Raw genomic sequence first — 288,358 nt, 5'->3', positions numbered from 1 at the left:
CCCGCGTCCGGCTCTGTGCACGGACAGTGCAGAGCCCACTTGGGATTCTCTCTCTCCCTCTCTCTGCCCCTCCCCCGCGCGCTTGTGTGGTCTCTCTCGCTCTTTCTTGCAAAATAAATAAATAAACTTAAAAAAAAAATCCGCTCTGTGCACCTGGTGTCATTGTACCAACAACTTTTGCTCATACTGGGCTCTTGAGACGATGCCCAAATGAGCAGGAGATCAGTGAGTGGCCAGGAAGAGCTGCTCGAGGCAAGGAGGCGTGGGCTAACGCATGCATCGGGAGCCTGGCACCGGGAGGGGGTGCAGGTGGAGGTGTGGGACATTCCGGGAGTATTCATGGAGAGTGTGAACTCAGTCACAAAGGGATTGTGTGCTTTGGTGTTGCTGGAGAGGGACTTGAGAGAGACTAGCCTGGGGAGTTAGATAGATGGGCTTCTCCAAAAAAGATGTTTCTGTTAAATGTAGAACTCCCAGTGGAGTCCTTCTAAGTGTGATCGGGAAGCCAGCTTTGCCAGAATGTGGGGGTACTTGTTAAAAATGTGACATTGATTGCATCAGGCTCTGGGGTAGGGGGCTTGGTGATCTGCATTCGAACACTCTTGCCAGGTAAGGCTTATGCACCCTGATGCTTAGGAACCGCTTCCCTGAGAAATAAGGACACTTCTAGTAAAACCTTAGAACTATTATTTTTTTTATAGAGTTCATTTATTTTGAGAGAGAGAGAGAAAGTGAGGGGCAGAGAGAGAATCCCAAGCAGTCTCTGCACCGTCAGTGAGGAGACTGACACGGGGCTTGAATTCACCAAACGCAAGATCATGACCTGGGCTGAAATCAAGAGCCGGATGTTTAACTGACTGAGACACCCAGATGCTCCTAAAATTATTTTTATCTTTCAGTTTTCCTTCATAATCCCCCACCCCCATCCCCAAATCTGAGTCTGAAATGGAGTTGTAAAGGAACATACATTTCTTAACAGAGTCTCCTCCTGAGTTAGCTTGGGCTGCTGTAACAAAAATACCACAGGCTGGTGGCTGAAACAGTAGATATTAATGTCTTACATCTTTTTTTTTCCTTGAATTTTTTTAAATGTGTATTTATTAACATTTTTTTAAATTATTTTTTTTAATGTTTATATTTGAGAAAGAGAGAGAGAGACACAGAACATGAGTGGGGGAGGAGCAGAGAGAGAGGGAGATAGAATCCTAAACAGGCTCCAGGCTCTGAGCTCTCAGTGCAGAGCCCAATGTGGGGCTCGAATTCACAAACCGTGAGATCATGACCTGAGGCGAAGCCGGACACTCAACCAACTGAGCCACCCAGGTGCCCCTATTTGAAAAATTTTTAATGTTTATTTACTTTTGAGAGAGAGAGAGAGAGTGTAAAGGGTAGAGAGAGGGAGACACAGAATCCAAAGCAGGCTCCAGGCTCTGAGCTGTCAGCACAGAGCCCGATGCGGGGCTCGAACTCACGGACCGCAAGATCATGACCTGAGCTGAAGTCAGATGCTCAACCAACGGAGCCACCCAGGCGCCCCTATGCTTTCCATTTCTGGAGGCTCAAAGTCGAAGATGAAGGTGCGCCTGATTCAGTTCCTGGTGAGAGCCCTTCTTCCTCATTTGCAGAGGGACGTCTTCTGTTGTATCCTCATCTGGCAGAGAGAGGTCATTTCTTTCTTGCCTTTTGTTGTAAGGGAACTAATCCCATTCATGAGGGCTCCACCTCATGACCTAATCACCTCCCCAAAGCCCCGTCTCCAATTACTAGCACACTGGGTTTGAGGACATAGGAATTTTAGGCGAGGACACATTCAGTCTGTAGCAATCCTTTGTGTGTTTATCCGGTCTCATCTCATCTCTGTGACTTTTGCTTGTAGATTATATCCATTTTCTAGGGCTCCTGGAACAAACCACCATCAACTTGGTGGTTTAGAGCAATAGAAATGTATTCTCTCACATTGCTGGAGGTCAGAAGTCCAAAGTCAAGGTGTTGGCAGGTTCGTACTTCTACTGAAGGCTCTAGGGAAGATTTTAGCTCCCAGGAACTCCTGGCGTCCGTTGTCTTATAGTTGGAACACCCAGTTTCTGCCTGTGTCTTCACATGACCCCCTTCTCCGCATGTCCTCTCTTCTTATAAGGCACCAGTCACTGGATTTGGGGCTTATTCTAATCTGTGAACTCATCTTAATTTTATCTGTAAAGACCCTATTTCCAGATGGGGTCACATTCTGAAGTTATGTGGACACAACTGGGTAGACATGGATTTTGTTGGGGGGCGGGTGGGTGGACAGTATTTGGTCCACTAACTCCAAGGGTTGGTTCTGAAGGCAGTTCTACTTTGTTGAATAAAGATTTAAGAAGGATACACTTGGGGGAGTGCCAGGTGGCTCAGTCAGCCGAGTGTCTGACTCTTTGGCTCTAGCTCAGGTCATGATCTCACAGTTTGTGAGTTTGAACCCTGCTTGGGGCTCCACGCTGACAGTGTGTTGCCTGCTTGGGATTCTCTCTCTCTTCCTCTCTTTCTGCCCTTCCTGTCCTTGTGTGATGCCCTCCTTCCCTCTCTCTCTGGCTCTCTCAAAATAAATAAATAAACTTAAAGAAAAAACAAAAAAAGAAGTATACACTTGGCCAAGGGGACCTCTACCCGTCACCGTTAACAACAGAGCCACAAGTAGGTGGCCATTTCAATTCCAAATTTCAGGTCTAAATTGGTGTGTTCTTTTGGACAATCTTTGCATGCCTCACTGAGAACCTATATTGAATTCATTTGCCTCCAGAGTCTTCAGGTTGATTGCATATGAGATGCTGGAAAATTCTTTCACGGATATCCCTTAAGTAAGCTTTCCTGAAATAGCGGATTCTTTTTTTTTTTTTTTTCCAGAGACAGGGAGGACAAGTGGGGGAGGGGGCAGAGGAAGAGAGGGACAGAATCTTAAGCAGAGCCCGATGCCAGGCTGAATCTCACGATCATGAGTTGATACCCTGAGCTGAAATCAAGCGTCAGACGCTTCAGCTCGCTTCAGAACCACCCAGGCACCGCAGTCAACTGATTCTTTATGCTCAATTTCTGGATATTTTTTGGAGCCTGTGTTCACTGGCATCCAGAAGGGGTGTCAAGAAAGTGGGAGGCTCTGGCCCATGGGTTCCTTCCGCAGGCAGAGTGGCTGTCCTGGGCCGTGCGTGTTGGCTCTGAAGAGATTTCTTGGTTTTCCAACCTTGTTTTCTGTACCGTGACGTATGATTATGTGACAAAATCGCGGGTGTGCTTCTAATCCAGTTGCTAATCCAGTTCTGATCCACTTGCCAGGTTCGCAGGTAGCTGAGGCTCTCCCGACAGGTATTTTTCCTGAGGTTGCCCTCTCTCAAATTGCACAGCAAGTTTTACAAGGATATAACTTGTAGCTTATTTAGCTTCTGGTTCAGCAGCCAGTTTTCCAGCGTCTCTTTTACTAGTTGTGGGGCCTATGAACTTCCTTCCATGTGAGTCTTTGCAACTTTTATTATAACTTTAGGTATAAATCTTTATATCTTTTATTTTATCTGCAGCTTTGTTCATGAGGGGTCCAGACCTCGGGGAGGGTGGCCGCTAGCCGGAGGTGGGTCTTCTGTTTGAGTACATGTTTAACATGGCGTATCGAATGCAAGATGTGTCACCTGCTTTTAATCACTATTGTTTAATGATGACACATCTTTTGTTTATTGGTATCAGTGAATATTGGGGTGATTTTACTTTGCTTGAAATAAACGCATTTCTCACGCATTCACAGACAGGTTAAGAGAATTAACAATAACAACCCCAAGAGAAACTCCCCAGCGTTGAGTGGCATCCTTGTACTAGGTGTTTTCTTACATGGTCTAGTTTTTTTTTTAAGTTTATTTATTTATTTTGAGAGAAAGAGAGGGAGAGAGGGGTGGGGGGGGTAGGGAATGAATCCCAAGCAGGCTCTGCACTGTCAGTGCAGAGCCCAATATGGGGCTTGAATCCGTGTACCATGAGATCATGACCTGAGCCTAAATCAAGAGTCAGACCCTCAACTGACTGAGCCACCCAGGCGCCCCTTGCATGGTCTAACTTCATTGCCACGGTACAGAGGAGGAAGGAGGAGGCTGGAGGCGGTTAGTTACATGCCCGGGGGCTCCCACGTGATTGGGCTGAGCTGGTTCCAGGGTGGAAGCTCTTGCCCAGGAGGCAGTGGGGTCCTGGCCAGCACGGCTGTGCCTGGCCGTGTCTGGGGAGGGAGGAACACAGAAGAGTGGTTTGCTTGAACCTTCAGCCTGTGATTGCTACGATAGAGCTGGGGGGCCTGGGACATAGCTGGGCTTCAAAGCCACCTGAGTGTGTAACCTTGACCCTCCTTTCTTTCCGTTGGAGAAAGGACAGTTCTAAGAGGCCTCGCCACCCGGCCAGCTCCAAAGGGCTGTCTCTGAGACTGAGTTCCGTGCAGAGGCCTGCACTGTCTGTGTCCGCAGGCTGCCTTTCTTCTCTGGCGGTGTGTTCCCCCCGACATATCCCACAGGGCTCCCGGGAGAAGCTTGTTTCTCAGTTTCCTTTTCATGTGAGGTGACCCCTCTGACTCTCCGTGTTTAAAGCTGGACGAAGCTTGCCGCTCACCTGTCTGATCAGAGCTTCTGTGCACTTGTCCTGAAAGCTGCGCACGGTTCCCCTTTCATCCGGAGTCTTGTGCTCTCCCTTGCTGGACCCTGCTGCCTTGCTTCTGTCGGGAGCTGCTGGTGTGGACACCCGGGGGGTGTCCTCACATCCATGCAGGCAGCTGGCAGCTGGTGCATAAACCTAACTCGAGATGGCAGCTGTTGTGTGTGTGTGTGTGTGTGTGTGTGTGTGTGTGTGTGTGTGTATGCATAGGGCCCTCTCTCCTGGACCACTGCTCCGGCCTCTGAATTGGTCTGTCCTCCCACCATCTGTCTTTTTTTTTTTTTTTTAAGATTTATCTATTTATTTATAGCAAGTTGGGGGTGGGGCAGAAAGAGAGAAAGAGAGAGCATCCCAAGCAGGCTCTATGCTGTCAATGCAGAGCCCGACGCAGGGCTCAAACTTGTGAACCGCGAGATCATGACCTGAGCCGTCATCAAGAGTTGGACGCTCAAGCAGCTGAGCCACCCAGGTGCCCCTCACCATCTGTCTTAAGCCAGTAGCCAGAGGGCACCTTTTAGGTCAGTGTCAATCTGTTCAGAACCTTCCTGGCCTTCCAAACGCCCGGCAGAAAGACCGAGGTACAGTGGTTTCCAAGTGGACGGGAGCTGCCTTTCTGTTCTGTCCCTCTTCCCCTTGCTCACTACACTCTGGGGAGCCCTCGTCCTGGCTGTCCTCCACCTGGAGCTCTCTTCTCCAGGGAGCCACAGGGTGTGGCCCTCCCCTCCTCCAGGTGTGGGTTCTATCGTGTCTCTTTTTCAGTGAGACTGTCCCCAGCCTTCCTGTTGAAAACCAGCACGAACGTGTCCCCCACATCCCTGACTCCACGGGTACGATGTGGCCGCCAGTGTTGGGTACATCCAAGCGACTGTAGGTGTGAACTGACCTGCAGGTGTTCTGGAATGTGTGCATCTGTTCTCAGCTTGATGGCAAGAGCTTTTTCCTCTTGCAGAATCCCTGGTAGCCACCATGTGTTTCATTCAACATCAGACCAGGATCTTTGCTTGGCTCACATTAAATGGAAATTTGATTCACTTTAGGGGCCTCGGTTTCAGATAGAACGAGAACAGCGCTGTTGAATCTCAACGGCAGGTTGATAGTTCTGAAAGTCCTTACTATGCTCCAAGCTTAGTTTTCGGTCGGGTCTGATCCGCCTCCAAGGTACAGGGGAGGGACAGTTTGCACTCCCCACTCTCTCCCAGTGTTTCAATTGACTGTCCTCATTTCCAGTTTCAGTACATATCTGTCGATTGTTTACTGTGTGTGAAGCAGTGGAATTGGGGATGATTCCTGTCTTCAGGGAGCCTCTAATCTGCTGGAGAAGGTAGACCTGATCGTCAGTACTTAGACAAAACTTTAATATGCGTCAGACTCTAAGCAAAACCCTGGGTAAGGAGATCCCTCGTGTCCAGGCATCAAGGTCACTTTGCAGGATGTTCACCTGAGCACATCCTGCAGCAGAGTGGACGTTAGCAACAACTGGGTGGGGGCAGGACCCCAGTGGGGTAGGGAAGGTGTGCAGGGCGGGGCGAGCGGCACAGGGGAATGGCGGATATGTGAAAACGTTTACAGGGCTGCCTGGCGGAGGAGGAGACATACTGTGGGGCTGGAGTGCAGGATTTGTGAGGGGTCGTGTCGGAGGGAAGAGGGAAAGTGCAGCTGGGGTCATGTTGCGGAGACCTTTTTTAAAGGAAGTGCCAAGGAGCCCGAATTTTACTGGCAGAAGGTGGCCAATCGCTGGAAGTCTGCCAGTAGGGGAGAATGACGTCCGTGAGCGGTCTCTTAAAGAAACCCTAGGGTAGCATTTTGAAGGCCGGTTGGCTGGTGGAGGTCTAGGCGACAGGGAGGCTTGTTAGGAGCTTGTTTCCATGACCAGGTTAGAGATGAGCTGGAGGTACGTGGTGGCCGGGAAACCGTCATGGAAGAGAAGGGTGGACGAGACCGTGTGGGGAAGGCATTCTTCTGGGTCATGGCCACAGGGAGGCCAGTTTTCTCCCAAATCACTCTGGAGCTCAAAAGAACCAATTCTTAGGGTGCCTGGCTGGCTCAGTCAGTGGGGCATACACCTCTTGATCCCGGGGTTATGTGTTCAAGCCCCACTGATGGATGCAGACATTACTTAAAAAATAAAATCTTGGGGCGCCTGGGTGGCGCAGTCGGTTAAGTGTCCGACTTCAGCTCAGGTCACGATCTCGCGGTCCGTGAGTTCGAGCCCCGCGTCGGGCTCTGGGCTGATGGCTCAGAGCCTGGAGCCTGTTTCCGATTCTGTGTCTCCCTCTCTCTCTGCCCCTCCCCCGTTCATGCTCTGTCTCTCTCTGTCTCAAAAATAAATAAACGTTAAAAAATAAAATAAAATAAAATAAAATCTTTGGGGCGCCCAGGTCACTCATTCGGTTGAGCACCTGTGCCTTGGCTCAGGTCATGATCTCACGGTCCGTGAGTTTGAGCCCCGCGTCGGGCTCTTTGCTGTCAGCGTGGAGCCTGCTTCGGATCCTCTGTCCGTCCCCAGCTCTGTGCCCCACTTGTGCTGTTTCTCTCAAAAATAAATAAACCATTAAAAAAAAATAAAAAAAATGAAATCTTAAGGGAAAAAAAAAGACCAAATTCTTTCTTAGACGGTGAAGTGGAGTCACAGGACCCTTGAAAGGAAAAGAATATGAAGAAAAGGAAGTAGCAGTTGAGAATGTGGAAACAAGAGGAGGCAAGAGCAAACCTGTCCTTTCATTGTGTGACAGAGGAGGAAAGAAGGAGAGAAAAATCCTGGTGAGAGAGAAGGAACCTGGGAGAAGGCAGTGTGTTGACTTTAGCCGCACTGGGGACGTTGGTTTCTGGCATTAGTATGTGATCACCCGCCTCCCTGATCCCTGGGTTAGAAATAGCAGGGAAAGGAGGGACGCATACTTGACGTTTTTCCATGTGGGTGTGCTGACTTTGAGAGAATATTTTGGATAGCCATGGGTTCTAGAATGTGCTTAGTTAACTAACTCAGTGGATTTGCTTAGATTATAACTTAGTTTTCATCTCTGGAAGGAACACATGCTTCAGTGACCGTCATGAATATTATTATTGGCATTGTTAGTAAGACAATGTTATCATAAATTCGACCTAACTTTACTACAAATTCCCAGCCTTGTGTTAACCATTTTATAAATGTGTCTTATATAGAATTCCATGAGGATTCTCTCTTTTTTTGGAGCCCGAAGGTAAGAAGGCCGTCTAAAATTCCGTCTCCTCCCGTCTCATTTTATTTTGTAGATGTTTATTTATTCTGAGAGAGAGAGTACGCAAGCAGGGAAGGGGCAGAGAGAGAGAGGGAGAGAGAGAGAGAATCCCCAGCAGGCTCCGTGCTGTCAGCGCAGAGCCTGAGGCAGGGCTCGAACACACAAACTGTGAGATCATGACCTGAGCCGAATCCAAGAGTTTGTTGCTCAACGGACTGAGCCGCCCAGGCATCCCTCCCCCCATTTATTTTATATTGAGTGCTTCTTGTGTGTTTGTTTTAGTTTTACAGGTGGAAGGAGACACTCATTTTTGGACGCATCAGAGAACATTCCCCATCTCTCAGGGGTACCCCTTTTTGAGTGGCTTCCTGACCACTTGCCCACGCAGGGCTTTCTCAGGGGCCATTTGCAGAAGGCTCCTCGGTGTATTGGCTCTTTTGAACTGGTGATTGCTTTCTCCTCTCGTAGGCGGTATGTGTCCGCCTGCACATTCTGGGACCATCTTAGTTTGGTTGATAGATTTGTTTGGACGTGACCTTTGTCAGTTCCTCTTCCCTGGGTTCTTGCCCGCTGAGGAAATGATCCCCGGATCCCATCCATCTGCACTGGTGGCAACAGAAGAGAGAATTTGTCTTTTCTGTGGTCCAGGTCCAACCGCGCAGACACCTGTCCTTCAGAGGCTCCTATTCTGGTTGGGATCGCTTCCTGACACAGAGACTTTTTTACTTCCGAGTTCTGGAAGTCATCACGTTGGATGTGGGCCAAGGAGGAGGCGTCGGAGGGTCCTCGGCCGACCTGGGGCGCTTTTACTGATTGCACGCCGGACACATAGAAAGAGCCGGGTCCCCCCACCTCCAGCCGCAACCTGGCCCTGTTCGTAAGCGTTTCCCGTTTGTGGTGGATTCATTCTGAGAGCTTTCCATGCCCTTTGGGATTGTTCACTGTTAGGTTTGAGAAGAAAAAGGACAGCTTCTCTTTTAAGTCTGATGAAAACCATCTGAGCCGGACATGTGTACGTATGCCGTAGATTAATGCTTTTCTTATGGGTACTTGAGGACTCCCCTGGCTGTTGAGGAAATCCGTAGGAGGAAGGGAACCTTTACTGTGGGACTCTTAGATCGTGCGTCCTGATATCACAAAAGAAAATGAATTCTGACCATTTTTGAGGCTTGTCAGGGTTTTTTCTCCGCAGCTCTGGAATATTCTCTCTTGCACTTTCAGAGTGGCCAAATCCACGGGCTCCTGGGAGCATTGCTCTGGAGAGATCCACTGAGGTGGGGATGAAGTGCAGAGCTGAGCCACATCATAACTCTCGTAGGCCTTCGCCATCTGCCCAGGGTCACGTGTACGCGGTCCCCGTGAACTTGGAAAAATGCTCCCTGAGCACTGCTCCCATCCACCAGGGTCGTTCTGTGGATTTCCAGATGTTGGACTCGTACAGGTGACGTAACCTCAGCTGGTGTTGCCGCGGGCGGGGGTGGAGGGGTTGGTGCCGGCTGAGTCAGGCTCCTGACTTCCAGATTGGAGCTCCAGGAACCCTGTGGAGGGAGGTGGAGCTCGACTGGTTTGTTTGCATGTTCTTTTCCCGAGCCTTCCCCCCCAACACTGAGGTCCAGACGCTGTATCGAGCGTAAGCGCCCGTGTTACACTGGAGGCGATCGGTCAGCCCTGGATAGTCCATTTCGTTTGCTTTTTTTCTCCCCAAGGAACAGGATGGTAATCGATTTCATAATATCCCTTTCTCAGGGACAAAGGGGGGCGGCGGGGCTTGGTTTTGGGTGAGGATGGTGTAGTCTTATCGGATGTACTAAGACGTGCAAGGAAGAGGCAAATTAGCGTGTGAGGCGCACCTTCCCATGAAGACACAGGAGTGTCCGCGAAGGGAACGTTATTTTATGGATACATCGTCTGGTTTCTTGAAAAGAGCAGATGAAGTACACTTTCTAGCACTGCCCAGTTCCGCATAACACACATGCTTGATGTCCCACGGTTGCCAAACACAGGCCACGGGCCAAATCTGTCCTGTCTCCTGTTTTTGTAAATAAAGTTTATTGGAAGATGTCCATGCCCCATTGCTTTATTTTAGTGGCTACTTTCACACTTGAAATGGCAGCGTTGACAGAAAGAATGGGTGTCAGAGCCTGAAATACTTCCTCTCTGGCTTCTTATGGAAAGTTTGCCAACCTTTGCTCTTTATCTGGACGGTGAAATCTAGGACATCCCCTTTATTAGAAATCTCTAGTTTTTGGGGGGCGCCTGGCTGGCTCAGTTGGTTGGGCGTCCAACTTCGGCTCGGGTCACAATGTCACCGTTTGTGGGTTCGAGCCCTGCGTCGGGCTCTGTGCTGACAGCTCGGAGCCTGGAGCCTGCTTCCGATTCTGTGTCTTCCTCTCTCTCTACCCTCCCCTGCTCATGCTCTGTCTCTGTCTGTCTTAAAAATAAATAAAACATTTAAAAAAATAATAAAAAAAAAACCCGTCTCTAGTTTTTAATGTTGGCTGCTTCGAATCCAACCCATAGCTTCCCGTTGTTCCTCCCCTCTTAGCTCTGGGATCGTATCAGGAGTTGTATTTTTGGTGGTGTGCTGGTTCCCTCTAGAAGACGTTTGGACTCGTGGGGGAGTTTTATGATCAGGAGCCACCCCAGGTATTGTGGGGGCTGGAGAAGTTCCAGATACCCCCCAGACTCCAGGACAGCCTCACCCCCCACGTCAGGAGCTCACCCACTCTGAGCGCCACTTACCCGTTTCAGTTTTTGTCTCTGAAGTTTTTCAGGGGATCTTTGTAACATTTCCCCGTGATGAGACGGTCCTTACTTACTGCTTTGCAGTCCAGATGCTTTCAGGCATCTGTGTGCCTTATTTTAGTTCCTATCTGACGCAGGAAACATAGGTAATTTATGTGCCTGCCAGTGACGTGGAGAACTCACTCCGACTTCTCTGTCTGTTACACACACGCACTCACTCATACACCCTCGGTGCTGCCTTCTGTCCACCGTAATGACTCTGCTGCCCTCAAATCCCAGGACAGGATGCTTCTCTCATTTCTCAGGCTGCTGGAGAAAACTTGGATCTCCTGCTCTCTCACAGGAATCACCAGCCTTTGTAAACCCCCGCTTAAAAAAATAAAATAAATAAATAAACGGCTGCTTGACCTCCCCTCTCACCTGGCTCTGGGACCAGGCTGAGGGCCTTTAGCCAGAGGAAGTTCGCTGGGCTTCCCCACCAAAGAGTGAGGCTCAGTGGGAGAGGGAGGTTTCCTACAGCCCAGAGACTGCAGCCAGCGCCGCCCCCCCCCCCAAAAAAAGGTGGAGATGGGGGCGCCTGGGTGGCGCAGTCGGTTGGGCGTCCGACTTCAGCCAGGTCACGATCTCGCGGTCCGTGAGTTCGAGCCCCGCGTCGGGCTCTGGGCTGATGGCTCAGAGCCTGGAGCCTGTTTCCGATTCTGTGTCTCCCTCTCTCTCTGCCCCTCCCCCGTTCATGCTCTGTCTCTCTCTGTCCCAAAAATAAATAAACGTTGAAAAAAAAAAAAAATTAAAAAAAAAAAAAAAAGGTGGAGATGGGGGCAGGGCTGCAGTTGCTGGAGGGAGGGAGCCCGATAGCCGTGGTCCCAAGGGGAGGGGTGTGGCCCTGGCCCACGCATGGAGGTAAGAGAGGAGGGACAACGTGTCCCGCATTCGAGGAGCATGAAGTCCGTACCGTGACCACGGACTGTGGACAGTCAGTCACTGGGACAGAGGTGGGCATCCTGTGAGAAACAGCCCACTTCTGAGACTTCCGGAGAGACCCAAGAAAGGAAGAGGGCTTGAGTTTCTGCCACTTGGGGCGGGGGCAGTGAGGGACATAGGTGGCGTGGGGGGAGCAGTGTGTTTGCGACATGCTCAGGACTACCACCCGGTGAAGCACAGAGGGACATTTGAATGACACAGCGGCTGGGGTTTCCATGGCCTAGGGCCTCGTGCTCACTCTTGGGTGCACCCCAGTCACCCTGGAAGCCTTGTTAAGTGGAAGAATGCCGGCCCCTAGGGTTTCTGACTCAGTAGGTCTCCAAGTAGGGCTTGAGAATTTGCACTTTTAACAAGTTCCCAGGTGCTGCCTCCGCACATCTGGGGACCACACTTGGAGAACCACTGGCCCATAAAAGAGCGGAACAGTGAAGCAAGCCCCTCCGTGTCCGCAAAATGAAACTGAGCTAAGAAATGATTAGAAGGGGCGCCTGGGTGGCGCAGTCGGTTGGGCGTCCGACTTCAGCCAGGTCACGATCTCGCGGTCCGTGAGTTCGAGCCCCGCGTCGGGCTCTGGGCTGATGGCTCAGAGCCTGGAGCCTGTTTCCGATTCTGTGTCTCCCTCTCTCTCTGACCCTCCCCCGTTCATGCTCTGTCTCTCTCTGTCCCAAAAATAAATAAACGTTGAAAAAAAAAAATTTAAAAAAAAAATAAAAAAAAAAAAGAAATGATTAGAAGATGGAATATAAAGCTAGTTGTATATTCAGAACAAGAATTTGGTCCCCATTGGGTCGATTACTGTGTCATCATTTCTAAGTTCTAGAAAGGCTTAAGCTAGTTTTAGCAAAATGCTATTGAGCAATAACACGATAGTAGAGACTTTCATTAAAATCTAATTCCTGTGCATTTGGGGAATTTATTCCCTATAAACAGGAAGAGTGTTTCAAAACTGAGTTTTTGGCTCTTTGTAATTTTGAATCCTTTTAGCTGACTCAGGAAAGAGAGTCCCTCATTTGAGCTTTTATTTATAAAAAAAGATAATTCAGGGGTCTGAGTAGCTCCCCTCTTTTACTGTCAGGGTTGGTCCTCTTACAATGATCATTTGATGTCAGTGGGCCTAAATTTTCAGCTGACAGACTCTGATATTTTCTCTTTTTATTTCTGAGTGTAATAAAGATTGATAGGAGATTTTGGCCACAAGTATAAACATAACTGAAATAGAAACAAAAGAATGAGACACAGATGCATAACAAACAGTGTAACTATATGCTTCAAAAATATCTTGAATGCTCTGGAATGATCTGGAATAAATGCCAGGTGTTTAACAGAACTGATGGCTGTGCCCTAAGTTAGGATTTTTTTTCTGTAAGGGGCAAATACATCAAAAAGGCCAGGAGCCTTTTAAAATGCAAATGTGTACATTTCAGAAGAGCTCTTAATTATTTGTCTGTTCACATTAGGCAGGTCAGTCATTCACGGAGTCCTCAAAAATCCCTGAAAGGATTAACTTGAGTGCAAGTAACTCATTTGAAAAGGAAGGGATTGAAAACCTTGACCTTGGAATTGGTGCCTGCTGCCTGTGGCTTGAGCCATTGACTTTCCGTTTTACCCAGAGTATCCATTTGGTCCTGCCTCAGCACCGGTGGTAGCAATAGTGGGAGTGAGTAACACTCAGGGTCCTTGAGAGCTTCATTTATTTACAAGTTGTTGGGATTTTGGCCAAGACTCTCTGACATCACCATGTATCCGTCCCGCCATCTGTGAACCCTATTGACGGTGTATAAATTAATAAAGTGCTCTGTGAGCACTTTTGGGGTGCCAAGAGGAATCATAATAAATAATATTAAACAACCCCAGGGATCTTAACAATATTTACAATTTTGGTTTTCACACACTTAGGGATTTGGAATCATTTTTATAAAACCGGCTTGACAATCATGCATCAGGCTTCCTTTATGCGATTGGCAACATTTCAGAAACCACAAGGATCCCTGCTTCTCAGAGTTGTTTTGTGCAAGCCCCTTCTGTACGGGTCGAAACTCTGCCTCCCCGTAATACAGGTGTTTCTTTATGGGAATTGCTGTCTTGATCCCAGGGATGTCCGTGGTGGTGGTGGTGGTGGTGGTGAGTGAACACGAATGTGTCGAGAATGGTGTGCCTAGTAGTTTCGGTGTTATTGGGGTGGCTGGTGTTTTAATAGAATTATCTGCAGAACTTGAAAAACGTGTCTGACGGCTCCAGCTTTGTGAGGGGCGGTGTCTCTTGTAGGGAATTTGTTGACTTTTAAGGTGAAAGGTGAACATGGGAGGGGTAGGGCAATACATACCATTGTGATTTTTACAGGTTTGCCCTGTTGGGGTTTTGTCCAGGTTTTGAGATTTCTCAATCTTAGAGCTTCATCGTCTGTGACTCACAGGTTCTATGTTAAACACTCTGTCCAGAAGCTGAAGAAGTGGTTCTTTGGGGTGGGGACGCCAGCATGGTGTGCTCCTTTCCTGTCCCCCTCATTTGCTAATATGTGGATTCTTCCGGAATAATGGCTGTTCCGTCTTTTACCTCGGATTTGTAGAGCTGGGCGCTCCATAAAAGTTTCTTGAAATAGGGGCTCCTGGCTGGCTCAGGCGGTAGGCGTCTGCTTCAGCTCAGGTCACGATCTCACGGTTCGTGAGTTCGAGCCCCGCGTAGGGCTCTGTGCTGATGGCTTGGAGCCTGGAGCCTGCTTTGGATTCTGAGTCTCCCTCTCTCTCTGCCCCTCCCTCCCTCACACTCTGTCTCTCTCTCAAAAAATAAATAAATGTTAAAAAAAAAAGTTAAAAATAAAAGGTTCTTGAAATAACAACAACGACAACAAACATAATAACAAACAGCTTATTACATTAATAGCAATAGTAGACAAATTTATTGCATTAATAATAGTACTAATAGCACTTTAAGGGTGCTTGCTACGTGGCAGGTGCTGTTCTGAACCCTTGAAATGCACTTGTTTTATCCTCGTGAGACTCTTGTGCAGCAGGATCCCGATCCCATTATTGTCTTCATTTTGCAGATGGAAACAGAGCCACTGAGAGTTTAAGTAACTTGCCAAAAGTTATTCGGGTGGTAAATGATGGGCTGTGCATCTTGGTAGATCATCAGATTCTTTGTTTATGATCATTGCATCATAGACCCAGTACCAAAGTTCTCATGAGTTTAATCTGTTATAGCGATGCTTGGATTTTTGTCTTGGAAACAGCTCAAGAATGTCCACATCGGGGTGGTAACATTTTCCTTAAAGATTTTAAGTCTGAAGACATGGAACTCAGTTCGCGTTACCTGACACTGAGGGGGGCTGGGAGTTGAAGAATAAGCTATATTAATAACTGCTAAGGAACGATCCCCAAGGGGGCTTTGCATGTTTGTGTAGCTTTGAGAAGAGTTGAGGAGGACAGTCTCTTTGAGCATTTCTTGTGTTTTGAATCCCGTAGGAACTCAGTTCTTTAGACTTTTATTGCCAAACTGGTTGAGGTTCATTCAAGTTGAGTCCTGGGAGTCGGTTTTGTGGGTGAGAGATTCTGCCGGTTTCTGCTGGGTTTGAGTTTTCTGAACATCTTTAAATGCCCCTTGTGTGTGTTGTGTGTATGTTGGGGGAGCAGGGTAGGGAGGGGATATCGGTGGCCGAGCAAAGCAGGGAGTTCTGTAGGGAATCGGTCCATGGTGGGATTAGGCTGAGGAAATTAACGTTCTTGGACTCCGTGATGAGAGCGTGGACTTTGGCGGAAATGCCCCTTGCTGGCTGCCCTTCCCAGGACTGGGGTAACCGTGTTTGCAGAATTGCCTCTGCAAGTTTTGAGGCTCAATATCCAAGTGGAATCTGGGAGGACAAAGGAACTGCTGGATGCAGACAAGCCCTGGGAAGCTAGCTGCGCATTTGATAGGTGGCTTTTCTCTTTGACCTAAATAATTACCGACTCACAAGCAGTTACAAACAACAACAACAACAAAAAACAGAGAGGTCCTGTGTACCTATCGCCTAGTAGTGACATCTTGTTTGACTATAATTAGCGTATGTCAAAACTAGGAAATTGATATTGACACGATGCAATTAACAAAACTACAGGCCACACTGGGCCTTCACTAGTTTTTGCATGTACCTGTTTTATTTTATTTTTGATCGTACTTAGACTATATAATTTTACTGGTGTTCCTTGACGGGAAGGCGAACCTCTGACAAAAGCTGTAATAAATATTTTACAGACACATGATTTTTAGTTTAACGTCTAAATGTTTTTAACACGGGAAGCAGTTGAGTGGAATGTGAAGTCCAGCAGCTGAGTTAATGGAATAGAGACCAAACCGTCTGGTTATTTTCATTTATGGCCTTGAACACTTGGGGGAGATTATCTTCATTTTTGTTGCCTTTTCAGAGGGAGGAGACTTTCCAAAGATAAAGGATAATTCAAGGTCATTGTGTCATATTAAGAGCTCTCGCAGAGAACGATAAACAGATGTTGTTATCCCTGAAAAAGGGAGAGATTTTGATTAATCAGATAAAAGGTATGGGCTGGAGGGACTCAAAGATCCTGGATGCCATTTCATGATAACTGTTAAGAGTGGATTTACTTTGAAAATGACAGCCCTGTAGGAGGTGAGCTAAATGTTGGCTGCTGGGCTCACTGTGATTGATTGCCCCTGCCTCTGTGGTCCCATCACGCTTTGCTGAGACTTCCAATTAGCCTCCGTCACTATCTGCCCTGGATTTGAGCTGTTTGTGGGGGCGCCTGTCTTCTCGCTAGACTAGGAATTCTTTGAGGGCAGGGACTAATTCATTTTTTGACTTTTCTCTTCCTCCTTTTCTCACAGTTTCAAGCAAGGATGCTGAAAGCATTAAGGATCTCTAGTTCTCTGCCTCTGGCAATTTCCAGACTATTCCTTATTCTTGCTTTGCTTCTTTATGTGTTTAACCGGGCATTTGTTTGCATGTTATGTGTATTTGAAATCAATACAGCTTAATTCATGATAGCTTATTGTGTAATTTGGAGCTATCATGAGACAGGCTGGCCTTGTTCTAGAGTTTTATTGAGACAGCATTAAAACGACCCCAGAGGTTGGTTGGTTTTCGTCTTTAATAAAGCAGTGGAAAGTTTTCGTTTGTTTGTATGTTTCCCTGTGGTATAGAATTTTTCAAAAAAAGTTAATCATTTTTTACACTTAATGGTTAACACCTGGGATAATTATTTAAAATTGTTCTAACTCATGGCCGCCTTTTGAGGTTGGGTATTAAGGATGTTGGACATCATCTATGATTATGACCTCTCCAAATTGTCAGTGGTGCTGTGGGGCCTTGCCTTGTGTGAGAACTTTAGGAAGTTACGTTTTTTGGTCACTTTCTCTAATGAGGCAGTCACAAGGAGGAGAAATGCTGTGTCGTTGGGATCATTTGGTTACAGTGCAACGGAAAGAGGTTCTCAAATACACCTATGGAAAAACGGCACTGGTCAAGCAATGTGGGGAAAAGTTGTGGGTAGCCAAGGATGTGCCCATGAACATATGAGAGCAGGAAAATCAGGAAGGGATGCCATCCTCCCACTTTTCAGAGGCCCACGCAGCCTGTAACTTTGGCTTTTCTTACAAGGCTCTGCCATCTTCTTGCCTCTACCTGCAGACTGGCTTCCTTGTTTGAGCTCTGACTTCTCAGGTTTCATATTCACTGCTCGCCAAATGGTTTTGACTCGGTACAAAGTCCTCTAGTCCAATACAACACGATCTTTCCTTTAGATAACAATCTTGGTCTCTTAGTATCTCAATTCCAAAATTTTGAGTGGGAGTCTGGCCCATATTGAGTCATATATCCTCTCCTGGTCTCCCCAGCTACTGCTGGGATGAAGGGGTCATTTGTATGTTGGGTAGTCCCAGACTTGTCTAGGCAGACTCTCGAGAAGGTAGAGTTGGTGGGAGGCTATGATTGGCATGGTTACCATATCCCAATCAAGGAACAATTCACCATTGTTTGTATTTGGCTCTAGATCGCATTGGGAAAGCAGGACCCATTCCTCTTTGGCCTGGTCCTGGCCTCCCAACCTTTCCCAGTTGGAATTTCAGGTCTAGGCAGTAGAAGTGCTGTAGTCTGTTTGTTGGTAATGAAGAGTTGCTTACTAACACTAATTAAAAACGGGTGATTGGATACATGGCATTGCCAATCAATACTTAATTCAAAAGATGTTTTAACTCATGCCTTTGAATTAAATTAATACCTTTGAATTTTTCTTTCTATATAAACTTACTTACTTTTTGAGTCCTTAACTTTGACTTGAGACATTCATACTCATCATGCAGAGATTCCAGTTTTACAGCCAAGAACTTCTGTTGTGTATCACAGTTATTGGATGGCAGGGGGACAGTGACAAAGCATCCAGAAGAGGGGTGGATAAGATCTGAAGGCTCCATTTCCCCACTACCAAGCTGGGTCATCTTGGTAACTTAGGTTTTTGAAGCTAGGTCTCCTTACCAGTAAAATCAGTAAGAGAAGTATCCATCTCCTAATATGGTTGAGAGGGTTCAACGGGATAATATTCTAAGGCACGTTTTAGGTACTCGGGATATAGGAGCAAACAAAATACATGATAATCACGTCTTCCTGGAGCTTATATTTCAGCATGTTCTGCTACCCCTCTAGCTTATAAATAAAAAAAAGAGTAGTATCCTTATATTTTCTTCCAACTGTATAGAAAATCAGGTTTTTAAAAAGTTGGACATTGTAGCAGACACATGGGCTTCTTTGTCTTGTGAAAACCGGGTATGTGAGTGCATGTGTGTGCAAGAACATGGTCAGGAGCCATTTGGAGTCCGTGAAAACGTCGACCTTCTTTGAAAAAAGTTCTGTTTTTCAAGGCAAACATTAAATGGGCTTTATTTGAGTTAGAGAGTAAGTAAAACTTGTGAGAGGTATTTTATGAGCTGATTATCTTGGCTTTGATGACCCAGGGAAAGACATTCCTAGCAGTGCAGGGGGTAACTCATTTTACTTTTATGAAATCAAAGTTAAAAATCTTAATGGCTTTTAATAACCCTAAATGTCATATTGAATTTAAAGTTGGACAGTTTCAGATAACGCATCTATCTAGTGCTATGGTTTACTCATCTCTTGGGGTATAACATATAACTCAAGATATAAAATCCTTCATTTTTAAAAATTTATGTTTTGCAACCTTTGTTATTATGAAAGAGAAACTTAGGTGGGAGACAGGCTCTTTTAGATGGGAGGAAATATATTTTTCCCCCAGTGGATCCAAATAAATCATTCTACCAGCCAAAGGAAGCAATTTCCTTTCTTTGCCTTGGGATTTGAAGCAATAATATATTGTATACAATTATTTAACTTCATTGACCTAAACTTTATTCTTTGTTTAGCATTTGTAGATTGTTATATACCCTAAATCCAAATGATTACAGTTTAAAATGGTATAAAGAATTTAAGGATATGCTGGTTGAAATTTCTGAGGGAGAACTTATCCAAGCTGGTATAAAAAATAATTTCATTGCTTTACAAACAAATTGTATGTATATCTGTGGGGTCATCGATGTCACATTTAAAATGTTAAAGCAAGATCCGTAATAACAGAAGGTTACTACTCTTGATCACACATTGTTAGTATTAATGCGTGAGCCAACCAGTTCCATCTTGTGGAAGTAACTTGGGCTTTGTAATTTCTTTCTCATTTCTGGAAAAGGGTATCTTGAATTGAGAAAGGACAGAGCTTGGTGACAAGGGATGTTGATATTTAAGTTTCCCTTTTTCCTTCCTCAGCTTCACAGGACAAGTGATCACTTCCGTATTTTCACATCACACTAAATAGTTCTCCAACGTGGCCGGTGCCCTTGTTGTTATAATTGGTCATAATTTCTCTCCTTCACTGAGCGAACACAGAGTAATCTTCAGACCCAGGAACAATGCACGTTCCTGTGAGGCTGGTAAGGTTCTGCCGGGAGCAGGAATTTAGCAATTCAGCAATGACTCTTGCACCCCTTGTCTATGTGTCTGGCCGTGCGCATGCTTAGCTATTTGAACGCGAGGGAGAATAGAACGATGTGGGCTACTTCTGAGGGTTATATTGGTTTCCATTTTTAGTGGATTAAAATTCTGTGCCGGTTTATTTAAAAAATCTGCACATTTCCATCAGTAACGCAAACCATTACCCTTGTGTGGGAAATTGGCCAGTCCTCCCTCCGGCCCTTCTCATCCACAGCTATTCATTCAAAAGGACGGCATAAAAAGTAAGATTGTTTAAAAATTTTCCACGCCATTCTGAAAACAGGTGCTTCCTTTGTGAGTTCAAGTTAGTGAATTTATGTGGTCATTTCAACCCAATTTAAACCGGCATTCTAAAGAACAAAGACATTTTCTCTGCCCTGAAGATTGACATTTGCTTGCAGAGATTAGGCACTTCCTGTGACCCTGGGTCCCGTTCTGCTGGTGCAGTTGTGGAGGTCAGAGGGAAGGCAGCCCGCTGGTGCATGGTCGTCTCTTGCAGCGGGAGGTGCTCAGAGTTGGTGCATCTCCGCACAGAGGCAGGCCGAAGCTTGCTGAGATCTTTATCAGGTACTTTATGGTGCATCCATTCCAGAAGTTAGCAGTGAAAAGTCTGAAGTCCTTTTGTCCTCAGAAAATGGTCCGTGTTGCAACCTGTTGCTTCTGCCCTTCTGATCTCCTCCTGCCCTTTCACTTTCCCTGCCAGAAAGCTGCCCCAGCATCTTCACATTCTGACTTCTGGAGTGGAATGAAAGAGTTTCTTTCTGTGTAGAGAGGTTTGTTTTACACAGAGCTGCCTTTGACGGGGAGCCCCCCCCCCCCCCAACTGATTTAGAACGTAGCATTGGCAGCAGGCCAGACAGGACAGTCATAAATAGTCATTTGAACGAGGTCTCGTCAAGTCTTTGTCCTGCGATCTTATTTCGGAGAGGGAAAATTGGGCACTCTGTTAAACCAAGAGCTGCTTTGGTCGATGTGATTGCAAATATTTTTGCCTTAGAGACACCGCATTGAGATCCACAGTGTGAGATTCAGGTATTCAGGCAGTTAGCAAAAATATTCTAAAGCGTAGGAATAATGATTCCAAATTGATGCTAAGGAATGCTTTTAACTCATACAAAGTTCTAGTTTTGTGAGTGGCAGGATGTCTTGCCAACCCTTTCTTTGTCCTATCTTTGCGAAAGAGAATAGGTGATAGGATTTCTGGGAGAGAAACTGAGAATGAGCTTTCTTGGCAATTTTGAAATTTCTAGTTGAAAAAAAAAAAAAAGGTGATCTGGAGCAAATCTAACAAAATGTAACGTGTTTACTTTGGGGGGGGGCGGGTATAAAGATGTTTGTCTCTGGGTCTCTACTTGCCCGAATTTTTTTCAAAACAAAGGAAGAAACAGGAGGGATGTGGAGGAGAGAAAAGAGGGAAGTGAGCAATTGAAACGTGAACAGTTAACAGTGGTAGAGTGACCTGTGTTGGAATTTGGGACCGTATGTGTGGCTTTAGCTAAGCCAGCTTCTCCGCCTCTGTTTTTGTCATTTATAAAATGACATTTGTAAATGGGTGAGATAGTCCTTGAAGAGTTAATATCTCATTAAGAGCCAAACACAGTGCCTAGTACATAAAAGGTACCCCTCCCCGTCTTAGTTCCCTACTTTACCTTTTTGATGTTGCATCTCAGATCTTTGGCTGAATTGGCAGACCTTTTTCTGCCTGGCCTTTTTTTTTTTTTCTATTTTATTTAGTTTTGAGAGAGAGACAGACAGAGAGTGTGAGTGGGGGAGGAGCAGAGAGAGAGGGAAACATAGAATCCAAAGCAGGCTCCAGGCTCTGAGACATCAGCACAGAACCCGACACGGGGCTCGAACTCACGAACCGTGAGATCATGACCTGAGCCGAAGTTGGACGCTTAACCGCCTGAGCCCCCCAGGCGCCCCTCTTCTGCCTGGTCTTAATATCAGTTTTGCTACATTGCTATTCATTTATATATAGCGAGATCACAATGATCAAAGGAGCTCTTCCTTTGTTTTTTTCCTACCATAGAAAGGTGGTAGGGTAGAAAAGGTGATCCGCCCCACCCCCTTTTAATTTAACCATGTTTATTGAGGTCCAGGTCAGGACTAGGCTGTGTTCTGGGAGGGAGCTAAAGGAAACAGTGGGAACAAGATGGACCGAATCCCTACTTGTGTGGAGCTGACAGTCTGGTGGGGAAGAGACCATATAAAACAAATGTCAGGTGGCAGGAATGGATGAAGAGGGCTAATGTGGGATTCAGAGTCTCGACATCAAGGAATGGTGGTGTGCGTATCTATTTTAGATGGCGAAGACTGAGAATCCTTCTCCAGCCAGGTATCTTCACGACATCTGCATGGAGGGACAGAGCAAGCCTTATGGAAATCTGGGGAAAGAACATTCCAGGCGGAGGGACCTAGCAATGTGTTGAGGGACTGCAAGTGGCTTGTGTGGGAAAGGCAGGGAAGAGTAGAAACGAGGCCAACTCACCTGCAGGAGGTTCTTGCTTGGATTTTATTTGCGGGAGATGGGAAGAGACACAGTCAAACCACAAAACCGGCCTCCGTGCCGGTCTTCAGAGACTTTGTTCAATGTGTTTTTGCAGAGAAGATGGAAAATAATAGTGTATCTGTTCCTTTGATTACAATTCCCATCATATAATAATTAACTGCTAGCTGTAATTATAGGACTTGCTCTAATTTAGTTTAGCACCCTTGGGACCTCTATTAGCCTATATCCCAATCAATTTCACAGCTAGTAAGAGGGAAAATGCCATATTTCCTGTTGAAATTTTAAATCTAGCGGGAGCGTGATCCGCCTGCTTATCGTCACTGTGCTAGGCTGCTTTATTTCCCCCCTCCCCCCGTTCAGGCCCTCTCCTCTGGCGTGCTGATTCAGGCATGTAGTGTGTTGTTCTCCTAATTAGGCTCTACTTTCACAGATAGTTGTTAATGAATTCCATGCATCTCACGTCCTTTCGGTAACCTCTCCGATTCGTGTAACAAAAATCCTCAGCTGCCAGCCAAGGGAACACGTGTCCCCCTCCTCTAGATGGATGTTTTAGTCAATATTTATTCTCACGTCTGGCACCTTTTACCAGCCTCACGTCCTCTGCGTTAAGTTCACTTCTGCAGAGTAACGTAATCACATCTGTTTTCTCAGTCGGCGGAAACAAGTTCTCCTGTCATAGGAAACACAGGGATGATGGTCCTTTCGGCCTCTCTGGCGGATCGGGTGACTAACTGCGTTTAGATAACCTTGGCCTCCGAGGGCTCCTCTCTCGTCTGATTTTCTCTGCCGCTCTCGTGGCAGAAGCTGTCCTTGCCTTGACACGTCACGGCCGAAGCGTGCGCTCCCTGTCCCCCGCAGACAGCATCTCGCTGGAGGCGAGCAGCGGTCTCTGGGCTGTTTGTGACTTCGCTAGAAGTAGCCCCTTGGGAAGCAGGGCTGTCTCCAGACAGCTCAGGCTCAGTCGTTTTGAAATCAAGTCTGTAGCTTGTGGGTAGGAGCTAGAGTCACTCCATACCGGAAAGGAAGAAACTGGGAGTCGCAGGCAAGGAATGGTTGCCCAGTGCTGGCAGCCAGGGTCATCATAAACGTGAGCCCTGAGTCTGCTTGTGTGTTCTAGCAGGCGTGTGTGTGTGTGTGTGTGTGTGTGTGTGTGTGTGTACAAATGAGTAGGTTGTATTTTAAAAAATTTTTTTAAATGTTTTATTGATTTTTGAGAGCAAGAGAGACAGAGTGGGAGTGGGTGAGAGGCAGAGAGAGAGGGAGACACAGAATCCGAAGCAGGCTCCAGGCTCCGAGCCATCAGCACAGAGCCTGACGTGGGGCTTGAACCCACGGACTGCGAGATCATGACTGGAGCCGAAGTTGGCTGCGTAACTGACTGAGCCACGCAGATGCCCCTGAGTAGACTGTAGTTTTTAGAGTAGTTTCAGGTTCACAACAAAACTGAACAGAAGAAAGCATGGGGAGATCTCATATACCGCTTAGCTCCCCTGTCCCCCAATCTCTAGCCTCTTCTACCCCCTACTGCCTACCCCCTACCCCCTTCTGGAGTGGTTCATTTGTTAGAATCTGTGAACCTACATTAGGGTTCATTCCTGGTGCTGTACATCCTGTGAGTTTTGACATATGTATAGTGACATGTATCCATCATTACAGTATCACACAGAGTAGTTTCACTCCATGTGCCACCTGTTCGTCCCTCCTTATCCCCTTAACCTCTGGCAACTGCTGTGTCTCTAGTTTTGCCTTTTCCAGAACGTCATGCAGTTGGAATCATATAGTATATAGCCTTTTCAGGTTGGGGTTTTTCACTTAATATGCATTTAAGGTTCTTCGTATCATATCTTTTTTTTTTTTTAAGTTTATTTTGTTTTGAGAGAGAGAGTGAGAGCAGGTGAGCAAGGGAGGGGCAGAGAGAGAGAGAGGGAGAGAGAATCCCAAGTAGGCTCCATGCTGTCAGCACAGAACCCAACACGGGGCTCAGTCTCACAAACTGTGAGATCATGACCTGAGCTGAAATCAAGTTGGACACTTAAGCAACTGAGCCATCCAGGCACCCCCCGTATCATTTCGTTTTGTGCTGAATAATGTCCCATTGTATGATGTACCCTAGCTGACTTATTCATTCATGTACTGAAGGATGTCTTGATTGCTTCCAAGTTTTGGCGATTATAAATAAAGCTGCTGTAAACATTCATGGGCAGATTTTTGTGTGGATTATATATATATATATATATATATATATATATGTATGTATTTTTATGTATATTATATCTATTAACGAAGTCTCATTTTTTTCTGACTATGAAAAAGCACATGTTCAGCTGTGTAACATTTGGAAAATATAAAAAAGAAGAAAAATTTAAAAATTCAGTCTGAGTCTGTGTATGAATTTAATGTAATAAAACACATGAAATTGAAGCTGTCCTGGAAAATGCAGAACATACGGTTATTATATATTATAACACTTCCTGGTAAAGACAGGAAAGATTTAGGGCATTCCAAATGCTGGTTCTGTTTCCATTAAAAGTGCTTCTTAAGTGACTCTTTATGATAATTGACATTCAGACAAACGGTGTCAGCTTTATAAGTCTCTTGAACAACTGACCTCCAAGGAGGTACTGAAATTCCTCCCTTACAAAACAATCCAGAACTGCTTTAGCAATGACCCTTAGTCTTGCCAGTGGCGGAGAATCTGGTCGTTCCTGTGGAATCTGGTGGTTCAGTCGCACATGTATTTTATAATGCTTGATGTGACTGCTTTGGGTTATGGGAACATTTATTAGTCCTGGCCCTCTTCGTGGTGGAGAGACGGAGGGTGTTGCTGGGGAGGTGGGGACCGAGGGACTAGTAATGCCTGAAAAGCAACCCCAGAAGTGGACATACGTTGACCTGGGCATCTTTTCGCTTTTCACTTTTCATTTTTAAGAGGTAAACAAAGCCTGACTTAACTCAGTAATATCTTTTTATGGTTTCCGTGAATGAGAGTGTGTGTGTAGCAATTTTTTTTCTTTTTCTTTTTCTTTTTAAGTTGTAATTATCCACTGTGTCTTTTTGGGGGAAGAAAACAGGTCTGGGGCAAAAGTACAAACGAAGGCTCGTATAACCTATGTCTGAGTATATAAAATGTTGTAAATGAAGCTAACAAAGTGTAAAATAAACCATGTTTTATTCTCCTACCTTGACAGGCTTTCATAATGACCTAGAAAACTGGATTCACATGTAGAACGATTAGGGTCCTTGAAATACCGCAAGGATTGTAATAGAGGTAAAGGATAGCCAGCCCCCAGCCCACGGCCATTTTTATGCGCCCACCCCTGGCTCCGTCTTGGATCATATGAGGCTTCGTGGACCCTAAAACCTACACAGACAAGCTCCCTCTAGAACCCCCACTGATGGCTGCCCTTGGGTATTAGAGTGCACATGTCTCCTCCCTGCCCTTGGGAGATAGAACTAAGGAGGTCTTATGGAGGGGCTTGGGTGTGGGCACTAGGGCCAGGGTACATACATAGGAATGGTCTGGAAAGGGGTCAAGCTGGACTCTTTGCATATGTCTGCTTGTTTTCCATGAGGGCATGGCTGGTGGAGGGTCAGAGAAGGCCCTCTGATATGAGTGCCTGGGTCAAGGGCCCTTCTTCTTTGGGTTTAGGGATGATTCTGGAAAAAGGGACCCAGGTTCTTTGCTACTAGGAATCTTTTAGCTTTGGTTTTGATCTTAAAAAATTTAGCTATTACTTTTGACATAACAAAAGTAGAGTGAGAAGCATGCATTCCAAATACACTGGAATTCAACAGGATGCAATTCAAAAGCTGTTGTTTTTAATATGTCATGTTCTGGCATATGTTCATTTAGAAAGCTCTAGGCTTGATCTAATAGTGAAATATATGCTATGTTTATACCATGATGAAGATTTTCGCTTTTCACTTTTCAAGAACCTTAATGAAGGTTTGCCAAAGAACGGACTCTCTGTCTTTGATCCCTGGGATCAGGGTTTCCTTCCAAGCTGATGGAATGATTCACCTTTTTCTTGGTGAATCTTCCTTGACAGCATTCTTAAAGCTCACAGCATCTGTGATTGTGTGGATGTTCTCATGTTCTTAATTGTTGCTTTGAAGGCGATTCTTATGAGAAGATCTAATTTTAATCCATTGGAAAACTCAAAATCAAGATCAAGTTTAAATTGTGTGTGTATATATATACACACACAATTTAAACTTGATCTTGTATCATTGTATATATATATCTTGTATATATATATACACACACACACTGATAAATCACTTGTCATTTTTGGTAATAATAATACAAAGGTTTTACAAATTGTTTATTAGAGAGGATCTCAAGTACTTTAGGGAAAGTATGGAAAAGCATGGAAAGTAGGGAAAGCATGGAAAACAATGTTAGAGGCCCAAGGTTCTGTTCTTCTGATGATTCAAGGGTATTAAAGTAATGCTTTGTTTTTTACATCATTAATTACCTACTCATGACTGAAAATATGATGTCCATTAGTACTTTATTCAGTGAGGTGAATCTTGAAGATGAGTAAATATGACATCCCCTCCCCCATCCTCCCCAACCCGCCCCACCGATCCAGAGTGCTCACTCATATGTTCTTTCACTCTTGCTAAAGAAAGTCTTCGTGCTTTCCAGGCACCTGGGTGGCTCAGTCAGTTAAGTGTCCACCTTCAGCTCAGGTCATGACCTCATGGCTCATGAGTTCAAGGCCCACATCGGGCTCTCTGTTGTTAGTGTGGAGCCCACTTTGGAGTCTCTGTCCCTCTCTCTCTCTGCCCCTCCCCTGCTTGCGTGCTTGTGTGCCTGCTCTCTCTCTCCCTCTCAAAAAAAAAAAAATAAATAAATAAACTTTATAAAAGCAAAGTCTTTGTGCTTTCTAAAAATTTTTTTGGTAAGATTTTTAAAAAGTCTATTTAATATGAGGAGGCTCACACGGGAAAGGGTAATGTTCCAGGGTTTTTTCCCCACTGCCAAAGAGTATTCCTGATTACGGAATATAATGAAATAAATTTGTCATGTTGGACATCTTGCGTCTAGAGCACAGAACGAAGAGCCTAAAACTCACAGTGGAGGCCTGACATTTATAGTTACAAATGAGTACCTCAGGAATTGATTTATAAAGAAAAATACCAGCGCTAAAGTAGATAAATTGAAGCTTGTTCTCACTAAAGAGGCGAGATAGTTCATCAAATATTGGTTAAAAATCTCTCTCTCTCTGAAGGTAGAAAATAAGAGATTAAATGTCAGTGTCCAAGGCAGGGGGCTTTGAGAGTCCAGCCGACTGGTCGTGTCAGAGGAATATAAAATGTAGTTGGGTGCTTAGTACACGGTTGTTAAGCAGCTGAGGGCCCAAGGACCAAATTCGGTCAGCTACCTCTTTTTTTGTGTCCCTTAGGCTAAGAGTGGGCTTTTCATTTTTAAATGGTTAAAAAACAGGGGCGCCTGGGTGGCTCAGTCGGTTGAACGTCCGACTTCAGCTCAGGTCATGATCTCACGGTCTGTGTGTTCGAGCCCCCCGTCGGGCTGTGTGCTGACATCTCAGAGCCTGGAGCCTGCTTCTGATCCTGTGTCTCCCCCTCTCTCTGCCCCTCTCCCACTCTCACTTTGTGTCACCCTGTCTCTCAAAAATAAATAAATATAAAAAAAATTAAAAAAAAATGGTTAAAAAACAGAAGAATACTTTGTGATAGGAGAAAACTATCTGAAATTCAAGTTTCAGTGTCCATGAATAAAGTTTTATTGGAATGCAGCCACGTCCATGCATATATGTCCTGCCCAAGGTTGCTTTTGCACCACAGCAGCAGAGTGGAGTGGGTGGGCCAGAGACTGCCTGGCACGGAAAGCCTAAAATATTTGCTATCTGTCCCTTCACGAGAAACGTTAGCTGAGCCCTGGCTTAGTGGAATCACAGCTAAGGTGCTGCTGGTAGCCTGTGAACCCCCCCCACCTTATCATTCTTCTGATATATGAGTGGATGAGTGTTGAATTATAATGACAGATAACACTTATATAGCGCTTAACCATTTTCCAATTTATTTAACATCCTGTTATTCAGATACAGTTAGAATCCCCATTTTACAGGTAAAGAAGTCAAGGCACAGAGAACATAAGCGACTACACCGATCAGTTGAGGTGGACTTTTGTTAACTTTTTGTTGACTCTGCTTTTTAAATTTAAAACAAACTCAAACTGTATAGTCCTGAAGCACAAAATAAAATCTAGAATAATTTAAGGAAGTTGGAACATTACAAAGAAAAATTTAGGCATCTTCTTTCTTGATCTTGGACACTTTTTTATGTGATGATGTGTTTATTTGATTACTTTTATTTCCAAAGTCCCTTCATGTGTTATGTATTAACCTGACTGTCTTAACTCTTTGATTCATTCATTCAACTCAGACCGACTGTGTGCCCAGTGCTGTGAACACGTTAACATCTGTGAACACAACAGGGTACACGGCCCAGAGTGAGTTACAAGAATATGGTCATCTGCCAGCAAATGTCTTCACATGCTCTACTTAGATTTTAGCAATTTGTATGGCTCCTTAGGTGTTCAATTGGTATGATAATTTTGAAACAGCAGGTCCCAACAGATAGAGGAGCAGCTGTCAGATCAGGAAACCTGTCCATTGGCCCAGATTGTTCTGATGATTTGCAGCATACTTGGAAACATCTCTTTTTCCATTCCAGACCTGCATTAAGGAAAGTGGAAAATACCAGCAAATTAAGCTGGTCTTAACAAAGTCAAGTGCCCCAAATGATGTAATGGGCTCTGCTTTATATTTCTCATGCTTTCCTTGTTTACATGGACACAAAACTTTGTGGTGTAGATACTGTTTGTAAGTAGATACATACACGGAGTCGTACAATCTGATGTCGATACGAGAACGGTTTGTTTCCCTGGGCGTACTTGCAACTGCCATTGGAGAGGATATTTAGCCTGAACTAGGTAGGCATGCATTGTGGACAAGGGCAGAGTCAGTTTGTGAAGTCTACAAAAGCACTTTTGGAGCTTGTTTATAAGGCAGAGTGATAAAACTGGATGTCTGAAGAGATGTTGGGAAGGATTCATCTTACGACTTTTTTTTTTTCTTTCAATGTTTATTTTTGAGAGAGAGAAGGACAGTTTGAGCGGAGAAGGGGCAGAGAGACAGGGCGACACGGAATCCAAAGCAGGCTCCAGGCTCTGAGCTGTCAGCACAGAGCCTGATGTGGAGCTCGAACCCACAGACCATGAGATCGTGACCTGAAGTCAGATGCTTAACCGACTGAGCCACTCAGGTGCCCCCTGTGACTTTCTGATTTCCTGGTGATTCCGTATAGCCTCTGGTCAGGCACAGAACAAGTGTTCAGTAAAGGTCATTCTGCACAGTATACTGCTCAGTGGCCCCTGGCACTGAGGGAATCACCATATTTTAGACTGAGAGGGCTAGGATTAAAATATTTTCTGTTAAGTATTCTAAGTTTATGAAAATGGTGATTATATTTTACACTTAAAAAAATTTTTTTTTAATGTTTATTCATTTTTGAGAGACAGAGAGAGACAGCATGAGCGGGGAAGGGGCAGAGAAAGGGAGACAGAGAATCCAAATCAGGCTCCAAGCTCTGAGCTGTCAGCACAGAGCCCGATGCGGGGCTCGAACTCACAGACCCGGAGATCATGACCTGAGCCGAAGTTGGACGCTCAGCCGACTGAGCCACCCAGGTGCCCCTATATTTTACGCTTTTTAAAAATGTTTATGATACTGAGAAATATGTTTTCATTTATTATTTTGTGTGTGTGTGTGTTCTTTGCTTTTTTTAAGCTTTTATTTTGATCACCCTGTGCTCATCACGACAAGGGCACTCCTTAATCCCCCTTCCCTATTTCACCAATCCCCCCATCCACCTCCTCTCTGGTAACCATCAGTTTGTTCTCTGTAGTTAAGCATCTGTTTCTTGGCTTCTCTCTCTCTTTTTCCCCCTTTGCTCATTCGTTTTGTTTCTTAAATACCACATATGAATGAAGTTATATGGTATTTATCTTTCTCTGACTGACTTATGTCACTTAGCATTATACTCTAGCTCTATCCATGTTGGTGCAAATGGCAAGATTTCATTCCTTTTTTTAATGGGTGAATATGTTCCATTGTATATACATACCACATCTTCATCAATTATCCATTCATCAATTCGTGGACACTTGGGGTGCTTCCATATCATGGATATTGTAAATAATACTGCTATAAACATAGGGGTGCATATATACCTTTGAATTAGTGTTTTGTGCCCAATAATTCTATTGCTGGGTCATAGGGTAGTTCTATTTTTAACTTTTTGGGGAACCTCTGTACTGTTTTCCACAGTGGCTGCACCAGTTTGCATTTCTGCCAGCAGTGCACGAGGGTTTCTGTGTCTCCACATCCTTACCAATGCCTGTTGTTTCTTTTGTTTTTGATTTTAGCCATTATGACAGGGGTAAGATGATATTTCATCATAGTTTTGATTTGTAGTCCGCTGATGTTAAGTGATGATGAGAATCTTTTCATGGGTCTGTTGGTCATCTGTATATCTTCTTTGGAGAAATGTCTGTTCATGTCTTCTGCCCATTTTTAAATTGGATTATTTGTTTTTTGGGTGTTGAGTTTTAGAAGTTCTTTATGTATTTGGTATGCTGATCCTTTATTGGCTATGTCATTTGCGAAATCTTCTCCCTTTTAGTTTCGTTGATTGTTTCCTTCACTGTGCAGGAGCTTTTTGTTTTGATGTAGGCCTAACAGGTTAGTTTTGTTTTTATTTCCCTTGCCTCATGGAACGTATCTAGAAAAATGTTGCTACAGCCAGTGTCAGAGAAATTACGCTTGTGCTATCTTCTAGGATTTTTATGGTTTCAGGTCCCACAGTTAGACCTTTAGTCAATTTTGAACTTATTTTTGTGTATAGTGTAAAAAAGTGGTCCAGATTCATTCTTTTGCATGTTGCAGTCCAGTTTTCCCAGCACCTTTTGTTGAAGAGACCGTCTTTTTCCATTGGACATCCTTTCCTGCTTTGCTGAAGATTTGTTGACCATGTAATTTTGCGTTTATTTCTGGATGTTTTAGTCTCTTCTGTTGATCTATGTGTCTGTTTTTGTGCCAGTACTGTACTGTTTTGATTACTGTAGCTTTGTAATATAACTTGAAGTCTGGAACTATGTTACCGCCAGCTTTGTTTTACTTTTTCAAGATTGCTTTGGCTATTCAGGATCTTTTGTAATTCCATACAATACTACGATTGTTCTAGTTCTGGGAAAAATGCTGTTCATATTTTGATAGGGATTGCACTACATGTGTAGATTTCTTTGGGTACTGTAGATATTTTTTTTAATGTTTTTTTAAATGATTATTTATTTTTGAGAGAGAGACACAGAGAGACACAGACAGAATAGGAGCAGGGGAAGGACAGGGAGAGACTGAGACACAGAATCTGAAGCAGGCTCCAGGTTCTGGGCTGTCAGCACAGAGCCCGATGTGGGGTCCAAACCCATGAGACGAGCCATGAGATCATGACCTGAGCGGAAGTCAGGCGCTCAACTGACTGAGCCACTCAGGCGCCCCCAGGGTACTGTAGGTATTTTAACAATATTTGTTCTTCCTATCAATGAGCATGGAATCTGAGAAATATGCTTTAAAGCAGTACACTGTAATAGTTCACCAAGGTGAAAATGATTAATTTTTCATGTTAAAGACACAGAGGCATAATTCTTAAACCAAAAATGTTGCACGGGTAGCTATTTTACATTATTTTGAATCATATACTTTTATTTTTCAATTTATTTGCTGTATTTTTGTAGCAAATATTTTGACTTTGTATATTATTTTCCCCAGCTTTATTGAAATATAGTTGACAAAAATTACACAGTGTGATGTTTCAATATATGTATACATTGTGAAATGATTAACACATCAAGCTAATTAACATATAAAGTATCTCATATAGTTAATATTGATTTTTGGTGGTAAGAATACTTAAGAACTGCTCTCTTAACAAAATTCAGGTATGTAATACAGTACTATTAACTATAGTCATCATGCTATGATTAGATCTCTAGGTCTTGTTCATACTGCATAGCTGGAACTTTCTCCACAGACCAACATCTCCCTATTTTCTCCACCCCCCCCCCCCAACACACCTGGTAACTATCATTCTACTCTTTGCTTTTATGAGTTTGACTTTTTTAGATTCCACATAAGTGAGATCATGGAGTATTTCTCTTTCTGTGTCTGGCTTAATTCATGTAGCATATAATGCCCTCCCGGTCCTTGCTGTAAATGGCAAGCTTTCCTTCTTTTTTTCATGGCTGAACCATATTCTATTATATCTGTCTATCTAAGTCTATGTCTATGTCTATGTTTGTATCTGTATGTAGGTATAGATATGCATCCCATTTTATTTATCTGTTCATCTGTTAACAGATACTTAAGTTGTTCTGTATCTTGCCTATTTTAAATAATGCTACACTGAACATGGGAGTAAGATATCTCTTCAATATCCAGATTTCATTTCCTGTGGATACATCCTCAGACATAGAATTCTGGTTCATACGATAGTTGTATTTTTAATTTTTGAGAAACCTCCACAATGTTTTCCACAATGACTGTGCAGAGTCCTATCAACAGTATACAGGGTTCTCTTTTCTCCACATCTTTACCAACACTTCTTACCTCTTGTCTCTTAATTTTTTTATGTTTATTTATTTATTTTGAGAGAAAGAGAGCGAGAGAGAGCGAGCGAGCATGCAAGTGGGGGAGGAGTAGAGAGAGAGGGAGAAAGAATCTCAAGCAGACTCCATGCTATCAGTGCAGAGCCCGACGCAGGGCTCGAATTCATGAACTATGAGATAATGACCTGAGCTAAAAACCAAGAGTCCGATGGTTAATTGACTGAGCCACCCAGGCGCCCTTACTTCTTGTCTTTTTGATGATAGCCATCCTAACAGGTGTGAGGTGATATCTGTCTGTAGTTTTGATTTGCATTTCTCTGATGATTGGTGATGTTGAACACTATCTCATATACCTGTTGGCCTTATGCGTGTCTTCTTGGAGAAATATCTGTTTAGGTCCTTTGCCCATTTTTAAATTGGGTTATCTGATTTTTTTGCTATTGAGTTGTTTGAGTTTCTTATGTAATGTGGATATTAACCTTTTATTAGATGTGTGGTTTGCAAATATTCTCTCCTATTCCATTGGTTGTTATTTTAGTCTTTTGATTGTTTCCTGTGTAGCTGTGTAGAAGCTTCGTAGTTTGAAATAGTTCACCTATTTATCTTTTGTTGCCCATGTCAGATCCCCCCAAAAAATCATTGCGCAGACCGATGTCAAGAAATTTTTCTCCTGGGGTGACTGGTGGCTCAGTTGGTTAAGTGTCCGACTCTTGATTTTGGCTCAGATCATGATCTCAGGGTCATGTGATTGAGCCTTGTGTTGGGCTCTGTGCTGCTTAAAATTCTCTCCCTCTCTCTGCCCCTCCCCTGCTCACATTCTCTTAAAGTGTCTTTTTCTTCTGTGTTTTCTTCTATTAGTTTTATAGTTTCAGTGTTTACATTTAAGTTTTTAAATTATTTTGAGTTGATTTTAATATATAGTGTGAAGTAAGGATCCAGTTTTATTCTTTTGCCTGTAGCTGTTCAGTTTTCCCAAGAGACTGTCCTTTCCCTATTGTATATTCTTGGCCCCTTTGTCATAAATTAGTTGACCATATACGTGTGGGTTTATTTCTGGACTCTCTAATCTGTTCCATTGGTTAATATGTCTGTTTTTATGTCCATGCCATACCATAATATTTTGAAATCAGGAAGTGTGATGCCTCCAATTTTGTTTTTCTTGCTCAAGATTGTTGTGGCTATTTAGGGTCCTTTGTGGTTCCGTATGAATTTTAGGTTTCTTTTTTGTAGTTCAGTGAAAAATGCCATTTGAATTTTGAAAGGGATTTCATTGACTCTGTAGATCACCTAATATCTAACAATATTAATTCTCCCAATCCATGAACATGGGATATCTTTACATTTATTTATGTCTTCAGTTACTTTCATCAGTATTTTATAGTTTTCAGTGTACAGATCTTTCTCATCACTGGTTAAGTTTATTCCTAAGTATTTTTTTTTGATGCTATTTTAAATGGGATTATTTTCTTAATTTCTTTTTTGGATAGTTTTTAAGGTATGGAAATGCAACAGATTTTTGTATGTTGATTTTGCATCCCATAACTTTACTGAATTTGCTTTGTAGTTTGAACAATTTCTTGATGGACTCTCTAGTGTTTCCTACATATAAGAACATATTACCTGCAAACAGAGACAGTTTAATTCTTCCTTCCTGATTTGGATACCATTTATTTCTTTTTCTTACCTAATTGCTGTGGCTAGGACTTCAGTAATTAGTTAAATAGAAGTGGTTAGACTGGCTATCACTCTCTTGTTTTTGATCTTAGAGGAAAAGTTTTCCAGTTTTCACCACTGAGAATGATGTTAGCTGTGGACTTGTTATCTATCCTTCTATACTTAAATGTTTGAGAGTTTTTATCATGAAAAGAGGTTGGATTTTGTCAAATGCTTTTTGTGCATCTATTGAGATGATTGTATTCCCCCCCTTCATTCTCTTAATGTGGTATATCACATTTATTAATTTGCGTATGTTGAACCATCCTTAACATCCCAGGGATAAATCCTATTGGATTATGTTTAGTGATTCTTTTTTTTTTTTTTAATGTTTATTTATTTTGAGAGGAGGTAGAGAGAGAATCCCGTGCAGGCTCCATGCTTTCAGCACAGAGTCCGATATGGGGCTCAATCTCATGAATTGTGAGATCATGACCTGAGCTGAAATCAAGAGTTGGACACTCAACTGACTGAGCCACCCAGGTGCTCCTGTTTAGTGATCCTTTTAATGTGCTTTTGAATTTGTTTTGCTAGCATGTTGTTGAGGATTTTTACATCTGTTTGATTGGGGACAATGGCCTGCAGTTTTCTTTTCTTTTTTGTGGTGTGTTTCTCTGACTTTGGTATCTGGGTAATTCTGGACTCATAAAATGAGTTTGCAAATGTTTTCTTTTCTTCAGTTTTTGGAAGAGTTTGAGATAGATTGACATTAATTCTTTATATGTTCACCAGAATTTACCACTGAAGCCAAGTGTAAAGACTTTGACTTTAATTATCTCATTTTATATATCACCAATTGACTGACCATCTTTTTGTGTGTGTGTGTGTGTGTGTGTGTGTGTGTGTACACAGTATAAAAAGAAAGAGCATGGATACTTCAAGTCTATTTCATTTAGTGTGCTATATTCTTCTTATTGGCTACCCTTCAGAGAACAGTGTCATTGGAGTTATCCCATCTTTGGGAAAAAACAGACCAAAGAGTTATCAGGAGACTGCCAGGCTCTGTGATAATTTTTTCTTTTATGTCTTAAAAAAATTTTTTTTGATGTTTTATTTATTTTTGAGAGAGAGAGAGAGACAGAATGTGAGTAGGGAAGGGGCAGAAAGAGGGGGAGATACAGAATCCAAAGCAGGCTCCAGTCTCTGAGCTGTGAGCACAGAGCCTGATGCAAAGCTTGAACCCAGGAGCCACAAGATTATGACCTGAAGTCATTATGACCTGAAGTCGAATGCTTAACCAACTGAGCCATCCAGGCACCCCTCTTTTATGTCTTTAATGAGATACAGAGGAGTCTGATAGCTAGTGTTCAGAAATGTTGAAATTGGAGATTTTATGTATTTGATTTGCTATTGTAATTTTGTCAAAATACACAATTAATCTCTCTGTTGTTCATTTACTTGTGCCCTTACGTTGGTACTAAAGAGGGTGTGAGCCTCCACGGTCATGATTTGTATCACCTGTGAATTTAAACAGTGGTTTTCATAATCCCTCGTGGTTCTTCATGCAGATATACAATGTGCTGGCAAGTGCTGAGACCTCCAGCCTCTTGGGTCTCTGGTGTTTGTATTTGAGCTAGCAAAAGCATTGCATGTGAGGGGTGCTTATCGTTTTGTTTCATTCTTACCCCCTTTTCAATCTCTAATTCAGGATGCACAAATTTCTCATAGTGTTTTATTGAGATCTGCTTGGAATGATAATTGACGAAGGGGACTGCATTATCTATGTCCTCTCAAAAGGCTTGGTTCATTGCACGTAACTGCTTTTTGTTTTGTTGTTAGTTTTATGTACGTATGTGTTTATATATTTATACAGTTAGTGTTAGAGTGCTGGTCTGTGCCAGGTACTTAGCAGTTCATGAAAGTTATTCATTTTTCACAACAACCCACTGAGAGAGGGCACTATTATTTTCCTTTTTTACATATAAAGAAACTGAAGCTTTGAGAAGTGTAATGGGGGCATTCAAGGTCATTTAGCTTGTGGGTGGTGGGGTTGGGATTCAGACCTAGTCCTGATCCCTAAGCCCCTGTACCTAACCAATCTGGTATAATGCAGGTTATACTGAATTAAACATATAGACAGCTTTATGAAAGTTGTGTATATGTCAGATTTAGGATTTTAACCAACATTTTAATGAACTGGAAAAACTAGAGTACCAAGTACATTCCTTTTCTTTATACCATGACTGCCAATGCTATTGATCATATTCTAATAGACCTTTTCTTCTAAACGACTTTCGTGAGCTACAATTCACATATCATACGCTTCATCCATTTGAAGTATACACTTGAAGAGTGTTTAGTTTATTTACAGAATGTTACAACTGTCCTCACATTTTTAGAAGGAAAGAAACTCTGTACCCATTACCAGTCTCTTCTTGTGTCTCCCCAAGCCGTCCCTACCCTGTCTCCAGCCCCTGGCAACCATTAATCTAATTTGCCTCCAGGGGCACCTGGGTGGCTCAGTTGGTTAAGTGACCAACTCTTGATTTGGGTTTGGGTCACAAGTTGGCGCCTGCAGCGTTCGGCTCTGCACTTACTGCTTGGGATTCTCCTCTCTCCCTCTGCCCCTCCTGCGCGCTCTCTCTCTCTCTCTCTCTCTCTCTCTCTCTCAAATTAAACGAAATAAACTTCAGAAAATATTTGCCTCCAGATTTGTCTGATCTGGACTTTTCATATAAGTGGAATCATACAATATATGACCTTTTGCAACTAACTTCTTTCACTTAGTATGATATTTTCAAGTTTCATCTATGTTGTAGCATGTATCACCACTTCCTTTCTTTTTATTGCCAAATAGTATCGCACTGTATGGATATACTGTACTGTGTTTTCTTTATCCATTCATCAGCTGATAGAGATTTGGGTTGTTTCCACCCCTTGGCTATTACAAGTAATGCTGCTAGGATCCATGTGCAAGCTTTCAAGTGGACTTATGCTCTCATTTACTGAGTAAGGACATTGCTGAGTCATATGGTAACTCTAGGTTGACTGTTTCTATCAACTACCAGACTGTCTTCCAAGGCGGTGGCACCTCTTTACATTCCCACCAGTGACGTGAAGGCTCCTGCTTCTTTACATCCTTGCTAACACACTTGTTACCTGTCTTTTTGATTCCAGGCTTTCTAGTGGGCATGAAGTGGTATGTAGTTGTGGGCCTGATTTTTGTTCCCCAAACCGCTAGTGCTGTTGGACGTGCATCTTTTCATATGTAACTGACTTTTTAAGTACAGATCTTGTCTATGTTCTCTTTCTGAAGTAAGGCGCAATCTGTGTGGGTTTGGACATTTCTCTCATCTCCTTTGTTCTTACCAATCTGGAGTCTAGGGTTGGATATACCTGGCATAAGGTTCAACCTCTGTGAGTCTTTGGCTGCAGTGACGGCACCGTGTTTTGGATGGAGAAATTATTCATTACTTCATTGATGTATTAGGTAATGTGTTGGCCAGACTGCATGGCTGAAAACACGCGTGGGAGAAGGACAGGCGTTGGGGCTCAGGGGAAGCCAACTAAAGAGGAGAATAAAACAGTTAAAAGTCTTGAGGGTTAAAAAGTTAAAATGTCCTGGGGAGAGCATAAGATACGTGTCGGTTGGATTCGAACAGAAGAATGTTAATTAATGAATCAGTGCCGGACTGGGAAGATGTCTGTAGCTTACCCCACAAATTGCTCAATACCTAAGGAATAACTGCCAATGGTAGCTTACATGGGACACTCACTTTTTTCTAAGAGAATACAGTTTCTTTCTTATCCAGGTCTCATGTTTGTAAGCAACAGAAACCAACTCAAGATCATATAAGTTTTTCTTGTGTTTGTTTTTGGTTTCAAAGAGGTTGGTGTTCATTTTTATGAAGATACAGAATGCCTCCTAGACATCATTGAGAGTTATGGATCTGTCTAGAAAATGTGCCTGTTGGGAAGGCCATCAGGATTCTGGACACCCTGACCCGCTTGGTTCCTCTGGTCTTGGCTTATCTATGTCACTCTTCTCTCTCCTGTAGCCTTTAATTATTTTTTTTTTTTTCTTGTTCTTGAATTGACATGGCCCAAAATGTGGCTGCCCAAAGTTTCTGAACTTGAGTATCACATCTGGATGGGAGACCTGTGAGGCTATCGGTACAAACTCTGAATAACCTCAGCAGCCCAGGATGGCAGGCAGAAACCTGTCACACAGTATTTAAAAAGCAGAATGTAATGTCCTGCATGAGTTTGGAGAGAACAAGAAAGAAGAGAGTGTTGTACGCATGATAGAGAACAGGGAAGGCAGGACTTGTAGCAACATGGGTCAGAAGGCATGATGTGTGTTACTAGAAATATGTGAACCCATTAAAGGGCTAAGGGAAACATTGTGTCCTGATCCCACTGGACGTTCAGCAAGTCAGCCAGTGTGGTGGCATGTATGAAAAACCAGAAAAATACGGGGTGCCTGGGTGGCTCGGTCAGTTAAGTGTCTGACTTAGGAGGCTCAGGTCATGGTCTCAGGGTTCATGAGTTTGAGCCCCGCGTTGCTTGGGATTCTTGCTTGCTCTTCTCTGTCTGCCCCTCCCCTGCTAGTGTTCTCACTCTCTCTCAAAATAAATAAATAAGCTTAAAAAGAAAAACCAGAAAAATAGGAAGAAGGGGAAATAATTGCCTATTTACCTACTGTTAAAAGTCATGCTCACACTTTGGTATTTTCTCCATTCTTTCTTCTTATTGCTTGGACATACAGTTGTATAATATATGGAGGTATGTGCATATACGTGCATAAATGATGTACATTTTTGCACACAAAAATTCTTCAATTTCCTGTATATAGATGATCATGCTATGTTAGTATCTTTTAGTCTGTTGGGGGTGACTGAAGTCACTTTTTCTATTAAACATTGACTTTCTGATAGTTTGTTTTTCTGAAATGTTAAATTCACCCCCAAACTGTATGCTTCTCAGAATATTGTTTAGTATTAAAGAATGTAAAGAATGAAGAACCAACATTAAGAGTTCAAAAGTGGGAACATTTCTCTGCTTGTGTAGAAAAGATAGAATTCTGGTTCAGGGTGAAACACTGAAGTATCTATTGCACTGGTTATAAAGTATAGACCATAGTGTCCCAAAGGCCAGAAATTTTGCCCTTTCTTTCTCATTTCTTGCTAAGTTGGTCCCTGCTCCCTGTTACCACTTAAACCTAGGCCAAACTTCATTTTTAATGGTTGGAAATAGAGTCTGAGTATGTTTTTCAGGAGGGATGGATAGGAGCATAAATTATATTTAAGATAATTTAATGGTCAGAGAAATAATGAATATTTGTTTTTCTTTTATAAATACATTCCAAAATTATTAGTTGGCTGGTTGTAGCTTTGGTCCCAGAAGTTGAATAAATAAATTCTGGGAATTAAGTCTTGTCCCATGTTACTTTGGGAAAAAGTTTCTCCCTGCCGAGAACTTGATGTTTTCCTTCCTGCCCAATGGTGTTTTGACAGAATGGGCTTCTCTTAACATAGGCAGAGTAATGGGTGGGAAACGCAGAACCTGTATTAGAATGTCCTAGAGAATCTCAAGATACATCACTTCGCCCCCATCTCTTTCTTCATTTTTATCTGTCCCTTTCTCCACCCTGATTTCAAGTCAATCTAGGGGACATGTCAGATTCCTTGGTTCTGGGGTGAGGGATAGGATGTGTGTGCAAGGTTACAAAAGTTCCCCATATGGTATCAGTGTAGGAAAAGGAGAGGGCTCCAGGGGGCAGTTGTATGCACGCAGAGGGAATATTCTGTGCACACGGGTGTACAACATGGTGCGAAGAAAGGGAGCTAAGAGGAGTTTGAGAAGAAATCGTCACAACTGTTGGACAGAAACCTTAGACACTGGTTGTGGACGTAATTTTCATTGCCTACCCAACATTCGTTTCCCATCTTCTTATCAGCGCCCAGTATATCAGCACCCTTTGGGAGGAAGGGATTTCTACACTCAGCATTGATTCTCTTCATGTTGCCGAGTACCGATCCTATCAGGCCTGAAGCTCACTGGAATTTTCAGTAATTGCTACAGAATTCAAAAGAGGAGGCTCTCCCAAAGGAAGGCCATGACTGTTGATTTTAGGTGCTATGCAGATACCAAGGAAGGTGAAGATCTTTCAGAGTGACCATTGGGATAGTGTCTGGTGACTTTGGCTGGGATTACGCACTTGTGAGAAGAGCAAACGCAACCAGAGGGAGGTGTTGCTTCCATGACAGTGGTCTCCATGGGCTGGGCAGTAACTAGAGTGGTTGTAGGACTAAAGGAGGGGCCTCTATATTAGAAGATGGGGGGGTGGTAAGCATATTCATGTAGAGGAATGTCTATATCAGATCATTTTCTTGAATTATCCCAAGTTTCTTCTGCCCATTAGGATTTCACATCAAACCTGGCATCTCCCCAAATGAAGTTGTTCTTCTCATCTTTACTTCTCCCTTTTGAAATAACAACAACAAAATCCCAACACCCATCCTGCTTCTGTGTGTGTGTTTCCTCCTTGATCTGTCCTGCTCCCTATTGTACCCTTGGTGTTTTACATAGTAGCTGTCACATGTTAGGTGCTCAAGAAATATTTATTTTTATTTTCTTTTAAGTTTATTTATTTTTGAGAGAGAGAGTGCGCAAGCAAGGGAGGTGCAGAGAGAGAGAGAGAGAGAATCCCAAGAGAGAGAGAGAAAGAGAGAGAGAGAGAATCCCAAGCAGGCTCTGGACGGCCAGTGCAGGGCCTGACATAGGGCTCAAACCCACAAACTGTGAGATCATGACCTGAGCTGAAACCAAGAGTTGGATGCTTAACCGACTGAGCCACCCAGGCTCCCCTCAAGAAATACTGTGTGAACAAAACAAAGGTTGGGTTATATCCTTCCGTCATCCTGGTGTGTGGTATGTCTACCTGCCTTGTTTCCCAAGCCCCTCCCCTCCCTTCCATCCCTTTTCTTCTCTGTGGCTGCTGTTCCAGTTTAGAGTTTTGTCCTCTCTTGCCAGACTGATTCCCATGGCTGTTTTCCACAGCTCTCAATGGTTCTCAGGTTCTGGTTGAGCAGCGGTTGGCCACAGATGCCCCCTTAAGCCCTCAAAGCCTTCATATTGTGTGCTGGGATTCACTTCAAACCTTTTCAACTTCCCGTGGTGGTAGGCAAAGGATGAGTCATAACCCGTGACTAATTACGTATCAGACTAATGTAATATAACCACCGATGATTGGTCCTGAAGGCTTTTCTCAAGTCCGGATGCTGAGGAAGCTGAGGAACCCTGGCTGGTGATTGCTGTGGTGCCTTTAGACCTCGGATGGCAGAAGCAGATTATGTTTTCCTACATTTCTAATGGGAGAAGAGCATTGCTAACTTTAGGTATGTGGAAGTCCTGAGAGAGTGAGTGAGGCTCTCCAGCCAGCACAGGAAGTGTCACCAGAGGATGACAGCAGCTCCCCATTGGAGGGTCAGGAGTGCTACTTGTACGCCAGGGTCCTATGTCACGTATCGCCCTGGGTTGTTTTTTCTTCTTCTGACTTATTTGCTTTGAATTAATTACATTTCAATAACAGTGTGTTGTTAACGAGGTAAGTCTGCTTTGGGAAGTGCCCAAGGTCACAGAGGGCTGGATCTGAGAATATGGTGGTCACCATAGGACTCTGAGAACTTCCTTGGACTCAGCTTGGTGGAGCTCGGTCCGAGGAGTGAGTGAATCTGAGAGCTCGTAGGACGAACCTAGGATCCGAATCTTTAGAGGAGTCAGACGGACTGACCTTATTTGTTTTGTTGCTTGATGAGAAGACAGCTACTCAGACACGTGAGGAATGTTGGTAAGGTGTTAGAAGATCTTGTGAACAGTTGTTCCACCTAGCATGGTCGGTTAAACAGGAACATCCGAACCCAAGTGCCTCAACCTTTGGTTCCATTCAAGGTTCAAAGCCTATCTTTTTCTAGGAAACATTGCACTCCAAAAAGATTTGAAAGGGACTAGTAACCTGCAGGAGCAGATTGTGTCCAGTATCTGGAGCATGACGTGTGTTTTCATCCCCACCCCTTCCTCTTTTTACCCTCTGGAAAATGGGTGGCTGAATCCCTCAGCCTCCGTTGGCCGGACCCTCAGCTAGAAGATGAGGGTAAGGAGCTAAGCGAGCCCTCAGCGCCTTTCCTGTCGGCCAGCTGGGAGTTTGGAGTAGAACGGGAGCCACCCCTGTCGCCTGAGCGATAAGGACAGGCAGCAGAGCTGGCCAGAGGTCCCAAGCCAGATCAGCTACAAGAAGTCTGGAGTTTTCTTTTGCAGCAGCTTGACTCTGCATGTGTTTCCAATCACTGCCTTGTGTAATATAAACTAAAACTGTCCAAGTGCTTGTATTGAGGAACTTTTGGTTACTGTTCAGAAAACAAAGCTCTAGTGGTTTGGGCTGATAGTGGAACATGTTAATGCTGGAGACTCTGGCCCTCTTGTTGGCACTGCGTTACTGCTCCGAGGAGCCCCGTACACTGGGGGCCAAACTCGAATGATCACAGACCAGGGAGGCCGTACCAGTGGATGCATGCCAGGGAGACCAAAGGTGGTGGGAGGCCATACTCCAGGGCTTATTTCTATGGTCCCGCATGGCCAGACCTCTCCGTTTTTCAAGAGAAGTTGGAAATCCTGATTTTTATGGGAAATCTTCCTTATTTTCAAATGTTGGATCAGAACGGAAAAAAAACATTTTTTTAAAAACCGTCCCCCACAGTCCAAACAAAATATGTCTGCAGGCCACACACGCCCTCAGGCCACCCGGAGGCATTTTCTGGGCACACAGACCACAGTATTTCTTGTACATACCAATTTTAAGAACCTTTTTATTATGGATAATTTCAAATATTTCACAAGTGGCGAGAATAATATAGTGAGCCCTCATACAAACTCTTAAGTGCCCATCACCTGTCTTCAATGATTATCAACCCATGGCCAATCTGCTTTTATCTACAACCAACCCTCCCACCCCCCCAACCCACACACCTTAGACTATTTTGATGCAAGTCTTAGACATTGTATTATCTCATCTGTAAATATATCAGTATATGTCAAGAAAAGGTAAGAACGTAAAAAAAAACACACTGACTGTAACTCCTTAATATTATAAAATAGCCTGTTTGTTTCAAATTTACCTCCCTTATAATTTTTAAACGGCTTGTCTCTTTGAATCATCATCCAAATAAGACCCACACGTTGAAATTGATCAACTGATGGATATATGTCTTCGTTATATAATCAGTGGTTCCCTGCTACCCTCTCTTTTTTCCCTTTTACTTTATTTGTTGAAGAGACGTAAGTCTTTGACCTGTAAAAGTTTCCCATATTCTTTTAAAAAATTTTTTTTAACATTTATTTATTTTTGAGAGACAGAGCGAGACAGAGCATGAGTGGGGGAGGGGCAAAGAGAGAGAGGGGGAGACACAGAATCCGAAGCAGGCTCCAGGCTCTGAGCTGTCAGCACAGAGCCTGACATGGGGCTCGAACCCACGGACCGTGAGATCATCACCTGAGCCAGAGTCGGACGCTTTACCGACTAAGCCACCCAGGCGCTCCTAGGTTCCCATATTTTGGATTTTGCTGGTTGAATCCTTATGGATGTGTTCAAAATTTGTATGCTAATTTAATATCTTCAGTTTTGTAGTGTAGAGGAGTCTAGATACTTGTGTTTTAGCAGTTTTTCCATATCCTCCTCCTGCAGCCGCCTAGTTTACATGACAAGCCCCTGTTTTACAGGGTTTTTCTCCTGATAATATGATACCGTTAAATGTGTGCCTAATGTCCTTTTGCCTTTACAAATAAAAGTGTAGTGGGGATGACCAGAGCTAAGATCTTGTCAGGCTATAGCCGGCTTCTGGGATCTGTTCATGGATCTTTTTGAAGCTTGGATGTTTTCCTGAAATGCTCTCTGCTGCCTCGTGATGTGAAAACTTGGTTGCTATTTTTAGCTTTCCAAACTCCCAGCAGCAAATAGGAAGCCTAGTGAATCGTTTTGGATTGGAACATTTCAGATTTGAAATCAAGGCACACCATGGCACCCTGCTTAAACATGGTATATACCTGTAGCTGAGCTCAAATGAATAATTTCTTGGGTACCCCATTGCGGAAATGATTCACCTAGATTTTTAGATAAGGTTATTTGAAAAGCTTAGGATCAATTAGTTTGAAATATTCAAGGTCTTTTAAGAACAGAGCCCAAGAAACAAAGTAGGGAGTTTAATACCAACTTTAAATGTTTCCCCTTAAAATCTTTCAGGAAGTTAAAATGATGGATGGATTTCTTTTGTCCACTTACCGTCAGGTTATCTCAAGTCCCTTTAATGTAATATCATTAAGCTTGAATTCGAGTGAAGTTGTTCAACATGAATTATTTTAATATGACTCTTTGCATGAAGCGTACTGAGATGAGCCTGCTGTGGAAGGAGATTTATAGATGGGCTCTTAGTGGATCTCACACAGTGACTCACAGAGACTCAGTGTCTGATTTCTGTTCGTTGGGCATCCACTTGGATTCCACGCAGCAGCTTTGGGAAGACAAATGACCAATAAACAACCATATTGTATTGATCATATAATTCAACTTAAGATGTCCTCTGAAGTAAAATATTGTAACACAGTGGCCCACGAGGACGCAGAAGGTACCAACACACAAGGACAAAGGTGTAAATAACGTGAACAATGAGCTGATCTACAGCCACGACGTGATAAATGATGATGTGGCCGCCTTTGTTGAGAAGCAGGCGGATGTCTCTAGGTTGTCTGTTATCCCAGGAAGAGTGCACGGGGCCTGTCACATTTCTAGCTACTCGCAACAGCACTGTGTGTGCCCGTAGTAAGAAGAGACCGTTCTTGCCAAATTCATTGGGCGGGTAAGCTTGGGTTGAATACCAAGGTGTTCAGGTTTGGTTGCTATGGAGATATCTTCACAAAGAAAAAGAAAACAAATACCATTTAGAATGGGTAGCTGGTGCAGTCTGTTATTGTGGTCTGTCTGCCAGAACTTCTAGTTCTGCTATGTCGACTAGGAGGCTAAGTTTTAGTGTAGCTCGATTCAAATCTAGCAGTTACTGATGGACGTGGAATATAGAAGTATGGTGTCAGCCCCTCTCTTAATTCTCGGCCCCATTTGTTCTTCATAGCACTTGTAACCCCGAAGTACTGTCTGGTCCCTTTATAAGGGCCGGTGTGGGTTGGGGGAGTGCTGACCCAGCGTGAGTGATACCATTTGTGTCATCTCTCCCTTCTCACCTCCCTTCTCCTTCCTTCTCTTTTGTTCTTTCTTCTGTCTTGCTTACCTACCTGCCTCCTATTACAGTTATAGCTCTGGGGCCATACTTTAGGGTCTATTCAAATCTGAATAGTCATGAATCACTTCCGTGCAGATTCCTCTATGCCTCTTTATATTCCCTGGGTACGCAGATTTGATCCCTGACATGCTTCCATTTAAGATTTTCAGTGACGTATTTAAAATAGTCCTAAGCCACATCCTGTTGACAGACTCTGTTTTCCTGAGAAACATGAAGACTGTATTCAGGGTATAGCTACAAAATGCTCATTTTGAAGATGACATTGAGCTTCCCCTCCTGATGGATGGATGAGACTGGAAAGAAAATGCTGGGGTGTGTTCCTTGCACGTTGATCTCCAAACTCAGCAGTCAAGGGCAACATGTTTTTTGTCTTCTGCTAACGGAGGGGCATGTTTCCTTTCATTCGGGACAATGCATAAATTAAGTAACATCCATGAGGCCATGCAAGAAAATGAAGTGTTTTCTGCCTTGTTTAGTGTGATAACTTAAGAGTTGCTTTGGACAAAGGGCAAAATCCAGCTTCGGGATAACGTGTGCAGTTTACTTTCTATGATCTTTGTCAAGCATCCCAAGGGAATAATATTCATGGCTATGATATCAGACCGTGAGAGGCTTGGTAGCTGGTGCATCTCCTCCTGGATTGCCTCTCATGTCACACTTTGACAGCAGAATCAGGGAATGTAATTTAATTCAGGGAGTATGTACCATGTGCCTGTTACATTCCAGGTACTATGAGAAGTGCCACATATAAAGGAACATGTGAAACATAGACCTTGCCCATAAAGTGCTCACAGCCCGGTGCGTGAAACAGACACGCAATCACATACATGGAGAGTGGTGTGTGATAAAGGCAGAAGGGGACATATAGAGAGTAGAGAGAACATAGTTAGAAAAATGCCTGTCATGTTGGAATCCACTGGAGAGATCTCTTCTGGTCACTGTCTCGAGTGCTTGGAGAATGAATCTGGGATCCTCCAACTACAGTCTGACCACCAAATTCTTGCTTCCAGTGTTTGTATGAAACTGTTCCATTGTATGAAATTCAAATTCCAGTATCCGTGAATAAAAATCTTTATTGGAACTGAACCGTATGGTTTATTCCCATATTGTCTGTGTCACTTTTACATTACAATGGCTCAGTTGAATAGTTGCCATAGAGACTTTATTGCACACTGTGTTAGTCTACTCTGTTACCATAACAGAGGAGCACAGACAGGGTGGCTTGACCAATATAAGTCTATTTTCTCACAATTCTGGAAGTTAGAAGTCAGAGATCAAGGTGTCGGCAAGGTTGATTCCTTCTGAGGCTCCTCTAGATGGCCTGTAGATGGCCATCTTCTCCCTGTGTCCATATGTAGTCTTTCCTTTTAATTGTCTGTGTCCAAATCGTCTCTTTTTAAAAGGACACCAATCATATTGGATTAGGACCCACTCAAATGGGCTCATTTTAACTTAATTACTTCTTTAAAGACCCTATTTCCATACATATATGGTCACATTCTGAGGTATTCAAGGTTAGGACTTCAACATATGAATTTGGGGTGAACCCATTTCAGCCCAGAACACCCACAGTGCCTAAAATATTTACTATCTGGCTCTTCACAGAAAAATTGGCCCCTTCTGGACTGTGTCATTACTTAATTATGGTGTGTTTTACCTGTCTTCCTTCCTCTCCCTTCCATCAGCATACAGCCACTTAGTTGTGACTGTCACCATTCTCATTCTCATTCCATCCAACCATCCATCCATCCATCCATCCATCCATCCATCATCCATTTTTTCTTCCTTCCTTGAAGATGCACTTCATTTAATCACAATTTCAGATTGAGAACTGGAGCCCCATTCATTAAGCTGTGAGAGCGCTATCTACAAGCAATGTCATTTTCAAATGGCCCTTTGCTTAACAAATTGTCTCCACCTGGGATACTTTTTAATTTTTGGTGGCACATAGAAATGTAGAACAATGCAGTGCTGAGGCCTCTAATCTTGTCTGTAGGAACTGGCAGTACTGGGAAGCTTACCATGAAATGAAGAGAGTGATAGGTTGGTGTAACTAGGAATGCGTTTTTACTTTCCTGTTAATTGCTGAAATTCTGTTCTGTATTATCAAGATAATGGAGAGATGTGTGAAGTCAATGCAAATGACTCCTGTGGCCGTGAACGTTAGCACGTGTCGTCATGAAGCTGTTTTGCTGTACGCTTTTCCTCATAATGTTTCTTTCTTGAAATCCAACACCACTGATCTCTCTTGAAGCAAAATGTTTCAGAAAATGTACAGGAAGAGGCTTTTTTTTTCTTTTTTTTTTTCTTTCTTTCTGTGGTTCCGTTGCATGTTGTGTGGTTTTCAGAGGCACTTCCTTTGGTTGCCCCAAGCTTGGAGTGTCCTCAAAACCAGAGAGCTTTCTTTTGGAAGGACTCAAAGATCATCATCTTCATACTGCAAAAGTACCTCCAGCTGCTGTTCCATGTTCAGTTCTTTAAATTTTTTTTTAACATTTATTTATTTTTGAGAGACAGAGAAGGAGCAGGGGAGGGGCAGAGAGAGAGGGAGACACAGAATCCGAAACAGGCTCCAGGCTCCAAGCTGTCAGCATAGAGTCCGACACGGGGCTTGAACTCACTGACTGAAAGATCATGACCTGAGCCAAAGTCAGACGCTTAACCAACGGAGCCACCCAGGCACCCCTGCATGTTCACTTTTTAATTGGGGGGTGATCAGCATTGTCACAGAAGAGAGAAAAATCTAGGACAGTCACCATGTGGTCATTCAGCATTTAGGAAAGGGAAAACAAGAGTTAAGTAAAGAAATAAATAAGGAATAAGGCAGGAAGAAGACACATAAAGAACAGTTGTGAAAGACACGAAAAGAGAAAGCTTAGGGACTCGCAAACTATTTTTTCAAGAACATGTAGTATGAAGGTGTGCTGTGAGTCCCATAGGCAGATCTTTGCTTCTTACCCCCAGCAAAATGTCAACACCAACAGCAAGACCATTCGAAAACAAACTAACAAACAAAACAAAACCCAGAAAGAAAACCCCAATTCTATTAGTTAGACCTTTTGTTTCAAGGGTTAGAGACCCAAGTTGGGGCTCCTTGGGTGACTCAGGCCGTTGAGTGTCCGACCTCGGCTCTGGTCATGATCTCATGGTTCATGGGTTCAAGCCCTGCATTGGGCTCTCTGCTGTCAGCATGGAGCCTGCTTCGGATCCTCTGTCCCCCCTTCTTTCTGTCCCTGCCCTGCTTGTGCTCTCTTTCTCAAAAATAAATAAACATTTAAAAAAAAAAAAAAAAAGGAAAGAAAGAAACCCAAGTTGATTTAAGTGGAAAGGAATTGGTCCCTGTAAAGAACATGATAAAGCTGATGGTAGGGGACAGCTGGACCTGGAGAAGTCCAGCATATCAGACCTCTCTTTCTGGTTTTCATCTTTGTTTTCTCCCATATCAGACTAGTTTTTCTCAGTCTGGCTTGAGCCTGGGAGAGGCATGGCTGCCAGCAGCTCTAGGCTGATATTCTCAGTTTTAAAAGTTCTCTGATTGACTAGTGTAGATCATTAACCCACCTCTGGACCAATCACTATGTCCATTGTCTTGAGGTTCAGTGATTTTTCCCTCCCTGGATCATGCCCATCTTTGTGCCTGGGGATGGCGGAGAAGAAAGTGTGGAGGTATTCTTCAGAGAAAAGTAGTCACAAATAAAGGAGGAAAGGAAGGGTCCTCATCACCGATCTTAGGCAAAAAAGACATCAGATAACTTGATGTTTTATTTTATAGGCCGGATACAAATTAGAAAATAAAGCAATTAACTGCCTCATGGTGCAGGTAGGAAAGATAGGGTGCTCATTGCCTCAAGCGGTGAGAGATGGGGGCACTTGGGTGGCTCAGTCAGTTAAGAGTGTGACTCTTGGGGCACCTGGGTGGCTCAGTCGGTTGAGCGGCTGCCTTCAGCTCAGGTCATGATCTCGCGGTTTGTGAGTTCGAGCCCCGCGTCGGGCTCTGTGCTGGCAACTCAGAGCTTGGAGCCTGCCTCCGATTCTGTGTCTTCCTCACTCTCTGCCCCTCCCCTGCTTGCTCTCTGTCTCTGTCTCTCTCTCAAAAATAAACATTTAAAAAAAAAAAAAAGAGTGTGACTCTTGGGGCGCCTGGATGGCTCAGTCGGTTAAGCGGCTGACTTCGGCTCAGGTGATGATCTCGCGGTCCGTGAGTTCGAGCCCCGCGTCGGGCTCTGTGCTGACAGCTCAGAGCCTGGAGCCTGTTTCAGATTCTGTGTCTCCCTCTCTCTGACCCTACCCTGTTCATGCTCTGTCTCTTCCTGTCTCAAAAATAAATAAAACGTTAAAAAAAAATTAAAAAAAAAGAGTGTGACTCTTGGTTTCAGCTCAGCTCATGATTTCGTGGTTCATGAGTTCGAGCCCCACATGGGACTCAGCACTGTCAGGGCAGAGCCTGCTTGGGATTTCTCTCTCCCTTTCCCTCTGCCCCTTCCCCCCACTTGTGTCAAAATAAATAAATAAACTTGAAAAAAAAAAGCGATAGATGGGCATTCCTTTAAACATAAAAATATAGCATATTCATAGGTAATGGATCCATGATTCGTTTTGAAGAGAAAAGCAGTATTGGGTGAATGGCTTGAATCTTTGGGCTCAATGTAGGGACAACCACCACACCTTTCCCACTTCCTTTCTGGGTTGTAAGCATCAGATCCCAAAGCTTGTCCAGTCCAGTGACACCAGAGGTGGGGAAGAGAGTGGGTGTACTGAGTCCCCTCTTAAATGCTTCTTTTATTTTTAAATAAAGTCACAGCAAGGGGTATATTCTTAGGTTGGCCACATATTCATGTGTATATATGTGTGTGTGGGTATATACATACAGAAATACATACATAGTTTATCTGTCTGTCTACCTACCTACCTACTTACCTATCTATCCATCTAATCAATTATGTCTCTGACAATATTGCTTAAAGAAGAGTCACCTGCATCTATAACCATATGATCTACTGTTGGTTGAATAGTTGGAGGAGAATGCCTTCATGAACTAAGTATCTTCTTTAGAACAAATATGTTATCTTTTGTGTCATTATCTGCCTTACTGAACTTTACAGAGATTTAATGAAGAAGTTATTTATACAGGATTTTATACCTAGAGCCTAAAATTAAGAGGCTTTCTTGTATGGGAGGGGGGTTAATATTTGGTGGGAAATATTTTTTCTCTAAGATAGTTTTAATGTGATTTTACCTACCCTTAAAAAAATTTTTTTAATGTAAAAAAAATTTTTTTTAATGTTTATATATTTTTGAGAGAGAGTGAGAGCAGGGGAGGGGCAGCGAGAGCAAGACACAGAATCCAAAGCAGGCTCCAGGCTCTGAGCTGTCAGCACAGAGCCCAATGTGGGGCTTGAACCCACGAACCACAAGATCATGACCTGAATCGAAGTTGGATGCTTAACAGGCTGAGCCACCCAGGTGCTTCCTCCCACTTTCTAAGGGTAGTAATTGGGCTCGACTTTTATGGAATTGTGTTTTTGCTTTTTTCACAGTTGTATGACTCAAACATGTATCTCTAAGCACTGCAGTTTAGTTTTGCTTGTTCTTGAACCTTATATGAATGGAATCATTTTTTATTTACCATTCTAGGTCTGGTTTCATTTCCTCACCTTTTTAAAAAATGAGATACATTTCTTTTGTGTGTAGCCCCATATTCATTATTACACAGTTGTATTGTGTGAATAGACTGTAACTGATGTAGCCATTCTAAGACTGATGAGCACTTGGGTGAGTTCTAATGCTTGGCTATTGTGAATAATGCTGCAAAGAAAGAACTTTCTGGGACATCTTCCCTAGAGCACGTGGGCATGCGTTTCTTGGGGTATCTCTTGGAGCGGAATTGCCGATTCTTCATCTTTTACAGGTTAGGTAGTTACATTCTCCCTAGGAGGGTAAGGGAGTTCCTGTTGCATCATGTCCTCACGGACACCTCATTATCACTCATTTGAATTCTAGCTATTCTGATAAAAAGTGGATTTCTTGATTTTAATTTACATTTTCCTGATGATCAGTAGCATTAAACCCCTCTTCATAGGTTTATTGGTCATTTGGAATATCCTTTTTTGTGGACCACCAGTTCAAATCACTTGTAATTTTCCATTTGGTAGTTGATCTTTTCTTATTGATTTCTGTGTGCGTGTGTGTGCACGTGCATGTGTGCATGTGTGTTTAACGTATTCTGGATAATATGCCTTTGTGGGTTGTATGAGTTGCAAATATGGTTTCCCAGCATGGCTTGTCTTTCATTCTCTTACTTATTTTTAAAATAAATAATTATTTTTTAAATAAATACATTTTCAGTCTGAATGTAATCAGAATTATTATTTACTTTTATGTTGGTCTTAAATAAAGTCTCTTTTTTTAAGGATTTTATTTCTTTATTGTAATTTTTTGAGAGAGAGTGTGCGTGTGCACGGGAGAGGGGCAGAGGTGTGGGGGATAGAGAGAGAAGGCGGGGGAGAGAGAGAGTGAATCTTAAGCAGGCTCTACGCTCAGCATGGAACCAGACACGGGGCTCAATCTCAGAACCATCAGATCGTGACCTGAACCAAAATCAAGAGTTGGATGCTTACCCAACTGAGCCACCTAAAGATTTTATTTTTAAGTCATCTCTGCACCCAACATAGGGCTTGATCCCACAACCCTGAGATCAAGAGTTGCAAGTTCCACCAAGTGAGTCAACCAGGTGTCCCTAAAATCTCTTTCTGATCCAAGATTACCATCATTAACTTAGATTACAAAGTCTTATGTAAATTGGTACTGTTATCCCTTCCAGACAATACTGGAGCATTAGAGTATTTTAACTCCTTTTACTCCTACCTGGTATTAGGATATTGTTGTGGCATAGCTTGTGTTCTTTCATATTACTTGAAACCTCCCAAGATATTATTATTTTATCTCTGTTCCAGATGGTCTTTATTTCTACTCCGCGTGGTATTCTAGGTTGGCAGTTATTTTCCTTGAACACTTAGGAGATAACAGCTCATCTTCTGGCTCTTGTTTGTGGTGAGGAGTCAGCTGGCAGCCCAAGGTTGTCTCCGTGTAGGCCCGCAGGCTTCCTCCTGCTCTTTGTACAGATTTTCTCTTCGGTTTTTCCAGTTCCACTATGACATGTCTAGGTGTAAGTTTCTTCTTCTTTCTTCTCTTTGGGGTTTGTAGGGCTCCTGGAATCTGTGGATCGGTGTCTGTTGTGCATCTTCGGAAATTCCCAGCCTGTATCTTTTCTGCCCAATTCTCTTTGTTTTCCTGAATATTAGACTTTCTCACTGTAGTCTGTCTTTTACTTTCTCTTTCTTTATTTTTCATATTTTTGCCCTTCCCTACTTCATTCTGCCAACTGGTAGGAAAAGGAAATAGTGTTTTATTCACTCAGCATTTGGTCTTTTAGGTCCTGCATTGTGCCGGGCACTGTCCTAGGTTGTTGGGACACTTCAGTGAACAAAAGAGACAAAGATCCTTGTCTTTGTGCGTTACCATTAAATAATAAACAATTGTCTGTTAATCGCATTTAGTTATTAATATTTCTTTATTTTAATTAATTAATTTAATGCTATAACGTGCTAGAAGGTGGTAGGTGCTCTTGTAAAAAGGAAAAGTAGGGGCACCTGTGTGGCTCAATCCAACTCTTGACTTGGGCTCAGGTCATGGTCTCACGGTTTCTGGGATTGAGCCCTGCCTCGTGCTCCACACTGAGAGCAGGGAGCCTGCTTTGGGATTCTCTCTCTCCTTCTCCCTGCCCCTACGCTGCTTGCATGTGCACACTTACACGCCTGCACCCTCTCTCAAAATTAATAAGTAAACTTAGAAAAAAGATAGCAAAATTATCATGGAAAAAAGGAAAAGTAGAGCTGCTTTGGGAAGAGGGGCCATTTTGGGGGGGAAGGTTCGAGCCAGTTAGGATAGAGTCATGAGGAAGTACCATCTGAATGAGGACTTAAAGGTATTAACTAAATGAGTATCTGGAATTTTCCAGAAAGAAGGAGTGTGTCTGGAAAGTTCGGGGACCATCAGAGAGGCCAAGTGTGGCTGACGTGACATGAGCAAGGGGAGAAGGAGCAGGAGGTGAGAGATGACAGGCTTCGTAGAGCCTTCCAGGGAATTTGGCTTTTACCCCTTGATTGAGCAGAGGTTAGTGTGCTCTGATTTGCACATCAGAGAGACCCCTCTGGCTCTTGGGTGAGACTGGACTGTATAAACAGGGAGACTTGTTAAGGAGTTTGGCTCTAGCCTAGCAGAGAGAAGATGGTTGCTCAGAGTATAGTGGCACTGGTGGGCGTGTTGACAGGTGATTTGGATTTAGAGGAAAAAGGCATCTCTTCCTACTGCTGGGATGCACTAGGAGAGCAAAGAAATTTGATAGTGTAGAGGAGAGAGAGGGAAATTGCTGGAACATTGTCCTTGAGTGCAGGAAGGGGTTGTGTAGGGTCTAGTCACAGGAGGAGGGATTGGTTTTAGATGGGATGTGGATTGTTTCCTGTAGAGCATTTGGGTACAGACAGACGCTTGTTGGTGTATATACACAGGCTTGGAAGTTGTGATAGTCCTATCCAGTTGCTTCAGTTTTCTCACAGGAGGAGGACAAGAGATCATCCACCGAGAAAAAAGGTGAGGAGAGATTATTGGGCATTTGGGACAAGGAGGGTAGATGTGAACTTCACGAAGGGGTGGATGGACTGGGAACTTTGGTATGAGATTGCCACTTTCATTTAGGGCGGACTTGCCGTTAGTGGTCATGGGTTTAAAGGAGGACCAGTGGACTGTTCAGCTCTCTGAGTGCAGGTACCCACCGGGGAATTAGTTGGTTGGATCTAACCAGGTCGTTATCTTTGTCAAATGGATGTGACCAAGTGGTAGAGGGCCCAGGGAGTTAAGGAAGGGAACTCAGTGACAGACCCGGGAGGACTGTGAAGCAGCATGGCTTTGAGGGCCACCCCAAGGTGGTGGTCTGAGGGGGTTGTTCTGGAAAAATGGGAGGTGGTGAGCTGAGGGTGGGATGCATGATGTTGACTGTATGGAGAGATTACTGGTCTTTGGGTTAACAAAATGGCGTTTCAGAGATTTAGCATGCTGCGTCTTGAAAATCCTTAGCTTACGTTGAAAAGTCCAAGCACTTGCATATTGTTGGAATAAATGTACACTTCCCTCCTTGTTCCCTGTTTCTCTTCCTGTTGTTTGGGGTTCAGAAGGAAGTGGTACAGGACTTTATTTCTGGAATTCAAGGAGCGATCTCAGGCCTGGGTGGTTCTGATCATGCTTCTGGTCTTCGTTATCATGATGAGAGTGTATTCAGTCGAAGTCAACAAATATTTGTTGAGGGTCTGCCATGTGCTAAACTTTCTTGTAGGCACTCAAGATAGAGTTGGGAGAAGAATGGATCAACATCCTTGCCCACGTATGTTTACAGGAACAAACAATGAATTAGGGAAGTGAGAAGGGAAATGAGCCAGGGGAGAGTGGTGGTGGTGGGGGGTGGGGGAAGGGTTGGGGAGTGGCTAGGAATATCTCACTGAGAAGATGACAGTGAAGAAGGACCTCAAGTCCAAGGTCACGTGTATGCTCAGAGTAAAGGTGAGTCCCCATGGAAGCAAATAGCACAAGTTGGTACCAAGTCCTTATGAAAACAAAGCTGATGCTAATGCTAAAGACCAGGAATCTTGTTTTTGGTTAATATTAAGAAATAGAATGATCCAATAGGATCTACGTATGTGTCAATATGTATCTATGAGACTGTGGAAATGGGCAGTTCATTAACAGTTATATTTGACTTTCTTGGGGATAGGGTAGGCTGTCTGGTGAGTGTTCCTTCAGGAGGTTGCTGACCTCAGACCCAGCCAACCTGACTAATTTTTGCCCAATGGGAAGTTCTGTGGGCAAAAGTTTACAGTTGTTCTTTAAGGGGCTGAGTTCCATCTGTGGCCAGAAAAAAGAACAAAGGCACTCAGGGTCCAGGGCTTTGGCAGGAGCCAGAAGTCTGAATCATACGCCCACCTCTAAGAAAGGTGTGGGCCTTCGTTGGAGCTAGAAAAGTGGAAGTTGGAGATGGCTTGTCTTGGTCATGGCTAGCCCTCAGGCCAGCCCTCAGCAAGGATTCTGTCATTGCCACCCAATGTGGAGGAAATCCTGTTTCTCAGAAACCAGATGGCTGGGAGGGGAAGGCTGAGCCTTGGTGTTTCAGGTGATCTGGTGAAGTCTGTCCACCTGCTTGTGTGAGCCTACCCCACACCAAATGGCCGGTGTGTGTCACTCTCGGTGCCTGCATCGGGGACACTGTGTCATCCTGTGAGTCACCTGCTATGTTTTACTGGGAAGTCTGGGAGAGCGGGAGCAAAAATTCTGTTCCTTATGGTTTGTTTTTTTTTTTTTTTTTTTTTTATCGTGAACCACCACTGTGAATGGTGGAGTATAAAATAACCACCTAATGGTCAATTATCTCACTCCAGACCTTGAACTTGCCTTTTGCAGGGGAACTTGGTTCTGCAAGAGGGTCCGGTGAATCCATTTATGAGATTCCTACACATACCTTGTGCATATTCTTTGTTGCCCAGTTTCACTTGCTTCTCTTAGATACCTTGTTCGTCACGGAGTGACGGTTACCTGCCAGGAGCTTCGTGGCAAGCCCCGAAGTATGTCGCTGGCCTGCTACATTTGGTCTTGAGAAGGGCGTGAGGTACCCCGTGAGCAAGCTCAGGCTTTGAGAGTCAGGTTCGGCTCTCTGACGTTGCAAGCCCAGCATGTGTGACTGCTAAAGATGATGGCGATAATGAAAACACACGCAAGGTGACAAGAAATAGGCCAGATGTAGCAGTCAAATGAGGGACAGCTACCGTCCCCGCCTCAGAGAGACCAGGTTGGAATTTCAGACCTGACTCCTGCGTGCCAGGCGGCTTTGTGCAGTTCACTTAACCTTTCTGTGCCTCAGTCTCTCTGTGAAATGGGTCTAGTGTCTATGCTTTGTTGGCATGAGGACCGGGTACAAAAATGGATGAGCAGCCTCCCCCTCCCCCCACCAGCCCTGTGGTTTTCACGAAGTGCTCAGGAAACGTGATTCACTCTTGAGTAGCGTCACGAGCGAAATACTATTATAACCCACTTGAGAGATGAGAGGCTGAGGCTTTCCAAGGGTTAGGTGATGGGCTTATGACTAGAAAAGGAATTCCTGGCCATTTTGGGTCCGTCAGATGTGCAAAATGTGGTTGCCCAGATGTGTGCCATTTCATGTATTCAATTGGTCACTTGAGTTTGATTTATTTCTCTCACTCTGATGGTGCCGGACTTCGGTCCACCCCTTGTAGGTTTCTTGATCTGCTTTGAAATTAGGATGGGAACAGGTTGGGGGAAGCCGATGTAGGGTCAGGAGTGTTGCCTACAGGTGTGACTGTGATGCCTGCCCTGCGTGCTGTGAAAGCTTTGCATGTGAAGAGGTATTCCTTGTTTTACCTTTGTAATTGCAAAAGCCTGAATTTCGTCGTTATAATTGTAACAGCCTGAATTTCGTCGGTTAGACAATTCTATTTAATCTCTTACAATCAGAGAAAATCTGCTCTTTTAGTTATGAGATTAAGATCATGGTAAAGTGACAGGGAGAACAGGTACATTTTAAAGCTGGTTAATGTGCTTAGATTAACGTTTTGATTCCTTTTGGTTTTTGAGCAGCAATGTCTTGAAAAGCTACGTGGTCCTGAGCCAATAGATTGAAAATGATGTGGGGTTTCTTTTCTTTCTTTTTTTTTGGGGGGGGGGTCTTTAAAAAAAAGTTACGGTAAAATCTACGTAACATAAAATTTGCCATTTTGACCATTGTTACACGTACTGTTCCGTGGCATTGATTACATTCAAAGTATTCTACCATGATCACCACTATCTATGTCCCAAACTCTTTCGTGGCTGAAACAGTAATGCTCCAACCATTATGCTGTGATTCCCATGCCCCCTGTCCCCCTCCGCTCCCCCCCCCCCCCCGCCCCGGCATTTGGTAACCCGGAGTCTTCCTTTCGGAGAATTTGAATTGGCCGATTTGTAGATATTTCATATCAGCGGAATTATGCAAAGCGTTGTTTTGCTTTGAATCTTTTCAAGATTCATCCTTTTGGATCCTGTTCTGAGCTTCATTCCTTTTGATGGCCGTGTATTCATCTGTCGTATGGATGGGCCCCCTTTTGTTCATCTGTTCATCTGCGGATGGACACCTGGGCTGTTTACACGTTTTGCCAACCGTGCAGAGGGCTACAGGTGCACGTTCTGGTGCAGGCGAAAGGATGCTGTTGTTCAGTATCCGTTGTAGTATCTGTAGAGACAGGTTTTAATTTCTTGGGCAGAAATCGGAGGAGGCCTTGTCTTTGGCCTGGATGCCCACATGACCCCTTGGGCATGTACGTACGAATCCGTCCTGCGTCTCCGCCAGCCTTACCTGCAGTCTCGCCAAGCCTAGCACTGTAATTTGTTTGGGAGGATGCTGGCTGCTGCTGAATCAGGCTGCCTTCAGCCGTCCCGGCTTGACTGCGTCCTTCCGTCCCAGGTCTCTGAGCCTCTTGTTGGCCATCTGGGGCTGAGCCAAGCAGTGTCTCAGGCATCCGGTTATTATGGTTTGCTTATTACTTTTCGATGGGCTCAATTTCTATCATTCTTTATTTATATGTGCCTTTTGTACTGTGTTGGGGCCAAAATTATATATGCACAGACTGCATTTAATGTTTATTTGATGGATTTTTTTTTTTTTTTTTTTTTTTAAGGAGGGAATAATGGAGTGGGCAGGACATACAGCAGATTTGTTTCAGTAGATCTGGGTTCTAGACTGGATCTGCCATTATTTTATTATGTGAGCCTGAGTGAGTCACTTAACCCTTCTGACCTCAAATGGATGAATAATCAGAAGCCCTTCCTCACTCCTATGTATTTGGGTCTGCGCCTCTGTGTTGCCCACCCCGTTCACTTGATATTCTAAGATATACGCTTATTGTATTTTCTGATTGAAAATAATCTTTGCATGTTGGAGTTTTGTTTACGTTAGGGAAAATGCCACCAAGTACTCATAAGGTCCATAAAATCAAATATCTATGTTCTTAGAAAGGAAAGCAAGACAAGTGGATTCTCATTTGCATGTTTTCTCTGACTTTAGAAGTCACCTAATTTTAGGGGCGCCTTGTGGCTCAGTCGGTTGAGCGTCCGACTTCAGCTCAGGTCATGATCTCACAGCTTGTGAATTCAAGCCCTGCGTCAGGCTCTGTGCTGATAGCTCAGAGCCTGGAGCCTGCTTTGGATTCCATGTCTCCCTCTGTCTCTGCCCCTCACCTGCTCGAGCTCTGTCTCTCTCTCTCTCTCTCAAAAATAAATACACATTAAAAATTAAATAGAAAATTTAAAAAGTTAAAAAAAAAGTCACCTAATTTTCACTGATTATGGGCCCATCCTGAGCAGAGGACTGTGTAAGATGTCAGGTGCTAGAAACACATCCATGGGCATGGTCCTTTTTACGTCACCATCGCACCCATGTGCTGTGTGTGTCCATACTATCTATCTCACCTTGTTCCTACCTACCCTTCCTCCAAAAGGTTTTGGCCCATGAACTATGAAAGGATAATTACCAATGTTTTAATATAAAATAAAAATCAAAATCATCAACAATAAAAACGAGTACTTTTTTTTTTTTTAATGTTTTATCTTATTTTTGAGGGATAGTGACAGAGCATGAGTGGGAGGAGGGGCAGAGACGGAGATAAAGAATCCGAAGCAGGCTCCAGGTCTCATGCTGTCAGCACAGAGCCCGACATGGGGCTCGAACCCACAAACTGTGAGATCATGACCTGAGCCGAAGTCAGACGCTCAACCGACTGAGCCACCCAAGAGCCCCCAAAACAAGTCCTCTTAATGTTGGTTATCTTTGGTGAGCTCCAAGGGCCTCTGTGTCTCGCTGTGGCAATCCTCATGAGGGGGCTTGCTGCTTCCCCACAACAGGGACTCGAGCAAGGGGTCACGGGGTCTCTCTGAGGCCCCGGGGTGTTGGAAGGGCCCCCACTCTCTCACCAGGTGCATAACCAGTATCTGAACTATACTTCTATCCGTGACCCAAATAGCAATACAAAAACCTCAAAAACATTTAAAACACTAACATGGTTGCTTATTTCCTGACTGCAAATTGTATTTGTACATTTAGTGCCTCTTAAGGAAAGCTCTGGGCATGTGCCCCACGCAAAGCCTGTTTATCCACACAACCCGATGGGTTGTCCTTAGGCGTCGATTTCAACTTCCCATTTTACCGAAAGGGAAGCCACATGGCTTGGCTCTGCTTGTTGGAGGAGGCCTGGACTTGAACAACGCCCTCTCATTACACACCCTGGCTTCTCCCTTGACCAAACGAGGCCTCCTCAGTGGGACTGCTCCCTGAACGGCCCCTGGGAACACTCCCTCGGGGCTACATTGAGGATTGTAAGGCGATCTCGGCTGCACATTCTTTGGAGAGAAGGCAGGACTGAAATTAGAACTTGACTTCTTATCTTCTTACATGAGTTTATTCAGCACGATCTCGCTGTTAGTGCCAATAATAATTATTATTGTTTATTGCTGCCGAGCAGAGAGGTGTCTGAAAGAGCCCACGCCAGGGAAAACCCAGATGCTCTCGCCCCCACGAACCACACGTACCTCTTGTGCAAGGCTCACAGGGCCTTTGGCACCAACAGCCTCGCTGTGTGTGTGGGCAGGACAGCATCTGGCCCCATATGGTTTATTGCTATTCAGTGCTAGAGGTTCATGGACTTTTCCTTTGCCTTCTTTGTTACCTTTATCCTTGGATTGCACTTCCTCCCTTTTCCCCTCTCCCCTCCAGTTACAAGCCTGGCTTCAGTCATAAGTGCGTGAGCCACCGGTGAGTCCTGAGACTCTTGACTTTGGCGTGTGGGACAAATGTTGTTGGGCAAGGCGTTGTCATTTGGGGCCATGAAAGCAATGGGAGTTTTACAATCCTGGAAACACACAACTGGAAGATAGAACTAGGAGGCCAGAGAATATTAATTGGGATATTGCCATTTAATAGTTGGAGAAAATCAAAGCCTCTGGATTGTAAGGAACTTGCTACCCATTCAGTCCCTGAAGTGTATTCTGGATCCAGGTGGCATTTAAAGGCTGGTGAGATTTTCTTGGTGTGTTTCTGATTTTATATTTTTCAGGATTACTCTGCTTATTTGTTAGGCATTTGGTTTTCAGATGGAGAAAACCGTATTCAAAGTCACTAAGGTTGGTGTAAGATTTAAGTTGTAAAACATTTTTGTATCAAATCAAAAAAATTGTTTTTTAAATTTTTTTAACGTTTATTTATTTTTGAGACAGAGAGAGACGGAGCATGAACGGGGGAGGGGCAGAGAGAGAGGGAGACACAGAATCCGAAACAGGCTCCAGGCTCTGAGCTGTCAGCGCAGAGCCCGATGCGGGGCTCGAACTCATGGACCACGAGATCATGATCTGAGCCGAAGTCGGCCACTTAACCAACTGAGCCATCCAGGTGCCCCTCAAATCAAAAATTTTTAAAGTCTATTTAATTTGAGACAGAGAGAGAGGGAGAGAGAGAGAGAGAGCATGAGCAGAGGAGGGGCAGAGAGAGAGAGAGGGAGAGAGAGAGAGAGAGAGAGAGGGAATCCCAAGAAGACTCTGCACTTTCAGCGCACAGCCCGATGTGGGGTTTGAACTCACAAACTGTGAGATCATGACCTGAGCTGAAATCAAGAGTCAGATGCTTGATCGACTGAGCCACCCGGGTGTCCCTGTATCCAATCAAATGTAATGAGGGTCTGCACTTGAAGACATTGTCTGAAAGGAAGGGCCTCGGTTTGTCTCTCAGAGAGAAGGAAGGCCTCATCCGGGGCTGAGTCAAGGGTTTTCAAACATGTCCATGTTCCTGGTGATCCTCACACCGTCCGGCACAAGAGTGGGTTGGATGGATCCATATTTAGACTTCTAATCGGTTTCAAATAGAAAAAAATTGATCTTGGCAATCCGTTGGTAGCTAGCCACAAAATGTATTCATGGAGAAGCTTCTCAATTTCCAGAGCGATGCTGGATAATCCAGGGGATCTGGATTTGGGTCTGCAGTCATCGCGGGGGGTCATCTGCTTGGGTTCAGATCATCTGTGTTCGTCGGCACCCCTGGTGGACTTCCCCTAACTTGAGGAGGAGAATGCTCTTTTTCTCCAGCTGTTCTGCGGGCTTGCTGTTGCTAGGCGACAGCAGGTTGATGTGGACAGTTGTGGACGTGTTCCTGGGAGCCTACCACAGCTGTCTGCGCTTGCCGGGGTAGGTGCTGGGGTAGGTGCAGGTAAGAACCATTGCCGGAGCTGGCATCGAATTCTTGGACCTTGTCGGCTCTGCTGATTGCAACGCTTTTTCGGTTAAGTTGCCCTGGTGTTTGATCACGTTGGTTCCGAAGATCCTTGAACTGAAATCCAGAAGAGTCTTGCTTAAGGAGGGCATTTGTGGGGGCGCCTGGGTGGCTCAGTCGGTTAACTGACTTCGGTTCAGGTGATGATCTCACAGTTCATGAGTTTGAGCCCCGCATCAGGCTCTGTGCTGACAGCTCAGAGCCTGGAGCCTGCTTCCGATTCTGTGTGTGTCTCTCTCTCTCTGCCCCTCGCCCGCTCACGCTCTGGTCTCTCTCAAAAAGCAAGTAAACATTAAAAAAACGTTTTTTTTTTTATTTAATAAAAAAGGAAGGCATTTGTGTCATTGAGGACACAGTTTGAAAGGAATTTTAAAAGTCGGCTATGGGAGGTCAAATTTAGAAAACAGCACGATAAAGACTGAATTAAAATCTATGGGGAAATTAACTTAAATAAACTCCGCATCGTTTTTTGCTTCTGGGCGTAAATTCAGCTGACAAAGGGAAAGAGAGATGTTTGGCCCTTTGTGAGTTTCCTCCCCCACCTACCAAATGTTGTTGCCCAACATGTATTTATTTATTCGTTATATGACCTTCTTATATCTGTGTAGCTGGCTCTTGTGCAAATATCCATGAACAGTACAAATGCCTCATAATGGTGTCATGACTTACAGTTTTTCAAAATAGTTTTACATAAATCTTCTTATTTGTGGTAATGGTTGATTATTTTTGTGCCTTCTATCACTTAACACTGTCCCCAGGTTTATCCTGATCTTGGGAAATTGTTAAAAACAAAAGTTGACTGTGCTCCCTCTACTGGTTGCATTTCTTTGGAACAGAAACACCGTACATTCATGATTAGGTTCATTGCTTTTGGTGGGACTCGTAACCGTGCTCACATTCTCATTTCCTTCTCCTTTCCTTGGTTTTCAGAAACAAGACCAGGGGCGACTGGGCGGCTCGGTCGGTTGAGTGTTCGACTTCTGCTCAGGCCACCATCTTGCGGTTTGTACGTTCCAGTCCCGTGTCGGGCTCTGTGCTGACAGCTCGGAGCCTGGAGCCTGCTTCGGATTCTGGGTCTCCCTCTCCCTTAGCCCCTCCCCCACTTGCACTCGGTCTCTCTGAGTCTCTCTGTGTCTCTCAAAAATAAATAAACGTTGAAAAAAAAAAAAAGCAGCAGCAAGACCAGTGGCTTTTAGAACCGCAGGTTAAGAAGCTGATAATATAATGAGGGATAGGGTGTCCTTACCGCCCATTTGTACAGGGGTGTGTGGAGAGGGCCACTACTTGGCACCCTTCCTTCCTTTAATGCCAAGAGCAGCCCTGCCTGGGGCTGGTGGCCGCTGCCCGAGGACCTCTTGGGTTCTGATGTTGGTGGGCTTTCACCTGTGTCGGGTCTTGTGCAACCTCCCAGCCCCTGAATGAAATCAGCAGGATTTTTTAATTTTTTATTTTTTTAATGTTTATTTATTTTTGAGAGACAGATCATGAGTGGGAGAGGGGCAGAGAGAGAGAGAGACAGACACAGAATCTGAAGCAGACTCCAGGTTCTGAGCCGTCAGCAGAGAGCCCAATGTGGGGCTCAGACTCACGAACCATGATATCATAACCTGAGCCGAAGTTGGATGATTAACCCCAGGCGCCCCTCCAATTTTTTTTTTTTTTTAATGTTCATTTTTGAGAGAGAGAGAGAGACTACAAGCCGGGGAGGGGCAGAGAGAGAGAGGGGGACAGAGGATCCAAAGCACGTTCCGTGCTGACAGCAGCAAGCCCAATGTGGGGCTCGAACTCACAAACCCCGAGATCATGACCTGAGCTGAAGTCGGACGCTCAACCCACCGAGCCACCCAGGCGCCCTGAAACCAGCAGGTTGTATGTGTGCTCACAGGTAGTTCAGACTCTTGAACCCAGGGTGCCCTGAAGATTCCTCCAGAAGTGACTATAGGAGAGTCTTTACTTTTAGGCCTGAGAGATGGGCAATGAGGTGAAGACTGATTCAGTTCTATGCAACATGCACTTATCACATATATACCGTGTGTTAGGCTGCAAGGGCATTCGAGAGGAGCCAACCCACTGTTCTGTGTCCCCTTTTGAGAAACGCTGAGCAACAAGGGCAAGGCTCTTCTCCCTCCCCAAGCAGAAATTAAGTAATATCAGAAAGAGGGGCGCCTGGGTGGCTCAGTCGGTTAAGCATCTGACTCTTGGTTTCGGCTCAGGTCACGATCTCATGGTTTGTGAGTTTGGCCCCGTTGGCCTTTGTGCTGAGTGTGGAGCCTGCTTGGGATTCTCTCTCTGTCTCTGTCTCTCTCTGTCTCTCTCTCTCTCTCCCCCTTTTCCCCCACTTGTGCTTTCTCTCTCAAAATAAATAAGTAAACTTAAAAAATAATATAAGAAAGAAGAAAAAAAAAGGCGTATATAGCATTCTAGAGTTAAAGGAAACGCTTCTTAGGTAATGATGAGACCAGAAAACCTGTAGAAAAGATATCTTCACTTTGTAGGTCCTTCACCCTAACTGGTAGACAGTGGTGGTGCTTGTATTCTTTTTCCTGTAAGCGGATTTGTAACTTTTCTTTTCGATAAGCTGTAATGAGATTAAACATCCTTCCTGTTCTCAATGGAGCGTCTCCAGCTAAAGATTGTCAGTGGAGAAATGGCTGGTGACTGTGATAAGCCTGCTTTGTCTGTGTATCTTTCATATCTCTTTCAGCAAGGTATCATGCCTCCTCCCCCCAGATGTGCTCTCTGTGATTCTAAAGCTGATACCCAAGCCTGACGTCATCTTCCTCCCCACCCCCATGATAATTTCCATCCACGTTTGACACAGGTCCTTAACTTAGTGAGTGCCTGGGCCTCCAGCTGTGTTCCGTATCCCTGAATGCTTTACTGCTTCTGACTCCCTTGCCCACCGTCTTCTGGTCCCACGCAGATGGTCCAGCCCTCAAATGCTGCCCAGTGGAAGAGGAGAAGAAATGCTAGTCTATATTCTTCTAAGTCCCTGGAGAGTCTCATCATAATGTTGATGATCATATACGGAATGAATAAATTCAGTGACTGTTGATGGTGAAATCTGTCTCCCAGGGCTTCTCAGTAGCCAACAGTATTGGCATTTGGGGCTGGATGATTCTTTGTCATTTGTCATTTATCATTTGGGAGGCTTTCCTGAACAGCATCCTTGTCTTCTGCCTGCTAGATGCCAGTAGCTCCCCCAAGGTGTCGCAACCGAAAATTGTCCCCACTGTTGTTGAGTGTTCCCACGGGGGGCAGAGTCCACTGATTTTCCCAGCAAGGGACCAGCGCTGATTCCAAGCACCCCCTCTGTTCATTTTGTTCTTTCACGATTCTTCATGGGCATTCTTTTGTTTATTTACTTCATTCATGGAACAAATAGTTATTCACTTTTCTACTTATGCCAGCTTCTTATGCCATCTATGTAGGGAAATATAAGGATGAACTAGGTTTCTTCTTCTTCTTCATCTTCATGTATATGAGTCAATTTAAAAAAAATTTTTTTTTCAACGTTAATTATTTATTTTTGGGACAGAGAGAGACAGAGCATGAACGGGGGAGGGGCAGGGAGAGAGGGAGACACAGAATCGGAAACAGGCTCCAGGCTCCGAGCCATCAGCCCAGAGCCTGACGCGGGGCTCGAACTCACGGACCGTGAGATCGTGACCTGGCTGAAGTCGGACGCTTAACCGACTGCGCCACCCAGGCGCCCCTGTATGAGTCAATTTTGATGTATCATGGTTTACATTCTTTTGACTTTTATCATTATTATCTCGAAAGTTCCCTTCTCTGAATGTCATTCCCAACCTATAGCCCTGGCCGGCGTTTGAGTAATTAGGACTTCTTTAATGAATGTTTTTTTATTTCTGTAGCCTGGGTCTTTGAGGGATGCCCCTTGCAGCCTGGGTCAGTATTCTTGGCTCTGACACAGCTATTAACCTTGTAAAATGATAATGTTCTATTAATCTATCAATTTCACCCATGAATGCTTCACCTGTTACAGATATGGCCTCCACTTGTCATTCTAGATCTCCTATTTTCTTGTATTGTGATTCCTTTCATTCTCTTTAACCAGCCACCTGAGGCTTCATTTAATGTGTGCGGTCATTTTTAGTTTTATTCCATGAAACTTCTGTTTCAGAAGCGAGGTCAGGCCTAGCAAAGGGATGATCGTTGGACTGCTTTTGGGTGGACTTTTAAGTTAGCGCGTATCGTTTAGAGTGCTCAGGAACCGTGGTCTAAATATTGCTGGTGGGAAACCAAATTTATGGCATTTTTCTGGGGGGAGGGAAAGTGGGATGTCTTTCAGGGAGGAGTTTACACATGGCTCTAACTATGTTGGTAATTTTAATTTTTTGTGCTACATGATAGGTACTTGGGGGCTCATTATTTTATTTTCAGGTATATTTTCGTATGCCTGAAATACTTTGTAGTAAGTTTTCAGGGAAACAGGGGCAGTTGTAAGTGTTTTGTTTTGCCTTTCTGTCCCCCACTCTTTTTCAATAGATGTTTAGGAATTAGGCCTCCACTGACTAACCTATCCACATTCCTGCCTGTGCTGGGGTGGGGAGCACGGTGCAATTATTTAAGATTTCTGGCCTTTCAAATCCAGAAAGAGGCACTGCCTTCTTGCCATGTGCGAAATAAATGTGACAGGAACTTATGCTGTCTGCAGGGTGCCCAGGTTCATCTGTGAAGTGGTTAAGATCTGTTAGGAATAAATCTCTTCCCCTAAGGTTGTGAGGAGCCCAGAGCCGCGACCCTGAGTGACAGCCCGTCTGGGCTCTTGGTCTGGGGAACATGGAGGGGAGAATTAAATTGGGGAAGGAGGTGGAGAGGAGGGAGGTGGAGAGGAGGGAGGGGACGGTGGGTGGGGAGGAGCGACAAACCCTCTCCAACACACCCAAATGACCAGATTCATCACAGCACGAAACTTCACAAGTTACGCCCACTCCCTCTGCCAGAAGCCGGGGAAGGCTGCTGCTTCCTCATTTCTGTTACTGGAAGTTTGGAGACGTGAAGCAAGACGGGGAAGCATGCGCGCCGTGCCGAGCAGTGGTGAGCGTTAATTTCAAGCCCATTCTTTCCACCGGCGAATTTCTTTGTGTCGGGTGGCGAGGGGCAAGCAGCCGAGGCGGCTGTGGACAAGCAGAGGCCGATGGGGTCCCGAGCTCGGCGGCGGCGTTGAGGGGACCTGTGCGCCCGGAGCCCCGAGCCCCGCGGAATCGGCGAGCAGCGTCTCCACGCTGCGCCGGGATCCCTGGGGGGAGGGGGTGGGGGGACACTGCCTGTGTGGGTCCCGGCTCCCGGGCAAAGAGAGGATGGGGGCTTTGTGAGCCCTTCACCTTTACCCCTTTGCCTTCGGTATCCAGGGATCCTATGGGGAAGGGCGGGCGGGAGGGAGGCCGGGGGATCAGGTTACCCACCAGAGGTGCGTTCTGTCCCCACTGTCCCCGCTGTCTGGCTGCCCGTTCTGTAATGCCAGGTCAGTGCCGTTGACAATGAATCCATTGGGATTCAGTATTTCTGAAGGAATGTTCTGAAGCTGGGGCGCCCGACAGGCCCCCCGGGTCAGTATGGGAATTCTTTAGGGAGGCATCCGAAGTCTTGGGTTTCTCATTAATTTTGTGTCTGATTTAGTTCAGCTCAAGACTTCCTAGCCGTTGAGGTATCATTTGTGTATCCAGAAAATTTTTTTGAAAAGTATGAGTTTTTCTATGGCAGCTGCTTTCTCTCCAGGTTGATTGCCTAAGTCAGATTTGGGCGGGGTGGGGAGAGGAAGTTTGGGTGGAGGCTGGCACCCTGGTTGGGATCATTGCAAGCGACACTTAATATATGTTGCAGCAAATGATAAAGTTGGCCAAAGGTAAAGTTTCTTGTAAACATTCTTTAGATTTTATTTTGGAGCCCCTTTTAGAGCTTTGTGGTTTTGCTTCTGCATGAGGGTCCGATGGAAGCTTTTGGGCTCACTTACCCAATTCACCTGTTTCATATTTGATCAACAGGTTGGTGCAGGGCAGTGGGAGCTGTGTGTGTGTGTGTGTGTGTGTAGTTTAAAATAATCCTTCCTATGAATTCTTAGAGAATCATCTTATTTTTAGGGCACCTTCACAGAAGGGAAGAAATGTGTGGCTGTCATTATGCTGATAGAAAACCAAATTTCATTTTACAAGTGTTTCTCTCTGATCTGGGGTGGGTGCAATTAGGAGGATATCAATAGTTGATTTTATCATCTTCCTGATCCGACAGTGGGGCAGCCTGGCTTTCTCTTGGCACCTTCCATTTGAACTTTGGGGTCAGGGGCCGGGTTGCTGTGGCCACAGTTTTACTTAGTTTACTTCCACCTTCAGCTTCCCTGAAGTTAATGATACAGAAGTAAAATGAAATGACTTTAAACAAAAAATTTTTTTTTAACATTTATTCATTTTTGAAAGGCAGAGAGAGATTGAGTGCGAATGGGGAGTGGGCAGAGAGAGAGGGAGACACAGAAACAGAAGCAGGCTCCAGGCCCCTAGCTATCAGCACAGAGCCCGACGCGGGGCTTGACCTCATGGACCGCGAGATCATGACCTGAATGGAAGTCGCCACTTATCCGACTGAGCCACCCAGGTGTCCCCGAAATGAAATGACTTTTAAAGCAAAGTAGACGCGTCCCGGGAAAGGCCAACAGGTTGCATGGTCCAGGCTGTCACAACCGCTAGAGTCCTGTGTTCCTTGAGGGCTCAAGAAAGAGCATGGCATGGAGATGGGAACTTGATGCTTGAGTGAAGTTGTGTGGCCTGCTTCCTCCACCCCTAAGAAGTCTGTAGCAACTCACTCAACAGGAAAGACAACCCAATTGGATCTCGTGATAGTGCTGGTGAAACTAACTAATAGACCCTTGTTCACATGGAGTTTAATGGAACGATAATCCTCAGCCAGAGAAAGGGAGTATATTATTCATAAAGGTATTTAGAGATCACATGGGACTGTTTCATGTAGACATTTGGAATTAGATTACTTCTCCTATATGAATTGGTAGGTGTAGGTAGGTGTGAGAGAATGTTACAATTTCTGTATCATTATTTTTTTCCTCAAGGTCCTCTTACCTCTCCCATAAAGAAGAGGTTTGGCTCTGATTGTGTGTGTGTGTGTGTGTGTGTGTGTGTGTGTGTGTGTGTGTGTGTGTGTTTGAAGTGGCAGGTTCAATTTGTTTAATAGAAATAGGGCCATTAAGATTATCTTGTTTTAGTAACTAGATAGTCTTTTATAGGAATTTTTCTATGTCACGTAAATATTAACATTTATTGGTAGAAAGTTGTACATAATATCCTTTTATACTATTTTAAAAGACTGAATGGCATCTGTAGAAATGTTTTCCTTTGTCATTCCTGGCATTGGTTATTTGTGCTTTTCTTCTTCTTGGTCAGTCTTGCTAATGTATTATCAATTTTACTGGCATTTGAAAGAACCAACTTTGGGTTTTGTTTGTATTTGAAATGAAACATAAACACTGCCTCCTTTCTTAAGTTTACATGCATTTTAAAAATTCTGTGCTGTGGAACACTGTCAAAAAAGATGTTAAGAGCCTTTAAAACTAAGTAACTGAGTCTCCTGGCTGTAAGGAGGCAGACATTCTGTATTCATTTTTATGTGTCTCTGAAATAATGTTTCTCGGTTTTATTAAACCATACCTGGTGTTCTTGAGAATCCTACCCAGTGCATCAAATTGTTCTAAGATGGTTTTGTACATTCACTGGGGCACACCCTGTGAAATTGTTTTGGAAACTTCTAGCTAGAATTTACATAAGACTTGCTGGTAATTTAATGTGAATTGTAGGTACCCTTCAACCTACTTGACAATACAGATTTATTTTGTACTAGGGCAGAGGAAATTTGCTGTAATGACCAAGAAAGTTTCATTTTGGTTCATATTTAATACATGAGTCTTGGCATTTTAACGTTTTTCTCGGAAAATCTTTCTGAGTTTGTGACCGTGTAAGAACGAGAACATTAGAGCCAGAAAGACCTGGATCTGAAGTCTTTTTTCTTTTAAGTTTATTTATTTAAGTAATCTCTACATCCAGTGTGGGGCTCAAACTCACGACCCTGAGATCGAGAGCCACGTGCTCTACCCACCGAGCCAGTCAGGTGCCCATGGATCCGAATTCTTGTTCTGCCACTTGTAGCTAGCTCTGTGACTTCCAGAAAGTTGCCTAACCCCTCTGAGCTTACATTTCCCTTCCTGTGAGATGGAAATAATGAAAATTGCTCAGGGGGCTGTTGTGAGATTTCTGAGTACTCCTGTAAGGCACCTGGCTGGTGATTTGGAACAAAGTGGGCACTTAATGGGGTGCAGCGTGTTGCGTGTTTTCGCCTCCTGCCCTTTCTGGTTGTACTTGCAACCTCACAGCTTCCCTGGGTGCTGCCTTCCAGAAGTGTGAAAGGTTATTGCAACAGAATGAAACAAAGCCACTTCTCCCATCTGTTCTCTTCATATTTGGGGCAGATGGGCTACCAAGGTCCCTTTCCATGTTTTCAGTATTTTCGTCTTATTATCCTAGTTGATTGGTGTTATACTGGCTGTATATTTTTCCACTCCGAGTTTTCAAATTAAATGTTTTAAAAATCTAACTTTATTTTATTATTTCTTTAATGTTTATTTACTTTTGAGAGAGAGAGAGAGAGAGAGAGACAGTGTGAGTTGGGGAGACGCAGAGAGAGAGGGAGACACAGAATCTGAAGCAGGCTCCAGGCTCTGAGCTGTCAGCACAGAGCCCAACGTGGAGCTTGAACTCAGGAACCAAGAGATCATAACCTGAGCCGAAATCGGACATTTTTTTTTTTTAATTTTTTTTTTTTAACGTTTATTTATTTTTGGGACAGAGAGAGACAGAGCATGAACGGGGGAGGGGCAGAGAGAGAGGGAGACACAGAATCGGAAACAGGCTCCAGGCTCCGAGCCATCAGCCCAGAGCCCGACGCGGGGCTCGAACTCACGGACCGCGAGATCGTGACCTGGCTGAAGTCGGACGCTTAACCGACTGCGCCACCCAGGCGCCCCCGAAATCGGACATTTAACCGATGGAGCCACCCAGGCGACCCTTCAATTTTTTTTTTAATGTTTATTTATTTATTTATTTATTATTTTTTTTTAATGTTTATTTATTTTTGAGAGAGAGAGAGAGAGAGCGCAAGCCGGGGAGGGACAGAGAGAGGTGGACAGAGGATCCAAAGCAGGCTCCATGCTGTCAGCAGCGAGCCCGATGTGGGGCTTAAACTCACAAACCCTGAGATCATGACCTGAGCTGAACTCAAGACGCTCAACCGACGGAGCCACCTCGGCACCCCTTCCACCCCAGTTTTTACGTTACCTTCCTGGGATTATTATTTTTGTCTTCAGTTTATCTCACTTCCTTGAGAGTCTCACTGCTCTGTTATTTCCTCCCTCCCTCCCTGCCTCCCAGCCTCCTTTCCCTTCCGTAGAAATGAAATGAGCACTCAGCTCAAACTTGGCAGAGACGGGGCTGTAAGTTAGTGGGGTTGCTTCTCCAAAGGGAAATTGGTAACATGTAGTTATTCCAGAACTCCAGTTACTCTAGAAGAGATGCTCAATGTCACTAATCATCAGGGAAATGCAAAGCAAAACCACTACGAGATACCAGCTCTCTACCAGAAAGACAAGAAATAACAAGGTTCGGCTGTGGAGAAAAGGGAACCCTCATGCACCATTGGTGGGAATGTAAACCAGGAGGCAGATGGGGCTGAGGATAACCATATCAGGGTTTTATTGCTATAGCATTTTCTGAGAGTGTTTTTCCAGAGCTTAAAGTTCCTTGGTACTTTGGGGGTGTGTGTGTGTGGGGGGGAAGTGTGGATTGTTTAATGCTATGGCTGACCTCACAACCAAGAAAGGAAGTGAGAGGCATAGGGTGAGGAAGTTGGCTGGGTAATATTCCTCCACAAAGGAATATGGCATTCTTGAAGTGATCCAACCCTGCAGCTGTTTGCTCTTCTTGGGGTTTGTCAATTGAAGAAGGTCCCGGGGACTATATGGCATAATCAGTTAGTGTTTCTTCAGGTGTCTAATAATGCAAGGGGCTGGACTGGGGAAGGGAAGGGGTCGTCAGCTGGGAAAAGGCTTACCAGTGCCACGCCAACATCATTCAGTGCTCTGCTCGAGGAGTGAGTCTTGGCTTACATTTTTTGCGGTGAATCGGCCTCAACAACAGATTGACTAGCTGCCTTTGATCTGGCCCGTCAGCTGTGACCCAGTGTGCTGAGTAACTGTGCTGTTATTTGTATTGGTTGGTGTTTTTATGAGAGTAGGGGACAAGGAGGCGTATAGTCTTCATGAGTGTTTTGCAACACGACGCCTCTGGTTTATTTTGATGCTGTTGCTTGAAAACAAGTGTCAGCATGGTATTCCCTGGTAAAACTTTTGGGGGAGAGATCATCACTTTTGGAAAGTTTGGTTAGGAGTGGGTTTGTGAGATCTTGTACTGAAGCATGGAGCCTCATGCAATACCTTGGAAATGTATGCTCCAGTGTTTGAGATCTCTGTAAATTTACTTCTGTAAATCCAGAGATTTTGGTGGGCAAGGATAACTATGGCCAAAGTGCTTTCTCCAAAGCCATGGTCGAATAAGGGCCTGCTAAATACTTCTTTGATTATTAAAGTACTAATACTAAATACTGATTTACTGAGCATCTACAACATACTTTTCCTGTGTTCTCTTGTTACTGTCTCAGAGGGTGATACTGCATTCTCTAGTAGTGCATAAAAAATGAGCATAAAACCCGTTATTTTCCTGTGTCTGCTCTTGTAGGTAGAACTGGTGTGAACTGAGGCCCACATATCTAGACCTGAAAGCCAGGAGGAGAGGAGGGTTGGTACCATGTGGTGTGATATTCTGAATCCTAGTCTCTTATCTAGGAAGTGATCGGCCTCTTTGGATGGCACATATGGGGATCTTGAGAGAAGCCTCTTCTCCTTGGGATGGGGTAAGTGAGGCATTTGCAGAAGGTTGGGAAATGAACATTCAAGTTTTTATTTATTTATTTTTTAAAGTTTATTAATTTGTTTTGAGAGGGAGAGAGAGAGAGAGAGCGAGAGAGCAAGCAGGGGAGGGGCAGAGACAGAGAAGGAGAAAGAGAATCCCAAGCAGGCTCTGTGTCGTCAGAGCAGAGCCCGATGTAGGGCTCAATCTCATGAACCGTGGGATCATGACCTGAGCCGAAATGAAGAGTCAGATACTCAACTGACTTAGCTACCCAAGCGCCCGAGGATTCAAGCTTTTAAAGTCCTTATTGTTTTAGGACCCTGTCCAAATCCTCCTGTCCTGGGACAATAGGAGGTTCGTTATTTGTGACTGCCGTTTTGTGGAAAGAGGCGTTGCTGATTCTCCTCATTCACAATTTGAGACTTTGAAATTGATTTCCTGGGAACCATTGGATGTGTAGGGTCCCATTGTTGGATCATTCCACGGACAAGCCAATGTTTTGGGCTTGATGAAGAGGGCACAGTGGTACAACCCATGTCAGGGACCCCACGGGCTGGGTCTGCCCCTTGTGAGTGACCACTGATTAGCATTGATTCTTTATGCTTTGAGTCATGAGGAAGAAGATTCCCCCTGATTCTCAGATTATATTGTTTCAAAGACCTCACAGAGTAGTCTTCCGACCTTTGTCTTCCTGCCATCAGTTTTGCCTGCCCTTGTGATACCAGGAAAGGAGAAGAAGAAGGAATTATTTTGGAGTGCAACAGGGGAAACTTGGTATCAGCATGGGTTTTTTCTGGGGCTGTGGCCATGAGATCATGTTACTTTTGATAGAGCTTCCCACTGAAAGGGTCAAGCCGTAAATCTACAACCTTACAGGCACTCTGAGCAGAGAAATAATGCCACAGACACCTTCCTCCCTCACTTTCCCTTCTGCCAAGTGGGGACAGGGCCATGTCAGTCCTCCTGTACTTCCTGGGGGTGGGGGGGGGGAATGAATTAGACCACAAGGGGCTTTATGACTACACAGAGTTGCAGGTATTCCTTTTGTGTTTGCCTTCCTCCCCATGAACAAACCCACCCAAGCCTGGATGTTGGGTAACAACGCCGCACTATTCACCCTTTATCACGTTTTGATCGTATGCTGGCCGATTCAGAGTTTGAACAATAATATGGGACTACCCGCTCGGGGGAGAGGAGGAATCGCAGATGCTTCCTGAGGCACGATCCCCACCGTGTTGTTGTTTTTCTTTTGATCTGACTATAGTAAGAGCAGTTAGCCTGAGACCAACCCAGTGAGCCTGAGACCAACACTTTTAACAGATTTTTAATTTTTTTTTTCAACGTTTTTTAATTTATTTTTGGGACAGAGAGAGACACAGCATGAACGGGGGAGGGGCAGAGAGAGAAGGAGACACAGAATCGGAAGCAGGCTCCAGGCCCTGAGCCATCAGCCCAGAGCCTGACGCGGGGCTCGAACTCACGGACCGCGAGATCGTGACCTGGCTGAAGTCGGACGCTTAACCGACTGCGCCACCCAGGCGCCCCTTAACAGATTTTTAAATGTACAATACAGTGTAATTCACTATCGGCACAGTATTTCACGGTGGATCTCCAGAACGTTTTCATCTGGCATCACTGAAATAACGTCTCCAATGATTAGCGCCTTCCCACTTCCCCCCTCCCTCCGGCTCCAGGCAAGCACCATTCTGCTTCCATGAGTTAGACTATGTCAGATGCCCCCATGTACGTGGAATCATGTGGCATTTGTCTTTCTGTGACCAGCTAATTTCACATGGCATCATGTTCTCCGGGTTCATCCATGTTGCTGCAATACTGCAAGACTTCCTTCTTCTTAAAGGCTGACTAATATTCCATTGCGCCCGTACCCACTGCGTTTTTTTTTTGCCCCCCATTCATCCGTTGCTGGACATTTAGGTGGTTTTTACATTTCCGCTGTTGTGAATCGTGCTGCAGTGAACACGGGAGTGCTCGTATCTCTTTGAGATCTGCTTTCGTTTCTTCCCGATGAAAAATACCCATGAGTGGGCTCGTGGATCATATGGTAGTGCTATTTTTAAGTTTTTTTGAGAAGCCTCCCTACTGTTTTCCACAGCGGCTGCACGCTTTTGCATTCTGATGCCCACAGTTTTTATAGTTTCCCAGCCGGCGCGGCAGGCCCTGCTTTTGCGGGTCTTGCTGTGACTTGTGCCTCCGGTCTTACCTGTTGCTCTTGAACCAGACCGGCGGCCTTTCCCACTCCGCTCTCCGCGTGTACAAGGCAGCCTGGGGACCTCCCTTGCAGCATGTACATCACACTGGATTATCATAATTGGGTTCCTTGGCTTTTTCAAGGGCTAAAAAAACTGATATAAATGATAACAGTACAAGGATATTAGAACAACGGCGAGCCCCTTCGTGGCACCTGCCTTCCGTGCTTTGCCCCAGTGCCTCGGATTCACTTAGCTTTCGTGCATATTTGTTCGCTGCCGTGTGCTTTCACTCCCATGAGGCTCCTTCTTTGCTGGAGGGGCTGCCCTTGGGGGTGGATCCCCCTTTGACCAAGGAATTCCTCTGCTTCCAGGGCGGTCCTTAGGCAGGACTAACCATGGGGGCGGGGCACGCGGATTTTAGGACAACTCTGAGGTTTCCTTTGTCCTGTTTCCAGAGAACCCTTCTGGCTTCCTTTTCCTGCTCCCCAACTTGTTTTCTGTACAAATGCTTCCTAATAAATAACTTAGACAGGAGTTCTAACTCTGGCTTCAGTAACTTGTTTAAAGCAACAGAGGTAGAAAGTGGGGAGCTAGCTAGCAATTGGAGCCCCAGTCACCTGACTTCAGGATCTGTGCTCTTAGCCAGAATGTTCCTGTGTGTTTCTGCAAGGCAGGACTGCGTGCCCTCCCTTTTCTGTACATTTGCCTCAGTGTGGATTAGAGGGGCTGCCGTGGGGTATTCCGTAATGACCTGCTTAATGAGTGACTGACTGTCTCACTGTCCGCAGGCTGTTCCCCCAGTCAGCCCTACCTGAGTCCTGTCTCTGGGCATTTGTCCACTCACTTGCCCCCTAACATGGCCTTCTCCCAGCTCTCTTTCAGAGTCTACCCCAACCTCCTTCCTCCTTGCTGCTTCTCTGGTCTGGCCCAACCTGCTGTCATTTTCCCCTATCGGAACGAGTACTACTTGTATAGCAGTTTCCCCTTATCTGTGGTTTCACTTCCCCCTGGTCCATGGTCAGCCATCGTCCACAATCAGGTGATCCTCCTTCTGACCTGCCGTCCGCAGGTCCCGTAGTAGGGGCGCCTTGGTGGCTTAGTCGGTTAGGCGTTTCCAAGTCTCAGTCTCAGCTCAGGTCTTGATCTCAGCGTCGTGAGTTCAAGTTCCGCACCAGGCTCCTTGCTGGATGTGAAGCCTACTTAAAAAAATAAAAGGTCAGCAGTAGCCTAACACTACGTCACTGTGTCTACATCACTCACCTCACTTCATCTCATCATGTGGGAATTTTATCATCTCCCATCAGCACAAGCAGAAGGCCGAGTATAGCACAATAAGATATTTTGAGAGGCCACATTCACATAACTTTGTAAATTACAGTATGGTTTTTAGTTGTTCTGTTTTCTTATTAGTTAACTGTTAATCTCTTACTATGCCTAATTTATAAATCAAGCTTTATCTTAGGTACATGTAGTTAGGAAAAGCCATTGTGTATATAGGCTTTGGTACTGTCTGCGGTTCAGACGTCCACTGGGGGTCTCAGAACGTATCTTCTGCAGATGACGGGGGACTGCTGTGTATCTTCTCCCCCACCCCACCCCAGCATGATTGTAAATCCTGGAGAGCTACCATTGCGTGCCCTGAACCACAGGGTAAGTATTTGGCGACTTGACTCTTTGGGGATTAATCAGAACCTAGTCAGAGCTGTCCAAAGAAATGCCAAGGTTGTTTCTAGGTTCCGTGAAATAATGTGGTCAGAGAACAAAATTGAAAAAAAAATAAGCAATGGACAAATCTAAAATTTGTTAGCCCATTTTTGTGTGAGCCCATGTGCACATTTTCACGCTGCAGCTGTCCAAGTTGAACCACAGAGTGGATGTCTCATCCCTTGGCTTCAAGCACAATGGCTAGCCATCCCCTACCACTGCTACCCCCCCCGCCCCCCCCCACCATGGGAATTTAAGGAGATTTATGTGATGAATAATGTGGATTTTCTTCCAGTTCTTGGGTTGTGGTTTGACAAACTTCATGCGAATCATGGGTGAAACATGTCAAGTGTCTCCCCTCACCCCACCCATTTGAAACATAACAAAGATGTCTTCCAGCGTCAATATATTACATTTTGCTGATGGCTGCCACCTGTCCACAGTGACCTCCCCTCCTTGGCTGACTCAGACACACTTTGTCTCCTCTTGGGTTTGCCTCCACCTTTATGTCCAGGAAAGAGGGTCAGTCCAGAACTGAAGATACAGAGGAAAAGAAGCTACGTATATGTGTGTGCGCCTGGCATTCTGCTAAGTGTTCTCTATCAGAGTATATGACTGATCCCCATGACCATGCCGGCATGTGCTGTTCTCTCCAAGTCCAGTCAGAACCCATGTGATCTCACTAAAACCACATATTGTGGTGACCCTGGATTTGAACTGTCTTTTGTTTGACTTCTAAACCCATGACTCTTTCATTCTAATTAGACACAGGTGTTTGGATGATGATTCTTATGATCCTATTAACTCTAGAATTCTGAGGCTCCTGGGTTCTTTTCTGACCTTTTCCTTTTCTACCGTAGCCAATTCCCCTTAGCACTTCGCTTCTTGTGATTTGCTAAAGTCAGGATTGCCTGAAATACCATGTTTAGGTGGGGCTTTTTGGAAGTGGGGTGTCCAATACTTGAAAAACTGTAATATTAGGGATCTGACTTTATTTTTAGATAGCCATCCACAGGTGAAACATAATCAAGACCATCCTTTGAACACCCTCAGGAAAGTTAAAAGTTCTTCCTTCTTTTTAAGAAGGAACCTCCCTAGCTAGACTGAGGACTTTCTCATCACTGTCTTATCCTGCAGCACATCGAGCCTGAGATGTTGGTGCCTTGGGCCTGACGCAGCAGGACACCCTGGGTCGTTTGGCTCTTCTGGGCCTCTTGTGCCCACATTGCATAAACATTGGCATGGCAGGGACAGATGGCCACTCGGGAGGCTCCTTTGATGTCACATTTGGTTGCCTGGGTGGGGGGTAGGGGTGGCTGTATCCAGTCTCCACAGGAGGAGAAGCTGACTGGGAAATACCTACCTGAGAGTGGGTAAACAAAAGCTTAAGTCCAGAAAGCTAGGGACCCTGGTACGTCCGCAGTCCGCAGGCCGGGCACTAATGGAGTCAGGTTTACATAAGTGTGTTTAGCTTGGGAGGAAGCCAGTTGGCTCAGAGCAAAGCCTTTTCTCTCCGCTCCTAATTGATGCTTTTGGAGTTCTGTTTTCTTATGAGAGAATGTGAATGGTCTGGGGGTGGGGGTGGGGGTGGTGAGGAAAGTGATGGGATTGCAGATAATTACTTTCAGAGCTAGCAAGAGCATTCATTCCTGAAGGCTGGGTTAGCTTTGCTGGAGGCTCCGGTGAAAGTACCTGAAATCCCAGGAGAGTCGAGATAGAGCAGTGGGGGCCCTTCTCAGTGAGAATCGGCTGGTCAGGCAGCATCAGTCTGCGTAACGGGGACTGAAAGCTTCGGTGGAAACAGGAAGGATGGTAATGAAGAACCCCCAGACAGGGAGTGCGTGAGGCAGCCCAATTGTGCCTGAAAGAAACATCCAGAGTTGACAGCATGCGACACTCGAGCGGGTTTTTGGTGGTTTTAGCTTTAGAGGGAACATCGGAGGTAATTACGGTCGCCTACATGCAAAGCAAGCATGGAGTTCAGTCACGGTGGAAAAGCCAAAAGCCACAAGGGTTGATTGAAAGCTTTTCCTACTCTAGCCTCCGGGTAATAATAACCGTTGCTCTTTATTTCTCTAATGCATTTACAGACGTCGCAACAAACCGAAGTAAGGTAATGTATTCAAGTTAACGCAGTGACGTCCAGTGTCTGGGCTTCATGTTGATTGGGAGGCGGGAAGGTAGTTCATTGATTTATTCATTTCTTCAAGTCACTCGTTGGGTGGCCCTGGGTATCATCCTTGGAGGTGTCCGTGGAGGGGCCAGTGACGTGTGACACACAGCTCACCCTCCCGCAAGGAACTTACAGTGTAGAAGGGGAGAAATGATAACGCCGTGGGAAAGTTCATAGGGAGCCACCTGAGAGCCATCATCGAGAAGTTTGGTGTTTTGGAAGGGTCAGGACGTTAGCCATTCCGCGGTAGAATGGTGGAACGATCGGGAAAGCTATTAATGATATTCCTGATTTCTGTTGCTTATTAAGAGCTCACTCTCTGCCTGGCACAGTTTTAAATGCTTAACGTGTATTAACCACGTTAATAACCCAATAACCCACTGAGCTATTAGCATCTCAGTTTCACAGCTGAAGAAACTGAGGCAGAGAGAGGTAAGAGATGATGCAGCCAGCGTATGGGCGGTCGGCCCTCCTGACTACCCCATGCCTCTGTGGCCCTTTCCATTTCCCATCTTCCTCTGTTGCTGGAACTGTCGGTGCACCCATAGTATTTTTCTTTTTAAGAAGTCAGGGACAGACATCCCACGTGAGGGCTTAGTTTTTCTGTTCCACTTTCTTCTTTTAATCTGAAATTTAAACACTGTTTTTTATTTTAATTCCCTGCGTTGCATTAGTCTCACGTGAACAGCACAGTGTGATTGGACAAATCCATACGTTATGTGGTGCTCTCCACGAGGTGGCTACCATCTGGCTGTTCCATTTTTTCCGCGTTTAGAGCAATCTAGTTTGTGCGGGTGCCTGATGGGCCATTTAGTCATGAGTAACCAGCGGACTTTTTTTTTTTTTTTTTTTTTTTAGGTCCTTGGAGGGTGATTTTAATTATCATATAAATAGCATGAATATGAGTGTGGGAGTTTTATTACTCAGTTCCTTGGTGGTGGTTTGAAGGTTTTCTCTGGGTGGTTCCAGTGTCAGTGTTGACACTGCTGGAAGTTGTCTCTTGCGAGGGCGCAGCGCTTTTTCTCTTTCGGTGAAGTGCCATTTCTTTGGTTGTGGTTTTGTTTGTTTGTTTGTTTTTAATTAGGTGAGAGAGGTAAATGCAGTCATTTGTATTTAAACAAAATGGTTATTATTTGCCAGTTAATGTTTATGGAAGAAAATGGAAGGCAGAGGAGAGCACCAGGGTAGAAGTCCAGTGACCTGAGGTTTTTTGGGTTTTGTTTTTTTGATGTGCCCTTCCTAACTCTTGGACATTAGGAGAGTCCGCTGTTGGGGCAGTGAATTATGTGGTCAGGGTCCTTGTGATGTACGGAAGTCTCTTCCTGTATGATAGAGCCTGGAATAAGGATATTCTGTATCAAGACTCGACTTTTTAACCTGGTATTACTACATTATTTATTTAAATGTGTTGTTTTAGACCCAGATGCTGTGGCTGCGTTTTATATTTTTGGTGTTATACTTAAAACATTGTGTCACCCTCTGGTTGTGTTTTCTTTCTCTCTCTTTCCTTTGCACTCCAAGAATGGGTTTTCATGTAGGACGAAAATGGAAACTAAAGAAGAGACAAAATCTGGAAGTAATTTTCAGCAGTAGAGAAATTAAACAAAATGAGAAAACACACCATTTTGTTGCTAGCTGCGTAAAGGGAACATAGGAGTGCATGCTTGCTTTTTCCCAGTGGTGGCTACATTCTATGTGGATTACTTTTTCATTGGGACTGTAGAGTGAAAAGAACGCACAAAGCAGATCTGAATGTTAAATATTTCCATCTTGTCAAGAGCACATCAACTTGGCATTTAAACTCCGATTGCCTGCCTCTTATTTCTATAATTTGAAATCAGATGGCAATCCGGCAAGTGAGAACCTTGGTTCAGGTGACCCCTGTCTATTTATCCATCTGGCCTCCTCTCCAGTTCCCTTTTTAACTCACAAATGGGAGTGGGTGGGAATGCCCAGGAATACTTTGAATGTGGTAAATACAGGATGTGGGGAAATTCATCTGCGAAATGTCAGCCTTCAGGAGACATTTTGTAAATGTCTACGTTTACAAATGGAAAATGGAAGGCCTGCTAAAACGCCCTGTGATTTGAGTTTTTAAAGCTGGTGTGGCACAGTTGGGGATTCCTGATCCTGAGTAGTAAGGCGATGTGGGGTCTTGGGTAGTAGGAATGCATTTCGATTTCAGAAATGTTGAGAATGAATTTTGATTTAAGAAATCATTGAGAAAATGGTTCCTTCTGATATCTGATATCTTATCTTAAAATATGTTCGAGTTCCTGGGCATCATATTTTATCACATTTCATCCTGAGAGATGCCTTGAGGAGTTTTGGCCTAATGGCCTGTGGTCTATGTTTTCATGTGATGGGCTGGCTCCCCTTTTCCATGACGTGGATCTATCTGACTTGAGATCCCCACATTTCTTAAGCCTTTTGTTTAATAATTATAATGGGATTTTGATGGAATTGGTTGAATGAATGTTTACGTTACTAATTAATTTCTATATCTGTGTCTAGGGACTTGTGTGAATTTTTGTTTTAAAATTTTTTAATATTTATTTTTGAGAGAGAGAGAGAGAGCGAGTTGGGGAGGGGCAGAGAGAGAGGGAGACACAGAATCTGAAGCAGGCTCCAGGCTCCGAGCTGTCAGCAGAGTCTGATGCCGAGCTTGAACTCATGAACCGCGAGATTATGACTTGAGCCGAAGTCAGATGCTTAACCGACTGAGCCACCCAGGCACCCCTATGAATTTTTGTCTTAAAATTTGTCATAATCTTGGTTGAATGTTGAAAACGCATTTACCAGCCAACAATTTGCTTAGCACCTGCCATGTGCTATGCCCAGTGAGAGGCTCATGGAACTCAGGCAGGGATATGGCCGATCTGGTGGGTCTCTCAACCGAAGTCACAGGCTAGTGGCACCAGTTGAGAAAAATGGACTGAGGGTAATGGAATTGACAGCAAAGTCCCACCGACAGATTTTTTAAATAGGGACAAAAGAAAACATTCAAAACGTTTTACATTTCAGAGTTTGTAAATCCATTTGAAGTGCTTGAGGAAAGCATAGCATGCAGAATGGATGCACGTATGTATACAACTGAAACCAGACTTCTTTGATGATTTAATGTCTCAAAAAAGGTTCTTAGAAAGAGGGATTTTCCTCTTTCTAAGTATGGAGATGTTTTGTCTTCACCTCACTAGGGTTTTCCTTTCCATTTCTCTCGGTTATCTTTTTGCTTCCGAAAATGCTGGTAGAAACCTACAAGCATCTATCTGCACTGAAACCTACAGCACACAGTTGTCCATAGCAGCTGCATTCATAACTGCCCAAACTTGGAAGCAGTTTAGTAGGTGGAAGGCCCTTGAGCAGCTGAGTGGATAAGTAAGCCATGGTCATCTATACAATGGGATATTATTCACCGCTAAAAAGAATGATCAAGCCGTGAAAGCCGTGGAAGTACCCCAAGTGTAGAGGGACAATCTAAAAAATATATAAGAGGACGCTTGGATGGCTCAGTCAGTTAAGCATCTGACTCTTGATCTCGGCTCAGGTCATGATCTCACGTCACGGTTCGTGGATGGAGCCCCATGTCGGGCTCTGCACCGACATCATGAACTCTGCTTAAGATTCTCTCTCTCTCTCTCTCTCTCTCTCTCTCTCTCTCTGCCCCTCCCCCGTTCGCTCTCTCCCTGTCTCTCTCTCTCTCTCTCTCTCAAATAAACCAACTTTAAAAAAAAGAAAAAGAAGTACATACTGTCAGATTCAACACTGTGACATGCTGGAAAAGGCAGAACTATGGAGACAATAAAAGTCAGTAGTTGCCAGGAGCTTGGGGGAGGGGAGGCAGGGGTAAACAGGCTGAGCGCAGGATTTTAAGGGCAGTGAAACAACTCTGTGTGGTCTTTATAATGATGCATATAATGTCAGCATACATTTGTTACAACCTGCAGAATGTACGATACCAAGTGTGACCCCTGACGTAAATGATGGATTTGGGTTGATCACGTAGCAGTATAGGTTCACTGAGGATAAGAGCTGTGCTACTCGGTGGGGGTTGTTGATAGTGGAGGCAGCTGTAGGGGTGTAGGGGCAGGAGGCCCAGGAGAACCCTACATCCTGCTCACTTTTGCTACAAACCTGAAAGTACTCCATAAAATAAAATCTACTCAACGATAGCCACGTTGTATACCCAACATACAAGCCACGGTTGGGGAAACAGCTGTGAATTCTCTTCACGGTGCCCAGTAAAATGTCTCTTGATTTGTATTACTTCTCAAAGTCCTTTCTGGCCCCTCTGCTTGGGAAGCAGCTGGCGGACGGCACGGAGGGTTCCTTATCAAGCAGGAGACTCTGATGGTCAGAGAACTGGGGTATCATGAGAATGGAGATCTTGATCCCTGACACCTTCAGGGCTGTGAAAGCGTTGATTTCAAGTTCCTGTTTTCCCCTTCTGATCTTGTATCGTGCCATTGTTGGTATTAAGGATGCAGTTTTGATGAACTTACCCTTTGGTATGTTACAGGTTAGTGGGACTTTCCTGCAATGGGCATGGTGATGGAGGAGTTGACTTCGGTAGCATTTAAAAATACTATGGCCTGGAGACCGGAAACCGTCCACTCCTGCCTTGATCGTGTGACCTTTCCCTGGGGAGTTCTCTTGGAAGCTGTGTGTACGGGGCACACGAACATGGGACTGAGCGATTACACAGATTTTTCTGGACGTTTTCATCAGCGTTTCTCCTTACAGGTGGTCTGTCACTTTTCTGAGGTCCTCATTCGTGCCTTCAGCAAATAGTTATTGAGCATTTCACTTTATGCCAGGCCACTTCCAGGTTCCAGGGGCATAGTAGTGAACGAGACCTAGAAGAATGTGCATGCGTGTAACTGGCATCCTGGAGGCAGAAGACAGACAATGAACAAGTGGCTAGAACATGGAGTGTGTTGGGTTATCACCGCAGTGGGGGGCCACGAAGCAAGGAAGGGGCCAGGAAGAGTCCAGGGAATTGAACTTTGGAATGGGGGAGGGGAAAGGCCCACTGCAGGGGTGACTTTGGAGCAAAGAGGTTTTTGTTTTTTGTTTTTTGTTTGTTTTTTTTGGTTAACAGACAGGGGTGATCTCCGTGGAGAGAAGCAGGGGGTCTGGTGTGCTGGAAAAGTAGCTTGGAGGCCACTGGGGCTTGGGTGGAGAGAGCATTCTGGAGAAATGGGAGATGAGGCCAGGAGGGGCCAGGAGGACTGTTGGTGAGAAGGGAAGCCTTTGGAGGGTTGTGAGTGTAGTTGCTGTCAGACATGATCGGATTTAGGTTTCAGAAGGGTCTCTCTGAGTGCGCTGTTGAGAGGTGAGGCAGCTTTCTCACTGTGACCCTCCGGCCATTAACGACCCTTAAGTCTGAGCAGTGATGTTGGGTTCTTGCTCACACAGCCCCGATCCCACTGGTGCTTTGGGGGCTTTATTAAGAAGTATTTTTTTTCTACCTATGTGAGCACAAATCTCTTTCTTTCTTAAAAAAAATTAAAAAAAATGTTTATTTATTTTGAGAGAGAGCGTGTGTACAAGCAAGGAAGGGAGGGAGAGAGAGAGAGAGAGAGAGAGAGAGAGAATCCCAAGCAGGCTCCGTGATGTCAGCGCAGAGCCTGACATGGGGCTCTAACTCATGAACCATGAGATCATGACCTGAGCTGAAATCAAGAGTCGGATGGATGCTCAACCAACTGAGCTACCCAGGCGCCCCACAAATCTCTTTCTTTATAGTTCTTAAGAGAAGGGACTTTCCTCATGCAAGTGTAGTTAGCCTATGCGTTCTGTAATGAGTCCAAAAATGCTCAAGAAATGCTTGAAAACAATTTAGGGTTCTCTGCAGCCCTGTGTTGTGTTCACCTTGAAAACAGAAAAATCCTCCTCCCTACATGTGGCTCTGTTTTGCCTCTGGGAGCCCCCTTCTTGCCTGTAGCCAGATTCCACTCTCTTTCCATGACACTCATCCTTCTTGGTTCGGGTTGCTCATCAGGAGTCTCCATTCTGAGAAAAGTGAACATGTGTCAGGTGTGTTAATTGTCTCACCTAAAGGTGAGCCTCCCAAATCGTGGCCTGCACACAGCTGGCGGGCTCTCTGAGCCTTTCGGGAATCCAAACCCGAGTTTTTCTGGCGTTTGACCCTTGTCAGCCCGTTCTGAGTCGCATGCAGTTAAATTTGTCCACAGATGTTAGTTTACCAGTGTACTTTGAACAGAATAATAATAACTTTCGCATCTGGTCCCCTTTTCATCTAGGGATTTTAAAACCCCAAGTGCATATTAATTAAACCTCACATCACTGGAAGGTAGAGAAGGGGTTTAATCACCACTGGGAAGAACATAGAGGGACAGCCTGTGGGCCCAGCACCAACAGGCGTTTTGCATTTCACCAATGCCTTTCATCTGGCTTCTTAAATACTTGGCAAGTATTACCTGGTGGGAAGTGCATTATTATACACATCTGCAGGGAGTGGGGACTCTCCCAGGATACGGGATACGGAGACTTGTCCTGGCTGTTTTCAGTATTGTCACTTCAGAGGACTTCTTCATTTCTGGTTCATGGGTTGTTACGGCTTATTATGGATTACCTGGGGGCTCATGGTGTGGACAGAAGGCTAGTAGAGTTGACTGGTAAGGTTGTTTGCTTTTTTCCCTTTTTGGTTTGGTAAGCAGGTAGGTAGGGAGTTTCTTTTTAAATTTCAGCCATCTTCCAAGCTGGTAATGAGTCATTCTCATTTAGGGGACCGGGCACATCCCCTTCACCCTCTCTCACTCCAGAAAGTCCCCCCGGTGAACTGGGACAGGCAGAAGGCAGGGGAGAGCCATGGCTTTGCCCAGAAGGAGCTGCTTGAGTCCATTTCTGGTAAATGAGGGCACTGATGTAAAAAATGGAACAAAACTAAAAACCAAAGGAGAAAGTGTTGTGGTCATGTCATTAGTAGGTAGAGAATTCACCTGTTAACCTGTGGGAGGGAGTCAAGGGTGTGGCTCCAGCTGAGGTCAGAGTGTTTACATGCAGAGCCACAGGGCTTCACCACTGAGGGCTGGGTCAGTCTTCAGGGGGTCGCCTCACAGCAGGCCTTAGCAGAACACAGGAATGGTGCAGGATATACCGTTGGCTTGTGAAAGAATGGGTTATTTTGATTAACAAAATTTTTTTAATGCTTGTTTATTTTTGAGAAAGAGAGGGGGAGAGAATGCAAGTGGGGGAGGGTCAGAGAGAGAGGGGGACCTAGGATCCGAAGTGGGGTCTGCACTGACAGCAGAGAGCCCAATGTGGGGCTCAAACTCGGGAACCATGAGATCATGACCTGAGCCGAAGTCGGACGCTTAACCGACTGAGCCACCCAGGTGCCCCATTCGGTTCTTTTGATTTTAAATAGAGTCCTTAAGTCTGTTTTTTAAAAATTCCCCCATGCCAGGGACACCTGGGTGGCTCAGTCGGTACGTGTCCCACTTTGACTTAGGCTCAGATCATGATCTCATGGTTCCTGAGTTTGAGCCCCATTATTGGGCTCTGTGCTGACAGCGTGGAGCCTGCTTGGGATTCTCGCTTCCTCTCTCTCTGCCCCTCTCCAGCTTGCTCGCTCGCTCTCTCTCTCAAAATAAACATAAACTTAAAAAAAATCCCCAATGCCACTGTAAAGCATGCTGTTGATTTTATAATAAAATATTGCCTTTATTTAGAATTGCATGTGGAAATAACGTAATGGAAAAATGTTGACAGACACAACAAGTTCTTTGAATGCTCCCTCTATATGATGTCCCGAACCCCTTGATTCCTGGTCTCTCTTTGTGACTTAAATGTAGAAAGATTACCCATATGTCTGCAGATAAGAGATATTAAACATCTATATATCATTTTAGACGAAGGCCCTCTGAGTAAATTCTAAAGGCACACCCCATAAGAATGTTTCTTTCCAGGATTCTTATTTAATAGTATTGAACTGTAAAAAATACTTTTGACAGTGTTGATGTGTTTTTTGTTTACTGGGGTGGAAATACAGTGGAAAGATGATCTGTTCTTAATATATGGTTGTGGGTTAGGTATTCTCCATTGCCTTGTATTGTGGGAGCTCCAGTTGGCCGGGATGTTACTGGCATGGTCCTTAAATAGATAAATAATTGGATCAAAGAAATGACTTGGAAATGTACTTCGTTGTTTAGAAGCCAAAATAAACCAAAATCTTTGTCTTCAGCATGAGCGTCACACTTTCAAGTTGAATAGTTAATCCCTTTGCTCATGGCAATGCCAGGGGCCCTGTGGATGGAATCCCAGAATTCTGAGGTAACTTTGATGCCTTCTGAAAGTAGAGACAGAAAAGAAGGCTAAAAGCTGCACCCTGAGAATAAAACATAACTCTACTGTTTACTAGCTGTGTGACCTTGAGTAAGTCACTTAAACTCTCTGTTCTTTGGAGTCTTCATTTATAAGTTGGGGGTAAGTCCTTTTCTTCTAGAACAGTTAGAAAGATTAATGCCCTTCTTTAGTGTCTGATTTCTAGTATGTCCCCCAAAAGTGTCAACCTGTGTTGTTACTGTCCTTGTTGACATTGTGGTCATCTTCTCTCTGCCCTTAGGCTGGAGTCAGTATTGGGAGTTTTTAAGAGATTTCCTATGTCTTCCCTACTAAGCCATTGTAAGATTGTTGTTTTGCAGCCCTCCCGGGAGCTTCCCAGGTAGGATATGAAACCGGCGCCATACTCAGAGGGCAGGGAGAGACTGAAGAAAGAGGCAGGCACACTCCAGGCTGGTAGGTTTAATAAGCAAGGGAACCTACATAGGAGGCTTGTCTTAGGGGGCAGACGAATGGATCCCTGCACTCGCCCACCAAGTCTTAAAGGTTGGTGAAAAGCCCTCCCTGGATTCAGTCACCTATAGCACACACGTGTTCTCAACACCACATCACCATCTCAAGGCCGTATCCTTGGAGCAGCCTCTGGGAGCCAGAAAGGCAAGGGGAACCCACATTCCTAGAACAGGAGAGGGTGCGAGGAGCCTCCGAGTGCCGAGTTCAGCTCACAGGTCAGCGCAGAGCCCGACTCAGGGATTGAGCTCACGATCTGTGAGATCTGACCTGAGCCGAAACCAAGAGTCGGATGCTTTGCTGACCGAGCCACTCAGATGCCCCTGCAGTCATGTCTTTTTGAAGAGGTTCCCCAACGAGGGTTTAACCATTTCTGAATCCAGGTCCCTCAGTTTCCTGCCTCTGGAGCCTGGAGTCTCATCTCCATTATCCACAGCGTGTGGGCATCATGAGATTTGAGATGATTGCTAGCTAGGCTTCTCTTTTCCGCTTCCTCTCCTGATGGGTCTACAGCACTACTTTTTAATGGCTTCTCTCTGAGTTTTCCTTTCTTTCTTGACTTTGGCTGTGAAGGCCCAAAGTGTACATAGTCCTTTACCACGGACTTCACCTGCAAACTCCCAATTCCCTGGAGAGAAATGTGGCTCACTCCCCATGGCCGAGGGAGTCATGCCTGACCTACGTGGGAGAGCCATGAAACTCGCTCTAATTATCCGTGGCCGCTTATCACTCTTAAGGAAATAGAAATGGAGACACATATGTTGCATGAGCAAGTTATGGACCATTGAACAGTAACTCAGTTCAGTGGATGTTCTAGCGACCGTGCTAGCGGATGGATATTCGCAGTGGAGATTCATCGGTCGCAGCTCCTATCTTGCAGTGCGGCAGAGGTGACAGAAAGTCCGTGCCTGGTGACAGAGCGCCAGGCAGTGACCACCAGAGCACTACATAGAAGAGGGGAGGGGGTTGAGGCTAAGAGTGGGGATTCGGAAGCCATATGGCCTGGGTGTGAAACCAGCCTTGTCACTGATGACTGGGGGCTTGTGGACAAGTGACTGTCGTTTTGGGGGCTTCCGTTCCTTCTCCTGTGAGATGGGGGATGGTGCCCACCTCATGAGCTCTCACGAGGAGTAAACACATGAGCCTTTGTGAGGACGGAGGGGAGTGATCAGCGCACGCACACCCTCAGTAAATGGGAGCTGGACCCATCCTCTGCATCATGACCAGGCAGAGGGATCACAGTGAGGGGTGGGCTGTGGTGGGGGAGGGGAGGAAGCAGCAAGGAAGCCTCAACTTTAGGCTACGGACTCAACTCCAGAGCAATTTTTTTTAAGGTTGTTTTTTAATGTTTATTTATTTTGAGAGAGAGCATGAGCAGGGGAGGGGCAGAGAGAGAGGGAGACCCAGAATCCGAAGCAGGCTCCAGGCTCTGAGTTGTCAGCACAGAGCCCGACGTGGGGCTAGAACTCACGAACCGTGAGATCGTGACCTGAGCCGAAGTCCGATGCTTCACCGACTGAGCCAACCAGCCACCAGTCGCCCTTTTTCTCTAGTATTTTTAAATGATCATGCATCATTCATTGCAGAGAGATGAGACTATATAGATAAGCAAAAAGAAGGCAGTCAGAACTCCCCTTTGGCCTGCTTCACCACTGTTAACATTTACCCTATTTCCTGCTAGACTTCTTTTCTCCTCCTCCGCGGAGTCCGTTTCTGAAGGATGTCAGGGAGGGTTAATGTTTTCCTACACTTAGTTCCACCAGTTTGGTTTCTTATGTGTTATGTAAGGAGCAAGTTTTACTTGCTCTGAAAGTTCTGTCCCGAAATACTGAAAAAAACGCAGAAGGGCATGGCGAATAACGCACGCTAAGAGGGCAGTGTCTAGACTGAGCTCTAATGACATGGGGAAGCCTGCGGTCTTAGGGGGTGCAGGCCAGTGAACCTGTGCGGAGCGTTTGCTCTGGCCTATCCCTGCACTGAGCACTTCAGGGAGGTCGCTTCCTGTATCCCCAGGGTGACCCTCTGAGGTCATTGCTCCTCTTTTCCAACCCTGTAGCTAAAGAGGCTCTAAGAGGTGGGAGGACATGCCCACCATCGCAGGCCCCTCGATGCAGAGCTGAGATTGTCCCTTGAGCCTGATACCATCTCACCCGTGTGCCGTTTCCTGCTCGCACCTGCCTCAGGGCCCACTGACTCCACCGCCTTTGCTCAAAACCACCTTTTTTTTTTTTTCCATGTCGTGGATGTTTTTCTTGGCTGATTATTTTTGGAAATATAAAGTGAATAAAACTGAGCTGCTCTTTTTGGGTGTGTGGTAGGAGAGACGTAACAAAAAATTTACCGCTTTAAATGTTTTTAAGTGCAAAGTCCGGCAGAATTAATTGAGTACATTTATGATGTTGTACAACCGTGACCGCTATCTGTTTCCAGAACTTTTTCAACCTCCCAGACAGAAACCCTGTACCCATTAAACAATAACAGCCTCCCCACCCCCACCCATAATGTCTATTCTACATTCTGTCTCTATGAATTTGTCTATTCCACGTAGGCAATTTCTCATATAAGTGGAATCATTCAATGTTTGTCTTTTTCTGATTAGTTTCTTTCACTTAGCGTAGTGTTTTCAAGATTCATTCAGGTTGTAGTATGTATCAGGAATTCATTCCTTTGTGTGTGTGTGTGTGTGTGACTAATACCTTATTATATATACATACTACATCTTGTTTATCCAGACATCCATCAGTGGGCATTTATGTTCCCACCTTTTGGCTTTTATGGATAGTGCTGTTATGAACATTGGTCATTCAACTCAACCAACACCACAAAAAAACAAGCCAATTAAAAAAAAATGGGCAAATAGACCTTTCTCTAAAAAAGATATACAAATGGCCAATAAGCACATAAAAAGATGTGCACCATCATTAGTCATTAAGAAAATGCAAATCAAAACTATAAGGGGAAACCATTTCACATCCAGTAGAATAGCTATAGTTACAACAAAGGAAAACAACAAATGTTGGTGAGCATGTGAAGAAATTGGAAACCCTCGTACATTGCCGTTGGGAATGCCAAATTGTGGCAGTTGCACTGGAAAACAGTTTGGTGGTTCCTCAGAATGTTAAACATGAAATTACCATTTGACACAGCAATTCCACTCCTAGGTATATTGTCCAGAAGATGTGCAAACAGGGATTCAAAAAGATACTTTGAAGTTGTATTATTATTGTCTATCAATTAATCTTTTTTTAAAAAAATCTTTTTAATATTTATTTTTGAGAGAGAGAGAGAGAGCATGAGCGTGGGAGGGGCAGAAAGAGAGGGAGACACAGAATCCGAAACAGGCTCCAGGCTCCGAGGTGTCAGCACACAGCCTGACGTGAGGCTCGAACCCATGAGCCACGAATCGTGACCTGATTCTTAGTCAGATGCTTAACTGACTGAGCCACCCAGGCACCCCAATTCATCCTTCTTAAAGATGATATACTTATGTGGCGTTTAGCATGTGGAGCCATGGAAATTAGCGCTGTAGAAAAGAAAAAAAAAAAGCCCATCCATGTTAGCACTGACGTTAATGACACAAAGCCACTTGAGAAACACCAAGCTTGGTTCAAACCCTGGAAGCCACCTTGTCATGTCAAGACACACAGGAAACATTCTGCACATGACATGAGGCTGAATCAGATTTTTTTCTTTCTAGTAACATTACCAGGATAATGACAAGTAGATGTAGATGTACGGAATTCTTTTCTCCTAGCCTCACATCCCAAAAGATTTATTTCCTAAGTCTTAAATTTTTGTTGGATGTACCATGACAAAATTGGCACGTGTTGTTCAATCAGACCTGGAAATGGAAAATCTAAGTAGGAACCAGAACCTTGGCTTTGGGTTCTTGGACAGTTATTCTATCTCTGGCAGAGTGGAGTCTGTAGAGCAGCTAGTAAGCCATTGATAATTCAACTTTATCAGCCTTAGGGGGTGTATCAAAATAGTCACACCTGAATGTTTGTTGTTCTAAAAATTCACTTTGGAGGGTAGAATGAAGTCCTCTTTCTGCAGAGACCTGGAAACTCTAACTGCCCGAATGTTAAACTGCCCTCTGCAAACTTCGTGTTAGTTCTGTCACTGGGCAGTAACAGAGGGGAAGGTATCTTCTTCCTGAAATTCTCTCTTGAGCTGGGCCGGTGGTTATAGGCTTTGATTTCCAGAGACTTCTCTGCTGGGTGGCAGCTGTGTCACAACGGGGCTAGGCAGTTGTCTGATCAAGTAGGCACAGGTCATCTAAAATTGGAAAGTAACAGCCGAGTCAAGCGCACAATTGGATGTGTTCAACCCACCTAAAACCCCGAATGTGGAGAAGACCGAGCTGGGTGGGATTGGAGAGGCTCTTATCCCTGTGCAAGTTCTGGACCAGCTGGATGTCCAGATGGAGGAGTCATCGGATGGAGATCAAACGATCCCCTTGGTTACTATTAGATGTGGGATCGGAGGTTGTGACGTAGAGGTACAGCGACAGTAAGATTCAGGAACAGAGTCAGATGCAGGGCAAGCACTGGACAAAAGTAGGCATCCTCCCATGAGGCAAGCCCTCTGGAGTTACCTGCTCTGTAATCTAGAGCAGGCCAGACCTTGGGTTCTTTGTGGACCTGGGAGATCCCAAAGAGAGGGGAAGTGGAGGCTTGAGCTAGGCATGCGTGTGGGTCATTTGTCCAAACTGGGTGAGTGACTCTGCCTCCCCAAAGCAGCAGTCCAAAGTCCGAGAAGTCAGGACGTTTCTGTAGGAGAAGACATTTCCTACGAGAGGAAACCCCAGGGCATGGCACACATATTCCATCACATTGAATGCTATCTTAGTCCTGAGACACAATTGTTTTTTATCAACTTTGATCTGATAAGAAGACTTGATTAATATTTAGTGAGAGGGCTGATTGTGCCAACTGCAGGGTAAGAAGAAGGCCATATTAAAAAATTTTTAATGGTTTTTATTTTTTTATGTTTTTAATGTTAATTTATTTTTGAGAGACAGAGAGAGAGAGAGAGAGAGAGAGAGAGAGAGAGAGAGACAGGGCATGAGCTGGGGAAGGGAAGAGAGAGAAGGAGACACAGAATCTGAAGCAGGCTCCAGGCTCTAGGCTGTCAGCACAGAGCCCAATGCGAGGCTTGAACCCATGAATGGTGAGATCATGACCTGAACCAAAGTTGGATGCTTAACAGATTGAACCTCCTAGGCGCCCCCCCCACCCAAATTGTTTTTAATGAAAAGTGGATACCCCTTTTATCTGAGGGTGGCTACATTTCATGATTGTTTAAATCAGTGTGAACCTTTTCTTGATGTATTGTTAGCTGATAATCAGGAACAAGCAGTGATAAAGCAATGATTTTTCTGAAAAGTAATTACCTTGGGGCATCTGGGTGACTCAGTTGGTTAAGTGTCCAACTCTTGATTTCGGCTCAAGTCATGATCTCATGGTTCGTGAGCCCCACGTCTGTCAGTGTAGAGCCTGCTTGGGATTATCTCTCTGTCCCTCCCCTCCCCTCCCCTCTCCTCCCCAATAAATAAATAAATAAATAAATAAATAAATAAATAAATACCTTTAAAAAAAGTAATTACCTTCACATTCTGCCAGTTCTGCGTTGGAGGCAGGAAATGTAGGTAGGTAATAATCTTAAATTTTGCAGATTTTAGAATCATGGTGTCCTCACGCTGGGACATCAGGGATATCAGGGACCCTGTCATTAATCACCCCTGGGAGACACTTAGTTTTGTAGAGTAAATGAAAGAGGTCCTATGTATGTCCTGCCGAATTGCTACTCTCTGTTCTATAGCACAGTTTCGTGGCCATCTTGGTTGGGATACTCTTCTCTCCTGGAATGTATTTACACGTAGGAGAAGTTTTATGTAGTTTCCTTGCTGGGTTTGGTGACCCTCACAAAATGAATACATTTGCATATAGAACTTTTGTGGGTTCCCTCGTTTGAAAAGCGGGTAAAAGCCATAGAGCTGCTCCTTATACAAGTGTAGAGATGATCATGCACATACTTTTGGGTCTAATTCTAGAAGGTTCAAAGTCCTTTGAAAGTTCTCCTGGGATCTTACACTAAAAACCTTTGTATTAGGTCCATTCCCAGAGTCTACTGCAAAATTGCTGAAGTTAGCAGGTCTGTGTGACCCCTACCCTTTAAAAGTATGAATGTTTTTAAAAATACTAATAGCTCCGTGTGGAAACTTGTAATTTCCAGCTGGGTAGTGGTTTTTTTGTTTTTTTGTTTTTTTTGTTTTGTTTTTTTTGTTTTTAAGTGGAGCTTAAAACACTTTTGGGGTTTATAAGGTAATTTTAGTGGTTCGGGGCCAACATTACCAAAAGAATGTAATGGAGCAGAATAGAAAGGAACCAGGCTATGTGTCTATATATCTGTATGCTGGGTTGAGATGAAAATTATGGGTCCCAGTTTGAGAAAACTATGTCTGCTCTCTTTATTTTGCTGTATATTTAGGGCAGTGGGAGCAATTTAAAGAAATCCATGTTTTCTTTTCATTATATTTTTGACTACACTGGCCCTTTTCCTCTATGAAAAATGTTCATTTTTATATCTTCACATCCTATCCCCAGTGGTGGCTTTGCCATAGTCTTTCTGGGGATACCTCTCATGTCAATAAGCTTAACTCCTGTTGAAGGCTCTCCTGATTTTCCTTAATATTCAAACTCTATTTTCTCCCTCCAGCTAAGGATCAGTGTGATCCCCACCCTACCACCAATTAACTACCTCAGACAAGAGACTTAATGTTTCCTCAGTTTCCTCCTCTGTGAAGTGGTCCGAACAATGATAATATCCCTCCCTCAGGATTGTTGGGGATATTAAATGAGCTTATGTGTATAAAATGCATAGCATAAATCCTCAGTAAACATTAATCACTGTTAGTAGTAGTTGAACTGTTTGTTACACCATGCAGGAATCACATTTTAGAAATTTCTCAGAATGTGTTGAATCGTCCATTCTGGCTGCGTTAACCAAGCAGATGAGCACTCTGGGCTTAGTAGTGTGTTTTAAAAGCATCTGTTTAATCTTCCTCTTTTATTTTTTTAAATGTAGTCTACTTAACTCCTGATTTCTTGTATAAATTATTTTGCCCCCACACATCATAAATGACATTAAAAGAGCAATCTGTCTTTCTTTCCTCTATATTGTGAACCAACATTCTGTTCACTTACAAATGTTGCAAATGTTGATTATTTGGATCCCAGATGGGAGTCTCCTAGAAAACTCCAAATACCGTTGAAACACAACTGCCAGGATCTGTTATTAAAGTAAATGTGGTAAAAAAAAAAAAAAAAAAAGAAAACCACACACACACACACAGAGCTAAGTAATTTTCCTGGTGTTTTTACCCCCCAGAAATACTTTTTGTAGGCATTGTGTTAATCTTTAAGGAAAGAAGTTTACTGAATTCCAGGATTATCAAACATACTCAAAGCAAATGTCTACCCCAAATAAATGTATTCAAATTCTTAGAAAAGATGATTCATGCATGAAAACCTTCCTCTTCCACCACTTTTAAGAGGGTTGCAAGAAGATTTAAGCTTGAGCTTGCTGTGTCTTATAAAGTAATATATAGGACATACGCTATGCATATAAACATGCTTTTTGCACCAGGCTAGTGAGTGGCTGCTATAATTTAAGGGTTGTGTGTGATGTGGGTTTGAGAACATTGCCCAGCTGTCTCCCATAGGGCTGCCCGCCCTTCGTTAAAATTGGGCCTCCTGACATTCCTTTCTGTATCATGCCCTCCTGTGTCGTCCCTCCTATTTATATAATGTCCTCTTCTCTTTTCTCCCTTTCACTCTCTAGCTATAAAATCTTTCCCTTTGGAAGGTGTGCAGTTACTAGTATCTGGCAGAATTCTATAGGCCAGGGACATGTCTCTAGGGCCCAATGGACCTTGGTTGGAATTTCTGCTCCTTCCAAGGACTTGGGTGACGTAGGTGACTTCTCAGAGCTTTGATTTGCTCTTTTGTAAAATGGGCTTCTTGTTATCTCTGGATTCAGTGACCACTTCATGCTGGTAAGATTCAGGTGTACTTCTTTAAAAGGCTTACGTTTCTTAAGAATAGAAATAAAAATAAACATGTAATGGTGGATTGTGGAGTTATTATTCAACTGGGTAGGAAATGTATTTTGTGAATAAGGAGGGTCTTTTTAGAACCCTTGAAATCTCATTACTTCTCACTTTTCCTACTGTTTGTGAGAGTTCTGACATAACATGCGGCATATTTCCTACTAAGCGATAACTAACATTTATTGATCATCTTTAACAATTCAAGGCTAACATCCTGTGCTTTTGAATTCTAGTGCCCTAACCTTCCTAGCTCACTTGGGGTGAGGTGGTGGTGGTGGTGAGGCTTTATTAGGAGGAATCATTAGAACGGATTTCTCATCATTTACAGATGAGAAGTTGAAGTTCAGTGATGTTAAGACACTCACCCAGTGGTCTCCTGGCCACTGCCCTATCTGTCTCTGTATGGAGAGGTCTGTGGAGATGGACGGACTGGTGAGTGAGGAGTAGAGTTTTCCTCCCTTTCCTCCCCATCCCCCATTCATGGGCTGCTCTTTGTGCACTGATATATTCCAATGCAGAGGAAGTGGAGCCCTTTTGAAATGTTCGCATAGACCCAGGAGTAAGAGGATGAGTGTTTTAAGAAATTGTAAACTAAATTTCATCCAGGGTGATGGTAAATCACCTCTCATTGCTCTTTGGGCCAAAATTTGTAACCCCGGTTCCTGGAAATCTTGGTGGGCATTTTTGGAGTGAATTCATTTCAGCATTTAGAGCTTTAGTCTTTCACTGGGTGGCGTCATTAAAGAGAAGACAACTTCTTAGTAATAGGATCTGTTCCCAAGGTGGAGTCCCTCCCCTTTTTAAGAATCTGGCAGCTTAGTTCAGGGCCTCTGTTCTCACTTTGTAGCATATTAATTGCCCTCTTGAGTTAGCAATTTTTGACGGCATTCCTCATATTGCACTGACAGAGAAGTGTCAGAAAACATTTCCTGCCAGTGAAGACAATGGGCAAGAGAATCAAGGTTTTCCTTCTGGGTTCTGGAACAAGCATATTGGTAGTTCATTGTTTACATGGTGTGAGCCAGTCCTGCCAAACCAGTGCAGGTGTTGCTTACTTGTTAAGACAAGTCGACTCTCTACTTTCCCTTAAGAAAATTTGGAATGCAGTCCTTTGTCACAGGATCACATTGTGCTAGTCACCGAGCTAAATTAAAAAATATATATATAAAAATGCAAATTATACTTTGCTTTAGAAGTAAACATTTTGACATGCTGCCTTAAACACTTTTCCTCAATGAGTATTGTCAGTGCTGTCCTCCTTCTCACATCGCGTGTTGTTGGTAACCTTTCCTTTAGGGCTATTGGCTACAACATAATGAGAACACCGTAGTCGGCCTTGTTATTTTGAGGTCACTGAATTGGTAGAAGAGAACACAGTAGCTAGGAATTTCCATTTGGGAGTCACTGACTTCTGATTCTGAAGAGTAGCTGGTAATTCTTGGTGTTCAGCAGTCAAGGCTGTAAGTCTATGAAGTTGATTTAACCCCCATGACGGTAAATTTCCAAGATACCTTTGGAGCTGGTAGCTTTATGTCCCTCCAGGAAATGCTCACAAAAGCTCATTAACCCAAGGCAGATAGTCTGACTCCTTAAATATACAATCCCAAATATCAGTGGTTTCATACATTTGGAGGTTTACTTACTGCTCTTGTCATGTCTACTGTGGGCTGGTGGTGGGAGCGGGCGGTATAGTTTCTCTCTCTCTCTCTCTCTCTCTCTCTCTCTCTCTCTCTCTCTCTCCAGGGTTATTCAGGGACTCAAGCTTGGTTCATCTTGTTGGACCCAGGTTCTTGAAGTTTTCTCCTGGTTTCTCTGATTTGGTACAAGGAAGAAGGTGCCTATAGGGTCCCCGGGGAGGTGTAAAGGGCAGATTCTGGAAGTGGCCAATGTTTGAGCCCACATTCCACTGGCCGTGATGTAGGCACGTTGCCCCCACATAGTGGTGAGTGGCCTGGGAAGCCACATTTCCTTACTTCTCAGGTGAAAAAGGAATTGATGTCTCTGCCACAGTTGAGTATTTAAAGCTTAACCTTAAGAGTTTCTTTTTTTAAAAAAAATTTTTTTTAATGTTTATTTATTTTAGAGAGAGAGAGAGAGAGAGAGAGAGAGACAGAGCGTGAGTGGGGGAGGGGCAGAGAGAGAGAGGGAGACACAGAATCGGAAGCAGGCTCCAGGCTCTGAGCTGTCAGCACAGAGCCCAATGCGATGCTTGAACTCACAGACCACAAGATCATGACCTGAGCCAAAGTCGGACGCTCAACTGACTGAGCCACCCAGGCGCCCCGACCTTAAGAGTTTCTAAAGGTGAAGTATTTCCATTAGGAAGACATTAAAAGAAGAATTTACATGGCTCGGTAGCTAGGTATTGGATCTGAATTCCAAATTCATTTTTACCTTAGGCATTTATGAGCTTTCCACAAATGGAGAAAAAGGACTTTTTTCATTTCACTTTACTTTATTTTTCTTTTTAAAGTGCTACATTGGGTGGGAGCACCTGGGCGGCTCAATCGATTTGAGTGTCTGATTCTTGATTTCGGCTCTGGTCATGATCTCACAGTTTGTGAGTTCGAGCCCTGTGTTGGGCTCTGCACTGATGGCAAAGAGCCTGCTTGGGATTCTGTCTCCCTCTCTCTCTGTCCTTCCCCTGTTTGTTCTCTCTGTTGTTTCAGAATAAATAAAAGTAAACTTTTGAAGTGCTGCATTAGGGACTTTTCTCTTTGCCTAAAGATGTGTTTATTACCTGCTCAAAGATCCAGGATAAATGTCTGGTCATGCATCATACCTTCTGGATATAATCAAATTTGGGTTTTTCAGACAGTTCCTCTGGGGATCTGTGCTAATTTCAGAGATTCCCTGAAGTTCATCTTTGTATCTCATTTTTCCCAGAGTTTATCAATGACCATGGCCTTTCAGGGTTAGAAGGCTATATCTTCATGTTTCATTTGAGAGACAGCTCTCTTGACTTTAAAGGAGGAGTTCTTCAGCCAGACTTTACAGTCTAGGGGTGTAGAATTCCAGCTATGTGATTTTTCCCGACAAAAGATTTTTTTTTATCCCTACAGATTCTGAAGCTTTTCATTTTTAATCACTTTGGAATCATTTAAAACTTTTCATATGTTACCATTCATGTTCAACAGAGTCATGTTGAGCAACAGTTAATCCTCAGTTTTTTGTTTTTGTCTTTTTTTTTTTTGTCCCACAGAATTGATCATTATCTCATGCTGAGATTGGTAAAGCAGAGGTTAGCGAGGTTGGAAGGGGCAGAATGGTGACGCTTCAGAGCTCATTGGCTTGTCTCGTTTCTTCTTGTCATATCTGCTGTGGCTCCGAGTCCTTTCTTCCTGCTCCCTCTAACTCTCCCTGCCCTCTCTAACTCTCCCTGGCCCCTCTAACTCTCCCTGTGCCCTCTAACTCTCCCTGCTGTTAATTTACCGTGGGCTGTCACATTGGGTAATCAAGCTTGCTAAATTGAGAATCAGTGAGCTGTAAGTGAGGACTACAACAACAAGACTCCCATTATCGGTGGAATCAAGTTCAAGCCCCTCATCCGCCATTTACAGCCTTTGGCAGCCAGCTAAGATGGCCTTTGCTGGGTTGCACACGTTATAGCAACCCCCACGCCCATGACACACACACCGCACTCTCTTCCCGAGCCACGCCACGTTATGATCACCGTACTGCATATACTCATCATAAATATCAACAAACATTGAGTACTTACTATGTGCCAGGGTCTCTTGTAGAATGTATTTAAAACATTTAACCCCCTCCCAGGGACCAAAACACTTAGATTGTATTAGATGTGGGTCAAATGATCAAATATTCTAAATAAACAACAATTTATTGTTGTATGCAATTAATATATAATTATACATCAACAACTTAATAATTAAGTGTAGATTTAAATATTAAATATATAGGTAAAATGCAATACATGAAAGCATTTAACTGTTTCAGCGATGAGCTGGGTAATGTTATTATATCCTTTTTACAGATGAGAAAAGGAGATGCGTCAGACTTTGAATTCATTTCTTTATAGCAGATGAGGAGAGTTACGCAGATGACATAATTTGTCCAGGGTTACATAGCTAGGGTGCACTAGCACTGGCCATTGTGTAGCACTGGCTAGTGATGCTGGTGAACTCTCCTTCTCATCCTTTTATGCTACTTGGTGGAGCTCTTCATTTCTATCCTGAGAATTCAATGGAGACTTCATCTTCCTGTCTTTCCCTTATCTTAGACTCTCTTCTCCCTGACCAGGATCAAGTCTGTGCCTACAACTGAGACTCACTCATTACATTTGTTTGTAAGCCCTTCTCCCCCTGCTGGACTTGAGCTTCTTGAGGACACGGTCAGGGCTGGGGAGCTCTGTATTAAATGCCGGTGGAATTGATCAGCATTATTGATTACCATGCCCAACCTCCCACTTTCCAGATGACGAAACTTGAGGCCCGATGAAGTTCCATCCCGGAGCTGTCTGGGGTAGATTTCCCATTAGAACCCACGTCTTCAGGGTCTGTGACAACACGGACTTCGAAAGCAGTGATTTTGGGTTTGTTCCTTAATTCCTGGCAATGTTCTGGATGGCCCACTGGGGGCTCTCAGATGTGGGAGGTGTTCCTGAGCGTTCTGTGTATTTAACGTGTACTCAGAACGTTAACAGTCGTGGGAGTGGCTTGGCATGAAAAGACAAAACAAGGCTCTGAATTTACCCACACCTGCTGACTGAGGGTTCACGTGATCTGGTGAAACAGAAGGGCATATGAACACGTGTGGCCAAAGGGGTTTTATTTATTTTTTCTAAGATGAAACTCGCCGATTTTATGCTTTTTAAATTAATTCTCATCTAATGTAGTAAGTCACTTGTTCAGTTGTTTCATTAGCTCATTATACAAATGATCCATAACTGCTAATGTAGAATAAATAAGCTGTCATGCTTGAAATTTTGTTTGTATTTTGAAGTTGTCACCGGCTTTGAGAAAAGTTGGCAGTACAGTGTAAAGCATTTTATTTTCTCTAAATCCTTTGAGTTAGTTGCTATTACCCCAGACGCGAGTGTTTTTTCCTATACGGGAGGACACCCTTCTACGCAACCACCCTCTAGGGCTCAAAATCACAAAATGAATGGATACATTGCTACCAACTCCTCCTCACACCCCTTTGCGGTTTCGCCATTTGCCCCGAGTGTCGGAAGGATGGCGCCCTTTTAAATAGCAAATGTGTCCAGTAGAATCATGTGTTGTGTTGGGTGTGTGTCTTTAGATTAGACTCCTTCTGTCAGCAACACCTCCTCAGGCTTACTTCTCATGATCTTGACGCTTTTGAAGAGCTCAAAGCAGTTTTGTGGGTTTTTTTTCCCGTCAAACATCCTTCCATTTGGTTTTACTCGATGCTTCCTGCAGATCAGATCTGTGTTCTGCATCACTTGGTGGACACCCGAGGTAGCGATGATGTGTCTTCATGTTTTCTTCTCTGGGAACTCTCCATTTAGACCTGTTTCATTTCTGATGATGGCCACTCACCTGGGTCTCTTGGTTAGAAGATGCTGTCCACCAGCTTGATCTGGTAGGAAGTTACTCATTTAACCTTTGTAATTAGTAAATTAAAAAAAAATAAGTTTATTTATTCATTTTGAGAGAGACACAGTGAGTGAGCAGGGGAGGGGCACAGAGAGAGAGGGAGAGAGAGGGCATGCCCACTGTCAGTGTGGAGCCTGATCCGGGGCTTGAACTCACGAAATGTGAGATCATGACCTGAGCTGAAACCAAGAGTCGGACGCTTAACTGAATGAGCCACCCAGGCATCCCATTAGTACGTTTTTTAAAAAGAGTTTGTTTTTAAGTTAACTTCACATCCAACGTGGGGCTCGAACTCACAACCCCGAGATCAAGAGTTGCGCGCTGTACCAACGAGCGAGCCAGGTGCCCCAGTAAATGTTTTTTTTTATAGAGGGTTAGTTTGAAATTATGTAGGTCCCCTATTTCTCATAGAACTTTCAGTTTACTTATTTATATCTGTTTAGACTCATGGCTTTCTCTTTTAGGCAATGGGTTATATTCTATTAGTAGTGGTATTTATTTTGATACTCTTGTCATTCCTGATATGACCTGTGGTGGTCCCTTCAAGCGGACTCCTCTGTCCAATTTTCCCCTCCCCCCCATCCCTCACTCAGAGTCTGCTTGGACTCTGAAGCACCCTGCCTGCTCCCTTCTGTGGGACAACCCCCCCCCCCCCCACGCTACCTTGCTTGGACTCTGACACCTCCATGCCAGGCCTGTCCCTTGGGTGGACACCCTCCTCTCTCTCCTGTCACCAGGTTTTATATTTCATGCTTACCTTGGGGTCAGTGTACCGTGGATATTTTTATGAAGGTTTAAGGGACAATTGGTTTTGTTGTTAAATTGAAGAAACAGTGAAGCCTGTTTGGAATTTGTAAGCTGGCCTGGAAGGGTAGTGGCTGTTCCTTCAGGCACATTCTTACACAACTCATTCCAAGACTTAGGAGAAGCTCAATCCTGTTGAAACCCAAGTTTGAAAACTGTCGTCATCACCTTTTCTGTCCACAACGGGGGTGCTGGTAAGATTTCTAGGGCGATCTAGAAAGGTGGCTTCTCAAGGAGAGCCTTGGCTGAGCTGAGGGAGAGGAGGGTTGGGGGCTGTCAGAGGAACCTGCCAGCTGCTAGCCGTGGTTGTGTAAGGACCAAAGCTGAGAACCAGTTTCTCTTCATTGTCTGTGCCTACCTCTCCTTCCTCCATTTCTTCCTTGCTGCACCCCCATCGACCCTATGAGCCTTTTTGCTCAGCTTTAGGAGAATCAAATGCTCATTCATTACCACTTTCTTTTCTGTACAGTTTATTATAATGTGACACTCTCAAAATAAGCAACTAAAATCCTTGGCTCCAAATTTAATTTTAAAAAATTGTTCGTAGATACATGTTTTTAAAAAGGTGGTGTTGAGGCCCCTGGGTGGCTCACTTCGTTGGTTGAACATCTGGTTCATGATTTCGGCTCAGGTCATGATTCCAGAATTGAGCCCCACATCAGGCTTTGTTCTGAGGCATGGAGCCTACTTAACATTTTCTCTGTCTATTCCTCTGCCCTTCTCCTCTACTCATGCTCTGTCTCTAGAATAGAATAGAATAGAATAGAATAGAATAGAATAGAATAGAATAGAATAAAATAAAGTAAAATAAAATAAAATAAAATAAAAATTTAATAAAATACTCATGCTCTGTCTCTAAAATAAAATAAAATAAAGTAAAATAAAATAAAATAAAAGTTAAATAAAATACTCATGCTCTGTCTCTAAAAGAAAAGAAAATAATAATAAAATAAAAGTTAAATAAAATATAGAATAGAGTAGAATAGAATAAAATAAAAATAAAGGCAGTATTTTAGTGAGTGGTACTCATAATGAACACTTTCAGTGCACATCCTTGTTAAACAAAATATTTAAAATTGTCATGTATTTTATAAACATAGGTTTTCTCCATCTGTCCCTCCCTCCCTCACACACACACACACACACACACACACACACACACACCCCAGGGTGATATCTGAGATAAGAGTTGGGTAAATTTAGAAATTCAGACATGTCAATGATGTAATATTCAAGTCTGTTATCAGAACTTGCTAGAACTAGAAAAATTCTTTTTGTCCTCTTGAATTTTCAGTAACCACACCTATATTTAAAAAAATCTTGACCATGTTCTCATTGTAGTATGTCACTTTTGACGTGGAAATGTTGGGTCTTGGAACCGACGGCCAAGAAAGAATTCTTGAGACATTTTCTGTGCAAAAGGGTGGTTTTATTGAGGCACAGGACAGGACCTGTGGGCAGAAAGAATGCACTAGGGTTGTGGTGGGTGACTGATTATATGCCTTCAGGTTGGGAGGGGGTTAGGGATAGCGTAATCTCTAAGGAATTTTGTAAGCAAGGTTTCCAGGACCGTGGGGGGCTAGCTGCTGTTAAGTAGGAAAAGGTCGTTAATTACTGTCTAGTAAAGCCTCTGTCATGAGACCCTTCAGATGTCTATCAGTGAGTGGGCCACAAGCTTAGAGTATGATTGCTAACATATATATCTTGGGGGTAGAGATAAAGGAAGTTTGCAAAGGAAATTTTATATGTTAAAGTAGACTTACAGGCCCTTAGCAAAGTACTAACATGGAAGCAGCTGCATTCCCAGAGGAAGGTCATTCGACTTGCCCCAAGGACTTGTTAATGGGCTGTAAGTTGTAAGGAAATTTAATTTTTTCTTTTGCCTTTGTTTCTCATATCAACTCTTAGCTATGACACATGGTGGGTGCTTGACTCCATTGAACTGGGTCCCAGGTTTTGAAGCTAGTAGAATCGATTTCTTAGAAACAGATTCTGCTTCAACTTTATGGCCCCCTAGAAACACAGAGCATTTTGAAAACTTAAGACTAGGATTTAATGGTGTATCCTGATTCCTGTTGGAGTCTATGTTTCTGAGATTTTCTTCCCTTCCCTCCCCTCCCCTCCCCTCCCCTCCCCTCCCCTCCCCTCCCCTCCCCTCCCCTCCCCTTCCCTTCCCTTCCCTTCCCTTCCCTTCCCTTCCCTTCCCTTCCCTTCCCTTCCCTTCCCTTCCCTTCCCTTCCCTTCCCTTTTCTCTTTCCTCCTCTTGCATTCCTTCCCTTCCATGAGTGCTGTTTACCATTTATCATACCTCTAGTACTGGCTTAGATAGGGAACCCATAGGTCAGTCTGGAGTTTCTGAGGAAATCGAAACAAAGGGCTTTTTCTTTGCTCTAGGATTAAATAGAGTATGCCAATATATCTGTAGCTTTCACAGCCAAATGGAGACCATTCCTTTTAAGAGTCCCACCAAACAAATGTCTTACATTTCATTGCTTTTGGTGAGCAGGAGTGGGGTAGAATTTCATATGTATTCACTATATCATTTACTTTCTGCTTTATCTTAATCATATTTGCTATGTTTTTTAAAGGTCTTTTTTTGTTGAGGTTTTAACAATTAAGAGTCATTTTGACGCTAACACCTGTGAAGGCAGTGTTGTTCTGTAATCCAGATCTAAATCCGGAAGTGATTTAGCATTGATTATGGATAGCATTGCAGGACAGTTTCACAAGATATCTGAGATCTCAACTGCCTGTTGAATAACGATATTTCTATTCTCAGAGCCCAATATCCCACTTGGATAGCAGGGTCAGGTCACCTACATTTGTCTTGTATACTTCGATGATTTTGCCTAGAGCATAATTCCTATCGGAGTTCCTTTTCTTATGCTCCTAAATCCCAAGGGTGCCCTCATTTAATGCCTTTGTCTGCATTCCATAGTTAGGGGTTGCTTAAGAAGAGGGTCTGGAAAATGATAAGAAATTGAGCCCAGTTTTTTGTTTGTTCATTTATTTATTTTTTTGTACAGTTTTAAATTCCACTGTATTAATCTAGCTCTTATAAACTAGGCCTTAAAGAAATAGGTCACTGGTTTCTAGCCTTGGGCTCATGGTCTGGGTTCTTCCTGGCTGACTGGTGAGGACAGTCATACCTGTGTCATAGACTTGATGGCCTACCCCACCCTCTTCCCAGTCCTGAGCACCGGGCATGTAGTATCTCGTACGTAATAGCTGTTCCTTATTCTTGTTTGTTAACAAAAAGTGATCATAGGATATAATCTCACTCTCCAGATGAACTCTGCTCTAAAATTCACAATTCAGATCTGTCCTTGTTATCACTTCCATACATACCTAGGAGTTGTCTCCTCTGAGTCATATTTTGATGCTGGATTCTCTGAGTCCCTTTGGCCGCAGACACATTTTATTTTATAGGCTCCTGCTTCCTGAGATACCAGGAATCTCTGTTTTGATCCCTTAAAACTATGATCTTTTAAATCTAAATATTACAGAATTAATATTTTGGTGTATCTTTAGTATATTTATGTTTAGTAAGTCTGATTTGCTTTGTGCATTCCTGACATGTTCTGGGATAATGAGTAGTGTACTGCCATTGGCGATATTCTTTCCAAGATACTTAAATTGTTGACTCTAGTTAACTTTAATCAACAGAGGTTATGTTTAGAAGATGAAGTTTCTGTCTTTAATTTTGGGTAACAGTCACCTTTTCAAAAAGTTTGCGGTAACATAAAAGAACTGAAGAATTGGTGTATTATTTTACAAGGTTATGGTCTTTTGAGCTGTCATTTCCCATCCTTATGATTTATATCACTGAAGACGGATACTGGGTGACCCTCATGACCATTCTATGTGAAGGCTTCGTGTATTTCCATTGCAATCTGTGAGGAAGGAGATTTCAGAAATTCAGGCACTAATTTCACAAGTTATTTTTTCAAACTTGCTTATTTTTGTTGAAAAATTCTAATTATGGCACAGGAGCCTCGAGATTCTGATTACTAATCAATATCTCGAGATAATGAAAGAACCCACATTTACCATCTGTTGATCACTTCCGTGTCTCAGACAGCTGGTTGTGTGGTTTCCCATGGATTGTTCCATTCACTGTTAGTATTTCCATCTTACCAATGAGGAGACTGAGTCTTGGTGGTGTGAAATAACTCTTCACACCCATTTAGGTGTTCAGTAGCAGAAGGAAAATTCCCACCCAAGTTTGTCTGGCTCTAAAGTCTGTTCTCTGAGCACTAATCTCTCCTAGTCACTTAAGAGCTAATGAAATGCAGTGGAGCTTGAGAGGGCTCTGGTTCTGGGAACAGTCCTTCCTCTGACTGATGCTGTTGGGTGTCTTTCATTCACAGTTGCTCAAGACCTGTTCATTATCTGTTTCAGATTTCATTTTGAGATGAATAATTAACCCTTAAGGGCTTTTCCCATTGTGTCAAGTTCAAACAAAAGAACCTGACAGGCTCCCTTTATAAATTGAACATACGTAACAAACAAACAGTGCAAGCCCCAACAAGAAATAACAGTCGACAGGTTTAGTGTTTGTGGCACTGAAGCCTGGGCCAATGTCAGCAGTTAATTGCATTCTGAGAAATGTCATGGAAGCTGGGGGTGGGGGGGGGGTTGGGGGGGGTGGGGGGAGGGTGGTGGCGTGGATACATTGCTAGGCTTACTGCTTGAAAACCGGGGCTGTGTTTTCCTTCATTCTGAGAGGCATGGGGCAGATTTATATTTGATTGAATCCCAGAGGGAGATGGTGGAGCCTTCTCGAGAAGTAAATAGACATAACATATTACAAATGATTTTTGAATCATTCATTGCTGCATCTTAAAGGTCTTTGGATGCACGGTGGTGAAAACAACACAAACCCATCATTAGAAATTTTGACTGCAGGTTGTTGATGTTTTTGTTTTAATTATCAGGGAGAAACTGTGAACTCCAAATCTGAGTATTGCTGCTGCACAAAATCACCTGTAAAACCTGTATTCCTGGTCACCTGTACCTCCCTCCTCCAATATAGGTATTTCATGCAGAGTGATGTATTTGTTTCTTTCTCTGACTCATTTATACCAGGCCTTGTTAAATAGGATTCGGGGTGGGGACACATATACCATTATCCTTCTTTTAATTTATTTCAAAGCACATATGCCAGTTATTCCATACACATGTAGACATGTGTGCGTAACCCCGCCCCCCCACCCCCCCACCCCCAGCACACACACGCGCAAACCCTGGAATGGATCTCACTTGACCCATGCCCATGAGTAAGAAGTCTAGGCCAAGGATGATGCCAGGTTAGTCATTCTTATCTTTCTCAGGGTCTGTTTTATGGATGATGGAGAGGTCTGGATGAAGGAACATAGAAACTTGAGAAGGAAGGCTACCAGCTGAGGGTAGTGCTGGTGATGACATTGATGCTTGGAACTGCCAATTAAGTAAATACCTTGATGACTTGGCTCTTTATTCTGCAAGAAGACAGAATTTCTAGTAATGAGCACATTTTTGTTAGATGGTTCCCCACAGTAATAGGGTGCAAAGGTTATTGCCCACAGGCCATTGATAGCTACTCCACAAAAAAAGGTTTCGTGATTCAGAAAGTCCCAGAAACACTTGGTTAAATAAAGCGAAATCAATTTCTTCACCACGAGAGCTAGAGTTCCCAACTTTGACCGTGGAATGCGTTCTTCTTGGGGCACCTGTGAACGTTTCCTGGGTTTCTACAGAATGTGTACAAGCATTGGAAGACGGTGTGGAGTTGAGAAATGAGCACAACGCATGTTGGAGAGTATAGACCTGAGTGCGGATCATGGGCGAGCTACTTGTTCCATCGTCTAGGCAGTAGACCTGTCACTTACAAATGGCTCCGAAATAAACACATATTCCCCTTTCAGGTTGCTGTGATCATTAGATGATGTAGTGTGTATGGAGATGCTTTTCAAATTTTGAAGTGGCCTGGAGATAGGAGTTTTTAATATACCCTCTAATTTTTTTACTGTGCTATAACATACATACGATTGACCATTTTGACCATTTTTTTTTTTTAATAATAATTGTTTCTCTTTTTTTTTAACGTTTATTTATTTTGGGGACAGAGAGAGACAGAGCATGAACGGGGGAGGGGCAGAGAGAGAGGGAGACACAGAATCGGAAGCAGGCTCCAGGCTCTGAGCCATCAGCCCAGAGCCTGACATGGGGCTCGAACTCACGAACCGCGAGATCGTGACCTGAGCCGAAGTCGGACGCTCAACCGACTGAGCCACCCAGGTGCCCCTTGACCATTTTTATGTGTACAGTTCACTGGCATTGAGTACGTTCACAGTGTCGTGCAGCCATCACCACCGTCCATCTAAGCCATTTTCATCATCCCAAACTGAACTCTGGGCTCATTAAACACTAACCCTCACTCTCCTAGCCCCTGGCTACCACCATTCTACTTTCTGTCTCACTGATACTCAGGGGACCTCGTGTAAGTGGAATCGTACAATGTTTGTCCTTTTCTGTCTGGCTTATTTCACTTAGCATTATATCTTCAAGTATATCCTCTCATTTGTTATGATGTAAGATTTTGATTTGATTTGATTTGTTTTCTCAGTTCACTCACTCCTGGCCCCATTCTCCTAACACATTGCACGACGAAAGAAGAGTACGTGTATTTCTGGGGTGTTCCTCTGGAATGTCCCTGAATAGGAGTTACCCGTGATTTGAGGAGAGGGCATAATATGGATGTGCCTATAAGAAGAGCTGATCAAGAATCTAGTCCATCCTGGGGTGCCTGGGTGGCTCAGTTGGTTAAACATCTGACTTGTGGTTTTGGCTCAGGTCATGATCTCATGGTTCGTGGGATCGAGCCCCATGTTGGGCTCTGCGATGTCAGTTGCTTGAGATTCTCTCTCTCCCTCTCTCTCTGCCCCCCTACCCCACTCACATACACACTCTCTCTCTGTCTCTCAAAAATACATTAATAAACATTAAAAAAAAAAATCTGGTCTGTATGCAAATTAGAACTCAAGTGACCTGGGGATTTCCCCTGACAATGGACATGTTTTGTTTCTTCTTCTTTTTTATTTAAGTAATCTCTACACCCAACATGGGGCTTGAATTCGTGACCCTGAGATCAAGAGTTGCATGCTTGGGGCACCTGGATGGTTCAGTCGATTAAGTGTCCATTTCACCTCAGGTCATGATCTCAAGATTTGTGAAATTGAGCCCTATGTCTGGCTCCGTGCTGACAGTAGCCAGTCTTCTTGGGATTCACTCTCTCCTTCTCTCTCTGCCCCTCCCCCCTCCCTCTCCCCACCTCTCTCTCTCAAAATAAATAAACAAACTTAAAAAAAAGTTGCATGCTCTTCTGACTGAGCCAGCCAGTTAGGTGCTCCGTGTTTTGTTTCTTCTTAAGCCAGTATTTGGAATGGAAGAGATGTGAATTTCAACACCTAAATATTGTCTCTTGGTCATGTAGATGATTAGCAGGATTTAAAAAATTTCATATTTCATCATTTTTTCTTGTCTCAAAATGGCAGCTGTTGGTATTGGGTTTCTTTCAGGGGAAATCGTCTCTAACTTTTAGGATGAAAAGTATCCATTTCAAAATTAAATAACCTAAAATATGAGATGACCTGTTCTTATTTATTCAAATAAGGCTTTGAAAATGTGTATTTTTAAAAAGAATGAATATTCTCCTCTATTCCATGATTTTATAGGAAAATTATTCCCAAATGTCCATTATTAACCCTCACAATTAGAAATGTTTCCTTTTCTAAGGATTTAAGCAGTATTTTGATTATGGATTAAATAAGATACCATCAAAGGGGGACCTGGGTGGTTGAGTCAGTTAAGCATTTGATTTCAGCTCAGGTCATGATCTCATGGTGGTTCATGGAATTGAGCCCCATGTCAGGTTCTGTGCTGACAGTGTGGGAGCTGTCTCTCTCTCTCTCTCTCTCAAGATAAGTAAACATTAAAAAGAGGGAAAAAAAATAAGAGACCAAAATCATCATCATCTTTTTTTCCCTCAGTAACCATAACATTCAACTTCAAAAAAATCACAGTTGCATTAAACTGCCATCTTGTCTTATTGTGTGTATTACCATAATCTGTATGTATTTTTTACATTGCCCTGTGAAGAGCATGTATTTCTTTGTAAAGGACATTAGCGGCATGAACATCCTCTTGGCAAAGAATTTTGTTAAGTCACACCTTCATTTTTCATGTACTCTGAGCTCATTGTAGGCACCTAGTTTTGGGGTCTAAGACTGCACTGTTTGGTTTCTGTTTCATCCCCCCGCCCCCCACCTCCCTGTCCCCAAGATCCGTAAGGCTGTTGAAGGAGCCTGAAGCCTTCCCCATCGTAGCATCCCTGTAAAGTCTTGAACCAGGCATGTAAGAGCAGGTGCTTAGGACCAACTGAAATGGCATTAGGTTGAGTTGAAATGAGATTGAGCTCTGAAAGGAATACTTGGAGGAATTTTTTCATTTTTAATTTTTAGACGAAAACGTCATGATCTTATTTACCTTTATGGAAAACGGAGCCGAGCTGGTACAGCACAGATGGCAGCCTGTTCCTGTGAGTGTGGGGATGGAGTGAGAGAAACAGAACAAAACAGGTGGCTCTAGAGCTGGCACCCTGGTGCCAACATTAGTCGAGGCCGCACACAGTCCCCACTTCCCTGTGCCTGTTCGAGTGAGACATTGGCGGAACCAGAAGGCTGATATTATTTTGATCATCGTGCTCTATTTAATGAATACACTTGATTAATCCCCTCCTTCTCATGGATGCTATTTTGAATGGAAAATCACTAGTGGAAAAGCAAAATCCTTACATTGATTATGGGCACAATACCTTTTCCCTCCCAGTATATCCCCCCAACCCCAGCAGCTCCCTCTTCTGCAAAGCCCACATTTTGGAAGGGCTTACTAGGTGGTGAATTTTTTTTTAAGTTTTATTTATTTAAGTAATACCCTTACCCAATGCGGAGCTTGAACTTAGGACCCTGAGATCAAGAGTCGCACACTTCTCTGACTGAGCCAACCACGCGCCCCATGTTGCTAAATTTTAATGAGGAAGAATCTGAAGCCATGAAAAAATTGAGTGATTTGCCCCAAGTTGTCCAGTTATCCTGGCGCTCAAAGAGGAATATGCATTGCCTACTGGTTGTGTGTGTTCTTTCGTTTGGTCCTTGAAAATCAGAGCTTCCTGCCCTACGGAAAAGCAGAATTAGGACTCCCAAGCCAAATCTCTCAGCTTGTTTTCTCTCAAGGTGAGTATTTTCAGAAAGGGGCACACTTAGGGCTCTGAAGGGCTGTGGTGACGCCTGAGCTTTCCGAGGGTTGGTTTGGTTTAAATGTGGACTTGTCCGTTCCAGCTAGCTGAGAGGAATTGCTTTCCCAGTGTGATGCATTAGTCATGAGCAGGGCGTAGGAGGGTGTTGAACAATCATTCTGACCCTCCTCCCCATCACTGGGCTTTCAAGCTCAACTTCAAGCCCAGCTGCATTAGAATTGAGGACGTGCTGGGGACATCCCCCGCCCCTCCCCTGCTTTGTGCTTGAAGTCTTGGCTCAGGGGTGGAAGAGGGTGGTAATTTCAGATCCAGGGCGACAGCAGAAATGTCACCACAGGGAAGCTTATGTACCCAGGACCTCCATAATTTGTGTATATGTGGTGGGGGGTGGGGGGAGGATTTAAGGGTGGGGATTGGTATATTTGTGTTTTCCAATTTGCAAATAATATTTTGATACCATTTTCCGTATTGAAGCAAAAGAGTGCCATAACTGTTGATGATGTGGGCTACCAGGAGACATAACCTCAGAAGGATGCAGTTATCTAGAAATACATGACAGGGGCCTCTGGCTGGCTCAGTTGGTAGAGCATGAGACTCTTGATCTTGGGGTTGCAAGTTCTAGCCCCACGTTGGGTATAGAGATTACTCCAAAATCAAATCTTTTAGGGGCACCTGGGTGGCTCAGTTGGTTAAGCGTCCGACCTTGGCTCAAGTCATGACCTCACGGTTCATGGGTTCGAGGCCACGTCAGGCTCTGTGCTGACAGCTCAGAGCCTGGAGCCTGCTTCAGATTCTGTACCTCCCTTTCTCTCTGCCCCTCCCCTGCTCGCACTAGTCTCTCTCTCTCTCTCTCAAAAATAAATATAAAAAAATTAAAATCTTTAAAAAATATACGTTCTTCTAAATATATGGCAAGGATGACATCGTGAAAGTGAGACCACTGTCCTCAGTGATCCTTTCATGCCCTGCAGCTTGGGGCTACCAGGAACAGCCCAAGTAGCCCTTTTTTCAGAGCTCAAATCTGGTGGATCAGTCAAGAGTGCCTGCTGCCTATTCTACAATAAACATTTGTGGGGGGAAATTATTTTTATTCTTTTGGTTTAATTCTTTTGTTCCTTTGGCCACACGTGGTGCCATTACTAGGTGCTGGAGAAAAAGTCTGTTAAGGCATGTGGTGGTTAATTTTATATGTGAACTTGGCTAGATTATGGTGCCCAGTTGTTTGGTCAAACAGTTAAACCAGTTTAGATGTGACTGTGAGGTAATTTTTCAATATGGTTGGCGTTTAAATCAGTAGGCATTGAATAAAGTGGATTATCCTCCATAATGTGGATGGGCTTCATCTAATCACTTGAAGGCCTGTAAGAGTAAAGACTCAAGCCTTCTGGAAGGAAGGGATTCTACCTCCAGATGCTTTTGGATTCAAGACAACAGTATCATCTCTTTCTTGGGTCTCTTGCCTGCCGATCTGCCCCTCAGATTGTGAGCTTATGAGCCCCTACAGTTGCACGAACCAATTCCTTAAAATATCTGTCTCTCCATCCACCGATCCATCCATCCACACCTTGTTGGTTCTCTTCCTCTGGAGAACCCTGCCTCACACAGAGGACATGTGTCATGGAACACCATGTCAAAAAGTGATAAGCTGTAATCCCTTCCCTCAAGGACCTTGCGATCCTCCTAGAAGAGAGGGATTAAGACAAGTGTTCTACTAACTGATAACTATGGGGATGCAGAGGAGGAAAGTGGTAAAGCAAATCTTCGAAGCCCAGAGCTTTGCACAATTTTCCAATAAAACACACCCCCATAAAAAGAGAGTTAACTTTCAACCACTCCATGTGCCATTTTATTTTGGGAAAAAGATGGGTATTTCACCTTAAAAAATCATACACATTGAAAAGTTTATTCCATTGTCAATTGGCCCCAACTTCTCTGCTCTCACTAACCTCCTAGTAAATCTTCTCTTTTTATTAAAAAAAAAAAATGTTTTTTAACGTTTATTTGTTTTTGAGAGAGAGAGGGAGAGAGACACGCAGAATGTGAGTGGGGGAGGGGCAGAGAGAGAGGGAGACACAGAATCTGAAGCAGGCTCCAGGCTCTGAGCTGTCAGCACAGGGCCCGACGTGGGTCTGGAACCCACGAATTGTGAGATCATGACCTGAGCCGAAGTCGGATGCTTAACCGACCGAGTCACCCAGGCGCCCTCACCTCCTGAGTAAATCTTTGAGTAAAAGTGACTCTTCAGAAAGATGCCCCTTTGTCCCTATGGCTCTTCTCTCTGCTGGCTATGCCAGGGTGTTTGTATGTCAGGTAGCAGAGCAGGGATTCCAGTGGCTACATTCTGTAAGGATATTAAATGCACATTGAATATATGCATTGGTTTGGTTTTGCAGTGATGAGTGAGCAGCAGAGAGGGATGTTAGTGATGGGGATTCAAGGCAAGGAGACCTGAACTGAAGGATCGAATACAAAGGGGCAGGGTATAGAGAATACTTCAGGGACCTTGGAGGAAGAAGAGGGGAAGAGGGAGAAGATGGAAAGGAAGAAATTAACGTTCATGGAAACCACGATGCAGTACTAAGGAAGACTGTTTGCACATACATTGCCTCACTTAATTCTCAGTACAAACCCTCAAGGCAAATTTCCCATTGGGTAGATGGAGAAAGTGATCTATAGGAATGTTAGGGGACCGGCTCAAGGTCACAGAGACATTCGATGGCAGGTGAAGATTAGATCTGACTGATCCCAAAGTCTGTGTTACATTGACAAATCTTGCTGCCTCCTGGGAGGAATCGTACGTGTGGGAGGTGTTGACCCTAAATAGTGCGTCAAATTTGAACTATCACTGGTTAGCCCCATGGAGGTGTCCAGAAGGGGGTTCCAAAGACGGATTTGTGCTGAAGACTGAGATTCAGATAGTTGAGAGGGTGGAAGGAAGGGAGTCCGTTAAGTAGAAAAGTTTTCCGTCTGGAGAATTTGGTAGGAGGCTGTGGGCAGGTCGGGGTCAGGGACAAATTGGCGAAGTGCGTGGAATCCAAAGGAAGGAATCCTGTGCTGTTGCGGGAGGGGGCAGATGCTGCCGGGAGGCCATGGCCATTGGAACTCTTCAGTGAGAGCTCCTTCAGTTGCCAGTGGTTGTCTGGATGGGGAGCTGGCCAGACAGAATGAGGATTTCTTCCAGAAGACGAAACCTTTTCTTCCCACCTAGGAGGACCAAAGTTTTGTTCAAAAATATTTCAAAAATGATTTTTCTTTGTGCGTTGTTGTTGTTGTTGGCCTTTTTTCTTCCAGACCATTTGACTGATATTTCTTGGCTACTTAGCCTGGCTGCGTTTTGGATTCCCCACACCAAAAAATGCAACCGTCGTTGGAAACTTGTTTTTGCTTATTGCCTCTTGGCCAGTCATTGTCTTGTGGTGGGTGGAGAGGAGGAAGTTGCAAAAATGAGTCCCTCTTCCTATAGCGTTTTCTTTTGCTACATATGGCATTGTTTTATTGAGTATTGGTAAAAGGACTGATATCTTGATGGCAAAAAGCACAATTTAACGGCCCCTCGTGAGACCTAGGCCTATCAGCAGAGGAACTTCAGAGCAGCCTAAAGTTTTCAGCACGTTTCCAAACCTGGTGATAGGTTCCTGAAGATTCTGGGAGATCTTGACAGTGCTGTGATGTTGCTTCATAAGAAGGCTGAGATATAGGTAAAATTTAGAGGGTACAGATGGGGAAACTGAGGAATTTGTCACATAGGCTTAGAAAACAAAAATTAGGAACAGATTTGGGGATAGTTTCTTTTTTTTTCTTTTTCTTTTTCCTTTTCTTTTAAATCACGATGACCTTATATCTGCTGCTAGAGAGTTCTTTTGCAACCCGTAGACCCCACCTGTCAGTTATGCCCCTGGAAGAAATGGAAAGCCTGTCTTAGGTGAAACAAGACAGACAGAAGGGGGAGGAGAAGGAGTAGGTACCCTGGGTGGTTTTGTTCCTGCTGGGGTCATGCGGCCGGGGAAGGAGGCATTCCTGTGAGCTTCTCTTCTTATTTTGTCTTAGTTTCCAGATCAGCTTCCTCTGCACCGTAACCGTAGCCGTCCGTCCGTGTCAGATGGATGTGCGAGATGATTTCAGTAGGGCGCGAGAAGGAAATTTCAGAATTAATATTTTCTTTCTATCTTGTGCATTTACATGTTTGTGTATTTCTGTTTGGCTCACATGAATTATGCACATTATAAACATACACAGAAATTTAAAATGTGCATAATTTATTTGAACAACAGCTCATGTATGCAATTTGTACGCTAATTAGATGAGTAATGATGCACAGTCACACTGTTTGAAGGGGGGTATGCTCCGAACTATTTTATTGAATGAGGATGCCCATAAAAACCATTTGCACACTAGTGCCCTGGACAGGAGTACCTCATTAGTTCTTAGAAGGCAGGCTGGTGTCCTTTTCACTTGCGTTGTGTGTGGTCTCATAGATATTACTTGGCAATGAATGTCAAGCTTTCTAAGCTAGTTGCCGTCATACAAGAAACAGATTTGCTTCGCGATGTTCTGTATCAGTTTTTCTGCACGGGAACTTTGATGTATCACTGTTTCAGACACGTTCCCATGGTTTCCCAGGAACTGTCTTTATGTGAGAGAGGCTGATTATCCTCTTTTGACTACAGGGAGTAGTCATAAAAAAGTCATGTGATTTTTTTTTTTTTTTCCCCTTCTACTTTTTAAAAACCCAGTCTGCAGCCACCTCATGTGCTTTTCATTTCCCTCCCAATTTTTAATTCAGTTAGGATGAATGTTGGTCGTTATTCAGCCCAAAAGATCTTGCACCAGCGTTTAAAGTAAGAATCGGTTATTCCGTCTTGTGTTTCTGGGGCCAAGCTCCCTGGCACTTTTTGCCTTGATTTGAATCATGTATTTGCTGGAAAGAGAATCTCATGATGGTTCTCATTATGCCACTTCCACACTGTAACTTAAGCAGGTTGAAGACACATGGACTTCTTTTCAAGTATACGGAGCATAGAAACTTCCAGACCCTCCTCTTCATTTAAGGAGAATGGGTGTTCAGGGAGGTTGTGTTCAGCTTGTGGCTGTGGAGTTAGTCCACGTCCTTCCGGCCATCTCCATGAACCCATCGCCGTGTGCCACGCTCCCAGGCTTTTCCGACAAAACCAGAACTCTGCCCGAGGTCCGCTGTCCACTTCTCATTTCACTCACTGATGGAAGGGGAAGTCATTGTCCTCAGATGCTGCGTTGGAAGGAGTGTCTGGTGTACTACTTTGTGCATTGTGCATTCCAGATGCACTTCACTACGACCTGGATGGCTTTGGAGCATCCGCCTTGCAATCGGTGGTCTTACTTGAATTATAAGCCCAGTCTCAGGGTGAGGCAGGGGCACAGTGGGTATCCTGAGTTTTAGAGAGTTTGGGCGGCTGAACTCAAACCTGATTTACATTTTAACTTGGTGGCACCGAACCTGAGGCAGCATACTTTTATTTTTGTGTTAAATTATCGATGCTATTTAAGCCAGTTATTATAGCGATTGGCTTAGTCAGTAGAAGGAGTAGTTGAGATCATGTTTTAAACTTCTGGTCTCTCACAGGTCATCCGAGGTTTTGTGTGTGTGTGTGTGTGTGTGTGTGTTTAAAATTCTAATAATTATACAGTGGAATTGGCCAATATTTGTGCCTCCATAAATCTTTCCTGATCCAAGCTTTTTGACAGGGCTTCCTTCCTTCCTTCCTTCCTTCCTTCCCTTCCCTTCCCTTCCCTTCCCTTCCCTTCCCTTCCTCTCTCCCTTCCTCCCTTCCTTCCCTCCTTCTGTCTCTTCCTTCCTTCCCTCCCTCTCTTTCTCTCTCTCTTCCCTTCCTCCTTCCCTCTCTTCATTCCCTCCCTTTCTTCCTTTCTTCCCTCCCTCCCTTCCTTCCCTCCCTCCCTTCTTTCCTCCCTCCCTCCCTTCCCTCCTTCCTATGCCATGCTAATGTGTTCCTCTGTGCTGAGGCCTTGTGTGGAACGGATATTGCATCTCTAGTAGGATCATTATGAATCCCCACCTCTCAAGGATAACACTTTGGAATTGGGTGCTCTATTTGGCCTCGTGGTGGAAGGTGTTGTTGTCACCTTCTCTGTCAGTTATCAAACTAGAAACTTCAGAAGCATCTTTTCCTTCTTTTTCTCCTTCCCTTCCCATTTCTCACAGTTACGTATGTGGCTACTAAGTCCTGTTGACTCCACCTGCCTTTCTTATTACTTCAGGCTCTCCATTGGCCCAGTTTAGGTCACTTTATCTCCAGCTAAACACTGCCTGATTGGCTCCTTGTGACAAGCCTCCACCTTCTCTCCCCTGCTACCCAGGGGGCTGGGAGAACATGTTCAATTATGTAACTCTGCTAATAAAGTCCCATTACATATTCTACTCCGCATCCTGTCTGATTCCTTTGTGTGGCATCCATAGCTCTAGCCCATCTTTTTAGCCTCATCACCTCCAGCTCCTTTTTTTGTTAAAGTTTATTTATTTATTTTCGGGGGGGAGGGGCAGAGAGAGGGAGAGACAGAATCCCAAGCAGGCCCTGCGCTGTCAGTGCAAAGCCTGATGCAGGGATTGAACTCACGACTGTGAGATCATGACCTGAGCCAATATTAAGAGTTGGATGCTTAACCGACTGAGCCATCCAGGTGCCCCCAGATCCTTTCTGTGCATCTGCCTCTCTACAACATTGGACTAATGCTTTCATCCTTTAGGGCCTTTGCTCTTTTCCTGGAAAGTTCTGCCCTTCTCTTTTTGCAGATCCCCTCCTGTCCCTGTTTATGTCCTCCCATCCTCACAAGCTGAGCCAAATCCTATTAGCCTGTGAGGACCAGGTTCAAATGACAGCTTCTCTTAGCAGAATTAACCTGTTTCTTCTTCTTATTCACTCTTAATGCCAGATGAGCCTTTACAGCCCTGTTACTAAGTGGATAAGTGACCATTGTTTGTATTCTCAGAGTTGGGGCATCATAAGGAAATGGTCTGTTTCCTCATCCCAGACATACAATAGGTGCTCAATAAGTGTTGGTTAACTATTGGTAGGAGTCAGCAAAATTATATAAGCTCTTCTCCAAACCATTCACAAGCAGTTTTCAGATAGCCATAAGCATAACTATTTAAAAACTATTTTTATATGCTCTATTTCCAAAAAAGTTTTTTAATGTTTATTTATTTTTGAGAGAGAGAGAGAGCGCGCAAGAGCGAGCGAGCAGGCTCTTGAGTGGGGGAGGGACAGAGAGAGAGGGAGACACGGAATCCGAAGCAGACTCCAGGCTCTGAGCTGTCAGCACAGAGCCCGATGCGGGGCTTGAACCCATGAACTGAGAGATCATGACCTGAGCCAAAGTCAGACACTTAACCAACTGAGCCACCCAGGTGCCCCTATATGCTCTATTTCAAAAGATGCTCTCAATTGTAGGAAACACCACTATTTTATGTACCACTAAGAAAGAAAGAAAATGGTGCCAGTTAAACCACACTACACCATTGAGATTGTAAGGAACATTCAATTTCAGAAATGTTCAAAGTGAAAAATGTGTTTCTTAGGACCAGTGGAATAAGGAACTGTGTTTTACCTGCTGGAGCTTATAGTCTTAATTTTATAACTGCAAGACACTTGGAAGTGAATTGCAAATAAAAGGTTGAGGTCATTTTAAAAGTTTTGTTTTGGTTTTGGTTTGGTTTTTCCTTTAAAATGAAAGCGTAAAGGAGCATTGGGGCTGAGTAGCCTGGGAGTGACTTGGGATGCTAGGTCTGTCGAACCTTGTCTTGTTACTCGATTTTAGGAGTGAGCCCTAATTTCTTCCTTTTTAGAAGATGAAGACTTATATAGGAAAAGAATCACCCCCATTTTGAAAATCTTTGGGAGGAATTCCTTTAAGAATTTGTTAAAAAATTATTTTACTCGACATCGAAGTAGAAGATTCTTTGCTGCACTAAAATGTTTTCCTTAGTGTTTGATTAAAATTCTACATTGCCATCTAAACACGTATCGGGATTGATGTTCCTACTATCCCCTTACCAATGGTATTGCACAAGACCCATTACACCGTCACTTTTTATGTAGGGCAGCTACATTTGCCAGCTGTCATACTTGCTCATTGAGTTTTGGTTACTAAATTATGTTGTTAATCCAATATTCACACTCACTTCGTATTTTTAGCTTCTCTTCCTTCCTTTCCATCCTTAGTATCTGGTTTACCAAAATCTCCTTGGCCATTTTCTCTTAGAGAATGTTGCCGTCTCATACATGCCTTCTGCCAAGACAAATACCACCAGCAGCAGGAGATGAGCCAAGGAAGGGGTACCAGCTGGGGGGGTGGGGAGTGACTCTTTCTGATGGACCCTTTAGGCTCAAGCACGAGAGACCAACTGTGCAAGTTTGGTGTGCCCCAGCCCAATAAGCTCTCCAGAGAGGCTGGCGGTGTTTTCTGTCTCTTCTATGCTGTTGAAGGCGGTCCTGGTCCTCGTTGCTGGCAGGCACAGTTGCCACACCGGCTGCTTGGGTGCACGGCCTCCCCCAGGGAGCTCTTCCCTGACTCACAGAGTGGCCCTCCCATTCTGCGTGGGAAAGGCAGCTCCAGGTCAGGGGACTGTTGCGTCTGTGTGGTGGCAAATGGAATAAAATCGCCAGGAAGACCACATCCTGCTCTGACCCCGATGACATCTCAGTTATATTTTGGGCTGAGAGACGTCCCTCCTGGCTGCTCGGCGAGAGAACAGGTGAAGGGAGAGGCCAGGTTGTAGGGGTGGGAGACCAGCATGGAAGTGGCAGCTTGCCCTTTCTCGAGGGCTGGGTCACTTGGGAGGGCCTGGAGAAGGTGTCTGTTCTTAGTCTGAGAGTCTCCTCTCAGCTAAGGCCGTGTCCTTCAGAGTGGAGACTCCCCTGTCTCCAGGCTACACACTGCGGCATGGAAAGCCAGAAAGAACTAGAACCAAATTCCCCTTCTGGAACTGTAGCCTTTGACAGTGAAAGAGGAACTGCTCTAACCCACCACGCCCATGTCACCCAGTGGCTTGGGATACGAGGCTTCTTCCTGTGCCTGGGGAGGCCTTCTCCATCTGGAATGGGAAAGGGAGGCAGGTCTGCTCAAGGAAAGAGACCTGGGTGACTTGATTTTGGAAAAGACGTCATTTGAAATCTCTCCTATCTAAGGCATTGATGTGTTCTGGAGAGGATTATTCTTGTGTGCGGTTTAAGATGGTACAGTCTGTTAGGTCTCATGGGAGGTATGGAAGCACTTTCGACAGAATCCTGTCCTCTCCCGGGTACTGGGAACACCCTGTGAAGTTAAGCCACAATGTGGTGTAATGCTGAAGGACAGATGTCAGCATTAGCAGTTAACTGTGGTCCACATCCATTTTCTTTGGAGATCAAATGTTCTATTCCCTCTTGCAATGACATGGATGTGCTTTTTTGACGTGACTCAAACTTGAAATTGAGCTGAGCAGGCTCTGATATCACATGGTCACTACTCCGGGAATGTTGGGTGGAATTCTCAAGTGTTCAGGAGCTTCATGGCTTCCTAGTGGGAATGATGCTACTTAGATTTTTGAGAAATTACGTGGTTCTCATGGTCTGTCCTGAAAAAGTTGTTAAGTCCATTTCAGTAAGCTGGGTGCCATTTGAGCCCTTGTTGGGCTGGGCTGTGGGATATTTGGGGAGATTTGATGGCCAGCTGTGTAACACAGCCCCTTGGGACTGACGATTTCCAAACACCCTTGGACGAAGCTGGGAGGGAGCTTTGTAGTGCATGATGCAATGTTGGAGTTGTATGCATGGGCAGTTACCAGTGTCCAACTGTAGCTGCAAGACAATAAACACCAAGAACTGAGGGAAACTTAGAAGAGTATTTTGGCCTAAAGCCACTGACTCACTGCCAGACAGATAGTAAGCATTCCATAAATGGTAGATCGCGCTTAGTTGGGGTAGAACATGTTACTTCACTTTGAAACACACTGACTTTACTCCTATGAAATATGGTAATGTCTGTCCCAGCTGAATCTGTTGGTTAAGTATTGCCAAAGATTCACCGTTCTAAAATTAAAGTTATTATTTTAGCGGAGATTCCTTGACTTATAGCTGGCTTAAAAATACTGATTCTATGAACATGTTTCCTCAGTTACCTCAGGATACAGTTGGATCTACTAGGAAATAGCATTGCTCGAAACTAGTGCAGTGTTTGGATATGGGAGCTTCCAGGGATTTTGTTCAGCTGATTTGGGTGCCTGTTTTCACCTGTCTCGAAAACGTGGCCAGGCTGAAGCCATGTATGTCATTCATGCGCTAGGAGTTTGGAGCCCCCGTCATGGCTCGTTCCTCTGTGATAAGAATCCTGGTTCTGCCCTTAGGGGTCACATGATTCTCCCGGGAGGGGAAGGTGGGCCTGGAGTGTCCGTTTTCACACAAGGCAAACAGACTCCCCCCTCGTGGAACCCTCCCCTCATGCCAGATGGGGATGGTTGTCATAGCTTGACACAGCGATAGTTGGGCGTGAGCCAGAGAACCCTACCTTAAGCTCACCACCCCTCAGCACTCTGTGGAGAGCAAACAGTGATTAAGGAAAATTTCCTGGGAGGATGCAGCCTCTCTGCTCTTCAGCAGTGTCCTGCTTCTTCAGAACTTCTGTCACTGAGTTGTGATTTTCTTTTTTAATCGGCTACCAAGAAGAAACGTCCGGGGGCGCCTGGGTGGCGCAGTCGGTTAAGCATCCGACTTCAGCCAGGTCACGATCTCGCGGTCCGTGAGTTCGAGCCCCGCGTCGGGCTCTGGGCTGATGGCTCAGAGCCTGGAGCCTGTTTCCGATTCTGTGTCTCCCTCTCTCTCTGCCCCTCCCCTGTTCATGCTCTGTCTCTCTCTGTCGCAAAAATAAATAAACGTTGAAAAAAAAATTTAAAAAAAAAAAAAAAAAAAAAAGAAGAAACGTCCGTATGAAATGTGTCCCTGAGCCCATGTGGAAGGATGTGGTCCACGGCATTGCTTATCGTATCACAGTGGCCTCAGAGGATCTCAGTGGGAATTCCTGTCTGATTTTAGTACCAAGAACATTCATCCTTCTTCTGAGCAATTGATTTGGAATTGTGAATTTTATAAGTGCCATGTTTTCCCAATTTGAGTTGGCTTGTAGTAATTTCTTCTATTCTGGTTTAGATCATGTATCTTGGAAAGTCACACACTACTGAGTCCTTTGTTGAATAAAGTAATGGTATAAAAATAAGTAAAGAAGATGACCAGTGAATTTTCTTTAATTTCTGAACCATGTAAAATTTTTCAGTGACTCAGAGTCATCCATCCATCCATCCATCCATCCATCCGTCTATCCAGTACTGGTTTTTAGACTAAGTGAATACTAAAAGTTATTTTTTGGGGTGCTCACTACATATAAATATTCAGGATTCTGACTTGTTCAGAATTTTGATCCGAGATCTCTATAACCCTCCTCCCTCTGTTTCTTATTTTTAAGGTTCAAGGTGAGGGGAAACTTCCTGATTCTCATTAATTCACTAATCATGGAATCGTTTTGGGCACTAAGTCATGATGAATAGCCTAAGAGTGAACATACTTAGGGGTGCATGGGTGGCTCGGTTGAGCGTCCAGCTTCGGCTCGGGTCATGGTCTCATGGTTTGTGAGTTTGAGCCCCACATCGGGCTCTGCACTGACAGTTCAGAGCCTGGAGCCTGCTTCGGATTCTGTGTCTCCTTCTCTCTCTGCCCCTCCCCCACTTGTGCTCTGTCTCTCAAAAATAAATAAATGTAAAAAATTTTTTTTAAAAGATTAAAAAAAAAGAGTGAACATACTTATGTAGCATTTTATAGTTCCTGTAATGTTTTGTGTTGATTCTTTAATTTCTGTCTTTTAACAATCTTTGTAGGTCAGAAAGTAAGGGAGATAATCTCACATTTTCCCTGTTGAGTTTCAGGATGGATACTTGCCCAAGGTCACATACGTAATAGAGCCTTCTACACGAGCTTGGATACTTTGAGGGCAAATACAGTACCCCTTTCTCTCTGTACTTTGGTGTCTGGAACTTGTAAGGACTTAAAAAACGACAGGCTGCCCCTTATGAGTGTTTTTTGAAGGTGAAAAAGAAGAGTTCCGGCCGGGCAGACTTTTTAGGAAAAGATATCGATTAACTGTCATGGACACACTATTTCTGACACCCGTCATATTGTTAGCTCCCATCAGACGGGAAGGTGGGAGCAGCGGGACCCCTCAGCCCTGTCTATTTTTGCAGGTAGATGAAGCCTGAGATTCCTTCTGGTAATTCCTTCCCCACCTCCAGCACATGCACTTCCCTGTGGAAACTGGTTGACACCTGACACAGAAACTGACTATGTGAGTTGACGATGAATTAGAACGAGACTGAAAAACGTGGTACATTCCGCGTTCACGTCCCATCAGCGTAACGTCAACGGGCCGCTGGTGCTGCCAGATTGAGTCAGTGCGGTGCGTGCGCTGTGACAGATCGAGTAGATCACATCTTCCGGCGGCATTAATCAATTCCCTTGTTGCCTCGCAACAGATTTAAGGTGACTTGTGAGCCCAGTTTCAGTGAGTTAGGCATCATGTTTTAAGGAAGTCCCTGTAACGGTGGCCTTCTATAGCGAGTATTTTTACAGCTTACAAATGTTAAATAACGGTGGAATAATAGCTAACGTTTACTGCAAACTGACCAAGGGGTAGGCACTAAGCTAGTCATGTCACGTAGGTGATCTTACTCAGTGCTCGTAATAACCCAGTGGTCTGGGAGCCATTCTGTTTGTAGAGGGGTGATATTTACAGTTTACCCCAAACCACCCTGCAAGTAAATGGTGAAGCCAAGATTTGACCTGATGCATGCGGCAAGGACTCAGGCTCAAAACCCCCCAGCGCTGAGCTTGGTGCATTGCTGCCTTCCATTGAAACTGAATTCTTTGCGGTTCTTGAAGAAAACTCAGAGGACTAATAGTTCTCAAGGTGCCATGGCGCACAATCTCAAGGCCGTGGTGGAGCTAACTCACAGTAGGCAAAGTGGGTGCCTTTTGGCACGTTGCAGCCATAGCATATCTGCTGATTGCAAAAGAACAAACGTGAGGCTCTTCGTTAGTCCACGTCATAGGTCAATTCTGCACCCTGGGTCTCAGGTAAAAATTTTTTTTCCCACCAAGATCAGGCAAAAATGATACCAGATACAACTCAATTTTGTTTTCCTCCATGTTTTATTTATTTTCTTTTTAAAATATTTATTTTTGAAAGAGAGAGAGAGTGAGCACGTTGGGAGAAGGGCAGAGAGAGAGGGGGGACAGAGGATCCAAAGCAGGCTTTGCGCTAACAGCAGAGATCCCGACGTGGGGCTCGAACTCACCAACTGTGAGATCAAGACCTGAGCTAAAGTCAGATGCTCGACTGATTGAGCCACCCAGGCACTCCTCCTGCATGTTTTATAAATAATGCTCTGTAACTTTCATCTTCTTCCCCATAATCTTTCTTCTACTCAGGAATTACAAGGATATAGATAAAGTTTTCGTTCTGGTAGATAAAATGTGTACTTTTTAAAAAAGTGTTTAAAAAATGCATTATCAGCTTCTGTTGTGCAGGTGGAAAGGGCAGCCGCCCACAGGCCCCGTTTGCCAGCAAGAATCCAGCCTTGCAAATTATTGGCAGCTGGCACCGTAATGAGTCCATTTCAATATAAATGGGCTGTTGCTTATTAATTTCTGCCAGTTCCTAAGCAATTCGGGAACTGCTTTGAAAATTGGAAAATTTGCAGTGAACAGCTTCAGGAGGATGCCTAGGGGAAGAGTGAGAACAAGCCAGCGATGGGGGTATTATGGAAAGGGCATGTATTGTAGGCTAATAATGGGGTGTTGCCGAGGCCGAGTGCTCCCTTTCTTGCAAGCGTGAGTCACCAACTTCAGGTTCAATAGCCCGGTTTCCAAGATAAGGAAGCAACCGCAACTTTACTTACTGTTCTCTGTGGATGTGTGCATTTATTTATTGGCTGCCCCTGTGGGGTTGCCTTCCACAAAATAGGCAGTTTTCTCCACGTTCGTGCTCTAAGCGTTTGGCGCCTCGTGTTCTCGCCTTGCTGAAAACACCAGCAATGGGTGGCTGCAGCAGGCTGCCCCACAGATGGGTGCCCAGGAGGACAGTGGTGAGGTGCAGCCACCCCAGGGAACCCGCAGTCTCTCTTCCTTTCTTACTCAGTAGCTGCCGGAAAACCATCCAAACTGCACGTTCGTGGAGTTATCCTTGTCAATTTCTCTTCTGTGTTAAATAACAGTTTAGATATTTTGCTAAGTTCTTTTCTGTACATATTCTTCATGAGTGGTCTCTGAAGTTTGCCAGCTGCAAACATGTAAGCCACGAGGTCTGTGTATTTAATTAGGTCTTTGGTTTTCCTGCCTTTTAACATTTTCTTCAACCTTCATTATAAATATAGCCCTGCTTTGGTAATAGCTAAGACTCCCTTGTTTCCTTGTATGTGTGTCTGTCCCTTGAGACCTTGTGGAGAGGAAGAAGAGCCCTGGAAATCATCCGACGTAACCTGTTTCTGTCATCGGAGACTTTCGTCCACAGAAATAGGGGAAAATGATAACGTAGCTCGTGGGACTGTTTCTTTCCGTCAGTATAAACACACTCATACTTATTTATCTGATTATGCCTGTCACTTTGTACCTGTGGCCAACTGTTGCACTGTGTGATTTGGGGTGGGGTATTGCACACAAGATGGATGTTGGAGAATTGAGAAAAATGGGCGCCATAAAAAAAAAAAGGCCCACTTTCTGTGTTCTGGCTGACCATTTCCTTTCTCTTCTTGGTCCTCTCCAGGATTTTGGCACCTCCTCATAGACTCAGATGAGACCATGACGGCCTTCGCGAGGGACAGGTGCTGATACCTTGCCCCAGCCCCTGTCACTGTTTATCCTGGCCATTTCCAATCTCAGTATCTAAATGCCACAGTGCTCTTGGGGCACGTTGGGCTGGGAACCACTGTTGCCTTGGAAGGTAGGTTTGTATATGTATTTTCGAGCCTGTATATGTATCTGCATGAATTAATGGAAATGCTTCAAAGGTGGGGTTGGGAGGGGGGAGGGACAGATATGTTTTAGCATAATTGGAATTGCTGTCTTGCATGGAGCTCATGGGAAAAAGAATTTGGAACCACTTCTTTGGATTAGGGTTACACCCATCTAAGAATTCAAAAGCATTAGCATTAAAGCTTAAAAAAAAAAAGAAAGAAAAAGAAAAGAAAAAGCCTGGTACCTATGAAATCTTTTCTCACCCTGTGAATTGCCCTCGGGGTCTTTTAAATTTATCCCTGATTATTTTTGAATTATGTTTGAAATATGTTTGAAAAAGACAAACCTAGCTGCAAAATCTTAAATTCAAAACAATGATATATTTTGTTTGTGGTTTGGATAATCTTTAAAAAGCAAAATAAATACAGTCAAAATAATAATCTTCCTAAATCAAAGATCATCTTTTATTTGTTGCAAAACTTTCCTGTTTAGTCTCTCATGTTAGGGGTGCTCGCGTGTGACTTGGCAAAAGCATTTTTCATGGGTTTGTAAAGATTGAGCAGAAACTTTCAGAACTTTGTCTCCGTGTAATCTTAGCTTCTCCCCCCCCCCCCACCTCACCCCCCCCCCCCCCCCAACCCCTGTCTTCAAGCTCAGCCTCCAGGAGAGAAAAAACAGGCTTGAAACCAAAGACCTCCCACCAGAAGCTAATTTTAAATTTGCAATCTGTTGTCTTGTGATTTTCGCTTCAAATTTAACTTTGAAATAAATACATTTCATCCTTTCTCCGGCAAATGTGGAGGTCTGTTTTCAAGTCATAGAAGGGTGATCATTATGTTTATTTTAATAAGTTTTTAAATACCTCAGGGGAGTGAAAAAATTGTATTATTAATAATTATAATTTACATACATCATTAAATGCCTTATGCTTGGATTTCACGATGTCCTTGCCAAATGACAGAGAAACCTGGCTTTCATAGTTGCCTTCTGACTTGAATCTGATTCGAATTGGGTCATCTCGAGCCCACTCGTGAGCTCTAACAGTTGTTATATTTGAAGTACCCTTGTTACGAGTTGGGCTGCACGGCGACCACTCCCAGTGAAGAGAGCTGTGTTAATGAGTAATGACATGGATGGGTAGAGCATGGTCCCTGCCACTGGGGAATTACAATAAAATGGGAAGGGGATACATAAAAAGCAAGAGCAGCACATCAGTGTACAAATAACCACATCGCAGACGCCACGTGAACAGGTCAAGCCGAGTGCTGTTGGAATGTAGGGAAAGCGTGATTAAGTCCAAGCTAGATGGTGTTCTGGTAATTTCCCCAGCCATCTGTTTTGAGTTTGGGTTTGGTGTCGTTTGTTGTAGCTGTCAATGTAGTGCCCACATCCTCACTCTCTTCAATTATCCAAAAAACCCAGGGACTTACAACATGTTAACATGTTTTACTTATTTTTCTTTCCTTAAAATGAACTCCAGGGTTAGTGTAGAAACTTTAGAAAATCCAAAAAATATAACTTTCGGAAATTAAAATTTCCCCTAATCGCTCTATCCAGAATAGTTGCCAGTGTGTGTGCTCACGTGTGTGTGAGAAAGTGAAATATTATTATTATTATTATTTTTTTAAGTTTGTTTATTTTGAGAAGTATGCGCATGCAGGTGTGTGCAGGGGAGGGGCAGATAGAGAGAGGGAGAGAGAGAGAATTCCAACGGACTCTGCACCCTCAGTGTGGAGCCCGACTTGGGGGCTCGAACTCATGAACCGCGAGATCGTGACCTGAGCTGAAATCAAGAGTTGGACGCTTAAACGCCTGAGCCGCCCAGGCGCCCTAAGAAAGTGAAATACTGTTAATATTCTTAAAGAAAATTTTAACCTGCTCAAAGCCAGTTTCTTGGATGCGCTTCGCAAATGTAAGTTTTGCTTCCTGAGAATAAGAAGGGTTTTGCTCCAGGGATGTTCCACCGCAACAGCAGTAGAATTCTCTTTTTTGATTGTCTACTTCTGAACAGGACAAACCTTGGCAGGCTGACGCACAAGACTGGGCTTTGACCACTCGGAGCCTTCCCATTGTTCAGGGAAAGGGCTGGGCCATTCTGCTGTGTGTTTGAGGTACCGCTTGAATCGCTTGACTCATCTAGGGACTCTGACAGGCCGTACCATAAAAATATTATTCCAGGCTCCTTAGTCCTCAAGGTGATGAGGTTACTTCTGGTTTCCATTGTATCTTCTTCTTTCTCTCCCCCTTTTTCTTTTTCTTTTTCTTTTTTTTTTTAATTTTTTAATGTTTATTTCTTTTTTAGAGAGAGAGAGACAGTGAGAGTAGGGGATGGGCAGAGAGAGAGGGAGGCACAGAATGCAAAGCAGGCTCCAGGTTCTGAGCTGTCAGTGCAGAACCCGATGCGGGGCTCGAACTCACAGACCACGAGATCATGACCTGAGCTGAAGTTGGATGCTTAACCAACTGAGCCACCGAGGCGCCCCTCTCCCCCTTTTTCCTCTGAACAATGTAAAGTTACAGGAATATTTTTCTTTGTTCCTCTCTGCCCAGAGACCTTGGCCATGGGGTGATTTTCTGTTAATTGGAATGTTTTCTCATGCAGTACGGGGGACAACGTAACATCAGCGTGATTAAAGACGCAGCTTGCGTGTTCTCTCTTGGATCATAATACGTTTTACCTTTCTTTTTTGTGTTCTGTTCCTCTGCTCGTATACAGTAGTTATGTTCATAATGATTTTGTGTAGACACTGCAAGCAATTGAGGACTTGATTTATTTCAAGAGTGCTTACCTTTACTCAGGGAGCACAGTTAGACTAGCTGCTTTATTTCATTTAATTTTTTTGGAGAGGAGATTTCAGAAGAAAAACATTTTAACCTCGACGCATTTTTCCTCACTCCGTTGATCACTTTGGGTGTGCTTTGCATACATTTCCTAGCGTGGGAGTCTCAGAACACATTGGGCTGCAGTTTCAACCATGTAACAGCGGCCTTAACAGTCTTTGTTTGTTATGCCAACATCTGGGTCACTTGAACATTGACATCTATGGATTGTCTTTTCTCTTGAGAATTGGTTAGCTTTTCTTGGTTCTTTGGAATACATCGTGGACATTTTAAGTATTATATCGGGAGACCCTAAGTCCTGTTAAAATCACCCGGAAAATGTTGGTCTTTCTTTTTTCACTGTTTTGGCAGGTAATCAGCCTGGCTAGGTTCAGATTACAAGTTCCGCCTCCCCTTTGGTGGGTGGTGGCTCCAGTGTCACTTTGGTCTCACTTGTCCCCCACACGTGCCACTGGCTCGTCTGGGACGTGGGCTGTGGTTTGTATCATAATTCAGTTCTCAAAGCCTTTGCCGTCTTGCTTTGGGTCAGTCCGAGGCATGTGAGTCTGAGGGGTGAGCCCGGAACTCATGTGCGTTTATACGCGGCGTGAGTGGGTTTGCTTCTCTGCCTCTCTGTTCTCTGAGATCCCCCTCACTCCTTTGGTTTCAGGGACCACTTACCTTGGTTCTCTGGCCAGAACAGCCGGGCGTGTCCTGAGAATTTTTGCTTCGCCTGTGTCTGGGTATGCTGGGTGCACGCCTTCCGGGCAAGGCTGGGAGAGAAAACCAGGAAACTCACTCCCGTGTGCGCGGCCTCTTCAGGTTTTGACTCCCTTCCCCAGTCCGCTTGCTTTTGCTTACACTTTGCAGTCTTTGGGTACTTGCTTTTTTCCTTTGGTCCCAAGTTTTTAGTTTTTATCAGCGAGGGAAGGGTCCTTCCTGGTGCCATATTGCATCTGAACCTCGGCTGGCACCAGACGATGGCAACTCAGTTTTGCACACGACTTTATTTATTAAGACAGAAACGCATTGCCACTCAACTCTACCTCTCAGTTCAACCTCATTTTAGACCATTGGTCTGTATTTGCTTTGTATTTCCTAATAATAGATGCTAGATGATGCTCAGTGCATGCTTATTTCTTATTGCCTAATTTGTGGAAACTTATATTAGAATGTTTTTGATGGCTTTCAGCTGTAAAGCAGATTTTAGGGGTGCCTGGGTGGCTCAGTCAGTTGAGCGTCCAACTTCAGCTCAGGTCACGATCTCACAGTTCACAAGTTCGAGCCCCGCGTCGGGCTCTGTGCCGACAGCTCGGAGCCTGGAGCCTGCTTCGCATTCTGTGTCTCCCTCTCTCTCTGCCCCTAACCCACTCGCATTCTGTCTCTGTCTCTCTCAAAAATAAATAAACGTTAAAAAAAATTTTTAAAGTTTCATTTTGCAGAACTCTCACTTTTAAACAAAAATTTTGTTTAACCACAGTATTTCAGGTAAGGCTTTGTTTTTTCAATTTGGAAATAATCACAGGTTCAGAGGAACTCATATACTGAAAGTATACCCTTCACCTAGTGTCCCCTGATGGTTGCCTCTTAAATAATTAGAGTAAACTATCAAAGCCAGGAGTTTGACATTTTTTTTTCAATGTACACATGTAGTTATAAGTTTAAGCAGGCTAATAAATTGAAAAAAGCAGTCCTTAGGAAAGGACCACTTAGCTGATGAATGCATGAACCACCCTAATGACCATACTTCTTGATAAAGTTCCTTAAGATACCTTTTCACTGTGTATTTAATTGGGTGGATTTACAGGAATTTGCAGTGATTACTTGAAAAATTAAATTGATCATATTAAGAGACAGATCGTGGTGTTGGAGAGTCACGTTCCCTTTAGCGCCCTTGAGCTCAGACCCTGAGAATCTCGGCTTTCTGACCCTGTCGGAATGACCCCCTGCCTGTGGCCCCACTATGTCGCCCGTGCCCCCATTGTGTCTGGATCATCTTAGGCTGAGCTGTCCTGCACTGTCCACCCACACAATGGGGAGGGGTATCCTCTCGACTGTTGAGCCTTTCCCTAAACCCCTGCAAGGTCCTCTCTTAGAAGAGGAGGCAGCTATGAATTGAGGGCAAGAATTAAGTGACATGAGGCAGGTGCCAGGCCTTCCTTCTTTGGCCAGGTAATTGGGGGATGAGGGGAGCACGGTGGGGCAGGGTCGAATGGTCTGGAATGAGGGACCTACACAGGTCTTCAGGTGGAAGGGACACAGAGCAACAGGCACGTTGAAGACTGGAGTGTCTTCAAGGCACCCTGGTGGGAGAGGCCAGCGTGTTTAAGTCTGATGTGTGTTTTCTCTAGTCCACACTGTGGTATTTTTACCCAGTGTGTGTGGTGTTAACATTCACACCTACATTTTATTGTGGTTGTAGGAGTTTTTGCATCCTAGGTGAAAGTTCATTTTATCATTCATTCATTCATTCAGTATTTTTCCACTGAGCACCTTACACCTTTTACCTTTCAGGCAATGTTCTAGGCACTGAGGATACAGCAGTAAACAAGGCAAAACTTTCAGCTTTCCTGAAGCTTAGGTTGTAGTGGGGAAGGATAGAGGATAAAAAAAGATAAGTGAAATACATTGTTAACCACTGTGATAAATTCTAAGGAGGAAGAGAAAAACAAAGAAGAGGGATAAGGATTGAGGTCTGCAGGAGGGGTGGTCATTTTGGGTAGAGAGGCCAGGAAAGGTCACCCTGAGAAGGCAGCACTTGAGTCAGAATTACAATGAACTGGAGCGTGAGCGAGGTAGATGCCTGAGAGAAGAAGAGTTGTGGGTAGAAGGAAGAGCATGGGCAAAGGCCCTGGGGCAGGCTAGAGTAGCCAGAACTTAGACCTTTGAAAAGAAAGTGTGAGAGAGGTTTAAATACTGAGATTTATTCTTGTAATAAAATCTTACCCAGCACCTCCTGCTTAATACCCCTCCCACTGCCCCCTGAAAGTGCAAGCTGTTAGGAACCACTAACATTCTACATAAGGAAGTGATAGTTTTAATGAGTTTAAAACTGGTGACGGTTTCTGGTTTGAGATTGAGTACTCCTTTTTTTTCCCTGACGCTCTTCTTTTTAATTTCTATCTTGGCTTTTGTATTTCAGTCTCACCTTAATTTTTCTTCTCTTACCTGCTGATGGTGTCACGATCATGTTGGTGAGGTACCCTTTGCTTTTGTTACTAAAACGCATGAATGTTTACTGACTCCTTGTCTCGAGTCGAACCCTTCTAGCCTCCATAGAGGCCACCAAGAAATTGAAAGCCACTTTTCTGCCCTGAAGTTGCTTCCTGCTTCACAGGAACAAAGCTGGTGCAAATGTAAGATACAAACTGGGTGTTTGTTTGTTTGAAATGAAAATAAACTATAGGGTTAAACCGAGGACAGGGAGGTACTCAGATAATGGAAGTAGCTGGCATTTTTCATTTGTACATGAAAAGGATTGGACAACGTTCTGAAGGTTGACTCTGGCCGGGGGGGGGGGGGGGGGTTGTCCCTGCAAGGGGAGATTGTGTCTGTCAGATGCAACGGGCAGTTTCAAGTTTTCATGCTTCTGTTATTTCTGAGTCCTCCACCAAGACCACATGGGCCCTCGTGGTTGTCACCGACCTTTCTGGAAAAGCTTTCCAACCAAGGGCTATTTCAGCAGTCCCTAGAAACTGATTGTTCTTTAGCAGCCTCAGACTTCCTGCTGGCTCTGTGTAGGTCATCCCCTGAGAATTTCTCTTGGTAGGATTTAGGAGATTTGGCATTCATCTCTAAATTCTAGTTCTGAAGATAAAAATGGCTTCTTTCCTACCTTGGCTGGCTGAAAAGAATCTTGCTACTAAAAATGCTATTAATATAACAGGACCCGTCACGATGATGCATGGAGACGCTGTAATTCTTGAAGGTTGGGGCCATTTCCTTTAGGAAACCTCTCCTGAGGCTTTTAACTTGATTACTCTTCTCTTGGCAGAAACAAGCCTAACCAAAAATTTGTTGTTGGGAATATGTCTGTCAATTTATATTTGCAGACTTTTGATATGTATGGTAGAGGAGGGTCCCCCTGGTGGGCCTGAGGTGTGAGGTGACAATTTGGCTTTCCTCTCATTCACTTTTTCCACAGTCATTCTTTCCTGCTTTTAAACTTAAATCTCTGTGATTCTTAAAATGGAACCATGGCTAACACTTGTTCTGAGCTCTGTATTATTTATTGGTAAACCATAGATACATAGATACATCCAGGGATCTTAACGTCTAGTAAAAAAAAACAAACCTCTAAGAAATTAGTCATGGCCTTTAGTTATGGAAATGTTTATTTGTTTTACTTTAAAAATGCAGCACATGATATTCTTTGGACTCTAGATCCCATAAATGGTCGTGTTTGGACAGTTGATCTGTTTCTTTTCCCTCCAATGAGTTGAGTTTTGTTTTTTTTTTTTTTCTTTTCTTCTTAAAGATGCCAGTCAGAGAGGCATGAGTTTAACTGCTTTGAAATATACTTACTGCCAGTAAAAAGGAGATCCTCCTTCTTGGAAAGTTCCCTCTGAGAATCATATGATGTGTGACCTGGTAGGGAATATTCCAGTGTGGGAATAGCTTAACATCTGGTGCCTGTATGAGTTACCTATGAACTCACTGGAACATGAAATGGAGGTTTTCTCTTCCTGTTGCCACTGCCTTCGTTTCCGTGATGATGCGCTTGTGGCGGTCAATGCAGTGTTTCAGACAGAACAGTGAGATTAGGGAATGATTCTGGATCAATGTGAACATGTATTATATAGTCCAGGGCATTCCAAGCTGTTTGTCGTGGTCGTAAGGGAATTCATTCTCCATTTCCCCCTGGTGCCTTTCACTTTTGTGTGCCTTCCCGGGGCTACGGTATCAGTTTCACGAGAGTAGGGAATGTGTCTCTTTTGTTCTCTGTTGTATCTCTGGCTTCAAGAACATGGTAGGTGCTCAGTGTATATTTTCTGAATGAATGACTGTGTAGGTGGTTGGAAAAATCAACTCAGGAATATGTCCAGCTACTATATTTTTCTTCTTTCCATTCTGGCCACTTTTATGTGTATATCTCGAGTGCCTACAATTTGAATGGTACAGAGAAAGAGCAGAGCAAGGAGAATAGGCCAATGGAGTCACAATCGCTGAGCTTGGAAGGTTTGTCTCTTTCCTATGGTGGATAAGGTCACCAGGTCAGTGCGAGAGACTGGAAAAATGTTAAGGAGGGGCGTCTGGGTGGCGCAGTCGGTTAAGCATCCGACTTCAGCCAGGTCACGATCTCGCGGTCCCGGAGTTCGAGCCCCGCGTCGGGCTCTGGGCTGCTGGCTCAGAGCCTGGAGCCTGTTTCCGATTCTGTGTCTCCCTCTCTCTCTGCCCCTCCCCCGTTCATGCTCTGTCTCTCTCTGTCTTAAAAACAAATAAACGTTGGAAAAAAAAAAATTTTTATAAAAAAAAAAAAAAAAAAAAAGAAAAATGCTAAGGAAGGACTTGGATTAACCTGGGCAGCCCCAAAAGGCGGAATCACATTTAGTGGTTTCATGATGTGAATGTCTGTTTGCAGGCATTCTGTACCAGATCAATGTTCTCAGTTTGGATTTGCTGCCAGAAATAAACCCATTGGTCTGCTGCTAAGCAGAGAGCGGGGTTTCTATTTTCTTCTGCCCGCACCCCCTCCCAAACACCGCAAGTTAAGGTTTTCAGAGTGCTGTGGAATTTAAGGTAAAAAAAAAAATGATAATAAAAAGCAGCAAGCCCATTTTCCTTTTTGACTTTGAAAAACTAGGAGGAGTTGATCGGACTTACATCTTGAGTTTTCCCAGTTCTGATTGATTTTTGAAGTCTGAGTCAAGCAGACGCATCGGGAGGGAGGGAGGTTATCACATGCACCTGTGAGTTTTGTTAACTGTTGTTTGAAATACGGGTAGTTTCAAGCAGAAAGTGACGCATTTGCCCGACCCCTCGGTTTGTGCTCTCGGGGTTTGAGAACTTTGTTACGTATAGAGTTTAGGGCTGGCGGCCTCACGGAGGCAGCACGGTGGCAGGTTCCCCATAGGCAGCTGCCCTCTGGACAAAGACGAGTTTCGTTGTCTGAACATCTTGCTGAGGCTCCTCTCACACATCTCGGGAGGGCCCATCTCAGTGGATGACGCTGGTTCTCACCTGCCACCGGGTAAGAGACCGAGCACCTGCCGGGTGGGTAGAGAGAGGTGGGTACTCTGTGACCTGCCAAGCTGTCTGCCCGCCCTGCACCCTGAGTTCTTTTCTGTTGAACTGCCCGTACCCATTGGTGACTCAATTATCCCCTCCTTTTTCCACCCCCTCCCCCTCCCCCCTGTGCTACAGACCATAAAACCATGGGAAACGCAGAAAGTCAAAATGTAGAGCATGAGTTTTATGGAGAAAAGCATGCCAGCCTGGGCCGCAAGCACACGTCGCGCTCCCTGCGCCTGTCGCACAAGGCGCGGCGGACGAGGCACGCGTCCTCGGGGAAGGTGATCCACAGGAACTCCGAAGTGAGCACGCGGTCCAGCAGCACGCCCAGCATCCCCCAGTCTCTGGCCGAAAATGGCCTGGAGCCCTTCTCCCAAGAAGGCGCCCTGGAGGACTTCGGCAGCCCCATCTGGGTGGACCGAGTGGATATGGGCCTGAGACCCGTGTCGTACACCGACTCTTCTGTCGCTCCCAGCGTAGACAGCAGCATCGTCCTCACAGCCGCCTCTGTGCAGAGCATGCCAGACTCGGAGGAGAGCCGGCTTTACGGGGATGACGCTGCGTACTTGGCTGACGGGGGCAGGAGGCAGCATCCCTATACATCCAATGGGCCCGCTTTCATGGAGACGGCGAGCTTTAAGAAGAAGCGCTCCAAATCTGCAGACATCTGGCGGGAGGACAGCCTGGAATTCTCACTCTCCGATCTGAGCCAAGAACATTTAACAAGCAACGAAGAAATCTTGGTTTCCACTGAAGAGAAAGACTGTGAGGAGGCTCGGGGGATGGAACCCCGGGCGAGTCCGCGGCGGCTCAGCGCCTGTCAGCGTGCCAATTCCCTGGGTGACTTGTACGCTCAGAAAAACTCCGGGGTGACGGCAAACGGGGGGCCAAGGAGCAAATTTGCAGGCTACTGTCGGAATCTGGTGTCTGATATCCCCGAGCTCGCAAACCATAAGATGCCACCGGCTGCTGCTGAAGACTCTGTTCCTTACAGTAATTACAACACACTCCCCTGTAGGAAATCTCACTGTCTTTCCGAAGGTGCCACCAACCCACAAATTAGCCATAGCAACAGCATGCAAGGCAGAAGAGCAAAAACAACTCAGGTAAAGTGACCGAAGTCTGTTTCCATGTTTTGGAGTCGGTGCATGACTTTTAGTGCATGATTGTGCTCCCGCTAGATTCCCGTCTCTTAGTGGCTTGTGCCCTGTTTGCCCGGTGGCTGCTGCAGGTGGTACCGCTTTCCCCGAGGGCTGGCCTCACCTCTGCTTCGCCCCGCTTCCCGTTCCGCGGGCAGGGGTGGGATGAAGGGAGGAGTGTGTGTTTGGCGGGGGGTGATGTGGCGGGAGTGAGAATAAAGCTGCTAAGTTCTTACTGGGAAGTGACTGCCTGTCCAACTCCGATCTGCCGCAGCAGCTCGCTGGTTCTGAGCTTCCTTCCTCTCCCCGGACACATGGGCATGGTGGGCTGTGGCCTCTTACAGCTCCTGTCTCCAGCACCGCAGGTGGGAAGGGGTTAGTCGGAAGCTCCTTTGAGGAGGCATTTTCGACTCAGGGCGGGCTCTGGTCATTTGTCAACTTCTCTCGGAGGTTGGCAGCCTTCCTGTCTTACCAGGAGCCATTTCAATTTCCTGTTCCTTGCGATGCTGGCCAGCCCTGTCTCTGGAGGGAGGTGTAGCGGAAGGAATAACACGGGCGGGTTCCAGTTCCTACTCTGCAGCCAACTAGTTGTGTGACCTTGGGCAAACCCTGCCTTCTAGTTGCTCCTCTGAAAAATGGGAGTGAAAATGCTCAACTTGCCTGCCTCGGGGTCTAGGGCACGAGAGGGTGGGTGGGAAGACATTTTTCAAGGGTTTTTAAGAAGTGTCTTGCTAACGGAAAGAGGACTCCCCACCTTAACCGGTAATGATACTCACACGAGCATAAGGACCTGTCAAGCCCTCCTGCTTGGACCAGGTGGGACCAAAGTCCTCTTCTGGTCCTGCTGTGCCCCCGTAGCAGAGTTCTGGGAGGCCTGGCTTGGGTCGAGGGTAGGCTCGTGGTTTGCAGGATGGGGCTTCGGATCAGAAATCCAGATCAAGCCCATTTGCATCGAAAGGCATGTCAGCCACCAGGGTGACCGGCTAACGGCAGTGCGGTCTGCCGGGGAACAGCAGGTGCCCTCTGACCCGACCAGTGGTCGGTGTACCTCTGGTACTGCTCCTGTGCAAGCAAAACAGGCATTTCAAGGTGAAGTTCTCTCGGAAAGGGGGTCTAAGTATGATGGGCAGATGGTGGAGAACCTAAGGAAGGAGGCAAAGAAAATTGGCGTTAGACTCTCTGTGTTCTTGCTGGAGAGCAGATTTTTTAATAATGGATTCTTTTTTTTTTTTTAACGTTTATTTATTTTTGAGACAGAGAGAGACAGAGCATTAATGGGGGAGGGTCAGAGAGAGGGAGACACAGAATCCGAAACAGGCTCCAGGCTCTGAGCTGGCAGCACAGAGCCCAACGCGGGGCTCGAACTCACGGACGGCGAGATCATGACCTGAGCTGAAGTCGGCCGCTTAACTGACTGAGCCACCCAGGTGCCCCGGAGAGCAGAGTTTTTAAGTGTCCAAAATCTCAGGTTTCTAATTTTATCTCGGAATTTTATTTATTTTTTAAATTAAAATATTTTTTTTTAAGTTTATTTTTTGAGAGGGACCGAGACAGCGTGAATGGGGAGGGGCACGGAGAGAATTCCAAGCTGGCTCTGCGCTGTCAGTACAGAGCCTGATGGGGGGCTTGAACCCACAAAACCGTGAGACCATGATCTGAGCCGAAATGGAGAGTCGTGTGCTTAACCGACCGAGCCTCCCAGGTTCTCCTACTTTGGAATTTTAAATTCTCATGTATAGGTCATCAGGGGGTAGTTTTGCTTTGTTTTTTCTTTTACTGCTCTAGATTTCTGTATTTGAATAATTAAAAGTTAACTGTATGTTCCTCTGGGTTTATATGGACTAAAGGGAACGTGTTTGACCTCTCCCCTCCTTTTCTTTTTAAAATTATGTTTCATTGTGGGAAAAATATACCCGTAACATTTATCACGTTGACCATTTTTAAAAAAAAAAATTTTTTTTTAATGTTATTTATTTTTGATGCAGAGAGAGAGAGAGACAGAGCATCAGCGGGGGAGGGGCAGAGAGAGAGGGAGACACAGAATTGGAAGCAGGCTCCGGGCTCTGCGTTGTCAGCACAGAGCCCGACGTGGGGCTTGAACTCATGGAGGGCGAGATCATGACCTGAGCCGAAGTTGGATGCTCAACCGACTGAGCCACTCAGGCGCCCCACCACGCTGACCATTTTTAATTGTCCAGTGCACTGGCATTAAGTCCCTCCACACTGCTGTGCGGCCATCACCACCATCCATCTCCAGAACCCTTTCCGTATTGCAAAACTGAAGCCCAGTACCCAACCTCTCTCCTCCCCCCCAGCCCCCGCCCAGCCCCGGGCAACCACCATTCTATTTTCCATCTCTGAATTTGACTACTATAGGGACCTCATATAAGTGGAATCATGTAGTATTTGCCTTTTTTGTGATTGGCGTCTTTCCTTTAGCATCATGCCCTCAAAGTTCATGCATTGTTGTAGCACATGTCAGAACTTCCTTCCTTCCTTGTTTTTTTTTTAGATTTTTAAAAATGTTTGTTTATTTTTGAGAGAGAGAGACACACACACAGAATCCAAAGCAGGCTCCAGGCTCTGAGCTGTCAGCACAGAGCCCAACGCAGGGCTCGAACTCACGAACTGTGCGATCATGACCTCAGCCGAAGTCGGATGCTCAACTGAGTGAGCCACGCAGAGCTGATACAAAGAGATGGTCTGCCAGCCTTCCGAGTTCAGAGAAGGGGAACATCACCTGTGACTGTCCCCTTTCCCTGGAACAGTGCCACGGTAGCACATATTCTGTGTGAGATTTGAGAGGCATGCCTGGCCGTATTCTGGCTCCGGGTCTCCACTGCAGGGGACGGCTGGACCCTCTGCTTCACCCCACACCCCGCGAGTGGGGCTTTGAGCCTTTGAGTCACGGCTGACTGCACCCAAAAGAGAGGGGCAGAGCGGTTCTCTCCTTCAGAGCGGGTGCCACTGAAAGCGCTCACGTGTAATTGTTCTATGACGTTTCCATCTTTGGCTTGTCGCCTTCTAAAATCGTTAATATATGGAAGTGAGATCATCTGAATGTGGTCTCATAAAGTCACTGCTTAGGCAGCTTAATGTAACGCAGAGTGCAACAGACGAGGCATCCTGACGACTCCATTTACATCCTGGCTCACTCCTCACTGACCGGTGACCTTGGGCAAGTCTCTCCATCTTGCGTGCACCACGGGCTCCTTCTCTGTCTAGGGTGAGTGCCACCAGCCTCGGACAGGACCACTGGGAGAACCAAATGGGATACTGCATATGGAAACCTTTTGCGGAGTCTGTAAAACAAACGGAAGTATTATTTTCGTATTGACTTTATATGTTGAGTGAGGATCTTTAATGACTTGAAACAAACCCCAGAATTATGCACAACACTATCCCTCCACCCACGCTTCCTAGTCTAAGTTTGGCGTGTTCATCCAACGCGATTTCTTGAGAACCCACTATGTTCCAAACAGTGTATTTTAAGAGACGGTGGGTGTGGAAGCTTCCTTGAAAAGAATTCTTTTTTTGTTCTTTTTTGTGTTGTTGTTGTTGGTAAAAGTTTCTGACCCAGGGGATCTCTCCAGCGGGCTTGGATCATAGACATTAAAGTCGCCTCATCTGCCCTGGTGATGTAGTTGAATCTGGAATTGTCTGTCAGCAATATTACTCCCCAGAAAGAAGAGTTTCTGGCATACATTTGGCCCCAGAGCATGGCCTCTGAGCCTGGGATAAAATATGTTTTATCTGAAATAATGCGAACAACTTGATTTGATTTGAAAATGATTGAAAAAGAGTTTTTGACCGTTTTCCCTGTTTTTGTATTTGTTCAGTAGTTGGACGTGTTACTAAAACATGAGGCACTGGAGTGCATGTTTAGGTTTGAAAAAGTGACACATGTCATATGTCTGCTGCACAGTGAGTGCTGAGGAGTTATTTGTTTAATTCAATATGTTTGAGAGTGTGTGTGTGTGTGTGTGCGCGTGCACCATGCCTAAAAATTAGTTTTGCGAATCAGTTTGGTATTCATTTGTTGGGAGGGTTTACCCACACCACTTAAAGCAGAGTTTACTTGTATTGATTTCTGCAGAAATACAGAGGAAACTGCCCCTTGATTTGATTGATGCATTACCGGTCTTTCGGACTGAACTTTTGCCGTCTTGATAATTCCTGTGGTTAACAGAGTTGGGGCAGCCTGGTGTCACGCAAAGAGGTTCTGAAATCCAGCAGATCTGAGCTTGTCCGTTTGAGCCCTGTTATCTGTTGATCGTGTAATCTAGATGGATCTCGGTGCCTCTTTAAATAGGGTAATGTGAGTTCCACACGAGAGAACGCAAAACTCCCGGCACGGTATCTTGCACACTGTACAAGCTTAGTCAATAATGATCATTAGTTGCGATGGAAAAGTTTGACTTAATATTTTAGAGCTCAGCCCTCCTCTGTCTCTGAGACTTTCAGTGGGTGAGGTGGAAGGAGAAAACCGCCAACTGATGGGGCGTCTTTTAGCCAGGTTCCGTCTTTCAGAGGGAAGCTTTGGCTTGGCTCCATTGTGCATAACTTGTGAGGAGAGCTTCATTCATCCTCTTAGGAGATGAGAATGGGAGCAGCTGTACCAAGAATGTCTCAGGGAGACACAGCCGTGAGACAGCGAGGGGACCCTGCTCAGCGCCCCTTGTGGAGATGTGACGCTCTTGGTAGTTTCGTGTGTTTGTGCAGTATTTGACTACCTCAGTGTTCCCAGAAACCCTTCACACTGTAGTATGGAGTGGGAACGGGGTAAGGCAAGAGAGCTCTCCACTGGTAAGACCAGAGCTTCTGGTCTCTGTGGGCCACTGGCAGGGATTCATTTCAGCCTGATTTCCAGCTCACAGATCACCTCTGTGTCCAGCCCCCTTGCTTTTCATGGGAAGAAGTGTATGTAAAGAGGTGAGGTGACAAGGTGTCCCAACTAGATGAAAATCCAGGTCTCCTGCCTCACTGACCCAGGGCCATTCTTCAGAATCCCACATCCCACGGCATGCGACCTCTCATTCTTGAACAGATTTCAACTCCTGTGTCCTCAGATTTTAAGATGAGAATCCTCAGTTCTGGTACAGAAGCAAAAAAGGGTGATTGGCTGAAAAGAACACGGGAATATCCACCCCCATAGCCCGAGATGGTGGTTCCTGAGAGGTGTTCACAACAGCTTTAGAAGAAAGCTTTGCTTTCTGGTTTGGAGAAGCAAGTCACAGAATCCGCGATTTCAGCAACGTGGAGGGTACAGCATTGTCAGAAGATGATCTTGAGTTCCTAGGAAAATTGTGTTGGTGTTTAAATTTTGATTTTGCTTTCCACTTAAAAATGGCTCAGGAATAAGTATGTTCCCTGACCTCAGCATCCAAGAGATGCTTAACCTCTGGTCACAGACTCCTTTGAGAATTGTATAAAAAATTTGGATCTTTTTCTTAGAGAAACACATGGACCCCCCCTTCTGCATTCAATTCCTGGGGCTCCATGGTTTCCCCAAAGTCCATCTAGAAGCTTCTGGTTAATAACCTCGGGTTAATTCTTCACGAAACAACGTATTTTCGTATAAAATTGAACAACAGCGACAACAACAAACCCTCCCTTCCTTCCCTTCTCCGACTGCTGTGTGGTGCTGCTTTTTTGCTTTCCCCTTGATCTTCCTCTTTTCTGGCATCTCCGTTAAGCAATGAGGTAGTTTTGAAAGCAAGCCCATCCGTGTTCGGCAAGATCTCCTTTTGGGAAGTGGGTGGGGCGAGTAGGTGGCTGAGGGGTGGTTCTGTCAGGCGTTTCAGACCCCTTTGAACTCTTAAAAAGTACGGCAGACTCCAGAAGACTTCTGTTTCTGTTTCTGGGTTATATTCATACATCGTTATCACATTAGAAATTGAAAAAGAAAAGTAAAGAAAATGCTCGTTGAGTCGTTTTAAAATAGCCCTAATACACCCATTACGTGTTCACGCAAATAACTTTTTTATTTAAATTTTTTGTTTTTCTAAAATTTAAAAAAATTAGTGGGAAGAGAGGTGTTATTTTACATTTTGCAAACCTCTGCAGTTTCTGGCAGATAAGACCTGACAGTCGCCTATCTGCTTCTGCATTCACTCTCTTGTGATATGCTAGTTTGGTCAGCGGTAGGGGGAAAATGTGGCCTCGCCCAGGTATTTGGAAAAGGGAGAGCCCCCGTCTACCCTGAAATGATCTAAGGATCCCTGGTCCACACTTTGAGAGCTGCTCGTTTATGCTACTGTAGGCTGGGGAAGTTCAAGCCTTTGAAATTCACATTTTTAGTTTAGTGCTTGAAGAGGAGGAACTGTGTCCCTTGATGAAAATGCTGGTTTCCTAGCATCACTGGGGAGGAGGAGGGGTTGGGATTGGGAGTTTAGCGCCCTCCCAGCCAGCCTGCTATGAAGAGCTAAGAGGGTCTCCATGTAGCCCAAGGTAGAACTTAGGAAAGAGCCAATATAGGCTTTCCATCATCATTTGGGCCCTGTTTGCTTTGGACCACTGTTGGCAGATTATCTAAGATGGGCCGTAGGACAGCCCATCATGTCTTTCTTAATTTGCTCTATTTAAAAAAAAAAAAAAAAATTAAGTTAAAAATATTAAATCAACTCCGGTTGTTCCCATAGACAACATAATCAAATGGGATTGCTTGTAGATTGCAAAGTTAAGCATGAGAAGTAGGATTGATTTGTCACCTCAGCCGTAGCCGAGCATGAGCTGAACCTGGAAATGACTAAACCATTTAAATCAACCAAAATGTAATCCGCGAGAAACTGTTTTCCCTGTTCGGAGATTCTGGCAGAACGTGAACAGCAGTTCATTCATTCCAAGGTGGGTTTATTTGTTTGAAGTGCCCTTGGGGATGTGTCAACAAGAAAAGGTCCCTGAGCTCTTCTGGCTAGTTCAGGGTGAAATGGGGGTGTATACGCAGAACACAATTAGCATAATAAGCATTCAACATGCTGTGGGATGGAGAGCAGGGCCAGGAAGATGCAGTAATGGGGGACACGGGAGGCAATTTGAGACAGGGTGGTCAGGCCTGGCTCCCTCTGGAGAGCAGACTTGGGTAGAGACTCGAAGGAAAAGTGGCCGCTGATTTGGAAGGTGGGAATGTGCCCTTTGTGTTTGGGGCATAGTGAAGAGGCCAGTGTGTCTGGAGCACAAGCGGGGGCGGGGGAGGGGGTTGAGATGCTGCAGAGAAGATGGCCTGGCAACTGGAGGAGGGAAAGAACATCTTCAAGCTGCGGAAGGGAGGGGTGGGATTCGAGCCTTGAAGGGTAAGCACTCCTGAAAGCGAGAAAGGTTGGGAACGTGCGCTGCAGTGACTCCTTCAGTTTCAGGTACATCCAGCGCTCCAGCGCGAGGGCTGGACATTCGCTGGGGGCTTTGAAGGGCAGGGTGAGGGGCCTTCCGTGCGCTCCTGGGAGGTTACCTAGCAGCTGGCGTGCAGGGTGCAGTGAGGAAGGATGAGGGAAGAGACAGCTTGTTGCCGAACCAGAGGTGTGGCTCTAAGAAAGGTCACCAGGAGCCTGGGGGACCATGTGATAGATACGTCGTGGGGAGGGGAAGGATGAGGGGAAGGATGACTACAGGGTTCGAGGCACCTACATAGAAACCCAGATGAAAAGAGAGAAGATGATTCACTGACGTAGACAGAAAGGCGGTCCCTGCGCTGTAGTCACCTGAAGCAACGTGCCAAGCCTTTGCCAACTTACTTCTGCCTCGCTTTTTAGCAACGGTAAAAACGTCGCTTCCCGTCCTTGTGATTGAGAGAAATTTTGAGTCACTCCCATTGGGAATCATTAGAGAAAAAGGGAAGAGGTTTTGGAAACATAACAAGGTCTGGAAATTTTGCCTTGGGAAAGGGAGAAGGGGGAAACAGAGTCGGGTTTCAGAAATGCCTCAAAAGGAGTTGGGACATGTGCACGGAGACTGATAGCGGGAAGCCTAGGGGTAGAGTTTACAAACTTCAGAATTAGAAATGCAAAAAGGCAGTGGACATTGGGGGTGGGGGGGGAGCCTTACAGCAATGCAAAAGTAGCACTGAAATATTTCTAGCAAATTATTAGTGACAGCGACCTGGACTTATCAATCTACAGTGTAGAAAATGTCACCATTTTCTTAGGTCATTATGCTGTTGTGTGAATGTGAAAATACTTGAAAGGGGTTTCATTGGTTCGCACCAGCCTTGGTCGGCCTGTTTTTCCCAGGAGCCCTTGTTTCCCACAGTTTCTTCATCAGCCACCTCTTTTCCATGTTCGTGCAGGGAGCTAGGGAGTGAGGTCAGCCAGTGCCTTCTGTCCTTGGGCTGAGATGAAAGTAAGGCTGAGGATGGAAGTGAACAGTAATTAGAGTTAACACTTCAGAGCAGGTACTATGTGCTGGGCACAGTTCTAGAAACTTCTGTTGGCTTAACTCCACATTATCTTATAAAGTGTCTTAAAGAATAGATGACTGTTATCCCCATTTTATAGATGGGGACACTGAGGCACAAATTGGCCCAAAGTAACTTCCCTAGGATCAGTATTGACCATACTGGGATTACCAAGGAAGAGCATACTAAGAATATACTGAGTATACCAAGGAGGGAATGCTGGGAGCCAAAGACAGTATTCATTCATGTGTGTATATGTGTGTGTGTGTGGGGGGGGGGGGGTACTTACTTACATTTTGGGGATAAAAATAAGATGAGAAATCAGGGGAGGAGGATTTTATTTTGTTTTTATTTTCATTTTATTTTAAATGTTTTTTCAATTTATTTTGAGAGAGAGAGAGAGAGAGGCAGAGAGAGATGGGGAGAGAGAGAGAATCCCAAGCAGGCTCCTTGCTGTCAGCACAGAGCCCAATGCGGGGCTTGATCTCATGAACCTTGAGATCATGACCCGAGCCCAAATCAACAGTCAGACGCTTAACTGACTGAGCTGCCCAGGTGTTCCGAGGGAGGAGTATTTTAGAATTTATTTAACACGGCAAAAATTGTTCTAATTCAAAGCTTCTGCAGGTTGAAATTTCCTCAACCCACAAATTCAGTGAGCTCTTCTCGACTGAGCTTCTCTATACAGGTATATGAAAGTAAAGCTGGATTCATCAGGGACATTAAAGTAACCAACAAAACAGTTGTTGGTTGTTTCTTTTTTTAATGTTCATTGTTTGAGAGAGACAGAGAAAGAGCGAGCAGGGGCGGGGGGGGGGGTTGGACAGAGGATCTGAAGCGGGCTCTGTGCTGACAGTAGAGAGTCCGACTCAGGGCTCGAACTCACAAACCACGAGATCACGACCTGAGCCGAAGTCAGATGCTTGACCGACTGAGCCACCCAGGCGCCCTGCCAACAAAATAGTTTCTAATTGTATTCAACTTACAACTACAGTAAATGATTGATCGATTGATCTTACTGGTCCTTGAATTGTCCCATGGCCCTTGAACTTTGTGGCTAATTAATTACCTTTTCAAAATTGTGCTCACCTTTCATTAACACAGAATCCCTGTCCTTAAGAGTATTTCGCAAGGCACCCGCGAAACAACTTGAGCCTTGCCACAGTGTATCATTAGCCCACACTCTTCTGCGTGGAAGGGCTGCATGGCCCTTCGCTTTACCGAGGTGGTGAAAACGGGCTTGAAATTTGCCACTTGCTTCCCCCATGTTCATACTGGAGCTCATTTAGGCATTTGTGGCCCAGCTATGATGACTATGAAAACTCTTGTTGCCTCGCAGCTGTAGCGGGCCTTGGGCTACAGCTGGCCACTTGTGCATCCAAGAGGAAAGTGTGTACGTTAATGCTGGGAAGCTGCCAGTGCAGTGGAAACTGGTGAGTGCTCTAAAAATCTGGCTTGGGAGGATTTGTCCAGAGAGAGCAGGATTTAACAGCCTCTCTACCCCATGAATGTTGTGTATAATCGGAAGCCTCTTCAGTGGAGTGTTTCTAACACGGAGACTTTGTTTTGAGCAATTTCCTAGAAGTCTCTAACCAGACCGTGCACCATGTTGGGAGTTACTTCTTGGTGTAGCTAGGGTCTTACCACTTCCCTTGATGTCCTTTGGCTTTTTTAAAAAAATTGTTTTAATGTTTATTTTATTTTTGAGACAGAGACAGAACATGAGTGAGGGGAAGGGCAGAGAGAGAGACACAGCAGGCTCCAGGCTCTGAGCTGTCAGCACACAGCCCGACTCGGGGCTCGAACTCGTCAACTGGGAGATCATGACCTGAGCTGAAGTCGGACACTCAACCGACTGAGCCACCCAGGCGCCCCAGATGTGCTTTGACTTTTGAATTAAAATTCAGGATCTGATTAAATACTAGGACCTATCAGATGCTAAGATGTCTCCGGTGATATGTAGGAACCTACCTTGCATTTGCTACAAGCACTGCTGAGGCTCCCATGAGACTCTTCCCAGGGGTTGGTTTTCTAGATTCCTTGCTGCCGGGAACAGTGGGAGGTTCTCAGAGGCTTCTGAAGAGAAAGAGAATCTGAGACTGAGGTGGGTAGGAGGAGGAGCCCTTGGAAAGATGACCACCGAGGAATGTTTCCGTGACCCCGGTGCTGCCTTTCTTCTGAGCTGTTGGAAAACGCTTTACAGTGAAATGCATCCTGGCATCTGAGGGTGATGGGCATCTGGGATGCAACCATAGAGGGATGCCTGGTGTTTTGCAAAGTGTGAACCCAGTGAGCACAGGGGGATGTATGGAAATGTTGAATGACTCTATCGTACATCTGAAACATACATACAACACTGTATGTTTACTAACTGGAATTAAGATGAAAACTTAATACAAACAAAAACCAAAGTGTGAACCCAGAGCCTCTCTGTCAGAGTATCTGGCTTTGGTTTGTCCTAGACCTATAAATTTGTATTTCTCGTGTGGCACTTAGGCATCTGGGTAGTAGAGTTCTACAGATAATTCTTCCCCACACTGAAGTTGGAGATTGCTGGTGTCATGGGAGCCCTCCATTGACCATTCAGGTGTTGAGTAGTGCCTCTGGTTTCCCATGATGCTATAATCCAGGCCTCTGAGTATTTGGGACATCCCAAGCTTCATGACCAAATAGGGGCTGGGGCTGGGCAGCCGGCATGTTTCCCAACAGGCTGGGTCACATATCAGTGGGGGATGTGTACCACTTAGCCTGCTTAGCCACTTGTGGAGACGAGGTGGAGTCGGCTTGGATCATTGGTCCAGAGCATTCCTCGGTGGTTACACGGGTTGTGCGTTCTGTAGGTATGCATGCTCGGCTGGGGCCAGCAGGCCTCCTACCTGGGGTAATCACCTCTGCTTAGTTTAGTGGTCGGCCGGGAGGTGAACACACAGAGCCTGGGCCACTGCAAGCTTAGAGCATCAGTTGTTATGAGCAGATGTTCAGGTCTGACAGAGAGGTGAGTGTCTACCGAGGTCTTAACTCCTAGTTTCTTTTTTTTTTTTTTTTTAATTTTTTTTTTTTTTCAACGTTTATTTATTTTTGGGACAGAGAGATAGAGCATGAACGGGGGAGGGGCAGAGAGAGAGGGAGACACAGAATCGGAAACAGGCTCCAGGCTCTGAGCCATCAGCCCAGAGCCCGACGCGGGGCTCGAACTCACGGACCGCAAGATCGTGACCTGGCTGAAGTCGGATGCTTAACCGACTGCGCCACCCAGGCGCCCCATTAACTCCTAGTTTCAATAGAGGCCTCAGGGCATTCTGTAAAGGGGGAAATGGTTTGTGGGAGAGTAGACGGTCAAGACACATGCTCTTGAGGGTTTGGCCTGTCTGGTCTCTTCTTGTTTCCCTCCTTCTCTTTTATCCCTTCTCTCCCCTTCCCCCAACTTTGGGCTTTGAGTTCTTTGCCTGGCAAGTCAAGGCATGTAGATAGTCCCTCAGATTTTGCTGGGAAAACCCGGAAAAAGCAGTGTTGGCCAAAAAAAAAAAGGTGGGGGGCAAGGCATGGAGTTGACTATTGAGACAGAATCTGTGAGGTGCTGTCGCAGCTGAACTCTGGGCATTGCGAGACGCCTTGATTTCATTTTCCCCCACGTTCGGAGGCCTTTCTCTCATGGACTAGGGAGGTTACCCATGTAGCTGATCTCTCCCTGTCTTACAGAGAAGCTTCTCGCCTCTTTGCGTTTTAGGTGCGACTTTGTCGCGGATTGCTTTGCTTCTTCCAGAGAAAGATCGAGTCACGTGAAGATGAATCCAGATGTTCAGGAAATTCACAAACTCCTCATCTCCCACTACTCATGGTTATCTTGAGTAATCAGTAATGGTGAATTTACCTACTGTCTTATTGACATAGTCAGTATCCCTGCTGGGAGAAATGTGAGTTCTTAACTGTGTTTCTCTGTTTGTATAGAGGATGTTTATCCACTGGATCTGGCTCCTTCCTGACCATTGCTGGCAGTTAATAGGCGGGACGGCAGATAGCAAAGTGATGGGAACAGCAGATGCAGGGCAGTGTGCCCCTGAGTGGCACCCACAGTTTCTTTATCCCCCTTAAGGCTCTGTAAATCCCATGGGTCTCAATTCCACTGGAAATGTAGTTGGTCCTTAGAAGATATCTTAACCGCTTCCTGCTACTGTCTTCCCTCCTCGTTTTATTCTTTTCTTTCTTCTTCTTTTTTTTTTTTTTTAATGTTTATTTTTGAGAGCAAGTGGGAGGAGCAGAGAGAGAGAAGGATACAGGGGATCCGGAGCAGGCTCTGTGCTGTGAGCACAGAGCCCAATGTGGGGCTTGAACTCACAAACCGTGAGATCGTGACCTGAGTTGAAGTCAGATACTTAACCGACTGAGCCACTCAAATGCCCCTTTTCTTCCTTCCTTTCTTTTCTTCTTTCTTTCTTTCTTTCTTTCTTTCTTTCTTTTTCTTTCTCTTTCAGAACAGTTGTAGATAGTAGAGAGGGTTCCCAGTTAATCTTAAACACCTGGCTGAGATAGCATTTGCAGCTATATCCACTATAAAGTTACGTATTTTCCTCCTTTTGCATACAGTTCTCATTGTTGTTTTTGAAGGTGCACAATATAATGATTTAATATATGTATACATTGTGAAATGATGACCACAATCAAGTTAATTAACACATTCATCACCTCACACAGTTACCTTTTTTCTTTTGTGACGAAAACACTTAAGATCTGCTCCCTAGTAAATTTCAAGTGTACGTACAGTATTCACTATATATATATATATATATATATATATATATATATATACACACCATGCTGCACATTAGATTCATAGAACTTACTAATTTTATAACTGACTTTGTACCCTTTGACCAACATCTCCCCATTTCCCCCCACCCCCGGGCAGCCACTGTTCCACTCTCTGCTCTATGAATTCAACATTCATATATATATATATATATATATATATATATATATATATATATATATAACTTATTTGTTTTAAATTTTTTTTAACATTTATTTATTTTTGAGACAGAGAGAGACAGAACATGAACGGAGGAGGGGCAGAGAGAGAGGGAGACACAGAATCGGAAGCAGGCTCCAGGCTCTGAGCCATCAGCCCAGAGCCTGACGCGGGGCTTGAACTCACGGACCGTGAGATCTTGACCTGAGTTGAAGTCGGACGTTTAACCGACTGAGCCACCCAGGCGCCCCTGAATTCAACAGTTTTAGATTCCACACGAGTGAATCATAGAGCATTTGTCGTTCTGGGTCTCCTGTTTGTCACATCTGGCTACGCCCATCTTTCAGTTCACTTAGTATCTATTCACGATGAAGGTGAAGTGAACTTTGAGGCCCTAACTTAGAACTGCCTGTGATGCTTAGAGATCCGGGCTCAGCACCTGTCTGGGCTTCACGCAGGACAGCGCTCGTCTGTGGCTTGGTTCATTCGGCCCCACTGCCTCTCAGCAAATATTTGAGCCCAAAGCATTCATTTTTATGCCAACCCAGAACTGTCAGTTTTTACATTTTCGAACCATAATGAGATGCTTATGAGACTTAAGGCTCAAAAAATGGTTAAACCCCCAAAGCATGTATTACTTTACCATCTATACCACTATGTCAGACCCCTGTTCCCGTTCTCTTCCTTTGAGAAAAATCAGTCTGACTTCTTATCCGTGAGACTGTTGAGCTGTCCTGTCCAATAGTGCTGTCATTATCCTTCCTTGATGACTACCATTATTTAATTATTGCTTATGGATATGCCGGTCGCACTTTAGTGCAGTTAAGACTCTGATTTAAGAACAGACCTGTCTGTGTCCCGGAAGTGTTCAACCTGAGAGCAGGGACTGTGCTTTGGAAGTTCCAAATGTTTTTAGACTGGGAATTGATACCCCCCCCCACACTGGCAGTTGCCGCAAGCTGTCACTTGGCCCGGGGGCAGTGAGTAGCTTGCTTTGGGCTCCTAGCATCCCGGCTTTGAAAGGGCAAGGTAATTGGAGAGCCTGTACTGGAGCTGTGGGCCCCACAGACTTATTTAGCTCCATGCAGGGTGAGAGGCTGCTTGTTTTCAAGACGTGAAGCTGGTTCCAGCATGAGGACTCTTGCCTGCTTGTGGGACATGGGTCCTTGCTGGGTGAGTGGGTGAGGCGGTATGCTAGGTATCTTTTTAGTCCCCACATTACAAAACAGACTCCTAACTCCAGGCTCTTTATTAAAAAAAAAAAAAAGAGGGGAACCTTGTTCTCCATTGTAACCCCTACCTCTGCAAGCACTGATCCGCCTGCAGAATATCCTGGAGTTTTGGGCAGACTGATGAGGGGCGCCCAGCCGCGGCGGTGGGAGAAGCTCAGTAGTGGATTCGCCAATTAGTTAATTACCTAAGTCAGATACATGGTGAGTTCTCTGGAACGTTCCTTGTTTTTAAATACATAAATTTCTTGAACATTTCAGCCTGTTCAGATTCACGCCAGGGTGGCGTGGTGGTCTTCCTGAGCCGCTCTGCGGGCAGGTTAGGTTCGCGTGGGTCGGGGGCTTGAGGAGTCATTCATTGGTCCAGGACCGGGTGGGAGCAGCAGCGCCCCGTGGGTCTCGCGCAGCCCTGCGGCCACACGGTCTGTGGCTTGCTTCTCTGCGTGATGTACGTCTTCTTTTTCTCCCTTTTCGGCTCCCAAGGATGTTAATGCCGGCGAGGGCAGTGAGTTTGCGGACAGCGGGATCGAAGGGGCCACCACCGACACGGACCTCCTGTCCAGGCGATCCAATGCCACCAACTCCAGCTACTCGCCCCCCACCGGCCGCGCCTTTGTGGGCAGCGACAGCGGCAGCAGCTCCACGGGGGATGCGGCCCGCCAGGGGGTGTACGAGAATTTCCGGCGGGAGCTGGAGATGAGCACCACCAACAGCGAGAGCCTGGAGGAGGCGGGCTCGGCGCACAGCGACGAGCAGAGCAGCGGCACCCTGAGCTCCCCGGGCCAGTCGGACATCCTGCTCACGGCCGCGCAGGGCACGGTGCGCAAGGCCGGGGCGCTGGCCGTCAAGAACTTCCTGGTGCACAAGAAGAACAAGAAGGTGGAGTCGGCCACCCGGAGGAAGTGGAAACACTACTGGGTGTCCCTGAAAGGTAGGAGCGGGAGCCCCGCTCCCCCAGCGCGTGATGCACCCGGCGCTCCTTGGTGCACCTGCGCACATGATGTTTCTTAATTACGTGGAGTTTGTGTTTTATACCAATTTTTTTTAAAGCTTAAAAAAATGTTTATTTCTTGAGAGAGAGAGAGAGAGAGAGAGCAAGGGAGGGGCAGAGAGAGAGAGAGAGAGAGAGAGAGAAAGAGAGAATCCCAAGCAGGCTCTGTACTGTCAGCATAGAACCCCACACAGGGCTTGATCGCACCTACCGTGAGATCATGACCTGAGCCAGAGTCAAGAGTCAGATGCTTAACAGACTGAGCCACCCAGATACCCCTATTTTGTATCAGTTTTAACCAGTTTTTTTTTTATTGTGGTAAGAATACTTAGCGTGAGATCTTAAGTTTTTAGGCGTATGTTACATTATCATTGACTGTAGAGCCAATCTCTGGGATGCAATCATCTCACTTAACTGAAACTTTATATTCCTTGCTTATTTAGTAACTCCCCACCCCGGCCTCCCCACCAGCTGTTTTCTTCACTTTTTCACCCTTAAGCTAGAGGAGCATCACTAACCCAGTTTCCTCCTATATACAGCTGCTTGGGATGACAGTTTCGAGGGACATGTTCCAAAAAAAATTTCTCTTAATTATTCAAGGCATTGGAGTGCCCCCTGAAGTGACTGTCGTAGAGGCAAAGTCATTAGTTTGAAGCCCAAGAAATTACTATGTTTTTAGGCTTAAAAAAAGAATGATGGAATATCACTGATTTCATAAGGTTTGACCTAATGCATGATAGAATGTCTGAGCCATCATATGTTTGTGAAAAGTCACTGTTGTACAGTCACACGTTGAATATACACCTTTGAAGCAGGTGTATATGCTCTTGTGCACGTCTGCACGTGTCTCAGTAGTATAAAAGTCATAATGCATTCGTGAGCTCTGTGCCTTTTTTAAAAAAAATTTTTAGGTTTACTTATTTATTTATTTATTTATTTATTTTTTTCAACGTTTATTTATTTTTGGGACAGAGAGAGACAGAGCATAAACGGGGGAGGGGCAGAGAGAGAGGGAGACACAGAATCAGAAACAGGCTCCAGGCTCTGAGCCATCAGCCCAGAGCCCGACGTGGGGCTCGAACTCAACGGACCGCGAGATCGTGACCTGGCTGAAGTCGGACGCTTAACCGACTGCGCCACCCAGGCGCCCCAGAATATACACCTTTGAAGCAGGTGTATATGCTCTTGTGCACGTCTGCACGTGTCTCAGTAGTATAAAAGTCATAATGCATTCGTGAGCTCTGTGCCTTTTTTAAAAAAATTTTTAGGTTTACTTTATTTATTTATTTATTTATTTATTTTTTTTCAACGTTTATTTATTTTTGGGACAGAGAGAGACAGAGCATGAACGGGGGAGGGGCAGAGAGAGAGGGAGACACAGAATCGGAAACAGGCTCCAGGCTCTGAGCCATCAGCCCAGAGCCTGACGTGGGGCTCGAACTCACGGACCGCGAGATCGTGACCTGGCTGAAGTCGGACGCTTAACCGACTGCGCCACCCAGGCGCCCCATAGGTTTACTTATTTATTGAGAGAGAGAGAGAGAGGATGGGTGGGGTGGCGGAGGGGGTGGGGGGAGGAGAGGGAGACAGAATCCCAAGCAGCCTCCACGCTGTCTGCGCAGAGCCCGATGCGGGGCTCGAACTCAAAAACCGTAAGATCATGACCTGAGCCGAGAGCAAGAGTCGGAGGCTTAACCGGCTGAGTTACCCGGGCACCTCTGAGCTCTGTGTCTTAAAAAGAATACTTGAAGGCCACTTAGACTTTTTGTCACAAGCTCCATTTGAAACAGGGGTAGGGTTTGGCAGGACAGGTTAGATAGGTTAACAGGCATGAAGGGCAAATGCAGGAGGGAGCCTGGGCTTTCCAGATGTGGCTCGCACTCCGAACCATTCCATACTCAATCGCATCAACTGTGGCTGGTGTCGGGGACACCCAGTCCTAGAGGCACAGGATGCCCTGGAATCTGTGGTGGTGCGCAGGCCAATCCTGGAAGGGCAAGCAAGGTGTAGGCTGGCCCCATTGCTGTCGGTGCCAGCTGTTGCTTCACTGCCTGGTGAGACGAGATGGGAGCTTGTTAACTAGACTGTGCGCTTTGCTGCATGTCACAGAGACCCACAGTGACAACGTGTTAAGCAAGATGGAACTGATTTCCCTCCCATCTACCAGGGGTAGACCGTCTGAAGTCGTTGTGGTGACTCCTTCCTCTGAGTCATCTGGGTCCCAGGCTCCTTCTGTCCTGTTGCTCAGCTATTCCCAGAGCGTGATCTTAGTCCCTGTGGTCAAGACAGCTCACCACCGGGGCCGCATTCCTGCAGAAAAATGGAGGCACACCCCCCTGCCCTGTATTAGGGCTGCTGTCTCAAAGTACCACAGACCGACTGGTTTAACGAAAGAAATTTATGTTCTCCCAGTTCTGGAGGCCGGAGGAAATCAAGGTGTGAGTGGGATTGGTGCTTGCTGCCATCTCCCTCCTTGGCTTCTAGAAGGCTGTCTTCTTCCAGTGTCTTCTCATGGCTTTCCCCTTCTGCCTGTCTGTGGCCCAGTTCCCCCTTCTTATAAGAACAGCAGTTAGATTGGATTAGGGCTCACTCGTATGACCTCTTTTGATTGTAATGACCTCTTTTTACAATCCTACTTCCAGATATGGCCACTTTCTGAGGTACTGGATTAGGACTTTAACATAGGAATTTGGGGTGATAGAATTCAGCCCATGACAGGCCCCGGATGTACGTGTGAAACAAGCTTCCCACATCATTCTGGCACTAAGTTCGAGAACACCAGTGTCCGTGTCAGAGAATAACAATAATTAGGTGATTTTTAACTTGGGACACAGAAGAGGGAACTGCTTTGTTTCTGCCATTCCCTTAGAGAATAAATGATCCCGGAAGCCAGCGTGCAGGCATTTTGGAGCCCAGCTCAGGAGCCCGTTAGAGGAGGGAGCCTTCACTTTCTTGGTGACCCAGATCTGAGTGACACAGTCTGTCAGGATCCAGGCCCAGAACCCAGAGCCACCGAGTCCTTCGTTTCTTAATCCTGACGGGTTCCCATTATATATTGACATGCTCACGGCTCGTTCTTGCCACTCAAAGGCACAACGTGCTGCTGGGTTTTTTTTTTTTCTTTCTTAGCAACCCTTGGATATCATGAAATCAAAAGCAGAGCACCTGGGAGCCGTGGGGGTAGATTTCTCCAAAGATTCTTTCACTTTAGACAGAATAATTAATTTTTTTAAAAAAAGATCTCATTTAGCACGAACCTCTGGGGTGTCTCTGTCGACAACTGCCGAGCATACAGATGACGCTCAAGTGAAGTTGAGGGCCGGTGGACTATTAGGGAGCGTGTGGGTCCTGGATGTGTTGCTTCGTGTGCGTCTTCTCACTGGAGCAAGGAGATAATTAGAGGAAAAGCCGATTTTAACCACCTGCTGTCGAGGGTGATTGTAAACCAACTTTGGAAGATTCTAAAAACAGCCATTTGAGGAGACTGTATAAAGTGTTCAATGTGGGGCGCCTGGGTGGCGCAGTCGGTTAGGCGTCCGACTTCAGCCAGGTCACGATCTCGCGGTCCGTGAGTTCGAGCCCCGCGTCGGGCTCTGGGCTGATGGCTCAGAGCCTGGAGCCTGTTTCCGATTCTGTGTCTCCCTCTCTCTCTGCCCCTCCCCCGTTCATGCTCTGTCTCTCTCTGTCCCAAAAAAATAAATAAATGTTGAAAAAAAAAAAATTAAAGTGTTCAATGTTTGCACATGCCAAGGTTCGCGGATGTCCCCTCTCCATTATCCACAGGCCTCCTTCTCTGTCCTCACCCTCCGGTACAGCTGTGTTTCTCCTTCTCTGCTCACAATCTGCTAATCATGACTGTAGTGTTCGTCCTAAAGATCAGAGCGGGGTTTCGTAACGGGGGCACTCTTGACATTTTCTGGAAAATTCTTTGTTGTGGGGGTGCTATCCCGGGCGCCGTAGGATGTTTAGCAGGATCCCTGTCCTCTACCTGCTGGATGCCAGTGGCACCTCCTCCCCCACCCCCTACGCCCAGTGACAGAGCCAAAAATGTCTCCAGACATCGCCACATGTCCCCTCAAGGGCAAGATTGCCACACTTCAGGAACCTCTGATTTGGAGAAAAATGGCGTCCCCTTTCCATTTTCTTTCTTATATTTATCTCTGAGTCTGTGCTAGCTTAAGAAGTAGAAATAGGTTCAGATGATTCTGCAGTGTGTTACATGGGTTTCTGAAAAGACCTGAGATCTTCACAATAACAGGGATTGTGGGAAAAACAAGGTTGGGGCAGACTACTCAATAGGTAAGTAATTCAGTTACGTGCTTGCAACTTTTTAACCCAATGCTGGATAGACGGAGAGATAGATGGATGGACGGATAACTAAATCCGCTGCTAAAAATATTCACATAGTTCGCATCTTACTTTTTAGCAGTAAATACTACAGAAAACATCGGACTTCACCTTTAAGAAAAAAGAGAATATATGGGATACCTGAGTGGCTCAGTTGGTTAAGTGTCCAACTCTTGATACTGGCTCTGGTCATGGTCTCACAGTTTGTGAGACTGAGCCCCAAATCGGGCTCTGTGCTAAAAGCTCAGAGCCTGCTTGGGATTCTTTCTTCCTCTCTCTCTGCCTCTCTCCTGTGCGTGCTCGCTCTCTCTCTGTCTCTTCTCTCCAAATAAATAAATAAAACAATTAAGATAAAAAAGTGAATATAACGCGAGTGGGTAGAAAGAGGAATCAAAACACCTGGATTATCGAGACAAGAACAGGAAAGAAGAAACCGCAAAGCCTAGGACCACCATACGGTAGGACTTGTGAGGAAAGCTTTTGGGAAACTCTGCCAAGGGAGAATTCGTGCAGTGCGTGGACATGGCATCTGCCACTGTGCTGTATTCGGCTGTGTTTGGGGACTTTGCATTTCAGCAGCTGTTACCATGTGAATGTGAAATATTATGGGCTAAGAAAAATTGCCTCTGAACTAATGTGACTTTTCCATCGATACCCATCATTCTGCGTTACTAATCACATATGCGCAAATTTACGTTATGGAAGAAACCCCTCTTACGGCTGAATAGATTGTACTTTCAGGGGCTTTGTCAGTCACATAAAGTGGGGCCCACGCTTTCCCTGAAAGTGGTTTTGATTAGTTGACAGTAAATGTTCAGGTAGTAATTACTATGAAAGTGAGCCTCACGTTAAGGAGACCATGGAGGCCATTCACTGAAGCCACCTTGGCATAAATCTATGGGAGGTTTTTATTGTTTCTGTCTCATTAGTTTCACAGGGCCATTAAGTGCGGACCAGGTCTTGAGCTCCCCCCGCCCGCCCCAGGCCTTCATATGTGCGCCATGCCATTTTTTCTTTCAGTAGGAACAGGACATGGTTTATTTCTAGAAGAACATTCTGTAGGACATATTTGAATAAAAAAATCTATCATTTCTTTCCTTATCCTTAAAGCACCCAAAGCTAGTTTTGTGAGTTGTTTCCTCCAAGGGCCTAGCCAAGAAACCCCCAGAGTTGTGTTGCCTGGTTGTATATCATGTGAGCCACTGGGAAGGGACTCCAGTGGGCCAATACTGATTGGTGGTCCTCACACAGCCGTAGTTTTAGTTCTGACCAGTTGCGCTGGGTTCCTAGCCACCATTGGCCAAAGTTGCTGTAGGACCCCCATATGCCTATGAGCACACCTGTGATGAAACACTCTTAAGAGATTCAGGGTCTTTAAGAACTTGAGGGCATACATGAGGGAGTCTCATGTGGCCTGAGAAACAGTGATTGAAAAATCTTTGCCTTTCTCTCAGTCCATCCAAGACTTCAGTACAAGCAAAACCCCATTCTTTTCTCCCTCGGTTTCCACGCACTTTAATTTTCGGCCTCTTCCTTGTGACGGGACACAGACAATAGATTCCTCTACCGACTTTTTTGTTGCACAAGCGCTGAATACTCACGCAGACCCCTGTTTTGTTTTCTCAGGGTGCACACTCTTCTTCTATGAGAGCGATGGTAGGTCTGGAATAGACCACAACAGCATCCCTAAGCACGCCGTGTGGGTGGAGAACAGCATCGTGCAGGCTGTGCCTGAACACCCCAAGAAGGACTTCGTCTTCTGCCTCAGCAATTCCCTGGGTGATGCTTTCCTCTTTCAGGTTTGTTGAGCGCTTCCCCTATGGGCATTTCAAACCTCCAAACCAGACATCTTCCTCTCCGGCCTGTGGTACCCCACCCTGTTTTTCTTTTCTAGTGGGTTTTATCTTCTGCTCATTATAGAAACAAAAAAATGATCCATGACAAAATAAACATCTGTATTGAACTCAGAAATGAGAAGTCACCCAGAAGGTTCCATGGGAAGCCTACGGAAGGATGTGAGTTGAATTTGAGAGGCTTGCGCTCTTTGCCGTGGGTTGAAGGATTCGTCAATGTAGTCTCAACACCATTTGTGAAGAGCTTCAGAAAAAGATGATGAATTCCTTAATTTAGAAATGATTTGAGCTGTCAAAATTTTTCATCATAATGTTCTCTTCTAACATTACTCATAAAATAAAACAGTGACATCCCAGAAATGACTAGCTGTACCCGAATAATTTCCTCATCTTATCAGAAATTTGTACCCAGTGTTCTTGAAGTTGGAGTGTTAATTGTGTTTAAAAAAAAAAAAAAAAAGAAAACGAACCTGCTAATCACTGCAGGGTTAACATTTGCTTTTATAGGGAATTGTTTGAGTTTGGTCGGTTGTGATGCATTCTGCCAGAACTTCTTGCTGTGGTGGTTAGGAAGGCTGCCCTCGTTTATTTCCATAATGCAGAAATTCAACTTGTAATGCAACTTGTAGTCTGTGCTTCCTACATGCTTCTCATGGTGCTATTGAGAACAAGAAGATTTTGACAGTTCGTGCTCTCAAAAGTGTTCATATATGACATGGGAGATAGACACAGGGATAGATCTTTGTAGTATAGGAAGGCCTGGTCATGAATATTAAAGGATGAATTGGGGCAATGGACAGTGAGAATATTCCATGCAGAAAAGAGAGCTGGATTAAAGGCGTGGGAAAGAATAATAGGTTATTTCACTGAGTTTCTGGGTTTGGCCCCTAAGTTATTTGCATTTGGGCAGTTAAAGTGAGAAATATAAAGTGGTCATTTGTGTGTGGACAGCCAAAAGCATCTTTTTTTTTTTTTTTTTCCTTTAAATCAATGAGGTAAAGGGGCGCCTGGGTGTCTCAGTCGGTTAAGTGTCCGACTTCGGCTCAGGTCATGATCGCAAGGTCCGTGAGTTCGAGCCCCGTGTCGGGCTCTGTGCTGATAGCTCAGAGCCTGGAGCCTGCTTCGGATTCTGTGTTTCCCTCTCTCTCTGACCCTCCCCCGTTCATGCTCTGTCTCTCTCTGTCTCAAAAATAAATAAACATTAAAAAAAATTTAAAATCAATCAATCAATCAATCAATCAATGAGGTAAAGCACACATAAAGGGTACCTGGGTGGCCAAGTTGGTTAAGTGTCCGACTTTGGCTCAGGTCAGGATCTCATGGTTCGTGAGTTCAAGCCCCACATCCGACTCTGTGCTGACAGCTCAGAGCCTGGAGCTGCTTCAGCTTCTGTGTCTCCCTCTTTCTCTGCCCCTATCCCACTTATACTCTGTTTCTCTCTCTCTCAAAAATAAGTAAACATTGTAAAAAATTACAAAAAAAGGACCTCTGCTTATTCCTCCTCCATCATTAAAATAATTATGATCTGGCGTGCCTGGGTGGCCCAGTTGCTTAAGTGTCTGACTTTGGCTCAGATCAGGATCTCTTGGTTTGTGAGTTTGAGCCCTGCATCAGCCTCACTGCTGTCAGTGCAGAGCCCACTTTGGATCCTCTGTCTCCCTCTCTACCCCTCCCCTGCTCTCTCTCACTCTTTCTCTCACTTTCAAAAACAAATAAACATTGAAAAAAAATAAGAGTGTACAAAACATAAATGTATTGGTCAGTAAAATGTCACAGAATGAATACATAACCACCACCTAGGTCAAGAAACAGAAATTTCTAGCATCCTGTAAGCCATTCCTCACCCACAGACACACATGCAGGCTACTAGTTGGATAGAGTAAATCTGGATCTTATCATCCAAGCCAGGACACTTTTGTTTATCTGGGAATGTCTGCATTTCTCCTTCATTTTTTGAAGGATAGTTTTGCTGGATATAGAATTCTCGACTGACGGTCTTATTTCAGTGTTTTGAAAGTATTCTTGTACTGTCATCTGGCCTCCATGGATTCTGATGAGAAATCAGCTTTTAATCTTAGGAGGATCCCCTGTATAGATGAGTTGCTTCTTGGGGTGCCTGGTTGGCTCAATTGGTACAATATGCAGCTTTTAAACTCAGGGTCATGAGTTCAAGTGCCACTTTGGGCATGGAGCCCACTCAAAATAAAATAAAAATCTATTAGATGAGTTGCTTCTCTGTTGGTACTTTGGGAATTTTGTCTTTGTATTTAAACAGCTTATGATATGTCTCTAGGTATTGATTTCTTTCAGTTTATTCTCCCTGGAATTCTTTGAGCTTCTTTGATGTTTAGATGCATGTGTCTAAACCACAATTGGAAAATTTTCAACCATAATTTCTTTAAATAGGTTTCTTTCCATTTCTCTTCTCTTTTAGGACTCCCATTATGTTTATGTTAGCAAGCTTGATAGTGCAAGTCTCTGACACTCTGTTCATGTTCCTTCATTCTTTTTTTGTTCTGTTTCTTAGACTGGATAATTTCAGTTGACCTACTTCAAGTTCACTGATTCTTTTTTGCCAGTTCAAATCTGCTGTTGAGTTCCTCTGGTGAAATTTTCACTTCAGTTTTTCTACATTTCAACTCTAGAATTTGTATTTGATTCTCTGAAAAAAAATTTTTTTTAATTTTCTATGGATATTCTCTGTTTGGTGAGATTATCATTCTTATGCTTTACTTCCTTAGACATGATTTTCTTTAGTCCTTTGGATATATTCAAAATAGTTGATTTAATGTCTTTGTTTAGCAGTCTCCTATCTGAACTTCCTTAGGGATAGTTTCTATTAACTGTTTCTTTCCTTGTGTGTGTTCCATGTTTGGTTGTTTCTTTGCATGTTTCACAGCTACTTGGTTGAAAACTCCATGTTAAATAATATAATGTGGTGACTCTTGAAACCAGGTCCCCCCTCTCCCCCCAGTGTTTGTTGTAGTTGATTGTTGTGACTCTTGCTTGTTTGTTAACTGCCTTTCCTGAAATCTATAAAACATTTATTCTTTGTGATGTGTGGCTACTGAAGTCTCTGCTCAGTTAGTTTAGTAGTCAGCAAATGATTGCAAAGATTTCCTTAAATGCCTGGAAGCGATTAGACATCCATTCTTTCCCAAGGACTTCTATGTTTTCAACACTCAGACAGCTGATTAATAACTTGCCTTAGCCTTCACCTCTGCTTGCACAGAGTCTCAAGGTCAGCCAGAGGGGTGAGGGTAGGGCCTTCTTAGGGTTTTGTGAATGTATGCACAGTCTTTTTTTTTTTTTTTTAATTTTTTTTTTTCAACGTTTATTTATTTTTGGGACAGAGAGAGACAGAGCATGAACGGGGGAGGGGCAGAGAGAGAGGGAGACACAGAGTCGGAAACAGGCTCCAGGCTCTGAGCCATCAGCCCAGAGCCCGACGCGGGGCTCGAACTCACGGACCGCGAGATCGTGACCTGGCTGAAGTCGGACGCTTAACCGACTGCGCCACCCAGGCGCCCCTGTATGCACAGTCTTATACATGTACATGACTTTCTAGATTCCCTGGACTATGGATAGCTTATGAATAACTTATTCCCCAGCTATTAAAAAACTTCCCGGGGTGCCTGAGTGGCTCAGTCAGATAAGTGTCTGACTTCTGCTCAGGTCATGATATCAGCATTTGGGGGTTCGAGCCCCATGTCCAGCTCTGTGCTGACAGCTCAGAGGCTGGAGCCTGCTTCAGATTCTGTGTCTCCCTTTCTCTCTGCCCCTCTCCTGCTCTTTCTCTCTCCCTCCCTCCCTCCCTCTCTCTCTCTCTCTCTCTCTCTTTCTCTCTCTGTCTTTCTGTCTCAAAAATAAATAAACATTAAAAAAAAAAGTTTCTTGGTTAGCTTCTTTTCTTGCCCCAACTGTCATCACTGTCTCAGGCAGCTGTGATATTAAACAGTTGTTCCTGATTAGTTTTCAGAAACTCCCCTTGGAGTAATGACTATCTGCACAAATGAGTTCTGAGGTCAAATATCAACAAGCCCTGTGAATGGGGGTTTCCTGCGAACTGTCATATGTTAAATGATGACAATTCTTTGAGGACATTGTTTTGTGGGAGCTCACTGCCCCCTCCAGTGATTGCTGGGCCACTGTCTTTCACATGCTTGTGGAGATGGGGAGATGAAGACGGGAATAAGGCAAGCGAAAATGTCCTCAAACCTTTCTGTTCTGAGACTCAGCTATCGCTTTTTTCCAATAGAAGCACCTGATTGTTGCAAGACCTAATTAATTGCTGGAGCTCTGAAAAAGCCAGTTTTGAAGATTTTTGCTGATGTTACTGGTTTCACAGAGGAGCAGTTTTTTGAGGTCCTTTACTCTACCATTTCTACTGATGAACTCATCAGGACACTTCAGAGACTAGCCAGTTTTGAGAGATATGGCAGCTCAATAAACAATTATGCCAGGATAACAGGTATAAATTGCAACAGATCCAGGCTACCTGCGTTGTGTAGCATCCTGTCCCTGGGTACATTTGGGTTGATCCCAATTTGGAGGGACCATGAGCAGTATTGCTAGAGTAATCTTGTGTCTGTGTTCAGGGTATGTTTGTCCACATTTCTGCTGGCATATACCTAGGATTGGTATCGGTTTGTCATGGGGTCAATGTACGCATTCGTTTTTTTTTTTTTTAATTTTTTTTTTTAATATTTAATTATTTTTGAGAGAGACAGAGATAGAATGCGAGTGGGTTAGGGGCAGAGAGAGAGGGAGACACAGAATCCAAAGCAGGCTCCAGGCTCCGAGCTGTCAGCACAGAGCCCGACGCAGGGCTTGAACCCACGGGCCGTGAGATCATGACCTGAGCTGAAGCTGGACACTCAACCGACTGAGCCACCCAGGTGCCCCCGCATTCGTATTTACTAAATACTGCCAGTTTCCAAAATGATAATTTATGCGCCGATCAGCAGCCTAAGGGAATTCAAGGAGTTCCATATCCTTGTCTGCACTTGGTATTGTCAGATCTTTTTAGTTTTTCATTTGTAAGCCATTAGTGTGCAGCTGACCATGTTTTGGTGGTGGCGGGGGGGGGGGGTGGGGGGGGTGGTGGTGGTGAATGACCATTTCAACATCACCTTTGTGAAATGCTTATTTCAGTCTCCTCCTTGTTTTTCCATTGGGTTATCTTTCTTAATGATTCATGGCACTTCTTCACATACTTTGTGTATCGCTTTTTACTGTGCTTTTACTGTGGCTTGCTTTTTACTCTGTTAAAGATATCCTTTGTTAATCTGACTGTTTAATTTTTGTTATTAGTTTTTAATTTTATTTTAAAATTAAAATAAAATAAATATTTTATTTATTTTTGAGACACAGAGAGAGATACAGAGTGTGAGTGGAGAAAGGGCTGAGACAGAGGGAGACACAGAATCCGAAGCAGGCTCCAGGCTCTGAGCTGTCAGCACAGAGCCCAACACGGGGCTCGAACTCACAGACCGTGAGATCATGACCTGAGCCGAAGGCGGAGGTTTAACCGACTGAGCCACCCAGATGTCCTGTGACTTTTTAATTTTAATGTATATCATTTCTCAGGTCTTCCTTCCTTAATGGATAGTGCTTTTGTGTATCCTATTTAAAAAATCTACGTGCTCTGAGTCATGAAACTATTCTTCTGTATAGCTTATTAACCACTGTTTTTCTGCATCTGGCATCACTTTTTATTATTTGGATTTCTTGTATATGAGGGAATAGCTAACAAGAACTAACAATGACAACAATAACAATATTATGTGATATCGGCAGCTATCTTTTACTGAGCCCTTCTTGTATGCCACCATCTTGGAAAGTGTTTTATAATGTGAGTCACATATAATTCTTAAAAAAAATTTTTTTTTAATTTAAGTATAGTTGATATATCATAGTTTTAGGTGCCACTATGGTTATTCAGCAATTCCATACATTAGGCAGTGATTATCTCCATCAGCATAGTTCCCATAGTTCCCATCTACGACATCATTGCAGTATGATTGACCGTATTTCCTATCCTGTACTTTCCATCTCCGTGGCTTATTTATTTTATAAATGGAAGTTTATACCTCTTAATCTCCTTCACCTGTTTTGCCCATTCCCCTTCCTCCACCCCCCAGGCAACCACCAGTTTGTTCTCGGTATTTATGAGTCTGTTTCTGCTTTTGTTTGTTCATTTGTTTTATGTTTTTCAGTTCCACATGAAAGCAAAATCGTAAGTCACATTTAATTCGTACAGCAATCAGTGACTTGGATGGTTTATCCATATTTTAGCCAATTAATGTGGACTGTGTCTCCCATTTGGTGAAGCTGAGGCTTTTATAAAGGCTAATAATTAGACGCCAAGTGACACAGTCACTGAGTGTTGGCTGGATTCAAACCAAGCCCCTCTTTCTCTAAAATCTTTTACTGTCTAAGCATACTATTTATCTTATTTCTATTACTGTTTACCCTAAGAAGAACATGGGCAGGAATCACTGACCACAGTCAAAAGGGTCTGTTTCTCATTCTTAGAATTAAGCCATTCACTGGGGAATATTTCAGTATTTCAGCCATTCTTGCCTCACTACGCAGTTTAGATGATAATCTAATCGGTTTCAGGATACTCATTTTACTTACACTCTGCTGATGTGAATTCCTCTTGAAAGGACCGTCTTGGCCATAAAATTGCTAGTACAATCTAAATATCCAATAGGTCACATTGAATAAAATTCTTTTGTGGCAACATAGGACCTATTCATGAAAACCTCTGTGTCCTCTTGTGGTGGTGAAATTTTTAGGCTACTTACGTGGGATAGAGCACAAAATGAACCTTTTCAGAAGAAATTACTGCTGTTCAGGACCTATGAGGGCATTTTCTACCTTCTACTTGTTGTAATCCACATGACTCTAGAGGGGCTAGGTTTGAAAGAAACCTGTGTGGGTAAGGGGTGAGGTTAACACAAGGGAGATCAACCACGATTATGGAAATAATTTGTAGGTTATTCCAGCCCTGGGGCTCAATTCACTGTGCATGGTTTACAGAGCCAGTGTGCTGCTGATTTGATGCTGTTATTCAGATTTGCCCATGGTAAGGAGATTCATGCTACCGGCAAAAGCAGAAAAGGGGTTTTATGGGCAGGATGGGGGTGGGAATGGGCATGAATATTAGAGCCGCTTGCATAGAAGAGGTGCTATGCTGTCTGCAAAGGGAGGCTATAGTTCCTGCATTGAAACTGCTTTAGAGACTTTTCTCCAACTGGAAGGCAGAACCGGCATCTACCACGTACGAAGTATAGTTTCCTCTCGGGGCCTTCCTTTGTCCATTACTGCTGGGTGTTACATACAATTCCAAGAAGCTCCATGACTTTTATGGTAACATATCCTAGTATTAGGTTTTTATTTCTACATCACATGTCTTAGGAACATAATTAGCAGGCCGGGTAAGAATGACTCCTGACTGGATGGAAAATCATATGCAATGATATATCTAAAGAAGCGTAGAGAATATCTCTGTTGGGGGGACTGCCTTTCTATAGAAAGTTTTCGTATCATTTAGAAAGTCACTTGTATGAGGGTATAGTATGCGTATGAAAAAGAGACTAGTGAACAAAAGAATAGTATTTACACCATTATGGTGGGTTGGGGATTGGGTGTAATAATCCAAGTCAGATGTCTTATAGATAGCAGATGCTCATTATTTTTAAAATAATTTTTTAAATAATATTTTTTAAATGCTCATTATTGTTTTGAGAGAGAGAGAAAGAGAGAGAGAGAGAGAGAGAACAAAAGGAGGAGGGGCAGAGAGAGAGGGAGAGAATCCCAAGCAGGTGGCTCTGCACTGGGAGTGCTGGGCTCGAACTCCTAAACCACGAGATCATGACCTGAGCTGAAATCAGGAGTTGGGTGCCTAATGGACTGAGCCACCCAGATGCCCCCAGCAAATGCTCATTAAATGTTATAGTTGCATTTTAACAATAAAGAAAAAGTGACTAGTTCCTTTTATTTCTGTTAAATAAGGATCTTGGGGCGCCTGGGTTGCTCAGTCGGTTAAGCGTCCGACTTCAGCTCAGGTCACGATCTCGCGGTTTGTGAGTTCGAGCCCCGCATCGGGCTCTGGGCTGATGGCTCAGAGCCTGGAGCCTGCTTCCGATTCTGTGTCTCCCTCTCTCTCTCTGCCCCTCCCCTGTTCATGCTCTATCTCTCCCTGTCTCAAAAATAAATAAAAACGTTAAAAAAATATTTAAATAAGGCTCTTTACAGAAGTTGAGTGTGGCTTCCCTGGGAAGAGGCTAAGGCTTTGAGTTTTATTAGGCTCTTGAGCTCTGGATGGCTATCCTGACGTGCCACATCTGGTTCTCTGTGGACTTGACAAAAGTCACTGGCACACATGTCCTGAACAAGGCCAGCCAGATTGAGGAAAATTCTGGAAGTCATCTTTTACAAAGAGGCGTGAAGTGGACTTGGTAGATACTCCTCCTTGTAAATAGTTCTGGAACCCAGCACCCTGTCTCCCTTGAGGTCAGTCCTGTGCAGCCTCCCTGCAGTTTGGTTCCTGCTCTTCCCATTTTCTTCCACAATGCTAGTGTCAGTTCCTTAATTTATTAGGAACCACACCTAACTGTTGACTCATACTGAGCTTGTGGTGTATCAAACCCATAGAACCAACTCTTACAAGGTCTCTACCATCCTATTTTAATAGATGTTTCCAGAACTCTAAGTGCAGAAGTTAAACTGACTTCTTTGAGATTTTATGTTTGTGGTTTCTGTCCTTCTAATGAACTTGTCGAAATCATCCTGGATCCTAATTTGGTCTTCCCTCTAACTTCATGCTTTCTGCAGATAAGGCAAACTGGATGTTTGGTCTTTGTTCTTTCTGTTGGTTTAAATGCTGCCTTAGTCTATAGCTAAGTCCTGTTTTCTCATCACTGTAGATCATCTCCCTGCCCCTAGCCAGTTTTCTAAAAAGTTTAGAAATATTTACCTTTGGTTTTGACATGGATTAGTTGTGAAGAAGGGTGAACTCCTAAGATGTGTGGAGCCCCAGGCAAAATTTTTTATCTATATGGAGAATTTGACTCACCCCATATCAACTTTTCGAACCATTCTGGTGGCTCATCTCATGCAATCTAGTGAAAGAAATACCAGATAGGCTATTGGGAACAACCGCTAGGCATCGACTCATGTCCAAGAGCTCCTTAGCATACATACCTTATTGAACTCCCCAAAGGGAAGCAAGTGTACTGGGTGTGGAGGGTTCCTCCTGGACCCTGTCCTTTTCAGGCACCAGAAGGGGTATTTTCAAAATATGGGGCTCCATTTGCCTAGCTCTTAGGAGAGTATTGATGAAGAGTATAGATGTTGAAGTACAAAATGAATACACAGGGCAGTGAATGTTTACAGCACATGCCCTACTATTAGTGTGTTCAGACATTTCCTCACATATGTTAAAAGGACAGTGAATATAATTGTGGCTGAGCTAGATTTTAGTATATGATTTGTATACTATTATGTATTATCCAAATAATATATTACTGACAGTATTCATCTTCCTTTTCTCATTATTTGAAATTTGTATAAAGTCAATATGAGCACATAGTTTTAAAGAATTTAACCTTAAAAGAAAAATTAAGGGGCGCCTGGGTGGCTCAGTCGGTTAAGCGGCCGACTTTGGCTCAGGTCATGATCTCATGGTCTGTGAGTTCAAGCCCCGCGTTGGACTCTGTGCTGACAGCTCAGAGCCTGGAGCCTGTTTCGGATTCTTTGTCTCCCTCTCTCTGACCCTCCCCTGTTCATGCTCTGTCTCTCCCTGTCTCAAAAATAAATAAAGCGTTTAAAAAAAATTAAAAAAAAAAAGAAAAATTAAGAGTGAAATTCTTATCCTTCTTTAACCTCTTCCCCCAGCCTCAGTCCCCCAAAGTAACTATGTTCAATTATTTTAGCTAGGTTTTTTTTTTTGTTTAGTTGTTCTTTTCCCCCTTGCATTTACCCTCATTTCTCATTAACATGTTTATAGTATTTTTAAATTAACTTTGGACATTAACTACTGACTTTCTGTGATGACAGATGAATATTTAGCTATATTATATATGAATTCTCCTTTCTTCATGTTCCTATATAGTTATATAAACATTTAGGATTAAATCAATAGTCTCTGTTACACTGTTAGGGTGTTCCATGCTATGACCATATAAATAATATTAGCTGCTGGGCCAATTAGTATACTATCATTTGATTTCCTTTCTTGAACAACTTCTTGGTTTTTTTTTTCCTGTAGTTAATGCCTGCCTCTTTTTTTCTGCTCCATTTATTTACTTTTACACTTACTTAGCAGTATTTTCTACATCTGTACTTTATTACCTAGTTGCTTAGTACTGTTTTGTTCCCTGGAGACCACCTATCCCAGGTCCTTTATTGTCCTGCTCCAATCTGTTTGCTCTCTAGGCCACAGGCATAATAGCTACCTTGGATTTTCCTTCACCATCCTAGTTAGAATCTTGGATTGCAAGTTATCCTTTTTTTCTCCTTTATTTTCATTAACGAACAAACCTGTAATAATTTCCTACAAAATGGTTCATATTTGAAAATGTCTTTATTCTACCTTTTACTTGAATAATCTTTGAGTAATTTGAAATTTTGGTTGGAAAATGTGCTTTGTTCACTTATTATCATTTCTGAATAATTTGTGTGTGCTTTATTTTCTCTTTTGAAGCTTTAGGATAATTTTCTATCACGAGGGTTATGATTTCTCAAAGAGATTTTAATTTTAGTTATCTTTTTTTATTACTAAAAGCTTTCCCTGTCTCTCTTCCTTTCCTTTTCTCTCTCCTTCCCTTCTCCCTCCTACTTTTCCTTCCTTCCCCTTTCTCCCAGTCTCTTCCTCCCTCCCTCCCTTTCTTGTTCTCTCTCCCTCTCCTTCCTTCCCTCCTACCCTTCCTCCTTCTTTCCTTTTTCTCCTCTCCCTCTGTCCTTCTCTCCTTTTCTCCCTTTGTCTTCCTCCCTCCTTTCTACCTTATCATCCCTTTTTCAGTGTAACCTGTGCATTTGTTTATTGTTTATAGCTTTAGATTCTTTTGTGTCTCCATCTTTGGGGATGTTACTGAATATTGAGGAAATGTGGCTGCAGGCTTTGTTTCTCTTTTTTTCATGATGTATTTTCTTCTGTGTGCTCTAGTCTCTGCCTTTCATGCTGGAGGCTTTCATCAAATGGTGATTCTTCATTATCTGATCATATTTAAATGTGAAATATCAAAAAAGTGCTTGGATATTGTTTGTGCCATCTACTGGGGGATTTTATAGCATGAACAGATGGTAAAACCTTTTTGTTGAGGGTGTCCATTTGACAGTATTTGTTGGCCTTTTCTGTGGGGCTACTCAGCTTTGCCAGAGATGCGTCCTGCCCTTGCCATTTAACTGGGCAGGCTCCCATTTATTCCCCTGTTTGGAGCAAAAGGTCTCCTCCTCCTTTTGTGCCTGTCTTCCCAGAGTTTGGAGCCTCTCTTCCCCAAAGAATTTACCTTGGGTGAGTGAGGGGGTAGAGAGGTGAGGGATTGGGGGGTAGGGAGGGAAGAGTGCCCAGTTTATGACTTTTTCCAGTGGATGAGGCAAGCCCCATATTGTTCTCTTTACACGTGTTAAAAATGATAGCTTACTGGGGCACCTGGCTGGCCTAGTCAGTAGAGCATGTGACTCTTGCTCTTAGGGTTGTGAGTTCAAGTCCCACGTTGGGTGTAGAGATTACATAAGGAAATTTTAAAAAGTGATAGCTTACTTAAGCCTTGTATAAATAGAATTCTAGAATATGTTAAAGAGAGAAATAATGAAAGAAAAGACTTTCAAGAATTCATACAGGAACTTCATTCCCAACTAACCTTTTAAAAACATATAACTTTATTCCCTAAGTTCAATCTACTTTCCAATTATTCCTGTGCTCCTATAAACTCAAATTATCTGAAACTTTAGTTTCCTAGATCTGGCATATATTCCCTAGTATTTCTCTCGTTTAAAATGAATTTCCCTTTTCCTGCCATTCATGTAAACCATTGATTATCTGAAATCACTGAGTACCCTCCATTCGGTTGGATAATTGAAGCTAGATCTATTTAAATACATAATGAATACATAAAGTGCATCTTAACTCTGCACTCAAAGAGGCTCTTAGGCAAAATGCATTTCTTTTTTCTGATTATATCCCTCTGTTGGCAAGAACTTTGCATATTCCCTTCACTGAACTTTATACAGTTTTCATATCATTTCTAGAAGACAGAGGAAGAATCATAAAATTCCGTCTGCTACCTGTCTGCTGCTGTTTGTTTAATTGAAGCTGATGACCGTGGAGGAAGTCAAGAGGATTCCACCATAGGGAGGGGGGTGTCTCTCCTTCCTGCCCTTTTAACCACTGGATTCTGACAGAGAGCCCTTTAGTAGACCCGATGTCCCTAATTAAACTTGCCTGCTTCAGCAAGGTAATGCAAAGGTAGCGGCTTTGAAAAGCTTTCTCTAGCATGTCAGAATTTAAATCGTGGGGAGTCCACACTGGGAAACATTCTATCAAGTTGGTGATCTGCTGTGAGCAGCTCTGGATTGTTAAGCCTATAAACTGCCACGAACTGTCCAGAGTTTTGTCTACTTAACTCGCTGTTGACAGCAGTCAGGTAGACTTAGCCCACCCTCTCTGTGTATGCCCCTGGGAATGGACAAGCCCTTTCAGAAAGCTCATTTAGTGAATTGCGCTTCTTAGAAATAGATGTGGCTTAATGATAGAGAAAGGCTGAGACTGCTGCGTTGTTTATACAGGGCAGCAGGAGCAAAAGTTCTCTCTAATGGAACTGCCTTCAGCCACCGACAGGTTTCAGAGAAGCTTGGAGGCTCGAGGCATGCCGAATGGTTAGAACGAATGACGGATAAATTTTTCAGGAAGCGGTGATCAGACTTTTCTGTGTATCCTTCTCTAGGTTATGGGGTTTGGTGCTTTTGTTTGTTCCTTAAAATTTTAGTTGTGGTAAAGTATACGTGACATACCATCTTACCTGTTTTTAAATGTACAGGTCAGTGGCTTTAAGTACGTTCGCATCTTTGTACACCTGTCACCACTGTCCATCTCCAGGACTCTCCTCGTCTTGCAAACCCGAAACTCCGAATGCTAACTCATTAGTCCCACCTTCCCCTGGCCCCTGGCAATCACCATCTTTCTTTATTTTAAATAAATAAATTTCAGGATAGCTGGTCTACCCAAAGTAAATAAACATCTTTCAAAGGATGTTTAGCTTCATTGACTAGTATCAGTTTCCTTTCTTTCCACTTCTTTTTTTTTTTAAGATTTTATTTTATTTTTTATTAAAAACATTTTTTTAATGTTTATTTTATTTTTGAGAAAGCAGGGGAGGGGCAGAGAAAGACACACACACACACACACACACACACACACACACACACACAGAATCCGAAGCAGGCTCCAGGCTCTGAGCTGTCAGCACAGAGCTGAATGCGGGCTTGAACCCACGAACTGTGAGATCATGACCTGAGCTGAAATTGAGTGCTTAACCGCCTGCGACACCCAGGCACCCCCTTTAAGATTTTATTTTTAAGTAACCTTTGCACCTGTCGTGGGGCTCAAACTTACAACCCTGAGATTAAGAGTCACACGCCCTACCGACTGAGCCAGCCAGGTGATTTCTTTCCACTTCTTAACTGGGGTGTAAACATAAACTCTAAGGCATCAGATTGGAGTCTGTGCTGCCCTTGGCTGAGTTTGGCAGAGACCCTCAAAGGTGGAGGGAAGAAGGGGCCTGGCACCCTGCTTCCATTAAGTAAAGAGAAGAAAAGGCTGTTGCTCTATAAAACCTATCAGATTATGGCTCTTCTCGGAGGTTAAAAGTGTGTTCTATAGACTCTTCTAAAAGCATTTCTTTAGAAGGGTTTTTGAGCATAGCTAGTGCATCATCAGTCACGGTGGTTAGGTTATGCTGTAGAAAGGAGCAACCCTCATACCCCCATGGCTTACCACACCTCTTCATTGTCTGATGGGCTTTGGCTATGAAGCTGTATTTATCCTGGACTTTCAGGGACCCAGGCTGACAGACGCTTCATCTCGACACATGCTTCCATGACTGTAAGCCGAGGGACAAGAATGGGGGCAAATCAGCCTTTTGTTTTTTTGTTTTTTTTAATTTTTTTTCAACGTTTATTTATTTTTGGGACAGAGAGAGACAGAGCATGAACGGGGGAGGGGCAGAGAGAGAGGGAGACACAGAATCGGAAGCAGGCTCCAGGCTCTGAGCCATCAGCCCAGAGCCTGACGCGGGGCTCGAACTCACGGACCGCGAGATCGTGACCTGGCTGAAGTCGGATGCTTAACCGACTGCGCCACCCAGGCGCCCCACAGCCTTTTGTTTTGTAATGACACATGCCGCTTCTCCTCAAATGCATTGGCCAAAAAAACAAAAAACAAAAAACAAAAAACAAAACCAAGTGACATGGCCACACCGAACTTTAAAGGGAGCAGGAGAGTTCTATCCCCCTACATCCTTAGGGGGGGCTCCAAATATTACAGGTATAGCACTAATGACACTGTGGGGGCCCAGGCTTTGGGGTAATTGCTGAGAACTAGGGGTTCAGGGGCAGTGTAGCATATTTAATAAAATTTTTTTTGAGCACAGAATTGGTAGAGATCGAGGTTTATAATAAATTACTGTGTTATCCCTCATTCTTCTGAGCTTTGGTTTCTCCATTCATAAAATTGCCCTGGGCCCCTTCTAGAGGCATATTTTTGTTTTAAAATTTAAGTTTGGGGGGCGCCTGGGTGGCTCAGTCGGTTGGGCGTCCGACTTCGGCTCAGGTCATGATCTCGCGGTCCGTGAGTTTGAGCCCCGCATCGGGCTCTGTGCGGCCAGCTCAGAGCCTGGAGCCTGCTTCAGATTCTGTGTCTCCCTCTCTCTCTGACCCTCCCCCGTTCATGCTCTGTCTCTCTCTATGTCAAAAATAAATAAATGTTAAAAAAAAATTAAAAAAAAATAAAATTAAAGTTTGTAACTTAAAAAGCAGAACCTGTATCAGGGAATTTCAGCTCTTTCCATCAATTCTTCACATCTTATGTCAGACTTGTAGGGATTTCCTTTTCTTTGTGCCTTGGGGCGGGAGGAGTTTGGGAGTGGAGGGTTCTTTTTTTTTTTTTTAATTTTTTTTTTCAACGTTTATTTATTTTTGGGACAGAGAGAGACAGAGCATGAACGGGGGAGGGGCAGAGAGAGAGGGAGACACAGAATCGGAAACAGGCTCCAGGCTCGGAGCCATCAGCCCAGAGCCTGACGCGGGGCTCGAACTCACGCACCGCGAGATCGTGACCTGGCTGAAGTCGGATGCTTAACCGACTGCGCCACCCAGGCACCCCAAGGGAGTGGAGGGTTCTAATGGAGGCAGAGGTGGGCGAGGGGCAGCTGGCGGTGGCAGGGGTGGGGTGGATGCTGACCTCGCTCTAAGCATCCACATACCTGCTATTTTTACAGGAGACACGGTCTCTCCTCCTCAGTAGCACATGCCGCCTCTGCACGGATGGCATCTGAAACGCTCCCAACAGTGTCCCTTTGTAATAGGTGAAAACACCATCTTTCCTAAAGTCTATAAAAGCTCCTTGTTTCCACTGAGCTGCATGTACCAAGGAGAAAGCATGTTTCAGCTCAAGGAAGCAGCTATTTTTATCAGATACTGCCTGACACCATGGACGACAGAGACATAGCCCTGCGAAAGGGTCGTGCTGTTTGGGACTTCCATTGCAAAATTATAGGGGACACCTTTTAAAGAAAAATGGAATCTGAAATATATTATTTTGGGGGATAGCTACAGAGAAATTAGATGTAAATTTAGGGTAATATATCTTAGTGTTTTTCTAAAAAAACTTTCTCTTAAAGTAGAACACACAGAAAAGTACACCTTTTGATGGTGTTTGATTAGCTCGTACACCCACGTCATACATGCACATAACCAGCACCTGGACCGAGAAGCTGAACTTGGCCAGCACCCCAGAGCCCCCCGCCCCCCGTGGCTTGTGGGTTCTTCCATTTGCTCTCCACCCTGCCCCCGACACCTACCAAAGAGGTACTCTTCTGACTTCTCGCATTGCTTTTGCCCATTTTTGTACTTTATATAAATAGAATCCTAGTCTATATTCTTGCATGTCAGGCTTCTTGTCCTCAGTGTGTGAAATTTATTCAGGTTGTAGTCTTTCATTCTCATTGCTGTATGGTATTTCATTGTGTGATTCTACCACACTCCTTTCTCCATTCTGCGGTTGACGGGTGTTTGGATAGTTTCCAGTTTGGCCCACTGCAAATTATGCTGCTATAAACATTTTGGTACCTATGTTCTGGTGAGCATATGAATGCATTTTTGTTGAGCATGTACCCAGGAGTGCATTTTTGGGGTCGCGAGGCATGCATATATTCACCTTTTTTTAGGTAGCTTCAAAGAGCTTTCCGAAGCACGTAGACCAGTTACTTCTCCAGCCAGCAGCCAGCAGTGCGTCATAATTCTGGTTGCTCCATATCTTTGCCATCACTTGGTATTTTCTTCCTGGAAGCCTTCCTTTTAGCAAAGAATCCTTACGAGATTCTTTTTCCATCTGAGCTGATACCTTCCCTAATAAACACATTTAAAAAAAAGAAAGAGGAAAAATAACTCCACTTTTTAGTAAAGAAACGCACTGATGCTGTGGCACAGAGAGACTCCGAGGTCCAACGCTGTACCTTGTCCTAGGCGGGAGCAAGCCTGGGGCATTTATCTTATGTGGGAGGACCCGGAACTCTGAATTTTTCTTGAGTTACTTTATTTTTTATTTATTTATTTAAAAAAATTTTTTTAATGTTTATTTCTGAGACAGAGCATGAGTGGGGGAGGGGCAGAGAGTGAGGGGGGCACACGGAATCCGAAGCAGGCTCCAGGCTCTGAGCTGGCAGCACAGAGCCCGACGTGGGGCTCGAACCCACGGACCGCGAGATCATGACCTGAGCCGAAGTGGGACGCTCAACCGACTGAGCCACCCAGGCGCCCCTCTTGAGTTACTTTAGAGTGATCTACCAAGATAAAATGTAAGGCAGTGACTTTCTAAGAGGAGATATACATTAAAAATTTGAAGCAAAGTTAATTAAGCCTTAAAGATGAGTCTCCTATACAGACACGGGCACCCTCCCCACCCCTGCCAAGAAGTATTTACCTCTGATTTCCAGTGTTGCTATCTCCTCTTCTCCCACTCAGTTTTCACAAAATGATTCCATTTGCTTCCCTCTGCTGTTTTTTCATGAGGATGTCTAGCTTATGGAAATCTTCTTTAGACAGAGGCACATGTTTTGTTATAAATGTAACAACGGCCACATTGTTTACATTTGTCCAGTGTGTCGGGGCTCTTTTGGCTGATGCCATTTGTAACATTTGTTGCCATTTTCTTTGTGGAATACAAAACTGATGGAATTCAGAAATAATGTAGACACCTGGGGTGGTCTTTGGTTGTCGGTACAGAGTAATAGGCCGATAGGGACCTGCTGGTGGAATTTTGTTTGCAGACTTTTGCTCAGATGAGTTTGGAAACTGAGAAGACGCATCAGAGAGAGAGGAAAAAAAATGAGTGTTTTGTGTGTGAAAATGATGTTGGCTGTTACTTTAGTATTGAAGTGGCTGAATAGACCTTTTCTTCAGTGATCTAATTTCTGAGTGTTTGTTAAACCTCTCTGGGCTTAAGGGGATACCCGGAACATTCTAGCATATCCTTACTTATAAATACTCAATTGACTGGGTTCCTAAAGTCTTAGTGATCGTGTGTTTCTGCAGATGAACTGTCTCCCCCAAGCTGTATTTTGACTTTTGCCTTTCAGAGCACCTTGAGTCACTTGGAGGTTGCTTGTGTGTTTTTGGGGGTTACCATTTTCTTTAAAGTGACCTGGCCATTCTTCACTGCCAGGTGGCCCCTCTTCCTGGGTACTCCCGTGTGTCTCCGAACATAATACTGCATCTGGCTGCCTTGAACTTCTTCCACAACCCTAGTCGTGTCATTGCTGCTTGACTCTGGCATAGGGCCTTTGGATTTGGGTCACAGCAGTTCACTGGGGGCAGGGCTGTTGTGCCTTCCTTGGCCAGTAACGTCCCTTGGCCTCGTTCCCACTTTGGAACCACACATCCCTCTCTGGAAACTGACCTTTGCTTCGTAGCAACCCTGTTAACTAGAAACTAAGCTCTTTGTGTAGGATTATCACATATACAGGCGTCTTAATTTGGACTGCTATAACAAATGGATAAATAAATAAACAGGTGGCTTATAAATGACACGTTTATTTCTCACATTCTGGAGGCTGGAAGTCCAAGTTCAGGGTGGCAGCATGGGAGGGGCAGGCCGGCTCCCTGATTCCTAAATGCTGTCTTCTCGCTGGGTCCTCACTCGGCAGAAGGGGACTAGTTAGCTCTCTGGCCTTTTTTTTTTTTTTTTTTAATTTTTTTTTTAATATTTATTTATTTTTGAAACAGAGAGAGACACAGCATGAGTGGTGGAGGGGCAGAGAGAGAGAGGGAGACACAGAATCCCAAGCAGGCTCCAGGCTCTGAGCTGGCAGCACAGAGCCCGACGCGGGGCTCGAACTCACGGACCGTGAGATCATGACCTGAGCCGAAGTCGGATGCTTAACCGACTGAGCCACCCAGGCGCCCCTCTCTGGCCTTTTTATAAGAGCACTAATCCCCTGCATGAAGACCCCGCCTTCATGACCTAATCCTCTCCCCGGGGCCTCGTCCTCTAACACCACTCTGGGGGTGAGAATTTTAACCTTTGCATTTGGGGGAGATGCACACGATCATTCCATCCCAACAAGTGAGTTCAGGGAGTACACAGAGTGAGCAGACACGGAGGAGGCCTCCTTCCAGACAGCTCTTGGGGGCTGGGGGTGGGTGCAGTTCGTCTGGCCTAAGGCCTAATGTACTGTCTGCAGGAGGAGGTCAGGAAGGTTAGCCTTACTCATGAGGTGTCCAGACCCGTCACCTTGACTCCATGCCATTGCTTCTCTTGAAACGCCCCTGGTCCACTGCCGATAACCTAAGAGGCGGCTGTTTCTTCTTGCCCCCCCCCCCCCACTCCCCCTTACAGACCACCAGCCAGACGGAGCTGGAAAACTGGATCACCGCCATCCACTCTGCCTGCGCGGCTGCCGTGGCGAGACATCACCACAAAGAGGACACGCTCCGGCTCCTGAAGTCCGAGATCAAAAAACTGGAACAGAAGATTGATATGGATGAGAAGATGAAGAAAATGGGCGAAATGCAGCTGTCTTCGGTCACCGATTCGAAGAAGAAGAAGACTATATTAGATCAGGTAATCGTCCTTCCGTGTTTCGACTTGGGCAGGATCGTTATGGGTCTTTCAAGTGCCTCCACGTCTTGGCATCACGGAGCGTCATTGCTTATCTTGTCAGCCTGTCATCCGGGCTGCTGAATTCTTTATTGTGACTGTCAGCGTTCCTCACCCGTCGTTCGCAGCCGATTGTTACGAGCTGAAGGGAACAATATTACATGAACGGGAGACAGAAATCTAATAGAGGAGCCTGCCCCCGCTCCCACCACCACTGCTGTGCTATTCTGGGGCATCTCTGTCATCGCCACGTCTGCTGGTTTTCCTTCCCCACCTTGTCCGGTTCACGGGTGAGCTCCGCTGTGGGGAGATGCAAATTTAGGCAATTTCGGCAAGGTGGAGTGTGTTTGAAAAAGCGTGTGCGTAGCTGCAGTACAGGATCATAAGTAAGTATATTTCATGCTAAGAAAAGAAAGCCGTCACGAGGTAACAGGAAGGTTGTGCCTTCTACTCAATTGTTTCAAAGTCCGCGATGAGCCATCCAGTTGCGCTTTGAAACTTTGTCTTAACGGTTAGGAAATCATCGTGGGAATCAGTGAGTTTCAGGAATGGAACAGTGGATGGTGTGGGCCAGCAGCTGGTTTCCCGTGGTTTCTCTCCCTCTGTTACCTGGCGCTGTCTTTGTTTTCACTGAGGCAAAATTCACATAGCATGCGATTAACCATGTTAAGGCGTACAATCCAGTTGCATGTCATACGTCCACAGTATTGAGCAACCACAACCTGTGTCTAGTTCCCAGATGTTGTCATTCACCCCAGAAGGAAACTCCATACCTGTTAAATTGCTCCCCTGTGCTCCTGGCATGCTGCCTCTACGGATTCCCCAATTTCGGATGTTTTTATACAAGTGGAATTACACAACATGTGACCTTTTGCGTCTGAATTCCTTCACTTCACGTCACGCTTTGGGATGGACCCACATCGTAGGGGACATCAGTCAGTTCTTCATTCCCTTTTACGGCTATGATTCGTTGCCCACACTCACCACAGTTTGCTTATCCGTTTGTCCGTTGATGGGCCATGTTGGCTGTTTCCACTTTTTGGCCGCTGTGAACAGTGCTGTGAACATGCATAAGTCACAGTAAAAAGTAGACATCGGCCATTAACCACTGTCCACGTCACCGTTAACATCACTGAGCCTTGGCTATATACCACATCCTGTGCCAAGCTTATTCTTGCATTATCTCATCTAAATATCACTTCAGTCTTAGGAAGTAGGTATCGTTTTGCCACTCTGAAAAGCGAGGAAATATCTTGGACACACTCTGTGGTTGGAAATTTATTCCAGAGCCTGGGTCTTCACCTTCTAGTGTTTTCTGCCTCCCACCGTGGGCCATGTGCCACTCCCCTGTTCCCAAAAGCTGTTGGGCTCTGATCTTTAATTCACCTCCCTTTTCTTTTTCTCTTTGTCTTCCTATGAAAGGTCATCTCCTGGTAAGTCCTATAATTCTCCAGTGGTAGAAACCCTGCAGATTTTACTTCCCTTGGGTTTGTGGCCCAGAGCTTGGAGCTGATGGCCTAGAAGGCCCAGAAACATGACATTGTACAGAGGACACAGAGCAGCTGACATATACTTTCTGTTTACCAGACCGAATTTATGACTGTGGGTCTTTGTGAAAAAAACGTGTAAGCTACGAAAACAGTGATACTTGAGATGCTGTTCCCTAAGAAATTCGGGGTACCTGTGGTTTACCCCTTAGGATTAAAATCAATACCTTGACAACGTGTGGTTTTGTAACATTTGTGTGGGATGACTGTTAACACTTGTTTTCCCTTTTCCTTGCCTTTCCTTTTTCCATATTTTCACCACCGTAGATCTTCGTTTGGGAGCAGAATCTCGAGCAGTTCCAAATGGACCTATTTCGTTACCGCTGTTACTTAGCTAGCCTCCAAGGTGGGGAACTGCCAAACCCCAAAAGGCTACTTGCTTTTGCAAGCCGACCAACGAAAGTGGCAATGGGCCGCCTTGGAATCTTCTCTGTATCATCCTTCCATGCCCTGGTGAGTCGAAGCCGGTGTGTTTTTAAGAAATATTTCTCTTTACTATTAATCCTGAGCAGGACTTGACAGGAGCCGCTGAAGTGTTTTTCTAGTTCACTGCTGGGTGTGGATTTCTGACACGTCCTCTGCGGTGGGTACAGATCTTCATTTGAGTCTGTTCTGAAATGTATTCCTTAAGCCTCTCTTGATGGGGCCTAAATTATTGTGCAAAGAAAATAGGAAAGGTATTATCTTAAGAGATCTCTGCATGTAGTGTTTGTTCGTAACTGATGTCCTCTTTAGGCAGTGTTCTGGTTTTAATCCAAATACAGTTTTTTTTTATATTAACCTTATGGAAATGTTAAGCGGAGAGCTCTCTCATACGGAAATGCATTCTCTCTCTCTCTCTCTCTCTCTTTCTCACACACACACACACACACACACACACCCCATATATTGAACACAGATCTCTTTGGTGATCTTCCTTTCATTTTATTTTTAAATACTGTAATTTCAGAAATCAGTTCTTTACAGTCATAACTGTACCTGCTGCATTTGAGGAAAGTAAAGATCTTCCATGATTTTCTAGCCCAACATATGTATTTGCTTGGGAAGGAGAATTTGCATCTGACCTCCGGAACGGCAGATTGCATCGTTGTGTTGTGTGTTTGCAATCTGTAATTTTATGTACTTGCTAAATTGCGAACAGCTTTATGTACGTTTGGCTCCTTTCTTCTCAAAAATTGCTATTGCGAGTAACATGGTTTCAGCCCATCCAAGTCAACACCCACTTAAAATGTACTGCACCTTAGCACATTTGCTGTGGAATTAAATGTTAAGTCTCAGGTTCCAGAAACTGCTTTGGAAAACCTTAGCTCTGCTGGGCTTGGCTTGCCTCCCCTCTTCAGCTGTACCCTTCAATTGAATTCAGAGCTGCAATTCAGTCAAAGGCGTTTGTATTCTTTATAAATAGATTAGCGTCATCATTCAGATAATTAGGGGTAGATTTACATTTTTAAAGAAGTCTTAAACCAATTTCTGGACTTATTAAAACTGGCATCCTGATTTGTTCTGCTAATTACGACTCAGCTCTTGGTCTTTCTTGGTCTCCCTTGGTCTTTCTTGGTCTCCCACCTCTTCATATAGCTGTTAAGTGCTTTTTTTTTTTTTTTTTCCTTAGTAATGGGTCAGTGTGCTGTGATGAATAAGTCTTCCAAATGTTTTTGAGTTTGAGGCTCTAGGACTGTTTCTCTGAGACCCAGACACCAATTTGTAACTTGACCAAATCTCAGTTTGTATATTCTGCAAATAATAATAATAATAATAAAATTCTTGTCTACTGCATGGTAAGAATGTCGTAGATTGAAGTGACATTTTTGTAAGAGAGCTCTTGCCTTAATTTTCTTCAAAGCCATTGGAGCTAACTTTATTATTATCCTTCCATAACTTATCTTCAGACCTTCTAATTGCCTCTATCTCAATATCTGTGATTTGTGTGTACTTTTATTTGGATGGGCAGACTGTTAAAATCTGGCCAGCTGAAGATAGGGATGGGAGGGTTAGTAATTTAGGCGTTTTGGTCAGTGACTTTTTTTTTTTTAATTTTTTTTTTTTCAACGTTTATTTATTTTTGGGACAGAGAGAGACAGAGCATGAACGGGGGAGGGGCAGAGAGAGAGGGAGACACAGAGTCGGAAACAGGCTCCAGGCTCCGAGCCATCAGCCCAGAGCCTGACGCGGGGCTCAAACTCACGGACCGTGAGATCATGACCTGAGCCGAGGTCAGACTCTTAACCGACTGAGCCATCCAGGCGCCCCTTAAGAAGCGTATTTAAGTCCTTATGTGCAGCTTCCTTTTCCTTGCCCCCCACCGTCCTCAGCTGCAGTGTGAGTCTGGGTGTCTATATGCCCGTGTGTCCTCACAAACTTCTCTTTTCCACGAGGGGTTTCACTTCACACAGAACAAGTTCAGCAGGCCGCTTAGGTGTCTGCCCCTGTTTGTTGTTCCGGTTCCTGCAGGAGATCCCAGGAAGGGAATTTTACAGTCCGATTTATTAGATACTTATTTTTTCCTCTACTCGTTGTCATTTGACCCCAGAGAGGTCCCCCCCCCCACCCCCCATTGAAACATGTTTCAATTTAGCCTTTGTCCAGACTTATTTTTTTTCTTCTTTTAAGTGAGGGGCAAGGGAGGAGGAGGTGTGAGGGCAGGCGGGCTGGGGGTGGGCGGGGAGATTTGGGCTACAATTTAAGCCCCATTCACCAGGAGGGCTTCCCATAATGCTCAGTGATTTGCAGTAATTAACTGAAGGGTCCCCGCTGTACTCTTTGAAAGAAGGTTATCATTGTTCTTGTTTGCACAGATGAGCAGAATGATAGAGTAATCAGGTTCTGGCCACAAAGGGAGGCATTGTCTGGGCAAAGATCATTGAGAAACTCTTGAGCTCTTGTCTGCTAGTTCTTTTGCCAGCTTTTTCTCCCCCCCTGTAAATCCCTTTGCTTATTTTGAGTCATTATTGTGTTGGGGGTAGCAGTTACTTTTGCAGTTTACAGGGCCCCCAGCAGTGCAGCATAGTTACTGTGAGAACCCCTAGTGAAGGGCCCATTTGTTAAACAGACTCAACCAACTGGTCAGCCGGTAACTGAGAACATTTACGTTGTGTAAGTTTCTCTGCTGGACTCTGTCTTTCTAAAATTGTAAAGAATTACTGTTGTGACCATGTTATATGTAGGATTTCTGCTTTTGCTTTTTTTTTTTTTTATGTTTACTTATTTTTGAGAGAGAGAGAGAGAGAGACACTGAGACAGAGCAGGAGCAGGGGAGGGGGAGGGAGGGGGAGGGAGGGGGAGATACAGAATCCAAAGCGGGTTCCAGGCTCCTAGCCGTTAGCACTGAGTCTAACGTGGGGTCGAACTCATGAAACACAAAACCATGACCTGAGCCAAAGTCGGCCACTTAACCAGTTGAGCCACCCAGGCTTCCCTCTGCTTTTGCTTTGTGATGTTGGTTTATGTATTTTATTCATTGAATCAGCAAATACATGTGAGGCCTGGCATATGTCATTTATTCTTCCTATGATTAGGGTTATAGCAGCAAACAACTCAGAGTTCTTTTCCTGTTGGAGATTCTTATGGGGGGAGATGCATAATAAATGAGTAAGCAGTTAAATAGACAGGGTAGGTGCAGGTATTGATGTATGCTATGAAGGAAGTGAACAAGGTAATAATACATATATATATATATATATATATAAACAGTGATGCAACAGCCATATATTTGTATATGACTGCCTGTAGCTGTCTGTGGATCTACAGATAGATTTATCTATTTATAAGTAGATATACAAATAATGAGACCGAATAGGCATTTTTGTTTCCTCTCAGACTTTTAACTTTCACACCACTTATTTAGTGGTTCCTAGCCTCATTTTGTGATGATAAGCTTATCTGATACTGAAATCGTCATGTGTGCATGTATGTATGTCAGCACATTTTAATTTATTCCTTTTGCAGCTTTTGTTTACCTTTGACTCAGAAAGTGATGAAAATAGGGAAGAGAAAATGTGTATCTATTTAAAGTAAACACGTGTCTTTTGGTCTGTGATTTTGTCCCCCTCATCCCCTTGAGCACAATCCTAGTCTAGACCTCTTTCTCTAACGTGGTGTTGGATGCTGCGTTTTTACATGCCTCAAGCTCGGAAAATATAAGACCGCTTCCTCATCTTCCTATCTTCATTTGGGACCAAAATCTTCCCCCTCTAATACCTTTGCAGGGAAGCTGTTCTGATTCCTTTTTAGTGTCTTTGCCAGTCTACTCATGGAGCGTCCAGGGTATTTACCCTGTCAGTGCTGAAAACCCCAGAGAGGCGTGCCTTCTAACCAACGTGCTGACAGCTGGGGGGCCCCTCTTGTTCCCCAACGGGGTTTCATCCCCCAGTCTGATGCCAGTTGGCACCCACCACACTGGGAGTTGCCCGTGTGGGAATCTGTGACAAGTAGGTTCCAAGACTCATCTCCAGCAACAAAGGACGGGTGGGGAGGTTTCATTTCAAGTCTGACTCGCTGTACCTCCTGGCACTCCCTTATTTGAAAGGAGAGCCTGTGGGTGGCCTATTGAGATTTCCTGGCAGAAGTTCCCTCAAGTTCCTGGGACTTTGCTTTTAACCTATGGATACACTGTGAGCACGAATGTTGGCCTGGGAAGGACTTTGTGGGATCCTCACAGAGATTCAGTGTCTACTTGAGCAGTTTGTATAGAAGCAGATTTGAACTTGGGGTGTTCCTCTCTGAAATATTTGTCTGGGCTGTTGGCATCTTGCAAATATCTCAACAGAGTGGAGCTCCTGCTCCCCACTGCTTTTTTTTTTTTTTTAAACAAAATAGAACTTTTATTCCCTTGTGTCTAAACATGGGACATGTAAGGCTAATAAGGTGGCTTCACCATTTTCTCGGACTTGGGTCCCGTCCATCTTCTTGTTCTAAAAACCGTGAAAAGGGTTCTGTCTGAATGTCCTAGAAGAGTTAACCCACGGACCTTCCTTTGTCAGGAAGGAGAGAAGTGAAAGATAACGGAGATCCCTCCCTCCTCTTAAGGACGGTTCCTGGAGATGACAAATAGCCCTTCTGCTTAGCTCCCGTTGACTGGAAGTTAGTCACAGGCCCATGTCCTGCTACAAAGGAAAATAAGTCAGCGTTGGGTAGTCATGTGCTCAGCTACGTGTGGGGTTTCTCTGACTGAGCTAGAGGGAGAATGATATAGGGGGACAACCATCACTTCCCTACGAAGGAAATTGTGTCGTTCTGAGAAAACTAGAAGAATTGGTACACTTAGATTTCATGTGGAATCACAGGAACCAAGAGGTATTGTTTTCGCTATTTTTGCCGACACTCAGACACCATTCTTCTAGAATGTAGAAACAGCTCTAGAGCATTTAGGGAGAATCTCAAGATCGTATGGTTAGCTCATCTTGCTGCTAGAGTTCAATCCTGTGACCAGAAGGGCATTGAATTCTTGGAAACATTACATACGCGTCATGTTGTTATTTTATATATTACTGTTTTCCTGATGGTTTCAGACAGTGGTTCAGTTTGCCAACCTTTCAATTATATTTGGACTCCATGAAGAGCCCTCAAAGTCCCAATATATGGGAGTCACAGATTAAATGCTTTGGTGATGGGCTGGCATGATGGAGGTATGGTTGGTCTTTTTTAAAATTTTTATGAATTTGAAGATGTAACTGGCTTTATTAAGTCATTCACGAACGGGCAGCATACCTCTAGCAAGTAGAGGGATGCTCCCTGGGCGTGTAACTTCGTAGGGACCTTGAGGAAGAGGTGAGCGGTCCTGACGCATTTCTCTTGTCGATGCTGTTCCTCGACGACCTCAGGTGGCAGCACGCACTGGTGAGACCGGAGTGAGACGTCGTACTCAGGCCATGTCCAGATCCGCAAGCAAGCGAAGGAGCAGGTTTTCTTCCCTTTGGGGTCTGGACACTACCTCCAAAAAGAAGCAGGGACGCCCCAGCATCAACCAGGTGGGTTCCAGGGTGGGCGAAAGAGCAGGCACAGATTGCTTCCATGGCCACCTCAACTTGGGATGCATGTGCATGTGTGGTGATTTATTGGTACTGGGTGGTATTTCGAATCAGCTCACTGACACAAAGACGCTGGTTATACTAGACGCTTTTAATAGCTAATGTGTACTCATGACTTTGAACTCTGCTATTAGTCTATCACCAAGCTCCAGTCTCCCACCTGCATCCTTTGCAAACCCTGGCTAATTACAGACCTCCTGAAAGTGCACAATTCATCCTGAGTCTTCGGAAAAAAGCGGGGCTTGTTGATGAAGCCAAGTGGGCACCTGAGCACAGGGCTCTTTAAGCTGCTTCTGGTGCTGGATCAAAGGTGGCCTCCGGGGAGGTCAGATTGCTCCTCTGCCATTAGCTTTTTGGGGTTGACATAAAATGGGGAGTTCCCTTGTCTTCCAGTATGAGAAATCAGGAGTCTGAGAGTCCTCACCAGTGCCATGATGCCCTTCTACCCAGATGCTGGGGCTCAAAGGGGATCTCGGTACCTCACGAATGGCATCACCGAGAGGTGTACCACAGGGTCAGTCCTCTGATAGCCACATGCTGTGGCCTTGTCCTTTTTATCCCTTTTAGCCAAGACCACCATCCTGCTAGAGTCACTTCTAGGAACTTCTCTCCATTGTCATTGTCATTCTTCTTTGGCTTTGTGAAGCAAGTGGCTCCAGGACTGCTTGCTCGTGTTTTAGGGACTGAAGGAACATGGGTCTTGGTCTTTTCAGGAGAAGGAGAATGTTGGATTCATGGGTTATGGTGGCCGAAAAGTGAAGCACTGAGCATGTTGGAGGTCATGGCTAGGATTCCCAGTTTGACCTGTTCACTCTGTGCCCTTATGCAAAGTGAGAAGCCGATTGACTAATTTGATAAAAAGATCCCTCATTGTTTGTTCTGACAGTTCCAGCCATTAGCTTACACAAGAACTGAAATTTAGAAGAGACAGTCCTGAAAAGTGACGTCCTACGTTCCTAACTGACCACCACACCCACTGTTTAAACGTGGGTATTCTGTGTCGCTGATGGACGTTGCAGGAGACCAGATGAGCAGGTGATAAGTGAGCCTCAGACTGAGCATTCATGCCGTTTGGTCTGTGGTCTTTGGAGAAGGCAGAGCATCAAGTCTGCTACCAGGTTTTGCTTCTGTGTAAACCTGAAGAAGAAACGGTGTGGAGGAAAGTCACTGTTTTATCAAAACACTCACGCATGAGACTTGATGTCTCTGGACGAAACGTACGTACAGAAGGAAGACATTCGCCACTAGGATTTCTCCCCTCCCTTTGGCAGGTGGTGGTGGCGTTTTGTGTGAATCCTCCTGTGATGGCAGGTGACGCAGAGCACCCACTAAAATACATGCCAGGACTTGGCAGTTGGGAACTGGGTTTGAACGTCTTTTCTGTCACAAGCCTTGACTCCTGCGGTGGTAACTTTATCAGCGCCAGCTTGTGTCAGAGTCCGTGGCTGCTGAAATAGATGCCTCAAGTTAAATGAGGTCCAAGAGAATGTTTTAACGTATTTCAAAAATCAAAGGACGATACCATTTCCTCGAAGCAGTTCTTGTTCCTGTCTCTTAAAGTGAGGGTTTATAAAAACTTCCTACTTAGCCATGAGCATACCAACAGAAATCTACTTGTTAATTCAGGACTCTGAAATGGACACAAATGGTGTGTTTCTATCTATCTCATTTGCATCGTGAGAAAGGCTTTTTCTTAATCATGTGTATTATCCTGATAGTACCTGGCTGGTTTAGAGCCAGAATATAAAACTTTCTCTTGTCGACATGTTTAGATTTTGGCTACTGAACAGAATTCATTTAATTTCAAAGAACAGACAAATTTCTGTTGTTTTTTTTTTTCTTTTTCTTTAATTAAGAAAACCTTTTCTGGGATGTTACGGAAAGCACTATAAATGGATAGTCTCAGGTTCTGCTCAGCAGAGTATGAAAAGTAAACTAGTTGTTGATGAATATCTGATTGTATATGTGAGGGAATTGTGGAAACTGTTCAATGTGAGCAAATCTAGTCCATTGCTTTTGCAAAAGCTTATTTTCTTTACAACAAAATGAATTATCCAGATCTAGAAGCCAACTTTTTCTTTTCTTCTTCTTTTTTCTTTTGAGTTTGTTAGAGTTATGGGAAGTGATCCAGATAGAGGATCATGTTTTTCCTGGTCTGCTACCATGAATTACGTTCCCTATTTATGGAGCTGATATAGGAGGATCTGGAGACTTCTGTCATGTGTTCCAAGAGCCACGCTCATTTTCCATCCCCCTTCCCATGCTTCATTTGCCCTCTTGCCGACAGGCCTTTTTAAGATGATACTTTTGTATATGCAGGTGTTCGGTGAGGGAAGTGATGCTGTAAAGAAATCTTTAGAGGGAATATTTGATGACACTGTTCCAGATGGCAAGGTAAAAATAAACCCATTCCTTTTCTAAAAGTACCGCGAATGTGTCAACATTACACAATGCATTGGTTTCTTGGGATCCTAAAATTAAGTGGACTGTATTAAATGCTGAAATGATCAAATCTTTAAAGTTATGTAACAGGTCGGTAAAAGGTGGACAAGCATTTTATGCTTAAAACTTGGTAACAATAAGGACATTCTCCTGCCAACATAACATTTTCAATACTTATCATTTGGATGTATCATTTTCCATCTAGAATATAAGAGGAAATTTGGGTTCTGGGGAGCTGAATATCTTATGTCGTTGCCAATTGCTTTTATCTACAACTTCCATTCCCAAGAGGTGAGTTCGTACTGCCCTCCCTCTCTGCCCACACATGCTGTGTTGTTCCCATTAATTCAAAGAACTGTTCTGATAGTATATTCTTTAAAAAAAAAAATGCTTTTGCCTCCTGAAGACAAGTATTCAATTAAAGATTCACAGACTTGTTCTAACCTTGTGCCTGGATTTAAAAGGGGTGGTCACACTGCTCTGATTGAAAGCCCATGAAGAATATTGATTTTTGTTTCCTCTGGGCTACTTTTTTCAGCCTCTAATTTAAATGGACATCCCAAGCTTTAAAGACCCTAACAGTGATACCAGTAACCTCTTTGTTCAGGGGGTTCTGTTGTTGATAACGTGACCTTGGAATGATCCCCCGGTTCTTGGGCTCAGGATCAATATGACAGAGAGTTCAGCTCTCGGTTGCTGTGCAACCAAGCAGGGGCGGTCAGCGGTAGCACAGCCCCGTGTTCGAGATGGAGCCTCTGAAACAGAGTGCAGCGGGGAGTTCTGGCCTTTGGAAGGGGTGAGGGGAGAGGAGTGGCCAGGGACAGGCCTGTTGTCACTTTTGTGCTCGAACTACTCCTGGATTATGTCCCTGTAGATACGAATGCAGCTGTCCTTGGAAATACCCATCCGTGCCCCTTTCTCTGAAAAACTCTGTCTCTGATGAAATCTGATGAAATTAAATCACTGTACCTACGTGCAACACAAGCATTGTTTTTGATGTTAATGAAGCCATTTCTGAAGTTAGCTAACTCATCTTGCATACTGTTACTAGTTCCCTTTTAATGTTGGAATAGCCTCTCCAGGCACACAGATCCTGGACCCCAGGCACAGAGCACACAGATCCTGGAACCTGCACATGTTTTTCCTTTGGATTTCTCTGCCCCTTTTGTTTGTCCATTTCTCTGAGATATTTCTTTATTCTTCTTCTTGGCTGGAGTGCCTTGATCTCAAACAGCAGTTTAGATGCAAAACTTGAGTTGATCCAGTGCTAAGGGGCACTTATTTAATATGGCACATGGGGACAATAAAAAGATTCCAATTATAGTTCATGGGATTTAGCCAAGTTGATTGCTTTTTGCTTTTTGACAATCCCTTCCTTGGGGTTCAATTTATCCACAAAAGTGACATCATTCAAAGCCAGAGCTGAAATTGTCTTCTTGGTTGAATTTAGTTAGTAGCCTTTGCAAAAATATTTCCCCCATTCTCGGATTCATTCTTTTTTTTGAATAGAAGCTATGACGTTACCACCTATCAGCCTTAGTTTGAAAAATTGTTTCTTGTAATTTTCTAATACCAGCCTTGTTCTTGGTAACCTATAGATTTGTATTTACTGATCAGTGGCCTGGTTATAAACCAATAATCAAGTCTTGTCTTAGTACATCTTGCCCATCAATATTGTTTTTACATTGCTGAAATCTGACATCATTCTTTTTTTTTTTTTTTAAGTGTATTTATTTATGTTGAGAGAGAAGGGGAGGGGCAGAGAAAGAGAGAGAATCGCAAGCAGGCTTCACACTGTCAGCACAGAGCCTGATCCGGGCTCAAAACCATGAACCAAGAGATCGTGACCGTGAGATCATGCACCAAAACCAAGAGTTGGGTGCTTAACCGACTGAGCCACCCAGGCTCCCCTAACATCATTCTTTATTTGCTTATTTCAAAGAAATTGGCCCCTATTTCATTGTTCCATGGAATGTTTTAGCTTCGCTTGCTTGGATTATCCCAGCTGCTGAACGAGTACATCTTTTCCCATCCTTATAAACATGACACTACTCCTTGACCCTCAGGCTGAGTAGTGGAAGAGGATGGAGTGTGGCAATGGCCTAAAAAGGCCACACAGCTCATGCTTTGAGGTTCTCTGAGCCTTGTCTGGGAAACGGAACTGTCTCCCTCCCAGAGCTGTGCTGGAGGTCAAGTGCAAGCACAGAAACGATGCTCCCTGTAAACGTGTAGTGCTAGAACATCATCTTTTCTTTAATAATTTCCTTGGGGCCTCATTGTTGCTTTTGAAACATATAACCCACACGGTAGATATTCTTGCTGTAGGAATTCCCTGTTCAAGGTGGATTTGTGGGGGAAATCCTAGCAAGAAAGCTGAGCTGAATGAATGATCCATTTCTTTCCTTCTTCCAAATTTCAGTACCCTCCCCCCCCACCCTTCCCCCACTTACACAGTGCCCACCTGTGGATGCTGTGGACCGGGTGAAAGGTCTGCCTCGCATCTGAGAAATCTCTCCTTCCCCCATTAAAGCTCCTTTGTCAATAGTTTCCTCTCTGAACATCCCCCTCTGTCCCTGACCAGTGCTACCATTTCCACTCTGGGCCATTTTCCTGGAGACAGTGAATCTCCGTGTACAGTCCGGATAGCAAAGCCTGATGACTGCTGCCCGACTAACTTCATTTCTTATCGTAGAGGGAGAAAGAAATGGTCTTGCCCAGCGTCCACCAGCACAATCCCGACTGTGACATTTGGGTCCACGAGTATTTCACACCATCGTGGTTCTGTCTGCCAAATAATCAGCCAGCCCTGACGGTCGTCCGGCCCGGGGACACTGCCCGGGACACCCTGGAGCTGATCTGTAAGGTATGAAGGTATTGGGGGTTGCCTCCTTGAGAGGAGCAGAGTGGGCCAGAGGAATCATCTGTGGCACGCGTGAGGATTCAGAGACGTGTGAGGGAGGAAGGCGCTTCGAAGGGTACCTCCATTTCCTCTCACAGCTTTGATTTCCTCTGTGATCATATGCATACTAAGTGGAAGTGAATTCTTGGGCTTTGGGAGGAGAGGGATTCTTTTTTTAAATAGCTTCTTTCAATATGCATGTTTCATAGATTTGAAATAAGTGAATTATATGCTCATTGCAAAAATGTTAGAAAATTTGGGTGAAGAGCAAAGAAAATGAAGGCCACCCCTACAAGGTCTAGAAGTATCACCGTAAACATTCTGGCATTTGCCTAACTTGTTTTGTGCGCGCGCGGGCACACACACACACACACACACACACACACACACACAGGTTTAGTGGCATCATATTATGTGTACTGTGTGTAACCTGCTCTTTGACAGTAACTGATGCCACAGCCATATGGGTAGGGAAAAACTGAAATAAATATGTTTGATCTCCGTGATGGGAAGTTCCCTTTCCTGTAAACACATAATTAGCCTCTTACTATGCATGTGTATGTGACAAATGCCTGAGTTCACTTTCTCTGCTGTCACTTCTAAGCTGCAGAAACTTCCGATTCTTTTCCAAAGTCAACGTGGTTTTATTTTTCACCCCCCTGAAGGGCACCAGATGAATTGCCTGGAGTGAGGGAAGGAAAAGAGAAAGAAACGAGCCTTTTTCGTGTGCTTGTTTTTACTTGTCCAAAAGTATCAGCACTAATAGTTTTATTTAGGAGTTCTGTCAAGTCTGAGGAGGAAATGATGTTTGCCCATTGTACAGATGGAGAAAGTGAGGCTCAGAGAGCCTTAGCTCCAGGCCCAGCACTCACGTTGCACGCAGTCAGTTGCAAAGGAGAGACTGAACCCACATCTACCTGGTTGCTCTGAGCCTGTATCCTCTCCTGCGACAGGGTGGTCATCAGGAAGGATGGTCCATTAGGGTCAGAAGCATCCAGAATATATTTTTTAGAGAGCGTGATGGCTTTCCCCAGGACCACTAAAGGGCAAGCAGAAACCTTCCCATCATAATTTTGTCCTAGAAGAAGTTGGATGGATACAGTGACATTTTTAGGACCTCCTCACTCAACACAATGGTTTATAAAGACTGAATCTATTTCACTACCAGAACAAGTACCTCAATGCTGTAATTCCGCAATCAGCAATTTCGGAATTTTTTAAAGAAAACAAATCACTAGGGCCTTTGTAAAGAAAAAATATGGCTCTTTATATGAGTGGGAGAAATGAAACAGTCTGGCTCAAATAAGCCTTATGTGGAAGAAATGTAGAAGGGCCATTTGTTTTAGGACAAAGCTAAACTCAGCCCCCACATAGGTGTTAAAAATAAATGATACTCTGTTACATGCTTCGAATCCTTCACGTACGTGAATTCCAGCTTTTTGAAGATAATGGTATTTCTGTTCACATTTTTCATTTTAATTACTTAACAAAATTAGTCTATTGAGGATTTCTGCATTCTTTTATTTATAGATTAGCACGATTCTTTAGAGACCCATTAATATTCCGCAGAGCTGTGGAAGTCGTTCTCAGAACTGCAGCTGAAGGTGTCAAAAGTAGGACTCTGGTGTTTTTTTTTTTGTTTTGTTTTTTGTTTTTTAATAAAGCCAAACCCTGGAGGTCTTTCCAAGGGGATAGCATTGCTTAAGCGCCTCCTGTGTAATTGGCCTTGGATGCAATTAGGGATCAGAGGGTAGGTCATAGTTTTCCAGTGACCATTGATTGGTGGAAACTTGAACAATGAGTGGGGAAAATAGTGATGGGCCCAATTTTAGGTACTTTTCAAGCTTTGTTTTGATAGAAACTAAGAGAATGATGAATGGTATTGTCACGACAACTAGAGACCATCTTTGGACAGCAAGTGGGACCTGTCCCTGCATAAAGTGTTTATATCTATCGCTGGAAAGGTTTTTGATGGCATCGTGAGGGCACAAATCCCTCTCTCTAACAACAGAAGGTCATCCCGCCCAATTTTCCCTTGGGTCCTCAACTCTTTTCCCCCAAACATGGAAATAAAGACAAAAACAATGTGGTGTGGAACAAGCTAAGTGTCGTGAGTTTAAAAATGGAAAACTTTTGTATGCACTTGAAGAAATTGATGGTCTCTGGAAAAGCACCCATGTAGGATAAATTATATAGTGTGCTGAGAACCAGGTGCCTTCTAAAGCTGGCTCCTTCTTTGGAAAACACTTTATTGTAATTAGTGGAGCCAATTTTATTCTTAAGAGGGAAAGAGATAATGGGGTAACAGTGCCACATGTTATTAATGATCTAATTAGTGGTGAGTGTTTTTCTCTTTGGAGGAGGAGGGACTGAAAAAAAAGGTGATTGTCAGAATGTCTGTCTTTTATTTCTTTATTGTCATTCTCAACGTCGGTGATGGATGCTTTTTCTAATATTTAATAATCAATCTCTTTCTTCTGTCTCTTGCATTCAGCTCATTCTTTTTCCTATTCTATCTGATCCACATCCTTTCACATCAGTTTGTCATCTGCCATCCGAGCACCAGTCAAGTTCTGGTACAGTAAATGTTTCAAGATCTACATTTCATGTCCAGTTCATGTTATAGATGTTACGAAAATGATTGTTGCTAACTATAGCAGGTAACCACGTTGGCCTGTGGGTTTTCGATATATTCTGATCATTGCAATTACCAAAATAATTGCAAAAAATTCATTCATTCATACTCACTGATACAATTCATGTGTGACCATGGGATGAGTTTTATTTCATGCCATCACTGTATTGGCCTATGACTTTTTGATTATTCTAAAAACCATTGGCATTAAAAAAAAGAAAGGTCACCTTGAAGAGGAAGATCAATCTTTGGAAATTCTGCAATAGCACTTGTGTGTGTGTGTGTGTGTGTGTGTGTGTGTGTGTGTGTGTGTGTTGCATGGATTTCTATATGTGGTAACTTTTATGTTTCCCCAAGAAGTTTGACTGAATTGGAAGAGAAAACCCTGATGGATTAAAAGATCATGTTATTATCTCTTGTAATTGGCTCAAACTATTTATTGGAAAAAAAAAAAGTACATTGTGTTTGCTAGTTCATCCTTTGAAGTGGATGCAAATTAAAAGAAAATATATGCCAACTAAACTAATACTTGTTCTATGGTATTTTTATCTTCTGGTATAACTTGTGGCTACATTGCCTCAAAATGAATCAAATGCTCTCTGAGTTACTTAAGCAAATGCACATTGGAACACAAATTGGTACCACTTAAATTTTTCCCTAACTGAGTTTCTCTTGAATTAGGAAGTTTTCTCTTGAATGTTTTACAAGTCTGTAGCAGGACAAATATTTGGACTTGCTGTGTTAACATATTCATTGATACTTGGAATTCTTTTTGCACAAAGATGTATTGTGAACATGGTAAATTTGCTCAACCTGCAGATATTTGGGGAGCAGGAAATTCTTCTTGAGAGTTCTGATGATCAGATTTAATTCATCAGGATCAATTAATTCATTAGGATTTTGCCTTTACGTTAGAGCAGCCATGACTAGTGAGGGCTTGTAATTGAGAAATCTTTACCAAAATGGTAGACCCTCAGGTCTACCATTTTAGGGTAACTGTTTATTGACCAATCTAAGGGCTCCTTGGGTGCAAGTAAGACCATTAAAAGTTTTATCTGTTGCACGTGCCATTTTCATTTTTTAAAATTATCAAGACATTATTGTAACTTAAAGAAGTTTGACAAAGATGATGATGGAGGGGAAGGTGCCAAGAATCGGCCTCATTACCATTGCTGTATTTACCATTCTTTTGTTGTCCTTGCTGTGTCACTCTAAGTGAGGTACCTAGACAGCTGTTATTTTTTGCTCTCTGTACATCTGTATAAATGTTTCAGCACAGCAGCATTTAAGGCGTGATGAGAACCTCTCTACTCTTCATCAGGACCATCTTAAGATCTTTGGTGCCTGACAGGGGGCTGTCTGTCTCTCCCACTGAGGGTTCAGGAACCACAAGCTTCTTAGGTGAGGTTGCTCCTTGGGTCCGACTTCCAGAAAACGGTTTAAGTGTCAGCCTTATTGAGAGTGTCCACAAAGTGTTTATTAATGATGACAGTAAGGTTGCCAAGTGAATTTGTTCCTGTTAACCAAGACCCCATGAAGTTTCATTGCTCTTTTCCTCCCACCTCAGTCAGAAACAGATGGCAAACACAATTTTTTTCTTCTGTTGAAAGATTTCGGTGAGGACCTAGGTAGGTGGGAAGCATTTGCAGCTTCTGTCTCTGGAGGGAAACTTTTCCTATCATCTTACCCTAAATATTATTATTTCATTTGTTTGTCTCAGCAGCCCTCCTGTAAGTAATAGGTAGCCCACTGTAAAACTTCACTGTTCTGGGGCACCTGGGTGGCTCAGTCAGTTAAGCATCCGACTCTTGATTTCAGCTCAGGTCATAATCTCAGGGTCGTGAGATTGGGCCCTGTGGTGGTCTCTACGCTCAGCTTGGAGCCCGCTTAAGATTTTCTTTCCCTCTGTCTGTCTGTCTGTCTGTCTGTCTCTCTCTCCCCCCCGCCCCTCCCCATGCATGCATGCTCTCTCTCTCTCTCTCTCTCTCTCTTTCTCAAAACAAAAACAGACAAAAAAACCAACAAAAGCTTCCCTGTTATACGCTTCTTGGGATTACCCATAATCATTCCTATTACCTTATACACCATCCATCTGGGTCTGTCAGACCCTGAGCATTTGACCTCCGTAATACAGACAGTGAAAGCCTGAAAGTCAGGTACGTGGGAATGTGTTGGCTCAGCGGTATCTGTGGTCACACAGCGGGTTTCAAACTATCACTTTACTCAGGAGAGGATGCAGGGTAGAAAACTTCTTTATCATTCTCCTAGGTGCTCAGAACGAACTCATTTCCACTTTCTGGAAATGTGCTTTTGTAATAATGCAGGATGCCTATGTTGCATGTATTTTTTAAAAAAAAAAATTTAATGTTTATTTATTTTGGGGAGGGAGACAGAGCATGAGCAGGGGAGGGGCAGAGAGAGAGGGAGACTCAGAATCCGAAGCAGGCTACAGGCTCCCAGCTGTCAGCACAGAGCCCGACGCGGGGCTCAAACCCACATACCGTGAGATCATGACCTGAGCCGAAGTCGGACGCCCAACCGACCGAGCCACCCAGGCACCCCTGTTGCATATATATTTATTTAAAAAGCAAAGCCACCACCGCCCCATCTTCTGTTTTCTGCCCCCCTCTTCCCCACAGCCACACACACGGTTGAAGGCTGCATTTATGTTTTATTAATTTTTATATCTGCAGTGTTTCACACAGCATCTGGCACACTTAAGATTTTGTTAGATGGGACTGAATGACTACTATTGGAATAATTATCGGAATTTTCTTAGTTTAGCCTTTAAAATTGGGGGGGGGATTAGGGTAGGTAGAAAGAGGATTAAGCCAGCAAAAGATTAATTTTCACTTACATTGCAATAATTCTCACCAGTAGAGCTTTGTTGTGAAGAGATCTAATATTTATGAAAAATTTCAAACTCATGTAAGAGCAGAGAATAGTGTAATAAACTCCTGCGTATCTGTCACCAAGGTTCTATAATTAACCAAAATTACCAAATTATGCTTCATCTGTTTACTCATCCCCTCCCACCCCCTGCTCTGGATTCTTTTGGAAGCAAGTTTTAGACATCATATCTTTTATCTACTAGTGCTTTGGGATGCATCTCTGAGGGATAAGAATGCTTTAAAAAGTGGCTTCACTTAAGCGTTTTCTAACAATACATTTTCAAGCTGCCGTGTAACTTTCAAAGAGCATTTTCTTACATTTTTCTCTGCATCTTCACGAATGCACGTGGAGGATTATTTATAAAGCCACGTTGCGACTATTGCTTTTACCGCAACGTTAAATCGAGGGTGACTCTCTAGAGGAGAAAAATCCGTCGACCCATTCTGAACCAAAGGAGTAGGCCTGGAAATTTCAACCCTTAACTATTTTAGAATTGTTTTCTTTGGGTAAGTCATTCAATGTGTTGCCAGTGCTGGACACATGCCCGTCTGCACTGCCCCCGGAGGGAGTCTCACTTGGGGTGTATATAAATAAGACTGAAATCCAAATGCCTTGTCTTCACGCTGACTCGCCTGCAAATGAACTATTAGCAACTGTCCCAGTGTCCCCATGTGGCTAGAAAAACAACGTTGCCAGGGCACAGCTTTTCCCTGTCACTGTGAATCTTTCCTTACTGTTTCTGTGACTTTTTCTTTAATCACCTCTGTATGTTTGGAATTATGTTGAAGGGCCTCCCTGATCTGATGGGGTTCTGTTGCAAAACCAGTGTTAAAGAGGGTAATGACTCAGATAAGCAGAAGTGAAGATGTGACTCAGTTATTTCCATTGAATCATAAGCTGTCCGTGGAATATTACTCATCTGTTCAATGAAAATTCATTTCAAGTTTGAGTTTTAGAGGTAAACCTCCTAGGAGGTGTAGAAACCATACGCCCTCCCCAGTAACAAATCTCTATGATTCTCGGGGGATAGTGATAATATGTCAGTGGTGCACTAAATACTCCTGTTTACTATTGAACGTTTTCTTTTTCCTTTCTTTTGTCCCAGACACATCAACTGGATCACTCTGCTCATTACCTGCGTCTGAAATTTCTAATAGAAAACAAAATGCAACACTACATTCCAAAGCCCGAGGAGGACATTTATGAGCTGGTAATGTTTATGACGGTTGTCCAACTACATTCTGTAGGAGATTATTTTTAAATTATATGTGTGCTTGTACTAATTGTGGTTGGTGAAGTAGAACGAATTCTAAAATAAATGAACCTCATTCAGAGCTCGGAAGTTTGCGAAGATGGCCTTACTTATCACAATGTGTCTGTAGAGTAGAAATGCCACCTTTGTGTCTGCAAGGAGCGAGGCTGTGCGATCGTGAGAAATTGAAATCCAGAGCTGACCCTCAGGTAGAATTTTAGTTATTATTCCTAGCTTTCCTGGCAGCGTGGTGACTCAAAGATCAGCTGGCTGTTGTCAGGAACAAAAGCACTAACTCTGGTTTTGAATGACTTCTACCTGGGTATTGAAACCGATGGGTCGAATCCTTCTGGGTGAAAATGCTGCCGTGTGAGTCTATGTCCCAGTCTTTTGTAATTGTATTTATATAGGTGCCTGGGGATATTTAGGTATGTTTGGGTTTCATTATGAGACTTGGGTTCTAAACTAGAGATGGGTTTTATATCGGCCCCATTGCTTACGAATTTTGTGATATTGGCAAAAGATGTGCTAATACAGTTGACCTTTGAACAGTGCGGGGCTTGGGGGTGTTAACCGCCTGCAGTCAGAAATCCAAGTATAGCTTTTGACTCCCCCGACACTTAACTACTAATAGCCTACCATTGACTGGAAGTTCTCTGATAACAATAACAGTCAGTGAACACACAGTTGGCATGTTCCATGCATTAGGTACTGTACTCTTACAATCAGGTAAACTAGAGAGAAGAAAATGTTATTAAGAAAGTCCTAAGGAAGAGAAAATACATTTGCAGTAACTGTAAAAAAAAAACGAAACAAAACTCTGGAAAAGTGGACCCATGCAACTCAAACCCACGTTGCTCAAGGGTCAACTGGGCTTAATTTCTAGGATTTTGCAAAGATGAGAGATACTAGTGCACATAATAGATGCTCAGTAAATGGTTGTCATGGAAATAACACAGTAACAAGCTCTTCTTTGTTAGCCGAGTGGTATAGTTTTCAGTTCCAGGAAAGAGACAATTTGGGAGCAAGGCGCCTCTATCTTAGAATTTGTTCTTCTCTCTCTGCACTTAGTCATTCCTCTGGGGGCCACCGAGCTGCTGGCCGTGGATATGTGAATGATAACAGGATGACTTCAGACATAGTTGCACCACAGAAAGCAGAATTGAAAACTTGAACCCGCATAGTCTCTTTCTGAAAAGGAGAAGTGTGATTTAAAATTTAATAGGGAATTTTGTTTTCATTCAACTTTTTGACGTTTACTTTATATGCAACAAAGCTCACCAATATCTTTTTAATGTTTATTATTTTTGAGAGAGAGGCAGAGAGCAAGCAGGGGAGGGTCAGAGAGAGAGGGAGACACAGAATCCAAAGCAGGCTCCTGGCTCCGAGCTGTCAGCACAGAGCCCAATGCAGGGCTCGAACTCACAGACCGCGAGATCATGACCTGAGCTGAAGTTGGCCACTTAACTGACGGAGCCACCCAGGTGCCCCTAAAGCTCACCAGTTTTTAAGCACACAATTCAGTGAGGTTTCACCATACCATCATGTTTCCACCACTGCAGTCCTACTTTAGAACGTTTCTATCATCCTAAAATGTTCCCTCGTGCCCCGTTAAGTGTTTCTAATAAATAGGAGGGGGAGGGTGTTTGTCGCACTTTTCCATGTGATGCAATCCATGAAAGAAGATCAAAATGATGAGTCTATTTTCAACCATTGCCTGAACAATTAAGTGTTAACAGGAGAGGGAGCTTTTAACAGAGAGAGTAGCTGATTTATTTTTTTTCCTCTGGCTGGCATGGGACAGAGCCCTGACTTTGTTCTCTCTGAGCAGAGGAAAGAAAACCTTTTCCTTACTTAAAAAAGGAAAGTGCGGGGCTGATTAGACTGGGATAGCTCTTTGACCACCAGTATGTTTGCATCTTGATGGTTAAGACTTTCATATGTTGCCTCTAACCGACTTCCATGGCCCTCCTATTTCACACATAGTAGGGACTTAAGACATGTCTTTTGAAATTATATTGACGCGCTTATTATTTTTGAGTCTTGGCCGTTGGGTGGCTCATCTGGTGTAGGAGACTGAGGCGCACCAAGCTTGGTCTGTTTGTATCTGCAATTGCAGATGTTCTCATCACAATTTTTTTTAAAGAGTCTAAAATGCAGAGAGAGCATGGCATCTTTCCTGCTCTTTGCAAAAGGTCTCCAGCTCAGAGGTCCCTGAGGAAGCAAATGCCATAGGCTCGTTCATTTTATCGTTCAGATTGCAAGTGAGTATTGCTTACTCACATCTCTGCTTTTACCAAGTTTCTTCACTTTTTTGTTCTTAAGACTACCTTGGGCAACTTGGCAAAGCTTCACGCTCCCTTCTCAGATTACTGTTTTCAGTTGCGCGAAATAAAACACATAGGATCACCTATGGCATAATTATGTTGCAATAGTTATCCAAGATATTTTTAAAATTATAGATAATACGTGTGCTTATTTATTGGCTCCTTAAATAATAAGACCTAGCGGGAGATCCGATAGCTACTACTGTTTTGAAGTACTGACAGCAGCCTGAATGTGATTGGGAAACAACCATGATTTTTACTGGTGACAAGGTCATAGTCACTGCCAGTACTGTTGTATTCGTTGCCTACATTTATTTATGATTGAAGGAAATGCTAGGTTTCAGTTACAGGTTAGTGGATATAAAGATGGCATTTTTTTCCTCACCATTGAAGTTCACAGACCCCTTGGATTCTACCCAGGGGTCCCTGGCTTCCCATCCCCCATATAGGCCATTAAACTTGTTCTAATGTCATTCCAAGGCAGGGGGTGTCTGAACACACAGCGCTCCTGGAGGCTTTTTGAGAGTTTGCACATTTCAGGTTATTGACCCTTACTGAATAAGCATCAGACCATACACGGTCAATTAGTTTCTGTAGCCCACCTCCATTTTATTTTTGACAGACTAGCGAAACTCGCACACGTATGAAGCTGTTTCCTTGTAAGTAACTCATTCATAGATGGCTGTCCTGATATGTTTTATTCTCTGACACTGTTTTACCAGACATTCTTTAATAGTAAAGTCTGTAGTTATTAGGAAAAGTGTGTATTAGATTTGAAAGCTTTGAGGGGTCTAGGATGTATCTTTGGTGGGTTAGGGGATCCTCTTGCTTGTGAATGACCATGACTAGTCAGTCGTCTACTTATCTGCTTGCTGGTTATGTTTTAATAGAAGTGGTACCTGTTTGGCCACTTTTTTTTTGTATTTGGTTAATTGTTAGGCCCCATCGATGGATTGATAATGAATAGGGAGGCACTGGCTTTTCAAGACCCTTATTCAATGTGTTTTTCTTAAAGTGACAGGTGGGAATAAAGAGTTTGCAGAAACACTGGTCAATTGATTTATTTACTCATCCAGTAAATATTTATTTAGCATTTATGTGTGCCTGGCACCACTGTGCCTGTTCTGGGCACTGGGATACACAATCAAAAATCCCTACTCCTCGGGGCTCCTGGCCGGCCTCAGCCCACAGGGCATGTGATTCGTCATCGCAGGGTCATGAGTTCAAGCCCCACATTGGGCATATGCCTACTTAAAAGGAATGAAAATGAAAAAAATCTCTACTCCTTGTGGAACCCACACTCAAGTTTGTGGAGACATACAAAAATATGTAGATTTTTTGCATAACGACATGTAACTATGCAGTATTTCAGAGGATGTGAAGAGCTTGAAAAGAAAAGGTTAGGTCAAGTGGAAAGAGAGATGGGGCATCCAAAAACAGAGTGTTCTGCCCCTTTAGCTGTGTTTGGGTTGATGTGTGAACAGAGCGAGGTGAGAGAGTGAGTCGTAGAGGTATTTTGGAGGAAAGTGTTCTAGGCTAAGGGAACAAAGCTGGGTGAGGCCTTGGCAGGGGGCGGATGGCGAGGGTGGAGGTTGTTTTCTTGTGTGTGAGGAGGGTCAGTGGCTGGAGAGGGGGTGAGGCTGCAAGAGAGGAGGGGAGGAGGGGAGCAGGATGGGCCATGTAGGGCCTACATGAGAGGGGAAACCCCGGAGGAAGAAGGACACTGGTTGACTTCTATTTTAGTAGGCTCACTGTGGCTCTGTGTCCGTGGGACATGTGCCACATGGCCAATGGACCACAGGGCACAAGAGAAGTTGCTGAGAACAAGCAGGGGGCTAGTGCGTTGTAATTGGGGCAGCGGGTGATGCTGGCTTGGACCAGGGCACCCAGCGGAGATGTGTGAGACGTGATCCTGACTTCATGATAACTCGAATGCCTGGCAATCAAGTTTGTTCTTAAATCTGATGATCTTTTAATCTGCTCTTTGAGAAGAGGGAAAGGGACACCTGGGTGGCGCAGTTGGGTAAGCATCAGACTTGATTTCAGTTCAGGTCGTGATCTCAGGGTTCGTGGTTTGAGCCCCACATCGGGCTCTGTGCTGACAGTGCGGAGCCTGCTTGGGATTCTCTCTCCTTCTCTCTCTGTTCCTCCTCTGCGTGCTCTCTCTCTCTCTCTCTCTCTCAAAATAAATAAACATTAAAAAAAAAAGGGAAGGAAAATGTGACACATCATTGACTTAATAAAATAAAGGGAACACGTGTGACGTTTTGCTGTTAAAGATGTTTGTATAACACCTATGAAATTTCAGCATTTCTAGTTTCAGATAGGGATTGTAGTTGCATTGAAAAAATATATTTTAAAGTGCATATCCTTCTTGAGATTTTATGTTTTTATTAGTGTTTTTTACTAAACACAATTTTAGTCTAACCACTCTGAGAACATACTGTGGCCAAGGGGGCTTATATCTAGATCACACTTAGGTATTGTCTGGGGCTGGTAAAAGACACAACAGCTTTCACACCATTCCAAAGAAAAGTAAGAGGCAATATTATGAGAGAATGGGAAAGATTATTCACAAAGCTGTATTCCCCCTGGATCTGTGGCAACCATTAGGAACTTTCTGGAGATGATTGCAACAGTGATATACTGCCACCTAGGGTAAGAGTTTGACTCTCGAGGAAATTTGTAAAAAGTAAAACTGAGGCTCAAAGTAATTTGAAGGAAACACAGTGCATAGCATTTATTACACATTCCGTGGCGTCCTAAAATATTGCATAAAACTTTATTATATTTGGTATTTATAACTTTGGTAACTGCATTTTCTGAACTAAAGATCAGTTTCACAACTGATTTCTTCTGATTGCAGAATTTATTCGTATGAACATTTTTCTGAAGTATAAAAGGAAAAAAAACCCCACATGAAATGACACCCCTAACACATTGCATTTGGCGGAAGTTGCATTAAATTAGGATGTTCTAGAGGATCTGGGCTGTGTGGTCGTTGTTCTCAGGACTCTGCTCCCCTTTCTATTCTAGCAGCCTCTTTCCAAGGCTCCTTCTTCCACCTGTCAGCCTCCCTAAGAAAGTGAAGAGAAAGAAACTACCATTCTTTTCTACTTGCCTGAATCACGTTATTTCTGGGTGAATGACTGTGGGGTCAGAGACACGAGCAAGTTTCAATAACCACCAAGACTTCTCTTTCGTACTAAAGCACAGCCTTCTGTTATTGACCTTGGCACCAGAGTTTTTCATTTCAAAATTGAATGACAGTTTTCCAGTTCCATATGAGCTTTGACACATTTATTTGTTTTGGAATTTTTATCATAATCTTTGGAAATGGCCTTTGTCTTGCTTACCTAAGAAGTTGTGGTACCTCTCAGCGCCACCTGGAGGTGGTCTACCAGGCATTGCGGTATAGTGGAGAGAACTTGACCTCTGGAGCCAGCGAGACCTGGGTTCAAATCCCTGTTCTGCCCATTCTGGCTTTAAAACCTTTAGCAAAGTGCTTCCTCTCCAGCCATATTCCCTTGCTTGTTCAATGGAATGACACTTGTGTGGCACATGGACACCTGAGAAAACCTTCATAAGTTATTGTCCATGATGCTGATTGTTGTAGACATATGAAAGTGAATTAAATTAAATCGAAGTAAAGTTTCTGATATGTGAACTACAGCTTTCTGTTATCTTTCCCGCCCCTCCCCGTACCCCACCCCCCCCCGGCTTTCTTGGGTTTCTAGAGAATTAATTTATATGCCTTAGTTTTCTAGCTAACTTGGTATGATCCAGTGGCTAAAAGAGAATCTCCTCCATTTATATAAATTATTGTCTGTTTCAATGCTATTCTTTGTCGGCACCTATTTGTGCTACTATGAATCTTTAGGGCAAAATGGCATGTGAACAGAAACTTATCCTATTTCTAGGAATCCCTTGTCAAGATCTTTTTTTTTTTTAAATGTTTACTTATTATTTTTTTTTTTAATTTTTTTTTTCTTTTTTTCAACGTTTTATTTATTTTTGGGACAGAGAGAGACAAAGCATGAACGGGGGAGGGGCAGAGAGAGAGGGAGACACAGAATCGGAAACAGGCTCCAGTCTCTGAGCCATCAGCCCAGAGCCTGACGCGGGGCTCGAACTCACGGACCGCGAGATCGTGACCTGGCTGAAGTCGGACGCTTAACCGACTGCGCCACCCAGGCGCCCCTACTTATTATTTTTGAGAGAGAGAGAGAGAGAGTGAGTAGGGGAGGGGAAGAGAGAGGGGGTGGTAGACAGAGGATCCAAAGCAGGCTTTGCACTGACAGCAGAGAGCCTGACGCAGGGCTCGAACTCACAAGCCGTGAGATCATGACCTGAGCCGAGGTCAGACACTCAACTGCCTGAACCACCCAGGTTCCAACCAGGCGCCCCCTTGTCAAGATTTTTATAGCCTCTTTCTGATTTTAATGATTTCTTTCCCCAGTACTGGAGATTTTTGTTACTTTAGCAATAGTTTTCAGGTCTGTGAGAGATCTAGAAGGGGAAGAGACATTATTTAGAAACTGGAACGGTAGCCAAGTTTGGGAGCGTGCATTTTAAATTTCTCTTTTGACTTTTACTGGGTTCGGTTCAGTAAAAAGGCTGTGATGTGATGAGAATTTACTTCCAAGTATCAACTGTGAAAAAATAGACTTACAAAATGATGTCTATTCCTAATAAGATATTTGTAATGCAATCCTAATCAGACTCTTTGTCATTTTTCAGCTGTACAAAGAAATTGAAATTTGTCCAAAAGTCACTCAGAACATCCAGATTGAGAAGTCAGATACAGCCAGTGATAATTATGGTATGTTTATTTTTCTCTGATCTTTGGTGTTTTTCAAGTTAAAGCAATTCCTGTGTAAACAGGCACTTACTTACAATTCAGTAAAACGTCTTTGGGGCCTATTTAAAACAGATAGCACATCTGGCTTCTGTGCTATATACACAGCGGCCAAACTGGGGGGGGGGGGTGGGGGGGCAGGGAAGAGATTTACTGTGGGTACCATGCAGACTTCAGCCTAAACTTCATAGCTTTAATCATTGGGGTTAAATTTCATAACTTTGGGTCACTGGGGTTCTGTCGTAAATAGGAAATGCGTGTATCGGGAATAGATTATAGTATGATATACCCTAGTAATGAAGAAATGATCCCTTCACACCCCTCTTCCTCAAACATACTCATTATTCTCCCTTCCCCCACAAATGATGTAAAAAGAACTTATTTCGGTGTTGGGCTGGGAGTCCCCAAGACCACCCCTACGTTTGCTGATCCACTAAGAGGACGCATAGGACTCAGGAGATCGTCCTGGTCATGACTGTGAGTTATTACAGAGAAGCTATAATAACAGCATCAATAAAGAGAAAAGGCACATGGGGTGAGGTCTGAGGAAAGTGGGTGCAAGCTTCCAAGAGTCCTTCCCCAGTCATACGGGACGTCCTCGATTCCCCCAGCAACAAGCTGGGACAGTGCACGTGGGGTGTTGTCTAGCAGGGAAGTTTGTTGGAGACTCAGTGCCCAGTCATGTAGACGCACTCTACCTAGCATGTACCAAAGTTTCAGGCTCCCAGCAGGGGAAAGCTGGAGTTAGGCGTCAGCCATACTGTTTGTACAAATTTTAGGCCCGGTGAGTCTCGTCAGGGTGTTGGGAACCCACCCAAAATCCAAGTTCCCGGATGGCCAGCCAGGGGCCAAACTTATAAGCAGGCCTTTGAAAGAATAACAGGTCTGCCATGTTGATGGTTTTCTACACAGTTGTCTGCATTCTGGCGTAGCCGAATATGCCGTCCCTTCATATGTCCCAGACTGGTTAGCATCACACTGTATGATCTGAATAGCAGTGGAGTTGGTGCTTGAGCAGTAACCACAAGGGGAAATCCAAACAGTGATATTAGTCAGGAGTGGCGAGGCTGGCCGAGGTGGCTCAGAACAGTGAAATGGGCTTCCTGAATTCACCGTGCATCCTTTGTGGCTTGGCTCGACTCTATGTTACCCTCACTCTTGGACACAGGCCTGCAGCGGCCGCTTGGGGCGTTGTCTGTCTCTCGGCGGAGGGGAAGAGAGAAGGTGCAGTGAGCCAGGTGCTGGTGGCCTCACAGTTTATTGTCAAAGCCAGTCCCCTGGCCCCGCCTGCCCCCAAGGGGCAGGGGACTCTAGCCCTGCTATTTGTGGGAAGGAAGAGAACCAGAAAACCTGATGCAGATACGTGGAGCATACCGTCTTTGCTCATTTACGGTTTCTCTCTGAATTAAGTTAATTTGGCTTCTTAGCATTTGAGCATCTTCAGAACTTTCACTGACCAGCAGGATGGCAGACTCATTCTGCAGTCGCTCCCACAGGCCACTACTCTTCGTCTCTGAACATTCCTTAGGGTATTTGGCCTAATGAAGAGAACCTCATTTTGGACCCTGGTCACTTGCATTGCACCTTCATGCTGTTTACTTCTTGACCTTGACACTAAAGACATCATACACCCAGAGGATGTTTTTTGATGGCAGAGGATAAACGTCTACAGAAGGCTTATTATGCATCGGAAGCGTGACCTTGGTAATTAAAGCAGTAGTTGGTGGCAGTGCTATAACTTAAGTGTCTGGCTTCTCCAAAGTGAGATGCACCGTGACGGTTATTCTTTTCTCTTTAAGTAGCAAGAAGCAAGACAGGGCTGAATTTAAAGGTCTTGGAATGAAACTGTAAGATTGACGGGTGCTTGGACTCGGGAACTGGGCATAAAGCCGCTATGCTTTTGGGGCGTGTGGGTGGCTCAGTTGGTTAAGCGTCCAACTTCGACTCAGGTCATGATCTTACGGTTCGTGGGTTCGAGCCCTGTGTCGGGCTTCAGGCTGACCTCTCAGTGCCTGCAGCCTGCTGTGATTCTGTCTCCCTCTCCCTCTGCCCCTCCCCCATTCATGCTCTGTCTCTCTCTGTCGCAAAAATAAATAAAACATTAAAAAAAATCTCTAAAAAAAAAAGCTATACTTTTTATATGTTTTTATCGACTCAAGCGCTCACAGACCCCATTTACATTTCCACCCTGAAGGTATTTTAGCACCTCAGGCATCACCCTAGAAAGCATCGTCAACAGTGCTTCTCAAAATATCTGAGGTAAAGAAGCAGGGTGTTTTGTTCTAACAGTCTGTCGTGGACCGCCACTGCTTTTGTAAACTCTCAAAGCTCATGCTTGGAGGTGTGCCATTGTCTAACGGCTGGGCTCACAGTGCTTAATCTCAGTTTCTGTCTATGTTACTATCAGTCACCAATGGACTTTACTTTCTAGAGCCTGCTATGTGTGGCTAATAACCTCAGCAAAACCGTTTATTCTGAGCGCCCAGTTCATGCTGGTGGAAGGTGTTCCAACAGCGTATTGATGGAGAAGTTAAAGAGTCCCCCATCCTGAGAGACTTACTTGGTTGCCTCTGACCTCAGAACTATCAAGGATTCTTTTTTTTTTTTTTTTTTTTTAAATTTCTGAGAGAGACAGAGCATAAGTGGGGGAGGGACAGAGAGAATCCGGAGCAGGCTCCATAATCCGAACTGTGAGCACAGAGCCTGATGCGGGGCTTGAACTCAAAGACTGCGAGATCATGACCTGAGCTGAAGTCAGACGCTTAACCAACTTGGTGCCCCCAAGGATTCTTTTTTTTTTTTTTTTAAGTTTATTTATTTATTTTGAGAGCAAGAGAGCACTTGAGCAGGGGAGGGGCAGAGAGAGAGGATCCCAAGCAGGCCCTGTACTGCCAGCACAGAGCCTGATGCAGGGTTCGATCTCATGAACAGTGAGATTATGACCTGAGCCGAAATTGAGAGTCGGGGGCTTAACCAACTGAGCCACCCAGGTGCCCCCAGAACTACCAAGGATTCTAAATTCAGCTCAGCAGTATTTAACGTTAGCACCTACTCAAGTCTGGCTTCCTGCCGTATATTGAGCTCAATATATATACAGTGCAGTATATATATAAGTTACTAGCATATGCCAACATACAAAAATCCAAACACAAATTACATGCTGTCTTCTATTTTAGAACACTTTAGGGAGGAAAATAGGGCTTAATAATCCAACTGACTGAACCAGTGGAAAGATTTGACACTTCCTTTTCTTTTCTTTTCTTTTCTTTTCTTTTCTTTTCTTTTCTTTTCTTTTCTTTTTTTGTTTATTTATTTGAGAGAGAGAGAATGAGCAGGGGAGAGGCAGAGAGAGAGGGAGAGAGAGAATCCCAAACAGGCTCCACACCGTCAGTGCAGAGCCCAATGTGGAGCTCAAACCTATGAGCCTCGAGATCATGATCTGAGCCATAAACAAGAGTCGGCCACTCAACTGACTGAGCCACCCAGGCGCCCCAAGATTTGGCCCTTCCTTAATCTCTCTTAGTCGCCCTTCCCTGCATCTCAACCTGAACTGATTGTTGAAATTAGTTCACAGAGTTATGAGATAGACTAAGCATGACCCCCAGGCTGCCTTGAAGTAAAGGATGCATCGTTGCAGCAAGCGAACATTCCTTCTTCTACGGGGACTTCTGCTGTTGCATTTTTGGTCACATGTACCATTTCTATCAGAGGTGTCCACACTTGTCCTGTTTTCTGAATTTCCCTGTATCCTGGAATCTGGTTTTGAGTACTCCCCTGCTGTTTCTGATGACGCCATGACTTTTCCTTGGTTATAGATTTTAGTATGAGGGACCTTCTGGTTGCTCATCACAGGCGTTTGTCTTCTTGGTTTCTCTTCTTAGTTTTAATCACTTCCTTTCATTCTTGAGAGCATTATTGCCGCTCGTGGTGCCTCCTCCTGGTGGGTTAAGTTGGGTTTATTTTGAATAACTCCCTCTGCCTCCTGTTGGCAGTCATCTGGGGCTATGTTACGTTTATTGGCTGGGAATTAGATTGTTGCTATCCTATTTGAAAGGAAGGAAAAAACTGTGTTTTCCAGTGATCTCAAAATAATCCAACGGTAGGATATACAATATTTTCCTTACATGTGTTAATTTAGGAGATGGCTGTAATCCCCCTCCGCTGCGTGGGCACATTACTGGCATCTCAAAATGGAGGCTGCTCCCTGAGACTCTGAGAGCCCGAGGTAGTGTGTGCTGTGTAGCTGAGTGTGGGGAGAGCTGCCTTTCTGAATGCTGGGAGGGGGTCCTGTTTGCCTGACCCCCCAACAGGTGTCTTCCAGTATGAATTCCAGTGCAGAGCCGAAGTGCCGTTTCCCTTTGTGAATGTTGGCTTCCCTTGAATGAACTTCCAGAAAACTTATTGCAAAAGCTTTCTTCAGCAGTCCTGTCGTAGAGATTTCCCACCAACTAGAGGGGTCTGATCTCTTTCTCGGACCCATGCTTGCCCAGCACCAATCTCATAGTCTCTTGTAGTCCTTGTTATTATCTTTCGATTATTAAAAAAAAAAAATAGACCAAGAAAAGAGGGAAGGGGGCAAAGGAATAGTTCAGCCATCTCCACTGATTTTGGCCTCACGTGGTTTGTATCAGGCTCTCAACTGTCACCTCTCCTGGCATCTTCTGATCTTGTCCCCTGGCACCTTGTCATTTGCCCACTTTTTTTTTTTAATGTTTATTTATTTTGAGAGAGAGAAAGAGTTGGGGAGGGTCAGGGAGAGGGAGAGAAAGAGAGAATCCCAAGCAGGCTCCACATTCAGCACAGAGCCCGACATGGGGCTTGATCTCACAGCCACAAGATCACAACCCGAACTGATCTCAAGAGTCAAACGCCCAACCAACCGAGCCACCCAGGTGCCCCTGCTCACTTGTTTTAATAGAAAAAGAAATGTGGTCTCAAAACTTGACAGAAACTCGGCATTTCAGAAAGGAAATGCCTATATTTTAATGAATTTGTACCCATTCTTTCTCTTGGCATTGCCCCTGATTCTGCATCTACTCTAACAGATAAGAGAAATTCTCTACTGAAATGCAAATAGATAAACCTGTGTTAGGGCTAATATCACTTAATTGGCTCATGTATAAAATTATTTTTACTTGAGTGGGTCTTCTTCTTTTTTTTTTATTTTAAAGTTTATTTTGAGAGACAGAGAGGGCACGAGCAGGGTAGGGACAGAGAGAGGGGGGAGAGAGAGAGAATCCCAAGCAGGCTCCGCACTGTCAGTACAGATCCGAACGTGAGGCTCAAATTCATGAATCATGACCTGAGCCGAAATCAAGAGTCAGACGCTTAACCAACTGAACCACCCAGGGGCCCCGATTTGAGTGGGTCTTCTTGAAACATAATCTGAACGTTACAAGTTGCTATAAGAATGGAATTCAAAGTACGAGTCAAATAAAGACCAGAAAGTCCTCAGGGTATGGCCTGTGTTTCCCCATCTGAGGGAGTTATGATACTGTAGTGGGCGAAGACAGTTGGTAGTTTTGCCTAAGTGTGGGTATCTATTTCCTGATCCTGTGAACTAAACAGAAAAACCCATGTTCGTTATGACATGGTCTGAAAAGTCTTGATGACTCCCTGGGTCTCAGTCCTGTAATTTATTATTCAGTTTTGTTGTTATTTGCTTATTTGCTCTTCAAAAGCACTGTGATTTTTTTTCTGCCTTCACCCTTAAGGTAAGTACCTATATTAGGGGATTATTCTTCTCCCAGACCTGAAATTATGTCATATCTTCACAACTGCATTAATTCTGATTGCTCTTTTAGGGGTGTTTGCCACAGTCTCTTACTTGAGGGAAAGGAGATAACAGATCAGAAAAGACTTTTAAGTAATCTCAGGGTGTCTGGTGGCTCAGTTTGTTAAGCCTCCCGACTCTTGAGTTCAGCTCCGGTCATGATCTCACAGTTCGTGAGATCGAGCCCCGTGTCGGGCTCTCCACCGAGCCTTCTTGGGATTCTGTCTCTCTGTCTGTCTCTTTCTCTCTCTTTCTCTTTCTCTCTCCCCTCCCCTGTTGCACTGTCTCACCCTCTCTCAAAATAAATAAATTTACATTAAAAAGATAATAAAAATCTCTGTACCCAGCTTGGGGCTGGAACTCATGACCTTGAGATCAAGAGTTGGGTGCTCCACTGACTGAGCCAGCCAGTCGCCCTGATCAGAAAAGAGTTGTAATGAGACTGTCTAGAAACTGAGGTGCCCAGGGCTTGTGGCCACGGAATTAGAAGCCCCTCAGATCCCCAAACCACCTGGAAACTCAGGGTCTGGTTCTGCCTTTTTTCCCGAAGGATGTAGCAAGCCCAACATTGATTAGCTAATGGGCTTTGGGCTCTGGAAGCCTGGACAAGTATAAGATAATCTTATGATCACACTCTAGTAGAATGTGCAATCAATGAATTTCAGTATAAAATAAGATTTGTAAAGCAAGTCACTACTTAATCCCCATATGCAGAGATTTATTAAATTAAACTCGGTGTCCATATAGCAATACATATGGCTGGACACATACCATATAGTTGTTCAGGTGTGACATATCTTAGGACAAGGATTGCCTGCAAAAAGCCGAAGGACCCAGTTGAGATATGCTAATCATCCCGTTTGCACTGTGGAGGGGACAATGGAAAAAATAAAACTGTGGCATTTGCTAGCCAGCAAGGTAAAACAAAATAATTTTCTTCCATTTGGGTTGATAGGTAGGTGGTGTGAGGAGAGATGTACCTGGTAATGTTAATTTTTGCAAGTAGTGGCTTTTTTAGAGTGATCTAAAAATACATTTTTTTTTGTGCTTTGTAAAATAATACGAACAAGGAAAAAACAATCGCTCCAAACTGTAACCAAAAACATTGAACATACTTAGTTCACAGCAGGTATTTCGTGTTGTTTGGCAAACATTTGGAAGGTGTGAGCCCTACCATTCTGTCTTTGTGTTTTCTAGGCTTTTCCCTTTCCTCTGTGGAAGAAGATGGCATTCGAAGGCTCTATGTGAATAGTGTAAAGGAAACTGGCTTAGCTTCCAAGAAAGGTAAGTGACTGAGTATCGTAACTGTCTGTCTGTCTCTCTTAAAATCCCTTGGGGGTTTCTCTGGTTGGTGGATGAGAAAGACACCCCCAAAGGGTTCACTGGTAAAGATTATTTGAACGTTGTCTCCTTGAAAACCCTCCCAGGGAATATGCATATTGTTCTATAAACGCAAGTGTTTAAGAAATGCCACATTTTGGATCTTAAATCTGATTCTGCTCCCATTTCCTTGGGGCTGGTGGGAAATTCCATTCTAATCTGACGTGATCATCTTTCGATGGTATGGAGGTCCTAGGGGTTTTCCTGAAGCAGCATTTGGGAACAGCCCTCTGTGCTCTGGTGGCCAGAGCTGACGCTGGCTCTCCCCTGAACCTGCAAAGCTCCTTCAGAGTGGCTGTGGTCTTGCTCCCGCTCATGAAGGGACCTTTGCAGAAGTTGAGAACCTAGGGTTTCAGGATCCAGTCTTCTTGCCCTACGGAGAGAGCTCTGTTCTGCCACACCCCGCCTGCGGCCCTCCCAGGGCTCACTGCGGTCTGGGCTACTTGCGAAACCCCAACTCTCTTTCCTCTTTCTACTCAGAGAGAATCTTTTCAGCCTAGATTTTTTTGCTTCCTGTGATGGTTTCCTAGGGCTGCAGTAACAAATTATCACAAACTGAGTGATTAAAAACAACAGAAATTTATGCTTTTACGGTTCAGGAGGCCAGACGGTCAGAATCCGAGTATGGGTGGGGTTGTTTCCTTCTGGCGCCTCGTACGGAAGAATCTGTCCCATGCCTCCCCCTTGCTTCCAGTAGCTGCTGGCGGTCCTTGGCAGTCCTTGGCTTGTGGTTGCGTCCCTCCAATCTCTCTGTCTTTCATCACATGGCTTTCTTTCCTGTGTGTCTCTGCATCTTTACATGGCCTTCTTATAAGAATACCAGTCATTGGATGTAGAGCCCATCCTAATCCAGTGTGATTTCATCTTTAACGTAATTACATCTGCAAAGACCCCATTCATTTTTTTTTTAAGCTTATTTACTTATTTTGGGAGACAGAGACAGTGGTGGAAGTGTAGAGAGATGGGGGGGAGAGAGAGAATCCCCAGAAGGCTCCACACTGTCAGCGCAGAGCCCGACGTGGGGCTCAAACTCACAAACCGTCTGATCATGACCTGAGCCGAAATCGAGTCAGACGCTTAACTGACTGAGCCACCCAGGCACCCCAAAGACCCTAGTTCCAACTAAGGTCACATTCTGATACTCTGGATGGACATGAGTTTGGGGGGTGGGGGGGTGCACTTTTCAGCCTACCATACTTACCGTAAACAAATCAGGCCGCTAGATAGGGCTCAAAACCCACTTTCCTTTCATTCTCCTTGCTGTGGAACTTTTCGTTTCATCCAGGCAGCAGCCATATCATACCTGTCGAATAAAAGACCAAAACGTCTGGGTCAGTTGCACTTAGACGTAATGCCTTGCATCTGTCTGCTCTAGCAGACAAGAATGGAGCAGACAAGAAAATGGTGGAGTGGCCTACCTTGCCAACTCCTTCCATGTCTTGGTACAGCTCAGTTCTGGGTGTTCACAACCTTCGAGCTACCTACCCAGGTTACTTCCCCCTGTGCTGTAAGCCTCGGAGAAGGGCAGCCTGCACACTTGGCTGTGCACAGAAATGGCTGAAGTGTGACAAATGGGGAATAAAGTCAAAGTCATGTATTCACCGCCGTCACAGAGGAGGATTTTCCTTCCATACTTTTCGAGGCCAAAGGCAGCCTGGAGGCGAGTCTCCACATTCACTAAGCTGTATCTCAGCTGGGAGCAGACGTGGCAGGGTTTGTTCTCCCACAAACCCAAAGTCTGATTGTTATCTCTTGCAGCACGATGAGTGTGCCCTTTGGCCTGGTATGGGGGTGGGGAAGTACGCTGCCTCAGTTTCAGTCACATCCTGTTTTAGTTCTCTGAATCCAGGAGCCCTGGTTTTAGATAAAAACAAACGGTTCCAACCCACTTGCCTTGTATAGCACTGTCCTCTATAGATTTAAGAGTGATGTCCCTTTGTCCACTGGGGCCACAGACACACCCATGTAGAGGGCAGTGGCAAGCAAGAGACTTGGGTTGGGGCGCCTGGGTGGCTCAGTTGGTTGAGCATCTGACTTTAGCGCAGTGGTGATCTCGTGGTTTGTGAGGTCGAGCCCCACGTCGGACTGTCCCCTGCTGGCAGCCCAGAGCCCGTTTTGGGTCCTCTGTCCCCACCGCCTCTACCCCTCGCCTGCTTACGCTCTCTCACAAAAATAAATAAACATTAGAAAAGAGAGAGAGATTTGGGTTTTTTTTTTTTTAATTTTTTTTTCAACGTTTTTTATTTATTTTGGGACAGAGAGAGACAGAGCATGAACGGGGGAGGGGCAGAGAGAGAGGGAGACACAGAATCGGAAGCAGGCTCCAGGCTCTGAGCTGTCAGCCCAGAGCCTGACGCGGGGCTCGAACTCACGGACCGCGAGATCGTGACCTGGCTGAAGTCGGACGCTTAACCAACTGCTCCACCCAGGCGCCCCAGAGATTTGGGTTTTTTAATGTTAATTCTAGCCTCTCTGTGCAGACGTCTGGATAATGGAGAGCTCACTACAGACCGTAAGGCCTCTTCTCGGAGATCTCTAATCACAAAACATTCTCCTTCTTCAGCTTACATTTACCGTTTTACCTTATTTTTCTCTATAGACAGCCTTGGATGTCCATCGTGTTATAACTAAGTCTCTTATTTATTTTTGTTAACCACCTGGGGCTTTTGGCCTATAACGAACTAATGGTGAATCCCCCTTTAATATCTGCCTACCCGTCCCCTGGATCTCACGTTGCCTATACTTACGGAATTGACTCTTTGAACCAAACCCATAACACTTAATCTCTGTTCAACTTGGGTGTGCTCATTCTGGCCCATCATTCTTCTCTTGGGGTCATCTGAGGCTGGGAGCTGGCATCTTGTTTGCTGTCCTCCCGAGTGTTTCTCTGATGGCTCCACAGGACAGAGCCCGGTTGAGAAAACCGTGTGCTTCTTTCTCCAGGGCAGAGTATCTTCTAGATACTTCACAGCTTTTGCCACGGTCGATTATGGGGATTGCTTCTAAGCAGGCTGTGGTTTTCTGTTAGAAAGAAAAGCTTTCCTTTTTCTTCTGCTACATACTGATGGGAGCTCATGTCTAGTGAATACCTTCAACGTGCCAAATGCTGTGCTAAGAGTTTTACATGGGTTACTTCACTTAGTCTCAGCGCACGGTCACTTTTACGTATGAGGAAACGGGGGCTGGGAGAGATTCAGTAACATGCCCGCGGTCACAGAGCTGTTACGCAGTCACACTGTGACAGCAGGACCCCAGTGAGGCACTTCATTGCTCACTACTGCTGGGCTGTCTACACTCACGTATTAATACTGAGAATAACTCACTCAGGCAACTGCCTGTGGTCATTGTCCAGGTCTGCCATGACAAATGACCACAAGCTGGGTGGTTTAAAACAACAGGAATGTGTCCTCTCACAGTTCTGGAGGCCAGAATTCTTAAACGAAGGTGTCAGCAGCTCCCTCTGAAGTCTCTAGGAAAGAATCCTTCTTTGTCCCCCCCAGCCTCTGACAGTTCTAGGTGTTCCTTGACCCCCAGCAGTATCTATCACCGCCCTGTTCACATCTATCTTTTTTCTGTGCCTCTCTTCAGAGGACATTTATCAGTGGGTTTTTGACCCACCAGACAATCCTGCATGGTGTCATCTCAAGATCATTTATTTAATTATAACTGCAAAGATCCTGTTTCCAAATAAGGCCCCACTCACAGGTTCTGGGACATGGACATATTTTGGGGGGGGGGGGTCACTGTTCAACCCACTATACACTTTTGCTACACCAGTCATGGTAAACCTGGAACTTCTTTTAAAATTTTTTTTTTTCAACGTTTGTTTATTTTTGGGACAGAGAGAGACAGAGCATGAACGGGGGAGGGGCAGAGAGAGAGGGAGACACAGAATTGGAAATAGGCTCCAGGCTCTGAGCCATCAGCCCAGAGCCCGACGCGGGGCTTGAACTCACAGACCGTGAGATCGTGACCTGGCTGAAGTCGGACGCTTAACCGACTGCGCCACCCAGGTGCCCCCTGGAACTTCTTGAAAAAAAAAACAACGGGGCGCCTGGGTGGCTCAGTCATTTGGGCCTCCGACTTTGGCTCAGGTCATGATCTCACGGTCCGTGAGTTCGAGCCCCGCGTCGGGCTCTGGGCTGATGGCTCAGAGCCTGGAGCCTGCTTCGGATTCTGTGTCTCCCTCTCTCTCTGCCCCTCGCCCGTTCGTGCTCTGTCTCTCTCTGTCCCAAAAATAAATAAACGTTAAAAAAAAAAATTTAAAAAACAAAACAAAACTCCTAGATGTTTAAGTCCTGTCTTCTGTTTCTCCTTATATTACCTCCTCTAATGTCTAACCGAAAGGGTTGTCTCTGAGAGAAGACTTAAAAAACACCAACCAAACAAACTACGTTCCACATGGGGGAATTTTGTGTTTTCATTTCAAATGCTGTGATGCCAAAATCTGTCACCTAAAACTGGAGTGCTTAGCTTCCCAGAATTCCACCTCTGAGTAGAGAAAAACATTTGTCTTCCGTTGCCTCCCCACTCCAAGCGTTTCCTGGAGTGTTTTATGGTAGAAGGTTGATGTCAAGTGTTTTGGAAAGCCGAGTACAGATAGCCAAGGGCTGTGACTCGGTGAAGCCAGGAAGTACGAACTTCTCTGTGGAAACACTTTCCCTCAGACTCAGAGGTGGGATCTGTGGATACCTGAGGAGCTGAGTGGCGTCTCATTTCTGCAGTTTGTTCATTTACCTTTGCCCTCACTCACTTCCCTTTCCAAGTTTGTTCTTCCACATGAGTCTTTAGAGTGAGAGTTGGACTCTTGTCTTCTTCGTAGCTGAAACAATATTTCCTTTCATGTTCTGCTCTAACCTCTCCCTTTCTCAAACTGCTGGAATGTTCTTTTAATACCAGGTTGAAACGCTGCAGGGTCCGTCACAACCTCTTGTTCTTTTGGGCTGGGCTAGTTCCCTTGGGTCCCAGACTTTGGCAACTCCCCCAGCATGCTTTGCAAAAGCAGCAGAACCTTTGGGGACCTTCCAAAAGATACTCACCCCGAAGCCGTGATATAGTTACAAAAAAGGGGGGGGGTGTGGAGGGCAAAAAATGATCACATGTGGTTCTCTAGATTGTGTTTGGATTTGGAATAAGTTGATTTTCTATAGTCGTAGCCAGAAGAAGCTCACTGCACTTTGGTTCCATAGCAGTGAGCAAAGAGATGTTAGCTGGCCGTGCCACATGTGTGCACTGTCGCACGAGTGTGTACAAAACATATTGATTATAGCAATCAGAGCATTTGTTTTCTTGTTTCTTAAAATTTTTTTAATGTTTATTTATTTTTGAGAAAGAGAGAGAGAGAGACAGAGCACAAGTAGAGGAGGGTCAGAGAGAGAGGGAGACACAGAATCCAAAGCAGGCTCCAGGCTCTGAGCCGTCAGCTCAGAGCCCGACGCGGGGCTCGAACCCACGAACCGCGAGATCATGCTCTGAGTTGAAGTCAGATGCTTAACCGACTGAGCTGCCCCAGCTACCCAGAGCATTTCTACCATTTCCCCTCAAAACTGAGGATGATAGCCGGAATTAGCATTTGTGAGGAGAAGGTGCCCAGAGCAGGTGGATTCGGGAAGGAGAAAATGTGTTTAGTTGGTGTGTGTGCAGGACAGACAGGCTCGCTTGTCACGACCGAGTCCGGAACCTTTGAGACCGGGGCCCGCGTGATCACCTGGTGATCACTGTTGAGTACCAGAGCCTGTTTGCACTGGTGCCCGGGGCTGTGGGGCCCATGACAGGTGACTCCACATGCCCTTTACAGCAGGGTTTCTACGCTGTTGTGATCTGACTCGATGCTGCGGCCGCCACTGCTTTTATGTGCGTGTGAAATGAAACATTTTCCGTCTCGCGTTGGCAGGCCTGAAAGCGGGAGATGAGATTCTCGAGATCAATAGCCGGGCTGCAGGCACCCTGAACTCCTCTGTGCTCAAAGATTTCCTCACGCAGCCGTCCCTGGGCCTCCTGGTGAGGACCTACCCCGAGCTGGTCGGGGGTGTGGAGCTGCTGGACTGCCCGCCCCACCGAGCGGACGGCCCCGCGGATCTCAACGACAGCCCCCTGGCCTTCCTCAGCAGCAACCCAGGTATGGCTGTGCCGTGTGCCGGACCCGCATCTGAGCCCGGGTCAGCCGGGACCTGCTGGGTGTGTGTGTGTGTGTGTGTGTGTGTGTGTGTGTGTGTGTGTTCCAGTGGCCTGGGGCCAGCAGGCCTAAGATGTATGAGTGAAATGAACTGGTTACGGAGTGTGTGCTTCCTGTTAATTTCTAGGGGTCAGGGGACTTGTGTTCTTGCGGAGTAACCGTTTGTCCACTAATCAACCTGTCACACACGCAGCTGCTGCTGCTGTGTATCATTTTGGAGAAAGTCGAATGGGTAGAGGCCCCCGTGTCTTGGCTGTGGGTGGAGATGACAGAGATTCACCAAGGCTCCGGGTCCCCCCTCTGCCTTCCACGCCACCATCCCCCAAACCGTCAAGCCCGTGCTTTCCCTTCTGTGTGGGAGAGGGTACGGGCTGCCCCGCGTGGAAATACGCCCAGAGCTCTCATTTGGTCAGCTTCTCTTGGGCTCGCCCGGTCTCCAGTCGGAGCAGGAGTCCACAGGTGCAACCGTGCCCTGCCTTACCCACTGCGCTTTGTGCCCTCAGCCTTTCTCCCTATCCCTTTGTAACCTTGTGCTTACCCTAAAAGAAGCAACTTGAGGGTACCCGGGTGGGTCAGTCAGTTAAGTATCTGACTTCGGCTCAGCTCATGATCTCATGGTTTGTGAGTTTGGGCCTCGCATCAGGCTCTGCACTGACAGTGTGGAGCCTGCTTGGGATTCTCTCTCTCTCCCTCTCTCTCTCTGCCCTCCCTCCCCCCAGCCCCTGCCTCAAAATTAAGAAATAAACTTAAAAAAAAAAAAAAAAAAAAAAGAAGCAACTTGTATGCTATCTGCCCCTTGAAGCCTCCCTGCTCCGGATCCCTAGGACCCTGCAAAGACCTCTTTCACGTGGGCCCTAGTTGTACAATACTGTTCTTACTGGTTTGTCTCTCTGTCCTGAGTTTGTTCCTGGGACTGGGCTTACACCTGCTTCACTTTGCTCCACGGCACCCTGTTCTTGTTGAGTGAGGGTCCGTGAATGAGCCCACCAGTCAATAGCATGTTGCTGTCACTTCTTTCTCCATGACCTGGTTCTAGCAGTGGGGTTGATTTAGTAAGTTGGGGTCTTTGGATTTATTTTCTTTTCAAAACTTGAATTAAAAAAAAAGTCTTTGATTTCAAACTCTGGGTATAGGTACTTTGAATATTCTTTGCCCTGCCATTGATTTTTTTTTCAGTTTATTTACTTATTTTGAGAGAGAGAGAAGGAGAGAGAGAGAATCCCAAGCAAGTTCTATAGTCAGTGCAGAGCCCAATGTCATGGACCACGAGATCATGACCTGAGCCCAAGTCAGACACTGATTGAGCCACCCAGGCACCCTCCTGTCACTGTGTTTCAAATTCCCTTCTGAAGTTTGGCTTGATGAGAATAGATCCCCAGCAGAGCCCTTGTGAGAGCACATTCTTTTGTTCAGTGGCTGTTGCAGGAATTTGACAAGTTGAGGCTTCAGAAAATTGATCACACTTACTGCTGTTGACTTCCTTGACTCATTATGTCATTGCAGTACCGCACCCCAATCAGATTTTTAGAAAATGTTTCCAGGGAGCTGTGTACCCCTATGGGGAATGGAGACCACAAGGCTATTCTTTTGTGTGACCACAAGATGGCAGGATTGATCCCATAAAACTCAGTTCACAGAGACTGATGTTTCTATCTGTACTATGACTCTGAATGAGGCTTGTTGTGTTAGGTTAGGTTGGGTTATTTAAAGATTTTTATAAGATCTGGATGTACGTACCATGTACATACAGTGTATTTCAACTTTCTTTGAATTTTTTTTTTTCCGTCTGAGCCCTTCCTGTGGGCTATGGATATAAAGCAGGGGTTGGCAAACTACAACCCACAAGCCAAATGCAACCCATGGCCTGTTTTTACAAGTAAAGTTTTTTTGGAACTGTTTAAACAAACTGTTTAAATAAAGGTTGACTGTCCGTATTTTGGGGTGTTTCTTCTTTAAAAAATTGTGTGTGTGTGTGTGTGTGTGTGTGTGTACGTTTTGCAAATTTTTATTAAAATTGTTTTAATTAAAATGTATTTGCATGCATGTATTTATTTTAGAAATATTGAGTATATTCTGTGTATATAGTAGCTGTCCCATCTTTTATATGATGGAGTTTTAAACCTAACTGACCTCTACATAGTACATGTTACCTCCTTCAGGCCAGTCACCTTTGAAGGCTGAGTGCTTAATCCACCAAATCTACCGGTGTTTAAAACACATTAAAATTTCCATTTTGGAATCATTCTTAGAAGATGTATCCATTCCTTTGCTTCTTTTCCAGTTAAACGATACTATTTTGCGATGATCAAAATCCTTCAGAACACAGTCCTCTGGGTCAAATTCAGGTCATTAAAACTGGTTCAAGCATAAAGCAAAAAGGTAGTCATCGTGTTAGTTTTCTTCAGCATTAACACGTTCCAGAAGAATTCTCAAATGCCTTGGGCAGTGGCGGTCCAACTGGAGCAGCTGAAGCCTCTTTGCCTTCTTTCTGGTCGCTAGCAGCTCCTAGTCCCCATTTCACCATGAAAAATACAAGAGGCAAGGAAACAGGATAAAATGATCTGAAAGACTGCTCCGTAATGAGGCAGAGATAAAGCAGCATCCACTGACGGCTGCAGTTAAAATAGTAAAGAAAACAACTAGAAAATTTGTACAATGGGGAGGCTGGACTATCACCTTAGTCTAAATTTAGAAGGAGCTAAAAATAAGAAGCATCCTGAGTGCAGGTTTGAGGTCCGATGCAGGGACCGTCTTAACGGTGGTCACAGTGGATGTTTGGCCACCTTGACGGAGGGCCAGGCAGTGTCTCAGGGATCCTGGGGTCCACGTGAGCCCTGGCCAGTGCCCAAGTAGGCAGGCGTGGCCCAATCTTGCCCTCAGAACCCTGAGCTGAAATATGGGACTAACTTCCAGCACTGGATTATTTCTGAACCCCTTTGTTGCATAAGTTTGTTTCCTCTCTGAAAGCCCCACACCCTAGTGAGATAGAGTGGGCTCTGGGACCATGTTTCTTGGGACTAAGTCCTGGTTCTGTGTTTATTAGCTTTCTGTCTTTGAACAGGTTATGCTTAATCTCTCTGTGCCTCAGTGTCCTTGTGCATAAAATGGGGATGATACCACAGTACTGTCTCACTAAGTTGTTGTGAGGGTTAATTGAGTTATAAAAGTGAAGTGTTTTGGGGGTGCTTGGGTGGCTCAGTTGGTTAAGCATCCAGCTTCGGCTCGGGTCATGATCTCGCGGTTCATGAGTTCAAGCTCCACATAGGGCTCTGTGCTGACAGCTCAGAGCCTAAAGCCTGCTTCGGATTCTGTCTCTCTCCCTCTCTCTCTCTCTCTCTCTCTCTCTGCCCCTCCCCCGCTCATGGCTCTTTCTCTGTCTCTCAAAAATGAATAAATGCTAAAAAAAATTAATAAAAATAAAAGTGAAGTGTTTAGGTCTTAGTGCTCGATAAATGTTACGTGTTCAAAGCACAGTCTCTTATGGAGACATGAAGATTTGTGGCTTGTAACCGGAAGCTGCTCATTTTTTTATCTCTCTGGTCTCTCCTCCATCCACCTCAACCTGCAACAGGTGAATTGTCTGAGAACTAAGTTTATGAATACCTTACTTAAGTATTTCCCTTTCCCAGGCAGAAAGAAATGAATTCTGCTGACTAGGTGCTGAGACACCTGGGCCCCTTTTCAGAGATGGTGATTCCCATGACCTGGAGTGGGGCCTGGGGGTGCATTTGTACTTGTGGTTACTTAAAACTCAGGGGATTCTAACGTGCAGCTGGGATTGGGATCCACTACCTTTGCTCTCCAACGGTCTTTGTTTGTTGATCCTCTTTTGATTGTCTTGGTAGAATGACAAGGTGATTGGAAAGTCATGGTCATACGCAGACCATCTGTGGTGGCATTTGTTGACATCATATTGTGGCCTGAGATTTTTGTAATGGAAATCCGTTAGGGGATGTGGAGTGTGTCCCCACCCTTGTGTCCCTTGAGAAGGAAGCGTGGCAAATGGGTTGCTGTGTTGGCTTAGAAAATAAGAGACCTCATCCTCTGTGTTCTCCCTGAGACTCAGCTTCCCATCCTCAGTCATTGACCACCTGGGGTCCTTGTCAAAATCTTTCTTGAGCTACTTTCATCCCCCTCCCCCCACCTTTTTTTTTTTTTTTAATGTTTGTTTACCGACGTACTGGTAAGAAAATGGAGGAAGGATGTCTAGACAAAAAGACAGTCCCTTGAGTGGCTGTTGTTATAGAGAGAACCTTGGAGTGAAGAGGAAGCTGAGGTAGGAAGTTGCAGCACTGTTTGTGTGAGGTTTCCAGAAAGCCTCTCGAATGCTCCTGTGTGATTTATTTTGAATACTGGTCTCCTCTGGAGCTACTCACATTTGGGGCCAGGTTATTCTTTGTGGTGGGGGGGCTGTCCTGTGCATTAATGTAACCACTGTAAGTTAACGGTAGCCCCTTCCCCGAGTTGTGCCAACCAAAATCTCTTCACATATTGTCAGCTGTCCCCTGAGCAACAAAATCTCCTCCCTTGGAGAGCCACTGGCCCGCTTTACTAGAAGGAAAACCCACATTACCCAGCTAGGGAAATATTCACAGTGAGCATCAATATAGAAAAGCAAATCTCGGTGTACAATAATTTTGAAAGGTTTTATTAAACACTTATTGAGGGAATTCTAACACAAATACCCTTCTCTGGCATCTCCCCCTGGGCCTCCCCCACCCACTGCCTTTTGAGTCAAGGGAAGAGCAAAGAACAAATAAATGCTTATTCTGAGGCCTTTCTCCCAAGTGTGAGTAGGATTGTTCTGGCATAAGATATTTATCATTGAAATTAATTCTTGGCACAAAGGTATTTCTTTCAGTAATTCTGCAACCCCCACATTTTACGCAAGTTGAAAGAATCACTACAGAGCATCAATGGTATCTTTCCAAGGCTTCAAAACATCTGTTTGCGTCTTTCATTTTAAATCCCGCCATCAAGGCTCACATCCATTTAATTTTTATGGTGAATGCAGCTCTGCTTTATCTTCTCTAAAATTCCTCTCGCCGGGTTGGGGCAAAGCCGGTGCCCTCATTTAGCTCAGTGTTACAATAAAAGCGCCAGAGTTCAGCAAACTGGAGTTGGTTCTTGTTTGAAAAGTGGTCATTATGGAAGCCGAGCTAGGCGTCTGCAGCTCACTCCGGCCTATGCGCGTCAAGGACAGTTAGTTGGGGCCATCGTTGTTTGGAGAGTCAAGCGCCTCCCTCCCCCCTTGATATACCTCAGGCACATCTGTCTGATGCTAAGTGGAGGATTAGAGTCTGTCCGAGTACAAATACCCCTCCTGGAGGAAGTAGATTAAGCAGAGTTTGTTGTAACAGGAAAGGCTTCTGTGACAGTTGGGAGAGCCCAAGGCACCTTGGCCAGAGGACTGGTTGAGCACCCACCACGGACAGTTGTTTGATTTGCGGGCAGCGCCTGCTTCCCTCAGTGCCTGGGGAACGTACAAGTCTATTTCAGACCGTTGTTCCGTGCAGATTGTCTGGAGCTTGATTCTGAAAACACAGGACAATCAGGCAGCGGGAGACACAACAGAGAAATAGGCACCGCACAGATTTTTTTCCTGCAAACAAATATGGCCCCATCCTTCGGAGGCTCTGAAGTCTCCCAGATACCAGTAGCACACGGTCTTCTGTCTGTTTGTTGATAAAATTTGGAGCCATGTGCGTTTTGTAAACTGTCTGGGCCCCCTGGTTTTGTCACACAGCACCTGGCTTGCTTCCTGAGGCCCTGCTGGTGAGAGCCAAACATCTAGTCCTGATTTCCGGCTGGATTGGGTTGACGACACCCTCGAAATCCTGTGTGTGGGGAAAAATGGTTCAGAATTTCAGAGCCTCCGTGTGTGTATTTTAAGAGAAGAGTAATGAACCTTGTATTATTTGGCTTTTACAACAGATTAACAGAGTCGGTAACGCTTAGATCTACGGTTTTTGGGGATGTAAAAATTTCTCTTCGTAGAGAAACGGACACTGAGATTGTGTGAAATTTGGCTGGGAACAAGTTATTTGTCAATGAAGTCAAAGTTGGAGCACTTTAACCTATTCTTTTTTTTTTTTTTTTTTCTTCCCTCTGTAATTACTTTTGCTTTTTGGCTTTGTTGTGGAATGTTTATGCTGATCCTATACATATATTATGAGTGTTTCTATGGAATTCTTATATGACAGTAAAGTGACTAAAAAGCAAAATAAAATCCTGGCCTAGTGGTTAAATTTCAGCTAAATGTTTTTATTGACAGTATCTAACCTTTTCTTGCCCCCTTGTCCTCCAATCATTTTTTTTTTTTTCCTCACAGAGCTTTAAACTCAGGCATTAATCAAGGCGTTATGAAAATCAGTGTTATAATTGGTCCCTCTTTGGAAATGTTTGATTTGGAGAATCTGCTTATGTAGTACACATAGTTAGTACATCTCATAAGCGAAAGATTTTTATCTTCTTTCTTTAAGTCCCAAAGGGACTTAAATGGAGCCAGAGTGAATGTGTCTCAACCAAGTAAATTAAAGATAAATCTAAACGTAGGCTTACATTGATGTGTGCATCCTGCTAGTTGTGAGTGGGCTATGCTCGTCACAAAGGTTTTCTTGGTCATCAGAGCATTGTTATGATGTGAAAATCATTGTAAGGATTTTCTTTTGGACGGGGAAGGGTCAGAGGGAGAGGAAGAGAGAATCCAAAGCAGATTCCATGCTTAGAGCGGACCCCAACGCAAGGCTCGAACTCCCGAACTGTGAGATCATGACCTGACCCGAAACCAAGAGTCCGATGCTTAACTGACTGAGCCGCCCAGGTGCCCCGATATGAAAATCATTTTAAAAAGTGAAGAAATGACCGCACCTATTTCCAACAATGAATGTTATTTATGGTGCTTCTAGGTCCCGTCTCCCCCAGCCTCAGCCCTACTCTGTGCTTCCTCATTCTCTGGGGCTGCCCAGCCCCCTGTCAACCCACTGTCTCTTCAGATTTGGCCCCGCTTCTTCTCTGTGCTGCCACATGGCTACTGGGCACCTCCTCTGTGCCAGACGTTGTGCTAAACGTGGGGATGGAATGGAGGCGAGGTGGCGGCTCCCTTGCTGTGACCACTTCTTCAGCCACCTCTCAGCCTTATCTTCGGCTCTCCCATCTCTCTGATGGTCAACAGAGCCAGTGTGTGGGGGGGTGCACTAGGGAGTAAATGGGGGCAGCTCCCTCCGGGACAAAGAAGAAAATTCCTTCGGTGTCTGTTGTTGGAGGAAAGTCTCTTGTAGTGAAGGTGGCGGAGACCTGAGATATAGGATGTTGCAAAACTGTATTGAGGCTGCCAAAAAACCCCAGCGGTGTTTTTGCATAAGCCTTTTAAGCTGGGGGATGTTCGGAGAAGGCCTTGAAGCATAGGAGCCAGAACGTGACCTCATCTCTTTGAAGTCCCTGTTCCTGCCTCTCTGGCTTTCTTTGATTACTAAATCCCCCTGACCCATTTCCTGGTTATCTTCTGCTGGGTACCAAACCATCCCAGGACAGTCAATTTCCTTGCTCGTTCTTCTGGGTTTGGCAGTTTCGGGCGGGGCTCAGCTGGGTCCTTGCTGCCCTTGCCCAGAGTGGCACATTTGGCTGTGTCGTCTGGTGGCTTGACTGGGGCTGGGTTACAAGACGGCCTCACTTGTACGTTTGGTGCTTGGTTGGCTGGACCTCAGGAGGCTAGCCGGCGGTTTGTCAGGTGAGCTCAGAGATCCTGGGGGCAAACCAGAATCTGTAAGAACTCGTGAGTCCCTGGCTTGGAATTTTTGTCTCACCATCTATGTCACGTTCTGTCGATTGAAGCAACTCACAAGGCCAGTCCCAGTTCGTGGGGTGGAGAAGAAGTGACACAGAAGTCTGTGCTCAAAGGGATGGACAGAATCATCAGTTTGCAAACAGCTCTACCAGCTGCATTGCTCTTTCTCTCTTATTTTATTAATTTTTGTCTTCAGCTAAGGGCAGAAGCATCGCATAGTGAAGTGGGAAAGAACACTTGCTTTAGAATCGGATATACCTATAGATACTGATTCATAGGAGTCCCTTTATTAGATATTAATGTTTTTGCCAGTTATATGTTGAAGATAACTTTTCTCAGTTTATACTGTGTCTTGTTGCATTTTGACAAAGAAGGGTTTTAATTTAATTCGATTTATTTCTTTTTTAAAGTTTATTTATTTATTTTGGGTGAGAGACAGAGGGGCAGAGAGAGAGGGAGAGAGAGAGAATCCCAAGCAGGCTCCGCACTGTCAGCACAGAGCCCGATGCGGGACTCAAACTCACGAACCGTGAAATCGTGTCCTAAACCGAAATCAAGAGTTGGATGCTTAACTGACTGAGCCACCCACGTGCCCCAGAAGGGTTTTTAATTTTAATAAAATCTGATGTTTCTGTCTCCTATGATTTGTGCTTTTTATATCTTATTTAAGAAGCCCTTCTCTTTCCTAAGGTAACCAACCTTGTCTTCTGTATTTTCTTATAAAAGATTTTATACTTGGGGCTACTGACATTCTTCTGGTGTATACCCCCCTGGTATTGATTTTTGTGAATGGTGTGTGTTAGGGTACAACGTTCTATTTCTCCATGTCAGTAGTCTTCTGTCATAACGTTTAGCAGATGTACCATTCTGTTCCCTGGGGTCTGAAACAGCACATTTACTGTGTATATCACGCCCCCCTATGCGGAAGGGCCGTTTCTGGGCTCTATGCTCTGTTAGCCTGTGCTTTATAATACATTTTGGGATCTGGTAGGGAAAATACTGTAACCTTGTGTAATCTTGTTCTTTTTCTCTAAAACTGTCTCTGGTGTTACTGGCTTTTTGCTCTTTTGTCACCAATTCAGTTCCCCCAAAATGCTGCTAAGTGTAGTCTGAGGCTGAATACAGACTCTTTGAAATTTGTTGAGGTTTATGTTGTGGTCTCATGTGTGGCCTGCTCGTATAAATTGCCGATCCTTGGGGAAGATGCACACTCACAAATTCTTAGAAAAAGGGTTTGAAATCTATTCATGGATCAAGCTTAATAACGATTGCTACATCTTCACGTGGTGGCTAAATCTGTTTTGTCTGACATTTGTTGCGCTTTCTTTACATTGGCCAACTATATCTTCCCGTCCCTTTAGTTTTTTTTTTTTTAACGTTATTTATTTTTGAGAGAGACCGAGCGTGAGTGAGTGGGGGAGGGGCAGAGCGAGAGAGGGAGACACAGAATCCGAAGCAGGCTCCAGGCTCTGAGCCATCCGCCCAGAGCCCGACACGGGGCTCGAACTCACGGACCATGAGATCATGACCTGAGCCAAAGTCAGATGCTTAACAGACTGAGCAACCCAGGTGCCCCTAAAAATAAGATCGTCAGAGGGTGCCTGGGTAGTTCTGTCCATTAAGCGTCCAACTGTATTTTGGCTCAGGTCATGATGTCACGGGTTGTGAGTTCCAGCTCTGCGCTGACAGTGCAGAACCTGCTTGGGATTCTCTCTCCCTCTCTCCCTGTCAATCCCCCGCTCACTCTTTCTCTCACTCAAAATAAATAAGTAAACATTAGAAAATCAAACTTTTTAAAGACACAATGCTATTGCACACTTAATAGACTACAATGTAGTGTAAATATAACTTTTATATGCACTGGGAAACCAAAAAATTCATCTGACTTGCTTTATTGTGATATCCACTGCATTGCAGTGGTCTAGACCCAAACTCACAGTATTTCCAAGGTATAGCTGTATATCCCTTAGAGAGGTGGGGTTTGTTTGTTTGTTTGTTTTGTTTGTTTTAGTGAGGTTCTATTTGTAGCAAACTTTCTCACTCTTTGTTTCTCAGAGAACATTATATTCTCCTTATTGAATAATATTTTAGCTGGAAATACAATTCTATATTGGTCGTGTTAGCATTTGAAGATTTTTGTGCTTTCTTCAGATAGATCTTTTATTCTTTCTTGAACTTTTATTCTTATTGAGCATTTTATTTCAGTGGTTAGTTTTCATTTTTAAAAACTCTGTGGAAAAAAATAAAAAATAAAAACTCTGTGAATTTACCTGATCTTTTCTGAAGTTACCTCTTGTCCCTTTTTAAAAAAATATATTTTTATGCATACTTGCCATTCTGTATCTGATGATTACAGTATCATTCCTTGGGAATCTGCTTCTGTTGTTTATTGTGTCTGCTGCTTCTCACTCATGGGGACCTGGTTCTTCCTGGGTTTTCTAATAATGGACTAGGAGTTTTTATTTGATCAAGCTTTATCTCTGGACATTATATGATACTGTTTTTAAGAGTGAATTCGTCCAGAGGGATTTTGATTGTGTCTTTGCCAGAGCCCTTGGAATACAAATCTACAATGATTTTAAGGTAGTTTGTTCATCTTAAGTGTCACAGACTGAATGTTTGTGTCCTGCCAAAATCTATACATTGAAGCCGTGAGCCCCGTGTGATTGTTCTTTGGAGTTGGGGCCTTTAGGAGGTAATCAGGCTTAGCTAAAGTTGTGAAAGTAGGACCCCATGATGGGGTCCCCCCATATGGGGTTAGTGTCCTCATGAGGAGAGCAAGAGAGCAGAGCTCAGTCTTCCCTTACGTGCACGAGGAAAAGGTCATGTGAGCACATCGGGAGATGGTAGCCTTCCACAAGCCGGGGGAAGGGTCTCCACCAAGAATTGAATCTGTGAGCCCCTTGACATTGGACTTCCATCCTTCAGAACTGAGAGAAATAAATGTCTGTTATTTAAGCCACCACCTCTGTGGTCTTTTGTTACAGAAGCCCAAGCTGACTAAGACATAGGCAGAATCAGACAAGCTTCCCTAACCTAACCCTCCTCCCCTCCCTTCCCCTTCCCTTCCCTCCCTTCCCCTTCTCTCTCCTCCCCTTCCCTTCCCCTTCCCTTCCCTCCCTTCCCCTTCTCTCTCCTCCCCTTCCCTCCCTTCCCTTCTCTCTCCTCCCCTTCCCTCCCTTCCCTTCTCTCTCCTCCCCTTCCCTTCCCTTCTCTCTCCTCCCCTTCCCTTCCCTTCCCTTCCCTTCCCTTCCCTTCCCTTCCCTCCCCTCCCCTCCCCTCCCCTCCCCTCCCCTCCTCTCCCCTCCCCTCCCTTCCCTTCCCTTCCCTTCCCTTTTGCCAATGAATACCTGTTTCTTTTATCTTTTTACATCTTTTTAGACCAAGGGTGTAGCCCTTCAAAGGAACCGTGTGAATGAATGCGGGAGATTCAGTTCCAGGTCTCCAACTTGTGCCCATCTGACACCTGTTTTCTGTCTCTGGTCTTTACAGTTGAAACCAGAGTCTCCATGACATTGGCTCCCAAGCTGTGATGGTACCGCTGTTGGGAAATGTGTGGGTGCATTTTTATTGGCACAGAGATTGGGGAGTGCTAATTGTATTTAGTGCCCAGGAGCGAGGGAGACTAAGTGTCTGCCAAATGTGCAATTTTGTACTCCGCCCCCCAGAATTGTTCCTCTCCTAACACCCATAGGTCTCTTTCTCTCTTTGGGAAACACTGCTCTAGGGTTTGGGGACTGATGGATTTACTCAATATCGCCACAGCTTTTAGACTGGCCCCACCACACCAGCTTCTTTTATTGTCTTCATTTTGGGCCCTGGGACTCGTTGGAGCTCAGCTCTATGTTTAAAAGGATTTTGTTATGTTTTATTTATCATTCTTAAGTGTTGTGTAGAGGTGAAGTTCCCTCCTTTCTTTCCCTTCCCTTCCTCCTTCCCTCCTTCCTTCCTGTCTTTGCTTTTCTTTTTTTTCTTTTCTTTTCTTTTTCCTTTTCTCTTTTCTTTTCTTTTCTTTTCTTTTCTCTTTTCTTTCTCTTTCTTTCTTTCTTTCTTTCTTTCTTTCTTTCTTTCTTTCTTTCCCTCTCCCTTCCCCTGTCTCCTTCCTTCCTTCCTTCCTTCCTTCCTTCCTTCCTTCCTTCTTTCCTTCCTTCCTTCCTTCCTTCCTTCCTTCCTTCCTTCCTTCCTTCCTTCCCAGGATACCTAGGACCACTGTATCATTAACAATGAAATCCTTTCATCTGTTTTCTCACTACCTTGTGAGCATCGGCTGTCCCCCAGGCATTGCATTACACAGTGGGGTCTGTAGAGTCACAGCAGTTGGCTGTACAGGCAGGGGGGTTGCCATTCTGCAGACTGCAGTGTGAATGGTGCCCTGTGGGCTGTGCTTCCTGGCTGTTTAGGACAGTGCTGAGTGAGCCGTGGTTTCTGTGATCCAAGAGCTCAGTGCTTAGCAAAGTGTCCCTAAATGAGCTCATCCGCTCCTCCGCATTGGAGATCAACTCTTGCCCTTTTCTCTGGCCCCAGCCTCTAGGCCATTGCCCCCGTACAGAGTGTTCAATCACTTTTTCCCCATGGAGGTGACAATATGATATAGTCGATAGCCACCAAGTTGACTGAGCTGCTTTCTTTGACTGCTACTGCCATATGGTAGAGTGAGCCAGTAATTAGAAAATCCTAGAGCCAGAGCAAAAGGGAGGACACAGACAGAAACTTTCATTCAGAGTGTATTCACTTTGTTGGTGCTTCATTCCAGAGGAGGAGGGGAGACCACAGGATACCATCTTGGAGCAGTGCTCGCTGGGAGGCGGGCTTCCTTCCTGTTTCCCAGCTGACTTCGAGTCCAAACAGAAAGTGATGCCAGGCAGGTTATGACTGTACTGGTGTCACTGGATAAGGCAACCTCTTTGCAAACCCAGGCTTTCTCATCGGAAGAGTCAGAAAGTGGCTCCCTTAACTGTCTCATCTTCTATCCTGTCCATTTATAGTGATGGTGCTGTCGTCCCGGATCCAGTTCCAGACTGGTTTGATTATACCACTGTCTCATCAGATTAGCTAGAGGTTTTTAAATGTCTTAGAGCCTTGGAACTCCAGGTGTGGTCCGTGGACCTACAGTACTGATTGGTGTCATTGTGGGGCTTGTGAGAAATGCAGAATTTTCGGTTCGACCCCAGATCTTTTGAATCTGAATCTGCAGAGTGTGATCCCTGTGGGTTCAGATGCTCTTTAAATTTGAGAACCCCCCCGCCCCCCGCCCCCCGCCCAGAGGCCTGTGATTGCAGTGTTCTCTTCCTTCTCTTTTACATAGAGTATGCCGGGAAGTATGGAAGTTTGGTGTTCTGTTTATAGCTTGCCAGACTTCGCAAAAACAGGTATCATACGTATTGTGGACCGAATGTTTACGTCCCTGGGTCCACCTCCAAATACCATGGCGTGGGAGGTTAGGGCTTCAACTTGAGTTTGTTGTGGGGGGGGCGGGGCGCATCATAACAATTAGGTATTGGAAAAAAATATATATATATATACGCTATAATATAAAAATAATACTAGTAACAATAAAAACACACTTACTGAGCCAAGATCGTGGAGCTCGTATTTGGAGGGTCTCACAATGTATGTACCTGTCGTGAGCCTGACCCCGTGCCCCGCTTTGCACAGGCATGGCTTTTAGCAGTTGGTGCACATGCCGACCCTCATTTTCCTCTGATGTCGTCTTGCAGGGCACGGCCTGTGCGGCGAGCAGGGCAGTGGTGCTGAGACCGCTCTGGAGGAGACCGAAGGGCCGGACCTGGAATCCTCAGATGAAACTGATCACAGCAGCAAGGTGAGAGATTTTCATTTTCACGTCCCACGTGTCAAACCACCGAAGAATCACAACTGACACGTCACCATTGCAGCCGTATGCGGTTAGGAGGCCTCTCCCCGGGACCAAGTGCTTTTACTCTGAGAGGTCACGAAATAAGACACAAAATCCAAATTACCACCTTGGTCACAAACCTGTGCGTGAGCCTACAGGGCAGAAGTCCCTTTGCATGGGTTCAAGTCTCATTTCATCCGATTTCCTTCTTACGTCTCCGTCTGTGCTTGAAAAGGCAGTATCCAGTTTGTGTGCCGCTGGGTCAGTTACACCTTCTTGTTCTTCTGGTTTCTGCACTGAACTCTTCTTGGATTGTCTGTGTGTGGCTCCTGTTAAAGGGAAAGAAACCATCTTTTAATTTACTCGAATAGCATGTTCCTTGGTTGGCTGAGGCCTTATTCTGCCTCTCTTTGGTGGAAGGCCGTGTATTTGTTTCCCATAATTCATCATGCTTCCACCCTTCCACCCTCACTTCCCAGAGGGTTCTGTGGATCAGTAAGTAACGTCTTCTTAGCACAGTCTCCAGAGTACGACAGTTTGAAAACCTGGTGTTACCTCTGTCCAAAGGCCCTTCCGCAGCAAAAGTCATTGTATGTGATTCTGTCTCTGTATTTATTCACCTTAAAAAAAAAAAAAAACCTGGGCGCCTGGGTGGCGCAGTCGGTTAAGCGTCCGACTTCAGCCAGGTCACGATCTCGCGGTCCGTGAGTTCGAGCCCCGCGTCGGGCTCTGGGCTGATGGCTCAGAGCCTGGAGCCTGTTTCCGATTCTGTGTCTCCCTCTCTTCTCTGCCCCTTGCCCGTTCATGCTCTGTCTCTCTCTGTCCCAAAAATAAATAAACGTTGAAAAAAAAATTAAAAAAAACAAACAAACAAATAATACGCACGTGTTTATTTTGATCCCTCTACCTAGCTTTTGTTCTTCTGTTTGATATTTACCACTTGCCCTGATCAAATCCTGTAACAGGGTGATTCTTGCCTTCCCCAGTGATTGGATGACTGGGGAGGTCAAATTATGTAACAGTAGGAGAGCACGTTGGCCAAGGAAATATGTAATTCAAATATGAACCCTTATTTTAAAAAACCTGCATTTCTCTATGTGTCTTTTTTTTTTTTTTTTTTTTTTTTTTTTGTCTCTCTTGGTGTTTCTGTCTCTGTAAGACTCTCTTGAGTGCCTGTGTCACTTTTACCCATGTGTGTGTTTTTGGTCATTATGGGATTACCTTCCTTGGTGTCCTAAGTTGGGCGCAATATAAAATGTAATATTTGAATATAAAATTTAATATTTAATATTGAAATTTAATATTTGGAAATTTAATATTTGAACTTTCAAATTTAATATTTGAAACTAACTTTAATATTTGTAAAGGGCTTTATGTTGGTTATTAATTAAAACGCAGATGAATGGTAGGGCACCTGGGTGGCTTCGTTGGTTGAGTGTCCCACTAGGGCTCAGGTCACGATCTCGCGGTTCGTGAGTTCGAGCCCCACATCGGGCTCTCTGCCGTCAGCATGGAGCCCGCTTCGGATCCTCTGTCCCCCTCTCTCTGCCCCTCCCCGTCTTGCATTCTCTCTCTCTCTCTCTCTCTCTGTCTCAAAAATAAGCATTAAAAAAAAAATCCACAGATGAATGGAAATACACACATTTCATTTAAAGCCAAAAAAACCCAAACAAACAAAGACTTGCTTAAACTTAACTTTTTTATGTTTGTGGCCCTTACTTTACTTTTACATACTTGGGGGAGGAGACAGGGATAGCCCCCCTCAGGGAGAAATGGATATTTCCAAACTGGGGTCAGATATTTCGAAAGGTATTTATTAAGTTATTTTGTTATTGAATGTTAATTCTCAGTTTCTAATTTGATTTAGGAATATGGCTGTTTTTCCTATATCTAAAACATTAATCTCTGAATACTTTTTAACTTGGATCATTTTTACCTCACTGTAATAGCCCCGTGTTCTCATTCCTTGTGGATTTTGAGATTGTTTTCATTTAAAATTTTGTGAGTCATGAGGTCCTAAACAGGGTCCTCTATAATATTAGGTCTGGCAGTGGAGAGGAAGGAAGGGGCCCTGGGGTTTTGTTGACTGCCTGTGGATGCCTGTCTGACTTCATGGTTCTTTCTCCAGAGAACAGGCCCTACAGCTCACCTGGAACAGACAGGGTCAGGTGCAGGAACAGGCCAGCTCGTCCCTGGATTTCACTGTACGATGCTCAGTGCGCTTTCCTGACAGAGAACTGCTTCAGAGTTATTGATGACAAGTTTGGGTGATGATCAGTATTTTTGAAGCTAGTGCAGTGACCCGTGCTAAAACCATAGGTTCATCTTTTCTTTTCACCAGGTTGGAGGGCACTGTGTGATTCTGTACCTGAAAATACTCCCTAGGTTTGCTTTGATTCACATTTTATCTTTATTTGAATGATTTTGTCACTCAGCCCAAGTTAGTTAACTAAATTAGCCTTTAATGAGTTACTTTCTCACTTTGTATATTTGGAAGCAAAAATCTTAAGTTGTGCAAATGGTTCTTCTGGAGTCTGGGTCCTACTGTGGATTCTTCTACATATTGGGCACCATTCATATTAACTTCCCTCATGCTCGCAATACCTCTGAGAGAGAAATCCTATTATTCCCTCTATCTTATAGGTAATGACATTGGAACAGAGAGGTTAACAACTCACTGAAGGTCACACAGCTCTGAGATGGCAAAACCAGGCCTTGTATTGTTATCGGCTATGCTAAAACTATCTTCTGGCCAGATTGGTTAAAGTGTGGTGTTAAATACCAAGTTTCAGTAAAAGGAGTTAATTAATTAATGTGCTGTGTAAGTCAATTAGCTAGAAACTCATTAGCCACTTAAATATTTTCTTAATGCTTAAGCTTTTGGGGTGTCTTGTCCTATGATTTGAAGTAAGGAATACCTGGGGGTGCCTCAGTCAGTTAAGCTTCCAACTTGGGCTCAGGTCATGATCTTGTGGTTTGTGGGTTCAAGCCCCGCATCAGGCTGTGTGTTGCCGGCTCAGAGCCTGGAGCCTGCTTCGGATTCTGTGGCTCCCTCTCTCCCTGCTACCCCCTCCCCCGCCAGGGACACGCCTGAGCTCTTGAGCACGCACGCGCTCTCTCTCTCTCCCTCTCTCTCTCCCCCAAAAGTAAGTAAACATTTAAAAAAAAAAAAAGGAAGAGCAAGAGTTTCTTGATCAAGCTTATTCTTTTGACATGTCTCCTAGATCAGTAATTCTTCTTGAGAATAAACCACATGTTAATTTTTAAGTTGTAAGCTGCCGTAAACACGGAAGGATGGTTTAGCCTTTGCTTCGAATGCACCAGGCTGGGTGTAGAATGTAAAAACAAGTAAATAAACAAACAAGTCAAGAAATGACATGAAATGAAACAAGCAGTCATTTTTTTTCTTTATTCCTGCTGAGTGTGTGAAGACTGTTGATTTTTTTGTTTAATATTTTTGTTGCTCTTCCTAAATGAATTGCTTTACAAAACATTGGGCAGAATACAAGAGAATGCAGGCTTGAGTGTAATGTGTTTTTTGATTTTTTTTTTTTTTTTTTTTTTTTTGTAAATAGCAGTTTTCGCTATTTGTGGCCTTTTGGGGTTAAGCAAGTAGATAATTATGAGCTTGCCGGGCATTGGTGGCCCTGGGGTGGGGGCGGGGCTCCCACACCGCAGGGGGGCAGTCTAGCCTCTTTGTGAGCCACCTCCCTCCTCTTGTGACTGTGGTGATAGCCTCAAAGGGGGCCTTCTCCACCGGCCACTGGTTTCTCTGCTTCTCCTGGAAAACTCTTGTCTCTGGAAATGAATGCTGATGAGCTCCCGGCTGTCGTTACGCATCCCAGGCCCCCTGGCAGCTGTGATTTTGTTTTCCCTTTAGCCAATGTATTAGAATAATTTTCAGAACATTTCCATTCTGAAAGCCTTGCTTCTCTCTTTTTTTTTTTTTTTCTTTTTAATCCAAATTGGGATTGTCTTGGAAATGTCTGCTTTAGTAACAAAGCATTAGCGGAAGATGTGAAAACATAAGCTGTTCCCAGAACGTAGTTTGTTTTTATTTATTTATCTATTTGTTTTTTAGTGCCTGCTCCCGACTCAGTGAGAGAGGGGTGTCTTCAAAGTTGTGGGAGCCTGCCGGGTTGAATATCCCCGAGCACGAGCACGGCGTGACGCTGGCCAATCAGCTGATCTTGGCCGCAGAGCAGACTGCTCACATCCTGGGCAGGCTTTTTCGGCTTTGTGTTCTGGTCCCTTTTGGTTCTCCCTTTCTGGAACTTTTGTTGGTTAGCCAGGTGAAATCAAAGCATGAATTCGAGTCCGCGAGTTAGCCTTTGACCCCATCCCAGAGGCCGCTGACGGGAAGAGGGGTGCTGGTCTGGGGACGGGGGGCGCACTGCTGCCCTCCTTGCTGTGTTGAGATGCGACAGTAGGTTTCACCGGCGAGCCCGCATGGGCTGTCTGTGTGAGAGGATGCTCCCTTGGGAACTGGAAGGCGTTTGGCGCTCTCGGGGTATTTTAGGAAACTTCTCTTTCTGTGCGGAGCATGTCAGGTGGTAGCATTTCCATGAGAATATATTCCTGATGATGTCTGCACTGTGGAAAATAAAGCGCAAGCCCAGGATCGAAAACAGTTACAAGTCCGGTGACTCTGTGTATCAGACGCTTCCTCTGGTGAGCATGTTTGAATTCTGTCTTGTTAACCTTGTTTGTTATGACTTTCTAGCTGAATTGTCTTCCAGCCCCGTTTCCCCATATTGCATCTTTTTGCCCTCCAGTTCCCCTTGTTGATAAAGAGACATGTAGTTTAGCATGGGGGTGGGCATCGGTAGTTGGTGTGAAGCCGAATTTGCCTCGAATCTTCACATTTATATATATATTTTTTCATTCTTAAATGGCCTGAAGATGTAATGTGTATTTTGTTTAATAATTTTTAAAAATGTTTTACTTATTTTTGAGCGAGAGAGAGACAGAGCGCGAGCAGGGGAGGGGCAGAGAGAGAGAGGGGGAGCCACAGAATCCGAGGCGGGCTCCAGGCTCCGAGCCGTAGGCACAGAGCCCGACGCGGGGCTCGAACTCACGGACCGTGAGATCATGACCTGAGCCGAAGTCGGACGCCTAACCGACTGAGCCACCCAGGGGCCCCAGTAGTGTGTATTTTTAAAACGAAGTGAGAGTTGAGTTTTCCCCCTTTCTTTTGGCTGTTGAGATTTCGAGTGTGTTTGTGTTATGTGTATGGCAAATCTCCCCTAACCCCACCTCAGAGTGTTCCGCATGTGTTTCTGGAAGAAGGGTGTTCACCTTGCCTCCTATAACGTTTTAAGGGTTTTGGACTTTATCTCTGCTTACTTGAGAAGGAGATGTTTATAGATGTGTTGGCGCAGGGAATGTGTTGGTGGTTTGACGTCCACTGACTTCTATTGTATGTGTCAGTTCCTGTAGTAAAGTGTTGAGTCCCTAACAAGACAATCTGGTGGGTTAATGACAAGGACTAATTTAACCAAATCACATTGAACTTTTAAAAATAGCTTCATATTAACATTGGAGTCTGCCCGCCGTGCGATCTTTGTGTCACTTAGTGCAGCTTGAACTTTGGCAGTAAGTACACCCGATTTACTCAGTTGAGCCTTCGTCCTTCCTAGAGGTCTCTTCTTCAAAGTTTGTTCAAAAGGAGACAGAGAAGGTGATGGAAAACTATGGGGATTGCCATTGTGTATAGTGGTCTCTGAAATTATAGAGAACATGACTTTGGTGTTTGTCTCCAAAAGAGCTTAAGTAAAGGTTATAAGATTTTAGGCCACTCTGGCCCCTTTTAAATCTGTGGGATGTGTTAAATCGGTCACACTTAAAGGACAGTTTTAGGACTCTGAACTCCTCTAGAGATAGAAATTGCCCTCGGTGGTTGCATAACAGGAAGGGCTTAAACAGCTGGGTAGCTTGAGTCAATAGTGTGTACTTAAAAGCCTCCCCCTTCTTTTTGTACTTTCTTTTCATCTTCCACAGGAAGAAAGCGATATTATAAACATTGAGCTTCACGCTGGCCCCAGTAAAGTGGTCCATTTCCTCCTGCAATTGTGTACTCTCTTCTGCATGGTGGTTGGATAATTCTGAGCTATGGCAGTAGAACGGCTTTGCTACCTTGAACAGTCTCTAACCGGCAGCTCTGAAATGCCTGAAAGTGCTTTTCTGTTTCCAGGGTGACTGATTGCAGTCCTCAAGCCGGGAGAGGTCTGTACTTCTCCCGTTGCAGAAACCTCGCTGTCCCCTCCTCCCGAGCTGCCCTTCTCCGCTTGTCCTGGTTCCAGGACACTTGGCTTTCGGGAGTGTGTTGAGAACCCCCCACAGCAGCCGCCTCCCCAGCATCTCTGACCCCGGAGCTTGGTGTAGAATAACGAGGAGACCACAAAACGCTCCGTGACAGAGCGGGGGAAGCTTTGCGTTCCTCGTACATCCTACATCGTGGCCTAGCTCCCTAGGACCTTGATGTTAAAAAAAGAAAAAAAGTTCTGGCCACAGCATAGGGTCAGGGGGACTTAAAAGTTGGGCCACAGCATACAAAATCTCTGCATTCTTCTAGAAAATACCTGCATTTCATACTGCCTTCTAAGGATGTTTTTTGGGTCAGATTTTAGTAAAACAAAATTCTCAAACTTGATGACATCATTTTAGGTTAAGTGCTTCCAAGCAAAAGTTTCCTTATGAGCTTTGTAAAACGTGCTTTGCCAGTATGCACTGTAACTTGGAATTCTGTCTTTTTATTCCATATTTAAATAACATGGAATTGACAGTAAGCAGACTTCGTCCATGTTGAGATTACGTCCATGTTCCTCGCGGAGTTTATATCTTGAATCAGAGAACAGGGTTGCCCATGTTGAAACTTCATTAACCCCCTCCTCTGTGTTAGAGACCACCTAGCTAAATCTGTCCTAAGCTGAGGATTGTGTCTAATAAGGAAGGGATGCCTAAGGCTTTGAACTCTCAGAAGAGGACTTAAGGGAATTTGGGGGTGTCTCTGGGATGCTAAAGGTTTTTCCTAATAGAATCCAGAACTTGGCTCAGAGCGGGAGAAAGAGGAGTAGGCTGGGTATTTGGAGTGAGGTTGGATAGGACGTGGCTAGGTTTAGATGCACCATAGCCCTAGCCCACAGCCCACTAGCTCTCCCCTTGGACCTGCTTAAAATAAGGATACCAGACCTTAGAAGTAGTGAACTTCACACAGGTAAAGTCAGAAGCTCTCCTCACACTCTTGAAAATGGAAACCTCAGAGTGTGGTGAAACCAAGGGAATAAAAACCTGGAAAGACTTTCCCACACCTTCCATTACTATACATAGATGTCGGGGAGAATGGCAACAGGTCAGTGTAGTGAGAACTGGGAGCACAAAGGGAAGTGTCTTCTGGAATCCTCTGCCTTTGCTATGTGTCAGAGTCCCCAGGTTGTAACTTTGGCCCCTCCTGAAAGTGTGAGGCACCCTTGGTATACCATAGGAGGACATTGGATTTCATGTGGTAACCTGTCTAAATGATAAAAGTGCAGAAAGGTGTATTGCATCTCTGATGGGAACGAAGGGATGGATTTATTTATCATGAGGAGTAGCTTTGATGTTCATCTGCAGGGAAATGGCAGGTAGCTGTGGTTAGTGCCGGGCCGGTTAGAAAAGCTTTGTGAAAGGAAAGGTGCCAGTTATACGTTTGTTGCGTTAGTTTCCTTTGCAGAACGCTAAATCTAACCGGTAAAAGTCAGGTGGGAAAAGCTGGAGAGCAGGGCAGTTACTTGTCAGACTTTCTCGCCCACAGGATTTTAGTTTTGGTGAGGTTTTCTCCCCTAACCCCCCTGTCATGTCTATGTTATAATGCAGATGGTATAAATCATCACTGGATCATTTAAAAGACGTGTGAGCATTTTTGTTACAACGGGTCTTTTATTCCTGTGCCATTTTTAAGACAAAGCCATATTTAAACTGGATGTTTCAGGGTGACAAGTTAGTAAAACACTAACATAACTAAATAAAACTGTGTAGTTGGTTTCTACAGAAACAAGCTTTGATTAAATTCTTTTTTAACGGCCTTGTTGAGATATAATTCACATATCATACAGTTGAGCCCATTTTGGTGAGTTTTTTTTTTTTTGTCAGTCACTGAAGGGAGGATTCTTCATGGGAATATTCAATGTCTGGAACGCTGAATCCGTAGAGAACATTGAACAGTGCCCCTGACAGGTGACTAATACCTTCTGGCACATAAGACTAGGGTTAGCGCTAGCAGCGAATAAGCTGCGGTCACTGCAAGAGAATTGAAAGCATAATTTTGTGGATTTGGCTCTACTCTTGGCTTGTCATGCCATTGTTGTTAACGTATCCTTGTTAGGTTCTGATTTCCCTAGTCCTTGTCCTGCCTTTATTCCAGGCTCCCTTCCCTTGGGGATGTGCTAATGAAGAAAAGGCATATTAATGTTGGCTGCCCTCCTCTGCGTTTAAGAGATTGCCCCCATGGGGTCCCCTTGGTTTTAGCTCCTCTGCCCTGCACAAAAATGCCAGCGTTGACTTTCAGCTCTGGGCAGCAACTGTTGTTTTGGGGAAGATGTTCTTCTCATGTTCTTCCTGGGTACGTGGGTGATAGAAGTCGTTCTTTATTTGCACACGTGTTGATTGGGAATAGTCTGTGCTGAGGGATGAATTAGAGAATGGAAGCCGGGGAGAGGAGGAGGAGGAGGAGTGGACAGCCTGCCTTCGAGGAGATACCGGCAAACATTTGTAGGGTGGCACATTTGGACAAATATTAATAAACTAGATTTTGTGCTGCGAAGTAGCCTCTGGAGTCATTCCACCAGGGGCTTTAAAAAATATGCTGGCTCATCCCATCCTGGAGATCCTGATTGAATTGACCTGGAGGGTTAGCTGGGCATGTTCCCCAGGTGAGTCCCATAGGCAGCCGAGGTGGCCAAGCACTGGGCCCAGGGATTTTCAGCAGCACTTCTATCACCCACGCTCTAGAGAACTGTCTTGCATAACTTGGAAAACTGGAACTTTAGAATCCTAGAACCCTCAACTTCTACCCGAATCATCCTGGACAGAGACTAGGTGGAGGCTGGACTCCCCCACGGAAGCCTTATTCAGGGCCCAACAGCCTTTATTCCCACAGAGGAGGTATCTTTCTGTTTGCAGAAGCTATAGAGACAGAAATTTTTTTTTTTTTTTTCTTAAAATATATGAGTATCTGTCATCTAGAAGGTTGCCTTAGGGCCAGTCTTTAACAGAGCCAGAAAGAATCTTAGCTTATAAAATCATCTTCTGACGTTGCAAAGTATAGTTTACTTACCTGGGGGTTTGCTAATTAATTAGCCTTGTTATTTTGAGTGGAATGCGTTTCATTTTTCTGTTTCTCTGTCCCCTTATTTGTATGCTTCTTGCAGAGTAGCTATGAACACAGGCTTTGATCCACACTGCCTGGCTCAAATCCCAGCTCTGCCACTTTGGAGCTGTGCAATCTCAGATGAGCTCCTTAACCTCTCTGGGCCTCCTTTGTCTCAGCTGTTTTGTAGGAATGCTAATAGCCCTTACTCACCCTGCGGGAGGGTTAACTACATCAGACAAGTGCCTGGCATGTGGTGAGCACTCGGAATGTGTTAGCAATTATTGTTATGGTTGTTTTGAGCATCCGAGCTCTCATATGTGCAGAGCGGTGGGGGGCGGGGGGGGGGGGGGAGGGAGAGATGTAATTCATGTGTGGCAGTTCATTAACCAGGAAGGACATCTTGAGGCGGAACAGATGTCAGACAGGTCTCTCTAGCGAGGGGTAACTTCATCTGCCTTGCCTTTTAAACCGTGCTCCGCAGAGCACGGAACAGGTGGCCGCATTTTGCCGCAGTCTGCATGAGATGAACCTCTCTGACCCGAGCCCATCGCCTCAGGACTCCACGGGGCCTCAGCTGGCCACCATGAGGCAGCTCACCGACGCTGACAAGCTGCGCAAGGTCATCTGTGAGCTCCTGGAGACGGAGCGCACCTATGTGAAAGTACGTCCCCTTGTCCCGCCCTGCCTTCCAGCGGGGCCTGCCTTCCCTCACTTCCAAGGAGGGGCTCTGTGGGTTCATACCCCTGCTTGACTAACCACAAAGCCCGGTGGTGGTAATGAGACATATCTTGGTCCCCCTTGGAATCTGGCCTTTCTTCTGAACGTTCGTTTCTCCTGCGTCTTAAGGAAGCTCATCAATTCTTAGAGCAATTCTTTGAGATTTGTAAGTGATCGACTGAGAAAGGAGATGATGGAGAATATTGAGTGAGCCTTCTGACCTTTCTGAATGTGTCGTTGGGCTAAGACTAAAATTGAATTGAGTTTTTGAAAAATGTAAAGGTGTCATTTTCAGGATCTAATTTGAGTCTAGGCAGAAGGGCATCTGTTTTGTTTTTATTCTCGCTTGTGTTCAGACATTTAGTTATATTCCTGTAGCTATGTAATTTATTCCTTCATCATTCATAATGTCTATCGAATATGTATAACTATAATAGGTGCATTGTTCACACACTGCAAAACGTACATTGTAATACATTCCTATGACTGTAATAGTTATATATTCCTATAACTATATAATTTAGTTAGATGTCACAACACTGTGATCTGTTTTTAATTACCTATTTTAGTCTTTAACTCCGGGGTCAGCAAATTATGGCCCTCAGGCCAAATCCAGCCCTCTGCCTGTTTTGACACATAAAGTTTTATCGGAACGTGGCCACACACACAAATTCATTTATGTGTTTGTGCTGCTGTCACAGGAAGCGGCTTTCCTGTTACAGCGGCACAGTTGTGACAGGGGCCACATGGCCTGCAGTCTAAAATATTGCAGGAAATTTGGGCTCACTCCTGCTTTAAGGGAATTTAATGACCTAAAGAGTGTAATGTTAGCGTTTCGGACATAATCTGTTTTTTCTTCTTTAGATGCTTTACAGACTTTTAGATGTGCTAATGAAGTATCCTTTCAACCCTTAGGACTTAAACTGTCTCATGGAGAGATACCTAAAACCTCTTCAAAAAGAAACTTTCCTCACCCAAGATGAGGTATGATGGAAAAACGACCTAACTTTGTGAGGGTCACATTGCAGTTGAACCTGGTGAAGAAGGAGCGAGGCACACAGGCAACACTGAAAGCAATTTGAATTTGCTTAATTGTAATAAATAGCTCAAATGATTGCCTGTTAAGCTCTTGGCTTGCACTCAAAGAGTGAGGAGCTGCCCCCCCCTCACCTTTCCCCCCTTCCCCATGGTGGGCTCATTATCTTAATTGATAAGTATTGATAGAAGAGCTTTGAAATCGGAAGCAAATAAAGTTTCTGACCACTAATGTAATGCAGAGTGGATTAAATTCTTTTTCCATTTTCCAGCTGGACGTGCTCTTCGGAAACCTCACCGAAATGGTAGAGTTTCAGGTAGAATTTCTGAAAACCCTGGAGGATGGAGTAAGACTGGTCCCTGATTTGGAAAAGCTCGAGAAAGTCGATCAATTTAAGGTAAGTCTCATCTTCAAAGGCATGAGGCTGCCTCCTAATGTCATGGGTGGGCTATCCTGTAGGTCAGGTTGACTCTCCTGATAGCAGGGGGCCTGTGCTCTTTCTGGTCAGTTCTCGTGCTCATGGTGTTGAGTCTTCATTGGACCTCCAGTGGCGTCCATTCAGGAAGGGAGTCTAAGAGGGGACTTTTGTCTGGCTAAGGGGACACTAGTGCCATCAACATGTATCAAACCTGGTAGGTCTACCAGCTTCTGCTGTGGAAGATAGAGCAACCTTGACCTTTTGTTCTGTTTATGTGGGGCCCTTTAATACTTGTTATTAGCAAATCAGACCAGCACCCTTGGTTTCCCAGTAAACAAATTAATTTATCCTGTTCTGGAAAACTTTGCTTAATGGAAATGCTTATCATTATCCAGGAGGAACACAATCTTCCATCTTACAGCGTTCTTGTAGCCTTAATGAGGATTTATGACGAGTACTGTAGTGAGGATGCTTACAGCTTGTGTCCTCCTCCTTGGCCGGGTTTCCTTTATTGCAGATAATTTCCTATGCTACACCTGCAAATGACAGAGCTCGCTGCTTCATGCACAGTGTTGTTGGCTTACATGTCACCGTTATACGCTTTTAAAAAACAGATTTTAAAATTCGAGTATAATTGACATAGAATATGCTGCATATATTCAAATTGCACAGTTTGATGAATCTTGCCATATGTACATACCCATAACGATCCGCCCCGAATGTGTTTTTCCTGCTCTTTGGTGATTCCTGTCTCCCGCCCCTCACTGCCCGTCAGCCCCAGGCCACCGCGTGCACTTTGTGATACCATAGATTAGTTAGATTAACTTGCATTGTGCAGTTTTATATAAATGGCATCATGCAGCGTGTGCTCTTTTTATGTGGCGTCCTGTCCTTAGTTTAATCACGTTTCATCCTTGTGGCTGCGTATCTCAATCTGCCAATAGTCCAACCTTGCCATCGCTCAGTGGTGACCCCCCACACGGGTTAACAGGTATAGCACGCTCTGTTATCTTATCACCTTTTCTGGACACTTGGGTGGTTTCCAAGTTTGGGGCTGTCCTTAGTTTAATCACGTTTCATCCTTGTGGCTGCGTATCTCAATCTGCCAATAGTCCAACCTTGCCATCGCTCAGTGGTGACCCCCCACACGGGTTAACAGGTATAGCACGCTCTGTTATCTTATCACCTTTTCTGGACACTTGGGTGGTTTCCAAGTTTGGGGCAGTTGCAGGTAAAGCTGCTGTGAACATTTGTGTACAAGTGTTAGTGTGGATGTCTGCTTTCCTTTCTTCTGGCTAAATACCCAGGAATAGAGTGGCTGGATCACGTGGTTGAGCCAATGTACCTTGTCACCGGCGGTTCCCCCTTACCCTCACGAGGAGGTCATGGTCTCTGTTTATAATTGTGGCCATCCTAACGCATGTGTAGTGGCATCTGGCTGTGACTTTCATTTTAATTTCCCTTATGACATGACGGTGCACGTGTTCTGATGTGCTCGTTTGCCTGTAACATATCCTCTTTGGTGACGGATCTCTTCATACCATTCACCCATTGATTTTTTTGGTTTTCTTACTATTGGGTCTTGAGTAGAAGTCCTTTACCAGAACCGGGATTTGTAAATGTTTTCTTGTCATACAGTGTCTTTCAAAGATCAGGAATTTTAAATTTTGATGAAGCCCAATTTTTCAAATCTTTTCTTTCTTGGGTCACACTTTTGGTGTCCTGGCTGTGGAATTTTGGCCTAAACCAGGGTCATAAACATTTTCTTCTGTTTTCTCCCAGAAGCTTTGTAATTTGGGCATGTACCTTATGGTCTCGGATCTGTTTTGAATTAAATTTTTTAAGGTGCAATGTAGGAATCAAAGTCATCTTTTTTGCTTGTGAATGTGATTTTTCTGGTACTATGTGCTGAAATGACCATCCTTCTATTCTCTTTGCTTTGTTAATTTGGCCATTGTGTTGGACTCAGGTTCAGCTGTCTATGTAGGGCCCCCATACGCTTCGACCTCTCGTAGAGCTTGCCAAGATATGGCTGAGTGATGTTAGTATACACATTTAGGGACTTGGCTGCCCTTTCTCCCTCGTGTTTTTTTGGGTCAGTGATCCTTTGCAATGGGAGCTATTCAGTATACATACACGTGTTCATACACTTAGCATATGAATATAGTCTTTTCTTTTTAAGTTTATTTATTCTGAGAGAGACAGACACAGTGTGAGCCAGGGAGGGGCAGAGAGAGATGGAGAGAGAGAATTCCAACCAGGCTCTGCACTGATAGAGCGGCACTCGAACCCATGAAGCTGCGAGATCACGACCCACACCAAAGCCAAGAGTCAGACAGTCAGCCGACTGAGCCACCCAGGTGCCCCCAAATGTGTTTTTATATATAGTTATCTGTTTTTATTTGGATATGTCTTGAGACTGGTTGCAAGAATAGTCTGGAAGAATTCCTGGATCTCCTTCACCCAGATTTCCCAAATGTGAACATTTGACCACGTTTGCTTTATTATTTCTCTCCCTTCCTATCTCTGATATGTATATGTGTATGTATCTGTGTGTCTGTGGAATATAATTTTTTTTTTCCTCGAACCATTGAAGAGTTTAGTTGCAGGCAGGATACTATCCCCTTTAATCCTAATTACCGCATAAGGTTCATTTGTGTGTGTGTTCAAATGCTGCTTGGATGAATTAATTTTCTCCTCTCTTCATCCTCAGGGTGGTTCTGCTGTCCATTCAAAATACAGTTTGGTTCCTTTGTGTGTGTTTGTAATGATAACATGTATTTTCTAAATTAGTGCATTAATTAAGACAGTTCAAAGTCATGACAAGGGTCAGTGATTTGTTAATCAAAAAAGTTGTTGGATGAGGGTCTAAAAAAACAAATGGTTACAGACATTCCTTAAAACACTTGGTTTAAAAAAATTTTTATAACATTTATTTTTGAGAGAGAGAGAGACACACAGAGTGCAAGTGGGGGAGGGGCAGAGAGCAAGAGGGAGACACAGAATCTGAAACAGGCTCCAGGCTCTGAGCTGTCAGCACAGAGCCTGACACGGCGCTCCAACTCATGAACCATGAGATCATGACCTGAGCTGAAGGGGGACACTTAACTGACTGAGCCACCCAGGTGCCCCTAAAACACTTGGTTTTAATCTAAAGCATACAACACTCATTAAATTCACTTACCAGTCTCTTGCTGGGACGCCGGTTCTTTGAGTGTAGGTTCAGTGAATCAATTGAGGAGAGGTAGGTGAACAGAACTATAGTATGAACGTGGCTGCATTATGAGCAGGGTTCTTCTAGGAGGGATTGCTGCATGGATTCTTTGAGTAAGCTGTCTCTGAACGGTTACAGTTCTAAATTCCACTCGAGCGGGACTCTTCCCTGACTGTGGCTTTACTGGTTTATTGCATAACCTGAAGGTCTCCATTCTGCCAGGAAGGCAAGACAATTGATGCATATTGAATATTCATGGCCCAAGAGCTCCTCTCCAGCACCTCTCAGTTGGCTTCTGGATTGTCTTGCCTTTGCTCCCACACCTATCCCTGTCGGTTTTACCCTTGGTGCCCTGTCTAAATTCTGATTGTACATTTGGCCAGAAACATAAAAGCTTGTTCCAATATTCAGACTGCATAAAACTCTAGTTCTAAGGCAGTATTAGAAAGAAATATAACTAGTTCTGAGGTCAAACAAGTCTTGATAAAATGTGCCCTTGGAAATTTGCAACGTCCAACATCCAGTGAGTGGCTCTATGATGTCCTACGGAAGGGCAACTTGGGGTAAATATAGTCTTTGTGTATAAACCCCTCATACTTGGGCACACTTTGTGCCCTGAGATCATTTTTTTAAGGCCAGAAGAATAAATGAATGCCTTAATGTTTTATCTGTGGGTGCCTGTATGGTAAATGCTAAGTAAGTAATAAGTTAGACCTAACTAATGGCTTGATACAGTTAACGTGAGGGGTTACGTTTAGAGCTTTCTCTTTCACATCTTTTCTTGTTTAGTTACTGAGTGTATCTCCAAGGATAACTGTCCCTGCTGGACCCCTCTCAGCCAGGGTGGTGAGGTTGGGAGGGGTGGGGCTTGAAAAGGAAAGGAGGAAAAGTAGAAAGCGTGGGAAACTAGTGTAGGTCTCCAATTACCTATTGTGGGTAGTTGAAAAGAAACTTTTTGTTCTTAGTAGACCGTCTATCAGAATTCTGTGCATTGCTCATTAGGTAAATTGCACATTGAAATCCAAAACTTTTTTTTTTTTTCTTGGAACCTCACTTTTATTTATTTTTTTTAATTAAAAAAGTATTTATTTTTTAGAGAGACAGAGCATGAGCGGGGGGTGCGCAGAGAGAGAGGGAGACACAGAATCCAAAGCAGGCACTGAACTGTCCACACAGAGCCCAGTTCAGGGCTTGATCTCATGAACTGTGAGATCATGACCTGAGCCGAAGTTGGGCGCCCGACCGACTGAGCCACCCAGGCGCCCTGCAAACTAAATTCTAATAGGGAAGTTCGTCACCCATTTTTGAGCCTTTTGAGGCAGAGGGTGTGGGCTGGGAGAGGGTATCTAATTCCCGTAGCTAAGCATGTTTCTTACATTCTTATCTGCTCCCTGCTAGACAAGGGAGTAATATTGGAGAGGGTGGAATTAGTGACCAGGGAAATGTGTCTTCTATTTTTGGGGTGTATGCATTTCTTGCCTCTATTTGGTTTGTCGCTTCCCCCTCCCAGGATGAGCTAATGAGAGATTTCAGGAGATTTCTGCCTTTTCCAAAATGCCTCTATATTTTCTCATTAACATTCAGACATCCCAGGTAGGTCATTCAAAGGCCCAGGGCTGGAGAAGCAGTGACATCTCCACTGTAATTAGCAAGAAGGCCAACTCCACAAACATGTAAGCCCTCGACCTTTCCAATAGGCAGTTTCAGGCCGTCAGGGAGCAAAGAAAGGCTGTGACAGGTGTGAATGGTGCTGATGTGTGGGGAGGGTCAGGCAGATGTGGGCTCCCTCTGTGTCCCGATGATATTTCTAGACGAGGACGAACATGAACTAACTGCGATTTTTCTCGTTGAATCCAGAAAGTGCTGTTCTCCCTGGGGGGATCCTTTCTGTATTACGCTGACCGCTTCAAGCTCTACAGTGCCTTCTGCGCCAGCCACACGAAGGTCCCCAAGGTCCTGGTGAAAGGTAGGCCGGTGAGGACTGGGCAGCAGGTGGGCATGTCTGTTGTAGATTCCCATTTGTGTGGCTGACTGTGGTTGGGAGTTTGGGACAGAAATCCACGAGTCATTAATGTGCCAGATAGATGTTACACAAATAAAGGTACTAAGAAGTGAAATGCATTGCTGTCTTTTTTTTTTTTTTTTAAGTTTGTTTTTATTTTGAGAGAAAGATAGGGAGCAACCAGGGGCGGGGCAGAGAGAGAGGGAGACAAAATCCCAAGCAGGCTCTGCTGTCAGCACAGGGCCCCACGCAGGGCTCGAACTCACAAACCGTGAGATCATGACCTGAGCCAAAATCAAGAGTCGGGTGCTTAACTAACTGAGCCACCCAGATGCCTCTGTCTTTTTTTTTTTTTTTTTTAAGTAAAGTCTGTGCCCAACATGGGGCTCTAACTCACAACCCGCGAGATGCCGAGTCACACACTCTACTGACTGGGCCAGCCAGGTGCCCCTACTATCTTGGACTAACGGTCTTACCAGTCTTCTCATAACGAAAGGTTTGACTCATCTATTTGGGGCCAGAATTGAGGGGTCATCTTGCAATTATGCAAAAACAGAGGAGCTTTAGAAATCCCTGCTTTACTCCCTAATGTTCATTCATTTCCTTATAACCTCGCACACTTACTGGGCCTTTTGGTGGAATGCCTCTTTCCCTCACCTATGTTTTTCTCCCTAGGTGTGTGATAATAGCCACCACCAGCACTGCTAAAGCTGAGAGTCTCCAGAAAGCTGTTTTGCTTCCCTAGTTCAGCATGTGATGTTAGTGATAGGTGATTTAAAAAAAAAAAAAAAAAAAAGATATTTCCCTGGGAAACAGTATAATCGGTAGAAAGTCCGATTGCAAAGGATCTCTGGAAATCAGCCCGCTCGTTCTTAACACTTCCCTGTGGCTGTCATGTGCATAGCTGCGGATCCGGTCCCTGAATACGTAAATAATTTATCCATGTTATGCTTTCCTGCCAGAGAGAATGAGCTTGACTTAATTTAAAACCTATTATAGGAAATATTAGTACAGTGCAGGTCTCCGGTTGACAGAAGAGCATGCCCCAGATAATGACATACTTACTGGTAGAGCTAGTTGACTGCCACGGCACCTATCCCAACATGAAATTCAAAGGACATTTTCAACATGAAATTTAAAGGAAGCCTGGGTGGCGCAGTCCGTTAAGCGTCCGACTTCGGCTCAGGTCATGATCTCAGAGCTTGTGAGTTTGAGCCCCGCGTCGGGCTGTGTGCTGACAGCTCAGAGCTTGGAGCCTGCTTCCGATTCTGTGTCTCCCTCCCTCTCTGCTACTCTCCCGCTCACACTCTGTCTCTCTCTCTCTCAAAAAATAAATAAACATTAAAGAAAACTTTTTTAGAGGGAGCCTGGGAATTTCCTTGTCGCGTTGTCTGGCCCAGCTTTTCGCATATGCTGCTTTCACATGTCCTGTGTTGGGCATAGAGTTCTGCATACAGGCTTCTTTTTCAACTTTAACCGACTGCTGATTGTTAGGAGATCATTAACATAACAATTTTAGAGAACTTTGTTCTCCTGTAAAATTATATACACATTACAGGCTTTAGAGCAATTTGTGTTACTTTTAATCACTCAATCAGATTAAATTGTGCCCCTGGAGATTTTTTTCTTAATCCAATAACATTGTTTTTTGCACCTGAAAAATATTAGTGTCTTTCAAAATGATCCCTGGAAACATTAGGTATGACCTACATTTTTCTAATGGCCAAAGTTGCCTAGAGGGGAGGGTGAAGAGAACTCTTGGAGAACAAAAGTCTGTGACTCTTTTCTTTTGTTTTAATGTTTATTTTTGAGAGGAAGGGAGCACAAGTGGGGGAGGGGCAGAGAGAGAGGATCCAAAGTGGGTTCTGTGCTGAGAGGCAAGAGCCTTATGCGGGGCTTGACCCCATGAACTGTGTGATCATGACCTGAGCCGAAGTCAGATGCTTAACCGACTGAGCCACCCAGGTGTCCCAAAAGTCTCACTCTTTTTTTTTTTTTTTCCTTTTTTTTAAATTTTTTTTTTTTCTTCAACGTTTTTATTTATTTTTGGGACAGAGAGAGACAGAGCATGAACGGGGGAGAGGCAGAGAGAGAGGGAGACACAGAATCGGAAACAGGCTCCAGGCTCTGAGCCATCAGCCCAGAGCCCGACGCGGGGCTCGAACTCACGGACCGCGAGATTGTGACCTGGCTGAAGTCGGACGCTTCACCGACTGCGCCACCCAGGCGCCCCCCAAAAGTCTCACTCTTAATGGGCTCACGGCTAGGTTGGATGAAAGTGAGACTCCCTTAACTCACCAAGAGCTGAGTTTTGTTCTGACATGAAATATGGTTGATGGATTAAATGCCAGTGGCCATTGTTTTGGGCTTTCGGATTTTGAGGGGATTCCTACGCCCCTTCTAGATGTGGGCAGAGACACTTGGGATGTCGCACAGTAGCCACAGCCTCCTGGGCATCGGAGGGGCTGGGCCTTGCTTTCCTGACACACAGGCCACTCCTTCCCAGGGTCCTTTCTTTTCCCAGATTTGCTCTTTGGCAGGAGGAGAAACGGTGGCCCCAAACCCCATGCAGTCTAATTCCTCTTCACAGGGCTTAAAAGGGATGAAAAGATTGTGGTCTTTATGAGGCCGCCTTCACATGGTTGCTGTTTTTCTTTGAATAAAGATAGAATAATCAGTTTACAATCCATGATGCCCTTTTACAACATCTTCTGGTCTCAGCTTGCACTGCTAATCCCTGGAGACGGAGATACATTTTTATCAGAAGCTTTTGAAAAAGGGTATGCCCACTGTTACGTCACTTTGATATATTGTACCTTTTTTCCCCCGTTTCGTGTCCTCATTCCCTTCTCCCTCCCCCCAGTTTCTCTGCACCTAGATGGCATTAATTAGCCTTGTCTTCCTAATTAGGCTTGTCTTCCCAACTACCCACTGGTGGGTACCTTGTTGCTCGTCTGGGTTCCCTCAACTCCCCAGGGCTGCTTTTCAGCCCTGCTGGGACACAGATAGAAACCAGGCTGGTGAAGCAAGTGCTGCCTGGGTTCTTTGAGGTCAGATGTATGTTTCCCTCTGAATGGACTGTGCGGTCCTGGGCTCTGGGAGGGAGGCGCTGCCCTCTAGATGCTAATAGCTGGTAGCAGCATATTAACATAGAACAGATCTTAAAAGGCGTTGGCTGTGGGAGACCCAGCCCTGCCCCACTTCCCAGAGCTACAGAGCACCACTGCTTCTCATTTTTTCGTTTTTTTTCATATCTTTTCTCAAAAAAAAAAAAAAAAAAAGGATTCTAACTGGCAATGAAATGCTTTAAAGATTAAGAAAACCAGGGCAAGGAGTGTTTCAACATGTAGGCTTTCTGAGTATTCAGATACGGCGAAGCGAACAGACCAGAGAGACCGTTGCCTTTGTAAAGGTAGTTTGTTACCCACAGTTCCCCAAAGAAGGGGGCGAAACATGCCACACAGGGCCACACTGGGAAGCACCAGGGCCAGTCAGGAAGCAGGAGCCAGGGGGGAACGTGGGCAACTTTATTGTGGTTGTTGCACGAAGGACGGAGCGAGGCAGGGTAAGCAGGCTTAGCGTGGGGGGGTTTCAGTGGGTTCTGAGGTAGAGGGGCGGTCCTGATTTGTCTGGTACCTGGCCCTGAGGGGATTAGGGCAGGGGAATAGTGGCCCAGAGTGTCAGGGCCCACTAGAAGAGATGGGGGTAGGGGACTCCACGTTGGTTGGTTTGCATACGAAAGGTGTGCTCCCCGGTGGGTGAGTCCTTTGCTGCATGTAGGAATGGCTAGCCCCGGGAGGGGCAGTTCCGGGGTCTGTAAGGCCCCCAGATGTCAAAATATCAGAATAAAAAGACATTCTTGGGGCGTCTGGGTGGCTCAGTCAGTTAAGCATCTGACTCTTGGTTCCGTCCAGCTCAGGTCATGATCTCACAGTTCGTGAGTTCGAGGACTGCGTCGGACGCTGCACTAGCAGCATGGATTCTCTCTCTCCCCTCTCTCTGTTCCTACCCTGCTCATTCTCTGTCTCTCAAAATAAATAAACTCCAAAATTAAAAAAAAAAAGACGTTCTTAGTACGAGGAGGATGAACAGCAGCCCCTCAAAGCCCAGATGTAGGATTTTTTTTTTTCAACGTTTATTTATTTTCGGGACAGAGAGAGACAGAGCATGAACGGGGGAGGGGCAGAGAGAGAGGGAGACACAGAATCGGAAACAGGCTCCAGGCTCTGAGCCATCAGCCCAGAGCCCGACGTGGGGCTCGAACTCCCGGACCGCGAGATCGTGACCTGGCTGAAGTCGGACGCTTAACCGACTGCGCCACCCAGGCGCCCCTAGCCCAGGTGTAGGATTTACAAACGCTGTTATCCCTTTACTCAGACTCCATTATTGCCCCCAAACAAAGAAGCCTGACCGGCTCTTCCAGTTGTCTCCCTGGGGCCCCCGCCTTCCTTCCTCCTGCAACACACTCTCCACTCAGTCCTGTGGAAAGGCGCCTTGGAAAAAGTGAGGGAAATGGTGGGGAGGGGGTCATTTGGAGGTTCCATCCTGACAGCCTGTGTTAATCTCTGCCAGCCAAGACGGACACGGCTTTCAAGGCGTTCTTAGATGCCCAGAACCCGAAACAGCAGCACTCGGCCACTCTCGAGTCTTACCTCATCAAGCCCATCCAGAGGATCCTCAAGTACCCGCTTCTGCTGAAGGAGCTCTTTGCCCTGACGGATGCCGAGAGCGAGGAGCACTACCATCTGGACGGTGAGGCCCCGGCCCCGAGGTCTGCCCCCCGCCCCCCCGCCCGTGTCTCCGTGACCGTCTCTAAACAGCCTTTGCCTTTCACGGCCGTTTTCTTCCAGTGGCCATCAAGACTATGAACAAGGTTGCAAGTCATATCAATGAAATGCAGAAAATTCACGAAGAATTTGGGGCTGTGTTTGACCAGCTCATTGCTGAACAGACGGGTGAGAAAAAAGAGGTAAGGGGGCCGGCCTCTCAGAACACCTGGCAGTAAAGCTGGGTTGGTTCCATTGTTTTCTGAAGGTGTTATTTGTAAGTGAAAGAGTTACGAAGTATTGTTTTTGTCGGTGGAACTTTTACCCTTTATCCAAGGCTATAAGTGAATTTTCTTCCTCAGCTGAATTAGTTCTTAATATCGGAACCGTGTCTCTGAGTCTCATTCCTTCCCTCTCGGGACCTCTGGTTTTATTCTGTTATGTGTGAGCCTGAACCCCCATGACCATGGCTTGGGCTGCTTCCGTAAGCACCGTAAAAGGCCGAAGCTGCATCCCTCGAGATTAGAATAATGCTCAGCCTGTCATAGGGGCTCAGTCAATATTTGCTAAATGAATGAAAATTTCAAATGACTCTAAATCTGTTTTTTTTAAAGTCTACCTAAAAACCTACTTAGAAGAAAGAGTGACAGGGCCAGATACACCTGAGAAAAACTGAGAGCAAATTATAAATGATGCCTGAGTCATTGACAAGAGCTTATGTGAATAAAAATTCTGATAATACTGAGATGAATCCGAGGGATAGGATATGTAATAACGTTCATCACTGCCTCTGTGCATTCGGCTGGAATATTCTCCTCGGGTTTGCTTTCTGCCTTTAAAAAAAAAGAAAGGAGAAAAGCTGGGAGGGAACCAGGAAGAAAATCACTCCTACTGGGATGACGAAGAGGGTAAAAGACAAGGGGGCGGGGAAACTTGGTTGTTTAGTCTAAGCAGAGAGAAAACAGCCTTATCTTCAAGGTACACAGGATTACTGTCCGGGTTCATTTTGATGTCTTCAGGGAAACAAAACAAGTTTTCAGACTGCTAAAGGCTGATTTTCAGACAGAGGTAAAATCATGGGCCCTCCTCTAGATGTAAAAGCAAAGACATATTAAGACATTTATGTTACTCAGATGATAGGAGGGAACCAGGCAGACGTCACCACGGTTTCTTGGAAAAGCTGGACTAGCCCAGGTGTGGATAAGACATGAAGAAATAGTGTGATCGTTTGCAAATGGAGACACACTGGCTTCTCCACAGTGGGAGGAAGTCAAGTCAGCGCCCGACTGGACAACCATTGCCTACACCTTCAAGAGAGTAGCAGAGGAGCTCAAAGGCAGCATGGAGGGCTGGAGTCTGATGGCTCGGGAGGGTGTGTTAGAGGATCCACAGTGTTCCACTGAAACACCATTTATTTTTTTCTACCGGTGTGACAAGCAGAGCATGAGAATGTTCTCAGTCTACCTGGCAGATGATGTAATCAATCAAGAGTTTAGAAAAGGTGGGCACGGCTACTCTGGACTGAGTTCTCATTTTCTTATAAAACCTTTGTAAGAAGAAAGCCGTGGGATGCTTGTGAGAGGGCAAAATACGGGAAAAGACAAGGAGAAAAATCTCTTCGATCTCAAAACAAAGCACTTACCACTCTTAATGTTTGGGTGTTTGCTTTGATTTAGAAAATTATATCTCTGTATATGCTTGAATAATTATACTTTGAAAATAATTTTATGCCTTGTTTATTTAATATTGAACAAAAAACTTCCATGTTGTTTTAAATTATTCAAAACAATCATTTAAATTATTGTGTAATATTTCATTGTGTGGGCGAACAATGGTTTACTTAATTTCCTGTCATTAGACAGATCTCTTGGTTTCATTGACTACTACAAATAATACAGCATTTTTTAAAGTATTTATTTATTATTTATTTTTATTATATATATATATTTATTATTTATTATTGTTATTATTTTTAAGCAATCTCTATACCCAATGTGAAGCTCAAACTCACGAACGACCCCAAGATCAGGCTTCTGCAGCCAGGCACCCCAATACTGCAAACATTTTTTTATCACAACACTTCCTCCCCTGTGTTTCAGTTTATTTTAATTTTGACAGAAGTGAATTTTATTGGGCCTGGGAAATGAACATTTTCACTATATTGTTCATGATGCATCAAGCTAGCTTCTGGATTTTAATGACCTTGGGGGCAAAGACCTTGTTACGCTAAAGACTAGAAAGTGATATGGATAGTGGATTGCAAAGCATTTAGGGAAAAAAAAAAAAAGACGAATATGATTCAAAAGTCAAGGACCGTGAAAGGGAACATGGCTTTGGTGAAACTGCCCGTCCTCTACAATGAAATTCTGACAATCAAGTAAGAAATCTTTCTAGCGAGGAACAAAGAGACAAAGTGCGGTACAAAATAGCCTCCCGTGGGCTGAGATTTTGTGAAAAGAAATGTGCAAAAGATAAAGGGAGACATTTAACTGAGAACCAGTATTAAAGAGAAGGAAAATCCTATCTCAGTATTAGGACGTCCAAAGCCCAGAAAGATCAAGGCTTGGAAAAGATGCCAAAGAAAGCAACGGAAGATTGTGTTTTAACCCCGTAAGAAGAATAAGAAAGAAGTAGGCGCCCAAAGTGGAGCAGAGGTTTAGTAGCCAACGATCCTTGATTAGGCAAGGAGAAGGCCTCAAGTTCCATGCAATCTCTCTTTGAGGATGGTCTTCAAACTGAAAGGGATGGAGTGGTCTCAATTTCACAAACACAAGACCTGAGGGAAATGTGGGTCCTGGGGAAATAGTGCACAGATCAGTTATCACACTCCTTGCCACATACATTGGAGCAATTATGGAAACTTTGAGAGGCAGCCAGTTAGAGGCACATAGGTTATGTCCTGATTCCCACAGAGCTGATTCCTGATCATTGTAGTTCCTTTTTAATGGCAATATCCAGTAAAAACCTAGAATGGGTTTATGAACAGTTTGTCAACAGTTATGAATAGGAACATTTATCAGTATCTGTTGGGAAAGGTGGGTCACTATTGAAATGGTAACATTCCAGGGACACGCTACCATGTCTCATCTTGTCATCAGCCACTTTCCTCAGGCGGTCCCTGAAGGCAGATATGTGCACAAAGAACAAAGCTGTTCAAGAAAATACTGTATGATGAAGCTGGGAGGCCTTCAGCCTCCCCATGTTAAACCCTACGGAGTTGAGCTGGACCACGTAGAGCATCCCTTTTGCTTAGGTAGGATGAAGAAAAGACCAAAGAGGGCATGTCCCCTTTGGGCCCAAAAGACGTGGCCGAGTAGAACAGGCCAGACTTCTAAGCAGAGCTTAGTCTTGAGGTTTGGGCAGAAAATTGAGAAGGTGACAAATAGAAGGCCAAGGGAGATACTGTTGGCCAGGATGGGCAGCGCTGACACCCTTATTCCATGGGCCATGTGGAAACTTGAAAACAGAGCATAACCACATGGACTGGGACTGCATCAGTCCCTTTTCACTATGTGACAAATAACATCTCAGTGAATACCACCACACTCGGGTATGTGGGCCAGCAGAACTCTGGCCTCTCTTGGTGAGCTCTAGAACGTAAAGCCCAGGTACACTCTACTTGTCATCCTTTCGGGATCTGGGCTGAAGAAGCAGTGGCTGTCTTGGGCATATCCTTTCCAGGGAAGGTGGAAGCCCAGGAGGGCTGGTGGAAACTTACTATGGCAAGTCCGAGGCCCAAGGCACATGGCCACGTGCAGAGTCAGCAGGGATTTGCCTGGTGTAGTGGGAGGTGCTAGAAAGTCACATGGCAGAGGGTGCCGATACAGAATTATGTCGGAGAAGGAAGTAGAGTTTGGAGAATGATCTGCCCCAGTGACCCTCAATCACGTTTAAAGACATATCCCCTAAGGCGGTGGCCCAGAATGGTACCTGGGAACTTGACTTCTGTGTATAAACACTCCTCTTTTGTGCAGATGCTTGGGGCATGGGTAGTAGAGACTATAGTTACCTTAGTTGAGACTGTCCTGGGAGGTGGTTGACTAGTTATTTCATATGTACAAACAAACTAAGATTGATTAATTTTTTTATCCTTGGCTATACTACTTACTAATAATACAGGTCAGTAATTATTATTATTATTGATCCCCCAGTCACTATAGTGGTAACCACACCACTGAATTTTGGTTTGGTTTGTGTTTTTAATTTTTTTTTTAACGTTTATTCGTTGTTTTGAGAGACAGAGCACAAGCGGGGGAGGGGCAGAGAGAGAGGGAGACACAGAATCCGAAGCAGGCTCCAGGCTCTGAGCTGTCAGCACAGAGCCCGACGCGGGGCTCGAAACCGCGAACCATGAGATCATGACCTGAGCCGAAGTCTTAAGCCAGTGCTTAACCGACTGAGCCTCTCAGGTGCCCTGACACCACTGGATTTTGTACTGCTGGAGCCGCATCTCCAGCACCAGCATCTGGCTTGGTGACTCAGGACGAGCAATGCCAAATGGCACTGTGGTCAGCAGAGGGCTGCCGGGTTGCTGCTGCTATTTCTAGAAACCCTATCAGATTATAAGCAGCAAAATGACCCATCTGTCTTTGAGAAGCTCAACATCAAGTTTTGGAATATCTGAAATGCTGCCTCGAGCTTGATCTCTGGATGCGGAACCTATTGGCAGTGTTTGGTATTTATCAGTGGGTGGACCACGGACTCTGTTTGTAAAGCCTTGTCCCCTAATGTGCCTGCACAGAGAGCAGGTCAAGAGACCAGATGCTTCTCCTCCCTGTGAATAGGCTGCTGAGTGGGCAGGAGGTTGAGGTGTGGATGGGCTTGCAAATGGGCCCCGGACTCCGGTGACAAAGGCAGAGGTGGCTGTTGGGAAGTGTCAGCACTGGACTGCCGCAGCATCATGTCTGGATGGCTCTACGACCCAAAGACACGTCTGGACCAGGCTTGTGCTCAGTTTCCCCCGCCGTGTGACCACACCCCATGATTTCTGCGGATCCCTGAGCTCACGCTGCACATACTGAAAGAACACTCTTCTGACTCCTCAGTTGGCTTCTCTCTTCCTCCTCTAAAGTGAAATCAAACCTTTAGAATGAGCTGGAAGAAGAAAAAATCATTGGTTCCACTGCTTTCCAGAAAAACCTTGGCTCCAAGGGGATTTAAACCCATAGGTGGAAATGCCTAGTTTTCTGGGGGGAATGTCTGTGATCGATGGCCATTTGTCTCTTCTTGGGGAACTGTCTCTATTTGAACACAGAGCTTGGCCAGTTTTGTAGATCAATTTTGACAGGCTCCAGGCTCCAGGCTACTGTGTGTGAATTTTGAGGCCCCAATTTCTACCTTTTGCCACTCTAGTCTTGAAATTCTTGTAGACAAACGTGGGATAAAGAAAACAAAGGGACCAGGGGTACCTGGGTGGCTCAGTCCGTTAAGTGTTCCGCTTCGGCTCGGTTCATGATCTCATGGCTCTTGAGCTCTGGCCCTGCGTCAGACTCTGTGCTGGCAGTTGGGAGTCTGGAGCCTGCTTCAGATTCTGTCTCCATCTCTCTGCCCCTCTCCACTCGTGCACAGTCTCTGTCTCTTTCTCTCTCTCTCTCTCTTTCAAATAAAAATCAACATTAAAAAATTTAAAAAATATGGGAAATCTATTTAAAAGAAAAAGAAAAAAAAAAGTGACCAGATGTTGTTAAAGACCATATTTTTGTGAAATAAGATTGCCATCAGCCTGCCAGATTTGAAAACCTAAAAATCTGAATATTGTAACAACCACCTGCAAGTTGTTTTTTTTTTTTTTTTTTTTTTTGTTTCTGTGCTTCTCAGGTTGCGGATCTGAGCATGGGGGACCTGCTTTTGCACACCACCGTGATTTGGCCAAACCCGCCAGCCTCGCTGGGAAAGTGGAAAAAGGAGCCAGAGCTGGCAGCCTTTGGTACGTATCAGAACAGGGCTGGTGAGGGTGGGCCCAGGGAGGGAGGCTGGGCTTATTTCCCAAAACAAGAACATTTCTTTCCCAAGACCCAATTTATTAAAAGGAAGTTCATTCCAGTTATCCGAACCGGTCTTCCTGCCTTGAGCACCAACATGTCACAAACAGTGCATGAAACCTTCCAGTGAAGTATGGCCAGTGTGAGCACCAGCTACGTGGGAGGGAGGGAATGGCCGTGCCAAGCCTGCCCCGTGTACGAACACGCAGGCAGAGAAAGAGTTTGTTGTCGTCCCTGCTGTGAATATCTTTTCTTTTTATTTTTTATTAAAAAAACCCTTTTTTAATGTTTATTTTTGAGAAAGGGGCGGGGAGGGAGAGGGAGAGCAGGAGTGGGGAGGGGCAGAGAGAGAAGAAGACACAGGACTGGAAGCAGGCTCCAGGCTCTGGGCCGTCAGCACAGAGCTCCACACAGGGCTCGAACTCATGAATTGTGAGATCGTGACCTGAGCCGAAGTCGGACGCTTAACCAACTGAGCCACCCAACCCCCCTCCGCATATCTTTTCAAAATAACAGGTTAACAATACACCAGGGAAAAGCCGATGGGCAAAAATGAAAACACCGTCTTTTTCTGCGACTTCAAATCTGACATCTTTTATCCTCCCCCACTCTGCTGTTGTGTGTGGTGCTGGGATTCAGGACTCTGATTCTCAGCTCACCTGTGGTGGGTGCCTTGCTCAGTTGTGGGGTGCTTCTCAATCACAGTAGGGCGAATACTAGCAAAAGTAGAGATGCTTGTGCGTGATTTCTTTTTTTCAATAAACTGGTTCAGATGGATGCAGTTGCTGTAATCAGGACTCTCATGTGGTCGTATTGTGAAATGCTCTTTGAGAGAGAAAACTGTGTTTTGGCACACTGGGAATTGTGGGTAATTTAGGAAATACGGCTTGTTGTTGTAGTTTGAATGCTTGGACGGCCTGCAGTGCCGTTCTGGGTGCAAAACGACCAACAGTGTGTGCTTCTGTTTTATTTATTTATTTATTTTTTTTTTTTTTTAATTTTTTTTCAACGTTTATTTATTTTTGGGACAGAGAGAGACAGAGCATGAACGGGGGAGGGGCAGAGAGAGAGGGAGACACAGAGTCGGAAACAGGCTCCAGGCTCTGAGCCATCAGCCCAGAGCCCGACGCGGGGCTCGAACTCCCGGACCGCGAGATCGTGACCTGGCTGAAGTCGAACGCTTAACCGACTGCGCCACCCAGGCGCCCCTGTGCTTCTGTTTTATGTTGTGTCTTCTCCTAGCCTCTACAGAAGACTCATGGGTGGGAACCTAAAATAAAGGAAATCTAGCATTTCCATTTTCTTACCTTGCCTTCAAGAGGTTGTTGCTTAAGGCTTCTTTAACCGGAACACTTCTTTTTTCCCTCCCCCCGCGATGTGAACAGAGTCTCCCCAAGTGGAACATCCTAGTGATATTAAAATCGGAGTGTTGAACATAAAGACTGTTGAACTTCTCACTTAGATCACTCAGCCTTCACGGAAAAATGTAGTGACCTTTGTAACATTTTCAAAAAGCCACTAGAGTAGTGATGCCATTTCATTAAGCATAACAAAGGTGGGCAGGCGCCTGGGTGGCTCAGTTCATTGAGCGTCCCACTCTTGACTTCGGCTCAGGTCATGAGCTTGTGGTTTGTGGGTTCAGGCTCTGTGCTCATAGCTTGGAGCCTGCTTGGGATTCTCTCTCTCTCTGTTTGCCCCTCTCCCTTCTCGTGCGCTCTCTCAAAATAAATAAATAAACATTAAAAAAATAAAAGGTGGGTAGAAGTGTGCAAGAAAAATATGTGACTACATGTGTCATACAAGAAAGTATTGGGATATTATAACACGTTGGTAGCTTTTGATGGGGGCGGGGTGCTTTTGGCAGGGGTAAGGAGAGCGTTTTCTCTCCCTACCCCCCCCCATCCCCCACCCCCCACTTACCAGTTGTGTTTCTTATGTTGCAATTTCTTCTTGGAAGGGCTGGCAGCTTTCTGATGCTTCATGGTAGGTCATTTCTAGGAAGTATGATTCCCAAGTAAATGACCCAAATGGTCTTACCTACCTGTTTCTGATTCTGGGCTACAGGTGAACAATTCCAGAGTTCCGTCATTGGGACTTTTTCACGACTATGTCCTGAATTGTACAGATTTCCTGGGGTTAAAAATGAACAGATTTAAAACCAGAAAATAATTTGAGTGGGAGAAAGTAGGGGTCAACCAACCTACTCTGTAAAAGGCCACATTGTAAATGTTTTAGGTTTTCAGGGCCAGAAGTCCTATGTAGCCAAACTGCAACCATAGACCATACGTAACCAAATGAGTGCCTGTATTCGCAGGCTGTGCTGAATAGGCAGCTGGCCCCAGTTTCCAGGGTGGTTTACAAAGGGTTCAGGAACGGGCTGTTTTTGAGGTTTGGGGCTTTAGCTGCCTCTTGCTGCACAGGCTCAGAGGGAGGACAGTGTGTGTTCCACTCTGCATTATTCTGCTCCCTGCCCCATGGGTTGCTTACTGGGGCTGGGAGAGGGGGAGGCTCACCAAAAGGGAGCCCCCAACACCTGTGCTGGGTGTGAATGGAAGTTGCACACCCAGCCCCAGTGATCGGTGATCACACTGCCAGTAGACTCCGTCGGGGCCATAGTTAGCGACGTGAGAACTGCCCAAGGCTCTATGGGAGGTGGAGGCAAGCTTATTAAGTAAGAGTCATCTCCAGAGGGCACCAGGGTGGCTCAGTCAGTTATGTGTCTGACTTCGGCTCAGGTCATGATCTTGCGGTTTGCAGGTTCGAGCCCCCATATCAGGCTCTGTGCTGACATGACAGCTCACAGCCTGGACCCTGCTTTGGATTGTGTGTCTCCCTCTCTCTCAGCCCCTCCCCTGCTCATGCTCTGTCTCTTGTCTCTGTCTCTGTCTCTCTTAGAAAATGAATAAACATTAATTTTAAGAAATTGAGAAAAACCAGGATTATGAGTAAAGGCAGACTGTCTTCACCATCATGAGCTTACTTACAGGTTTTCAGTCCTCCAAGGTCATGTTTGGCAGTTTTGATGTGATTTCAGGTAGCAAGACAGAGCAAACAGCCTTAGAAATGCCTTTTGAAGTGAAGAGGAGTTGCTGTAAGGGAAGCAGGGTAATTACCATTGAACAGGCAGCTCTGGGGTTAAAACGTGGTTGTCTTTTGATTTGAATCTCTCGTCTCAGGAGACAGCGCAGCTTTCCTCTGAAACAAATTGATGTACTGATGTATACCTCAGCACCTTGATGTTCTTACTCACAGGATGGCTAATCTGTACTGAATGCAGATGATTATCACCTTAAAAAGAAAAAGAAAAGAAATAGTTTGTCTGGGCTTCCGCCTTGCAGGGTATTAGATGTTCACCGCTGGGGGTGTAGAGGAGTGCTTGCGGCTGGCAAGGGGTAGCTAGGAGTTTTGGTGGGGGTCATGTGGAAGAGATTGGGCAACACCTCCAGTCAGCTGAGTGAGACTAGTCCCAGGGGATCAGGGAGGGTTTAAGGTGGAGGTGGTCACAGCCCCTGCTGAGGACCGCTCTGGCCCCACCGCCGAGATCCAAGATAGTTGAGGTCAGGGTAAACTGAGGCAGGCCAGTAGCCTTTTTAGAACCATGGCAACCACCCCATTGAGCTGTAGTCCCAGTGACTTGGTGGGTCTTCTGAGACTAAGGTCACTGGACACCCTGTCCTGGGGTGGAACTCCCTCAGTTTTAAAGGGACCCATTGTCCCGGCTGTGGTGATTTCTGAAGGCTTCTGGTGGGAATGTAGGGCCTCTTCATGTGCCAGTGTTAGTCACCGTGCAGAGCAGGTACAGCCTCCTTGGGCTAGTGGGGACTTTGGAGAGGGAACCTCTCCGTCAATCCTCTAGGATTCTTTTTCTTTCTTTCTTCCCTCCCTCCCTCCTTTCTTTCTTTCTTTCTTTCTTTCTTTCTTTCTTTCTTTCTTTCCTTCTTTCCTTCTTTCCTTCTTTCCTTCTTTCCTTCTTTCTTTCATTTATTTATTTTAAGAGGGACAGAGACAGCACTGGTGGGGTAGGGGCAGAGAGAGGGGGAGAGAGAGAATCCCAAGCAGGTTCCGTGCTGTCAGCACAGAGCCTGACATGAGGCTTGAACTCACAAACCGTGAGATCATGACCTGAGCTGAAACCAAAAATTGGATGCTTCACCGGCTGAGCCAGCCAGGCACCCCGACCCTCTGGAACTCTTGAGGGGTGGGATGCTGTGAGCGTGAAGGGCCAGGGGCAGTCCAGACCCAGAGGCTAGAGCTGGTTTCTTTACACCATCAGGCTGGTTTCTGCAGTGGAGGTTAGAGGCATCTTGCACCAAGGAGAAGCCGATTCATTTATAATAGGACAGGTGTGACCACCTGGGCCCTGGCTCTTGGGGCCAGAGCGGGAAGGGGGATGGAGTCCTTGCATCCAAGAGCCAGCGATGGGCTTGCCCATCTTCTGGTCTTCTGGGCGCCCGTTCTTCCTTCCCTCTACGAAGAGTCAGAGTCACTGAGTGGTCACCATGCTTGGCATTGTTTAAGGAACTCTATGGAGTGTGCACAACTATTGGGTCTCCTCTACCCCTCAAAGACTGTAAGAATAAACCGGCAAGCTCCCTGCCCCTGGATCCTTCCTGTGATTCAGCCCCATTTTGAAGAAGTGCAATTGCATTCTGCTTTCATAAACTCATTTTCATTTCTTTAGGTCAAAAAAGATGAGTTCTGTTTCCTGAATTATCAATACTCTGTGTGTGTGTGTGTGTGTGTGTGTGTGTGTGTGTGTATGTGTCTGTGCACTATTTATTAGGTTAGCTGGCATAAATCTAAATCCCTGTAAGCTTTGTTATCATCATCGAGGTTTGTACTGTTCCTCCAGCTGCTGAACCAGTACATTTTTGTTAAATGCATTCTGCCGAAGTTTTAAACTTGAAATCACACCATGATTAAACTTGATTTAAAAAGGTTCCAGTGGGGCGGGAGGGTTTATTTCCATTTACTTAGGCTTTCTGTGGTTTTTGGAAAATTGTCATCTCAGGAGGCTTTGGAGCTGTGTGGATGGGGTGAATGAGCAGAAGGTGGGGTCGGGGCTGGCTCACATGCCCCTCGCTGTCTTCTTGGGAACTGTAGTGTCCATTATCGGAGTTCAGAGGAAAGCCTCGTGTGTTATGTGCTGTAACCACCTTGTCTCCTCTTTTTCCAGTCTTCAAAACTGCTGTGGTCCTTGTGTATAAAGACGGTTCCAAACAGAAGAAGAAACTTGTAAGACTTCTTACGTCTCCCCTGGTTTGAAAGTAACTCCATTTCTGTCTGCTTCGTAGTTTTTATCTGCATAATTACCATTCTGCCCCTTGGTCAGGCATGAGCCTCGTGTGATTCCTTCCTTCCTTCCTTCCTTCCTTCCTTCCTTCCTTCCTTCCTTCCTTCCTTCCTTCCTTTCTTTTTAAATACATTTGAAGTGTTGCTAAGAATGGGAGGAAATTGCCTACCCCGCCTTCTCTTTGGCAGGTGCACATTGAGAGCATGAAACGTGAAGAGCTATTGGGGCCCATCATGGCCAGAACCTTCCTGACACTTGTTTCCTTTTTTCTGTCCCCCTTTTGGGGAATCCCTTTCATCTTCCTTCCCGTGGGGCTGAGGTCCCTCCAGACCAGCACAGGGTGTTCCAGCCTCACTAGTTGTCTGGGTGTGGGTGTGGGGGGTGTGGGTGTGTGTCTGTGGTGGTGGTGGGGGGGTCCGGTCCAGGCTGAAGCAGATCACCCTCACGCACCCGCTTCCTTCTCTTCCTGCAGGTAGGATCTCACAGGCTTTCGATTTATGAGGACTGGGACCCCTTCCGGTTTCGGCACATGATCCCCACCGAAGCTCTGCAGGTTCGAGCTTTGGCAAGTGCAGGTAAACACGGGAACGTGCCGGGTGCATGTTTCCAACGTGTGTATGAACGGTTGGTCTGAATCCTTTCTTTGGCATAACCTCTGTAACCTTCCTTTTTCTTCTATATTTATCTCCTTTTCCTCAGTCTACTGCCTCTTGTGTTCCCAGCCATGTATGAAATATTTGAATGAATGAATGAATGCATGCATGCATGCATGCATGAACTAAGCGAACGGATGGAATGTTTTCAATATTGTTTCAAGGAGTTCTACTCAGTCCTGTTATATGTATTAATATTATAGTGCCTAATATCTGAGTAGCAGTGAGTCTTGTACTTCTGGACAGAATCCTTGAGACCGTGAGCAGATTAAAGCCCACAGAAAATCACTCACTAGCTTTTTAACCGGGGGGCCCGTAAAGGCCACCAAAAGCACAAAATAAAGCCATTGAAGCCCATCCCACTTGGACAACAGGTGCAGTTGTCTGGTAGTGAAGGGAGGCCATGCAAGGGACCTCTGCCACGCACAGTGGATCCGTATTTCTGTATCCTCTTCTGGCATCTGACGTGAGCGTTAAGTTCTTGGTGCCCAGTGCGTGTTCCTCATCCTTCCCTGTTTCCACGCGTCACCTCCATGAGTAATAAAATTGGCTCTGATCCTCATAAAATCAAGTCCCACGTCATGCGGTTTTAGTGAACCTTCAGTTACTCACTGAAATTAAACCAGAGCTGCTTCCCTCACTGTTGTGATCTCTTGTAGAAACACTCAAATGCAGAAACCCCATAGGACGAATGTATTTGGGGTGGTCATTTGCCTTAAGGTTTCTTCCCAACCTTGAGGCACAGCAATTTACTCTGGTGCCTTTTTACTTTATTTGATTTGCTGAACCTGGAAGTTATTAGCTGGAGTAGCATTCCGAGGATGGGGCACTTAGACACTCTTCTTGTCTTATTTTGTAACCGTAGGTTGCAGATTATCTAGTTCGTATGTTGTGCCTGTTTTATAAATGGGAAAGCTTGTGTCCGTGGCCAACTGTCGGCTTCTCGGCCAGATATTTTGCCTTCGCTGAGGACCACGTACACAAAGAATTTAAATTGTGGCAACAAAGCCATCTTTGTGATGTGCTGTTCCATTCTCACTCTTTTCATTCAAAGCATGTTTAAGATAATCAAGATAAAAGCTTTTTTTTTTAAGTGAGTTAGAAAGATTAGCCAACTTGTTTCTCGTCATGAGATACGTTCCAGTGGCTCTGAGAAACCAGAATGTGCGATTTCTCGATTTTTATCTTCGTTTGGGAAGATTCGTGAACATTTTTGCAGATGAGCCCTGGTTGGGCTTAAATCGTGTGGGCACAATGAGGGTTTGTGACCGGGGCTCTCGGTACCACGCTGGGTAAGGCTGAGACCTCGCAATGTGCAGGCTTTGCTCATTGCAGTAATTGTCCTTTCCACAAACACTATTTCTGACTTCAAAGACCATGGTATGCCGACGTTGCAAAGCTTAGAAATGACTTTAAAGGACAACTGTCCCCGCCTCTGGGCATCCCATTTTTACTTCCCTCAGAGTGGGCACCCTGGGGGTGCTGAGAAAGGGGAGGAGGCCCATCTGTTTCCAGGACCTGCTTGGCCAGGACACGGGCCTGGCCACTCACAGGGAAGGCTCTTCTCAGGGACACGAGGACCTGCCTCTGGATAGCACTGGCCTGCTGCACTCTGCACTGGCATCTTGGGTTCTGTCTAGTCCAACCGTTGCCAAAAGAACCACTCACTTAATGCAAATAGTCCGGCCAAACAGGCCATGCAGCTAAAGGGGTAGTTCTGTGATCAATAGGATTGACTGATTGCCCTTTTAGACCATCTAGCAGGAGATTGTAGCAACTGGAAAATTTCCAAGCATTTCTTTTTCTTAACACCCATTAAGCTCTCACTTTGTCTGTCTGAGCTGACAGGATGGTGGTGAAGGACCTTTGGTCTTATGAGGCTCTGCGCTGTTTAATCTAACGCCAGGGCGTAGAAGATGCTTTTGTAGAAATGCAAACGTATCTCTTTGGAACGTACGCTAATCCCTCCTTGTTTTAATTTATGTAGACGCGGAAGCAAATGCCGTGTGTGAAATTGTCCATGTAAAGTCTGAGTCTGAAGGGAGGCCGGAGAGGATCTTCCACCTGTGCTGCAGGTGAGCCTGGGGCCGTGAGACTGTGCAGCCCAGAGGGAAGGGACGTGACTGCTCGATGTCCCCTCAACCCCCTCGGGGCTCTGCACATCTGCCTGTGCGTCCCTAGACGCCACGTGCTTTTTCTTGCCCAACAAATAACACTGATCCGGCAAATTAAACTGATCTTATCAGAACATCGACGATGATCTCACTAACCTAATTTCTTTTTATTTACTTATATACTTATTTTAAGTTTGTTTGGAGAGAGAGCAAGCAAGTGGGGGAGGGACAGAAAGAGAGGGAGAGAGAATCTCAAAAAGGTGCTGTGCTCTCACTGCAGAGCCTGACCCAGGGCTCCAGCTCATCGACCGTGAGATCATGACCTGAGCCGAAACCTACAGTTGGACGCTTCACCGACTGAGCCACCCAGACGCCGCGCCCTCCCCACCCCCCCCACCACATGCATTATTTCATTTAGCCAGACTGAGGTTCCATTATTCCATTTTACCTATGGGGAGCCAAGGCTCACGGAGGCTACTTTGCCTAAAATATTACAGAAATGAACACTGAGTTCAAACTCGGGTACTATCTGCGTAGGCTAACCTGTTTGTGATTTTGTTGGCAAAGTCCATGGACTTTGGTGAGCCCGCCCCTAGAGATGCCGTATTCATTCATCATTAATACGGAAGACTGAGTGCCACTTACCTGGGTAGAAATACCGACGACCTAATTAGAAAAATTACTCTTACCTAGGAGGAAGGTTTTTATTGTGGGAATTAGGGCTTGGGAAGATTTTTTAGTTCTTTTCAAGGTAGCTTTAATATTGACTTGTCGTGGGGCACCTGGGTGGCTCAGTCGGTTGAGAGTCGACTTCAGCTCAGGTCACGATCTTTATGGTTTGTGGTTCGAGCCCCGTGTCGGGCTCTGTGCTGACAGCTCAGAGCGTGGAGCCTGCTTTGGATTCTGTGTCTCTCTCTCTCTGTCCCACCACCCCCCCCCAACCTTATGCTCTGTCTCTCTCTCAAAAATAAATAACATTTAAAAAAGTCTTTAAAAAAATATTGACTTGTTGAAATGTGTCATGGGAGTAGCTGATATTTAACATACGGCCAACTCTAGAGGAAACTAAGGTCGTTGGGATGTCTGTCTTTGGGTGCTCTGCAGAGCTGAGAATCCTGTGGTTCATTTGCCTGTAAAAAAACCATTTTGGAACGAAAGGCCTTAAGTGTCAAAAGCAGAATCTGGCAACTTCTTGGTGCAGGATCAGTGTATCCATCAATCTATTCGTCAATGGGCTGTCTGTCCCACATTAGCTGCGGGAGATGAGTCACAAAGCATAAAGGGAAAGAAGTGTGTGTTCTCTATCTCCAGCAATGAAAACATGGCTCAGCGCAGAAATTGGAGTTGTGGCCTCTTTAACCTTTGGTCCTCAGGGATATTTGTTGGGCTGCCCCCGATAACATTAGAAGATCCCCATGTGTTAAGTACTTTTTCCCCCTAACGCGTGTAAATCTTCTTTCTTTTCATAGCTCTCCAGAGAGCCGGAAAGATTTCCTGAAGGCTGTGCATTCAATCCTGCGTGATAAGCACAGAAGACAGCTCCTCAAAACTGAAAGCCTTCCCTCATCCCAGCAATATGTACCTTTTGGAGGAAAAAGATTGTGTGCGCTCAAAGGGGCCAGGCCAGCCATGAGCAGGGCAGGTACTGTGGGGATTCAGACGTTCAAGATCCCCGTCACCCCCACTCCACTGTAGAACTCCAGTGAGCTTGACCTTTCTGTTGAGCAAGAATTAGATGTGGCCTTGTGGGGGCTAACACTGGAGTACAGCTCTTCCCTGGTGTCAGGTTCCTTGCCCTTGCCTCCTTCCCGGCAGCTCCCTGGGGATCCGCCCTTCATTTACTCATCTTGCCCTCCCTCCAGCTTCCCTCTGCCACCCTCCTCCTTTTGGCTGGGGACGCCTCTCTCATTCGCCAAGCCAGCAAGTGAGCGCGTTCCCTTTCTGGAGGGGCTCTCTCAGCCTGCTTGTGGAATGAGAGTCGCTGCTTTGCATGACAGCCGGCTTTGTCTAGCAAAAAGCAGTGTGTCCTGTCTCAGCAAGGTCACGGCCTGCCATTCTGAAAACATGGTGGCTCTGTAATCTGAAAACACAGCGATGCCTGTTCTCAGTAAGGATGGCATGTTTGGTAGACCAGGTGACACGTAAGCTGTTTACCCTTGCCTAGTGCCTGCAACTTTATTTTTAGCTTCAGTGTTAGTTTGGGGAAGCCTTGAGCTGCTATTTGGTAAAGAGGAAACTAGAGTTTAAATGGTCCCAGAGTAAATATTCTTTTAGGACTGGAATCATCACCTTGGAGCAGTGAGGAAGGAAGACCTATACTACCATCTATAAATAGCAGTAAAATATATCTAGGAAGAAAGGTATTTTCATAACATAGGTATTAGTGACATCAAGATATTCACACTTTTATCCCTCCTTTCTTAAGAGGTAGCCCTGAATCTTGCCGGGAATTGTCCAGTAAAAGAGGCTTCCTTGGCATTTGCTGAGAAGGTTCTGACCTTTGTCCGGGTCACCTTTCTGCCGATTCACAATTGTGTCGAAGAGGCATAGATAGAATTGTGAATGGTTGGAGGTTTTCGTAGACCTAGCCTACATAGCTTGACGTGGGGTATTATGTTCTTGAGGCACCTTACATTTAACTAATGTTGGGGGTTAGTTAAATCGAACCTACTCTCCAATCAGTTGATAAATGTCTGTTGAAAACCTAGTGCAGTGAACATCTCGTGTTCTGTTGGGTTCTCCAAGTGTCTTGAGAATCTGACATACCTTTGTATCCACAATTTCTCGCGGAGTCCTCATGTGAAGAAAACTTTGCAGATCCCTTTATACCTCACAGTAGAGCACTTCTCCTGAGAATTGTCTCGCCTAACCTTTTTACTTGCCAGGGAATGTTTAAATTCGGATTGCGAATACGCGTGCCAGCCTCAGGAAATGTGCTTGTCATTGGCTAGGTTTCAGTTGTTAATCAATGAACCTAAATTCAGAGCTGCATTTGCGTTAAAACTAAGCGATTTTAGTCTGCAGGACACTCAGAAGTTTTCCTGCTAAGACCCCTTTGGAGCAAAAACGAATGCAGAGTTACACCGTCATGGAAACCAAGAGAAACCCTCAATGTCAGCCTGTTGGCTTTGGCTGATTGGAAGTTGTCTGCCTGATGGCTCATAGTTAGCTGAAGAAAGTTTTGGCCATTCTGCAAACCCCTCAGTATCATCATCAGCATCTTCACGTTAGACGATTTAAAGATGATGCTTGAGTGGCTCAGCCAGCACCAGTTTGTCACAAGTCTTAACAATGAGTTGGGAATACTCAAGTCAGAGATGGTCTCCCTGAACCCTGTATAGCCGTCCAGGTTATGAAGTATCCTTTTAACAAAGGATAAATACTCATGCTTCATTGTGCATTGTCATAAATACCCAGGTAGTTTATTTCTCTGTTCTGATTGAAAAGGACAGTAAGGCCAAGTGTCTTGCCTCAGTACTCAGTCTGAAAGTACTTTATGTCTGCCAAAAGCCCAATGAAAATGAAAGAATTGTACACATACAGAACCTACCATCCATTCTATAATTGGGGTTTGTTTTTGTTTTTGTTTTGTATTCTCCTTATCCCGTATCTGTCCATCTATCGTCCGTCAACGCATCGTATTTTTGACACATTTCAAAAATACACACGTTAACACACTTCACCCCTGAATACTTGAGCATTGGCAAAAATATCTCCAGTAGCCCGATTTTGAATTGAGGTGGTTCTAATATGGCGATTGGAGGCAGGCAGATTCCACTATGGTGGGATTGGGATGAAACTGAACAGGAAGTTTTGCTTTTTCCCACTGGAGTAAAAGTAGTGCCTTTTTTTTTCTCTCTTTTTTTCCATTTTTCCTGGACACCTTTATTCGATTCCCCTCCTTGATCAAGAGTGATGTCCGTTTGTTCCATTTTCAGCTGGTAGAACGATAGAAGCCTAGGGATCTGAGCCAGAGGATGGCTGGAATGGGAGCCAAGTGAGGGCGTCATCCGACCCACTGCCCGTATACCTGCTGCGTTTGGAGTCATGGCTATGTTTGGCAGTACTTGGGAATAGCTATCGGACTTCTTACACCGAAAACAATTTAATGGTTTTAGGGCTTAGGTGCCGGGAACGCGGCTCCTAATGGGGGTTTAGGCTCTTGCCCTCCACTGGGAACCCCATGTTGCATTTCACCTTCTCGTGTCTAACGCCACAGCCCCTTGACTAGCAGGGACCAGGCAGTGGCGTCCCTTGCGTATGTGTCTTTTGTGTGTGAGCGTGTGGCGGGAGTGTTCGTTTGCTTGATTGAGTGGCGTCTTGTGTGTTTTGAAAAACTCTGGCTTCCTAGAGGGCTGTGGGGTGAACGAACAAATTCAAAGATCTGTTTGTTGGTAATGGTGAGTCCCTTTATATGGCGCTTCGAGGATCAATGGCATGGGTGTCATATATGACTTCTTTCTCATTCCACTTGGGCACCGGTATTTTAATTGATCTGTAGGAGAGTAATCGGTGACACACAGAATGTCGTCAGGAGGGACTAAAGCTCACATTTGCTCAGCCTCACAGTTCACGTGGGGCTTTGTCACAAAGCGGGCAGGGCCGTGACTGGAGACTTGGTGTGTCTGAGAGCCACTCTCCTGTAGGCTCTGCGTGAGGGACGCCGTGCCCTTACTTCACTGCAGATCCTCCAGAAATGTGACATTTGGTTTCCCAGAGAGCAGTATAACTTGGACCCAAACTTCTGCCTCCTTGATGTGTGATTTCTACGAAGCCAGTGGAACCCTAAAAGCACCCCCTACCCTTACCAGAGACCCATCCCAGCTACATGACCCTAGGACAGCCCCTGGGGATCCCCAGAGCACTGCACCATGGGACATCGTCAGGGCTGAGGGCACTAACTAATCCCAGGGTCAGAGGTCAACTGGGTGCAGCACAAGGTACAGAAATGGATTGTTTCAGAGGGAGGTGAATCCCCTTTTCCCCATAACCGACAGCCCCCTGCGTCCCTCTGTTCCCCCTGCCCTTCGGTCCGTTGCTATGACATCCTCCAAGTCCAGACATCTGTGTGAAATAAAGACTCTAAGGCAGACTGGTGAAATCTGGACTTTAAGCCCCGAACGACATCAAATAAATACCATTTAGCGTTTCTTTTTCTTTTCTTTGCTGTCTGGATTTTCATCGCATGTAAAGCATGTGGGGGTTTTCTTTTTATATTTTTGTGTGTGTGTGCAGTGTCCGCCCCAAGCAAGTCTCTTGGCAGAAGGAGGCGGCGACTGGCTCGAAACAGGTTTACCATTGACTCTGATGCCATCTCGGCCAGCAGCCCGGAGAAAGAGTCCCAGCAGCCCCCCGGTGGCGGGGACACTGACCGATGGGTAGAGGAACAGTTCGATCTTGCTCAGTACGAGGAGCAAGACGACATCAAGGAGACAGACATCCTCAGTGACGATGATGAGTTCTGTGAGTCCGTGAAGGGCGCCGCGGTGGACACAGACCTGCCCGAGCAGCTTCAGGCTGCGTCCATCAGTCAGCGGGAGAGAGGCCGCAAAAGCCTGGATAGTCACGCGTCCCGCATGACGCAGCTCAAGAAGCAAGCCGCCCTGTCGGGCATCAATGGAGGCCTGGAGGGCCCGAGCGAGGAAGTCATCTGGGTTAGGCGCGAAGACTTTGCCCCCTCCAGGAAACTGAACACTGAGATCTGACTGTCACTTTTCCCCTAGAGAGTGTGTGTAGATACTCCCCACCCCCCACGCCCTGCGCTCCCCCTGCCCCCTCCTGTCCCCTCAAGGAGGAGAATGTCCCCGTAGGTGGCACTCTTGCACACACACACGGTTTTGGCGGCTTGACTTTGTGCTGAAGCCACGTCGCCACCCAACTTCGTCATCTCTCACGACATCAGAAAGAATTGTCCAGAATCCCAAGTAAGCTCGAGTTCCATCTTCTGTACATTCCTAAGGGCTCTTATCCTCAACTAATCAGGGCCGGAAATTTTCAAAAATAAAACAAAAAAAAAAGAAAGATTCTGTAGCACTGGAAAAAGAATCACCCCGGGTGTTTTAAGTATGTTACGATAGATTAGTTGAAGGGACAGCACAAAAACTAACAATAATAAAAGTCGCTCTATCTGAAATCAGTCCAGGAGCCATCTCTCAGTTGGGGAAACCACGTTCAAACACAAAACACAACAAAGCAACTGTACCGTCTACAATGTTCTTACTCCTTCCCCTCTTAAATGTCTGAGAATATCTGTGTATTTTAAGAATGTGTGAGGAGACGGTGGAGATGTATGTTTTGATGAGTTGTTTTTTGGGGTTTTTTTTTGTTGGTTTTTTGTTTGTTTGTTTGTTTTCTTCTCTCTCTTCTGTTTTGGTCCATGGCTGGTCTTACTCAGTGTCCGTGTTCGGAAGTTCTAGTTTTGCATAGAATTATAAAGATGCCAAACTCTTTAAGAAGAGATCCAAATTTATCACTTGAAAAAAAAAACACACAAAAAAAACACTATTTTTTGTATTTTACTTGAGATGCAGGGGCACAGATAAGAATTTTACAGTGCTAGTGTAACTCTGAATCTAAAGAAATGAGGATTTTACCTTTTACAGAGAGAGTGAGGCATGGTGATTTTATATTTATATATGAAAGGCCAACAAGATGCTTAGGAGAAACTTTTAAAGAAACAGATTGCTTTTTTTTTTTTTTTTTTTAAATGTTTGAATCTCTATGCGAGATGGGAGCTTGGCTGGATTAAACATGACACCCGGATGGGCAGTGTGTTATGTCTGTTGCACGTGGCGGGGGAGGGGAGGCTCCTTCTCAAGGGGTTGCCATGGTGATCATTGGTTTTCCCATCAAAGTTGCATCCTCATCCATAGAATACCTGTCCCTTCCCTGACGGTCCACACCGGACCCCTTAACAAAACAGCCTCTTCAGAAACCTATCTTGTGTTTAATACTTTCAACATGCCAACGAAAACAGGGTAAACACGCTAAAAAACCTAACGTTCTCAACAGATTTCCAAATAGGAAGAACAAAAACAAGTTAAAGCACTTTTGATTCTTTTAAAACGGTTTATAGCTTTTTTTTTTTTCTCCCATTTCACAATGTCCACTTCCTAAGAAGGGTTTCAATAATATGAAAACTTTCTTTTTTGGGGAAAATATCTATTTGGTGTTTGACACATCAGTAGGTACTTTAAAGACCTGAATTTTATAGTAGCTTTAGGAATTATATTTTATAAAAATCAGTTATGACTTTATATTTCCAGACAATAGAGAGTTCAGAACATCACGCTCCGGTACCCCTGCTTGCTTTACCCGCTTTTCCACCCTCTGTCCCCCCCCCCTTTCGGGTTTCCAGGGCTTTGAGCTTGATCTTTTGAAAGTTTTATTCTATTAAATTTTTGCTATATCTTCTGGTTTTCTTAAAAAGCTTTAGAATGGTTTCTATACCCTTTGTACCACTGCATTGTTCCATATCACCTCTAGTTCGATTGTGTCCAGATGGAAAACGGAAGCAGAGACTTCTGATAGCCACACTAGTCCCAGTGCAACGGTTCCGTCTGCAGATGCTAGAAAGTCTGGTGCTTAGAGAGGGTGCCATTGTCTCTTGTACATAAGGTCATGACGTGTCTATGTCAAAAGTTCTTATATATTTCTTTTATAAGCTGAAAGAAGGTCTATTTTTATGTTTTTAGGTCTACGAATGGAACGTTGTAAATGCCTGTCAAACAATAAAAATACTGAAAAGTATCTGGACGGTCCTGTGCCTTTTTGGATGGGAGGATGGGTGTGGACTGTTGGCGGTGGGAAAGAGGAGATTCCTGGGAATGCCCTTTTGTTTCTCTCTCTCTCTAAATAATTATCGTGATCATCAAGGGAAAGCTGACTTGGTAGAGCTTTTCGTGCTTTTGTGTTTTTTTGTGTGTTGTTTTTTTTTAATTTTTTTGTGTTGGGGGTGCCTGGGTGGCTCAGTCGGTTAAGTGTCTGACTTCGGCTCAGGTCATGATGTCGCCGTTCCTGAGTTCGAGCCCTGCGTCGGGCTCTGTGCTGACAGCCCGAAGCCTGGAGCCTGTTTCAGATTCTGTGTCTCCCTCTCACTCTCAGCTCCTCCCCTGGCCACACTCTGTCTCTGTCAAAAATAATAAACATTAAAAAAATTTTTTGTGTGTGTTACTTTTTAATTTTTTCAACTTGAGGTGTAATTGACAACTTGAGGTGTAATATTATCTTAGTTTCAGGTGATTTGGTATTCGTGTATATTGCAAAATGGCCTCCTCAGTAGTACAGTTAATATCTGTCACCATACATAGTTTTTCTTGTGATGAGAGCCTTCAAGATCCACTCTTCTAGGTATGTTCAGATCTGCAGTATGGTATTTTAACTATAGTCACCATGATGTATGTTACTTCCTGAGGACTTACTCATCTTAGAACTGGAAATTTGTACCTTTTGAACCTTTGACTCATTTTGTCCACCCCCCACCTCTCTGGCAGCCATCAGTCTGTTCTCTGTTTGTGGGCTGGATTCTTGTTCTTTGTGGTTTGGGGGCATTGTTTTTATTTTTATTATTTTTTTAAAGTTTACTTATTTTGAGAGAGAGAAAGTAGGAGAGGAACAGAGAGGGGGAGAGAGAGAATCCCAAGCAGGCTCCACACTGTCAGCGAGGACACAAACCGTGGGATCGTGACCAGAGCCAAAATCAAGAGTCAGCGTTTAACCAGCGGAGGCACCCAGATGCCCCGATACTTTTTTAAAAACCTAAACCTTAATATTTTAAATATCAGGAACCACTATAGAGCAGAATCCGTAGAAAAGAATGCCATTTTACATGTCCTTTCAACATGCCCCACATCCAGGTCAAATTCAGTGGGACCCTCACAGCATTTCTGAGCACCCAGCCCCATTCTCTTTGGCTTTAGGACTTGGCCCATTTTCCTGGAAGCCACCTGGGGCTTCCCGAGCCGATCCCAAGAACTCGTTGGTTTCTGAGTTCTGTGTCTTCATCTTAAATATAACATCCTGTGTTCCGTTGTGCTCAGGTCTGTGCTTGTGTTTTGTGCCCGGTGTCATTGCCTTGTGCTGTAGACATAAAGGGTTGGTTTGCTTTCAATCAAGGCGTTCACGTTTTGGCTCGTGTCCTTCCTGACTGGCTCCTTGAATACATGCGTGGGTGAGCCCCTGTGTGCCGACAAAACACACACACGCTTACAAAATGGGTTCATACTATTTTATTAACGCATACTTTTTTTTATTAATCTGAGTTTTACCCTCAGTGATACAAATTGTGGCCATTTGCCTAAGACAATAAATGGGTTTGTAGCATTCAGAGTCATTGCTACATAGTCATCCATTTTAATGGATGGACTGTGGTTTACCATAATTTCTATGTTCAGTTCCCTGCTGATGGTCATGAACGATTCTGGTTTTTATTATTATAGAAAAATACCGTGAACGTATGTGTTGTGTATTCTTTGTGCACTTGTTAGAGTACAGTCATCGAAATAGCTTTGAGTGTATGTATATGTGTCTTGAAGATTTTGATGTACATTTCTACATTGTAGGGGCCATACTGCTGACCTGTTTGGCTTCTGGTGAGTCGTCAAGATCCACTTTCCTGTCTGGTGTCTTCACTTTGCCACAGAAATGCCTATGGCTTTGCCACGGAGACTGGCATTATCACCTGCGTTTGTATTAGATCCTTGGGCTGGATATCCTGGTGGGTGGGCCATCTCCCAGTGTTCTGTCCTTCCTCCTGTCCACACTCAGTTTCACAGGAACGTTTGGCCATTAAGCTACAGGATTTGGGTACTTAATGTGACACGAGCTGAACATCCTTGCGAGGTCTCCCTTCCAAACTCCAAGGGTTTTAAATACCCTCACTCCACATGTGTTACTTCTTGTTTTCCCTCTAGATTTACATGAGGGAGGAACTTTTACAGTAGTGATAAAATCAGTTTCATAGCACAGACATGTTTGGGCATTTCATTCCTTTCCCCAGAGTCCTCTTATCCATAATGAAGAAAATGGCCTTTGGAAACAAAATAAGGGCTTATAGATTTTTTTTTTCTTCAAAAAAAAAATTAGAGAAAGTCAAGGTAGGGATACATGGTTGGGATCAAATTTATGTTTGAAGTAAATCTTGATGTTTTTTACTAGAAACCATTATGGAAAAAGATTTTTGTAGAACAGAGAGAGGAGCAATGACTGGTAGATTTTCTTTTCTTTCTTTTTTTAAATTTTTTAATGTTTATTCATTTTTGAGAGACAGAGCGAGCAGGAGAGGGGCAGAGAGAGGAGGGAGACACAGAATCCAAAGCAGGCTCCAGACTCAGCTGTCAGCACAAAGCCCGAGTGGGGCTTGAACCCATGAACCGTGAAATCATGACCTGAGTTGAAGTCCAACGCTCAACCAACTGAGCCACCCAGGCACTCCCTATTGGTGGATTTTCAATAAACTCTCCACGTCTCCGGGAGTTTGTCACCACCCGTGAGAGGAAGATGACCCTGACTCACCGGAGCAATGATCCTTGAGCCAAAATGTGACTTTGCTGCGGGTTCAAAATGCAGATCGTTTCAGGGGAATCCACCTCCCAATCTCCTCACCTTCATCTGCCTGGGAGTGTGCTTGTGAAGGAAGTAGAAGTTTTCTCCCGCCCTTCTTAGAATCCTCCCCCTCTTTATGGAAGAGAGACTGTTCTCATCCATTGTGGATCACGCTTGGGAGCACGAACCTCTGGGGCATCAAATAGACACAGAAAAATAGTGTGTTGAGAAAGCAAATGACTCTACTGACCAGGAAGCTCATACTTTTCCATGTCAGGTGGTTTCAGTTTGCTTTCTCTGTGCTTTCATTATAAACGTGAAAAGTAGGAAGAGAATTGGTGCTGAAGTCTTTATGTGGCTAAAAATAGGATCCCTTCTGGAAACATGAACTAATTGAGAAAAATACCCAAACACTTCCATGTCATGAAGAGATCATTTCCAGTGAAATGTCACCTTTTACATTTAATAATATCTTATCTGTTTTTTCTTATTGGTCAATTGTACCGGTAACAATTGTAATCCTAACTCAATCCAAAAGTGATTTTTAAAGAAGTAGTTGGGGCTTTATAATCATAGGAAATGCCAAACTTTTTGTTTTAATTTTTTTTAATGTTTATTTTTTGAGAGACAGAGCTGAAGCAGGAGAGGGACAGAGAGAAGAGACACAGAATCTGAAGCAGGCTCCAGGCTCTGAGCTCTCAGCACAGAGCCTGAAGAGGGGGCGGGGGGAGGGGGGAGGTGGGGCTCAAACATAGGAACCCTGAGATTATGACCTGAGTCAAAGTCGGACGCTTAACCAACTGAGCCACCCAGATGTCCCAACAAACGCCAAAACTTTTATTTTTTAATTATTTTTTAATGTTTAATTTTGTGAGAGAGATAACACAAGCGGGGGAGGGGCAGAGGGAGAGAGAGACCTAGAATCCAAAGCAGGCTCCAGGCTCCACTCTGTCAGCATGGTGCCCAACCTGGGGCTCAAACTCACAAACCATGAGATTATGACCTGAGCTGATGTCAGATGCTTAACTGACTGAGCCACCTGGGCACCCCATTAACAAATACATTTATATAGAGATTTTTAGTGTAAAGTAGTATATTAGAGAGCTAGGGGATTAGGCAAACAAATTTAAAGAAAAAAATTTTCAAGTTTTAAAATGGATGATGGGTATCCAATTGGTATAGTACACAGATTGTGTAAGATACATTAAAAGTATTATTTTATTTTATATCTTTAAAAAAATTTTATTTATTTATTTGGAGAGAGAAAGAGAGTGGGGTAGTGGCAGAGAGAGAGAGAGAGAGAGAGAGAGAGAGAGAGAGAGAGAATGAGAATCCCAAGCAGACTCTGCACTGTCAGCACAGAGCCCGACTATGAGATCATGACCCGATCCAAAATCAAGAGTTGGATGCTTACCTGACTGAGCCGCCCCGGCATCCCAGTATTATTTTACTTTAAAATAGCAACTTTTAGGGGTGCCTGGGTGGCTCAGTCAGTTAAGCGTCCAACTTCGGCTCAGGTCATGATCTCGCAGTTTGTGAGTTCGAGCCCCGCGTCGGGCTCTGCGCTGACAGCTCAGAGCCTGGAGCTTGCTTTGAATTCTGTGTCTTCCTCTCTCTGCCCCTCCCCTGCTCATGCTCTCTCTCTCTTTCTCTCTCAAAGAATGAACATTAAAAAAAAAAAAAATCAACTTTTATAATAACGTGTGTATCAGTTGCTATGTAACAAGCCATTGTAAGTCTCAGTGGCGTCATCAACATTTACGATATTGGTGATTCTGCGGGTCAGCTGGAAATTCTTCTGGTCTCTGTTGGGTTGGCTGATCTCTTGTCCATTGGAAGCTTGGCGATGGTCTCACTCAGGTCCTGTGGCCTCGGTCACATGTTGGTCAGGTGGAAGGCTATTTGGTCAGATGGTCCTCAGCTGGGATAGCTTGTCTCTGCTCTACGTGGTCTTTCTTCACCCAGTAGACTAGCATAGGCTTCTTCACATGGTGTCGTGGTCAGTTGGAGCCATTGCAACCAATACCATAGACTGGGTGGCTTAACCAACAGACATTCATTTGCCACGGTCCTGGAGGCTGTGGAGTCCAAGATTAAGGTGGTGGCAGATTGAAGGCTTGGTAAGAGCTCACTTCTGAGCTTGTAGATGGCTTCCTTCTGGCTGGGTCCTCACATGGCCTTTTCTTGGTACCTGTGGGTAGAGAAAGAGAGATGTCTCTCTTCCCTTTATAAAGGCACTAATCTCATCATGAGAGTATCACACTCATGAGCTAATCTAAACCTAATTACCTCTCAAAGGTCCCACCTCTTAACACCATAACATTGGAGGTTAGGGCTTCCATATATGAGTTCTGTGGAGATATAAACATTCAGTGAACGTATGGTGGCCTTGGGGTTCCAAAGAACATCAGAGGCCAAGCTCCAATGCAGTTTTCAAGCCCCTTCCCAACTCAACTTTGCTAATATCCCCTCGGCTAAAGCAAGGCACGTAGCCAAACCCAGAGGCAGGTTGGGAAGGAACTAGTTATTCAAGGGCATGGATCCATGGGGGTGCCATTCATTAGGGACCATTACTGCAAAAATCTATCAGAACCAGAAATTACATCCTTTGAAACAATTTAAATTTATGACAAAAAAGACATATGTCAATGAGAGGGGGTACATAATCTAAAAACATTATCTGGGAAAGTTTTTGAGACAAAACAGAAAATTATTGCCTTAGAAGTTGGAGTTATTTTAGAGGGCAGTCCATGCTTGTTCATACTTGTCTCTTCATTGAGAATCAGGGAGGCTAACTGGACAGAAAGTGAATGGGCTTTGTCACGAGACCCCCATGTGCTTGAACCAGCTGTGTGATCCCGGGCCAGGCACCAAACGCTTCTGCTTGCTCATCTCAAAGAGGATAATAATACCTACTTCACCATGTGACTCGATTCACGGTCACTTTCTGCTTCCTTCCACCCCCAGCCAGGACCAGGAGGTAGCAGGGCCTCAACCTCATGGCAGTCTCAACTTACCAGTGCCCTGAGATGAGGACATGGTGCCAGCTTTGCAATGGAAACTTCTGGCTCTGATTTGGACCAGTCTTTCCAGAAAAGCTGAAAAATGCTTTATTCTCATCAGGGATTTCTATTCACTTGTAAAGTTATTCATCACTCTGTTATATATATAAAAGTAAATCTACACTTAGTAGTGACATTAGTGATTAAAATAAAAGTTTTTAGGGATGCCTGGGTGGTTCAGTTGGTTGAGCATCCAACTATTGATTTCAGCTCAGGTCATGATCCCAGGGTTGTGGGATCGAGCCCTGCGTCGGGCTCTGTGCTGAGAGTGGAACCTGCTGAAGATCACTCTCTCTCTCTCTCTCTCTCTCTCTCTCTCTCCCTCCCCCCCCCCCCGCCCCTCTCCCCCACTCACGCTCTCTCTCTCTCCCTAAAATAATAAAAAAAAATTTTTTTTTTAATTTTTATGTAGAACTTTAGTGGTGCCTGGCTGGCTCAGTCAGAAAAGCATGTTGCCCTTGATCTTGAGATTGTGAGTTCGAGCCCCACATTGGGCGTAGAGATTAAAAATGCCATCTTAAAAAAAAAAAAGGTTTTATATAGAAATTTAAAAAAATATAAAAGCTACCTTGAAAGTACATAAGTACATTTAATTTATTTGATTGGAAAAACGACATTTTTAAAACAAACATGGAAGCTTCAATCAAAATAGCAACTTGTAGATGAGTTCTATGTCATTTACCACATGACTCAATAATTTCTGTCCAGGGGGCTGAGTCTGAAGCACCCCAATTTTGGAATTAAAAGTGCATTAAAATCCACTGCACAATCCATGTCTTAGCCAAGATAGGAAAATTTTACTAAAATCTTTTTTCTGCTTGAATTTTACATTACTCATATAATGCTATGTACAAAAAAATCTAAAACACATTCGTAGAATTCTATCAACTGTTTTTCATTTTTTCCTACTCTTCCATAGTAAATCTTACCCAGGACATGTGTAATTTCTCTTAAAGTTACGTTATTGAGTCAATTTCTATAAGGCACACATTTGAGAATTCTACTATTGTTTTATTGATAATTCCCTCCCCTTCCTCATCATCATTTTTGGGTTTTTTTTTGGAAATTTTTTTTTTTGAACGTTTATTTATTTTTGGGACAGAGAGAGACAGAGCATGAACGGGGGAGGGGCAGAGAGAGAGGGAGACACAGAATCGGAAACAGGCTCCAGGCTCTGAGCCATCAGCCCAGAGCCTGACGCGGGGCTCGAACTCACGGACCGCAAGATCGTGACCTGGCTGAAGTCGGACGCTTAACCGACTGCGCCACCCAGGCGCCCCCTTTTTTTTTTTTTTGGAAATTTTCAAGAGGTTGGTAGTTATTGCAATTGTGTAAAGTGATATTTGAGTTTTGGGTGGCTCAGTCGGTGGGGTGTCCGACTTCGGCTCGGGTTGTGATCTCATGGTCTGTGAGTTCGAGCCCCACGTCGGGCTCTGTGCTGACAGTTCGGAGCCTGGAGCCTGCTTAGATTCTGTGTCTCCCTCTCTCTCTGCCTCTCCCCTGCTCACGCTCAGTGTCTCTCAAAAATAAATACACATTAAAAAAATATTTTTAAATGATACCTGAGTTTTTAGAATTGCAATTGACAAGCACCTGGGTGGCTCAGTTGGTTAAAGTGTCTGACTTCTGATTTCACCTCAGTTCATGAGCTCATGGTTTGTGAGTTTGAGCCCCGGGTCGGGCTCTGCACTGACAATGCAGAGCCTACTTGGGATTCTCCCTCTCCCCCTCTCTTTACCCCTTCCCCAGCTCATGTATGTGCGCACGCATGCTCTCACTCTGTCTCAATACATAAATAAACATTAAAAAAAATTAAAAAAAAAGAGAAAATCTTAATGCATCAGCAGTACTCAACCCCGAGTAGCTTTGAAAATAGGTTGATGTTGGGGCGCCTGGGTGGCACAGTCGGTTGAGCGTCCGACTTCAGCCAGGTCACGATCTCGTGGTCCGTGAGTTCGAGCCCCGCGTCGGGCTCTGGGCTGATGGCTCAGAGCCTGGAGCCTGTTTCCGATTCTGTGTCTCCCTCTCTCTCTGCCCCTCCCCCGCTCATGCTCTGTCTCTCTCTGTCCCAAAAATAAATAAACGTTGAAAAAAAAAATTTTAACAGAAAATAGGTTGATGCTGGGACCCACCTCCGACCAAGAGCATCACAGGCTCCAGGTTGGCATCAGTGTATTTTTTTTTAATGCTAGACTATGTGAAGCCCAGCTTTTATTCACTTTATATAAGTAGAGAGGTCCAGAGCTGATTTCAATCTTTAAATGGCTTAATGAAATGCTACGTCAGCCTTCAGAAAAGGCCTGAGATGGACTCAAATAGTTCATTTCCTCACTTTGAACTGGACGCACAGTAGCTGGTGCCATCACACACACATGCTGGTCGGAATGATTGGTATATTTCTCCGAGAGAAATGTTTATAAAATCATATGTATTGGTTAGTAAGTGCTATTTGGTGGCCAAAGGAAATCCTTTAAATTCTGAGGTGGCCAAAGGAAATCCTTTAAATTCTGAGGTGTCCGTACAGGACTAGAGGACCCTCAAAGCCAAACCAAAAAATGTTGAATGGAACCTAGATAGGATACCTTTAGGCAAGGCACTTGGTAGACCTCTACTATCTCGAGTGTAAATCTCACACCCAGCTGGAAAGTGGGCCCAATACTAACTGTTATAACCCCATTATGGACTAATTCTATAGGTAGTAATATCTAATCTATTTCTAGTTTGTTGCTTTATATATAAACCTTCGCTTTAGAAAATAGATGTTTGATAGTCTCATCTAAGCAAAGAGATGTGTTCGAGTATTATGAGATTTACAATAGCAACAAATATACAGATGAGAGAGATGTGGAAAGGTTAAATCAATGACTCATACCAAGGAATCTTACCAGAGCTTAAAAAAAACAAGGTAGCGCTACACCCACTGACTTCAGTTTAATTTAATAAGCATTCGGGTGGTTCTAAGGTGTCAGTAGGGCTGTGAACTACAGGACTCTATCACCCACAGGCAAGGAACCTCATCCTTTTCTGGCTCTCTGTCGTGTTATTGGACCCAAGACCACTGGATCTAATTTACCTTGAAAATTTGAAAATCCATACCTCTAACATTTATTGATTGGGGGCAAGATAATAAGAGATTGGGAGCACAAGGTGGATAAACATAGTTCCTGACCCAAGAAGCCCACAGTTTGGCAAAATGAAATCACGAAATGTGATATGGCAATGTTGGGGTTCGGAGCCCATAGCCAAGAAAGAATTCTTGAGACGTCTTCAGGGGATAAAGGTGATTTTATTAAAGCATGGGGACAGGGCTCGTGGGCAGGAAGAGCTGCCCTGGGATTGTGACAGGTGACAGATTATATACCTTCAGGTTGGGAGGGGGTTTAGGGACAGTGCAAGTCTCTAAGGAACTTTGGAAGCAAGGTTTCCAGGACCTTGAGGGGGCTAGCTGTTAAGAAAAGGTCATTTATTACGGTCTGGTAAAAACTCAGTCATGAGACCCTTCAGATATGTGTCAGGGGCCACAAGCTTGGAGTCTGATTGCCAACATGTATCTTGGGGGAAGGGCGATAAAGGAAGTTTCTAAAGGAATTTTTATATGTTAAAGTAGACTTACAGGACCCTGGGGGGGATCAGGCTAAAATTGCCTTTTGCCCTTAGCAAAAGCTGAGCTCTCAGAGGGTCCCTCTGCCTGTTTCAAGGGCCTGTCAATGGGCTGCAGGCAGTAAGGAAATTTAATTTTTCATTTGCCTTTGTTCCTCACATCAAAATGTCCCTGATAAACACATCGTGTGGAGCTTCTGTTCACTGAGAGCCATTTTCCCTTCCTTCCCAAGAACTTCTGAGAAGGAGCTCCATGTTTGAAATGGGAATAGGGAAGAAACATGCAACCTGAGGATTTTCACGGGTGTGGAATCAAACACCCCTCGCGTTGACTGAAACACTTGGAATTCGTTTTTGCGTGTTTATTTTTTAAACTACTAAATTAATGTGAGTTCAAATGTATGCAATTTTACTTGTGTTAAGATACATTAATAGTAAAGTGAAATGAAGGGAAACCCAATTAGTTGTCCCATTAGCCCATTTCTTGCTCTTCAGTCTGAAGAATGACTCAGGAAGGCAGCCACGCCCGGTGGGTCCACTTTGCCCAGACATACCCATTGCTTCCATCTGGGGTACTGGCTTCCATTTCCCTCTATTTTTATATGCATATGCATATCTAACACACAGATATAGATACATGCATATTTAAAAAAAATTGGTTTATTTTTGAGAGAGAGAGAGAGAGAGACCGAGCATGAGCAGGGGAGGGACAGAGAGAGAGGGAGACACAGAATCCGAAGCAGGCTCCAGGCTCCGAGCTGTCAGCACAGAGCCCCACGTGGGGCTTGAACCCACCCACCGTGAGATCATGACCCCAGCGGAATTCGGACGCCCAACCGAGCCCCCCAGGCGCCCCAATACATGCATATTGAAAGGGAGTCACATTGCACTTTATTATACTATAGTCTGCTTAATTTCACTTATACATAATCATTAATGTGCCACTAAGCATGCTTTAACTATTAACTATATCAAGTTTCTAAGAGGTGCAAAGATTTCATTTGAGTGGACACACTACAGGACGTCAGATACTCGCTAAAAAGAAATGAGGGTCTCCACTTCAAGTCGAGAATTTTGAATGTTTGAATTACGTTTTTGGCTAAGTGTAAAGAAAACACTGTGCAGCGACCCCTCACCTCTAAAAGTGTCACCTGCCACTCGCAGCCATTTTACACATGGCAAATCGCCAGTGATACATACCCTGTCCGACCCTCACAAAATCCTGTGAGATGGGTTGCACGGATATCTTACTCTCCACAGAGGCGAGAAGAGAAGGCACAAAGAAAGCGCGACTTGCACCCCGGCCGTTAAGTGTTAACGACCAGGATTAGACCACAGAGAGACAAGAAGACTGGCAAAACCCAGCATTGCCAGCTAATTAATTGACTATAATGACAGAGTGCTAGAATCAGACACTGTCCCTGCCTCTTTGAAAAAGAACAGACGTAACAGTCGAGCGTCTAAAAGTCTCTGGTGGTATTTTCTTTATGGTTTTATCCCGTCGATCAGGATAAGAGAACCACTCAGCGTTAACCACCACCTTGCAGCTTTTTGCCGAAGGCTTTGAAGGTACCACGTGTACAGCACTGCCCCCTGCTGGACACCTGCCGGATGGTCTCCAGCTTTTCTTTTCCAGGGTTGACACAGAGGGGAGCTGAGTTTGCAGGAGTGAGGTGGGGCGAGGTGAGCGGGAAGCAGGAATCTGTCCCAAGCTGCAGGGAGACCTGCGGCGTCTCACTTTGCGATCAGTACATTTTAAAAGCAGGCCGGGGATTTTAATGAGCCAGCCGCGCCGTGAACTACAGGTCTGTATCAATCATGAGCAAGAAAATCCTTTTCTCCTTGTCTGTCTTATAATTGGACGGAAAATTATTGGATGTAATTTGCTCTGAAAATTTATATATCTGATCCCAACTCTGGCCGTGAAGAAGCAGTAAGATACTTTTTACTTTAATAAAGTGGTAAAGAGTATAAAGACATAGAAAGTTGGCAGCTACTTATTCAACGTTTTTGTTTGTTTCCCCCCAGGCCTAAGGATCTTCCTAAGGAGGCTTCAGAAGGATCGCGTCCTACCTTTTATCTTCTCCAGTGCGGCGCCCTGCATAGGTTGGCGGGGGGGGGTTGACCCCGGCACCTCCATGGCAGCTCCTTGAGAGGGCGCCTCTCTTGTGCCCCCTGGTGGTGGACTAGCGAAAGTGCCGCGTCTTATTTAGAACGAGAGCCCAGAGAACAGGAACGACCCTTGGAGGTCGTTTCTAACCCTCTCATTGCACCGATGAGACACTGAGGTCCTGAACGGTGAAGTGGATTTCCAAGGCTCATACGCGTTAGTGATGAAGTAGATTTTTTCAGGCTCATGCACGTTAGTAACTGGGTCCCAGCTGGGGGTGGGGGGGGGGGTGGGGGGACGATGGTTAGGGATAGGCGAGAACAACTCACATCTTCAGAGGAGGTCAGCCTGAGCAAAGCTTGGAGATGAGAATTGGCTGACAGGCTTGTCAGAACAGCTGCTGGTGCCACATGCAAGGCCCCTAGATGACTGTTGGTGCCACTGCCTGAGCCTGAGAATCTGGAAGCTTCTTTGAGCTATAGACTTATACCCCGCAGGCTGTTTCCAAAACCAGACTCATCATTTCCACCCTCACTTCTTCCTCCATCATGGTTCATCACCTTCTACGGGGCTGAGTAAGCTGGATACCTGGTCACCTCTGTCATCTACATCTGATTCCTCCCGGAGCCCTTCTCCCGATTCTTTCTCCACTAACACTTCCTCTTGCCTTTTGACTGGAAAAGCCTGGCAGCGGACATCTGCCGGCCATGCAGCATCACTTGCACACTCTCTTTGCACCTAGTGTCTCACTGCAGCAGTCTTGTTCTGCCTTTTCAAGGTAGGATTTGGTACAGTTCCTTCCTGAGCCCCTGCCCACCTTCCAACCAGGACACAGACGTGTGTCCCAGCTTCTGCCAATCCAGTGCAAACTCAGCAGCTGCAACACAAAAGTGAGCAATGCGATGGGGGCTGAGGACGGAGCTGGCTGTTCATCAGAGCCGAGCATCCCGGAGGACCTGATGGGAGAAATTGGGAGGAAGGAGAGGCAGGGGGCACACAAGAAACATGAAGAGAAGGGGAGGTGTTAGATGATGGGGGGAGCTTAAATTTGGGCCATAACCTAGATGGGATGCACAGTGTTAAGTTACTCAGGCTGTCATATGATTTATCAACACGGTTGCCGTGTTGTAGAATGAGCTGGGACTCCAGTAGAAGTGATGAAGTGAGGCTGGCACTGAAGTCCAGGAGTGTGGGCACAGAAGACGTGGGCAGGAGTAGAATCTGGTTGGAAGCAGAGCTTCATGGGTAAGACACTGAGGCAGATGTAGGAGGTGGTAATCAAGTAGGTTAAGTGGTTACCGTTGTTCACCCCAAAATAAGGTATCGCCAAACTGGGCAAAGGATTCTTAAATGTAACATCATAAGCATAAGCAACAAAAGA

At 44.7% G+C, this 288,358-nt stretch overlaps 1 protein-coding gene and 1 long non-coding RNA gene across 6 annotated transcripts; one reads left to right on the top strand and one right to left on the bottom strand.

The window, feature by feature from the left end:
- Positions 1-67,184: 67,184 nt before the first annotated feature.
- On the top strand, positions 67,185-275,412 carry TIAM1 (TIAM Rac1 associated GEF 1). Of its 4 annotated transcripts, none has more exons than XM_047100047.1 (27): positions 67,185-67,280; positions 126,735-126,911; positions 136,109-137,082; positions 152,183-152,630; positions 158,664-158,836; positions 178,014-178,238; positions 180,089-180,274; positions 185,641-185,787; positions 188,167-188,241; positions 190,982-191,152; positions 197,821-197,925; positions 205,035-205,116; positions 212,123-212,209; positions 218,199-218,423; positions 231,984-232,087; positions 241,951-242,130; positions 243,102-243,170; positions 243,494-243,619; positions 248,712-248,820; positions 253,429-253,608; positions 253,707-253,825; positions 259,440-259,548; positions 264,780-264,838; positions 265,369-265,471; positions 267,537-267,624; positions 269,133-269,305; positions 272,899-275,412. In XM_047100047.1, exons 3-27 carry the CDS (start codon positions 136,120-136,122, stop codon positions 273,366-273,368), a joined length of 4,776 nt encoding a protein of 1,591 aa, XP_046956003.1. In that variant the 5' UTR covers positions 67,185-67,280; positions 126,735-126,911; positions 136,109-136,119; the 3' UTR covers positions 273,369-275,412. The 4 variants fall into 4 exon arrangements, with proteins under 4 accessions (XP_046956003.1, XP_046956006.1, XP_046956004.1 ...); XM_047100048.1 differs by lacking the exon at positions 67,185-67,280 and adding an exon at positions 73,121-73,205; XM_047100050.1 differs by lacking the exon at positions 188,167-188,241.
- On the bottom strand, positions 196,475-215,381 carry LOC124526866 (uncharacterized). 2 transcript variants are annotated; one of them, XR_006965757.1, is made up of 4 exons: positions 215,053-215,381; positions 213,724-214,159; positions 213,507-213,608; positions 196,475-199,158 (listed from the first exon to the last, which is right to left on the bottom strand). It is a non-coding gene; the product is annotated as an uncharacterized LOC124526866 (long non-coding RNA). The 2 variants fall into 2 exon arrangements; XR_006965758.1 differs by lacking the exon at positions 196,475-199,158 and adding an exon at positions 212,869-213,186.
- Positions 275,413-288,358: the final 12,946 nt, after the last annotated feature.

This window comes from Lynx rufus, unplaced genomic scaffold (assembly GCF_022079265.1).
Source record: "Lynx rufus isolate CCGP_SWC_20201006 ecotype Redwood Valley unplaced genomic scaffold, mLynRuf1.p SCAF_5, whole genome shotgun sequence".
In the NCBI taxonomy this organism is placed as follows: domain Eukaryota; kingdom Metazoa; phylum Chordata; class Mammalia; order Carnivora; family Felidae; genus Lynx; species Lynx rufus.
This window is presented reverse-complemented; position numbering and strand designations above follow the sequence as displayed.

Bases quoted from the DNA above. Each gene is read 5' to 3' on its own strand.
- TIAM1 (XM_047100047.1), top strand. From the start codon at position 136,120: ATGGGAAACGCAGAAAGTCAAAATGTAGAGCATGAGTTTTATGGAGAA. The intron at 259,549-264,779 runs GTACGTATCAGA...CTCTTTTTCCAG, and splicing joins GCCAGAGCTGGCAGCCTTTG to TCTTCAAAACTGCTGTGGTC. The intron at 265,472-267,536 runs GTAAACACGGGA...TAATTTATGTAG, and splicing joins TCGAGCTTTGGCAAGTGCAG to ACGCGGAAGCAAATGCCGTG.